The 252,888-nt window shown below is 40.3% G+C and overlaps 3 protein-coding genes and 1 long non-coding RNA gene across 5 annotated transcripts; 2 read left to right on the top strand and 2 right to left on the bottom strand.

The window, feature by feature from the left end:
* Positions 1 to 69,092: 69,092 nt before the first annotated feature.
* SLC2A12 (solute carrier family 2 member 12) lies at positions 69,093 to 128,124 on the top strand. Its single transcript, XM_030853411.2, has 5 exons — positions 69,093 to 69,377; positions 88,542 to 89,882; positions 108,449 to 108,571; positions 112,245 to 112,377; positions 123,832 to 128,124. Exons 1-5 carry the CDS (start codon positions 69,263 to 69,265, stop codon positions 123,983 to 123,985), a joined length of 1,866 nt encoding a protein of 621 aa, XP_030709271.2. The 5' UTR covers positions 69,093 to 69,262; the 3' UTR covers positions 123,986 to 128,124.
* On the bottom strand, positions 127,767 to 157,544 carry TBPL1 (TATA-box binding protein like 1). The gene is made up of 7 exons (XM_030853412.2): positions 157,241 to 157,544; positions 133,954 to 134,132; positions 132,372 to 132,454; positions 132,142 to 132,205; positions 130,511 to 130,614; positions 130,324 to 130,418; positions 127,767 to 128,299 (listed from the first exon to the last, which is right to left on the bottom strand). Exons 2-7 carry the CDS (start codon positions 134,086 to 134,088, stop codon positions 128,220 to 128,222), a joined length of 561 nt encoding a protein of 186 aa, XP_030709272.1. The 5' UTR covers positions 134,089 to 134,132; positions 157,241 to 157,544; the 3' UTR covers positions 127,767 to 128,219.
* A 79-nt stretch (positions 157,545 to 157,623) lies between these two features.
* On the top strand, positions 157,624 to 232,239 carry LOC132593342 (uncharacterized). Its single transcript, XR_009558675.1, has 3 exons — positions 157,624 to 157,665; positions 159,594 to 159,743; positions 232,160 to 232,239. It is a non-coding gene; the product is annotated as an uncharacterized lncRNA (long non-coding RNA).
* Positions 194,741 to 197,591, bottom strand: TCF21 (transcription factor 21). Of its 2 annotated transcripts, XM_070043473.1 has the most exons (3): positions 196,896 to 197,591; positions 195,026 to 195,123; positions 194,741 to 194,888 (listed from the first exon to the last, which is right to left on the bottom strand). In XM_070043473.1, the coding sequence occupies exons 1-2, from the start codon at positions 197,343 to 197,345 to the stop codon at positions 195,034 to 195,036; spliced, it is 540 nt and encodes a 179-aa protein (XP_069899574.1). In that variant the 5' UTR covers positions 197,346 to 197,591; the 3' UTR covers positions 194,741 to 194,888; positions 195,026 to 195,033. The 2 variants fall into 2 exon arrangements, with proteins under 2 accessions (XP_069899574.1, XP_030709274.1); XM_030853414.3 differs by lacking the exon at positions 194,741 to 194,888 and having other exon boundaries at positions 194,934 to 195,123.
* Positions 232,240 to 252,888: the final 20,649 nt, after the last annotated feature.

The raw sequence follows: 252,888 nt of genomic DNA, 5'->3' as shown, positions 1-252,888 counted from the left end.
TGAAGTTGGCTGTCTGTCTGACATTTGGCATTTGACATTTGAAGTAACAGGTAATTCTTTCAACAAATACTTGATGCCTTCCCTGGTGCCAGGCTCTATTCTGAGTGCTGGGGATAAAGCAATGAGCAAAGCTGACAGATCTGCCCTTACACATCCTGGTGGGAAAGACAGACTTTCAATAACGCAGTTTGTCGAAATGGAAATCGGGATAACAGTCTGTAAGTGTATGAGAATGCCACTGAAGAGGGTGAGGGTGTTTGTCATACATGGCTATGTTCCCAAAATGCTGAGCCGGCAGGACTCCTGGTTCGTGAGAGTAACCAGAGCCGGAACAAGTCCAGTGTCAGCTCAGGGAAGGACCCTGGCAGGGGCATGTCCCTGGTTTGGACCAGAAGCCACTGAAGCTGGTGTGCACCCAGCACTGCATGGGCCCACCCGACTGATGTTCAGAGGCCTTCCCTAGAGCTCATCCCATTGGAATATTTCCTGTGGGAGAAAGGAAAGGGGCTTGATATTAGGAGATAATCATCTTGCGTCCAAGTTGTTTGGACTTTTTCACTTTTCTAGGCCTTCCACAAATTTCCTAGCATATGCGGGATTCTCCAATAGTTGGCCTTGCTGCTGCTCTAAGCCTACTGCACACCCTCTACCCTGACCTGTTAGTTTGCACAGGGATTTCCCCAGGGAAAGTAGTGGTCATTTTCCCTTTTATCATGGCTCTTATATCTCACCTCTCCCAGAAGGCTTGTAAGGGTTGAACAGGTGTTGGAGATCACTTAGTCTGTCTCTCTTGAGTCAATGACTTCTTGCTGAAGGGGAACCCCAGATCAAGCTCTGCATTTGAGTTACGGCTCTGCCCTACAGACATTAGCTGCATATTATAAACCCCTTACCAAACCCAAATGCCAAAATCGACAATGGTGACAAAGAAAGTCTAAAGTCCTAGTAATGACTGATGCTAGCCCTGACAAAAAGGCTTTCTGCATATCTCCCCCTCATTCTCATGATCAATAACAGTTAAGAGTTCCTCTTTGAACAATAATACTTAAATCACTTTTTTTATCTGAACATAAGTCTTGCAGCCCGGACTCTCCCATCTAATTATAGATAACTGAGAGGGGTTAATCATGGATTACAAAGCTTTTTAATTTTTTAAGGGTAGAAATTTGGTTTATGGCTTCAGTCAGTCACTGTGTAAGATCTGATTTGCATTGCTGGAGAGTTGATAAGAGCCAGAGGAGTCCCAAGTGTCACATAAACAGGAGGAGATTAAATCAAACACAAGTGGGTGGGAAAGGAACAGGGCAAGAACAGGGAAGTCCAGAAAGAAAAAGGGATCAACTAAAAAAAAGGCAAATATTTATTAAACACTATGATGTCAAATAGCATATGTGCAGAGGTATCTTTTATCTAGGGCTGTGGGCCACATCCCTGTCAGCATTTGAAACTACATTTGAGCATTATGGTTGGTAAAAGGGACAATTCCAATTCCAAGGAAGCCCTGGTGGTAATTTCTTGATCTTGGTGGTTTCAGGCGTGATTTTGCTTTTTGATATTTTATCAAGCTAAATACTTATGATACGTGAATTTTCTATATGTTTGTTATATATCAATAAAAAAGTTTACTTAAAAATACATGGTATGGGGCTTCCCTGGTGGCGCAGTGGTTGAGAATCTGCCTGCCAAGGCAGGGGACGCGGGTTCGAGCCCTGGTCTGGGAAGATCCCACATGCCGCGGAGCAACTAGGCCCGTGAGCCACAAGTACTGAGCCTGCGCGTCTGGAGCCTGTGCTCCGCAACAAGAGAGGCCACGGTAGTGAGAGGCCCGCGCACCGCGATGAAGAGTGGCCCCCACTCGCCGCAACTGGAGAAAGCCCTCGCACAGAAACAAAGACCCAACGCAGCCAAAAATAAAATATAAATAAATAAATTAATTTAAAAAAATACATGGTATGACAGAAACAGGATGTTATGGGAACACAGAGGAGGGACTTCTTATCCAATCTGGGGGTCAGGGAAAGGGGCTAAGTTTTCAGGGAGTTTAGGACAGAGAGGCTTAGGGAGGTCTGAAGGGCTCAGGTAGATTGTCTTGGGAACTGGATCTTGAAAGTGAGGCAGAAAGTAGGGCCTTCCAGGTCTGGCTGGTAGAGGTGGGGAGCCAGGGGGCAGCCTGCCTAAGCACAGTGAATGGGGTATTGGAAAAAGGGAGGGTCTCAGGCAGACCTAGGTCAGAATCCCAGCTCCACCCATCTGCTTTCTAGCATTGGGCAAGTAGTAACTTGGGCAAACCTCTCCTAACTTCAGTTTCTTTAGGGGGAGAAATGCATCCACTGCCTATCTTTTCTCAGTTATATGTGAGACAAGGTCAGAAGGAACTGGAATTAAAAAATGCTAATTAATTTCTTCTTTCCCCACTCATTACCTTTCTCAATTCCCCCTACTCTTTAGCAGATTATAGGGGGAAAACAGATGTTAAAGAGCAGTGAGGGACTTCCCTGGTGGTCCAGTGGTTAGGAATACGCCTTCCAATGCAGGGGAAGCGGGTTCGGTCCCTGGTCAGAGAACTAAGATCCCACGTGCCGCGGAGCAACTAAGCCCGCTCGCCTCAACAGAGCCCACGCGCTCTGGAGCCCGTGTGCCACAACTAGAGAGAGAAGCCTGCGCGTCGCAACGAAAGACCTCACATGCCACAACTAAGACCCGACGCAGCCAAAAATAAACAAATAAATAAATATCTAAAAAAAAAAGAGCAGTGAGAAGTCACTTTGGATAAGGAGATGGACCTTGTGATTGATGTTCTTCGAAGTTTCGTGGAGATGTTTAGATTTCATTAGGTAGTAAAATGAAGCATCTGGAGGTTTTCCATGAGGAAAAGGCATGATCAAAAGGCATGTTCTGGTGACTCTTGGCAAGAGTTGTGAGTGTGGGGAGAGCTCTGGAATTAAAAAAATAACAGTAATAAGGAAGCCACTTAGGAGACTTCTGACAATCATCCCATTGGTGGTGGCGATAAAAGGTTAGAGAGAGATGTAACTTCATGAATCAGTGGAGCTTCATGAGTTGCTGGGAATGGAGAGAGAAGAAGGATGAATCAGTGTAGTTTATTTCTTTAATGTAGTTGACTCCACCTACTGAAGTGCTTGTCACAGCTGCAACAATAGCATTTAGCACAAAAACCACCCACCAGTTTCTTCAATATCCCCAAAGCATAACAAATCAGCTGATAGATAACCAATCAGTGTACTTGGCAAGGCGAGATGTTACACATTGTACTCAATCTCTACCGCATCCTGTTAAGACATTTCTCACCTCATCCATCAAAAAGCTCCCAAAATCCTACTCCATATGCCTCAAGCCCTGTATTAGGAGCATAAATGATGTTAAACTTAACCTGTTGTGAATCATAACAACATTTCTATTAAGAAAAACACACTCATCCAAATTAATTAAGCTCAATTTGAGAAATTGGTTAAATGCTTTTTCACATTGCATGAAAATTGTTAGCCAGTCACAAAAACTAACAAATTATTATTGCTCAGACTCCACTTGTGGCTTACGTGTGATCTTTCCTAGTCTGCCTTGCCCACTGCATACTTGCTCTATAAGAACGTGTTTAATATATATATATATAAATATATATATATATGTTTTCTCTGCTTTCCACACCTCTTCTATGAAGGACTTTAGCAGCAAGATTCAGAGGAATCCTGGAGGCTTATTTAGTGTTTACCTATAACATTATGTTCAGACAGATATGTTTATGTATTTGGATAGCTTGGAAACCATGGACTCTGATGGGCAGGGTTCTTAGTTTCCTCTTTTCTGTGTGGTCTGTTCTGTTCTCCACTTACTGTACCACAGCAGGCATGATGATGATGCTGTAACAACAATATAGAAGCTACAGACTGTTCAAAAGAAAATATATACGCATAATCACTCCGGTCAACAGCAGAAAAAGGATCATAATCATAAAGACATAGTGTCACTTTACAGACACAAATAGAAAACACATGAGCGGCTGTCAACTTGTTCATGGCATCTGGAGGATTTTAACACAGTTCTGCTCAACCTTATTTTACTGCCTCTTTGGCTTAGTCATAGACTCCAGACCTCGTATTCCAGAGGCCAAAGTCATCACCTTCCCTAGCCAGACCTAAATCATTTGATTCCAAGTGAGTTGCAGTGTTGCTAGCAAAGGTCAGCACAGATCTATTTGTTTTGGCAATAATTAATTAAAGTTCATTTAATTAGGTTATTTAGGGTTAAGCTGGAAACAATTTGGGGTCTGAATTGCAAACAATGATTATATTTTCCTCTGAAAGATCATGAAAAAGAGACATACAGGATGATCTGATGCTTGAATTAAATTATATGCTACCTAATAATAATGGACAATTTGAGATAAGTTTAGAGAAAATATAATTTTTCAAACATATGTGACAACTCTTAAAATTATAGCAAATAAAAGAATAAATAATCAGGGAGGAGGAAAGGATGTGCGTGCTTCCTTAGAGTTTTCTTTTATTTATAAATGGATAACACGCTCTTGGTTAAATAAATCAATAAAAACATGGTGGGTCAAAATGAGTAATAATTTCACGATTGCCTCGCTGCTCAGTTATTCCCATCCCAATTTTCCCTTGCAGGAGATAACCAATAGTAAGCTTTTTTGGTGTATCCTTTTAGAAATTTGATGTGCACATACAAGCATAAAGGATTCTAATAACACAGAATTAGAATATTAAAGGAGGGAGCAGAGGAGGTGTCTTGATCGCTGGTTGATTTTTTTTAAGTTGTCTTAATTGTTTATATTTTTTAAAAGTTCAAAATCTCATTTGTGTGAGTCTAGTGCTTAAAAATTTTTGGTGTAACACAACCCTTATACTGCATGCCAACTTTTTCATCTGGGAAATGAAGACAAACAAATCTGGTTTCATGTTGCAGAATAAACAAAGCTGTAGGCTCACAGAGACAGGAGACTTGACTTTCAAGGTTGCCCTTTGCAACTATGTATGATTTTTGCCTTGTCCACAGGCTTTAGAAGCTAACAGCTCAGCAACTTCATTCTGGCTGCACTCTAACATAGCTAGGAACCACCTTGATTTTCCAGTCACTAAACAGCTGTTTCATGCCTAGGGCATACCTGAATATTCTCACAAAAGTGACCTGATTAGGGGATAATACTTTCCCTTCCAACCATCCCTATATTCCTTTAAGTCATTCTCCCTATTAACTATCCTGTCCTTTCCAGTATCGTAAAATTGTAAAAATGTCAGGGGCGGGAGGAATCACTACTAGCTCCAGGGGTCATAAACTCAATGCCTTCAGGAGCCAGGGCTGGAAATCATATTAGATGAAGACAGTAGGAGCCATGGACCATGCGTTTTCTCTTAAAAGCATTGAAATTAAAATAAAAATCAGAAACCACTGTGTTGGCCAAGTGAAATGAGTCTATGGTCAGAAACGTCTGCAAGTGTTATAGACTAATCTCATATGCAATTATGTAAAATTCAATGGCTTGCCCTCGCTTTTGCATTCTTGTCCATTCATTATCTAGGAACAACACAACAAAAAGCAAAACGCCAAACACTGGGGATTGAAAGCTCTGCTTCTCCCAACTATACAACAGTGAGGAAGGAATGGGTTTACAGGGACACTGGTTTGGCATTAAATGACACAAAATCCATCAGAGACTCTTCCCAGCTTCTAATCATATGCACACACCTGGTGGTCCCAATGTCCATCAGAATTCCGTCACCAGTTTTGGAAAGGAAGTGGGCAGACTCCCTGGTGTATCATCCAGGAACATTGAAGGGGCCCCCTTTAGAGCAGACCACTCATTTGCTCACGCATTGTTTATAATAATCTGAAGAATTTTCTGTCTTCCATAAAAGAACAAGGAAAAAGCTTGGCCAAGCCACCCAGAGTTCCAAAGAACATGCAGCCAAAAAAAGATATGTTAAGGAAGGCAGCCTAATAAATTAGGAAAACCTCTGATTCTTTTGTGTGTGTCATTTTTTTTGTGTGTATGTGTCATTTTTTTTTTTTTTAATTTATTTTTGGCTTCATCGGGTCTTTGTTGCTGTGAGTGGGCTTTCTCTAGTTGCGGCGAGCGGGGGTTACTCTTCGTCGCAGTGCACAGGCTTCTCATTGCGGTGGCTTCTCTTGTTGTGGAGCATGGCTCTAGGCACGCGGGCTCAGCAGTTGTGGCTCACGGGCTCTAGAGTACAGGCTCAGTAGTTGTGGCTCACGGACTTAGTTGCTCTGTGACATGTGGGATCTTCCCGGACCAGGGCTCGAACCTGTGGCCCCTGCATTGGCAGGCAGATTCTTAACCACTGCGCCATGAAGAAAGTCCCGAAAACCTCTGATTCTTGAAACCCGGTCTTTCTGAGCCTTGGTTTCTTTTTTCCCCAAATTGGGACTAAAATTACTTCTTTTGTACTGTAGAAGATCTGAGGTAATGTGTCAGGATGAAGAAAAATGTATTTTAATTTAACAAGACAGTAAATAATGGTGCTGTTGGTACTTGCCTGGGGAGCCAGGAGCCAGGACCACGCAAACCTTCTGTCCATAAGTTTCATAACTTAAAACATAGCTTCCCATCGGTTCCTCCGGCTGCGCATCTTTGGAAGGGTGGAGAACAGTCACGTGCCCTCAGATTCGCAGGCACACCCACCCTTCCAGCGGCAGGCAAATTGTGAAAAGTAGGCTGAATAAATTTTCCCACATTCTGGTTTCATGGAGTTTAAGGTGTTTCTAATTATCCCAAAGGATTATTAAACTCTTCAAATTAAATTTTTTTAGGCTTCTCTAATACACATGCATCATAAAATAAGGGAGAATTATACTACATTACTCACCAATGAAACCAGAGTGGCACAGTGCTGCAATAGCCTATCACCCCATGTTAACCTTTTCTTTAAAGAGAGAAAGGGTGAGTGACACAAAAGTTTTGTTCTTTATTTTTTCATCATTGCTAATAGCAGTACAGTCAAATCCATGGAAGAAACCTAGGGTTGTTGGGAGTGTATCTGGATATAAACCAGAAGATTTGGGTTCAGACTCAACCTCTGCCATGTTGGTAAGTCTCCTTTTCCATAAAACGGGGAAGTATCCCTACTGGTGACTGTTCTGATTTCCTCACAGACCAATGCAAAGTTCCAACAAGAGAGACAATGTAGAAGAATAGGCTTTGCTGACCAGGAAGTGATAAACTAGTGTCTGATGCTTCCTAGAAAACATGATGCTTTGAACTATACCAATTTACACAGTCGTTAATGTTAAGACTTGAGGCCTCTAGGAGTCTGTCAAGATTTTTCTAACAGATTATCCTACTGAGAATACTGCTACCTAGTAGAAGTCAGTTTTTTAACACATGGCAATGCGCATGTTTATTTCATTGCCTTTGAAAATTCTTCCCATTTAAAAGCAGGAAGCTTTTTGCAGGAATTAAATCCCCAAATGCAGAGAGTAAGAATTGTTCTCCATCTTGCTAATCCTTAACATGATGACATCATATACGTGAACAAGCGATCTAAAGTATAAGGTATAAAAGATATTACTAAATAAAGTATATGCAAATCTTTACTTCAGTATTCTTTAAGCTTTGTTTAAATGAAAATCACACAATGGAGAGAGAGATAGAAAGATAGAGATAGAGAAATAGAGGGAGAAAGAGAGAGGTGAGAGAGAGAGGGAAAGAGAGATTCTGATAACATGAGTCCTTGTCACTATTCAACATATTCCACAGAGCTTTAGCGGTCCCAGCCATGCAAGACAAACAAACAAACAAAACCAAAAATAGAAAAAGAAATAAGAAATATAAGCATCAAAAATGAAAAGACAAAATTGTCATTGATGCAGATGCTATAATTATATACACAGAAATACCAAAGAGATAAACAAACTATAAAACCTAATTGGGAGTTCATCAAGATGGCCTCATCCAGTATCTACTACCCAGCAAAAAAAAGTTAGACAATAGAACGGAAAAAAAAAAAAAAAAAAGATTCTGTTTACAGATACAGCCAAATTTATAAAGTACCTAGGAATTAATGAACCTAACACAGAATGCACAAGGATTTTGTAGAGAAAAAAATTAGCTCAATTAAGGGTTGTTTATGTTAGTGGACTGGATGTCCAATTTTGCAAAGATACTGATTCTCCAAAAATTTATCTATAGGTTTCAGTAAATTTTCAATGTAAATCTAAAAGGATTTTTTGGGCTGAATTGAAAAATTAATTGTGAAATGTATATGAAAGAGTAAGGTTCACTAATATTTCATATAAAATTTACACCAAATAATTGATCCACTATAATAGCAAATGGTGAGCAGAGATGGAAAACCAGATCTACCAGATCTTAAAACATAATACAAAGACCTGAAACAGTATTAAAACAACATGCTATTGGCACATGGACAGACAAAAGGACAAATGGGACAGAGAGATGGTATATAGAATATGAGATTAGTGACACCACAAATCAATGGAGAAACCAGAATATTTACCAAATGATATTAGGAAATTTAGCTCATTATTTGAAGAAAAATAAGTTGGATCTCTACTTCACACGACATTTAAAAATAAACATCAAATGGATTGAAAAAGACCTAAATATGAAAGATAAAACTGTAAAAGTAATAGAAGAAAATATCAAAAAATATAGCAAGTCATTGATGAGCTAATTAATGGTCAGGCACATCAAATTGTCACCTTCTGGTTCGAGAGGCTAAGAGAGCCTTCTGTATGAGAATCATGGTTTGAGCAGGATTAAAGGATGGGAAGAAGTTTAATGAATGTGGAGTAAGCTTCCAGAGAAAGTAATGGTAACTTACATTCACAGAACACTTCCCACTATCACACAGTAACTCATTTACCTTATTACACTAATAAGGTAAATGGTAAAATATTTCTATTCCCTTCTTACAAATGTTAAAATTGAGGCTCTGAAAAGTTTAAATGAATAGACGCCCACGACTCAGACACCAGAGACTTCAGGGTGTCTTGTGAGCATCCTGGTATCTCTACTGAGCGGTGAGCCAAACTCTCACCTCCAGGAATGTGTAGCCCAGCTATTTCAGTCTTCCTTCCCTAGAGATTGTCTTTTTATGAGATGAACACTTGAAACTGGAGAAAGGAACCAAAGGTCACCAATAAATAACTTTGGAATATGCAGCTCAGAGGTGAATGGGCCATTTTAAAGTGAAAGTCTCCATTAAAATGTGCTACAAATCTCCTGAAAGGCGGTTTCTTATGTTTAATGGTGTCTAAAGTCTATGTTTAAGGGATAGTAATCCATATGCTACATTCCTCATAGAGCTGTTGTGAGAATCAAATGAAAGAAGGAGCTTTTACATATGAGGAATTACTGTCCTAACTTTTAAAAAGTTTCCTGACACCCTTTAACAGTGTGTGAAATAACATCAACATCGGTCTGCAGCGCCACCCAGTGGACACAATAATGCTTTGCTTGATAGTTTCACGTGTCTTCCCTGTTTCAGGGGGTAAATATTACCTTTATTATATGTCTATTACTGAGGCATTTTGCTCACAGTATATTTCTCTCAGATTTTTTATTTATAAAAATTGTTTACATGACATTTTGCCAGTGAATTTTATTTTGATAAGTCAATATTTTTAAAAAGCCAAATTTCAGGTCATAAACTCATTTTACTCAGAATGCTTCGCCCTGTATAGCTGTCCTCGCCAGAATTGCAACCCAAGTGTCTGTCTGATAAACAGTCTGGGTTTTAACACAGGAGTACAAGTTGGGGGTATTGGAGGCATCTGTTTCCTGCTTGATTTGCCCGTAAGTTGTACTTAAAATTGCTGAGTTCACACCTGAAACTTTTCTTGTTAATAGTTTGCCCATTCATACACATAGCATTGCTTTAATAAAAAAAATAATCTCTTGAGTTCTTTTTTCAATGTTAGGCACTGTGCTTAGCGCTATGGATACAATGACAAACAAAAAGGAATGCAGTCCCTGCCTTCGGGGAGTCTGCAATCTAGTCAGAGAGCTACACAATAATTAAGTAACCACACTATCAACTGAAAAAAACCCCACAACCTAAAAGTTGAGAATTATGTTTTCTTTGGTGGACAAAACTGAGGACTTAAGCCCGGTACGCAGCCTCTCAGATAGCTCTGAGGGACTGCTCCGAAGAGGTCAGGGAGAAGCCAGGATATATAGGAGTTTTTACAACAAAGACCAGGTAGTCAGAACTTCCAATGATTACTGTTAATTAAAGAAAACCAAATACCTCAAGTTAATGAATTTAGCACTTTTCTATGTTTGGGAAGATGCAAGTGTCCAGGCTCATTGAAATCACTCCTTTGAGAGACACCTTAGCTACCTAGGGCCAGTATCCTGTTCTCTCCCATTCTGAGTCCCCTGAGGGTGCACCTTTGCGGGTGACTGCAGTGGCTGAGAGCTTGGCAGTGGGCAGTGCATTTGTTTCCAGTTTGTCTCCATCCTGAGTTCCCCCAGGGCTCACCGCGGAGAGGGAGAGCAAGACAGGGGTGGAGGGACGGCTGTAGTGGCTTAATGACTACAACATCCTTTGTTTACTGATACGGCAGGCAACATTTTTCATTCACAATACAAATGTTATTGCCTTACTTAGCTCAGGGAATGAGAACATTTGTTTCATTGTGCTTTTTAATTTTTTTTTACTAAACATCAAGAATCTAACTTGTCCTCATGTATATCTGGGTGTTTGGGGGGGTGTTGGGTTTATAGTGGAAGACCTTGAAGCTCTTTTGTTTAAATTAACCCTGACGATCAGCAGGATGAAGTGTGTCCTCTGTGTTATAGGATAATAATGTGAAACAGTGAAATTTGGAGTCAGAAACACCAAATAAATCTTGTGGTCTCTTACTATTCTATTATTCACTTTTTCTTTTCTGTAAAATAACAACAGTAATAATACCTACCTTGACAGGGGAAAACCATGACTACTACAGTACATGGTACATAATAGGTGATTCATACTTTGCCTAAAGTACCATGTAATTAAAGGCCACATGTTTTTAATGCATCACTCATATTTCACTGGCCCCAAAACCAGTACATAAAGTTTAAAACAATAAGAAAAACAGTAAATGTGGCTCAAAAACAGGCAGAAATTAGTAGTTTAAAGAGCACAGTATATAACATTGTTATCTTTGAATGAAGATACAAGCTACTCACAATTCAAAGACATCTAGTGACTATCTCGAAATTCTTATTTAATAGCCCCAAGAGTTGGGCTAAGACAGATGTTCAAATTCAGTTGGTCAAATGAAGGAGGAAGCAAAACTTAATTGGTTAGCTTAGGTGTGCTAACTAGTTAAAAGGAGAAATGGAGCTAGAACCCATGACTCTTAATTCTCTGGGTTGTGTCTCTCTAGACACCATAAAAAAAAAAAAAATGGACTTCTGGATATCTAAACAATATGAACAGAAAAGTCTTCTCAACACTGTTGGAAGCCTTGCCTTGCAGACAGGTTTTCAGGTCCTTCCCCTGTCTCACAATTGAGCAGAGGAAATGTATCAAATGTCGTTCCAGTTAGAAAAGAGTTTTCTGTCCTATTGAGTGCGTGCACATTCCTGGATACAACTCAAAGTATCTCTGAAGGGAAGGAAAGATTAAAGAGTTAACATCTCGGGGCTTCCCTGGTGGTGCAGTAGTTGAGAGTCCGCCTGCCAATGCAGGGGACACGGGTTCGTGCCCTGGTCCAGGAAGATCCCACATGCCGCGGAGCGGCTGGGCCCGTGAGCCATGGCCGCTGAGCCTGTGCGTCCGGAGCCTGTGCTCCGCAACGGGAGAGGCCACGGCAGTGAGAGGCCCGCGTACCGCAAAAAAAAAAAAAAAAAAAAAAGAGTTAGCATCTGTTGAAACCTACCTATATATTAAGCACTGTAAATACATTATCTTATTTCATCAGGTAAGTACTTATTCCTGAGTTATGGAAGGGAACTAGGGCTAGCAAGGACAAATAATGTTTCCATAGACTTAGAGAACAGCAAAGACAGGATTCAAGTCAGGTCTTGCTGACCCCAGAGGGTCTGATATTTCCATCGCTCCCCAGTCAGAAGAGTGACCGATGAAAACAGAATGTGCTTCACTCTGACCTCAATATATTTTCTCCAGTCAACCAGCCATCATGGACCTTTATGTGGCATCTGGAAATTGAAAGCTGCTAATGTCAGTCTCTTCATTTTTACAGAGGAAAATGGTTAAGGGAGGTTAGGGAGGTTAAGATCCTTCTCAGAACATTACTAGAATCAAAATAGTGCCGTTAAAATAAGTGCATATTATTTTCTACTGTCTGCTTGGAAAAAAACCCATGTTTAGTGAGCTTTTATTAATATTTCTTTTTTCTGAAGCTCTGAGCACATTTTTGTAATTTTTTCCTCTGCATCATGCACTTTTGAGAAGGGCCCACAGGGTGGTTCTTCCTGGGCTTATGTTCTCATCATTGAATATGATACGGGAAGAAGGAAACTTGGAGGCCAAAGCTAATCTGGGCAAGAGCCTGGTGTCACGAGACCATGATATTAATTTTCCAGATGACTTTGCAGCTGAGTTGGCTTAACTCTGTGACATTAGAAGATTGAAAGCAGGTAAGAAGTTTAGTGGAAGGACTATGCCTGCTAGGTCCCACGCATCCCGTACAGTCGGAGCAGTGCACAAGCATTGGTACTGACAGGCACACGCACGCTGAGCTCCAACAGCCCCTGAGACTTTCCAAAAGGGACACCTTTGCATTGTTTCTGCGCCTGCTCAGCGTGTGACCTCAGATTCCATGCACTGTTTCAAATGAAAATGTCCCATGAGATGGTCCACTAGAGAGGCATCCCACGTTTCCCAGGTGAGGGTTTCTGAGCAGCTGGGGCTCTCCACTCAGTGCTGTGCTCCAGGGAAACAGCTTCTCACTGTGCTCTGATATGTAAAGCCACAAGCAAACCCACCAAGTCCTGTGCTGGGGGTGAAGGTCAGAGTCAGAACCAGATAGACAGAGACCAAACCAGATCATGCATCTCACCCCTGGACATACTGTCAAGGTTTTACCTGTCTCAGGACTTTCCACTTGCACTTCCCTTTTCCTGAAAGGCTGCCTCACCTGCTCTGCGTTTTGGTGAAGATGTGTTCCCTCTATTCTGTATAAAGCAGCTCGCCTAGAAATTATTCTGTCTCCTTATCACATTTACTCCCTTTATCATACCACACTCTGGGACTACCCCGACAGTCCAGTGGTTAAGACTCTGCCTTCCAGTTCCGGGGGTGCGGGTTTGATCCCTGGTCAGGGAACTGAGATCCCACATGCCGTGCGGTGTGGCCAAAAAAAAAAAAAAAAGGTGTGCAAATCATACCATGCTATGCAATTATTTATTTATGTCTCTTTGTAAAATGCAAGCTCCCGAGGGCAGAGACTTTATCCATTTGATCTCTATTAAATCCCTAGCATCATGCCTGGCACATAGTAAGTGCTCAGTAAATGTTTGTCGAATGAGTGAATGAGTGATTCACTTGTGTAATACTTTCCAGACATTTAAAAAACATCTCTGTGTTAGAAAAGCAAGGATGATAATACTTGAATCAATGCCAACTGGTCAATTTGTCAAAACAAACAAACAAAAAAACAAACAAATGAACAAAAAAAGTCACTACCCTGAAATTCAAACTTGAGACTAGAAAAAGGAGCTATAAGATTATACATGATAGCGTTAGAATTCAAAAAGATTATTGAAAGAATCACACAAGATGAAAGATGGTACAAAATGCATATAAAAGTCCAAAGAATCAACTTCACAGCTATAAAGTCAAAAAGTTGGACTTAACAGTACATGTGAGTATTGGACTATTTAATTTACTGCATTCTCGATATGTTACTTGCAAATGAAGCTTCCAAAAATCAAATGTGCTCTTACGCTGATTAACAGAAATATTGTGTCCAAAAGAAAAACGGTTCATTTTTTTACAAATAAAACAATACGAAGAGGAGAAAGTTTTCTTTCTGGCAAGATATTTCAAAAACAACCATTCAGATGGAAATGAGCACGGTGGAAAAAGTACTGAAACCAGATTCCAGAAGCAAATACAGCGACTGTCTAGCTGGGAAAGGAGGTGTTTGGGGCGGTATTTGCCTTGAGAGGGGAGTGAAGAGGGGTATGCAGATAGACAGCATGATAGCTATCCACAAATATTTTGTGCAGAGGAGGAATTAGCCTTATCTTGCTGTGCTGTGTGGCAGGACAGAACTAGAACTGGGTAGAAATCAAAGGGAGGCTGACTGACGCAATCTGAGGAGGCAGTGAGACCCTGATACTGACTATGGAATGGCTCCGTGTATTAGGGTTCCCCAGAGAAACAGAATCAACAGCGTGTATATATATAGATATATATCCTATTGATGTACACACACACACACACACACACACAAGAGTAGATTTATTGTGGGAATTGGCTCACGTGATTATGGAGGCTGAGAGGTCCCACCGTCTGCCATTTGCAATCTGGACAACCAGGAAAACGGTTGACATAATTCAGTCCGAGTCCAAAGTCCACGAGCACCAAAGTCAGAACGCGGAAGATGGATGTCCCAACTTCAGCAAATAGAGCACATTCACTCTTCCTCCTTCTTTTTGTTCTCTTCAGGCCCTTAACAGATTAGATGATGCCCACTCACAATGGTGAAGACAATCTTCTTTATCCAGTCTACCAATTCAAATGCTGATCTCTTCCAAAAACACCTTTAGAAATCGTCTTTTGCCAGCTATCTGGGCATCCTTGAATCCAGACAAGCTGACACTTAAAATTAACCATCAAATTCTATAACTATTTGGGGGAGGGGCAGTGGGCAAGCTGTACTGGAAATTCCTTCATCAGGTAGAGACTTGGACAGGTAACTCCCACATTTCCTTCTGTTTCTAAATATTTCACACTTCAGATAGTCTCTCAGGAATGTTAAGAGTAAAATAAAACCATTTGGAAGTGTATCAGAGTGCTTTACAGATATAACCTATTATTTTATCTTCCATTAAAAATTTCTGCCTAAACTTTATTTAGGGCATGAACTTCATGCCCTTTATTTATTTTTTTATTTTTTATATTTTTGCGGTATGCGGGCCTCTCACTGCTGTGGCCTCTCCCGTCGCGGAGCACAGGTTCCAGACGCGCAGGCTCAGCGGCCATGGCTCACGGGCCCAGCCGCTCCATGGCACGTGGGATCTTCCTGGACCGGAGCACGAACCCGTGTCCCCTGCATTGGCAGGCGGACTCCCAACCACTGCACCACAAGGGAAGCCCAGGAAGTTAATATTGATACATTACTGTCATCTAACATATCCTTGGACATCAGTTAAGTTTTGCCACTTTCCCGGTGTCCTTTCTAGCAAAAGGATCCGGTTCAGAATCATGTCTTGCATTTAGTTGTCGCATGTCTTTAGTATCCTTCAATCTGGAACAGTTCCTCATCTTTTCCTCGATTTTCATGACCTTGGCATATTAGATTTCAGCCCAGTTGTTTAGTAGAATGACCCTCAATGTCAGTTTGTTGATGTTTCCTAATGATCTCATTCAAACTACATATCTTTGGCAGGAATATCACGAAAATGATGGGTTCTCGTTGCATTCTATTAGATGACACACAATTTCAAATTGTACTAGTCCTCCTAATACTGCTTTGACTACTTGTTAAGATGGGTGTGATAGACTTCTCCACTATAAATTACTCTTTATTCCCTATACTTGATAAGTATTTGGTATGAGTGTCTGTGTGTGGCAGGAGGGAGTTGCGACAGTATAAATAAACCATTCTTCATCAAACTTTCACTTGATTCATTCCTTCATTTAGTTCAGTATACATTCATTTCTTATTTTATTTAATAGGTTCTAAGGTTATTATTATTTATTCCGGTGCTCAAATTGTCTCAAATTTTGTATGTGGGGTCCTCTCTGATCTGGTTTCAAGGTACTTTAGTCATATCCCCATATTATTTGAACATTTCTTTACTTTTTGGCAAAAGGGATGTGAATCTAGCCCTGAAATCAGCCATTTATCCAAAAAAAAAAAAAAGCTCTGGTTCCTTTTAGTGGAAAATGGTACTTAGAGACCAATCTTGGGTGCTAAGTGTGCTCATTGCTTTGCTTGGTCCTGGGGTATCACTGCTCCCAGGACCTCTCAGTGGACAGAGCCAGGTGCCCTCTCTCTCTCTCTCTCTCTCTCTCTCTTTGCCCCCACTCTCTGCTTGTCTCTCTTCCCTGTCTCCCTCTTTGTCTCTGTCTTTAGCTCTGTATCTCTCTTATCTGTCTAGATTAAAGAATAAATTTACACCAATATTTCTAATTCCAATTCAATTCATTCTGGTTTTCTCCCTATCATGATTATAACTCCTTGCTCTAATAATGAGAAACCTGCTTCCTTTATCCTTAAAGTACTTATTCATGTGATCAATTCCCCTGTATGTAACTTACATCCTGCTGCCCCCTCCCCTGCATGGATGCCCTACTCACCTTTCTCAAGCTCTGACGCCCTGAGCTGGGCTACCCTCCTACAGTGACACCTGTCTACCCTGGTTCCAACTGGCTCTACACTGGTTCCAGCACTTACACCGAGACGCTACTTCTTCACGTGGACACGCTTCACACACGGTCATCCTAACCTGTGTGGACACTTGCCTTGCTCGACCTCATCTGATGGATTTGGACCAAATTGCTCAAATAGAGAAAAGGAAGAATAAGAGTTGTGTGCCATTGTGGGTTTGCCTATTTTAATTTTGGTTTACTTATTTATGTATGTATATATTCATTTTTGGTTGTGTGAGAAAAGCTGCATTTGAGTTTAATTACAGCTCCAAATGATCTCTGGCATTTTGAATTATATTAATTAATTTTTGCATCTTTTTTGCACACATGGAACTTCTAAAATAGTAATAAGAATATCCCCAGGTGGTCCAGGCAATCCAGAGTTCATTCTATTTGTATCTCTGTGGGTTTTTCAGAATTTGCTTCTTGTTGTCTTTATCATAAATATTTTTGTTTTCCCATGGAGGTAACTTCATCTCCTTCCACACTGCTCTGTTCCCAGCATTTCTCAAGCTCCATTCCTGTCCAAGCATTTCGAAGTACCATCCCTAGCCTGCGTTCCAGAATTCGGCTTTTGTGTCCCACTACATAAATGTTCTGTGGGGCCACCTATTTCAGAAAGCACAGTTGCGATGGTTTATGGAGTGTCTGAGAAATGTAAGACATTGTTTTCCATGATTCACTGGGGAAGGTCAGTAACTCACTGCTTATAAGAGAGAGAGAGACAGTCTGTTACATTTTGGTTGCCCTTTTCCTCCTTACAGAGAGGCCATTTTATGGCCAACTGGGATACGCCCAAGCTCCCCCACTGCTAGGACATCTGGCTTCTCTGGTGTGGTGCATGCATCTCAGAGGACAGCTGTGGCCTGGCAGCTCTCCACCCCCAACATAATGTCCTCATAGTCTTCAATGGCCAAAAAAAAAAAAAAAAAAATCCAATCAAGAATATGAAATGATTTGAGTCTATGCCATAAGTATGAAAAGAAATTAGAATGGAAACATCACCACCAGCCTCCAGTAACTGAATGTTCCATTTGGAAGGATTTGGCATGAATTTGAGTTTTGCCAATGATCAATTGTTAGCTCTTGGGTTGATAACTCTGCTGGCCGGTTTCTTCTTTTTTTTTTTTTTTTTCGGTACGCAGGCCTCTCACTGTTGTGGCCTCTCCCGTTGCGGAGCACAGGCTCGGGACGCGCAGGCTCAGCAGCCATGGCTCACGGGCCCAGCCGCTCCGCGGCATGTGGGATCCGCCCGGACCGGGTCACGAACCCGTGTCCCCTGCATCGGCAGGCGGTCTCTCAACCACTGCGCCACCAGGGAAGCCCCTGAGAGCTTTTTTTCTTTCTCTTTGGACAAGTTTTCGGTGTTACTACAATAGCAAAGAAGGAAACAAATTTCCCATGACGTGATAACTGTGTTAAGGGGCTTTAGCTGCTTGTATTTTGAGGTGTCCACATAATTCGTGTAAATCTTCTTAGGTTTCCCTTTTAGGACATTACTGCTGTTCTACCAGCCACGAAGGGATACGGCCTCTGTCTGTAGGAGACGAGCAGCAAGAGACCGAAGTTGAATGTTCTGCTACCAAGATGGCTCCTAAAATGCTGTTGGCCTCCTTTTGTGAAATATTGCTGGGTACTTTATACATATTTCATTCTCAGTAGAGGTTTTTAATTTATTTATTGAGGGATTCTATCTTTAAAATGGACCTAAGGTGAAACTGAAGAACCCTTGGCTCCGTAATTAAATATATGGTGAGTGAAATCATTATAACCAGTCTTTTAATTTCATACAAAACTATTCCCCCCAAGCCTAGACATTTTATAGAAATCTTACTCATACCTTTACCTTTAGACACAATGATGCAGCTTCAGCACATAAATGTCGTTTAATTTTCTTTTCATTTATAAATGAATTACAATAGGTCAATGAATATCTCATCAAAACTAGAGATGCACAGCTTTTGGTATGACTAAGGATTTACATCTTTGTTCCAAATATATTGTTTATACGACCTACCCTTCTTTGTTTATAAAATGATCTCTCGACTTTCATATTTTCATTTTCCAATTAATCTGTAAAATTATAAGGTCTGGTACAATAAAATATTTTAGAAATATATCCACCCTGCAGCACATACACATGACGAGGAGACCAAACTGACCTACTGGCTTGCAGGCAGGGACCTCATGCAGAGCTAAACCTGTTTGTTTCTCAGCTGAGTGTACAGCAGTCTGCAAGCAGCACTACCGTGTGAAGGCTGGGCAGAGTAGAATGTTGTCTTTATAGAAAGAGGTGTCAGGAGCGTCTTCCCCTGGAACAAGGGAAAGAAAACATAGCTGTGTGTTGCCTTCTACATATTAGACACATCTACAGTGGTAAGACATTTCCAATTCACAAAAATGTTGACGGACATTGTTTTCTCCATTTTTTAGATGAAACAAAAAATTTAGGGTCAGGGAAATTAAATAACTTGCCCAAAGGCATATCACTAATAAGTACATAGCTGATCCATGATGGGAGCTCAGAAATATTTAGGTTGAGAAATTGTCCTCCCAAACAGAAACAAGGTACCATCCCCCCTCAGTAGCTGTGAGGGATTGGTTCCAGGACCTCCCCCAACCTCCGAATACTAAAATCCATGGATGCCCAAGTCCCTTATATAAAATGACATAGTATTTGCATATAACCTGTGTGCATCCTACCATATACTGTAAATCATCTCCAGATTACTTATAAATACCTAATACAATATAAATGTTATGTAAATAGTTACCAGCATGTGGTAAACTCAAATTTTGCTCTTGGGAACTTTCTGAGATTTTTAAAAAATACTTCTGATGCACAGATGCAGAACCCACTGATACAGAGGGGCAACTGTATGCCAAAGCAACTCTTTCCTCCTCAAATGATAACTATTACAGAATTTGCTACTAACGCTGCTGATGCTGCTGTTATTATTATTATCATCATTATTACTATTTGGATGGCTACACTGAGGGACTTGGGGTAGACCAGTTGCTCTGTCTCTCTACACATTAAAAAGAAAAAAATCCCTGGAAGCTCTAAACACAAACGTAAGTTATTGGAAGATGCGGAAGCCTTATATTAGAGATTAGCCTTCTAGGCCTTTGTAGTATCTTATTGACTGGTTCCTTGGCTTTAAATTTGATCTTTAATGAACTGTCAGACACACAGTAACATGAAGTGCATATGAAAGAGAAAAGTCAAGGAGAGAAATGAGGTATTTGACAGAAAGGGCAATTTTTAGAAACCTGTAAATTGAAGAAGCACAAACCAACCAAGCTATTTCTCTTAATTGGTTGTTCATTCTTGTGAAAGCATTTGGCTGATGAATCATTTTAGTAATGCTTTTTTAAAAATCAGAAATGTGCTGAGCTAGATTTATAGCTGAGCTAGTTATGGTCAAACATGGTTCTAATTTTAGCGGACTCAGAGAGATTCTGTTTAGCCAGTTGTTACAAATAAGATCACTTTACATTAACACTTAAAGCAAATCTTGATACTCTAGGCCCTCATCTGCTTAATTAGTTAGAAATTAGTTAGAATTTAGTTAGAAATTAGTTAGAAATCTAGCTTTTTCTTGGGGTTTACCTCTCCAAATAGTTTGAAAGGTCCAGGGGTGTTATGTGTGTCTGTGATTCAGTTTCCTTTGCCACCAATTTGGGAAATGGACCATCACAATTTACTCTATAAGGCCAGACTCCTTAAGGCCAGATGCTAGTTGGGAATTTCCCATTGTCCTTACATGCAGTGAATTGCACAATTCATAGGTGTACAAATTAGTGAATGCACACACATACACACACACACACACATGAAACCATAACCAAGAGCAAGATATACAAAGTTTTCAGTGCCCCTGAAGCCTCCTTGAGCTTCTCCCATTCAATTCACCAAAACTAATCATTATAATGGTGTTTATCACCAGAGACTTCGAGTACAGTTTGGAGCTGAGAGAGAAGCTTGGGTTTTAAAGTTTTAAAGTGCAATCATCCTTTTTTTTCTAGTTAAAAAATGTAGCAGAGTTAGTCAGTTTTCCTGGGTATCTCCCTTGTACACAGGAATTATACATGTTATTTAAAAAATGTAGCAATCTAATAAGCATAAGAGATGCTTATCAGAATCTTGAAGCGCATGAGCCCACCCTGCTTTAAAATATATTATTTGTGGTAAACAAACATATAGGCACTCAGGTTAAAAATTTAGTAAAATTATGTTTACAAAAACTATACAATGACAGAAGAAAAGCTTAAATTGTCTAAATGCCTGGGTTTGAATTCTGGTTCTGTCACTTTGCAGCTACGAGACTTTTTACTAAATTGCTTAATCTCCTGCAGTTTCCTCTTTAGTAAAATGAGGGTAATAAGAGTTCTACTTCATAGACATGTCATGAGTCTTTAATGAGGTAATACGTGTGAAGTGCTCAGTCCTGCACCTGACACATAGTAAGAACTCTATAAATTTCAGGCATTGTTACGACCATTATCATGGTCTGTGAGCCCAGCAAAAAAAACTTTGCATGGAAAAAGATTAGAAGGAAACGCACAATTTGGGACTGGTCAAAGCACTACTGCTAAAAACAATGAAAAAGAAATTCTAGAAATTTATAATAATATAAGGTAAACCTTTACTGTTTGAAAATAGTTTAAGCCGTTTAATAGCTAAACTAAGGCTTAAACACCTTAAGTGTAGCGACATCTGCTGGCAAAAAGGTGAATTGTTCAGCTTGTGTACTAAGTACCTACCCTAACGCGTTCAATTCAGTCATTTACTGAACATAAATCGGCATCAGATGTTTTGCTAGATTCTGTGGACAAGGTGATTAATTCCCGTGCTCAAGAAGCTTAGAGTCTAGCAGATCAGTTGTAAATTGCCTGTGCCTGAGAAGGAAAAAAACCAGGACGTCGTCACCACAGACCTCTCAATTCTGTTCAGAAAATGAGATCTAGCACCCCCCACCAAAATTAAATGGTAATATAAGGCTGGTGTATGATCAAATTCAAAAACGAAAACTCTCAATAGTAGAGCCGCAGGAGTGTTGGGAGAGAGAGGATGAGATCTACTAATGGAACACTTAGAAAGTCATTCAAAGGGGTGAGTCTGGAATTTCTTTTAATGACACAGGGCGGGGGAGTTCTGAGTATTTTTGAGCAGAGAAGTGATAATAAAACTAGTATTCTAGGAAAATTAACCTTCCGGCGTTGTATAAAATGGATTGGCTTCAGGGTTGGACTGAAGCAGGAAGAATGATTGGGTTGCTGTAAATATTAACAGCGAGGATGATAAAAATGTGGACTGACTTGATTCCAAAGTAGGAGAATCAAGTCACCTCGGCAAAGTGATTATCTCAGACTTAGATTCTGAGACATACACACGAAGAAAATACGTATTTCTGTAAAAATGGACAAGTGAATATGGGTGCCCATAACCGACATCTGCTCCTACAGTCAGGCAATCTTAGTCACTCCTTTAAGTATAACTCAAGCTGTTATGAAATCACACTTTTAAGTACTTTTATCTCAACCTACCGAAAAATTGTCCTTCTGAATATAGAATGAGTTCGAGACATTGCAATTAAATATTTTACAAATAGCAAGAAGCAGATGTGTATAGTTCCAATCTCATACGAAGACCAATCAGACCAGAATTTTGACCCCCATCCCACAAATGCAGTGGACACAGCCTGCAGAAACATGAACTGAAATATTCAAGTCGTTGCTCTGATTCATTAGTCTACTTAAAAAAGAACTATATCTTGGGCTTCGTTGGTGACGCAGTGGTTAAGAATCCACCTGCCAATGCAGGGGACATGGGTTCAAGCCCTGGTCCGGGAAGATCCCACATGCCGCGGAGCAACTAAGCCCGTGTGCCACAACTACTGAGCTTGCGCTCTAGAGCCCCCGAGTCACAACTGCTGAGCCCGCATGCCACAACTACTGAAGCCCGCATGCCTAGAGCCTGTGATCCGCAATAAGAGAAGCCACTGCAATGAGAAGCCCGTGCACCGCAACCAAGAATAGCCCCCGCTCGCCACAACTAGAGAAAGCCTGTGCACAGCAACAGACATAATGTAGCCAAAAATAAAAATAAATAAAATAAATAAATTTATTTTAAAAAACAAATCTTTTAATTTTGAAACTTACATCGACAATTTTCCAAAAGATATTTTTGTTCTAAATATGCTTTCTATCCTACTTATATAGAAACATTTTTATATTCCTCAATTTATAAACTCACAACACTTCAGGTTCATAATGAGTGGACCATATAATTTGCCATTCAAATTGGGATAATTTTGAGAGTGAAAGGAGATGGGACAAATGCTAGACAGGTTGGACTGCGGGAGTCCTCAGACCTGTGGATAATTGGGATGTACGCTGGTCACGGTAGTGAGTGGAATTGGCCTGGGACACCTCTGATTACATCCACCCTCAAGTGCCGTATGTGCATCCCATCCTGCCTTGGTTTGTATCTCCTTCGATTCAGTTTGGCCCAGTGTTCTCACTGCTTTCCACTGTCATCCAACGTTTGCCATAATAAACAGCTTCCTGATCTCGGGAAATCTCAAACTAGCCATTGACCTTATGCACGTCTCCAGATCTACCTCATCAGTAGAAAGGAAGCACGTTCATTGCTCTGCTGCCTCAAAAAAAAATATGAGAATCAAACGCGACAATGAGTGTGAGAATGGGTGGAAACTATACAGTGTTACACAAATAGAGCCACTGCTAAGGGAAAATTGAGAAAACAGGACTCCGTCGGAGCAGGCATTGTTTTCTTCATCTGCTGTTCAGGTGAGGCAGGTTCACCAGTCTCTCAGGTGACAGGAGAGCTTCCCAGCATCACTCAAGCCAAAGTTCCTGGTGGTGCAATTAGGAGGGGGTGTCATTTATACTCCTCAGTTCCCGAGAGACAGAGGCACATTTGGGGTATCTCAGTTCTCAGGCGGATTGTTGTGAGGATGTGTTGAGAAGTGAAGGGGACAGGAAGCCCTGAGAGCAGCAGCACAGCCAGGTCTCCCCGGGAAGGACCCCCTCGCCAAGCCCACGACAGAGGTCCCGGGCTCTGCCTGACTCCCTGGAGCCCAGGGCAACTCCCAGCCATGTCCCTGGCAGGTGCCAGTTGCTTCCTGCCCCAGCGTTTTGCTTCAGCAGCTCCTCCTCTGGGCACTTCTCCTGCTCCTGTGGTTAATGACTGACGCTTGTTTGTTTGTGATTTCTGCCCCTCTTGGCTTCTGCTTAACAGCTATTCTGTGTGCGCCTCTCTTCTGTGTCACTTACTGTATCCGTTTCTGAATGTCTCCCATTCAGGCACCTTAAAGGAGGGGCTCTGATTGGCTGAGGCTGTCACCATCTATTGTAGAATCATCCTGCCTGGGCAGAGCTCTGGTGCCAACCTTTTTAGAGATGAAGAGCTAGATAATAGATAGCTGCTTCATGCCAGATACTGATTCCTAGTGTAGGGATCATACAAAGCCAATAATTGGTGTGTTAAAAAATCTTCAGCTCTTTGCCCTAGGGTGGTCCTGTTTGGTGGAACTAAAAACGTTTCATGTTGCATTAATTCTTTTTTCCTTTAAGACTCTAGTTAAATTGCTTTATCTCATTTATTCTACACATGTAAGGCTTTCATGGATTTAGGTCTTAACAATTTCATACTTGCCACATAATTCATAACACCTAAAATGATCAAATGTATCATCTTTGAATATGAACATTCTTTCTTTATAAAACAGAACAATGATAATTACAATTGAGTTCCTCCTCCACCACACATTTACATACATTTCGCTCTCATTTAATTGTCACAACTTCAATACAAGGTAGATATGATTAACCTCATTTTGCAGATGAAGAAAGTTTTAAAGAGATTAAATAACTTGTTTACAGTCATAGAACTAAGATTTCAACTCAACTGATTCCAAAGCTCATTCAATTTCTTCTTTACTCATGATGACTTTCAAGTTTCTTATTCCAGCCTCTTCTTTTTAAATTATTTTTTATTTTTTATAGTAGGTCCTTGTTGGTCATCTATTTTAAATATAGCAGTGTGTACATGTCAGTCCCAAACTCCCAGTCTATCCCTCCCCGCAAGCTTTGCCCGCTGGTAACCATAAATTCATTCTCTAAGTCTGTGAGTCTGTTTCTGTTTTGTAAATAATTTCATTTGTATCTATTTTTTTAGATTCTGAATATAAGTGATATCCTATGATACTCGTCTTTCTCTGTCTTACTTCACTTCGTATGGTAATCTCCAGGTTCATCCATGTTTCTCTGCAAATGGCATTATTTCATTCTTTTTAATGGGTAATATTCTACTGTGTGTACGTACCACATCTTCTTTATCCATTCATCTGTCAATGGACATTTAGGTTGTTTCCATATCTTGGCTATTGTAAACAGTGCTGTAATGAACGTTGGGTTGCATGTATCCTTTCAAACAATGCTTTTCTCCAGATATATGTCCAGGAGTGGGATTGTTGGATCATATGGTAGTTCTATTTTTAGTTTTTTAAGGAACCTCCATACTGTTTTCCATAGTGGCTGTACCATTTTACATTCCCACCAACAGTGTAGGAGGGTTCCCTTTTCTCCACACCCTCTCCAGCATTTACTGTTTGTAGGTATTTTTTTTTTTTGTAGATTTTTTGATGATGACCATTCTAACTGGTGTAAGAAGATATCTCATTGTAGTTTTGATTTGCATTTCTCTAATAATTAGTGATGTTGAGCATCTTTTCATGTGCCTCTTGGCCATCTGTATGTCTTCTTTGGAGAAATGTCTATTTAGGTCTTCTGCCCATTTTATTTTTATTTATTTATTTTTTTGTGGTACGTGGGCCTCTCACTGTCGTTGTCTCTCCCGTTGCGGAGCACAGGCTCCGGACGCTCAGGCTCTGCAGCCATGGCTTCACGGGCCCAGCCACTCCGCGGTATGTGGGATCTTCCCGGACCGGGGCGCGAACCCATGTCCCCTGTATCGGCAGGCGGACTCTCAACCACTGCGCCACCAGGGAAGCCCCTTCTGCCCATTTTTTGATCGGCTTGTTTGTTTTCTGGATATTGAGCTGCAAAAGCTGTTTGTAAATTTTGGAAACTAAGCCCCTGTCTGTCCCATCATTTGCGAATATTTTCTCCCATTCTGTGGGTTGTCTTTTCATTTTGTTTGTGATTTCCTTTGCTGTGCAAAAGCTTTTGAGTTTAATTAGGTCCCATTTGCTTATGTTTGTTTTTATTTCCAGTACTCTGAGAGACGGATCGAAAAAGATATTGCTGTGATTTATGTCCAACCTCTTTTATTTATCTTTCCTTTTTCTCTAATTTCTTCTGAGATTTTTATTGTATTATTGTATCAGAATATTTGCAGTGCTATAATTATATAGAAAAAGTTCCTGAGATCTTGACTCCGTTGAACAATAGTTAATATGTATGTTCTTGGTGTTTCACTCTTATTTCTCAATTTAAGTTTTAGTGCAAAAATATTCATTATCTATTTTATCTCCTCCTCTACCTCAATCTTTAACCTACTTCCTTTTAACTCAACAGGACAACTGAGGGAATGCTTCCAGGAAAAGTTCTGTTTGAATCCTGCTGGTGGCACGTACACAACCACCTCCAGCCCTAAACTCACTGCTCTTAGTATCTGCAAGAATCTTTGTAACTCCTGGATATTTTTCCAGTCTTGGTCGTTTTGCTTGTGATTGCAATGCTACCAGGCCTAGTTGAGAAGCAATAAGAGGAGGCTAGTTTTACCTCAGAAAGATCATCCTAACACTACATTTTATCATCCCTTTAGGAGACGCTAAGGTAGGAGATGGGGAAGGTTTAAGGGGAGAAGTAGGCTCCCCAGCTGACAGGTATTCACTAGTTATCGTTCTTTTAAATATCTTTAGAAACCTAACTCAAAGAGGCTTCATTAGGGGAAAAAAAAGAACAAAAAGAGAATTTCATGTAACTAAAAAAAAAAAAAAGGTCATCAGATAGGGCTTGAACCAGAAGCTTAAAGAATGTCTTAAGACCCAATCTGTCTAACTCTGGGCACCACTTCTGGCTGTGGCAGATTTATTCTAAGCAAAGCATCTCCGTGTGTGATGGAGATTCAGGGTTAAATGCTCTGAACTCCAGGTTCAGAGAAAGGAGAGGACTTTTCTCCCCACAAATGCAAACAAAAGTCTGGTTCTGACCGGTCTGTATCACTTGTGTATCAATGAGCAAATTGCTGCAGCCAGAGGGTTGGGATATTTTGATGGGCTTAAGGTGACACTTCTCTTTGCCTCTCTTCTTGGTTTGCATTATATTTAACAGGGGGCAATATGCAAAATATACAAAGGCCATGTAGTCACCCTGAGAGATGAACTTAACTGAAAATCCCTTTTAAGGTTATCTCTCAGGGCAGGCACATGGCTTTTCTATAGAAAAGTCACCATGGACCCCACCAGGGAAAAAATCTTGGGAGGAAAGTTTGACCTGGACTCAACAGTAGGACGTGGAGGTTAGTGGCTAAGATTTAGAAGGTCCTCTGAACTTCAGGATGATTTGGAGACAATGGCTGAGCCAGTGGGTATGAACTAATAGCTGTACATTAGAACCTGCAGTAGATTGCATTGTGTCTTCCATCAAATTCTGTAAAGTTCTAATACCCAGTACTTCAGAATGTGACCTTATTAGAAAATAAGGTCATTTCCATTAAGATGAGGTCATACTAGAGTAGGGTACCCCCTAATTCAATATGAGTGGCGTCCTTATAAAAAGAAGAAATTTAGAAATGGATACACACATAGAGAGACTTTATACATGTGAAGACTGGAGCTATGCAGTCACAAGCCAGAGAACTACCTGGCCTGGAATTGACTTTTCCTTAGAGCCTTCAGAGGGAGCACGGCTCTGCCAGCCCCTTGTTTCCAGACTTCTGACCTTCATAACTGTGGAGCAAATGTACTTCTAAGCCACCCAGTTTTATGGCAGCCCCAAGAAACTAATACAGAGGCCAAAGTTGGGGCACCTCTGTGATCTGTGGGAGACAGATTTAGAATCAGTGCGTATCACTGCATCAGGGGATAAAGGTCCTGGGATCTATGCCGGATTGGTGCTTAACAGATATACCATGAGACAGTAAGAAAATCGACGGTAACTGTGGGCTGACCATCTCCATTTGGTGTTTGAAAAATGGATAGCTTCTTTTATGATTCATTAAGGGGAAAGGTTATAATATAGGATTATAATACTAACTGGAAAAATTCATTTCCTTATTCATCAAATAATTTTTGAATATCTAATATGAAGCAAACACTGTTCTAGGTCCTGAGAATATAGTATTGAACAAGATCTATGAGGTTCCTGCTCCAGTGGTGCTTAAGGGATGGAACCCTATTTCCCAGTAAGCTGTAAGCTAGGTGGTAAGTTACCTGGGTTCCTCCAGCTTCATATAGATGATGGACCAAGAGAATTGTAATAATCTAGCAAGCCTACTCATAAGACCTCAATCATAGTGGTATGTGTTTGAACTGAAATCTGACTTGAAAAAAATAGGAACACTGTAGAGACTGTGAAGAACAATATTGGCTGTTGATGAATGTATGTACATAGAGCTCAGATTTTGGCAAAACAATGTTTGGCACAAGATGATCATGCAAGAACCTTTTTGAGCGTGATATTGGGAATTTTACTCCTTTGGCAGAAACCAAACCAAAATGCACTAACATTATAGCAACATTTACATAGAAAAGAAACATTAATACCACGTATCACTATATATCACTTAGGGGTTGAAATACAAAAACAGAAGATTAAAGTTATAGTAGATTGATGACTAAAATACTTTTGAATAAGGTAATATGTACATACTAAATATTGTTTCATTGTTTTAGATAAACAATTCCTGAGGTAAGGAAGTCTTATAATGCAGATGAGTATGTTTGGATTTGTGAATTACCAAAGTGTAAAAATTTATATATTTGAACATTTGGGGAATTTTGTCCAGTAGATGATAGAACTAATAATATGATGTTTTGATATTCTCTTTTTTTTTTTTTGTGATACACGGGCCTCTCACTGTTGTGGCCTCTCCCGTTGCGGAGCACAGGCTCCGGACGCGCAGGCTCAGCGACCATGGCCCACAGGCCCAGCCTCTCCGCGGCATGTGGGATCTTCCCGGACTGGGGCACGAACCCGTGTCCCCTGCATCGGCAAGCGGACTCTCAACCACTGCGCCACCAGGGAAGCCCTGATATTCCCTTTATTGCTTCAAGTTCAGTGATGCACTAGAAAGACTTGTCAGACTCAACAGCAGGTCATACTCATGGATAAGGTTTATTACAGCAATGAATACAGAGCCAAAACAGCAGGAAAAGAAATGCTGCATCGGTGGAATACAATTAAGCAAGGAGGGACTTCTGAGTCTTTCCTCATCTAAGACCACACAGGATGTGCTTCCTCTCTGGCAGAGAACTGTAGTCACACCCGTGCAGAGTCTACGCCCAGGAAAGACTGTTCAAGTCTCAGGGTCCGAGGCTTTCATGGGGTGCTGATCACATAGGCACATCCTGCTACTCAACCAGCCATGGAAACTGAAACTCAGGACCCCAACAGTGAAAACAGGCACACCTTATCAACCTTGATGTTTGTTCAAGGCAACCTGACAAGCTGGTACAGGATGATCCATTACTCCAGATGAAAACAACGAAAGCGTCAATCACTAGCATAAAGAACATCCCACATCCCGAGGGCCGCATTCCAAGGGGTTGGCCAAGGGTCAATCATGGTTCCAGGTTCCCTTGGAGGCACGCAAAGAGTAAGCAGCCAGATCTGTGTTAACTTGTTTCTCATATGTAGATATATATATATATATATAAAGCCAGAAGGGTAAATTAAAAAAACAACAAATTTCAGTATAAGATCTCTTTAAAATTATTAATTGTAGGCTATAATGAAATGATGGCCTGTATGTAAAAACACTTAACAGACATACATTTGAAAACTTTATGTAAAACACAATTGGAAAATCAACACCAAAACTCAAATAGTGGCACTATGCAACGATCTTTTAGAAATTACTGATCCATTAATAGATTCTAGAATGCAAGCAAGAATAACGTTTGAAAAAATGTTATTGAATTTATTTTATCTGTTTTAATTTTATATGATATTTTAAGTGAAATTAATGTTACAAGTAAAAGAAGGCAAGAAAGAAAATTCAGTGTAATGAAGACCTTGAAATCATCAAAGGCACTAAGAAAGTTTTTGAAGAAAAATAAATAAATTGTGTTCATGAAAAATGAATGATACTAAATAAATGATATAGTGCATTGATATTAATGCCAACTTCACATAGAAAACACTAGAAATACTAAGATTTATCTCAACTGTAACTCACAAGGTCCGTCCCATCTATGAGCCAATACTAAATTTCAAAATCAATTCTTTTCTTATATTGAATATAACAGCACTATTTTTAAAAGAAATTGGTCACGTAATCAAAAGAATGTCATGACTTTATTGATGTCCAATGACCAAAGTAATTTGCAGTACTACTCTATCTATGTAAAGACTTCCAGTTTAAATGGAATACTGATCATACTAAGGAAGGTGCTATCGATGGGCAGCCATATATACTTTTTTCCCTAAAATCTATTTTAAGTCCTGCAACAAAGCAAAAAAAAATGTAATTGAGTTATATTTGACATACATTATATAAGCTTAAGATGTACAACATATTGGTTTGATGCATTTATATTGCCTAACACAGAAAAATTTTAAGGGATAATTTTCTGGATGCATTTCTGAAAACTTTCTTTTGTTATTACAGAATATGTGTAACTTTGCCAAAATTGGTCAGCAGTGAAAAATGTGGCTCCTCAAAATTAAAATTTATTAAAAATGACATAACGTCTACAATGTCACATGAATGTCCAATCTAGTAACAATTTTTGTATGAGAAAGATATTGGAGCAAATAAACATTGACGTTATGAAAAAGAATCTCCTTTTTATGAAAGGAATACATGTGAAAAATTTACAACAAATCATTATATTCTAGTGGGACTTTGAGTCCCTCCTTACTGTAAATAAAATTTAAATTTTATGTTAATTGGCTTTATTTGCATAAGTTATACAGAATGACTTCATGGTTTTTTGTGTTTATTATCATCCCTTCCTCTACCCTCTGGTCCTCACCTCCTATGCCCATAACCATGGCAGCTCCAACTTAATTCTTTGATTGGCCTAATCTTTCAAACTAAACAGGGTAGGGTTTTCTTCAGCAAAATTCCTAGAAAATAAAGAAGTTCAAGAGTAGTTTTGTGTTTGTTGAGAGCTGGGGGACAGTGCAGAAGAATATATCCCCTGGGAATCAGAGCCTTGACTTTTTTCCAAAAAGCAGCAATAGGGGTAGAAAAGTGTTGTTTCTTCTTTTCATTCTGTTATAAAGAGCACTGCTGATTATCATGGAACCAAAATATTTAGCTTCTCTCCCTACCAAAGTGCCAAAACAGCAGAAAAGATATAAGAATATGGTAAAGAAAGGGTACTATCAATGGAACAGAAATTTCCTAAAAGATAGAAAGCAGATGGGCTTATATTGATAAAGTGCTTAGTGAAGAGAAGCCACAGACCAAAACAGATGTAGCTGTGAGAGAGGGCATTTGCAAAGATTGGAGCTGATTTTCCTAATAGTGCCCTGGGAGAAACTCCAGCTCCCAGCCTCTCTGGACAGCATTAGGTACAGCAAAGGTCATGAAAGAACCCAGCACTGGGTAGTCACCTCAGCTCACTCCCCCTCTACCCTGAGAAACTGAATATGTATGTGACTGGGTCACAGATATTGTAACATGGAAGCATCCTCCACCTTCATTCCCATGACCTTCTGAGGAGGACTCTGAGGGGTCCACTGCCCTCTTGGGCCTTTTTTTTTTTTTTTTTTTTTGCTGTGTGCGGGCCTCTCACTGTTGCGGCCTCTCCCGTTGCGGAGCACAGGCTCCGGACGTGCAGGCTCAGTGGCCATGGCTCACGGGCCCAGCCGCTCCGCAGCATGTGGGATCTTCCCGGACCGGGGCACGAACCTGTGTCCCCTGCATCGGCAGGCGGACTCTCAACCACTGCGCCACCAGGGAAGCCCTCTTGGGCCTTTTTGATATTGATCAGGGTAACGGACAAGGAGAAGATTTGGCAGGAGCTGAACAAAGAGAGGCAATTTTACGTTGGAAAGGGTATGAGCCTACAGAATAAATCTTAAAGTGAAGAAAAGGGACAAGATGGGAGAAAAGAAGCCATGTGGCAATGTCACAGTGGCCCTCAGTGAATTTCCAATCTGAGACTGCACGGAATGCTCAGCTGTTTGCCTTCTGTAATAATGTCCACATCCTAGAAGCTGCTCTTAGTAAGTAGAGGCTGCATTTCCCAAAGCATTACGTATTTTTTGTTTGTTTATAGTTATTGTCTTCAAATTTTGTCACCATAATAAATTGGGTTCATAGAAAAATGTAAGAATTCAAGATAAAACTACTGCTTATTTAAAAAAGAGGCAGTAGGGCTTCCCTGGTGGCGCAGTGGTTGAGAGTCCGCCTGCTGATGCGGGGGACACGGGTTCGTGCCCCGGTCCGGGAAGATCCCACATGCCGCGGAGCGGCTAGGCCCGTGAGCCATGGCCGCTGAGCCTGCACGTTCGGAGCCTGTGCTCCGCAATGGGAGAGGCCGCAACAGTGAGAGGCCCGCGTACCGCAAAAAAATAAAATAAAATAAAAATAAAAAAGAGGCAGTAACCTGAATGATTCTCAATCAAATATATTTTATGACTTTGAATAATTTCAAGAGATGGAAATTAAAACTTCAGTAAAGACTTTCCATTATGTTCTCCTATTGTGGGGTTATTGAAACAAGCAAACACATAAATGGGAACTATCTTAAAAATCAGGAATGTTCCTAGAAAATAACTGAGAAGTTTTTATTCAGATTTGCCTTAAGAAGGAAATAATAAGAGCTAATTTTCACTGAGCACATATTACGTTCTAGGCACTGTTCTCAGAACATCCATTTTATAGATGAGAAAGAAAAGACCCAGAGAGCTTAAGTCACTTGCCAAGCTCACACAGGTAGGAAAGAGCTCAGCCAGCATTCTTAGTCACCACACCAAATTGTGAACTTTCCTCAGGAAGAAAAAGAAACCTTCTCCTTCCATGCAACTCGAATGAAATTCAAAAAACAAACCAAAGCCAAAGCAAAAACAGCCTTCGCCATTCATCAACCAAAATTTCATTTTGTAAGATACAGTATAAACTTTACCAATAGATGGCAATATTGGCTCGAAAAAGTCTGTCCAGCACACTGCAAATGATCCTTGCAGAAAATTCTGGCACTGAAGCAATAAGCAGCTTTTTATAGCTTTTTCAAATAGGATTTTTGCTGTTGTTTACATAGAAATACTGTTGCTTTATTGTTTTATGATTTTTCTCTGACTTTCAAACATTAAATTTAGACTTAGAGCAAAGGAAAATTCTAGAAACCTTAAATTCACATGTTTTCTGAAGTAGCACTTTGAAATCAGAGAGAAACAGTGCAGGCATGAAAATAGAAATTTAGTATGTTTATATGTCATTTCAAAAACTTAAATATTAATTTTTATCTTATTTACTTGAAAGGAAAAGCAAAACACATTTTCCCCAGAACTGAAGAAACTATAAAGTCATAGGTTTGAAAAGCTAGAGGATAATTAAATTTTAAATCCCTTCATTATTGCAGATTTACTGAGGTGAAGCACCATAATATAAATAAAATTATTTAATAGAATATCACTTAAGTCACTTGTCTTACGTGAATATTGTTTATAAATATTTACTTGCCTGATTTTCCAGCGGTACTTGATTTTATTCAACCTACGTTTTCTACTAATAGTAGTTAAAATCACTTTGTATGGAACAAATCTCAACATTGCTATAAATCTGACTATTTCAGGGAGCTACTGCACCAAAATTAAAGGAAACTTCTCCAAGCAGCCTTGTCTTAGGGCTCAAATACTAATTTATATGGAATTACCTGCTGTTAATGCCTGTCACGATTTTTAAAAACATGAACAAGTTTAGACAGGGAATATCTCCTTTGACATCGGAGTAAATTTATTTTTTTAGCCCATTGTACCTATTCTGAGGTTAATCGTTCTGGGGTTTTCATTACCTGTCTTGGTACCACCATATAATAAACTTGTACAGTGACTTGTCAGTTTCTCACACAGATGATAGGAACCAGTGTTCTACCATCAAGGAACTTATATTAGGAATGGTTTATAATAAAAGCTAATATTTAAATTAACCGTAAGACATACCTGTTGTTATTGTGGCTTTATACTGACTGCTTTAAGTGATACTCTAATCTTCATAATAAACTTATGAAGTGGGTAGTAATTTACATCACGTGAATAGTGAATTGGCTTGATATCAGAAGAGCAGAATATTTTGACCTTGGACATGGGTAGGAAACTCCTTCCGCAGTTGCCAAGAAATGCCAATTGGATAATTAGGGATTGTTTACGGTTTAGATCAAACTGATTTTATCCATTGAAGAAAATTCATTGAACAACTACTATATGCTGATACTATGCTATAAATTAGTTAAGAAACGTGAAATTAGTCTCTGCCCACAAGGAACATACATTCTGGTTATATCACTGTATCCATTTTTAATCCCTCATTTAAATGGCACCTACCGAGGAGCCTCTGACCTCTCTCTGCTTCTCAATAAATTTCTTAGGAAAAGAGAAGTATATGGGGAAAGAAAGAAATACATGAAAGCTCGCAACGCTGAAACTTGAGATTCGAAGAGAAATTTTCTTAACTCTAATGGATAACCTGGGTGGAAAGGCCTAGCCCTTACTGTGACACGGGGAACTGCACAACCCTAACACCTTTCATACTATCAGCTCCTGGCCCAGAAATGCAAGGACCGAACTAAAAAGAAAACTAGGCATCTCTCCCTCCCCTCTGTGGCTGTTGCTTTTGTAGACTGCCAGATTGCCATTCCCACCTCTAGCCAACATGTCCATGCTCTTTTTAGTACCTTTCTCCTTATATTCATTTAGGGACAGCAACTTAAGGAAGACAATTATACAAGAAGAAGGGAAGGCATTGAATCTGGGGATATGTCATTTCCATAACTAAAGTGTCTTAGAGAATGCCAGCTCTGGACGGAATCACTTTTTCATATTCTCTTTGTGTTCAGTGTCAGAAAACTGGTAGAAAGGACAGGATAAAATCCCAACAGTGCCACAGAACAAAGCCAGATGAATGTAATTTGTTAGCTGCTAGAATTGGGGCTAGGAGCTGAGGATACTAACCTATTAAAAGTTACAAATTTAAAGAGAAAATTTAGCTAGCATCCAATTGTCAGAAAGTAAAACTAAGGGTATCCATCCACCCAATTTGGTAGAGTCTAGATACGTATAGTTATCCCCATCGACTAAGAATATGCAAGTAAACAAATGAGAAAGCGTGGTTTATCCATTAGCTAGTATTGCATAACAACCACAAGATCTTAGTGCCGTGCAACAATGAATATTTATTGCCATGGATCTGTAGATCAGCTATGGATTGCTGATCTAGACTGGACTCAACTGGATATATCCCTTCATAAAGGTGAATACTTTTTAACAATAATCTAACCTAGTATACACACAAACAAAAAAGTATAGAGATTTTGAAAATGTATTACAGAACAAGAGACTCGAAAAAAGAGACTTATGGTGTTGAAAATTTTAAAAAGAGGAAACCTATAAAAATAATTGATTATAGAACCTTGAAGAAAAACTGTGAGAACTGTTAGAAATTTTCAGTAAGATTCAGAATGACATGGCCTGTATGAAATAAGACCAGAAAGTTATGAGAGAAAAGGCTAACATTGAAAAGAAAAACAGCACACTGAGACAACAAAAGTAGAAAGATAGTGAAACATTTTATATATATATATATTTTTTGGCCACACTGCACGGCACACAGAACTTCCCTGACCAGGGATCAAACCTGTGCCCCCCTGCAGTGGAAGCCGGAATCTTAACCACTGGACCACCAGGGAAGTCTGTGTAACACTTTCAATGAGCTTAAAAATGCAGAAACAGTTGAAAAATCCACATTTGAAGCAGACTTGTTATTGGATAAAATCCAACCAGTGACGTGTAGAAGCCTTTTTACAGTGTTGGCAAGGTATTAGAAAATAGACAGTCATGCTCTGAAATTAAGGTTTCCCTGGTGAGGGTTGGGAGCAGACACTAAAACAACTGAAACAAGCCATAATTATACATATTATTGGAAAAAAAAGTCCCTGAGTTGCGTCACTGCCCTTTAGCCAAAGGCCACTAGGAACACAGGTTGTCGTTAAACAAGCTTGGTTTTATCAACTGGAAAACACACACACCATGGGAAGAGGATGTGAGAAAAGACTTTACGATTTGGGCTTGTGTTAGGTGATTTTCAGGAGAGTTCAAGGAAGTCAGGGATTCCTCTGGATTTGATGCTGCCAGAAAACAAGAATTATTCTATGTTTGGGTATTTATTCACTTCCTAGGGCTGCCATAACAAAGAACCACAAACTGGGTGCCTTAAATGAGAGAAATTTATGATCTCAGAGTTCTGGAGGCTGGAAGTTCAAGATCAAGGTGTTGGCAGGGCCATGAGTCCTCTGAAGGCACTGGGGAACGCTCTGTTCATAGCTCTCTCCTGGATTCTAGGTAGTTCCTTGGTTTGTGGTAGCATAATACCAAACTTTACGTGATGTTCTCCCTGTGCGCTTATCTGTGTCTTAATTTCCAGTGCCTAAAAGGAAACCAGTCACATTGAATTAGGGGCTCATCCTACCTCATCATGATCCCATCTCAACTTAACTCTCTCCAGGTACAATGACCACTTTTCTAAACAAGGTCACATTCTGAGGTACTGGGGGCTAGGCCTTGAAAAACAGGTATCTTAGTGAATCTTATCCAGAAAGAGAGACTAGAACAAGGCTGTAACTAGTAAAGAAGCAGCAGTCACTTCTACAAGCCAGGGTAGGGGGATGTTTGGTCATTTTTTTGTGGTTTGGAGAACATTTACATTTTTGTCAGTGCTCAGGCATGATTACTTTGTGAACTTGTTTTTGTCCTGATCCATCATGGTCACAGATGGCCTTGTTTGGTGTTGATGTTCTGTGACACTGTGTTTGTTCAACAGAAAAAGACAAAACTTAGCTCTGAGTGCTAGCAAAACCAAGACCTAATTGATAGTACCAAGCCAGCTCCCTGCTACCAGGGGCTGCTTTTCTCACTTTCAGTCTACAGTTTTGGTGAAGGGCAGATGAAATTAGGTCACAGGACATTAACTCATGATTTCCAGATCTTCACCATGGCTGAAATTTTGCTGATTAGGGGGTTTTCCAGAGAACAGAGTCCCTATTTCTGTCTTTGAACTATTTAAGACTTCAAACTTAGCTCTTATATAACTCTCCTTGACGTGGAGTTCTTTTTCATTCCTCCCCAAAAATGCCAATTTTACCCTAGCTTAAGAATTGCCAGTAGAAAGACAAACTAGAAAATGCACTTTCAAAAATATGAAGTAGGGCTTCCCTGGTGGCGCAGTGGTTGAGAGTCCGCCTGCCGATGCAGGGGACACGGGTTCATGCCCTGCTCCGGGAAGATCCCACATGCCGCGGAGCGGCTGGGCTCCTGAGCCATGGCCGCTGAGCCTGCGCGTCTGGAGCCTGTGCTCCGCAACGGGAGAGGCCACAACAGTGAGAGGCCCGCGTACAGCAAAAAAAAAATAAAATAAAAAATAATGAAGTAGTCAATCCCTGTGTTTTACATAGAGAGAAAAGCTGACTCCATTCTATGGAAAGTCAAGGGCAGAGAGCTATGCTCACATGTCCCTTGGAAATACGGAGCTTTCAAAGCTCCATATATTTTTATTGCATTAAAGAAGTTCTGAATTACTGTGAGAATTGCTTCTAGTGTTTCATCAAGGGTAAAGGGGTAGATGCTGGGTTTGGTCATTGTTGAGAAACTTTTAAGTCAAAACTGTGCAAAGCTCCAAATTTAACAGTAGCCAAAGGATATATAAATCTGTTTGAAATCAGGATTGGGAGAATGAGTTTTATTTTATTACTAAGTGCTGAATCTGCTGCCTTATCATGTTCCAGCTATAGGTTGGATAAAAATATAATTTCAGACAGACATTCTCCAGTTTGATCATGAGATTTATCAATAAGGAACAATTTATGAACAATGGCAACGTTTGGGATTAAAGGACATTCATAATTAAGACTTTGTTTCTAGAGTAAATGTCATTGTTTTGGTAAGATTTAGTGTTCCCTTAAAATATGTAACTAGGGTAAACTCTGAAAATCAGTTCCCAGGCTTCTTCACTTATGTTGTATTCCTTTCACGTTCTTGCTGATTAAGGACCTTGTACCACTTTAGTAAAATGTAAAATGATGGCTTGCCTGTTTTATACCACCAGCTTCCTCTGATCCCTCCTCTCCAACCCTCTAAGGAAGTTCTGTAAAGGAGTTTCCAAAAGCCAAACTCCTTTTTCAATCTTCTATTATGTATGTCTGTGGCAAGATGTCAAAGCAAGATTCTGTAAATTCTACCCTTAGTCACTCCCCTTTCCTTGCAGGAAAAACTTTTCATCAGCAATTGGTATATGATTCCCAAACTGATAGATTCATTTTACCATTGAGCTGAATTAAATACAGTAGCAATGGTTAATAGTCTGCAGTAAAAGTTTTAAAATCTTAACATAATCTAATCCTTAAAATAAGCAGCTTTGTTCTCTAAGGTAATGCTGAGTAGTGTGATGCAACTGAAAGAACATGTCCTTGGCTCAAATTAGGCTTTCATCCTTTACGGCCCCTATGGCCTTAGATAATTTTTCAGATACTCAATTTCCTCATCTATAAAATGGGAATAAAAAAATAGTTTGTGAGGATCCAATGAGAGAGTGGATTCCAGACATCAAATATTCCATTTTAGGTTTCTGCTTTTCTTTTTCTTCTTCCTTTAAATAAGTGTGGATTGGTTGTACTAATCCTATAACAGAATACACTTAAATAGCGCCCATTGTACTAGGCACAGTGAAATATACATATTTCATTTAAGTAGTCAAAGATCGTATAAAGGAAGGGGATGGAAAGGCCCTTGGATTCTGCTCTCTCGTCTTTCTGCCTTACCTTTCCTATGTTCTCATTCCTTCCTTTTTCAGCCTGAGCCTCCTTCTATTCTGTCTCGAAGGATGTCCTGTGGAGCCCTTGCGTTCTTGGCAGTCAGCCCATCCTCTGCTGGAGTGTTTTTTTTGTTTTTTTTTTAGCATCTTTATTGGAGTATAATTGCTTTACAATGGTGTGTTAGTTTCTGCTTTATAACAAAGTGAATCAGTTATACATATACGTATGTCCCCATATCTCTTCCCCTATTTCTTCTTGTGTCTCCCTCCCTATCCCACCCCTCTAGGTGGTCACAAAGCACCGAGCTGATCTCCCTGTGCTATGCGGCTGCTTCCCACTAGCTATCTATTTTACGTTTGGTAGTGTATATATGTCCATGCCACTCTCTCACTTTGTCACAGCTTACCCTTCCGCCTCCCCATATCCTCAAGTCCATGCTCTAGTAGGTCTGTGTCTTTATTCCCATCTTACCCCTAGGTTCTTCATGACCTTTTTTTTTTTCTTAGATTCCATCTATATGTGTTAGCATACGGTATTTGTTTTTCTCTTTCTGCCTTACTTCACTCTGTATGACAGACTCTAGGTCCATCCACCTCACTACAAATAACTCAATTTTGTTTCTTTTTATGGCTGAGTAATATGGACCAGCACATCTTTTTTAAATAGGGTGGACCATAATTAAGTTACCCTGTTTTTATTTCAAAGGGAGAAAAATATATATTTTTAAAGCAACAGCTATCTATTATCACCAACATTCCTGTTTTTGAAAGGATATTTTAAAGATTTTCTTTTCTTTTAATGTGGACCATTTTTTAAAGTTTTTATTGAATTTGTTACAATATTGCTTCTGTTTTATGTTTTGTTTTTTTGATGAGGCATGTGGGATCTTAACTCCCCGACTGGGGATCGAACCCGTACCCCCTGCATTGGAAGACAAAGTTTTAACCACTGGACTGCCAAGGAAGTCCCTTTAAAGGATATTTTAATACCAAAAATATTTAGAAGAGCATAATCTCAGAATAAAGGAAAGCCCTTTAAACTGAGTGACTTTACCTTCATGAAAAACTCTCTGGATGTTTTTTATTTTTCTCATTTTGTTTCAGTCTGGTAAAAATGTGGGTCCAGGGGCTTCTCTGGAGGCACAGTGGTTAAGAATCTGCCTGCCAATGCAGGGGACACAGGTTCGATCCCTGCTCCGGGAAGATCCCACATGCCACGGAGCAACTAAGCCCGTGGGCCACAACTACTAGAGCCCACGCAACTGGAGCCCATGCTCTGCAACAAAGAGAAGCCACCGCAATGAGAAGCCTGTGTACCACAACGAAGAGTAGCCTCCGCTCTCTGCAATTAGAGAAAGACCACAAGCAGCAATGAAGACCCAATGCAGCCAAAAATAAATAAATAATTAATTAAAAAAAAAATATATATATATATATGGGTCCAGAGGCTGGCTTTTAAAATTCCCTCCATTTTTTTTTTCTTTCTGTCTTCTCCTTCACTTTATTTTTTCTTTCTTCCCCCCTTATCAAAATATAACTGCCTTGGGCTTCCCTGGTGGCACAGTGGTTGAGAGTCCGCCTGCCGATGCAGGGGACACGGGTTCATGCCTTGGTCCGGGAAGATCCCACATGCGGCGGAGCGGCTGGGCCCCTGAGCCATGGCCGCTGAGCCTGCGCATCCGGAGCCTGTGCTCCGCAACGGTACAGGCCACAACAGTGAGAGGCCCGCGTACCGCAAAAAAAGAAAGAAAAAAAAAGATGTCATTAAGAACTCACATCTCTCCTCTGTTATTCTAGCTGCGTAAATCTGACTCCCCTTCACGTTCACAAGATTGTGGCAAATGCTATCTGGGTGACCGGTTTCTTCATCCACATCCCGGGAGAAAGCCTGTCCACAGTTGTAGTTATCATTATAGTTGGATGTTGGCCTTCTTGGCAGCAGAACTATTTTGAAAGTCATATCGAGTCAGACATATCTTTCATCAGGCAGCTTCCTGTGCCACCAAAAGACCCTTTTTGAGGAAGAACGTTAAGGATTAACCATTTTGTTACTGGCCAGAGTCCCATCTTTCCAAAAAAAGACTTCTTTCTGACATGGTACAATGCCTGAGTTCCTGTGCTAAACTTCCAGTGACGTGTTCAGGGAAGGAAAAGTTAAACTTTATGTTATCTTTCTTCTCTTTTATCAATGATGAATTTTAAACCAATCCACCAAAAATGCCTATTATTTAAATTGCAAATGCTGTTTTAACAAGAAGAGGAGAATAAATTTTGGAATATTTATTTGCATTTTATTCTTAATTCCGTAAGAAACCTGAGGAATGAGAGTTGCTTTTCCTCCTCTCACATCCTAAGAAGCTAAATTCCATGTGCTCCATGGCTTCTGGGATATTTTTATTGCAGAACAGAAGGTGGAAGTCACTCAGAATAAGTCCTTCCCTGCCTCACCAGCCCTTCTGTTCTGGAAGCCCATTGAGAGTGGAGGAGCCATGATTGGTCAGACAAGGATGCTGGGGTTTTAGTTTGGGGTCCATGATGGGTGGGTGCCTTGAGCCCCAAGAGGATAAGACCTCCCTTATATAGTAGCTCAAAACTGGTAGAGGAACTGAATACTGATGCAATGGGGAGTCCACTTATTCTTTTTCTTGATGATTCCTCCCATATGGAGAGACCTCCACAGGCATCAAACACCTGACCTCTCTTCATCCATAACTCTCGATCCCCCAAGGGAGGAGAAGCAACCACTCTGATGAATGAGTTAGGAGAAGGAATTAGACCTGCACATCCCAGGTCTTCTCCATTTTTCTTTGCTCTGTTCTACCGTCAGTTTTCCAGGATGTGCCCCAGTGCCTACAGCAGCCTTGGCTGGGTGGGTGAACCAGTCTAATTAGATGGGTGAATGAGTTTAGATCTGGAGTTTTAGTATTAGCAAACCATTTGGCCATTTTCCCCAACATAGTTTTATCAGTATCTAAAGTGGTATTTTTATCTCCATCTGTACTATTCCTACATCAATTTCTCAGTTGGTCCTGAACTTAAGCAGGGGGCAAAAGGGGATGCTGTGTATTAACCCCTCAGACACCAACAGCTAAGAGTCATGACCTTGGACACCTAGGTCACAGAACTTCTTGTCCACTTTGAATAGCCATTCATTCATTTATTCAACAAACATTAACTGACTACCCACCATGTGCTAGGCACAGTTCTCAGCAGTGGGAATGTAACAGGTGGGTGTCTCAACCATCGCAACGATGTGGTGAAGACTAGAAGTTTTTCTATGTTGACTTACCATGTGAGTCTTCAGATCCTCAATGACACACCCCTCCCCAACATGGCTGATGTATTTAATTTAGAACAAATAATATAATCTTTCTCACATGTAAGTACTGTAGGTCATATTCATAACCGCTCCTAATAATTTGTTTCTTTTGAAAGGGTAGCTGTTACTGAGAGATTTGGAGGGTAGGATAGGAAGGGGAAAGCTAGGGCCTTCCCTCAAACTGTATGACAGCTACATGGACAGTGTAAAAGTTGATCATGTCTTTGCACAAAACTACTCTATTACTTCGGGAAAAAAATCCAAAACTCAAGTAAATTAGGTTCGAAGAGAGGAAGGTCAAATGTTAAAAAAGTAATAATAAAATAAAAGGCTAAATGTAGCATTCTGTTCTCTCCATACAAAAATTGTTAAAAGTGTTGTACAGAGAAAGGAATCCAAACGTGCCAGTTTAATGGTTGTCAGATTTAATGCAATCTCTAAATAGCTGGATGGGCAAAATATCATATTTCTGAGGAGTGAATATTAGTTAATATGACAGAATAAAAACAAAAGATTTATCTTCCTCAAGACCTTTGAAAAATGCATTGCAGTCCCTATTCCTTACTTATTTCAGAAACTCCAAGGAAAGAGATTTGAAGACCCTAAAATCATAAAGATTATTCTTATTGTCACTTTTAATTCTTATCTTTGACTAGGGCAAAATGCCAAAAACATTTAAAATTTTTCCATTCTCTTCTCATTCACCGTAATGTTTGCCAAACCCAAAAGGGGAGTGTGAGAAATAGCTTTAGTTAAGATTTTTTTTTAATATGTGGGGGAAAAAAAAGACATATGACTATGCCAGTTCCTACGATGCTCTAATCACAGAATGTTGGGTTTAATTTGCATAATAGTTGTTGCAAAACTTGTTCCTTGGCAAGTAGCGCTGGCTCTCATCAATGTCACGCAGTGGGCAAACACTCTTCTGGTCCAACTTTCTTATGGCCTGGGCCCCACTCCACCCCTATTCCACTGTGATCTATTTCCCTTCTAGGAAATTCCAAATTTAGGGTTAGTGGATCTCCCCAAGCAAATTTCGATTTTAAGGATATGCAAATAAGAAGTCCAAATGAGCAGCATGAGCTAGGAGAAGACTTCTAGGTAATTCTATATCTGTGTCTGTATATATGAGACCACACTGCGCCATATTTGTTTGTTTGCACATCTGACTCTCCCACTGGACTGAAAATTGTGCTTCACAGTCTCCTTCTTATTCACATTTGTAACCCTTGTCCCTAGCTCAGGTCATAGTATGCAGTAGGTAAGCAATTTATTTTTGATGAATTAATAATGAATGAATGTTTTCACATTTGGACACTTTGACAATATATGTTCTGTCTTTATACATATCAATGGCTACCTCTAATTCCAATTACATCTTTCCTCAAAAAGTACTTTTGAAAGTTGGATCTGAGTAAGCAAAATGGAAATGTAACTTCCATGGAGTGTAAGCAGAAAACAACAACTTTATTCTTCCTCTTCATTGCCTTTCAAACCTGCCCTGGGGAGGTATTTCTTCTCTGCCTATTGAATAAAATTTAAGACAGATCCTAAGAATCTTGCAATAACTCTCAGAAAATTTAAAAAAAGAAAATAAAAAAAGAAGACCCCTAGTTACTTCTAATTATAGTAACAACTTTATATGAATATCCATATTTTGGGTTCCCTGTATAGTAAGAAGTCCAGACTTATTAAGTGTAGGCTTCTTTTTTACCAGCTCAGGCTGCCCTTGCGCTGGAAACTTGCAGAGGAAAAGAGGGGCGTGGTCAGTTTCCTTTCTCTTTCTTTGAGCTTCTTTCTCCTCTCTACCAGCAGATCTGGGGCTCTACCTGAGGATGGGTAATGGAGGGTCCAAGCTGACTTTTCTCTTTGAGCACACCTGAGGGTTCTCCAGAGGCCCCTCATGAGACTCCACACTGCCCTGAAATGGGTAATGCATTCCCTAACTGGACAGTTGTAACAACACCTACCCTCAGCACCAGATCCGGTGGGCTTCCCTTGCCGTGATACGGACAGGATTACCTCACTGGGCTGCTCTCTTATGTAGGGCTCCTTCCGGATGGATTTAGTTACAATCCTCACTGTCTACTTGGTCCACAAAGCATCCTTGAGTACACACCACCTCTCCCCACCACAGTCTTCTTTCCTTTCCCTCTCTTCACACGTGTCTTCAGCTTAGCCTTTAAGCTTTGTTTTCTTATGTATGACCCAAACATGTTCCCAAACACTAAGAAACACTCATTAAGTTTTCCAGATGTGTCTCTGAAGCCCTTCTCACTAGGCGTGAGTAAGGAGGAAGTAGCCCTCTCCTTTCTATATGTCTGGCGTCGGGGGAAGAAAAGAGGCTGTCTGACAGCATTTTTTTTCAAAGGAACTGCCTCTTCAACCTTAACCTCTTACACCCTATGGTGGATGTTAAGATGGGAGGGTCACAGAAACAGATTTTGATCACCTTCCTTGCTAGCCCCACGCAGGAAGTGCAGCACCTCACTTAGGAATGTGGGAACATTTGCTACCTATTATTTTCAACTCAACCTTTTCAGGCTGTAGTCAAAATTGAGAGCAGGACTTCCCCTGGTGGCGCAGTGGTTAAGAATCCGCCTGCCAATGCAGGGGACACAGGTTCGAGCCCTGGTCCGGGAAGATCCCACGTGCCACAGAGCAACTAAGCCTGTGTGCCACAACTACTGAGTCTGTACTCTAGAACCCGCGAGCCACAACTGCTGAGCCCGCGTGCCTAGAGCTCATGCTCTGCAACAAGAGAAGCCACCACAATGAGAAGCCCGTGCACCGCAACAAAGAGTAGCTCCCGCTCACCACAGGTAGAGAAAGCCCGTGTGCAGCAACGAAGACCCAACACAGCCAAAAATAAATAAATAAACTTATAATTTAAAAAATTAAAACAAAAAACATTAAGAGCAGAAGTGTCCTATGCATCCTATACAAACACAAAAAACAGAGTTCACAGTCACCTACTCTTTCAAACCCAGACTCTTTTTAAAATAAAGGGATTAGGTTTCTGGTTCAAAATGTTAAGCAAGTATATGGGTTATGAATAAAGAAATACAGGAAGGAAAACAACAGGCAAAGAGATTTTGGCTGATTTCTGGAATACAGCAAGAAGACTGGGGATTGAATGACAAGCCATTCTGAACGCCCTCAGGAGAAGGCATCAGGAGAGGTAGCAGCTGTTCTTTGCAGGCTCCAGGGAGGCTAAGCTCAGTATCAGCGGGTCCAGGGCAGGAGCGGGAGGCATCCATTGGAAGGCTTTCCGCAGAACGTGGTACTGGAGGCCGCCTTCCCATCTGTTTTTCCTCACCTCACACTTAACAAGCCACTGGCCAATACTGTCTTTAACACTAGGGGGAAAAATACTGTCTTTAACACTAGGGGGGAAAAAGCACAGAGATGTGGTATCTAAAGAAAGGGATGACCTATCATACTGGGTTTAGGGCTCCAAGAGTGGACACTGGAACCTTAGAGTGAAGTTCTAGCCTTTTTGCCAACCAAATTAGCCAATGTTTTTCCTACATGGCTTCCACCCAAAAGTGAACCCTATCATCGGTGCATGTGTGCGCATGCACACACAGACACACACACAGAGACGCACACACACATACACACACCTCCTCTACAGCATGCTGGTTTCAGGAGGAGCCTTGTTGGGAGAACAGACCTACTCAGTGCTTTCGGAACCCATGCCAACCACTTCCATTAATCAGTCTAACCCTTCATATAGAAACAGGAAAGAACAACCAAAGACCACCAGACCACAGCCAAAGGGATCTGGGCAGACCCCAGAGGCTGTCTGTGGTGGAAGCGGGGAGGACCCCAGTCTCTCACATCTTGTAGAGAGGCCTTCTTGATCTGGGGAGCAGCTGAACACATAGTGGGGCACCCCAGCAGGGACACCCTGATTCCTTTTGCTCTTGCTTCTTATAAAGTGAGCATGACAATGGTCTTGGATGTGAAAAGTAAACATTTTGGCCTGGGGTACTGAGAAGTCTGAGCGTAGGAGCTGATTATTTAGGAACCTTCTGGGCAATGCTAGCTGTCCACATCTGGAGAATTTTAGGGGCTGCTAAGTGAGAAGTTGAGTTTGGGTACCAAACTCCCACCCCAGTGGAGGCAGGCGGAGCCCTTGATCACAGAGGAATCTTCAGGCTCTGCCCTGAGAAGAGTGAACCATCAGGCTCAGCCAGTTTGTTGCCAGGTAACCAAGCAGCTTCCCAAAATTAGTCATCAGAAGAGAAGGACCAAGAAGAATAAACAGAATGATTAATTCTGGAGAAATCACAGTTTACCCAGGGAAACAAAGAGAATTGAAAAAAAAAAAAACTTTATTGTGCCCACCACCTTCCCACAGTAACAGTACCCACCTACTCACCTTCAGAGTAGAAGAGTTGAATTGTCAAAGCCAACTCACTTGAATCACAGATCTCATCTAGCACCAACCTTCACTAATAACTCAGAGACTACAGGCAAGAAGCAGGCACAGATGTGGCACTTCTTTTGGAAGAAGCCTCAATCTGTCAGACACAGCTTTTTAGAATGCTTCTTTCCCCCTCATTAGAATGAATTTTGTTTTCAGATTTCTGAACAAGGTATGTGGCATAGTTGCATGCTGTCCATTCCCCAACAGTCATGCTGCAAAACTCCATAAATTTTAAGCTTATTTACAGTAAGCAATCTTGACCTGACACATTTTCCTCCCTGGGATTCATTTTAAGTTTTGCTGAGATATACCCTCAATATTTTTTTTCAGGGGGTAAATGGTAGAACAACATCTGAGATATGCATTTCTGAGAATGCCTTTATTTTGCTTTCATGTTGGAGTAATGATGTGGGTTATTATATAGCTCTAGGTTGTCTTAATTGACCACCTTGACACCTGGCAGCTCTCTCTCTCTCTCTCTGTCTGACAGTAAATATCATTAACATATTTACCAGGAGGTCTGGTCAAGGTCAACCATGCCCCTCCCATACCCCCTCTGTTGGGAATAGGCCACATTCCTGCTCCTAACATTTCCTTCCCAACCATCATCCTTCCTCTTACTATAAACTATCTAGGCTCCCATCTAAGGCCAACCTTCTCACTGGTGCATCAGATCCTATGCTCTCTTATCTATTAAAGCTTATTACTCCCTTATCTATTAAAGGTTACTGTTGTCCTCTTTCTGTCCTGTATCACTTTATTTTTTGCTCTTCTCTATTGGATCACTACCACCAGCACACAAATGTGCAAGAACTTCCACGTCTTAAATAATCTCTCTCTCTTGATCCTGCATCCTTGTCCAACTACTGCCCCATTTTTTTTGTTTCTCTTAATAGAAAAACTCCTCGCAGAGTTGTCTATAGTTCCTGACTCTAGTCCCTCTCTTCCCATTCTCCTTTGAACCCATTCCCAATAGGCTTTATCCTCATTATTCTACCAAAACTGTTCTTGCCTAGGTCAGGATGATCACATGTTACTAAGTCCAGTGTGGGAATGATCAGTCCTCATTTTCCTTGACTCATTAGCAAAAAACCCCACAATTTTAACATAGTTGACCACTCTCCTCTCTGAAACACATCCCTCACTGGACATTCAGGTCATCACACTATTGTGACGTGCATATATCTACTTCACATCTCCTCTGTCATGGGCCTCTTATTCTCAGGAAGAACAGAAAAATAAAGAAGAGGAAATCTTCCAGAGCATAAATTAATGGAAAAAATATTTTAAAATAAAAACTGTGTGTGAGAGCTTCAGGGGATATGATTAAGAGACCTGGGATGCAGACTGACTCTAGGGTGCCTCCCTTCATGATCCCCTGTTCCTGGTGTTCACACTCTGCTATAATCTCCTCCCATTGAGTGTGGGCTGGACTTGTCAATTTCTTCTAGTGAATTGACTATGGTAAAGGTGATGAAGTGCCACTTTTGTGACTACGTTACCTTATTCAAGACCTTTTCTTGCTAGAAGTCTAGTGCTAGGGATTCTCTCTCTCCAGCTGGCTCTGAAAAAGAGAACAGCCGTATTGAAGGTCTGTGTGTGGCAAGTATCTGAGAGGGGCTTCCAGGATTTAAAGGTGGCCTTCAGTCAACAACCCCCAATAAGCCAGGGCTCTGAGTCCAACAGATGCAAGGAAATGAATTCTGCCAAATTTGGAAGCAGATCCTTCCCCAATCAAGCCTCCAGATGAGACTGCAGCCCAGTTGACATGATTGCAGCCTTTCGAGATCTTGAGCAGAGAATCTGGCTAAGCTGTGCCAGGCTTCTGTCCTATGGAAACAACTGGGATGGTGTATGTGTTTTGTTTTAAGTTGCTGTTTAAGCTGTGATAATTTGTCATGCAGCAATAGATAACTAATACATGGTAGATCAAATGAAAATCTGGTCAATGGGAGTTCCAGAAATAGAAAATAGAGAAAATAAAGGGGAGGAAATAATAAATGAAATAATACAAGAATATTTCTAAAATATAAAGAAAAATTTAATTACTTAGATTGAAAACTGTTGCAAGTGATAAATAGGTAGGGAGAAAAAAGATTCATACCAAGATATAAAATTTCAAAATACCAGCGATAAGTAAAAGAGCTTAAAAGATTTTAAGAGAGGGGAAGAAAAATACCACAGTCTCTCGAGAAGGAAAGAAAATCAAGTGGGCATCCTATTGCTGGATGCCTTCAAAGTTCTTATTTTAACCTAGTTATATACTAACCCACACCATTACTCCAACATGAAGGCAAAACAAAAGTATTCTCAGACATGCCAAGCTCAGAAAGTTTTCTACTATTTACCTTTTTGAAAAAAAAATATTGTGGATATACTTCAGGAAACCTTAAAATGAATCAAAAGGAGAAGGTATGAGGTCAAGAAAGAGGAGACAAACCCATGATGAAGATTATGCAGTGGACTGGGAAAACAACCTGTTCAAATTAAAACAAGAAGTCAAAGAAGGTCGGTGAATTCACCTTGACAAATATCGTTAAGAAGATAGATGACCTTAGTGAGAAGGTAAAGGCATACTCTTCTTTTAGGAAAATACAAAGGCAATTACAAGGTAAAAAAACAAACATCTATAAGAAATTCAAGGTTCAAATATGAAGCAATCTAAAACGTGGTATAATTTTGAGCAATTGATAGAGTGTAAAACAATCAATTATTTGATTTTTAACATTTGGGCATGTTTTTTTCTCCTAGTGTCACAGCTTTTAGTGACATATGAAAACATTTCTTTACGTATACTGTCTTATTCCTTCACTTAGTTCTATAGAGAATAATATATTCATAATCATCTTGTTGTAAATGTTGTATAGTGAATATCAGTTTTTAAAATCACTCTATATGTTACCAAGGCTGTTGCCCCAGAATCACACCCCTGCCCCTCCCTTGAATGGGAACCAATTACTCTTATCTAAGTTTCAGGAGGAAGCTGCAAGGAGAAAAAAACAAGAACTGGTTAGAACTACTTAGGTCTAAGGTGGCAGAAGATTTAACTTCCATTAGACCTTGAGCCTCATTATATGCTCATTGTAACCCATTAGCATGCTAAATGACACACCCACCAGCGCCCTGAGAGTTGACAATTGCCATGACAACAACTGAGAAAGCCCATACAAGGACTGAAAATGAGCACGGCTGCTTCAGTTCCAGGTCCAAACCACACCCCTGTTCTTGGATATGTCATGAATATTCCTCCTACTCTTTCCAAATCCTTTCTTTTTACCTTGACCCTCCTATACATTTGACGTCTCCGCCCAAATTGGGTTGAGAAGCTGACTTGTGAACTAGGTTTCTGCTTCTCCATTCTTTGGCCATTGAATGAACCTCGTGCTGTTCCAGTCTCAGCATTGGTTTCATTATTGGTGGCACGAATCCAATTGGAAAAAGAACCTCTCTGGCTGAGACAGAGGGTCTCAGCCTGGGCTAGAACCCCTGCATGGGTCCAGTCGACTAATTCCGTAACACATAGACAAATCATGAATACATTAATTAGAGCCGAAGACACTAGAAAACATAGATGCGATAAATATTGAGAATGTAAAAATTCGTTTGGTTAGAAAAGTTGGGAGGTGCTCTAGGGAGAACTTGAGGCCTGTGGAAAAATCCAACAGGAGAACTAAAAATAACTGTAATGAATTGGGAGGAAAGAAGAGGGTTGAGGAGATTTGTGTAAGTGAAGGAGCCAGGGGGGACTGAAATGCATTCTGCACTCTGCTCACCCACCCTTGTGAGTGAGCGGGACAGCTTGAGGAGCTCTGTCTACTTTGCTCCAGGACTGGGTAAGGAGAGGAACAGCCCCTCTGGGTGAACCTAGAATCTGTTCCTCTGGATTCTGCCAATCATGCCCCCAAATGCTCAACACTGTGACTATGTTGGGGGCGGGAAGTGCCGTTTCTCTAGGTGTGGAATCACAAAAGCCCCATTCCCTCCCCAGTTCTGGAGGGGAGCTCTTCCCTCCAGTAACTGAGTTCTTTTCAACCCCAGCACGGACTCCATTGGCTCTGCCTCTCAGGCAGCACAATTCTCCTGGATCAGCCCAGGCCCAGGCAACACAAAAGCCAGGGGGAGGGGTGCCTTGTGGGTGCCTGGCAACCGTTACTTCCTGCCGCGCCACACAAAGAAGGCTGGCTGGGAACACTGGGGCCTGGCTATCTTCTGGGATGGGGGAGGAAAACACACCCAAGCAGCAGGACACCAACTGCTATTTTCAAAGAACCAAACCATTCTCCTCCCTCTCCTAGCTTCCCACACAATCTGGGAGTCTCTGAAAAGAAAACAGTATTCCCTGCTTTGTCATCCCTCCAAGAGGACCAGGTCCAAGTTTCCCAGGATGTTAGCTTCCCCAGTGGAAGCAGCTTATCAGTCAGTGAGGGATCTTTCCTAGATCTACTCAGGACTACTAGGCTGGGAGCCCGGGTCTGCAGCCAGTGGACAGGCAGGCAACCCCCCAACGCATTACGCATTTCAGTCTTAGAATTTTCTTCGTCTGGTGAAGCCCCTAACAAGCCTCAGGTTTGGGGGAGCAACGTCTGGTTTAAAGGCAACCAGAGAGGAAGAGAGTCAATTTTTGATAAATCCAGATCTGGTCCCCCAACTGGAGACTGGGCCCTCTTCTTCTTCACTGGTCTTCCTTCCGTTTGGGGGACCCCTGTGTGCGGAGTAAAGGGAAAACTGAAAGAGCCAGCTGAGGCTAAGAAACGTATTCTGTGGAGCAGCTCCACTCCCTGCTTCCCGCCCTGATTTGCTAAGGTCACTGCAAACGCGCCCGAGTTTCCTCTGTGCAGCTGTTTGGTCATTCCTGGGTTTGGTCTACCATAGAAGAAGCAAACTCAAGGCTGTTGGGCTTCCCTAAACCCTCAGTGGCTTGCTCGGGATCCTCCCACATTGGGCAAAGCGGGGCTCCTGGTTTCCACCGGGGCTTCCTCCACATTACGGTCCCTTCACTTGTGTCCTGGGCCGTTCCTTCAAGGACCAGGTAAGAGCCATGTCTCTTGGATGGGGTCCCAGACCAGAGGGTACTTTCTGTGCCTCAGCACCCTCTCCCAGGAGGCCACACCAAGCTCCCTGAAGCCTGCACGAGGGCAGTCAGGGCTTTTCGTTGCTGTGGTAAATTGCCATCTGTCACAGCAGGCAAGATATGGGTCGCTGAAGTCAACCCATCCATGTCTGGCTCCCGTTTTCAGGGAAGTGAACAATGGGCCCCTCGTCCCTCTCTTCTCCTTTTCTTTCACCTGATTCAGTGGGTAGGAGAGCATTTGGAGAGGGGGAGGGAACACAGGGTCCACTGAGGATGAAGCGCTCAGCTATGCATTCGCGCATGCCCGGTTTAAATGAGCAAGTTCTGAGCCGCTTGTTGCTACATCTCCCAGGCCAGATGCTTCTCTACTAAAGACTCTAATTCCAGTTTAAATACAGACCCCAGCCTTTCCAGCAGCCTTTGGGAGGGGGTCTAGGGAATTGACCTACAGCATCCTCTGGTTTTCAGTGGACCCTAAATCCTTTTCTAAAGTTCTCAGATATTCAGGCACCATGTCTGAAGAAAGGTTTCTCCAAGCAGAGTCCCAATTGTACCCACCCCCCAAATTCATATGTTGGGATCCTAACCCCTGGGACCTGAGCATGTGACCTTATTGGAATTAGAGATTTTACAGATGTAATTAGTTAAGGAGGTCATACTGGAGTAGGATTGGGTCTTTATAAAAAGACTGGTGTCCCTATAAAAAGAGGACATTTGGACACAGACACACACAGGGAGAACTCCATGTGCAGACTGAAGTGATGCATGGCTCTGCTGATAGCTTGATCTCAGACTTCTAGCCTCCAGAACTAAGAGACAATACATTTCCGTGTTTAAGCCGCCCAGTTTGCAGTACTTTGTTACAGCGGCTTTGTTACCTTGCTAACTAATACACCTGGGATATTTCATCAGTGGATATCACTTCTGGCCTTGGCAATCTGTTACTGTGGCACCATCTACTCAATACTCCCACTTTTCTCAGCCTGGGACCTACAGTCACTTATTTCCTGATTGATTTCCACCATGGGCTTTCCCTCCACCCCTTCCCCCCACTGCCACCCCAACCAATTCCAACAGCTTAGCCTGTAACTCAGACTATCTGACCGGGCTGGAAGACACTGGGGTTGCTCTTATTTTTCTAGAAAAGATTCATTTTTAAAAGAAATTAAGAATCTGAGATAGGCCTCAAAGATCTCCAACTACATTCTTCCCTTTTACGATGCTTTCCTGGGTTATGTAGCAAAATAGATCTCTTTAATAAACTCAAACAAGGCCATCTTTGTGTTCTCTTTCTGGCTTTTTTTGGTAGACACCTAGCCTAGTGTCTGCACGGGAGTTTTGAAGCACTTTATAGGGTTTTTTTTTTTTTTTTTAAGTATTAGTTCAAAATCCACTGGTTTTCCCCAATCGACAGTCACTTATGAAAGTCCTCGCTCAGCCCTGTTGACCAAAAGGGTCAAGGCCTTGTCAAAAAATCAAAGGCCTCCAGTTTTATGGATTGTAATCAGCCATGGATTTTACAAGAATTCAAATAAATCCTAGAACTCTTTTTCTCATGTAGTTGTTATGAATTTCATTCTACATCACAGGGTGTAAGAAATGTCACAATTTTCGAATTCCTATAAATCAACTATATAAGCCCCCGTTGGCAGAACATTCAATCTCAGTCATCTGGGAGCTCCTTCTCTCCCAGGTTGGATGAATGATGTGGAGTTTTCACATGCTTCAGAGTGTTGAGAAGCAACCTCTGGTCACTGGTCAACAGCGATCATTGAGGAGCCCTCAACCTTACAAGCACCGTAATCCCTTCACAAGGTGGTTTCAGTGCTTTGGTGCCACACTTGGACCCAGGGGTCTTTGCTGAAGTGGTAGTCATGGCCCTTTCAAGTGCACCAGGTAGCCATTGTGACCAAAGCCCTGGCACCCCTCTGGGGCCCTATGGAGGAGACATTGGGAATCCTCACCAGTTGTGGTACCACAAAACCCTCTGTCTCTTCCCCAAATTCTCAAGACCCTGCTTGTTGAGGGTTTCTCTGACTCTTCAGGCCTGTTCTGAATTAAACAGTACCCCCTCCCCACCAGCATTCATGTCTTCCCTGGACCGTCAGAATGTGACCTTATTTGGTAATAGGGGCTTAGCAAATGTAACTAGTTAATACGAGGTTATATTGGAGTAGGGTGGGCCCTAATCCATTATGACTGGCATTCTTATAAGAAGAGCAGAAAGGACACAGACATAAAAGGAGAATGCCAAGTGACAACAAAAGAAGAGACTGAAGTGACGTGTCCACAAGCAAAGGAACACCAAGCATTGCCAGCAACCACCAGGCGCTGGAAGAGGCAAGCAGAGTTCTTCCCTGGAGTCCTCAGAGAAAGCATGGTCCTGCCGACACCTTGATTTCAGACTTCTGGCTTCCAGAACTACGAGAGAATACATTTCTGCCACTTGAGGCCACCCAGTTTGTACCTCGTCGCAGCAGCCCTAAGAAACTCATAGAAGCCCCAGGCACTGGCCCACCCGCTATCTGCTGGGCAATCCAGCGCCGTGCCCCTCCATCAGCAGGGACTTTAGCAAATCAAAAGCCGGGAGGAGGTCACTGTTGCTTCCAGTCTGCTGCTCAACAGCCCCGATTCGGGGCACTCCAAGCCCTGCTTCGTTCTGGGAGCCCAGGTGGGGATGGGCCAGGGGTGAGGACACACTCAGTATCTTCATAAATTGTCCATATGAAATTCACACAAAATTTGGAAAGTTGATGGGGGAGAAAGATGAATGAATCTTTAGATAGGAATTTTTCCATCTCCATATATATTCAGACCCTACCTTTCTGATATCATTACCCACCCCTGAATTGCTCAAACTCATAAATAAGCACATACAAACAATGGCTTCAGACACTCAAAACAGCTCTCACAGATTCATGTTATTCACCGGGGGAGGAGCAGAATTACCCCTCCCTTTATCAGGCGCTGAGCCTGTTTAAGTTTACAGATGCTTTGCGGGGGTAGGGATGGGGGAGTACCTGTTTTCCTTTAGCCTGAGGTTCCTTCCTAGGCTCCTAGTGGGGAGTGGAGGTGTAAAGAACACGTGGTGCAGGAAAAGAGATGGGTGCGAGCCACAGCCCCTCAGGCCTCCCTGGAACTCAGCGGCTGGCCAGCCATCAGAATTTACAGAGGAGAAAAGCTAGCCTTGGGGCCCCTCAGGCAGCCCTGCTTTCCTGCCTCCGCCTTTGTCCTGAGCATGTGCACAGACCATGACCTCAACTCCCCAGAGGTAGCTGAGACCAGCCGCCACAGTTGTCACATCTGTAGGCAGCACAGACACAAAGAATAACAGCTCAGGAGCTCAGGGCTGGCCCCAGGCTAACTTCCTGCCATCTACCCACCTACCTCCTGTTCCACAAGCAAACTCCTCTCACCGCTGGGCCTCCAACAGGAGTTCCCGGGGCACATCCTTCCCTCTCATTCCTGAACCTTCTTCCCCATAGTCCAAAAGAAAGGACTTTTCCCTCCAAGCCCACCCAGTCTCATCCCTGAGCTCCAAGTTTTCATTTTTGGTTTCTAGAACTGCCTCTTTTCAGGACGATTGTGGGAATTTCCACTTGCTTCCTGAAATTGCATCCTTCATTTAGAGGGGTTGACCTTCTCTGACCCCAGCAAGACAATGGTATCCACACACAGAGGACCAGTGTCGGCACCGTTCCCCACACCAGAGCTAATTTAGTCGGGTACCACACCACCTGTGAGACATTCCCAGACAAGTTCAGATTGACTTTGGCCAAATCTAGTTCAGTTGTGTTTTAAAAAAAGAAAAAAAAAAAAAAAAGAGTTTATTTTTAAGAGTAAGTTTAGGTTCACAGCAAAACTGAACAGAGGGTACAAACATTTCTTTTTTTTCTTTCTTTTTTTTTTTGCAGTATGCGGGCCTCTCTCCCGTTGCAGAGCACAGGCTCCGGACACGCAGGCTCAGCAGCCATGGCTCACGGGCCCAACCACTCTGAGGCATGTGGGATCCTCCTGGACCGGGGCACGAACCCATGTCCCCTGCATCGGCAGGTGGACTCCCAACCACTACGCCACCAGGGAAGCCCCAAAGATTTCTTATATTCCCCCTCTCCCCACTGTCAACCTCCCGCACTAGCATGGTGCCTTTGTTACAACTGATGAACCTACATCGACTCATCATTTTCATCCCAAGTCCACGGTTTACATTAGGGTTCACTCTTGGTGTTGCACATTCCATAGGTTTTGACAAATGTGCAAAGATGTATCCACCATTACAGTATCATACAGAGCAGTTTCATTGCCCTAAAATTCCTCTGTGCTCTGCCTATTCATCCCCCTCTCCCCCCAATCCCTGGCAACCAATGATCTTTTTATATCTCCATAGTTTTGCCTTTTCCAGAATGTCAAATAGGTAGAACCATACAGAATGTAGCCTTTTTAGATGGCTTCTTTCACTTGGTAATATGCATTTAGGGCTCCTCCATGTCTTTTCATGACTTGAGAGTTCCAGTTGCTTTTTTTTTTACAATTTTTCCAATATGAGGCAGTCATTGGGCCTGCCTGTTCCTCATGCCAACTTCAGGTCTCAGGTTCCAACTCATGTAAACCTCTCTCCTTCTTTCCATCTATCATCAATCTATTTTAGAACAAGAATTCAGAAATGAGAAAACTGTCACAAAAGATGCACATTAATGTGGTTATTTAAACTTAAAAAATGAGTTTAAATATTTCCTCATGGAAAATAAGTTGTTATTAGACAGTTTGGTTTGACACTGAGGTCTATCACAATACGTGACAGATGTTATCCACAGATTGAATCTATAGTTCCTTGTTTTTAGTGAATATATTTAAAGGATATATACACTGTACAGTACCCTGGAAGATAGCGACTTTGTAAATATTTAAATTTATGGTAAAACATTTAGATGTCAGCTTAAAAATATATGAAGAGGTGAAGAATTTCTCAAGAGTTTTCCAATTTTTTTTTTATGGTATACTTGAGCAGAAATGTTTGAGGGCCACCAGCTAGAAGAAATTGTGTGAAAGAGTGAAATTGGCTTCATATTTTTGCCCATCAGCTACTCTTCAGGACATCGCAGTATGACAACTCAATACTCTCATTACCCAGAATAATCCAGAAAATATTCCATCTGGTTCCAACTCTATGTTAACTAAGGCAGGGAAGTGTGTAATGCATATAAGGATGATGATTAAAATAAAATTTCTCTCAGGAGGTTCATAAAAACTTTGGTTATCTAATTCCCTGACCATAGCAAATTTGCCCATTCTATGCATTTTTAACTGCCCTCTATGGGATTTAAAATGTTTCAGCATGTAGAGTAGGAAATGGAAAGTAGGTACCTGGGAGAATAACAAGGAAGAAAATTATATTTACTAGGGCTTATTGCCAGGAAAGAGATGGAGGGGCTAGAAACTGCCTCATGAATGTTCTTTTTTCTCTTTTTTTCTAAAGAAATTCTAAAATGCTCCATTTATTGTGAGCCACGCTCAGGATAATGACACTTTTAGATCTTAAGAATTCCATTAGAATTTCTTTCCAGGGTGAATGCCTTTCGTATTCAAGAGAGTTTCAAGTGGTAGATTCTGCGATCCAGATTCTTCCTCAGATCTCAGAACAAGACAGAATGACATAAGAATTCTGGAGACAGTGAAAATTATATGAACCCGAAGAGCCCATTTATGACTATAAAGCAAAGTGTCCTTGCGAAATCATATTTGGGTCTGGAAAACTGTGAAAAGATGGCTGTTCTATGCGAGAAGAAGAAAGAAACCTCAATCAAAGGCTTCAGTCTCTGAGAGTCACGTCTAGAGAGAAAGAATATTAGAGTCAAAAAGAAGGTCAGGCACAGGTGCGATGAATATAGTCAGATCAACTGGAAAGGTCTTGGGTTCTTGCACAAGAGGGCCTCTTTCGTCATCACCTTGCATTGGGCCAGGGTCAGAGTAAGCATATAATAAATATTTGAGGATAGGTGGATGAGTTTTTGAATGAATGCACATGTTCCCTTTACTCCGGGCAGGCGGGCAGGAAACACGAATGAACAGCTAACCGGAGCCACAAAACTCACAGAGCAGTTGACAAAAGCAACTCCTCAGATCGATTTGGTGCTCTCTTTTCCCAGTAGACAGCTGGCAGCTACTTACTGTTGGCAGTCTCCTGCTCCCTTTGGCCCCTTGCAGCTAGAAACATGCTCTTCCCTCTATCTATCAAAAGGGGGCAGCAGAGGACTTCCCTGGTGGCGCAGTGGTTAGAAATCCGCCTGCCAATGCAGGGGACGCAGGTTCCAGGCCTGGTCAGGGAAGATCCCACATGCCGCGGAGCAACTAAGCCTGTGAACCACAGCTACCGAGCCTGTGCTCTAGAGCCCGCGAGCCACAAGTACTGAGCCCACGTGCCACAACTACTGAGCCCGCGCGCCTAGTGCCCGTGCTCCACAAGAAGAGAAGCCACCTCAATGAGAAGTCTGCGCACTGTGGTGAAGAGTAGCTCCTGCTCACTGCGGCTAGAGAGAGCCTGCACGCAGCAACAAAGACCCAACGCAGCCATACATACATACATACATACATACATACACACATAAATAAATAAATTAATTAATTAATTAATTAATTTACTAAAAAGGGGGCAGCAGAGAAGAGTTAATTCAGGTACCAGGGTGGCTGTGAGCAAAACCACCCCTAATAGCTTAATGCAGATTGCCCAAATTGTGTCCTCCTAAAAGTTCATTTTTTTTAAATTAATTTATTTTTATGGAGAAATTAAGGATTAAAACTAAGGATTTGGGAGAAATCTACCTTAAAATTATTTCATGTCTATACTGAAAATTTTCTTAAATATAAAATTTTTTTTGGTGTGTCAAGTACAGTATATAATATGGAAAATTTCTCAAACTTTCTGGCCGATGAAACAGCCTCCGCAATTTTTTTTTTTTTGTATACAGCAGGTTCTTATTAGTTATCTATTTTATACATATTAGTGTATCTATGTCAATCCCAATCTCCTAATTCATCCCCCCACCGCCACTTTCCCCCGTTGGTGTCCATACGTTTGTTCTCTACATCTGTGTTTCTATTTCTGCCTTGCAAACCGGTTCATCTGTACAATTTTTCTAGATTCCACATATATGTGTTAATATACGATATTTGTTTTTCTCTTTCTGACTTACTTCACTCTGTAAGACAGTCTCTAGGTCCATCCACATCTCTACAAATGACCCAATTTTGTTCCTTTTTATGGCTGAGTAATATTACATTGTATATATTTACCACACCTTCTTTATCCATTTGTCTGTCAATGGGCATTTAGGTTGCTTCCATGACCTGGCTATTGTAAATAGTACTGCAATGAATATTGGGGTGCATGTGTCTTTTTGAATTATGGTTTTCTCTGGATATATGCCCAGGAGTGGGATTGCTGGGTCATATGGTAGTTCTATTTTTAGTTTTTTAAGGAAACTCCATACTGTTCTCCATAGTGGCTGTATCAATTTACATTCCCACCAACAGTGCAAGAGGGTTTTTGATTCCTCAGAATGTCTGTTAACATCTCAAACCTCTGTAGAAGATGAATTAGGAAGTGCTTTCCTAGCCAATCCATTCCCATCTTAATGCCAAAGTTGATTCTCTCCACTTTACGATATCAACTTTCTTTACCAACAGGGAAAGAAGGACTGGGACGTTGACCCCTGCCATTTCATAGAGTAAACTCTCTGAAGATGGAGCTTGAAAAATAAAGATATACCCCCAATCCTTTATATTCTTGACACTCTCTCTTCTCCCCTTCTCTCCTGGTAGTAAGATCAGCCCCAAAATTTGTCTGAGAGTTAGAGATCTCACTAGGGGCCTCCAGCTGGACATGTGGCTCTGTGAAATGTTGAGTCAGGTCATGCTATTGTAGAGGCTGGAGATACGTGGACCTTTCTGGTTTATCACCACTGTATCAGTTGCCAGTCTATTGTCATATGCTGCTTCCGTCCTTATTTAGAAAGAGAGCCTGATTTGAACGGATAAACAAATAGACTGAGCATTAACTTGATTCTCTTCTACAGTTGTTATTGCTGTTTCATTAGTAAGTAAATTATATTCATATAGCACCTGAACAGTTTTCAAAGTAATTTCAGATACTTGTCTGATTTTATCTTAACTAAAATCTTTGAGACAGTTTATGTTAGGGACTCTTTGGACTCTGGTCAACATTAGCCAAAAACAAATTTGTAGCTGGGCTTTGGAGTGGTTTATAGGACTGCAGGAAAAAATAGGAAGAACGAAGTCTTGGGAGAAACCAGGAAAGTTCTGGAGAAATAGGTAATAGTGGGTAGAGTTTTCTGTTCTGCCATCAGGAATGACTGACTGTTCCACCCAGGTATTGACCAAGTGTTATCTCTCAAGACTCACATTCCAGGGATAGAACATCTAATTGTCATGGCAGGGGGTTACAAGCTGACCCCTCGGCTAGAGAGTGGTACACATTAGTTGACAGGTCCTCTAAAATGGCACGTCGTTTCCCAACAGGAAATTACAAGGATTTTGCTGAAAGAAGGGAGCTTGGCTGCATGGTAAAAAAATTAGCAGCTTTAGGCAAAGCAAGTTCATGTTTTCCTATCCTAGAGATAAGCAAAGAGCCTAGATGGGTTATTTGAATGGCCTCAAGTCATGTGGATAATAAACAAAAAACACGTTAGAATTTATATGATCTTACTCCTAAACCAGTAATATTTTTCCTAGTATTACTTATACTTCCATGGAGCCCTTGGGTGCAAAAACAGCTATCATTTATTGAGGATCATTATGGTCAGATATTGTTCTAAATAGTTTCTTTACATGAATACATTTAATCCTCACAGGAACCCTATGAGTTGGGTACTATTATTATCCCATTTTAGAGATGAGGAAACTGAGTCATAAAGAACTTCCAGAGACAGTAAGTGGTACAGCCAGAATTAAAACCAACTAGTCCAAGAAGCTACTTTCAAAATGATGCTTTAATGAAACAACACATGATCAATTTGAAGTTTGATTGTTTATACCCTCTTCTCCATCTTTTTCTTTTGTATTTCTTTCTGCAAATATTTAGTGAGTGACTCAAGGTTTCAGACACCACGCTGGACTCTGGAGGAGTGGCAATGAACAGGTGGTCACAACGCGCCCTCACAGTGGTTACCGTTTAGTAGGGAGAACAAGTTGGGAAATCATCACAGCACTCCATGCTTCTCCTTATGTCAGCGCTGCTCTCTGTGCCATGGGAGCAGAGAGGTGCATCCTGGGCCCAGTCTGGGGGAAGGGAGGACGGAGAAGACTGAAGCCTCTGGCAAAGGGGGATGGGGAGGGAGTGGGGAGGGAGGGAAAAGATCATACCACCCAATCCCTCAAGTACTGAAGGCAAGTATAAAACACAGCCAGACTTCATAGAAAGCCAAAAGCCAAGACCGTTCTCCTGGGGCCTTAGAGTTCCACCTCTCTGCTTCACTCTATGATTTTTCATCCTCCTGCTCTCTTTCTGCCGAGCTTTCTCTTATTTTGCGCATCTCCTTTGCTCCCTCTACCATAAATCTGGCTTGCACAAACTTGGCCTGCTGTGACTCTGACCCCAGGCCTCACTCCATATTAACCCAAACATTCACCCACCATTGGTGGATACAGTAGAGTGGCCCTCTCAACCTCCGTTCCACCCTCCTTCTTGTTGGGTAGATTAGAAAATTACATTTCCCAGACTTCTTAGCAATCAGGATCTAGACATCAGTTAGAAGCATCTGCAGGAAGGTAGATATGATGGGGAAGCTATTTTCTCTGCCCTTTTTGGGGGGGTTTCTACTAGCCTATGAGATCAGGTGATGTGAGATTTTCCTGAGGCAGCATTCGACATCTATAGCTTCTGGGAGAATGCAGTTATGGGGGTAGTTGTGTTTCAATCTGATCCCTGGATTTAAACAATGCAGTTTGAACTCATTGCTCCATTAGGTGGCCTTAGATATAAGAGCTCAGCTGATAAGTCCACTGTATATTATTCTGGGAGTCATTTCTGAATGCTTGGAATCTGATCTTTCAGGCCTTCCAATGATTTTATAAGCCCCTGATTCTCTGTGTCAAATTCCTTCCTGCTTAAAATTCCCACACAGAGCTCTGACTGATACAAAACCAGTCTCTAATTTAATTTAGAGAGAGAAGGCCCTCAAAGAGAGGATCCTGGTCCATTCTTTTGGTTCCCGGAACGTGAGAACTCTATTCATGGTTTAGTCAGTCGTGGGCAACCACAGTGAGGAGTGAGACAAGAGTGTCTAAAAGCCAATGAGGTCAAGGAGGCACTGATCAGCTAGCCTACCAGAGAGTCCAAGAAAGGACTAGACTGCAGAGCTTCGAGTGAAGAAGCAGCAGGAGACGGGCCCAGGGAAGTCAGCTGGAGCCAGACCATGCTGGGCATTTTAGGTCTCATTAAGACATTTAGACCAACCCTAAGAACAGTTGGAAGCTGGTGAAAGGTTTAAAACAACTGGAACCATTTAAGGGTCTACATTTTAGAGAAAAGCCTGGGCTGTATTATGGAAAATGGGCTTTGGGGATCAAGAATGCAGGCAGGGAGACCTGTTAGAGGTCATTGCAGCTGTCCACATGGGAGATGGGGAGGTAGTTTGGATTCAGAGAGTGACAGCGGGGATGGGAGGAAGGGAACAGATCTGAGAGATTTTTAGTAAGTACAGTCATCTGAGAAGACCTCGATCTCCCAACCATATTCATAGGGTCAGATACAAATTTTGAGGGGCCAGAAGTTTATTAAAATTGGGGTACTCCAATCTTTAAGAATATACAATTAGGTCTGAAAGTGAATATTTATTAAGATCAATTACAAATGTTTGAAAAGCAATCAAGTATTACAAACACCACACAATCCAGAAATTACCTGATACATCTCTATAATATTCCTTGCCCCCTCTTTTCTTCATAACAGAATTTTTTTTTTGGCAATATTACTTTCTACAGAGAGAAGAGAAAGAACCCAATCTCTTCTCTAGCATGGCCCTCCTCTGTGACCCACATACTCCTGGCGCTGGGAGCCGTATGACATAGACACAGGACACGGATAGACAACCTCCAGTCCTGAGCCCCTTCATCATCATGCCACATGAGGGATAATGTGGACACTGTGCAGCGTGAGTTGGCACAGTATGAAGCAGGAGAATTCCTGGGAGTCCTTCCTTTACCGGGAGAGATAGCAAGAGCTTAACTACTCACCGAAGTGCCTGTCAGTCATCTAAGTGAAACCCAAACCAAATATTTTTGCAGCTTAACTGCCCCTAAACCAGATCCCAAATATCCCATGACCACTCCTATGTCACCTACACAAGGAAAAGGTGACAAAAAGGATATCAGTGTCAGAACGCAAAGAATTAGGGGTCTTCACTGATTGCAGGTAAATATATTACTTTTGCAAATTTTAAGAAAATATACGATCCTGTGAATGCATTGCTGGACCCCTCCCATGACCTTGGAAGGGCCAATGTGAGTGAGGGGCCCTGAAGCTTAAATATTGTTAGCTTTGTGATTGACCTGCCTCTGCACACGTCAAAAAGGACTCAGCTAGATGAGTTCGGGAACCAACTCCAACTTGGAGACTCTGCGGTCAAAAACAATTCCCCAAGTCCTGCTCTGAGCTGATCCAGCCGCCCCGGGGAAACATACCTCACTGTGTATGTCTAGCAACCAAGGGACATGGCGGCCAGACCACTGCACCATTTTGCCAGAACAAAACCACTAAATCCTGTTGCTTCATGTTGCCAGCTTCTGATGCAAAACCTGGGGTGGGTGATATGTTAGGCAGAGCCCGGCCCTAGGTGTAAAGGAAGCCCCAAGAAGGGTCTTTCCAAGCTCTGTGTGGGAGACAGTCAATTTTCTATGTAGTGCCCTTCTTGCTGACCAGCAGATAGGAGACAATTAATGAAGGTGGACCAGTCTTTCAAGACAATAAAGACTGCTGTTGTCACATAGGATTGAGCAGTATTTTTCCGTCATTATGGCATAAAAAGAAGGATAACCTACAGGAAAGGCTTAGTCATTGAACAACTTTCTGTGGATGCCTCCATCCAAAGAGCATGGTAATAGTACTGAGGAAAATTTAAAAATTGGAAATATTGATAATTTGTTTGGAAAAACAGGTAATAGAATGGAGAAGGTACTCATCTTATATAGCTTAGCTCTACAAAGGCAGATGTAGGCCAAGCTAACGAATAAGACATTGCAATTTAGAGGAGGATTATAATTTGAACAGCCCCATTAATTGCCCAAATGCATCTTTGTGCAAATTACATTTTAACTTTGATTTTCTGGAAAACTTGTTTTATAAATAAACAAACTTCTGTTTAAATGAATGGGAACAGCCCACCTATAGTTGTGCAATGTATGGATTGCACAACAGTGTATGGCAGCCCTAAATTTGAAGAACTTTTCTTCAGATTTCTACTTATTAGATATACAGTATTATAACAATGTTAAGAAAATATTTTTTTCAGAAAATACTTTTTACACATGATTTACCCATGATTAGAACTAGTCTAAGTTCCTTATGTGACCTAAGATTACCATCCCAACGTATTTGTTATTTTCAACTTTTCCAAGTTCCCTTCTAGTCTCTATGAATACACATATATATTTTTAAAAATTATTATAGTGGTCATCAGCATGAAATGTTCTACTCTGATTTTTCCATTTAAAATAATAGAAACACTATTTTGTTACACTGCTATATTGTCTTTCTTTTAACAATTTATTTTATATAAGATGAACATATAATGAATTTAACCATACTTCTTTTGTAATTTGAGGAACTTTAATCGATATGTTATGATTAGTAATATTCTACACATTACAAAAAAGTTATATTGAAAACCTTTAGAAAAAGGAGTTATTTGGATAGTATAAACATGTAAAATAATAAATATTCTTCCAAAAAACTGATACGAAGATGAATATTTTATTGGAGGATGGCTAATTAAGACCTGAATTTGTATCTGGGTATTTTTTGTCTAAAGATTGTATTTCCCCATTTGTGTTTACACTGTAATGAACTATTTTAGGATAAAAACTCCGGAAGTACATTCTACATAAAATAGGGCAATGGGATGCACCACAGAGAAGCACCAGGGTGTAGTGGAAAGCATGTGAGTTTTGGAGTCAAACGGACTTGGACCGCTGTGCTTTGAAATGTTCTGTTCTGCAAAAGATTTGTGCAAGAATTCCTCATAACAGCTTTATTTACAATAGCCAAAACAAAACAGCCCAAGCGCCCATCAGTAGGAAAATGTATAAATAAACTGTGGCATATTTACCGATGGAATACTAGTCAGCAATAAACAGAATAAACTACTAATACACACAAACATAAGGGTGAATGTCAAAATTATGCCCAGTGAAAGAAGCCTTACACAGGAGTACATACTGTAGGATTCCATTCTATGAGGAGTGAGAACAGGGAAAGATAACCCATGTGGAAAAAATCAGAGCATTGATTGCTTCTAAGGGTTAAGATGTAAATTTACTCAGAAAAGACATAAAGGAACTTTCTGGATGATGTTCATGTTCTGTACTTAGTAGAGGTTTGGAGTGTACATATGTATGTGATTTTCTGAATTTCTATAATGGTACCCTTGTATGAACATCATTGTATGTAAAATGTCTCAAAGGGGGAAAAAAAAAAGAACCTAAACAAGTATTGGACTCTACTTCATGATACACATATCAAAGTATTCCAACTTGCTTGAAATGCATAAAAATTAAGATGGATCAATGGATGGATAGAGGGATTAAAATACAGATACATAGATGAAAGAGTGAGCATAGTAAAATGCTGAGTATAGAATCTAAGGTTTTCCTGTATGATTGAAAATTTTCAGGATGAAACATTGGAAAGTGTTGGGTTTTTTTGTTTGTTTTGTTTTTGATCTGGACATGTTTCAAAAACCTCTGTTTCAATTTCTGCAAAATGAAAGTAATAGTGTTTACTTCACAAAGTTGTTGCGAGGTTTAAGAAAAATCGCCCTAAAAATAGCCCTGGTATATACATAGTAGAGGTCCACAGCCTTGTGATGCTGTTTGCTTTCTCTTTCATCCCCTCTTATTTGTCTTGTCAGTTTATAAGCCATAATACATATTTTTGGATTTGGTAGCATTGCCTATGAACAGGTGGTCTGAAAAGGTATGCAGCAAAATTATTGGAATTATGGGAAATGAACTGTCCATCTGCTGATTACATATTCCTTAAGTGGAGGAATCACTTTTAACGATAGTAGTGGCTCAGACTCTATTAAGGAGGGACAGCCTGTGGTGATACTTGCTCTAAAGAGAGTACCAGACAGGAGAGAGAAACGACAAAGTGTTAGAGACAATCGTCAAATGGATTTTTTAAAACTACATAGTTATCCAGCTCACTAAATGCTCCATTTGTGAGCATTCATTTATTTATTTGTTTATTTATTTATTTGCTTGTAGAAATTTGAATGGAATGAAGTGAGGAAAAGGACTTTGTTCATACCCCTCAGCTCTGGCTGCCCATCTCTTTCTTCCCAAAGTAGTTTGCAGGGTAGGTTTTTCCATACACTGTAATCTTTTTATTTATTTATTTTTGGCTGCTTCGGGTCTTAGCTGTGGCACGTGGGATCTTTCGTTGCTGCGCGTGGGCTCTTTGATGTGGTGTGCAGGTTGCTCTCTATTTGTGGCGCATGGACTCTCTAGTTGCTGTGCATGGGCTTAGTTGCCCCATGGCATGTAGGATCTTAGTTCCCCAACTGGGGATTGAACCCGTGTCCCCCGCATTAGAAGACAGATTCTGGACCACCAGGGAAGTCCCTGCACTCATTTATTTAACACATATTTATTGAGGGTGTGCTGTATGCCTGGCACTGTGCTAAGAGCTGGAGACACAGAGATGGATGAGTGCCTGGGACAGACATATGTGCCTGCCCTCATGGAACTTACATTCTGGTCATGCTAAAGTTAGCTGGATTTATAGGGATCAGTCTGTTAGCCAGTAAATATTTACTGAGTATTCATTCTGGCCAGGCACTTGGAATATCCATAGCAAACCAAACAGAAATGGTCCACTCTGTCATGGAGCCTGCTATCTAGCAGAAAAAGGCAGATTTAGTCAAATCACTGCATGTAACTATAATAAAACTGTAACATGATAAGTGTGCAAAATACTGTGAAGGAAAAGTACAGGGTTCTTCAGGAAATTTCGGCAGGAGAATATGCCCCATTAGCCTAGGTGAAAAGAATTTTTCTCCTAAATTTTCTCTGAGTTTAAGAGAGTAAATTGAGGACAGAACAGAGCTTGGAAGAGCCAGTGGCCCACATCAGGTCAACAGTGGAATGAAGAACAGAATTAGGGGCACCAGGAGCCACGTGTTCAGTCACATAATGTGCTTATTCCTTTGGATTTCACCTTGGTTTATGCCTTAGGAGCTCCTGTGTGGTTCGGCTACAGAAAGCAAAGTGAGAATGGTTGAATTGCTCTTCACCGCAGTAAGGGATTCTGGAATTAGGTTTATCTTCTACTTGGTCAAAGACTATAACAAACACCCTAACACGTCCATGGTGCCAGGAAGCTGCTGGAGACACGGGGCCTGAGATCATTAAACAAAGCAATTATACAACTGACCCACTGCAAAAACATGTCTACCAACTGAGTTCGTTGATTCCCAGCAGAGAGTAGATAGAAGCCAAGCGAATACAGAGAGCTGATGAGAAATACATGTGTCTCACAGACAAAAACTGTTGCTCCTACAATGATAACACATTCTGGAAACAAATAAAAACCAAAACATCATTGTACCACACATTCTTTAGTGGGGACAAGCTGATCTGTTGGAGTCTGAACTAAACTACTCACTTCTGAATCAAAAGGGGGTTGGGCTGGGCTTCCCTGGTGGTGCAGTGGTTGGGAGTCCGCCTGCCGATGCAGGGGACACGGGTTCGTGCCCCGGTCCGGGAAGATCCCACATGCCGCGGAGCGGCTGGGCCCGTGAGCCATGGCCGCTGAGCCTGCGCATCCGGAGCCTGTGCTCTGCAACGGGAGAGGCGACAGCAGTGAGAGGCCTGCGTACCTCAAAAAAAAAAAAAAAAAGGGTGGGGTCTGGGCTATGCTTAAAGAACTGCCATTTTCCAGCACTAGCAGCAGAGACATAAACAGGTGCATAATCAATACTAGTTGAATCATCACAGGTTTGTTTCCATTTGTTGCCTGATTCCCCAAAGGATAAGAAAGATACAGAAATATCTAGTGATGAGCAAAAGTAATGTACAAATGATAAGTTAATTTAGAGCTGTGTTGGGATCCAGCCAAAATGCCAAAAGTGAGTTCTGTGTAGTTCAGCTTCTGCCTATACAAGCAAGAACTCGTTTCTCTGTCCAGAGGAACGACCTAGTACCAAAGCTGTATTTCATGTCATCTTCTTAAGGTCAGGAAGGGCTGAAAGTGACGGAAACCAAGAAAATCAGAGAAGGACAAGGCTGGGAGGTTGGGATATAGGCAAGTTATGGCATTAGACCACCTGGCTTCCTGGTCTCAGCTCTGCCACTGACTAGCTGTAATGTTTGAGGCAAGTCACTTTGCCTCCATTTTCTGCTCTGTAATATGGGTACATGCCTCACAAGTTTTTTTTTCCCCCCAAAATGAATCACTTGGTAAGACCTTTATAGAAATATACTCACAAATCAGGAAAAAAAAAAATCTTCCTTCTCAGGCCCTGCTTTTGTTTCCGATTGGACGACACCACAGCCACACCATGGTCCATTCACTCTGGACGCTCAGAACTGGAAATGCCCCTCCTCCTACAATCAGGCTATCAGGCATTGATCTCGACAGAAGATTCAGGGTTGGTTCCTTCCTTAAAGACAGCTATGCATAAATAAACTGTGATAGTTTGCTGTAACCCCAGGGTATAAAAAGTCCAAAGAACCTGGGCATTCTGAGTTTGTGTACACTTGGTCTCAGGCCTTGATTTGTCTGACAGGCCTTGGAGAGGGAGAGTATAGACCGCACTCACCTAGGGCAAAATCAGCTTGAAACAATGAAGATGTTTCATGCTTTGTTGAATATGCTAAGTGTCACTGCTCTTGGAATAACCGTCTTGCTGAAAAACTGACACACTTTTCCTTCTGGTATGTCTTTGCCTAAATTGTTCCTCCCTGTGCAAGATTAACTAATACCATCTGTGAATATTCTTGGCCCTCACTCTCAGCCTGGGCTTGAATCTGCCTGATTCTTTTCTGTGCCTCTTTTCAAAGGTGCAGGAATACAAGAGCTGCCCCCCCGCCCCCCAACGCCCCCAGCTAAGCGCCAAACACTGTCAGAGCTCCGGTTCCCAAGCCTGGAAATCCTTTGCTTCCAGCTCTGCATCTGAAGGCAAAAAAACAATCCTCCGGAGATTCGGCCCTCCCACTGCCTGTGATAGGCTGCTTGGAATAGCAAGAGCCTGTGTCACCGAAAAGGGCAAAGCTTTCGGAAATAGAAACAAAGTTGGTCACAAATCACATTGGCTTTGCCCGAAGTTTTTTTTCACCTTTCTTTAGCATGCGACCATGGGGAAAGTGACCGCTCGTGTCAGTGGGGGAAGTCAGGGTGGTTTAGTGCCCAGGGAACGGCTGTAACTTCTACGTGACCATGGTACCTGTTGAAAACGCAGAGGCCCCCAGTCTGCTGAAACCGAAGGGGCCAGCAGCCGAGACTGATGGCAGCGACAGAGACAGCGGCGGCCGGCATCCTCCCTGGGCGAGAGGTAAAGCGAGGCTGCAGGGCTCGGGGACCGCGAGAGGAACGAGCTGGGCGCGTGTCTCACTCTGTGTGTGTGTGTGTGTGTGTGTGTGTGTGTGTGTGTGTGTGTGTGTAGACGAGGGGACAGGATCTGCTGGGAGGAGTGACAAGGAACTCTGATGTGAAGGTTGAAGTCCCACTACTCATAAGCTGGGTGCCCTCCGCCGTGTTGACGGTATGATGTATAAATATTTTTCATATTGGAGAAATTGACTGGCAAGATAATCACACGTGTAAACACACCCACACACACCCCCGCATACACACACTTTTTCATTTATTGTCACAAATGGATAATCTGTAACAATTGGACATTATAACCACCATTCCAAAAATCAGCATTTTAAGGAAGCTTCATAAAATTATTAGTTATATAATGAATAAATACAACTTTCTTTTTAAGTTCCCAGCATCTGTTTGTAATGAATTTGAGCATTATTTACAGCCTAACACCTCTGCTTCGTCGCTCCTGCTTTCTTTAAAACTGGCCTTTCAGGCTGAGGTTTGTTTCATACTTTTCCTTGCGGAGGTGAAATTTGGAAAAGTTTTAATTCATTTCAGTTATCTTTGCTAAACCAAATGCCTTTCTTCACTCCCACATTTACAATTTTCACAAACACATTGCACACTTTTAGTTGCCTTTTCCTCTTCAGTTAGTTTGTTCTCAAAGGAATAGGAACTAATCGTAATATGAAATGAAATCAAACACAAATACTGCCCTTCTTCCCACCGCTTCCCTCAGCTCTGCTCCCTCTAATCATATAATACATTCCCACCCCATATATTGGAATTTCATGCATAACCAAAAACACTAAATGATATGAAAGGCATTTTACCTTTCACCTTGGGATGGATCTGTGTACTTATGTTTGCACAGCGGGTTTGATGATCCTGGAATTGAATCCACAACCCCTCTCAAGGAGGAACTGAGCGGCCCCTCCTTGGGAACTGAGACCCTCTCCTTATCCCCTGCCCTCTCCCTGCTCAGCCTTCCCTGCTTCCCTCCTTCTAGTCAAGAATGAATATCTGGGGTCACCTTACACTATGTCTCAGCCCTCTCTTCAGCAGAGCTGTCCCTTTGTCTAAGTGTGATCTTTGGTTCCTAAGTCTAAGAGGAGACAAAAGAAATTTGTATTCAGGGGTAAAGAGGAAGAGTGGCAAAGTTCTTCTCTCTGAATTCCGGCAAGATTGAGCTCTAGGGTGAGCTGAGGTGGTGATATTGACAAAAGGGTTAACTAGATAGGGTCACTGATAAATGTCACAAAGAAGATGAAAAGAAATTTGTCCTGGAGGGGCCTCCATGGTAACAATAAAAAATGGACTATTTAGTTTTGATATGTCTTTGAAAGCACAGTGTACTACTCTTAATAGGTTAAATTGCCCAAGTTCACAGTGATCCCAAAGGAAGCTAACAGGTATGTGTGCTTGTAAAGGTTGAATACACACACAAAATTCAATTTATAGTGCAACTGTTTATGCCATTGAAAAGAAATGATAAATGAACAAATACCATAAATTATCTTTTACATTTAATTTTAAATGAACCTTTATCGTGTAGAAGAGGAAACCTAAATGTTTTTCTTAAATCCTTAATTAATACAGCTTTGATGGGTGCTGTATGTCGTTTATATTTAGACAAATACAAACCTTTTATTATTACTTTTGTAAGTTTTCATAAATTATCTTAAGCTTTCTTGGTACCCAAAGGCATTATACAGATCTATGTGTATAATGAATCCATAGTACGGACTTGCTCTATGGTTTTGACAAGTTATTTCACCTCTCCAACTGGGATTGTATTTTTGTATGATTTACGAAGATGTTGAGGTTTAATGAAATATTTGACAAATACTCCTTTCAACTTCTTTATATTTTAAACTTCCATAGTTTCATCCAGGAAATTCTGAGTATTTAAAACATGCTTAAATTATCCTACTTTTCCTGCATTTGAAGGTTGTTCTTCAATATAGCAAGTTGTTCTATATTCCTAGATGAAAAAATTAACGTGCAAAGAGGAATGAGTTATACAACCCAGGACAAGGTCATTAAAACATTTGAGATATTGAAAAATGAAACAAAACAAAAACCTTAATCTCTTTGATTGTACCCCCTTAATGTTATTGTGGGTAATGAAAAGTGTTGGCAGGTTTTCCTTGGCTAACCCCTCTAAACTGGAAAGAATGCTCTGTTTCAATGGCTAGAAGCTAATGAATTTAAATTCATTTTCAAAAAGCTATGGCTCAAAGTGGGTACATTTTTAGTAAACCTTTTAGTGTTCATAGACACGTTATAATTGACCTTGTAGGGCAGGTTGAGCTCAATTTTAAATCTCGCTACCTCGAGCCATCAACAGATATAGGTGAGGTGAGGAACATGGACTGCTGGGGCATCTTACACAAGGAGAGCATGAGTCCAGAAGATGTGTGGTTGGCCCACGTTCACGCGGTGGCTGATCAAAGCTGACCCTGGTGGCCTGTGGCCCAGGGGGCCTGCTCCTTCATCTCAGGATCTGGGTCTCCCAGGCTCTTCTAATTCATGATTCAAACAACTGGCTAGGAGGAGGGTTTCCTTAAGTCCCCCATTACCCCACCAGCGCTGCATTTTCCTCTCAGATCTGCCCAAAAGGTCAGAAACCAAGAACAATATTCACCGTATGAGTGTCGGTTCTCCGCGCTGCAGATCCAGCTGCCGAAAGCAGTGGAACCCAGATCGCTAGAACTAGACTCCGAACCAGCTGAGATTTAAGAAATGCACACTTCTGCTAATGAGGTGAATACCCTATGGCAGTTGTTCTCAAACTTGTTTAAAGCTGTGAACTCCTTTTTGCAAATGGAAGCTGAGTAGGTGGTCAGTATGTTAAGACAAGTAAACGTGGTGCCTCTTTAGTGGAGCTTTGGCTGTGAGACCAACAGACTGGTCACATTGGGAAGACCCAGGCCTTGGCCATTCCCATTTTTCCAGGCTTTCCATATATTAAAAAGTGACATCTGAAACTAATATAATATTGTAAATCAGCTATACCTTAAAAAAAAAGCAGAGATAAAAATTTTAATAAAATCTATACAGTATTAAGTATCAAAAGAAAAAGTGACAAAACTCTTGACAAAAATCGTGTCCTTAAAAACATGTGCATTTAACAAATTGATGGCAGTTACAGCAGCAAAAAAAAATGTTGTGTAGCTTGATATTCCCAAGGAAATGACGGAATTTATAGACACTTGAATTTATGAGGGACAATAGATTTTTTTTGACTGGAAATAAGACCAGATTTAAAGATAACCATCTCCCCTTTCTCTTCAGTCAGCTTATCTCTGGGGCTGTACCTTTAACCTCACTTGGAAATCATATCAAAAGTCTAAATTTGAGGCTTTTTGTGACAGTGAGGCATGGGCAAATGGCTTCTCTGGGATCTCAGAAGGGAGAGGCTCTAAATAAACATGGCGGGAGCTGTTTCACCGCCAACTCTGGGTGGTGTTTGGCTCGCGCAGCAGGGCTCTTTTCCTCTCTAATATCACATCACAGAGAGAGCAGAGGGATTGCCGCTTGCCACAAACCACCTCTAGGCTGCTGCAGCAAAAGGCATGTATTGTGAGTGCCTGTGTTGGCAGGGCCTGGCAGACAAGGCCAGGCCAAGGAGCCACCAACAGTGCCATTGACCCAGAGGGCCTGAAATTACCCAGCAAACACCAGCATGCCTGAACAGGTTTTATAGCCAATGACTCTTCCGATAGGTCAGTGCCTCTGTCCAGTTGTTAAATATTTTAAACATTACCCTTCTGTCCGGTAACATTGCCAGCGGGACCTGAGTGGCTGCGTTCTTAGGAAAGAGACTGGTGATAGCTGGTAGGACCCTACTGTGATCCCTCAGGTATGTTTTTTGTGAATTCTCAAGGAGGTGCTTTTCAGTGGTCTAGACCTTGTAGAAGCTGATAAAAACACAACTCAAAATACAATGAGTCCACCCTGGAACTGCCTGCGGAAACTCCAATTTACACGTATGTATCTGAGGTGAATCTGAAGATGCAGTCTTTTGTTGCTGTAGATGTGTGGTATGGTATTTTTCATTCAAGAATACTTAGTTCTTCAACCTGGCTTCATCGCCTCATCTCACTAGGAGGAACTGAAGTATAATACTGTTTAGCCTCAGGGTTCAAAAAGTTCTAAAAGCTCCAAACAGGCCTGCATGGGTGTGGAATTAGCTTTGGGCTTTTAAAGGTTTGAAGCAGCTTTTTATTCAGGTTGTATGAGCAAGAACTGGCTTTATAAGATTCTTAAATTGAACGGAGTCGGGACTCCCAAGTTCAACTTTTTTCTCATGAAGTCTTCCCCAAGAGGATGAGTTAGTGAATAAAATAAGGCAATGAGGGCTTCCCTGGTGGCGCAGTGGTTGAGAGTCCGCCTGCCGACGCAGGGGACACGATTTCGTGCCCCGGTCTGGGAAGATCCCACATGCCGCGGAGCGGCTGCGCCCGTGAGCCATGGCCACTGAACCTGTGCGTCCGGAGCCTGTGCTCTGCAAGGGGAGAGGCCACAGCAGTGAGAGAACCGCGTACCGCAAAAAAAAAAAAAGGCAATGAAAGCCACGTGAAAGTACACCAAGTCACGGTGGTAAGAAAGGAGAAAAGCTGAAATGTGCTTCTTCCCAAGGAGCTATTTGACCAAATACCAAATGAGGATAATTTCCCATCCCATCTTCCCTCAAAAAGTACCCAATCTCTGGGACTTCCCTGGTGGTCCAGTGGTTAGGACTCTGCGCTTTCACTGCTCAGGGCCCGAGTTCAGTCCCTGGTCAGGAAACTAAGATCCCACAAGCTGTGCGGAACAGCCATACAAAAAAAAAAAAAAAAAGCACAGAACCTGAAATCCCTCCAAGTATCTCCCAGATGAAATGTTAAGCCAAATATATTACTTCCATAGTAAATCATAGATTCACATGGGTTTTGTTTCTATTTTATTTTGTTCTGTTTTGGCTCCTTGGTATTACTTCTCTTCCTGCGTCGCAGCACATTCATTTCTGCATTTGCACAATGGCTATGCTTCAGGGATATACTAATTTTTCTATACAATTTAGGTAGAAGTAATAAGACAAATAATTTATCACATTATTCTCATTTTAGGACTTTTCATTCTTTTTGAGCATGACTCACTGTATACTGTTGTACCAAAATATCAGGGAGAAAAGCAGTCCTTTGACTTACAGGAGTATTTTTTTTTCCCTTAAGTAAATCAAGGGTTATTAAACTTTAAACTGGTAAGTTGTGCTTCCCTTGGAAGTAATTGTTTCTCAAAAACATTCATGACACAGGTCTGCCTGGCATTACTAGGCTCTGGGGCTGTTAGCTACAACCATATTATTTTATTTATATTATTATTATTTTTTATAATGTATTGCTCCTGCATGCACCTGTTTCCCACACGTTGTGGAATTTGGGAGCCATGTGCAATGCTAATTTAGAAGTGACATCTCAGCCTCAGATGTGCAAGGTTTTTTAAGAATAGGGGAGGGAATTCCCTGGCAGTCCAGTGGTTAAGACTCCACCCTTCCACTGCAGGGACAAGGGTTCGATCCCTGGTCAGGGAACTCAAAATCCTGCATGCCGCGTGACGTGGCCAAAAAACAAAAGTAAAATAAATAAAATAAAATAGAGAAGTGAAGAAAAAGGAATAGGGGAAAAAGTTGTAATTTTAATCAGTTGGTATCGTGAAAGAACATCCGTAAGCTAATGAATATTTCATTTCTGTTGGGACACAAAATTGTGGAAAGCCCAAGGCAAAAATCACAGGAAGAGTTTTTAATGACATAAGCCCAATTGTGTAGATATTGCCAAAAACAGAGGAATTCAAGAATTTATGAAAAGGCAGAATTGTTATGCTGGAAGCAAGGTATCACTTTACTTCCTTTGCTATCAGTAAGAGACTGTTTCAAAGTTCTACTTCAGTGTTATGGAGATTTTCCCCCATAGACTCAGACTAAACAGATCTTTGTTGAATGATTTTTGTGGGCAACCCAATGAGGTAATATTACCCCCCAGTTCACAGATAAGGAAACTGAGGCTAAGAGAGCAACAGTTAGCATTTACCAAGCACTTACCAGCATGCATCAGCCACTCATCTATCTCATTTATTCTCATAACAACTTTATGAGTTATGTAATATTATCTTTATTTTAGGAATGAGGATGCAGAGGAACAGAAAAATTAAGGGACGTGTCAGGGTCTAGCTGGTAACTAACCAGATGCTCTGATTCCAGATTGTACCTTCAGCATTCAGCCAAGGTACCTCTGGGAGAGAAGCAAAGTGACTTGCTCCATGTAGCATGGATAATAGCCCAGAGATCCAAGCCTCAGTATCCTAAATCCAAGCCAGGGTTTTGCCCACTTGAATGATAATACCATCCAGCACCAATGTTTCTACTGCCTGGTCTGTTCCATGATCTGATCTGTGAATTTGGGTACCCAGTATACGCCTTTCAGAACTTTTTTGCATTCTGTTTTAGCTATTCTCTGATTTTCCATGTGACATGTCTTTTTCTATAAGATTATAAATTCCCAGATAAAATATATATTCTTGTACTTATCAGAGCTCTGAGCTAACTGCAAGTGTTTAGAAAGTACTGTGTAGCTCATAAGAGGGAGGAATTATGCCTTTTCCTCTGTATTTCCATTAGGGATCACATGCAAATGGCACAAGTACAGCCATCTTGTAACCTAGGAAATGTGTCAGCACTGTGATTGGATTGACCACCGTGCTGATTGCACTGTCCATATAGTTGAAACTGTTTGCCATCTGTGTCCAAGACAGTACTGCCATGGAGTACATGCTTAATTGTTAAATCAGTGAGTGAGTGAAGAAGTGTTGGTTGAGCTGAACTAAAAAGCATTTAATTCTGCAATACTTATTGACCACCTACTGTGTGAGACCACCTACTGTGTGAGAGGTACAGTGTTGGATACTTCACAGTAAAAAAAAAAAAGATATCTAAGACATTATCCAGGTCCATAAGTTTTACCAAGTCATCAGAGACATAAGAGTCTAAATAATGACAAGACAATCATTTAGCAAATATTGAGTGTCTCCTAGAAATCAGACATGATGCTAGACCCTGGGTCCAATGGTGAACCAGTGACATTCATGCGATGCAAATACTTACTAACAATTGGTGATGAGAGAGAAGAGATCAGGAAACCTACAAGGGAGGAGGTGGTCAGACACCTAATGCCACAGTAGAGCACAGGGGGCAGCTCAGCCAGTTTTTGAAGGATCCTGGAAGACAGTATGGCTAAGCTGAGTCAAAGTATCACTGAGGCCAATAGATTTACAGAGAGAATTCTAAGCAGAGAAGATAGCTTGTATACAAGCTGTGTACAAGCACATTCAGGGAACTATGAATATTTTTGTCTGATGAAAGCACAGCGTTCAAAGCAGGAGAAAGAGGGTTATGAAAACATCTGAAGGTGTAAGTAGGGACCATGTTATGAAACCTTTGTGTGATAAGTATCATGAAAGGAGGAATTCTTCGGAAGAGATCCTACTGGTTTATAGAAATCAAGAAAAGTTTCTGAAAGTGATGAAAGAATTAGGGAATCTTGGAAAGCTCCACCTGCATGGCTGTAAATCCTTCAGCTCTATGGGATCACCATTCCTTTAATATTTAAACAAAGTAGCTCCAGCCCCCATAACGTTATTTCCACACGCCCTCCACCTTGCTCAAAGCCTGCCCTTGCTCTTCTGCCCTCACCCATCCTCAAACACACCCAGTACACCTTAGGAGTCTTGCGGTTTCTGATCACTTTTTTTTTTTTTTTTTTTTGCGGTACGCGGGCCTCTCACTGCTGTGGCCTCTCCCGTTGCGGAGCACAGGCTCCGGACGCGCAGGTCCAGCTGCCATGGCTCATGGCCCCAGCCGCTCCGCGGCATGTGGGATCTTCCCGGACCGGGGCACGAGCCCGCGTCCCCTGCATGGGCAGGCGGACTCTCAACTACTGTGCCACCAGGGAAGCCCTCTGATCACTTTTTGCACCAACTTCCTGTTTCCCCTGGATTTTTGCCCTTCAGTTCCTGCAGTTTGTCTTTTCTCTTATCCCTGCTCCAATCCATGCGTGGATTACAGCCCTTTTCCTTCATATACTCAAATCCCATTCACACAAGTTCTTTGTCGATTCTTACTGACAAGTTGAAGAGAGCTATAGTGCAATTAAATATTAGGTGGCCCCATTCATAAAATTCTCCTGTCAAATCCACCACAGGAAATTTCTTGTAAACCAACTTTTCTAAAAGCTACAGGCCTCTTGCACTATTGTTCCCTTGTCTTCATTCCCCATCCCCCAGAACTTGACAAACTCTCCTGACCTTTTCTTTCATTTATCTTGTTTCTGGGTTCTGTTGGCCATTCTTTCTTTTCTTTTTTTTTGCAGTACGCGGGCCTCTCACTGCTGTGGCCTCTCCCGTTGCGGAGCACAGGCTCCGGACGCGCAGGCTCAGCAGCCATGGCTCACGGGCCCAGCCGCTCAGCGGCATGTGGGATCTTCCCGGACCGGGGCACGAACCCGTGTCCCCTGCATCGGCAGGTGGACTCTCAACCACTGCGCCACCAGGGAAGCCCTAGGCCATTATTTCTTGATCTCTCTCTCTCTCTCTCTCCCTCTCTCTCTCTCTCTCTCTCTCTCTCACACACACACACACACACACACACAGACACACACACACACACACACACACACACACACACACGAAAATTCTTGCTTCTTGGCCTTTTCTCCTGTTCTCCCTCTCTCTCCCATAGCCCACCACTGTATTACTAACATGACGCACGGGCTTTCCCCTTGACCCTGAGGTGGCCATCTAGGTATTCATTTTTAGTAAATAAAGTGCTCTTCCTAAGAACTTTACATCCACAGGCTTTACAATATTATTTTTTCTGCATTTCATTTCCTTAACTAAAGAATTTTTAAAGCACTGAGGGTGATTCTCAACCATTTTTGAGTACCTGGACTCCTTTTTTAAATTGAAAAACCTGGACTCCTTTATTTATTTATTTTAATTAATTAATTAATTAATTTTTATTTTTGGCTGCATTGGATCTTCGTTGCTGCACGCGGGCTTTCTCTAGTTGCGGCAAGCGGGGGCTACTCTTTGTTGCAGTGTGCGGGCTTCTCATTGCGGTGGCTTCTCTTGTTGCGGAGCACGGGCTCTAGGCATGCAGGCTTCAGCAGTTGTGGCACGTGGGCTCAGTAGTTGTGGCTCGTGGGCTCTAGAGCACAGGCTCAGTAGTTGTGGCGCACGGGCTTAGTTGCTCTGTGGCATGTGGGATCTTCCCAGACCAGGGCTCAAACCGGTGTCCCCTGCATTGGTAGGTGGATTCTTAACCACTGCACCATCAGGGAAGTCCTAGACTCCTTTTTAAATAGAAAAACAACTTCAAATTCTCACATAATAGTTTTCACAGTTTTATATTTATTGATTAGAAAATATAGAATGACAGAAAGCTACTCTGCATTCACTCGCACTTTGAATTAAGACCTTTTTTTCAGTCACATCTACATATGTATGAAATCTTGAAGTACAAATATGTATGTTACTATTTTTCCCAATGTTTAATAATCATTGATGGGATGAGGATCCTTTCTGAAGACTTTGCCAATTTTCAAAAGTCCCTCGCTCACCGCAACTCACACACGCTGAAAATCTCTGGAGACATCAGAGGCCTCTGGGTAAAATGGCTGCTGGTTTGTTCTCCAGATTCACCCCCTCTTAACTATCTATTGAAAATCCCCTTGAAAAGATGAAAAGAGATGCAAAATTACAATAGAATTAAAGCCAGATATATTCATCAATGAGTTAGAACTTACCCCTAAATAAAATGCAAATATGGGCCTAATGTATAAACTAGGGCGGTAATATTTTAGCTCTCCACAAACTCTCACTCAGCACCCCTAATGAGAGAATTTTCATCAATCAAAGGATGACATCTCCACAGACTCCCCTGGAGCTGCTTTTTCGGAGGGTCAGAAGGTTTTGCTCCATAGTCCAATTCCTCCCACCCTATCCTGTCACCATCACTTCTCTTTCTATATCTCTTAAGGGCTACAATTTTCAAGATTTCAGCAACTCTGGCTGGCTCGTTGCATTCTAGAATGTGAAATCAGTGTTAAGAAGAGACAAAGTCCAAATGAGCCGCTGGAATGGTACATTCTAGAAGTTGTAATTTTGCATGTATTGTTTATGACAAGCAAAAAATGAGAGTCTGTTCATAGTCAGGGGACCAAAAAGTGGAAGAAAAAAAATTCCTTTCTCAGTCCAGTGGGGTCACTCCAGAAAAATAACTTCCAGACATCAGAAATTTGGCTAGCAGCTGTGCACATCAACTGCTCCTTCAAGTCTAACTACGAGAGTTTCCAACTGCAGCTGGGTGGCTAGACTAAGGTGTGTCAGACACTGAAAACCCAACAGCTTTTCCAACTTCCTTCTTATTTCTTGGTCTTTCCCATCTGGAGAACTAGAAGATTCAGATACTCACTTAGTCTCTCTTGCAGCCAAGTTTGACTGTGGAACTCACTAGTTCTGGTCAACGAGACACTAGGGCAAGTCTTTGTAGGGGAGGAAAAAGTTTTCCTCAACCTTTTTAGGGCCTGTGGCTGAGTCCGAAAATTAAACTGACAAAGACTAACAGAAAAGCATCCATATTTATTTAATATAAGTTTTATGTGACATGGAAACCTTCATAAGGAAATAAAGACCCAAAGACATGACTAAGCCTGAGTATTTTTATGCTAGATTTGATGAACAGTGGACAGTCATGAAAATATGACAGGTCAAGGAGTATGAGGTAAGTGTAGTGAGCCAGGGGAAACTTAGCAAGCCTGTTTGTTTGAATTCTTCTTGGTGCCCCTTTGTCTTCTGAGATAAGGATGTTCTTTTCCTCTAGGTATAACAGAGAGCACCTCTCACATGAGGGTTTTATGACCTGCTTCGGGGGGAAGGGCAGGGGGAAGGCTAGAGCCACCTTCCTGTAACTGGCATTTTCTCAAATTCCTTCAGCTTAAAATATTCAATATGCCAAGGGGTTGTATTTTGGGGTAGCATGTCCTGAACCCCATCATCTTCCAAGGTGCTTCTGAAAAGTTCCTTCCCTGATAAAAGGAAAGAGGCACATGGGAATAACCCCTTGCCCTAAGCCTTCTTCCATTGTCTGCTGCCTTTGAGTCTGGTTGTGAAAGCGTCTAATATCTAGAGCTGTGACAGCCACCTTGCACATACGGTGACAGATTGGGGACAAAAGCCAACCCTCTGAGGAGGCAGGAACAGAAGGATTCATAGAGTGTGAATCCTTGTAGACACCAAATTCAACTTGGTCTTCTCACAAAGTAAACAATAAATGCCCATGTTTTGCAGGTTTTTGGTTTCCTGCCATCAAAAATATCATAAATGATTTGGGGGCTGGGTAAAGAGAATGTGGCAATCTGGTTATTGTCAGGCACATTTTAAATACAAAGGCAAAGCATGCGTTTTAAGATTTCTCTTTACAGGAAACAAATACATTTTGGACAGCATCTGATTTCTGTTCTCTATAATTAAAAAAAAAGTGGACTCTGTGGAAAAAAGAGATGCACGACAACATCTGGTGATAAGAGTAAATTGAGGTGAAGATGGAACTAGCTGAGATCAGAGATGCTAATAGACCTAATATGAGATGTGTAAAGTGTCAGAGTCTAAAACTGCAAGAGCAGAATTATTATCTGAAATCTGTGATTCAGAGGATAAATAAGAGAAGCTATTCTAGGATGTACATAAAAAGAACAATAAGATAGAGATGAGGAAATGAATATATTTAGCTAACATATAAATTATCATTCCAAAACAAATGGGAAGGAAAAACCCCTCAAAATACTAGAGGAAATCTTTTCTGAGTAGGAGAACTCAACCAGTAGCAAAAAAAATTTAGAAGAAACAAGTACTCTGACTTGTCCTGGTGCAAGTTTCAAATTGAAGGAAAGATGAAAGAGAGGAAGGAAAGAAAGAAAAGAATGAAAGTCCTACAAGGAATCAGGCAGAAAAGGAGTGTTAACAACAGAGCAAAATGCAGGGAAGTGTCCTTACGCCCCCTCTTTATACCTCCCCAGTCAACAGAATTTGGAGAAGATTAATTTCAGAAAAGTGTGTCTGTGAAAGTACTACCTGGGGTTGGAAAAATAAAAGGAAAGAAAGTAAAGTTCCTACCTTTTTGTCCTAGAAAGTCCAAATAGTAGGTATAGAGGAAGGCCACATTTTCTGTTGTTCTGAGTTCCATTGCATGTTAAAGAGAGGATGGGGGTACGGAGAGAGGTGGGGGGAGGGTGGTTAGATAAAGGATAGTGCCCAATATTTACCATCACAGGGAGCACCACACATGGTCCAAGGCCAAGAGGCAGCATCTGGAACTTTTGACAGCTGTTGGAAACACCATACCACAACACCACACTCTCCTCTCACCCTCTGAACAAGGGAGCTATCTGATTAAGCCAGCGCTCTCCTTCCCGGGCATCCAATAGCCTCTGCAGAGCTCTGGCATCAGGTCCTGTGTGGACCCCCCCATACAGACTCTACTCTCAAGGGACTCCCAATCTAAGCAGGAGACAGACTAACCCAGAGTGCTGTAAGGCCCTGGACACAAAGGCAGGAGAGAGAAGAGAGATTAATGCTAACCACAGAGAGGCAGTCTGGAAGATTTTGTAGAGGGGGGATATTTGAGCCGGATCTTCAGAGACTCAGGTTTCCCTAGGCTGTGAAGGAGGGAGGCCAGATGTGCCACGTGCTGTAAATGAGGGACAACAGCATGAAGAGAAACACAAGTCTGGGAAAGGGCAGGCATTTTCCAGAAACAACCAGTGGTGCAGAAGGCCTGAGAATTGTGCCTGAAGACTGTTGTTGGGACATGAAAACTGGGTCCCCAGAAAGGAGACTGCTAAACATGGAATCTGAGTGACTAGTGAACAAGCCTGTGCATGGGGCTGACATTAAATAAAACATAAATATACGAGTGACAGTGGAACACTTTAGAGTCCCTGCAAATGGTGCCACATTAACTGGCTAATAACAGTGCTGAAAGCGCTATAGAAATACTGATTGCATGTTGTTCAGGTGCTAAGCATTTATGTAAATATAAAGTTCCAGCTGCTAACCCTTAAGTCATACTAGGTATTAACCTTAGTCTGTTGACCAACCATGGGGAAGAGAGGACCAAGGATTGGCATTTGCGTGCTGTTACCATTCATTCATTTATTTATTCACTCAACAGATATTTATTGAGGATTGACCTTGTGCCAAAGACTAGAGGTAAGAATACAGATGTAAAGAAAGCAGGGTTTGGGGACTTCCTTGGTGGTGCAGTGGTTAAAACTCCATGCTCCCAATACAGGGGGCCTGGGTTCGATCCCTGGTCAGGGAACTAAATCCCACATGCATGCTGCAATTAAGAGTTCGCATGCCACAACTAAGGAGCCCTAGAGCTGCAACTAAGGAGCCCGCCTGCAGCAACCGAGACCCAGCGCAACCAAATAAATAAATAAAAATAATAATAAAAAAAAGAAAGTGGGGTCTTGCCTTCAAGGTCTCTCTGTGTAAGAGGGGAAGACAAACAGGTCAATAAATGAGTGACAGAAGTATACCTTCATATATCTGAAACCCTACATTCTGTGCACAGCAGGAGTGCAGAGGGGCTAGGGTGGGACAGCAGAAGGTGGCAGAGCAGGGTAGTCATCATGGGGGAGGTGGCACTTGAAATGACTCTTGAATGATGGGTTGGGATTAAAGGTATTCAGAGGGAAGTAGCAAAGAAAGAGGAGAACACAAATGCAAGGCCATTTGGGGGCCACTGCAAGTTTTTCTCAAGCAAAACATGAAGTAGGAGGTCTTTGAAATGTGTGACGCCTTCACAGTTGGTCAAGTTGTATAATGACCTGGCTGCCTGCTGAAAAAAGACCTGTGTGTGCACGCTGCTTTCCAGTCTGTTGTAGGATTCAGTCCTCTGGCAAGCGTTTGCTGTGTGTCCATTATGTACCTACGCCAGAATAGGCACATGGGGGAGAAAAGAAAGAAGAAAGCGGGCAGAAACTCAAATATTGTGAAAAATGGAGTGTTTCATGTGCTTGCCTGTTAAAGTTGTGTTTCTGTCTGAGTCACCGTGAGCAGGAGACAATGCAGCTATTGTGAAAGCGGCTGCAGCCTCTTAGCCAGTGGGGCTTGCCTGTCCTTTGTGCCCTGGATGTGGGTCTCAGTGCTCATTTGCATAAAGCCTCTGAGTTGTGACCACATCTTCAATAGGAACAGTTTTACGTTATTATCTTACTAAGGAATTATCATCGCATCAAAAGGAACACGGCTGGTCTAACAAAGCAGCCGGACCCAGAGGGTAGGCATGACCCAGGAGCCTGTGGGTACCACTTGCAAGTTTCTAGATAGTTTCTACTTCCGTGATGTCCACAAAAGGCTGAGAATTCCCTATGGCATCTTTGGGGGGACACTGGGATGTAAAGAAGGGCTGTCGTGGATCGAGACCATGATCCAAATCGCCAGGAATGCTAAACTTCACCATGAACTTCAAGTGCGGACTGGCTTCAGGGCTGGATGTTTATTGAAAAGGCTCTAATTATGATTCCTCACCCTCCTCTCCCCTGTAGTGCTGGCTGCTTCTCCTCAGTCCACCCAGCTGCCCCAGACTCTGCCATTCGTGTTTAGGCAGACATCCTCTCTAGTTCCTCCCATTCTCTGTCAGACTTCTTGGAAACGTCATCTCTACTTTCTGGCATCCAGAGGATAGCATCCTGCTTCTATCATCATCAACCAAAAAGTAGACACAGAAAAAGAAAAACCCACTCTATGTCTTTCTTCATTTTATTTATATGGTAAAATAGCAGCAGGAAAATTTCCCATGGTGGAAGTCCTAAGGTGTCACACGGTTGAGATCCTGGAAGCGCTAGGGTCTAGCCTTCCACACTGAATTAGAATTCCAAATCCTGAATGGACAGCCTGAGGACTGTAATGGAACCTCAGCAGTAATAAACAGCAGTCGTGAGATGAGTGGGGAAGCTAGTTTGGGTCAGTAGCCCTTAAAGCATATAATGGGAAGATATATCCTTCAAATAAAATTCAGTCAGTAAAGACCATAGCTTAATTCTGTAGCATACAACCTGCGTTGGTATCCTCCCCCCAACCTATGTGAGTATAGGGTCATAGAATGTCCTAGTGCAACTGTATAAGCTTTTGAAGGCAAATTGCCTAGATAGATAGATAATACTGTGATATATAATTTTTAAAAACTTGTAATTTTGTAAAGAGAATTTTTTATTCATATGGAGACAATTTTATGATATCTCTAAAGAATTATACTCAGTGCTAGCTGCTGGGTCTCAAAAGGGTCTGACCCTGACAAACCAGGATGGTTTCCAGACCCTTTGCACACATCCCAGTCTGTCAGTGTCCTATGAACCCTGGATAAAAGAACTAGGCATATGAAGTTAAGTCCAGAAAGCAGAAGAAAAAGCTGGGTCTCTCTTCTGTCAGGGGATATTTCCCCAAGACCACAAGAAGCTGGCTTTGGGACTTGCACCCCTCCCCCCCCATCCCCTTTCCTCCTTAACCCACGGCCTCGACTCTCTCCAAAGTAGGATAATAGAGGGCTTCCCTCGTGGTGCAGTGGTTAAGAATCCACCTGCCAATGCAGGGGACACGGGTTCGAGCCCTGGTCTGGGAAGATCCCACATGCTACGGAGCAACTAAGCCCGTGTGCCACAACTACTGAGCCTGCTCTCTAGAGCCCACGAGCCACAACTACTGAGCCCATGTGCCTAGAATCCGTGCTCCACAACAAGAGAAGCCACCGCAATGGGAAGCCCGCGCACCGCAACGAAGAATAGCCCCGGATCACTGCAACTAGAGAAAGCCCGCGAGCAGCAACAAAGACCCAACATAGCCAAAAATAAATAAATAAATAAATTTATTTAAAAAAAGTAAAAATAAAAATAAAGTAAGATAATAGAGCATCAAAGGAAGGAACTCTTGTATCTCAAGTGGTCTTTCTTTTTCTAGGGAGGCACTATTTCCCATCCAACAAAACGGGGAAACTAAGGAAGGCTAAGGAGAAGGACAAGGTGGCAAAGACTGTCTTCTGCTACTCACACAGCTCTCACATCTCTTCCCCCGTGTCCTTGACTCAGTACCCCATGCCACGCTCTGTCCCTGTAAATCTGCTTCTGGGGTGCCTCACTCAACCTGCCTCTCAGGTGCCCCATTCTCCAGAGCCACTTATTCCTCCAACCTGAATATTGGAGACCAACCACCAGAGCACACACCCTAATCAGCACATCAAACTTAGGTGTAAAGAACGATGACAAGAAGAGATACGGAGCAATGTGATATTCTTATCCAAATGTGAGAATCTGACTCAGATCACCTGTGGTAGAAGAATTTGTTGTTGAGGATTTTAAGATCAAGTGAGAAAAAAGAATATGTGGAAATTGAGAGCATGAAAGTACTTCAAAGTCATTTTGCATGTGAAAATTAAAAGAGGTCATAAGAAATAATAGAAAATAGAGATATCACTAGAATGTTAAGTTTCTTGGGGAGCGAGAACCACATCTGTTTTGTTTCATTGTGATACATATATAGAGAGATATCTGTACATATATATAGATATCTCCCAGTACCTAGGAAGATGCCTGCTGTGTAATGATGTTAAATATTTGTTTTCTGATTAGCTGGTTAAATTGCTGATGTAGTTTCAATTTAATGGTTTGTATTTGCAATGCTCATACATCAACTTTATTTTATTGTGAATTATTGCATTTTTATTTGCTCCTCCATCTAAATATTTGATGCTTTTTAAATTTTATTTTTGAAGTCTCCCATTTTCCACATGCCATCAGGATCCCAGAGATGTAAAATACCTTTGGATACTTGTGGTGAGAGGCGATGTCAGATCACCTTTATCTGACCTGCTCCTTTCACCAAAGCTAAACGGCATTTTTTTTTTTTTTTTGCGATATGCGGGCCTCTCACTGTTGTGGCCTCTCCCGTTGCGGAGCACAGGCTCTGGACGCGCAGACTCAGCGGCCATGGCTCACGGGCCCAGCCGCTCTGCGGCATGTGGGATCTTCCCGGACCGGGGCACGAACTCGCGTCCCCTGCATCGGCAGGCGGACTCTCAACCACTGCGCCACCAGGGAAGCCCTAAATGGCATTTTTAAATCACACCTCCTACTCCAGCAATGGCATAGTTGAACAGCCTTAGCTCAGCCTGTGATAATTTTGTGTCCAAGCACACGTTTCTAGTCCATTTCACACACATCTCATTCTGCTGCTTCTCCATCGCCTTTGCTTTCGCCTCCCCTTCTAAATGTTGGCATTCCCTAGGTCCTCGTCCTCGTCTTCCTCCTCTTGTTCCTCTATTCTGTCTCCCTAAGTGATCTCTCCCATCCCTGTGGCTGTAAATACCAAATACACACTGCTGGATCCCAAGTACATCTCTCCAGCCTTGACTTACCTCTTCAGTTCCAAATCCGTATTCTCAATCCACTACCTGATATTTTAATTGGAACACCTTACAGGTAAAACAAGTAAACCGTTTTAGTAAATCTAATATGGAACTTTTGATTTCCCCTTCTCCTTTCACCTCCGCCCATAGCCAGGTCCCTTCTGCTTCTTCCCTAGGTCCACCTGTGGCCCATATAGTACATAAGCCTGCATACTGGGTACTGAATATTGTAAAACTACCCAACACACTGCTCAAACCAGGGGGCCATCTTGGGTTCTGACCCACTTCCTTACCCTCCAACACCAATTCATGAGCAAGCGTCATCGTTTTTACCTCCAAATTAACTCTTGAATCTGTCTGCTTGTTATCAGTTCCACTCCTCACACCCAAATGCAAGCTGGCACCGTCTCTTGTCAAGACTAAGGCGACAAACTACCCCCTGCTACCGGTCTTGCCTTTTGACAACTAGTCTCCACACAGCAGCAAAAGCTCAGAGTGTCTTCCCTCTTACTGGTCAGTGGGCATGGACCCCACTGTATTGGGAATACAATAAGAAGTTGTCACTGGGACCTGCTAGGCCTTGCATGAAGTGTTCCCTCTCTACCCACCCACTTTCACTGATGCCCCCTCCCACCTCCCTCCCCAAGCTCATGCTGTGTCCCCGTACATGACATGACGTCCTGGCATCTCATAGCTCCTAAAACAGGACGAGCGATTTTCTGTGCTCCGGCCTTGGAAACTAGTGCTTCCTGGACCTGTGATCCTCTTCTCTAAGCCTTTGTCTTTTTGTTTTGTATCCTTTCTGTTATGACAAGTTACAGACATGTAACAAACACTTATGCACCTACCACTGAAAATTAATGACTTTTAACGTTTCACCATTTTCCCTCAGATGTTAATCCTACAAGAATGGAACAATATAAAGCCCCTTTTGTTCTTCTTCCCCCTGTCCCATGCCCGTTCCTCCCTCCTCAGAGTGAGTGATGGATGCTGTCGGGTCCTTTCCCTGCACCTACTTCCGCCTCCTTCTTTCTGACCCAGCTCTGAATTCATGGAGGCGCTCACATCCTGGCCTCCCCCAACACCTTCATGTGTTTCAGCAAAAGCCAGCAGTGGCCCGTTTGCGGCCAAGGAGACTGGAGGGCAGGTTTCCTGGAGGCTGTGCTTCATTTTGCCCCAGGTTCCACGCTGGGAAGACTGGGGCCCTTCCGGAGGCTGCTTCACTCTCTGTCCTGCCCTCAAGGGTTTGCCTTAGACAGTGGGACCCGAGGAGCCACGCTCTGTGAATTTCTCTTCCAACACCAAGGCAGGAATGAAACCATGTTCTTGTTTGTTCAGTCCTCATCATCTGTCATCTGCTTATCTCGCATATCTGTCTGCTCAAAACGAAAACCAACATCACATCACAAATGGAAGAAATAACTTTCTAAATGTCTCCACCCCTCTCCTCCCCAAAAATGAAAGAAAAAGGATTTTTCCTTCTTTAATCATGTTTTGGTTAGTGTATTATTTGACTATGATTATATGTGTTTATACTCAGTGCTATGAAAAACGTACTTAGACAAGCTTAAGTCTCCATCAGACACAATTCAGAACTGACCTGTTTCTTCTCTCTGCTCATAGGTTGCGGTATGTTTACTCTCCTGTCATCTGTCACGGCTGCTGTCAGTGGCTTCCTGGTGGGGTATGAACTTGGGCTCATCTCTGGGGCTCTTCTGCAGATAAGAACCTTGTTAGCCCTGACCTGCCACGAGCAGGAAATGGTTGTGAGCTCCCTCCTCATCGGGGCCCTACTGGCCTCTCTCATCGGAGGGGTCCTGATTGACAGGTGCGGAAGAAGGGCTGCCATCATCCTTTCATCCTGCCTCCTTGGACTTGGGAGCCTGGTCTTGATCATCAGTTTATCTTATGCGGCTCTCATAGCGGGACGCATTGCTATTGGGGTTTCCATTTCACTCTCTTCCATCGCCACGTGTGTCTACATCGCAGAAATTGCTCCCCAACACAAGAGAGGCCTTCTTGTGTCGCTGAACGAGCTGATGATCGTCATTGGCATCCTTTTTGCCTACATTTCAAACTACGCGTTTGCCAATGTTTCCCATGGCTGGAAATACATGTTCGGCCTTGTTATTCCCTTGGGAGTTTTGCAGGCGATTGCGATGTACTTTCTTCCTCCAAGTCCTCGGTTTCTGGTGATGAAGGGACACGAGGAAGCTGCTAGCAAGGTTCTCGGAAAGCTGAGAGCCATCTCCGATACAACGGAGGAACTCACTGTGATCAAATCTTCCCTGAAAGATGAATATCAGTACAGTTTTGGGGATCTGTTTCGTTCAAAGGACAACATGAGGACCCGAATCATGATAGGCTTAACATTGGTATTTTTTGTACAAATCACTGGTCAGCCAAACATATTATTCTATGCATCCACTGTTTTGAAGTCCGTCGGCTTCCAGAGCAACGAGGCAGCCAGCCTCGCCTCCACAGGGGTTGGGGTTGTCAAGGTCCTCAGCACCATCCCGGCCACCCTGCTTGTAGACCATGTCGGGAGCAAAACCCTCCTCTGTGTCGGCTCCTCTGTGATGGCAGCTTCGTTGGTAACCATGGGCATCGTGAATCTCAACATCCATATGAACTTTACCAATATCTGCAGAAACCATAGTCCTATCAACCAGTCTTTGGATGAGTCTGTGCTCTATGGACCAGGGAACCTGTCAGCCAGCAATGACACTCTTAGAGAATCCTTTAAAAGGATGGCTTCCCGCAGCAGAAACTCACTAAGGCCCACGAGAAATGACCTGGATAAGAGAGGAGAAACGACCTTGGCATCCTTATCGAATGCTGGACTAAGCCAAACTGAGTACCAGGTCATCACAGACCCTGCGGACGTCCCAGCTTTTTTGAAATGGCTGTCCTTGGCCAGCTTGCTTGTTTATGTTGCTGCATTTTCAATTGGTCTAGGACCAAGTAAGTATTTCATTTTTCATTCCTTCCCTCTCTCCCCTTATGAATGTTATATATTATCGTTGACCCATCAGAGCATCCTACTGCTATAGTACCTTATACATGGAACTACTAGAAGGAAGATGGGGATGATACTGGCCACCTGATGTTTCTGCTAATGAGGAAAGTATGGCTGGCTTATATCTGCCTTGTGAAATGCACAGGGCTAGTATTCAACCAAGGATTAGTTTCCCATTATCTGTCACATAAGGATACTTTAATATCAGTTGATTAGGAATGAATCAGACCTTGAAAAATATTTGTTGCTCAAGAGAATATATTGTTTTATGAAAACAAAGTTGACTGGGACGTTGTCTTCTATATCATTCTCTACTTTCTTCATAGGTGCAAGGAAAAAAAATTGTGTTTAGATTTTCTTAAAGACACAATAGTAGATGCATTCCAGTAATAAAGAAGAAGCAGGGAATTAAGAAGGAATTATTATGGGAAGGATAATGCATTATTGAAGTATATTTGATCGCTAGAGTAACTTCCTGGGGCACTTTATTCTGTCTATGAAACAAGAGAATGGGAGTCAATGCATTCCCATTGAACATAGTACGAACAATCTACAGGGAGGTAGCTACGAGGTTGTTTTATTTGATATAGTCAGTCTATTGCAGTGACAAAGTTTAATCACTTCTCTTGAGCAAACTCGAGTTTGCTAGAATAGGTTGTTTGTTGCAGTTCTTTCATCTTTTAGCCTCACATCCAAAGTCTAAACCTCTCTGTAGGGAAGTTGTGAAGGCTCTTTTTTACGCCTCACTAGAAAATGATGCGCTTAAAAATCAAGGGTAGTCTCTCTCTACCACCCTCAACTCCTACCTGTCACCTCTCCCTCCCACTCTCATTCCTCTCCATCTCTCTCCCTTTCTTCCTCCTTCCTTTCCTCTCCTACAGAGTTGATATTGAAACTTTTGTTTACAATGATCAAGGAGCAGACAAATTTGCTCCCATAAAGGGAAATGCTGGAGGTTCAAGAATAATGAGAAGACATAGGCTGTGTTGAGGGAGAAGGAATCTCATGAACACGTGCAGGTTTCTGGTGCCAGACGCTGGACAGTGTTTCTGGAGAGGGCTTATCCTAGTGATCCACTCTTAACTCTTCATTCAAATGATATGTACCCAGTGACTAATTGTTTTAATAGCCAGGAACTATGCTCAATATTAGGGAAACAGTAATGAACAAGGCAGATACTGTTCCTGTTTTCAAGGAGATTTTGGTTGAATGGATTGAGCTACGCTCCCTGTGTCTAATTCTTTCTGGTCAGCAACCAGCAGGTTTGACCTGCTTAATCTCAGTTAATTAATAACTGGACTTGCACATGGCCGATACGGCCTCTCCTTCAACTCTGCTTCCTCATCTTTTAGTTTCTACTCCTACGTCTATGTGAGATCAGTCTCTAGATACTGATTCATTCAAATTCCATAGAGGGAATCTGATGTACACTGCTTTTTGCTGTGCCAGGTCATAAGGGATTGTTTTAGTCTAAGCAGCTATGGCTAGACTGGACTACCTGATCTAAAGCACTGATGTCCAGAAGATGGCCCTTCCTTTCGCACTATGAGTAGACAGATTTCCCCATAAGGGGTTGTGCATGGGCAGATAGAGGAAATGCTACAATACCATCAACCTCTGCTCTCTCTGACCCGTTCCTGGACCCTGACCCTGCTTCTTAAGACTGAAAATGATAAACATCATTAATGAATAGTTTCCTGGAAACAGGCTTCTACCATTCTTTCAAGATTCAATTATCTTGGGTGTGCACCTGTGAGACACTTGTTTTAATCAGTTTGGGTTGCCATGGCTTAGAGAACAAACAGTTATTTCTCACAGTCTGGAGGCTGGAAAGTTCAAGATCAAGGTGCTAGGAGATTCACTTCTTGGTAGGGCTCTCCTCCTGGTTTGTAGAGGCAGACTTTTTGCTGTATGGGACAGAGAGAGAGAGAGAGAGAGAGAGAGAGAGAGGAGAAAAGTGACTAGATCTTTTGTGTCTCTTCTGATAAGGGCACTAATTCCACCATGGAGGCTTCACCCTCATGACCTAATTACTTCCCAAAGGCCCCATCTCTAAATGTCATCACATTGGGTATTAGGGTTTCAACATATGAATTTTGGGGAGCCATAACATGCAGCAATAACAATACTTATGTGGCCATTCTGATACATAAAGTTAATGAAATTTGAGTAAGCACCTTTTAAAAATTGTTATTTTCAGAAACTCTTTAAAGTCTATTAGAAGAGCAAGATATGAGTGCTACCTTGTACCAAGGAATCAACTTAACCTTGTCTGTGAACCTTTCTATATCAATAAGATTTGCTTACTTGATAAACTTCAGGTGGTATTTATTGTTCCATTGATTCCTTTTGCTGACATCTTTTTTTTCCCTATATATTCATCATAAAACTAAAAATATTTCTTTTTTGCATCAGTTTTCTTGATCCAATCTTTTGAAATATCACAGATCAATTAAGAAAAGGATGTCCTATTTGTTTTCATTCAGAGGATCTCTCAGGTTGGCAGAGGTTATGACATGACACACATTATAATAAGAGAGACATTGATCTTAAACTTCCAGAGCCAACCTATTCATGGTAAGAGTCCTCCCGAGCTCATGATACTCTTCTTCTCTTTAATTTTTGGGTCACATTGAAAAGTACAGTAAATCCTCAGTCACTCACATACCATTTGATACTTTATTGTATTAGAGCAAGAGTTCCCCTTTTCAGGAAGCTCAATCTGATTTTGGACAAAATTATTGGAGGCTATTTGTTATTTACCTTCTAGAATTCCTTAAATAGTATTCTATACTAATTTTTAAAAATACACAATTTAAGCTTTAGATTCAGCTAATATTTATTGGCACCTATTATGTCAAACACTGCTCTAGGAAGTTTTTACATATTTTGGAGTACTTCATTTTACCTTCACAACAAGCCTGGGAAGAAAAGTATTCACCAAATTTTATAAATGACGACACTGAATCTCAGAGAAGTTAAGTGACTTGCTCTCATGAAAACATCTCTTGTCTTCTGAAATGGCCAAGACAAGAATAGGCAGAACTGTGTTGGTCTTGATAGTAACTGTTAATTGTCAGTTCAGTCCTCTCCTTGAAGATATATTAGAAAAAAGAATGAATGAAAATAGTGTATTATTGTCCATCACATGAGGCTATTAATGGGCCACTGCATTTTATGCAGGATAGAGACAGTCTCTGTTTTTCTGAAGCTCTGCTAGCTAAGCGAGCATGAACAGTTTTTATAAGGCTGAGCTACAGGATAAAAGAGAAGGAAAATAATGATGAGAATGCAGAAGTTTTTGATGTGCATTTACTTGAATAACTAAACTTGATTGAGATAATGTTTAGTGTGTATATTGGTTGGAATTCAAGCTCAGCTATAATAAAGGCCAAAATAACAGTGGCTTAAACAAGATAGCAGTTTCTTTCTTTCTGTTAACAGAGCTGGGTAGTTCTGGGTACTGTGGAGGCTTCCAGCCCAGGCACTAGAAGCCTATAGATAATGTCCCCAGACGCCATGGTTTAATATTGGTTCCCAGTCTATCGTGATGCCTATTTAGAGATATTAAGATGAAGTTTAAAATTTCATCACCCGGGCTTCCCTGGTGGCGCAGTGGTTGAGAGTCCGCCTGCCGATGCAGGGGACGCGGGTTCGTGCCCCGGTCCGGGAAGATCCCACATGCCGCGGAGCGGCTGGGCCCGTGAGCCATGGCTGCTGAGCCTGCGCGTCCGGAGCCTGTGCTCCGCAACGGGAGAGGCCACGACAGTGAGAGGTCCGCGTACAGAAAAAAAAAAAATTTCATCACCCTTTTCTGATAGCTAATGATCCCTTGAGAATAAGTGAAATGCACAAAGTACAGTCAATTAAAGGGAGGCTAGGTACTGAAAGGCCTGGATGAGAAGACAGTGTGAGCAGTCCTAGCAGAAAAGCAGAACTGCTGTGAGTGATATGAGATAAGGAATTCTCTACAGGGATTAGACATTGCATAACTGTGAGAGCTGCTGAGCAAGCAAAGGTCTGGTAGGGGACGGTTAGAGGCAAAGGAGAAAGTCACTAATCAGGGCCGCCAAGAAAAGCCGGTGGAGTCTGTGAAGCCTGTGGCTTCTGCATCTGGTTGCAGCCTGAAGTCTCTGCAGGTCAGCAGGGCAGGTGGGAGGAAAAGCTGGATGCAGAGCAGGGGGCAGCAAAGACAAGAGACCCTGCTAGGGCAAACTGGAATCCATAAGAAGAACCTGGAACCCACATCTGTCTCCCATGTCAACTCTGATGACGCAGGCCACCTGCAGAAAAACTGATGTCCTTCTCCACAGAGTCCTGCCCATGTGCCTGGCCTGGTACTTGGAGAAGTTGGAGGAGGGGATCTGGGTGCACTGGCTGCTCCCCATGCCAACAAGGAGAACCAGCAGATCACAACAATGTGTACAGTCTGCACTGATGTCCAGGGCACCAACCCCCCAAGCACAGGGCTGAGTGTCACTTTAGCCTTCCAAGTCTCAGGCAAACTTCTCTTCTGGGCAACCCTTACCCAGAACTACACAGAGAAGGAAATGTAGTTCCAGCTTAGCTAAACTGACACAGTACAAAATGGCCAGAGTGATAAACTTGACTAAGAGAATAGATGAGAATCTGGAAAGAAATATTTCAGAAGGTCAAAGCCTCTGTATTCTGTCTTCAGTTTCTGTGATAGACATTGATTTCTTTTTATTAAAATATTACTTGTTAAACCATATGACTAGCTTCCATTCCATCTAGTTCTAAAGAAGCCATGAGGTCATTTCATTACTGTCTCTTGGCTTTTGTTTCTTTAGCTGTAAAACCAAAAGACACTCTTTTGCTAATGCATGATAAAAGCTTTCATATTTATTTTCTCAGGAATGTTAACTGTCTCCCTTGAGCTGACCACTGTCACGTATCTCCAGTTCCGTTGCCTCACGTGACTTCTTGTTCCCTTTTTCCCAACGGTTGCTGAACTTTTCCATTTTGATGCTTCACCGTCAGCTGAACACAAAGAAGCTGAGGCTGAATTCTTATTCCCCTCATGTCAAGGGGACTTGTCTTTCTCTTCCATGGGGTAGTCACTCTGCCAGTCACTCAGGTCTGACGCTCTGGGCCCGTTTCCCAATCCAGTCAATGACCAAATAAAGGCTCTTGGATTTTCCCTCACAAAGGGTTCCTGTGTTCATTTTTCCTTCCCACTTCTGCCATCCTAGTCTACCCCTTTCAGTCTCATCCCTAGATTACTGGGAGACCCTTCCTGTGGTTCTTTCCCCTTCTAGGCCTTTCCCACACCCAACCATCCTCCATACCAAGTATTCCCTAAGTAATCATGTTCCCCATGTCACCACAGCTCTCAAATCTTCCACGGCTTCCCACTTTCTTCCATATCAGAAGAACCAAATGCCTTTCAAGATGAAAAGATTAGAAATGACCTAGTCCTACATTTTCCTTTTAGAGAAAAGAAACAAGAAACTCTCAGAGATTGAGATCACACAGATTTAGGACTAGAACTCTGGACATCTGAAGCCGAATTCCATGCTCTTTCTATGACTATATCACTCATCCTGGAGGGAAAAGATGTGTGATTTTCAAGGTTCTCCATCATCCCACCCAACTCCATCAGAGTGTCTGCACAACTCCAAGGGGCACCATTTACATCGTAGTCTGTGGAGTTTTCTTTCAGGGCTACCATTCATATAGAAACACATATAGATTCCACATGGGATATAAGGAGAATGATGCCCCATGGCGTTGTGACATGAGGCAATGCTTTGCCTCTCTGGGCATTTTTATTTCCCATTGTTCCCCACCCAGGTCAAGAGACAGAAAGCATCTGTTGTGGCCTCTTTTCCTTCCCCCCTACTCTACCCAAGTCCCTCCTATCTTGAAAGCTCAGTGAAAGTCTTATCTCTTTTATGAATTCACTCCATTTCTTCAAGGTCTTTATTTGTATGAACTACTAGTTATTTCTAGTGTAGATTAGTTCAGTTCTGGGCTACAAAGAGCCTGAATTTAAAATCACAAAACCTAGGCTCTAATCTCAGTTCTTCTGCCTACTGGTTATATGTTTTTAAGTCATTTATTTTCTCTGAAGCGCTCTCTAAATCCATGAATTGGGCATAATAATACCTGTCTTATCTCACAGAGTATAGGTGAGCATCAAGGGAACTAATGCATGCGCAAGTGTTTTGGATGTTACAGTGTGTGATGTAAATGGAAGTTACCACGTGATAATACAACTTAGTCCTTAATGATATAGTGTACTGCTTTTGTATGCTTGTTTGGTTTATTAACCAGAATGTGGTTACTGGATTGTAAGCTCTTTGAGGGAAGACACGACATCTCACATTTTTTCCTTCTGTCCCTTTAAGTCAGCACTGTATATATCTGTTTGAAAACCATGCAGGGGTACATTTATGTTTCTAAGGAGGAGAGGGAAAGAAGAACTTTAAAACTAAGGTGAATATACAGGAAAAATCTTGAAGTGTGCTTCTTTATCTGTGTCAAGCTATCTAGTGGGTAGGCTAAGTACCAGGAAAGCTGGGAACACTAGGTTGCCACAGAAGCGCCTGTTCCTCCTGAAACCATCATGTTTTTGCAAAACAATCCATCACTTTGAAACCACACACCTCAGTTTGAGACTCGAACCCACAATCTTCTAATCTCACTCCTTCAGGTGGGACTCGAATCCAGCTGCACTTAAGTTGGGACTTGAACCCAAAATTTCTGGCTTAGGCGGGGACTCAAACCCACAATCTCCCAGCTGAAACCACACACCTGGTCATAGGATTTAATGGACCTCAGGTTCTTTACGTCTCAGCACAGAAGGAATTCAGTGAGAGGCGAAGTGATAGGCAAGTCGATTTATTAATATAGGACGCTTGTGAAGGATACAAGAGGGCAGGCAAGAGGACTCTGCCCTGAAAGTTAAGTGGGAAAGCAGGTTTATTTAGGGAGATACACACTCCACAGACAGAGCATGGACCATCTCAGAAGGCGAGAGGCCCCGAAATATGGGGTCGTTAGTTTTTATGAGCTGGGTAATTTCATAGGCTGACAAGTGGGAGGATTATTACAACTATTTTGGGGAAGAGACAGAGATTTCCAGGAATTGGGCCACGGCCCACTTTTTGGCCTTTAATGGTTGGCTTTGGAACTGTCGTGGTGCCTGTGTGTATGTCATTTAGCATAGCTAGTGTCTCATAATGAGCTTATAATGAGGCTCAAGGTCCTCTGGAAGTCAAATCTTCCACCATCTTGTACATAATCTGTTCTAACCAATTTTTGTCATATCCTCAACAGCTATGTCATTCTTTTAAAGGTTGTGCCTTGCCGCCTTCCCTCCTGTCTCAACGGTGGTGTGAGTTTTAAAAATCTCTTTCTGTCTTTGCCTCTGAGAAAAGATGCAGGAGAGTTAGCAGTGCTCAGAAATAAGTAGTTGGAGGCATTTAGGGCATTTCTTTGTCAGGTCATAAAGAGTTATTTGGGACTTTCACTAATTCCTACTTTTAGACACAGAGTATCTAAAAGTAGTCCCAGATTTTTTTTGGACACCTTTGCTTTTTGCTTTCACATGGAGAAGAGAGTCTTTTTGAGCGTTTCTTAGAACAAAAGCAATGCTAATGAGATGGAGAATCTCAGTCTGAAGGAGGTTTGGGTTTGGGAAAGGGAAATAACCCTTCATCTCACGGTTTCTTCAACTTGTAATTGCTGTTCCAAGCACTGATCCGGATAGTCACGCCTGAGGGTAGAAGGCAAGCAGTCGGAGACAGAATCCCAAACATTCCCTCTAAGGAAAACAAGCAGTTAATTCACGTGGGTGGCTTGAGACTGTCAATTCTCTTAGGGTTTCTGAAGAGATCTGAATAATTGTCCTTTATTTTTCTTGCTAAGAGTTAGCCATTTCTGTTTATATTCATGCTGCAGTTCATTTTTTCTTTTCTAAAGAAAACATACCATAAGAATTCCAATTCAGTCACCAAAATTGTATTCTAGAGCATTGGCACGAACCAGTTGGAATTTAAAGAAGATTTTTATTAAGAGCAAATTTTCATACCAGATCGTGAACGCATTATAAACTTATTAACCTGATGCGATTATTGCTCAGGTATTTCATTTAGAGAGTTTATTACTTGTAATAGAAGCAGATCCTTTGTGTAAATAGGGGCGTAAATGGAAAAGTACTTGCTGTTCCAAAGCAAAATCAAAGCAAGATTAAATCATCTTTATTAAATCTTTTAAAATATGTGTTGGCTTAGAACAACATTCCTTCATTGTATTAGATCACAACATAGTTTCTCTTGTCAAAAAGTATTTCTATTTTTAGGTTAAAGTGTATGCCCTACATCATTTTACTTTCTGGTCATCTGTTTCCCTGATTTTAGCATAAATAGGGGTACCCTGGAATCTAGAATTCAGGAGGGGGCATAAATTTGGTACCAAGTAATCTCATATATTTTATTTTATACATTTAAAATATTATTCTATGAAGGAATCTGTAGGCTTCACTAGCCGGCTGAAGGGTTTCATAGCCCGAGGTTAAGAATCTCTGCCCTCCATTTCTCTGTAACTAATACCAAAACTCTTCCATCAAATAAAAATCACAATATATACCCCACTGCTTTTATTGGAGATTTTTATGAAACATTCCGTTTTCCACGCTTCATCTCTCACTTTAAAATATGTTCGAAATCTTAACTTGACTTTCCAGTCTTTCTGGGGTGGTCCTGATCATTTTAGCTCCTTCTAATAACTGAACACTTTATTATTGTGGTTCAAGCTTCAGGGTAGAACCAAAAAGTCCTGATATTATGAGGACATAGAGCCACATAATGATTTCTCTTCTTCTTGGGCTTCAAAAGTAAAGCAGAGATGAGCCCAAGCCCAAGCCCAAGGCGTAAAGTTATTATTTCATGAGTTCATCTGAGGTAATACTTGTGTAGCTGCCCTCCTTAGAACAGTCTCTGTAACTCAGAAAAATGTGTGTGACTGTTCTTTTCACAACAATTATTAGGGCTTTTATAAAACGGAATGAAATTGGGCCATTTGTAGAGACGTGGATGGACCTAGAGACTGTCATACAGAGTGAAGTAAGTCAGAAAGAGAAAAACAAATATGTATATTAACGCATATATGTGGAATCTAGAAAAATGGTACAGATGAATCGGTTTGCAAGGCAGAAATTGAGACACAGATGTAGAGAACAAACGTATGGACACCAAGGGGGGAAAGCAGGGGAGTGGGGTGGTGGAGGGATGAATTGGGAGATTGGGATTGACATGTATACACTAATATGTATAAAATAGATAAGAACCTGCTGTATAAAAAATAAATAATAAAAATAAATTAATTAATTAAAAAGAACAATTATTAGGGCTTTTTTTAAATCCAAAAATTCCTATGTCCATAAATTAATTAAACTCCTCTTCCATCTCATGACTAATATCTTTTCATTAGAACAGATGGGAGGAATTTGTCCAAGGTCACATATTAAGTTCTGTAATGAGGCTATGACTGTCATCCTTTAACTGCCTTTGTATTCACAAGTTCAAGCGGAACTTTACACTGAAGACTGAATGACAGGTGACAGCAAATCACCTCCCCCAATCTCTTCTACCAAATAGGCAGGAGTTCCATCAAGAAAGCATCTTAGAGTGATTACGAAGAGAGGAGAGAGGGAGACAGTGGTAGGGATTCATCTGCTCACTTACTTGTCCAGCACGTGTGGATTGCTCACCACAACCCACTGGGCATGGTACCCATTGCTGGTGATTTAGGGATGGATGAGTGAGAGCCACACCTCACCCCAATGGAGCTAGTGGTGGGGACAGGCAATAAGCCAGAAAATAGATACATGTATAATACAACTTCAGGAGGAGAGAAGTGTCAACATTTAGGTGGAGGTAAGAGTGATGAAGAAAAATCAAGAAGGATCAGGGATAACATCAAGTGGCCTTAAGGGAGACATGAGCTTGGAGGTTTAGGAGAAGAGCAGAAAGCCTGTGGAGGCTATACAACAGTGTGTGAATTCAGACTACGCTTTGGCATTAGGCTGCCTGACCTTGAATCACAGCTCTACAGTGTAGGACTCCAGGCAGGTGAATCCATCTCCCTAGGCTTCAGCTTCCTGATCCACCTCACAGTGTAACTGTGGGGTTGAACAAAGCCATTTGTATGACGTGTACCTAGTGTAGTGCCTGGTGTGTGGCATGGACTCAATACACTTAGTCATTAGTGCTATTTTAAAATATCTGGCCGTAGTCTAGACAAGAGATGTATAGTTTTGGTAAGGCCAGCACTGACCCCAGCAGTCATTTTGCTTAAGGCACATCAGGAGACACAGCAGATGCTCCATAGCCACATATTGAATTATGATGCCATGGTCCTCCTCACCTCCCTTCTATGCACACCATTCCAGTTAGGTCAAGACTAAAGAAAATACATGTGTTGCTTGAAATATGGTTCATTTCTGCATTACCTACAGTCAAGAGAGTTTTCTAGGTTATCAGACGGGTGTTACAGAAAATTCTGAGTCTTTGGCGAAAGGTGAAAGGTGTGATTTAGGTTGAGAAACACCCAACTGTCCATTCTTCTAAGTTGGTGCAACTAATTTAGACTCTGTGTCCTGTGTGCACACAAACTTTGGCTTGTTCGTTGTTGTTTCCTTGAGCCTAACCTAGGGCCTGGCCCACAATAGGGGCTCAAGAAATATTTGTTAGATGAGTCAAAAAAAGTTTCTGGAACTCTCTCAGCTTCTGTGATGAAGGGGAACTGTCTCTCTAGTCTAGGGTTGACATATCCTGATCTTCTCTAGTATGAATCTGTGTCAATATCTAGGCCATCAGAAATAAAAGTGGTTTGTGGGGAACCCCATGCACATTTGACCAAAAGTTATATCTGAGTAAAACTATTCAACTGAGGATGTGTGGCCACCTCTAATTCATTTGATGACTAAAGAAGTTTCATGTTTTAAATTTACTAAAATTAAGGCCATTTAAAAAAATGTATGGTGTTAGCCAAAATATTCATTTCCAAATTTCCATATTTGCTCCAAATACAAGATTCAACCTTTCCCCTGGAGTGGGAAAAAAAAAAAAAAAAAAAGAGAGAGATTGAGATTAGTCATATCATGGGATAATAATTCCTACCTTGGTTTAGTAATTGAATGTTTTAGAACTTAACTCTTTCCAAAAAAGATTTGAGACAACTCCTTCCTGGTTTTCCTAAGAGAAATATGTAGAAGTCTGAGCCTGGAATTTGTTTACTTAATTAGTGTTAGAGCTTATAGAAATATTTCAGTGGATTATCTCAGGCTTAACAATCACGTTAAATTTCTCAGCTGTAAGCTGGAAGTCTAAAGTTAATAATAGCAATAAAAGATCTTTGTAGAAAAATCCTACCATAGCCACAAGTAATCAAACTCTCAAGAACTGTAAACTGGCTGATATTTGAGCCCACTCGCAAGCTTACAATTAGCCTCAGTTTCATGGATTTTGACAAAGACACAAGACTCCTTGGTCAGAGACAAAGGACAGTTTATTATTCATAGCAATAGCCATAGCCAGACTACCAGCATTTGCACAAATTCCCCAGGCCCCAATACCCACAGGGCATTATGAACCAGGCCAGGTGACACCTATACCTAGACTGGGTTATTTTAGAGGAGAGGAACCCCAAGCTTAGGGAACCCAAATCTTTTATAATAGACAGTAAGCCAGCCTGATTTTTCCCCTGGAGGGAGACATTATCTTTAATTTACTGGATAGTAAACAAAACTTTGCTCTAGAGGGGACACTCTGTCTTCCAAGGTTGTTTGTTTTATGAACATCCTTAGAAAGACAGCCTGGAACAAAATTGGTGCTTTTTTTCATGAGACATGCTGAAATGCGAGACCCATGAAAAATCGTCTTTCAACTCAAACACTCTGAAAAGGCCAATTTTCTGTTTAAAACAAGAAATTAGAACTTCTTAAGGTACAAAGATTGTAGAGCCTAGCTTTTTGTTTTGTTCGGTTTTATGGAGTTTAACCAGTCTTTTGGAGGATGGTTATCAGTAGGAAGCATATGACTCATCTGCCATAACATTTGAATTTAGACTTTATACCTAAATATCTCCAGCTCTTCCAAAAGCAATTGTTTATGTGTTGTTTGTACAGCTAAAAATTATGACAATTCCAGGGGTGTGGAACAGCAGGTTCTAATTTGGAAGTTTACTCAGCTGCTTCACTCTAAGATATACAGGGTTTAGAACAAAGGGTTGCAGACCAGAATTATATCAAATGTTTTCAAAGATATTTTGATATTCTTCATATTTCCTCCTAGACACCAGGCCCCTAATATTCCAAACCATCACCGTCAAAGACTTTTTAGTGCTCACCCTCTTTTTCTATCATTCTTCTTGGATAATCACATACTCTTAGAGAAGAGGCATATTGATTAAATTATTATTCTTTAAACAGGAGAATTTTATTATCAAATGTAGCCATTATACAATCGTATTCACACAATGGGTTTGTGTTAATTGTGTCTACCTTTAATATCTTTCAAATCTTTTTTTTTCCTTTTAAATCTTACATTTCAGTTATCATCAATATTCACACCAATACTGTTCCTTTTTTTTCCAGTTAATTAAGTTAAAAGTTATTTTGTTTGATTAAAGTGGTGATTTATATGGTCCTCTGGTGTTAGTCATTGCAATAATGCATAGTAAACAAATAATAGTATCTGAATGGTTTTATACTAAACTTGCACCCTAGCAAGAGGAAAAACTTAAAGAAATATGTGCCTTAGCTAATTAAATCTCACTCTCCTCTTTGGAGTTAAATGATGCACAGTGGTACCTAATAGAACCAAAGAGTCTAAAACTACATTTTTGTAGCATGAACACAGCTAAACAAAGAGAAGTAACACCATTTACAACATTACCAAAGGCAACTCTTCACATAATATAATACATCGGTGTTTAACTTTCCTCTCCATCCCACGCTATGATCATAGGCCCATGCCCTTGAAAATTACGAATATCAGACAGTAAAGACGTTAAAGAAACAGACTAAGTTTTTAACACTATCTTAATAAACACAGCATTCACCTGTTACTTTATTGTTTTTCAGAACACAATGTTAAACATTTTTCCAAGGAACACCTGTAACATTAAAAACTATTAATACTTTTCTCATTGGAGTCTGAAGCATCATTCATGAAAAAAGCACAGCATAAAATGTTGCATGTGAAGCATGACATTCAAGTTATAGTGTAAACCAGAAAAGACTAATTTCTTGTATCTCCTTCCCTTTTTTGTTTTGCCTTTTGAACTCTAGTTCAGTGATCTGCAAATTGGGGTAAGCATAATCCTGGAGGCTACTTTCTGGAATATTCCTTCAATGATACATCAAAGGAAATCAATTTTTGGATTTTTAGGAAAAGTCTGTTTCCTAAAATTTCTTCTTCCCTGTCTTGCCAGTAATAACTATTCTTCCACTTAAAAGAAAGCACACCTGTTACCCACCAGAAATCTTATTATGATATATGTCCCCAATTATAAAAACCTTAGGAACGCTAATGAAAAAGACAGTTGGAAATATTGGTGTAGGTGTGGTATGGAAAAATGACTCTAATGACTAGATAATAATTCTCTCATAAGCCTAGATATTTCTAATAATTTACTTTCAACAAAACTGTAGGATGACCTAATCAAGCTATCAGCTGATATATCATTACAACAAACTTTTGTTGTTAATTTAAAGAATGTAGTGACACTCCTATTATAAAACTTTTTCAACTCCCCATCTATTTTTTTTATTCTTGAAAACAGTACATTTCATCTCCCTTTTTTTTTTTTTTTTTTTGGCCTGTGCCACGGGGCATGTGGGATCCTAGTTCCCTGACCAGGAATCGAACCCGCGTCCCCTGCATTGAAAGCGTGGAGTCTTAACCACTGGACCGCCAAGGAAATCCCCCACATTTCATCTATTTGAAAATGATGTCAACTTTATGTTAAATGCCTTATTGTTATATTTTTAAATGGATGAAGATGAGTATCAAATAGGTATTGTATTTAAATTCCACTGGAAATACTTGAGTGATATAATTATTCTCTACTGTAAATATAGAGTTTAAAAATACCATAGAAATTGCATCTTTTGCTGTCATTTAAATTTATGGTAAAAAAATGTTAGATGTTGATTTATAAATGAAAGAAAGTACTTAGTTTTTCTAATTATTTTAAAGGCTACACAAGCAAGAAAGTTTGGAGACCACTGCCACCGTTCTTATTCCCAATTAGTACCTGATCACAAAAGGGTTCCATTTTTAACTCTGGCATTTTTTATTAAGGGTTATTTCATTTAATCCAATTTCCTAAAAAATATTTTAAGAAATCATTTCGGTTGATTCTGACTAGAAATCATTAAGATAGAAAGATTGGGAACATTGAGGTTTTATTTCATTGTTTTCCTGTTAAGTAATCCAAGATCATATTCTTGAAAAAAAGTATTTTAAAAGAGGCCAGGAGTAAGCAAAACTCAGAGAGACTGAGAAAAGGGAGAATACAAAAAATAAAAATAAAGTAAAGCTACAGTATCACTGATGATATTGGAGATGGTGGCCTACGGTGGAGTATACTTTTAAAGGACAAGACTTTCCCACTCAAGGAACTTATGGGGCCATAATTTAACTGGCTTCACTCCTACAAAGTATAGGACACTGGCTCCATCAAGTTGTTGAGAACTCTGCAGCCTAAGTGTAGAACTTCCTCCAAAGTTACTAGGAGTTCCCTGGTAAGAGTTTCAAGGCCTCCATGAGTCTTTCAAACCTGAGGCTGCCATGACAGGTGGTTCAGAAAATGCTCAGGCCAAATGGAAAGCATGCCTGAAATGCTGCGGGGGTTGAATCTGAAAGCACAGGGAGAGAAATGACAGCCTCAGTGGAAAAAAATGTTCAGCAGTGGCTGAAATATGGAGGAGGGAGGAGCTAAGTGTGGCTGTTGATATGCGACAGAGCTCAGCCATTTCCACTGATTGGCCCTATTCATTCAAGTTCATGTCCTCCATTGCAAACAAAGACATTTCAACGTATTTGTCCTTCATGGTCTTTTTATGACACTCTGTACAGCCATAAACTCTGCAGATCTCATCTGGATCAGGCAAGTTCTGATGGGCAGCCCTGGTGATTTAATGCCATGTGAAATATGAGGTTCAATATTTGTGGACAATTAGCTCCCAGCAAGACCAAAATCTCCTCAACCCTTGTAACCTAGAGAAGACTTTAAAGACACGTGCAGACTCTGACATTTACACAAGTACATATTGCTGAGGTGGGCCTGGAATAATGGGGTTAAAGGTGAAATAACAGGCATCGAGGAGAATTGTTGCAGGGCCTGCTAAGCTGCAGTGAGTAGCTTCATTCACTGTAGAAGAGTTATTATATCTCTGACTACTCTGTGGATTCCTCACGAGCAGATAGCGCAAAGCACCCCCTGTGGGCCTGTCATCAGGGAAGGGGATAATGAGGACAGCCAGAGAGAGCCACCATTTTACTGTGGCATGTGACAATAGCTTGATTTTTGTTGGAGAGAAATTAGGCCATCTCATTGGAAAAACATTAGGGATTCAAACAACAACAAAAAAACTTCCACCTGTTATTATTGAATACCAATATATATCCGCATGTGATGATTTATACCTCTTTGCTCTTTACTTATGAATTGAAAGAGCTTCTCCATTCCTTCTGCTTTGGGTGCTCACAGCCCTTTTTCAGGCAACATGGAGGCCTATAAGATTCTGGCACCATCTTGCTCCTAAGTCTTCCATGGAAAGACTTTACCCTCTCAGTAAATTCTATCTTGCTGCAAGTTCCACTTTCAGATTTTTATTTCACACTCTCTGGATCTGATAACCTGCGATTTTTATGGTTCTGAGATCATTGTTAAAATTATTTTAACATTATTATTAATTAATTAATTAATTAAATTAATTTACAAATATTTATTAATTATTTACTCTCCTTATTTTTGACTTGACAGGTTCCATATTGGGGGTGTTGAACCATCCTTGTCAAAACCTTTGTCAATTGTTGCAACATCCAGTTTGTCAATATTACAAAAACCAAGGCATCGATTCTTGAATTTTCTCCACTAGATCAAAAAAGAAGTAGTCGCATTCAGCAATGATATATTACTTTTGGAAATGTCAGGTGTAAGTTTTGCCTGACAACAGGGCCCATCAGAGACTGACGGAAGTCTGTTTTTCAGTATTCAGTTCATTGCTCACTGACTGGTTAAACTGCCCAAGAACTTGGCTCAGCTGCTGCACTGAATGCGTGCCTAGGACAGGCCTCAGTGTGGTTGCTGGGTGCTTTTAGGTGAGCCCTCGACAGTTCAGACTGAGCACTTATAACTAGTGCTTTGTGCAACTGTCCCATCTTCTTGTCGGTAAGATCCACCACTCTCTGTAACAGCAGGATCAACTCATTCTCATCTGAGGACAGCGTGGAAAGGATTTTCCCCAAACCCCACCAAATAATTCCAAGAAGCCATCATGATGCAAAGTGGGGAGGGGAAGTGGGGTATATCAGAGGTGATGAAGTGGGGATGGAAGTAGATCAAGAAAACCAGTGCTAACTCTTGTCAAAGAAAATCAGCATGTCCATTCCCCCACCTTTTCCTCACGGCTGCTAGAGCAAAAGACCATAAGGAACGCTCTGCTCCACCCCTACCCTCACCAAATACCCAAGGCAGGAAGGGGCCTGGGGGATTGGCTTGCAGCATAGATCATTTATCTTCAACAGAGTGGACTTACATACTTTCATCTTGTATTTGCCCAAGGACAGGTCATTACAAAGGCTTCACCAGAATTATGCAGCTGTCATTCTACTCAGATCCAGATCCCCTGTCTTGCAAACCTCAAGGCAAGGTTACCTGAGCTTTGCACCCGTCTCCAAGGATATAATCTGCAAGAATCTAGTGAAGGTCTTCTGGGGGAAAGAGTGGAGGGGAGGGATCTGGAATGTTATTTTTGAATTCCCTATTAATTAGAACAATAATAATCATGTTCCTTTGGTTACGGTTCTCGCCCCCGCCCTACGTAGATTCACTTGGAGAAGATAATCAAGAAAAAAAATGTGTTTCCAGCCCTCTTGTATAATTTAAATATTTTTCTTACTTTAAAACAGCACATTTACTCGGAGCAGGTGTTTTCTCTACAGAGCATGACCTTGTCGTGAGAGGTGACTTTTCAATCAGAGACACAGGTGACTGCTCCAGGATTCTGGCTGGCCCTGGCAGCCCAGGTGGTTGCTGGCGGGGGGCCGCTCCCTGGCCTCTCGCTTCTTCCCTCACACCGCCTCCTCTCGGGCAAGAAGATGCATCTGGTCTGTATCTGAACACCGGCTTTGCAACACAATGTGACTTAGCCAGCAGGGAGCAGGGCTGGGACAGCTCCTAAGCCCTTCTTTCCTCAGAATCAGAGGTGCTGATACTCCACATTTATGTATTCATTAACGAATATTTATTGAGCCACCCCCAAGAGAGCACCAAGATGAAGAAGCATGAGTTCCAGAGGCTGCCCAGGCTCAGCGCCACCTCTGCTGCCACCTCTGAGCTCTGGGACCTTGGCAAATTATGAACTCCTTTAAGCCTCCATTTCCTCTTCTATAAAAGAGGGAGAGCGATATAGTTCCTATCTGGTAGGAATTCAGCGAGGATCAAATGAGATAAGGTTTGTAAAGGTCTCAGCCCATTGGAAGAACTGGTAGCTATTCGGCAAACTGGATTTGATAGGCTGCGAGCAGAAGACAAGTTAATTTGCTCCTCTGCTGCCCTTTCTAATCCCGTCAGGCAGGTCCTATAATGTTTTGTGTCACTCTCAGATCATAAAAAGTCCTCTGATCAGTTTTCGTGCCAAGAGTCGTCTCCTTTCAGAAAGTCAAATGTTTGGCCTGGCGTAACACCGAATCCTGGAGCTCTGTCTAATTGAGAGCTTCTCTCCACCCAGCTTGCCACAGGCCAGGAAGCCCAAGTGGGGGAGGGGAGAGGAGCCAGCCTCCTTCCTCCGCCCTCCTGGCTCTACTTCCTACCCACTCCGTAGCTATGATGTTGGACTTGGCAAAGGTCGGGGGCAGAGGAGGTTACAGGTAAGGGTCCAGAGGAAAGCAGATAGATCCGGGTTCTGGCACTGAGGCTCATAGCTGCCCCTTGTCGTGGGCAGATGGCCCTAGCCACTGCCCTTTCTGTTTGCGTGTCTCAGGCCAGTGTCCCCTACCAGCCCTTTATGTCCCTCCCTCTACTTCCAGGGACCATTGCCAAGCTCTCTCAGTGTTTCTCCTGAATCCCTTCTCACTTGATTGGAGGTGAGGAGGAAGCACACTCTCTCCTCCCTCGTCCTGTAAAAGGACATGGCCCTGCTCTCCAACCACAGATCACGAGGGACTAGGGCAGAGGTCAGTGGGCTGGCCCTCAGCTTCAATGGCTTTTTGATCACTTTGCTGTCCCCCACCCACTCTTCCTTGTCTTCCAGTGCCCTGGCTGGTGCTGAGTGAGATTTTTCCTGGTGGAATTCGAGGACGAGCCATGGCTCTAACTTCTAGCATGAACTGGGGCATCAATCTCCTCATCTCTCTGACCTTTTTGACTGTGACAGGTAAGAACTCGCTTTCCTCTAACGCCTTTTGTGCTCTTAGGACAAATCTTAGGGAAGCACACTCGCCTGAAAAACATTTTCTCGTCAACACACTCAAAAGTAAAGAGAATGGTAGTGAACCTGATGTACTGACCACCCAATTTAAAACTTTATCAGTCTTCATTTATGACCCCACCTGCTCTGCCCCCCAAATTATTTGGAGTCATTGTCCAAACATGTCATTTTGTCTCTAAAATTTCAGCAGGGACCTCTAAAAGATAAGACATTTAAACACTATAACTTCAACATCCTTATCACACCTAAAAATATTATACTATTAATAGTCTCTTGGTATCAAGTATCCAGTCTGTGTTCACATCCTTCCAATTGTCTCATAATTATTTTTTATAGTTTGTTTGAATCACAATCCAAATACTTAATTGATATGTCTCATAATCTGTACGTTTCACCTCCATTTCTCCTCCCCCTACACTTTATATTTTTAATGAAGAAACTGGGTCGTTTGTTTCATAGGGTTTTCCCCGGGGTTGGATTTGCCGATTGTAGTCACATCACGTGACCCTCTGTCCTTTGTGTTTCCTGTAAACTGCTATTTAGATGTAGAGGCTGACAAAGATTTAGATTTTCTTGTTTATTTGCAAACTCCTTCCCAGGTGATGGCCTGTGTCCTGCCATCAGAGGCATGTCCTGTGTGCTTATCTCCCACTTTGTCATGCCTGCATCCTTTGAGGATCATTTCCCAGATCCGTTATCTTCATTTCATTATTCCTACTAAGTTTTTTATCAGCAATACTTCTCTTAAGGAGAAATTTCTTCTCATTAGTTATTTGCCTGCCCCGAAGTATGAATCATATAAGAAAGCCAAGATTAATGTTTGAAACTTTCTCTTTATTTTCTACTTTTCAAAATAATGAGGTAGTTCCCCAGCATCCTCCAAAACTGACCAATGAGCTGAGTTTTCATCCCTTCCTTTTATATGTATATATATAATGCATAAATATTAAATAGTATCTATAATACAGAGATAATATATATTGATACCATTTCAAAAGTGGATGTATAGTCAAAAAAGTATATATCTATATGTAGTACTTCTGAATCTTGTTGACTTTTTTTGGAGTACATCTACTTTTGGAAATGAACTTTTAGAGTTATTAATTAAGCACAGTTTGGGTTTTTACACAAAATTTTAAAATATTTATGTCCTACATTTTTGGAAATAGCCCAAGATGAAAGGAAACACAGGAACTGGTCATTTGCATCAACCGTACATCTCCTGCTTAGATCACACACATAGACCCGTGCTCTTCACCTTCTCACACACACACAACACACACACTTACCTACTGTTTATATGGAGAAGGAGAAATATAAAAGAAAGAATGGAAATGATGAAGGTTGAATAAAGACGACACGAATTTCTGGGAAGGATAGCTAATACATAGGACGAGCTTGATGAAGATTCAGAAGTTCTGCATGGGCTCTTAGAACAAATGTTGGGAAAGCATACTCATTAAAAAAAAAATTCTGGAATGAGCTCAAACCTATAAATGACATTTCATTGGACTAAGTTTGAAATTCTGTACTTCTTTTCAAAAAATCAATTTTCCAAGTAAAAGATATAAGGGTTCTGCTTGGTGGCAAGCCCTTGGACACCAACTTTTAGCACAATTTCAGCTGTATCAATAAGAACAGAGTGTACCAGAGACACAGACATACTCTGCTGTGCTCATAATACAGTATATACTGTATTATGCAGTAATGTATGTACTGCAGTATTGCTCTCAGCTCTGAGTAAAATATTTGACGAGGGTTGCAGTGTGCCCACCAAGGGAGGGCGACCTGGATAACATGGCAGGTGACCTATGGTCTGTGAAGAACGGTTGCAAGAGTTTGGGAGTTTGACTTGGACAAGAGGATGCTCAGCAAGGGATGGAGGTGCATTCAAATATTTGTGCCATTTTCGTGAAGAAGGGATGAGGAAGGCTGATCCAGAGGACAAAGCAGAACCTCTGAACCCAAGTTCCCGGAAGGTAGGCTTGGGCTTAGGAATGAGTGAGGAATATGTTTGAAACAGACAGGGCTGACTCACAATGTAGTGTGCATTTTTGATAAGTGATGAGCTCCTTGTTACTGAAAATACTCAAACAGAAGAGCATATAAGTTTGCTGAGATGACGTTTTGGGGTTTTTTTTTTTTCCACTTTTTATTTTCTGGTTTTATGCCCCAGAGAGGAAAGAAGGACCAATTCTCCAAGCACTTTATTAAGCACTCTCTTGGACAAAACCCTGTGTTAGCACCAAGAAAAGCACAGAGGGAGCGGACTGCAATTAAAATTGCCAGAAGGACTGCAGAGCTGTTCCTTCTCTCTGCTTCTCCCCACCTCAGCACAGCTGACCTATAAGTGGTTAATATGCATAGCTCCTTCCACTTTGCATTACCAAATGCCTTCCGCATAACTGCTCAGTCAATGTTCCCGACTGACCAGTTGTGATCTGTGGCCGCTAAGGGCTATTTGCATTGTTTCAGTCTGTGGCTGGTCTGAGCCTGTGTTCAAAAAAATCCAGCCTCCTCCTCCCTGCTCCTGGCCACACTGGACTTTCCGCTGAGCCTGGGGTGCCGCAGTGCAAGGGCAGACTCAAGTGCATCGGGGGCCACCTCTCACCAGCTAACATACCTTGACCTTGGTCAGTACTACAAAGGGACTCTACCTCTGGCTAGAAGCGCTCAGAGGGAAAACTAGGTTGGCGGGTGAGATCCATCAGAACCTGGAGGGTCCTGCTTCTTGCTGATGCATCTTAGCAAGTCAATGCCTTTCATTCGAACCATTATCACTCTTTTTCTCTGAATCCAGGAAGCAGTATTACAAATACTGCCAGCTACTAAAATGATGAAATATTGCCAACAGGAAACGATTTATTCAAATCAGAGAAAAGAAGGGGGAGCTCATTCCAAGAAGAGTCCATCTGTATAAATAGGTCTTTAAAAATGTCTACCAAGTAGAAACCAAACTGCTATGGCGGGGATTCCCAAGAGAGGAATGGTAGAGGGTGAGGAGAGAGGAGATAGTTTACCTCCTGTTTTATGTGTTTCTGTGTTGTTTGAGGTTTTTTTTTTTTTTTTTTTTTGGCAATGAGCATTTCTATTACCATTTTGTTTGTTTTTGGTTTTTGGGTGGTTTTTTTTGCGGTACACGGGCCTCTCACTGTTGTGGCCTCTCCCGCTGCAGAGCACAGGCTGCGGACGCGCAGGCCCAGCGGCCATGGCTCACGGGCCAAGCCGCTCCGCGGCACGTGGGATCCTCCCGGACCGGTGCACGAACCCGTGTCCCCCGCATCGCGGGCGGACTCTCAACCACTGCGCCACCAGGGAAGCCCTCTATTACCATTTTGAAGACGAAAAGTATTATGTTCACCAAGAAGATGGCATTGGGTTTAAACTGTGATATTTACAAGACTGCTATTCACTTTACCAAGAAAGCTGGGGTTGTTTGTGAAAATGAAACTTTCAGAGGCTGGCTATATTTTTAATTTGTGATTGCTATTTCCCTGGGTACAACCAGCATGTTTGAAAATACATATGTTTTCATATATGCTGTAAGAAGCAGCTGTCCACAAATGGGATGAAAGCAACACAAAATGCATCTCTAACCAATTTCTTTTGTCCTCTCTAGATCTCATTGGCCTGCCATGTGTGTGCTTTATATATACAATTATGAGTCTAGCATCTCTGGTTTTTGTTGTTGTGTTTATACCCGAAACAAAGGGATGCTCTTTGGAACAAATATCAATGGAGCTGGCAAAAGAGTGAGTATTATGTGCACTGCTCTCCAAACAACACTCTTTGATCAAAACTTCAGCTTTTATATACAGTGGAATAATAATAATATCTGAAATTTTTTAGGATATTCCCTTTGGTGGAGAAACCATATCTCAAAGCATAATTCGAGTTTCTCTGCCATGCGTTTAATTTGGCTAATTCAGCTAAGGAATTAGAATAAGCAGAGCTTTCTAACAAGTGAAACTTTCAAAGCTCTTTTCAGTAATGATTGAAGAACCTCGCCCATCTCTGGTTTTCCACACAGTGGGTGGGAGTTGCTTGGGGTTTCAGGTGGTCCTGGAATGTCATGCTTGCCTTGTGCTAGCACCGTGGGCTTCAGCCTTCCACCTCTATCACACTTGTAGGTCTCTAAGCCCTAAACACTTGTTAAGGCTAAGGTTACCAGGAAAACTCTTGGGCTTAAATGTCTACAATTATTCCAAATATGGCACAAAGTGCACTAAGAAAGATAAAGAGTTTCCTACATGAATAGGCAGTTAGAACACTGGTTAAATAAAATTCATAGGGAGAGACTGCTTGAACAATTTGACGTAGCAGTGGCCTGGAGAATACTCCCCTCTTCTTTAGGAGCAGGTCTCACAGCTCTGACTGTCGAAACTGTGGCCTGGGGGAGGAGAGGATGCACAGGGGCCAGGAATGAAGGGGAACTTGTTGCTCTTCCTAGGATTTAATCATTCTGCCCAAAAATGTAGGGATACTTGTTCGTGGACTTTAATATAACAGGAGGAAACTACATAATTACAGTTTGTGCCTTTCTTCTAAAACAACTTTCATTACAGTAGAGAGAAATGTACGATGGCTACAGAAATTGTGGGCATAGCGGTTCTTCAGCTTTTGTCTGAAGGAAGGGTAAAGCTGATAGGTGAATTGATGGTAGGTATGTGTACAAATATATAGACTGAGCTCTTAATCCTGGCTTATTAGTATTATATAATATTTTTTTATTATTATTAGGGTATGAAGTAAGTAGGAATATGGATGTTTTTTACTTTGTACCTTATATACTTTAAAATGGTTTACAGGGAATTCCCTGGCGGTCCAGTGGTTAGGACTTGGCACTCTCACTGTCAGGGCCCGGGTTCAATACCTGGTCAGGGAACTAAGATCTCACAAGCCGAGAGGGGTGGCCAAAAAAAAAAAAAAAAAGGTTTACATTTTAAAGACATTTCATTTTAGTAAGCAGAAAAACTTTTCTCTTAACTCAAGGTAAATGTCAACTGTAGGGATAATTTTTGATGCTGATAAGGTCCTATTTTGAAAGCCTTCAATGAAAATGAAAAGTATTCATTTACATAGAGAAATATAATTGTCAGGAAAGCCGGCTATCTCCTTGGCCTGGCCAGAGCATTGCCTGGCTCTATTCAAGTTGAAGTCAAATAATTGGATTTCTTGGAGAGCACAGAAACTGAACGACAATTAATTACACATACATGATTCAAATAACTAACAGCCTCAGACCTTGATAACACAGTGCATTCATCTGTAAACTGTAACATGAGAGTTATCTTTGAAGAGTTAACCCTATAGCCTTATGCCTTAAGGGCCAATGCAAATCCTCATCTTCAAAGCCTCGAGTAACCCTAGCCCTGATAGTATTCCTTTCACCAGGATCATCAATATTTTCTAATCCCACTTTTTTTTTTTTTTGGTCACGCCACAGGGCATGCAGGATCTTAGTTTCCTGACCAGGGATCGAACCTGTGACCCTTGCAGTGGACATGGGGAGCCCTAACCACTGGACTGCCAGGGAATTCCCCCCATTTTCTTTTTATATTGCCTTAGCTAAAACTCCAGTGATTTCACTTCCTTCATTAAGTAGGTTATAAAGTTTTGGCATCTGGGAATGGTCTTGGCCCATTACCTTTCATATGTAACCTCTACAGTGCCTAGCTTGAAATTGATTCCTAGCAGATGATTAAAAAGTAGCCACTGTTCAGTTGGATACCTTGTGGTCAATCCAATGCTGAATTCATTGTGTGTGGGGATTAGATTAGGGGTAACAATATAAACCACAACAAGTTTTGATCTGTGGTTCACAGACGAGATTTAATCTTATGATCTAACAATCTGTGCAACAGCAAGAGGTATGTGTTCAGAAAAGGGAGACATATGGCCTGCACCATACCACTCCCTGCCCGCAACTTCAGAGATTATTCATTCAACTCATTGTTGATTATCTACTATGGAGTAGACACTGTCTTAGGAAAAGACTGAAAATATAGGAGACAAAGAACCCATAGCTCCTTTATTTGGAGAGGCAGACCAGAAAACAGACCACTGCAATACACTGTGCTGGCAAGTGCAAAGGAAGGGCATATGTACTGGGGTAGAGAATGCCTTTAAAAATAAAGGTTTGTTACAATTCTTGTGAGCAGTACTAACTAAAAAATTGAAGCAGGGAGAAAGCAGTAATGAATTCATTGAACGAAACTAAGAATCACTCCTCATTGCCCTCTTTTTTAAAAAGTCTAACTTGAAGGCAGAATGTACTCAACGAATTAAGGTTAAGAAACCTTTAGATTTTTTTTTTTAATATGGGGCTGTCAGAATGGATCAAATTTCAAACCAAATGAAAATTTGAAGACAAAACTTAAGCCAATCTTTCCATCCAGTAGGCCTCCAGAATAAGACATTCCGTAAGAACATAGTGATCTGGGTGTCTAAGACTCAACAAAACATATTCATTCATTCAGAATTCGGGGTGGGGAAGAAATCTGTCTAAATTAACAAAACTCTGCATTATGAAATGTTTTTGAATTACTCAAACTTAAATCCAGTCCCTCTCCAAGAAAGTTTTAAATTGCAAATTAGGAGAGATCCAAAAGCCCGAGTACTACCCACCCCTAGACAGATTCCACAAGTACCAGGAGGTTGGTGTAGAAGAACAAATAGAGATAAGGGCACAGGTGAGAATTATGAAAGACGAGGTGGCAAAACAATTCTGCATTTCAAATTCATTTCTAGGAGGAGCAAGCAGCAGTGTCTACCAGGGATGCATTTTTGTGGGGAAAGCCCAGTACCTGAGGGCAGAAAGGAAACAGTTGCCTTCAGAAATCTTGGCTAACTCCGATTTCTGCAACATCAAAGAGCCTGGGACATGCCTTAGCTTGAAGCAGTAGGTTGGCAAATGCCTTAAAAATGAAAATGTAAGCAGCCTGAATGATATAAATTGACCAAAGTTATGTATGAAGTATGTGTGTTAAACGAGGTTCCCTGGAGGGAAATGGCAGAGGCAAAAATAGAAATAAAATACATAATGGTATTGAAAAGTGATCGAACTAGCTAAGTGAACGTGGGGGTGGTGGAAAGCCCCCGGGGACTTGTGAGGACACGAAAGTTGAAGTGAACTCGAAGATGGAGGACGGCTACTGCCGAGCTAAGGGAGTCTTCATGAACTTCGGAGTTAATGAAACAATTAATCAACTTTTGTCCCCAGGGAAAGAGAGTCCAGATGTGTATGTCCCAATGATTTCCTAAGCAGCAAGAAAGGAAACTATTTATAATATCAAATTAACTTCAAATTTGGTACTCCATACCGCTTGATATTTTCCTTTCTCATATTTGGAGTTGGCTTCTTTTCCTTCTATTTCTACAAGGCTGAGAAAACAAATATTCTTCCAAAGTTGTTAAGTTTCTTGTAAGATAAACAATGACTCAGTGGAGAGGTCAGAAAAGATTTCAGCAATAATGTAATTTGAAAGGATTTCATTTTGAACTTGTGCCCTGCCAGCTACAAGCACAAACACAAAATGGGACATTTGCCATATGTGCTGTTTCAGCTGTGACTTTCATTCTTTTCCCCAGTTTAAGTGGAAACAATTAGAGAAAACTAACAAGTTAATGTTTTGTAAATATTTTAGTTCTGAGACTTAGGTTATTTTTCACTTTTAGCAGCTCATTTTATGTGGTCATTCCTTCATTCACTCACCCAAATTCATTTATTCGCTAAATACTTACTGAGCACCTGTTCCGTGCCACGCACTGTTCTAGGTGCTATAACATTAATCAGTGAGCAAAAATGCCATGAGAATTAAGATAGTAAGTGTGTGTGTGTGTGTGGGTACTTTTGTTTTTTGGGGTTTTTGTTTCGTTGTACATTTTTATTAGAGTAGTTGATTTACAATGTTGTGTTAGTGTTTGCTGTACAGCAAAGTGAATCAGTTATACATATACATATATCCACTCTTTTTTAGATTCTTTTCTCATATAGATCATTACAGAGTATTGAGTAGAGTTCCCTGTGCTATACAGTAGGCCCATATTAGTTATCTATTTTATGTATAGTAGTGCAACACTTGTTATTTTCTATTTTTTTATTTTTTTGGTAGTGGCCAACCTAATGGCTTGAGGTGGTATCTTATTGTAGGGGGTACTTTATTTATTTATTTGTTTATTTATTTATGGCTGCGTTGGGTCTTTGTTACTGTGCGTGCGCTCTCTCTAGTTGCGGCGAGTGGGGGCTACTCTTCATTGCAGTGTGCGGGCTTCTCATTGCGGTGGCTTCTCGTTGCGGAGCACAGGCTCTAGGCATGCAGGCTTCAGTAGTTGTGGCACGCGGGCTCAGTAGTTGTGGCTCACAGGCTCTAGAGCGCAGGCTTAGTAGTTGTGGCGCACGGGCTTAGTTGCTCCGCGGCATGTGGGATCTTCCCGAACCAGGGCTTGAACCCATGTCCCCTGCACTGGCAGGCGGATTCTTAACCACTGCGCCACCAGGGAAGCCCAGGGGGGTACTTTTGACTGGTGATCTGAGAAGGTTATCCTGAGAGATAACATTTAAGATAAAATCTGAGTAGTAATGAAGAGCCAACCCTGCAAAGGTAGGGGGAAGGAGAATTCAGGCAGAGAACAGCTAGTGCAAAGACTAAATCAGAAACACACTGGACCTGTTCCAGGAACCAAAAGATGCTCAGGAGGCTGCGATCTTTGAGATCCAGTGGGGAAGTCGGTGGAGACTGACGTGTGGGGCTTTACAGACTGAGTTTGGATTTCATTCTAAGTGCAATGGGAAGCTACTAAAGTATTTTCAGCAGGGGAGTGACGTGACCTCATTTACTTTAAGGCGTGCCAAGCCAGCGTCTGCAGGCACACAGCTGAACATGGCTGAGAAAGCACACGAGCACAGGGCTGGGGCCCAGGTTCAATCATCCTGACTGACCTCAAGAGGCCCCCTCCATGCTACCTGGCAATCAGCCATGTCCCTTGTCCATGAACTGTCTCTCCTAGACAACTGCTCAATGCCAGCCTCTCTCTGGAAACCTCCCACCTCCTTAGCCGTCCTCACTGCCGCCAACAGCCTTGCTCCTGACTTCACGGAAGAAATGAACACAATCAGAAAGGGAACTTCCTTACCCTTCCACCTCAACCCACACATCAGTATTTGCATCCAAATACACCACCATCCCTCTGGGTTCTATCTTTTAACTCATTCCTATGTGAAGCCAACCACTTCATGCCCTCTGCCCTTCCCTTCTCCAGAACATTCCCCAACAGTCCTCCCTGATCACCCCTGCACCATCCATACTTTCCCTCTCTCCTAGATCTCTATGTCACATCAGCAGAGCAACCTTGTGTGATTTTTTTTCCCCAGCTTAAAAAAAAAATCTTTTGATCCCATTTTCCTCCCTAGGTTTTGCTCTTGTATCATATTTTTAATTAGATTTATCTATTTTTATTTATTCATTTTTGGCTGTGTTGGGTCTTTGTTGCTGCTCGCGGGCTTTCTCTAGTTGCAGAGAGCGGAGGCTACTCTTGGTTGCCGTGTGCGGGCTTCTCATTGCAGTGCTTCTCTTGTTGCGGAGCATGGGCTCTAGGCACACGGGCTTCAGTAGTCGTGGCATGTGGGCTCAGCAGTTGTGGCTCACAGGCTCTAGAGCTCAGGCTCAGCAGTTGTGGCGCACAGGTTTAGTTGCTCCGTGGCGTGTGGGATCTTCCTGGACGAGGGATCGAACTTGTGTCCCCTGCACTGGCAGGCGGATTCTTAACCACTGTGCCACCAGGGAAGTCCTGCTCTGCTATCATTTATTTTCACCTGTATTCTTTGCCATCATTTATAGCAAAGTTCTTTCAGAGTTGTCTCTATTCACTGTCAGCAATTCCTCTCTTCCTATTCTCTCATGAACCTGCTCTGATGAGACTTTTATGGCCATTACTCTACTGTCATTGCTCCTTTTAACATCCTGGCTACCTCCATGTTGCTAAACCCCGTGATCAGTTCTCATCCATTGTCTTAATAGCTCATGCAGTGACCATCGCCAGCACTGACTGGGGTGAGCACGCCCTCCTTCCCCAAATACTTGCTTCACTGCCTTCAGGGACCGGCCTCCTGGTTGTCTCCTACCAGTCACGCCTCCTCAGCATCCTCTGCTGGTTCCATCTCATCTTTCACTGTCTTAAAGTTGGTGTGCCCTAGGGCTTCGTCCTCTGACCCCTCCTCTGTCCCCTCACTGGCTCATTGATCTCAAAGTTATGGTCTTTACACCATCCATATGCCACTGAATCCAACATTTACATCTCCAGCTTCAATATCTCTCCTGAACACAAGGCTTGTCTATTCAACTGTTTGCTCTCCAACTCTTTTCAAATGTCTAACAAATATTACAAACATGATCTGAATTGACCCCCAATATTCCCCAAACCTACTCCACTCGCAGACTTCTCCACCTCAGTTGATGTCAACCTTATCCTTCGACTTGCTCTGGTCACAAACCTTGGCGTCTCCCCTGACTCTTTCCCTCCCACCCCATGTTCAATCTTTCAGAAAACAGCGTTGGCTCTAATTTAAAAATAGATCCAGGGATTTCCCTGGAAGCGCAGTGGTTAAGAATCCACCTGCCAATGCAGGGGACACGGGTTCGAGCCCTGGTCTGGGAAGATCCCACATGCATCGGAGCAACTAAGCCCTACGCCACAACTACTGAGCCTGTGCTCTAGAGCTTGTGAGCCACAACTACTGAGCCCCTGTGCTGCAACTACTGAAGCCCGTGCGCCTAGAGCCCGTGCTCTGCAACAAGAGCAGCCACTGCAATAAGAAGCCTGCACACCACAACGAAGAGCAGCCCCCACTTGCTGCAACTAGAGAAAGCCTGCACGCAGCAATGAAGACCCAACGCAGCCAGAAATAAATAAATTAAATAAATAAATGTATTTAAAAAAAATATAGATCCAGAGCCTGCCACCTGCACTGCCCCTCCCTTGATCTGAGTCACCGTGCTCTCTCCTGCATTACTGTAGTAACCACCTGCCTGGTCCTGTTTTCAGCCTCCATCCCCTCTGATCTGTTTTCAGCACAGCAGCCAGTGATCCCTTTAAATATGATCAAGCTATTCCTTTGCTCAAATCCTCCAGCGGCTTTGATGGCCCGTACAGCCTACATATCCTTCTACTCTCCCCCTCTTTCACTCTCATCAGCTGCACTGGCCATTTTGCTGCATCCCAAACACACCACGCAATGCTCAAGACTCAGGGTCTCTGCCCTGGTTTCCTCTGTCTAGAGTTCCCTTCCCTTAGATATCCACTTGTCTCACCACTTTATCTCCTTCTGAATTGTCCTGTTACCCTATTTAAAATCACAATCATGTCCCAACTCTGCATCCACTCTCTTTTTTCAGTTTTTCCCCCAAAGCTGGTACCTTCTATATTTCACTTGGTTTCTTGTCTACCTCCTCTCACTCCATTAAGTTCCTTGAGGGCAGGGAATTTTGTATACTTTGTTCACTGTTGTTTCCCAGCACCTGGAATAATTTCTTCGCATATAATTGAAGCTCATTATTGAAAATGAATAAATTAATGAATTAACTGGATATAGGAGTAAGGCAATGAAGTAGTCAGGGTGGTACCTAAATTTTTAGCTTGCGAAACTGCACGGACGGTAACACAGGGGAGCCCTTTCAGAACGAGGTTTCAGGGCTGGAAGGATTGCAGAGGCGTCCATTAGACATCAGATGGATATAGCACTGGTTGGCAGCTGGATATGTTAAGCATGAAATTCTGGAGACACTCAGAGTCAGGGTCAGATTCGGGTAAGTGGTATTTAGGTTATGGAACCAGATGAGATCGTCTAGTCAGAGAGCAGAGAGGAGAATGAGGTGCAGGACCAAGCCCTGGATTACACCAACACGGAGAGAACAGGCAGAGAGTGAGTATCGAAAGGACTGAAAAGGAGCCAACGGTGAGGCTGGAGAGGAGCCAGGAGAATATGGTATCACTGAAGCCAGAAGGAGTGTTGTCAGAAGGAGGGACTGGATGATGCTGGGAAGGGGAGCAAACAGGACGATCATAACCTCGACTGTCTTTACCCATTGCTACTCCTTTCACAAGCATCCCTCTCACCCTCGGCCCACTCTGCGTTTCAGCTCACTCTCTCAAGCACCTACCAGGACTGGGAATCCACTGAAGAGTCATCACCCGTGTCCTCACTTCCTTTCTTACCTTCCTTAGATCCCATGCACCACCCCTCCCTCTAGCCTGCCCTCTCTCCCTCCATTCAGGCAAACCTTAATTCTGATTAAGCCAATTCTTAGCTTGTTTTATCCCTGCGTCCAAGGAACTTGGCTTGAGATACACCCAACTATACTGACAAGTCCAGTTTTAAACTGATGAACATAAGTCTCAAGCAGGTCTTCAGGAATGTCCTGCAACCTACCACATGGCCCTGGTCAGTTGATTTTCCTACTGTCCAAGATGGTGGCCTCACACCCTGTCCCCTCTCAAGCCTCCAGCACTCCCTCCCACTTCCTCACTCTCTGCTGATGGTCTTGGGTTTTTAGTTCACTGAGAAAACAGAAAGAAAGAGCCCACTTCATCCTGCACACCGTCTATTCAACTACCTACATCTATGCCCACCTTCTCTCTCTCGGTGCAAAAGCCAATTCTTTCATTTGTCTTGAGCATGTCATCAATTTCCCCCTTCTATGGGATTATCATCACACACACACACACAGAGCTGCAGTACTCCCCATCCTAAACAACATACCTCCCTAGACCTCAAATCTCAAATTCCCCACCCGGTACCCACTTACTCCCTGCCCACTTTTCAGTTCCAGAGCGCTCTGTTGTCTCCAGGTCCTCACCTCTCATTCTTTCTTGAACTTACTGCTCTCAGGCTTTCTTTCCTGCTTTCTGACTCCCCAGGCTACTCACGACTTCTGCCGAGTTACCAAACCTCAGGGTCAGTTCCCGTGTCATGTGACTTTCCAGCAACACGTGCCCAGGCCCTCATGCTCCCTATCTTTAAACATTTTTTTTTTCCACTTGTCTTCTGGAGTATTAGCTTCCTGGTTTTCCTCCTACCTCATTAGTCATTCCTTGGTCTCTGCTGCTTCCCCTTCCTCCCTCCCTCCCTTCAAATACCATAACGCCCAGGGCTCAATCCTTAGATCTCCATCTACACTCACTTCTTGGATATATTCCCGTGGCTTTACCAGCCATCCATAAGTTGATGACTCCCAAATGATTATCTCTAGTCTCGGACCTTTTACCTGATTTTCGAATTCCGAAATCCAACTGTCCACTTGACATCTGTGGTTGGAACATCCAACAGGCATCTCTAATCTGACAGAACTCTTGATTTCCAGTCCCCTTGATCACCCAGTCACATTTCCTCCACGGGTCTTCTGCTTGGGGGGAACTTCTGAGGCCAGAGGCTTAGGGTTCATCCACGCTACTCCTTTCACCCCACAGCTAATATCAGTAAGTCTTGTTAGCTGTTAACAAAACATATGAATATACACTTTCCACCAGTACTGTTCTAAGTCCAAGCCACCATCTTTTATTTGGACTTACTCACCTCCGAACTAGTCTTCCTCTTTCAACTCCTGCGCTCCGCACGCTACCTTCCATGCAGCAGTTAGATGGATCTTTTATCTATTTTTTGTAATAAACATTTATTATTTCACACAGTGTCTGCGGGTCTGGAGTTTAGGAGTGGTTTAGCAGGACGGCTCTGGTCCTGGAAGTTGCAATCTAGCTGTTGGTCAAGGCTGCAATCATCTGAGGACTTTACTGAGGCTCAGGGATTAAATTTTTTAAAAAAATATTTATTTGGTTGTGCCGGGTCTTGGTTGGGGCAGGCAGGCTCCTTAGTTGTGGCATGAGAACTCTTAGTTGCAGCATGCATGTGGGATCTAGTTCCCTGATAGGGATCGAACCCAGGCCCCCTGCATGGGGAGCACGGAGTCTTATCCAGGTGCCACCAGTGAAGTCCCTAGATGGGTCTTAAAAACGTCATTCCTCAGCTCAAAATCCCATGGCTCCTACTACATTTTGAATAAAATTCAAGCTTCTTAACTATGGCTGCTACCCTCCCCTCCGACCTCACGTCTGTCATTCAGGTACTCGCCATGCTCTAGCCATATTGGACTTTCCGCAACACAGCACTTAGCTGCAATCCTTCACATGGTTCCCTCCCTAACTTCACTCCAGTTTCTGATCAGATGTCACCTGATCTTTAGAGATGCCAGCAGTATGATACAGTCCCCCAGACCCCAACTAAGTCATTCTTTTTCCCTTTCTTGGTTTACTTTTCTCCTTAGCACTCTTACTGCTTGAAATTATATGCTTACGTGCTTGGCTCCTGTTAAGGTGTAAGCTCCTTGAAAGCCAGACTCTTTATCTCCTCCATCCACAGCACCTGGCACGTTGTAGCCACTCGATGAACTGGTTAAATTATAGGACAGGATATTTGAAAGGGGAGAGACAGGTTCAAAGGTGTTTATTTAATTATTATTATTATTATTTTTTGCGGTTTGCGGGCCTCTCACTGTTGTGGCCTCTCCCGTTGCGGAGCACAGGCTCCGGACGCGCAGGCTCAGCGGCCACGGCTCACGGGCCCAGCCGCTCCGCGGCATGCGGGATCTTCCCGGACCGGGTCACGAACCCGCGTCCCCTGCATCGGCAGGCGGACTCTCAACCACTGCGCCACCAGGGAAGCCCTCAAAGGTGTTTATTTAAATAAACATAAAATACTAGAGCATGTTTTTATGCTGATGGGAATAATGTTGCAGAAATGAATTGGTTAATGCAGGGGCGAGGGGATAATGCAGAAAGCAGAATATGTAGATATAAATATAGATAGGCATATTGGTAAGCAGAGTTTGAGAAAAGGGAAGAAATGAAAGAGGATCTGGGATGTAATCTTCAGTAGTTCTATGTAAGACTATCCTTGGAATCCTTCCCTGCAGACAGGAATGCCATGATTATGTTCTGAGAAGAAGGCACCCCACCTTACCCTTTGCATGAGATTGATCAAAGGTCTGTGGTGCACTGAATTTCATGGCACGTGGAAACGCTGCAATAAACCTTGGTCTATTTTTGCAGAGCTAAAACATTAAAGCCCCAGGGTGATTTAAAAAATTATAGCCTGCACATTTTTAAATACTGTAAATTAAGAATGACATTTTCATTAGTGCCTCTTTCTCTTTCAGGAACTATGTGAAAAACAATATTTGTTTTATGAGTCATCACCAAGAGGAATTAGTGCCAAAACAGCTTCAAAAAAGAAAACCCCAAGATCAGTTCTTGGAGTCTAAAAAGCTACGGGGTAGGGGACAGCCAAGGCAGCTTTCTCCAGAGACCTAATGGCCTCAAAACCTTACAACTGTTGACACAGTATGAGAACATTTAGGGTGTCTTCCTACCAATACATATTGGCCACTCCCATGTTTTCTCTTCAGTATCACAGAGCTAGTTTAAAAGGGACACCCTGAAATTATAGAGACAATCTTTAATCTCTACCCGCCCAAAAGGAACCATGAAAGGTAGGTGAGGAACAAGGTCCCAAGTGATCCCTTTCTTACTCTGAGCAGAATACCAGGTTAAAAAATAATACCGGTTGGTTATCTTCCACCTTCTTCACAGAGCAGCCTTTGAAAGACTATGAACTAGTGACGAGAATAACTTTTACCTTAAGGTTTGTATGCATAGAGGCCAGTTGCGGCTTTATCATTAAGACACAGAAGCTGTCTGAACATAAGCTTATGGTTTTTTGCCTACCTACCAAGACACTACCTGCACTGGGTCTTGTGTAAAAAAGAACCAGGACACAATGTGGACAACTGCAAACATGTTCTAGGTTAGGATAGGGTCCTGGTTAGGATTTTAGCGATCAATTTCTAATTACAGTTCAACAAGGATAAAGATTATACATCCTATTTTATGAATAATGAACTACAATGTAATTCAAAATATCCTTTTATGAATTTGGTATTAGTATTATAAAATATTAAGAGAAACAACTCTGCAATAGTTGAGAAAAATAAGCATTTTCCATCCATTTTAAAAAAATACGGCTAGAAAGGACAATTTCAAAATCCTGGGACCATATTTATTTAGAAGTAGCTGTTAGTAAAACACGAGAAAAGGAGTCAAGCCAGTAGGTTATTTATCCAAATCTGTCAGTAGTTAGGTCTGAGTTACTAGGTCAAGCTTACACAGTTCTCTCTTTGTAAGGCTTTCCTGATACCTTAACAGCGATCCATAGTTTCCTGTGATTCTTCGCACTCCTCAGGACTATCACTACCTCAGGTTATGGCCTACAGGCTATAGCTGATGCTGACTTTCAGATGCCTGCAAACATAATAAATGACATCCAAACATCGGGACAATTCCCTCAATATGGTCTTCTCTAGGATGAAACAGAGATCACCGACTGTACCAGAAACTTGGGTTTTCACCCACGCAACAATGGATTGCTCTCTTCTGTATTTCACCAGTTGAATTTTAAGACGTGGGGAGGCATTTTACCAATAGAATTTGGATACGATGATAGAAAATCTACAATAAAGAATCTCAAACCACTTATGCAGTAACCCATTAAATGACTAATATTATAAACCATGGGAGACACACACAGAAAGTACTGCACAACCTAACTTGAAAAAGAACACAAAAATATGATTAACCTGAAGAAAGGAGAATCCTAAGAGTCAAAAGCCCTTTTTATTCAGCTTGAAAATTTTCTATTGGCCCATAACAAACTGTCCCAGTTTGATATAAGGAAATATGATCTACTGCATTCCCTTATAATGAAGTGATCTGACTACAACCTATGTAAGCAATAGTAAAACTGTATTATCAGGAACTCAGGAGAATGACTAAAAGTCCTGGTGCTGAAACATACTATCTAAATTAAAATTGGCAAGGGAAGTTATCAGTAAGGGAGATTTGCAGTCTTCATTCTGCATGGTACATTTCATATGCAAGTTAGAACATGCATGGTTCACTTGTTTTGGAAGAAGGGAAAGTGTGTTCTGGAGAGGATCAATTTAAGAAATTTATTATGAACCTTCAGTGCAATTATACGCTGAGATTAAAAAAGGTCAAGACAGGTAATCAATACGAATTTCTTTTTCTTTGCCAAGCATCACAGATTGTAAGATGTTTAACAAAATTGTTACACATTTCACTGTGCAGTTCAAACACTGTATACACTTTAGCTATCTCTTGGCTTAGCCATACATTGTAAATGGGCAGGAAACTGTTATAAACCTAGTAGGTTTATCACTAAGTGATTTCAACTTCAGTATCTTAAACACTGTCTTATATTTTTCTTTTATTATCCAGAATCTATAATGAAACAGTTCTGTTTTCAAACTAATTTTTACCCAATATGCACCCAATTAGAGCTTTTTGACTTTCAAAAATAAAAAAGGGGGAATACTTATATGTATATATTCACAGTTTTTATTTATTAAAAAAATGTACAGCACTTGTGAAAAGCCAGAAGACATCAGACACACTCATTTCTTACCAGCTTTGTTAAGTATAGTGGGTCACCCATGACACTTTGCCAGGCGATACTCAAGCAAGCAGCCCTGAAACCAGACCCGGTCAGATTGTCTTTCTCCCTCTTTTCTGAGAAAGCATTTTGATGAGCTACTGATCTACATAGTTTTCAAGTCACTCGAATACTGAAAAATATTACAACAAACATCTGGATCTGCACCTTGGCTATATAATCGTGCTTCCCCCCCTTTTCGCTATTTCTTTTTTGTGAACACTGCCAAACAGGAGGTCACTTAATTACTGTTAATTAAATCTAAGTGGAAAACCTCAAATTTTTGAAACAGTCTGCTCGGAACCTATAACTTTCATTGAATTTTCTTCTGTATATTTTTTGAGGTTGCCTATCCCACTGGATCTCAAAATGAAGCAAATAAACACAAATGTAAAAAATGAGAAGTCTTAAAATCACAATTAAGTCTTTCCCAAGAAAGAAAATATAAAAGTTAGCCATTGGCCCCAACTTATGAGGGAGTGAGAGGCAGGGTAGGGGAAGGCATTGAGAAGAAAGAAGATAAAAATAAACATAAAAAATAATACATATTGTTCAGTGCAGCTTTCAAGATTTTAGAATATGGTAGGGAAAATGGAGGTTAAGATGTTCCAATTTTTCACAAAGGTTTCAAAACATTTTGGAAATTCAAGGTTTTAGTGGAAAACTGTGTTGTACTATTACCTCTATTAATTTTAACTGAGAAGCTAATATGACGCTCCACTCAGCTTTATTTCTAGGTAAAATCATTGTTAGTAATTACATTGTTAGTAATACTAAACTCCTAAACACAAACGGCCAAGCACCACTGCAGCCTGATCCTATATTACCATTCCTGGGCCCATGGGTGAGCCAGAGAGCCACTGTTTCACAAATGCATATTTATTATAACTTTAAGAGGAGCAATCCCATATACTGAGTAGTCGCTCTTTAGCTTCACTAAATAAGACACAGCAAGGGGAAAGACTTATCTTGCAAAATGGCTTTCAAGTTCAAATTGAACTGTAGTATAATTAATTACACTGTGGCACAGAATCAGCTTTTGGGCACTTCTTGCTAAAACAGCACGATGTTTCAACTTCTGACAAGACTCTTAGTAAAGCCTTGAGTACCAACCTAAGATTTTTACTTTCCTCTAACCAGAGTTGAGTCTTTCCAGAATAACAAAGGTACATATGAGGTACAACCCATCACAGCTTCTTTCTTATATTCATCTTGTAGGTAAGAGTTTCTCTTTTTAAAACTACAACTTTATGACTTTTAAAAGATAGTTAACATTTTCTATCATGTTAAATTAGCAACATAAAACATTACGCTGACTTTATAAAGTTCTACTCCAGTTCCCTAGAATTTATATACATGTTTTTATTTCTAATCTGCAAGAAAAAAATTCCTATTTGATATTTGGTAACAGAGCATTAAAAGATACTATACACATGTGGCATATATATATTTACAAAATACACTTCAAAAAGAAGCCAACACACTTTAGCAAAAGTCTAAGCTTGCATAGATTAAAAAAAAAGAATTATGAATACAATTTTTGTTAAAATAGAAAATGGGGAATAGAATGGATATGAAGAGTGATCTTTTCCAAACTTTTATTTGTGCACATTCAATTGAAAAAGATAACTTTTACAGGTTCTTTGGTGCCCATATTCAGCATACAAAAATGTAAAAGACTATTCACAAATAAAACACATCAGCTCAAACTGGAAAAAAATAATGACAACAACAAAACACTTTAAGGTAGTGCACACTGTGACAGCTCTGCTCGTGGGGACATGAAATTACTGCGAAAATAAATAGAATGTCCTTTTGTAAAAGCAGCAATGTCATGTCTTGTAAACTTCCTTTTTATATTACAGCAAGGTTTGAAATAAAATCCAAAGGGACTGGAGCTTACACTGTAGCCGTGAATGAATAAAAGAGTCTATTTCCTCAATTACTGTTGGTCCAGTTTTCCTTTTGTTCTGAGTCCAATGTGCAGCAGGTTTTAAAAGGTGCTCAGTTTGGGATTCTAACCAATTACGTGATGACTTACAAAATTTCTTTCCTGCTTTCAAACACAAATGGGTATACCTGTTCCACAGCAGTAGCGACGGCCTTTACATTGGGCCCTGTAACAACACAGTGGAGGAAGGGGTGAGAAGAGGCAAAAGAGCACTAGGAAAAGCTGATTTCCCAGAATTACAAATAACCAAGTACTTTAGAATTTGTCAGGTTTTTAAAAAAATCTACACTTACATAATTATACACACAGTCACAGCAAGAACCAAGAGAATAAGATTTTTTTATGGACAATTAAAGAGAATCAAACACAAAATGATGATATTCATCTTGTTTTAGGGCACCATTGTGAAAAGGGAGTATATAAAAAAACCACACAGACAATCACAAAGTACTATAATACGCTTATTAAAGGAAGGAGTAACAAGCGGGACTACACAGCTATTATGCTTTTGGTCACCGTAGCCTGGCTTTTGGTTAGGCTACGACTGAAGCTCACAGGAGTATCGAGGAACCGGGCAGAGCTAAACAAAGCTGCTACCAGAGCGTTGGGAAACGAGAGGGCCGTTATAAACTGCACGGTCTAAACATCCCCACAAATTTACTGCTATTTGGTACTCACATGTTTACTACTAATCTGGCCATTCACCCTTACAGCTTACTCTGCCCGTTAAAAAAAAAGCACCAGGGATGAGGTTATGTTATGTGTTAATTAATCTATATAGTGCTAGGACTTTAAAAATGTGTAGCCTTTCATCTAAATAGCTAAAAAAATATATAAAAAGGATAATGAAAAAATATTTTGATAAAACTTATTCTGAATAAATACATTTTTTCTACTAACGTAAACTCACCTTTTGAAAGATCCTAAAAAACGTCCATATGCATCCACTGTGGACCCTTTGAAGGTACTGACCACGTCCTACCCTGGGCCGATCCTTCCTGACTCACCTCAGTCCCTCCACAGAGTAGAGCTTTGCCCATGGGAACCACTCAGTATATGTCTACTGAATTAACAGTTCATAGGGTATTCCAGAGGTTAATATGTAACGCATACTAATTAACCAGGTCAATGGTCTTCAGTTTGCTACTGTGTTGTTTAAATCTATTAACTTAATATATATTTTACATATGCATTATTTTCTTCCATACTTAGCAGGGACTTGTCAATAGATCTGGAGGCCTCTGTAAGGTCTGGGCTCCAAAGTGTAGAAACAGAGAGTCCAAAGAAGGAAAGAAACGGACTTGCTCCCCCATTTTTAAGATTCAGGCATGACTCTGGCAAGAGCCTGTAAGTCTCCAAGGAAGATGTGAAAATCCATGGCTGAAGCAGAACTAAAGCTTTTTTGTTGAAGGCTTACAGGTGTCAATAATTTTTATTTTCCTCTAAGGATTGAAGGAATAAAAAGAAAATTCAAGGACACTACAGAAATTTTCCTTAACTCAGTTTTGCCAAAGGTTGGGTCTGACTCTCAAGTAATGTCTCTGAACAATTTATAAACATAGTACCATTTAAAAAGTCATCCTGCATGCTAATACTACCGTTGGACATCTATGCCTACCTAGCATTCTGAAACTACCCCTTCCAAGTAATTAAAACAATTCAAAAGATATAACAAAATACACATAAAACATACCAAATAGGTACCAATTATATATGAATATTTTGCTCATGTAAAACCTCTATGAAGTTCATAGAATGGGTTTCTCTTGAGTATTTTAAATGCAAGATGTCATAAACTTAAAAATCATATATAAAAATACATACTAGAATATTTTAAATTCCCAACTGAAAACTATCCAAATGCCCATGGAACAATATATTCACGTACTGGGTACTAAATAGCAGTAAGAATGGCTGATCTACAGCTACATGCAGCAATACAGATGAATCTCACTAGGGTTATGATGAAGACAAAGAAGACCGACACGAAATAGTATACATAAGATTTCAAAATAGTATATAAAAGCAGGTTAAACTAATCTACTGTGTTAAAAGTGAGGAGACTGGTTCCCCTAGAAGGGCAGAAGTGGCTAAAAGGGACAAAGCAGACTTTATCTCTGTTTTGGTACGGACACCTCTTATCTCATTCAATCCATAATTGACAAGCTTGGTTTCAATATCATAAAATACCTGTTACTGTGATACTTCCTGTTGAAAAAATCTGTAATGTAGCTCTTAGAGATTTTATCCGATAACACACAGCAGGATGAAGTTCAGGTTCGTAACTATGCAAAAAAAGCCAAAATTAATATAAATACTTATAGCCGGACAAGTAACTTCAAATTTGCTAAGTTATCTTGATTCTTCAAAGACCTACCTGGCATGAGGTCTATTGTTCTTTGTGAATTCTGGCAAACGTATTTCAAATGGCATGTTACATACTGCCAAAACGTTAACAACCTTAAAATCTGTAAATATTACCTTTAGGAGAGAAGTAAAATGAATGAATTATTTTGAAACAAACAAAAAAATCTGCTCATCATGGCAATCTTAATCATTGAATTGTAATCCTTAAATATAAGAACAAGCAAGATAAACAAAAACATTTAAAGCATGGATTTAGTGTTTTAAGTTATCGGGGGCTCCTTAATGCTATAATTAAAGGGGGGAAAAAGGGTCAAAAACTTCATTAAAAAAATAAACAATGCCTGAGATAACTGCATGATCAAAGCGCTACATCTGGGGTCTTCTGAATCTTATTTCAGTTTAATTTTTCAATACTTTAAACCCATTTAATATTTAATCTACTGGGATAAGAGGGAGAACAGTGAGGAAAAAATTAAAGCAGAGTCCTCCTTGAAGTGTCAGAATGCAAAGCCATCACTTAAAACTCAGAAAGTACTGGACACTGAGCTCCAAACGCCTGACTTTTTCTTATATGCAGTCAGGTAAAATGGCATTTCTGCGAGTTTAGTTAGATGTTTGTTTCTTTTGGGGGACAAAATGAGGAATAGTGTGATAGAATTGTGTTTTTAACTCACTGGGATTTCTCTCAACATTTCTAATATTATGCTAAGAAAAGAGGCTCCAAGGCTGAAAATAATGTCCTCTCAATATTAATAACTTCAGCCACTCCTACCAAGATTTTAATGGTTTTACCCTGTCATCTTTTCAACTGCCCCTAGTAAAACCACAAATCTGGATGAACTACCCTCCAACTCAGTACCGGCACAAGGCAGTGGGAGAAAGTCACAAAACGTGCACAGCGGCCCCGCTGTCAATCATGGCTCTCTACCCTGCACTCCCATCCAGCACCAACACACCCATGTCCCCCCCGCACCTCAGTGCCTTCCTAGCACCTTCCACCTCAGAGGAGACTGAAGTCATCAGAGAGAAACTCAACCTCTCATCACCTCCCACCCAAATCCCAAACTGCCTAGGCCCACCTGTTCAGGAACCACAGCTCATCTTTTTCTTTCATTTACTCATCGTTTCCAGGTGACCTAGCAAGTCCAGGATATGTATTAATTTTATTCAAATGCATGACTCTACAAAATCACATTTGATAAGGCTGGCCTGCTAGTAACAGTCATTTTACAAGTGTGAGAGCCTGCTAACCAGTGTATACGTGTCAACAGGGTCCTGCAGCTCTCGCTCATCATCCTGATACAGCATTCTTGTGATGATCAAAAACAGAATTTTTTTTTTTGGTGAGAAGTGAAAAATGTAAAGAGTTGAAAAGGCAGTTAAACTGTAAGGAAACACGTCTCTCTCTCTCTCTATGGCGAAAGGATTTGGGAGAAAGCCAGGATTCCTGACAAATACCCACACGGGCAAGGTCTGCCACTAAATCTTTGTGTTGAAGGACGGTATTATACAATGTAGAAAAAGGTCAATCACAAGAGGACTTTCCGTGGAGATTTCTTTAGTCCGTTAAAAAAAAAATGCTAACTTTACAAAAGTAAATCCTTGAGTATCTGCAGCTCGGAGAGCTTTTGAAAACGTTACCTGAAATCCTAGTTTCTGGAGGCTCCGGGCTAAACGTCTGGCACCAAATTTAGCTTCTTCTTCACTGTGGTTTGAAAGAAAGAAAAAGACGATCAGTTACACAGGAAATAAATTTTATACTGAGGAACACAACAAACTGTACACATGATTTTGTTTTTAAGTCTAGAAAAATGTCCTTCCCATGAGGGGAAAATTAAAAAATGAAAATTGAAAACCCAAGTAACATTTACCTTGTTGCTCCAGTGCAAATAATTTTTCCTGAGGACCAAATCGTAGCTGTAATTCTAGGCTTTCTAAGCTTCATTAATACTTTCTGCAAAAAAAGACAACCAGAACTCCAACAACCTGATTACACAGTAAGTGTTGATTTTCACACACGGTTCTACTCTATGTGGCCGTTTCATGTTTAAATACTATGCCAAGCTTACCCAAGACTGAAATAACTGTTCTCCAAATCACCCATTCTGAAACCAAGAACCATGCTGAACACAAAGAACGTATTAATCCAAAAGGACATTTAATCAATTAAAAATTCAAGGCCTCTATAAACCTCTCACTGTATACTTGAAATCAATGTACCCCCAGGATGTACACACTCCAACTCTCGTTCCACTCTGTTCACATAACTGGAATTTGCAATTTGCACACATCTTCAAACATCCTCCTTGTCCACGCCTCAGGAGCTTTGCCTAGCTTACTTTCATCTGGAATATTCTTCGTTCAATGTTCTCCCTTCACTCAGGTCTCGTACCAGATGTCATCTCCACAGAGAGGTCTTCCCTGATCATTCCACCAAAGTACCCATCCCTTCACCCCTCCCTGATTTCTAACCCTGCTTTTCTCTGCTTCTTGGTGCCCGCCACTACTTTATACTGTATCTTACAGCTGAGATGCCCATTACATATTCAAGGTTGATGTGCAAATCCTGAATGCAGGAGGAATGCTGGAGCTGGAGATGTAATTTTAGATTCCTTAGAAACGAAAGGCACTTAAAGCTATGGGTTTAGAAGAAATTACCTACAGTGTGAGTATAAATAGGTCAAGGACTAAGGTCCAAGATAAAATGTGAATTTAAATTTTCACTGCAGCTTTTCATTTATGGCAGTATTTATTATATGGCCATTATGTATAAAAGAGATAAATGTTTACTGAATACGTAACAAATATATGAATGAGACATTTCTTCTTAAAACTCTTGTTACATTTTTAGTTCCTTCTTTTCTCTGTCATATGCCATATTATCAAACTAGAAAGCTATTAAATCTGGGGAGACAAAATTTACCACAGATGCAAAATAAAATCTGAGCTAAAATACATTATAAAATTTCATACGTTAAGTGGCTGTGGCTGAGAAACACTGAGGTTATTCTACGTTTAACTGTCTTGCACTACCAGCTCGTCCATCAACTCAGTTTTCAGTTAACCTTCCTAGAAAAAAATGACTTCTCTACCATATGGCATGCTAAAGTTCCAACGCAGCATAAGCCTTTTCCTCTCTTTTTAGCAGATATATTTGCTCCTTTTTTAAAGTGAAGATGGCATTATTGATGAACCTGAAAACCTTTCATTGTGATTCACTGAAATCTTTAATTGAGTTTAATTCATCTTTACTTAGTTTCTAGCATGAAGAACTAATGAAAATTTATCAAGGTATACTGGCACCTGATTTTTAGAGCTTAAACAGAGCCTTCATACACATTCTTAATTTTTATAATAAATGTATAAGGTATTGTCATCATTGTTTACTTAGTATCTTCACAGCACTATAAAATTAGGGTAATGTAGCACACACGACAAAATTCAGATACTCACTCCAACGTCACGCTTATAAATTACATTTGCTCCCTCCAAAGCAATCTTTCTTAAGTTCAAATGGCATCTTGTTCTAAAAACACAGACTACATTTGTAATTAGAATGTCCAGTGCAACATCACTGTCTGCATCCATTGGGGTAGTTTAAAAACTTAGCTTCCCACCACGAAGATCACATCCTGAGAAATAAAACAAAATAAGATAATTAAACTCAAATGTTTTGTTAATATATTGTTCACAAGTAATCTTGAAAACTAAAATGCAAGCAGTCGATCTCATTACTTGTTGTTCAAATGGTACTCAAATCAAATCATATCCTTTCTTCTCCCACGAAAAATGTCACTTTTTAAAAGATAACATGTCATATAAAATCCTTCCAAATCTGGACCTAACTTTCATTCCTTAAAATTAATCAGTAACTTTTACACGCCAGGAGCTTGCCAGACGTAACTGCAGCAACTCGCCTTTACAACCACCATGCTCCAGGCATATTGCAGTTATGGCCATTCTCCGTTTACACCATGTTCAAGGGCTGGACTTTGTGGTCCCAATGTCCAACCATTAATGGTACTATAACCCACCTCATACAACCTGCAAGGGCTATAAAAAGAATGACCTACTTTTCCGCTATTTTGGGTAGAGCCATTGACTTAAGTTTAAAGAGGCAGCAATATTAATTATAACATTTATTAACAGACTTTTCTCACTTACTAGTCATTCATTCATTATTCACTTACTGAACACCTCCATCCACTGAGGATGCTGGAGGAAAAAAGGAATAAGGCAAGGTCTTTTGTCCTGAAGGAGCTCACAAACCTGTGTGTGTACGGGGGAGCTCTAACAGTTACTTAGCACAACAGCATTTTTATCAAGATCCCAATCTTCCAAAATATGTATCTTTTCAATTTGAATTTCTATAAACAAACAAGAAGAAGCCCTTGTTTTTACTAAGCACATGATCCATGTCCAGATAAAATATTCTCTGAGTTTCCACATCTTAAAAAATAAGTAATGATAATTCAGCTTACCTACCCCACAAAGAGAAAATCAGAAAATAGTAACAATACTATTATAATTATCTTTACAATTCCTTGAAGCCACAATATGAAAATGAGCTAGGATTCTTTATACGGATTCAAGTTATTATATGACTAAGGATTCAAGTTATTATATGACTAAAAACTGAAGAAGCCAAGAGTCCAAATAAAAAAAATTCAGTTTTGTTTTCCTGCCTTTTAGTTTCTGATAGGACACAATGAGAAGTCAGACCGAAACTTTTAGCATCTCTATAGGATCATATAGCATTGAACTCTGTACTACTTGAAACTCAACGTCATTCTATTTTCTCAATCTTATATTCCCTTCAATCTGCTTATCTTTTTGTTTTTCTGTTCTTTGTGTATGTTTGAGCAACCTCATATGATTCTTATGCATAAGAGGCGGGGCAGGGGTGGCAGTGGAGTCTGAGGGATAGATATATAGGTGGACAGATTAATAAGCAGAGGACAGAAACAGTAATCAGTGGTGATCTTAAGTGCAGACTCCATGTTTGACGCACCACCGACTAAGTTCTCAGGACTTAGGCCAGTTATGCATTCTGTCTGTGTCTTGGTTTTCTCACCTGTGACATGGAATAGACAGTGCCTACCAGACAGTGTTATGGGAATTACATAAAATGTATGAAAAGTACTTAGCACATATACTTGGAAAATAATAACACAAAAATAACAGTGATTAGGGATAAAAATAAGCTCAAAGCCACAGGCAGAGCAGAGATTTCTTAGCATTACTTCCCACGATTACATCACAACCCAGATATCGAGCCACCTGCTATTTTCCTATTAAAAGTAGGAAATAACTGTGAGGTAGAGGCTCCTGGCTGCTCACCCCAACATCTATTAGGGTCACTCTGTACTGGTCAAAGAAATGTAAAATAAATGGTTTTGTGTCTTTTGAGAAGTCTGCTTAGAGGGACCAAATTAACCAGCGAAGACCCTTTTGCCTTTCTGCTCTTCTTCATTCTTGCTGCATGGAGTCTGGACGTGAGAGCTGGAACTCAAGAAGCCATTTGGGATCATGAGATTATGAGATGAGTATGGAAGAATAGTAAGACAGAAGCAGCCCGAGTCCCTGATACTGTGAACCTCCTTACTAGCCCTGTACTTTCTAATTCTAGACTTTACAAATGTGAGAGAAAAATCAATTTCTATCTTAAGGCCCCATGGTGGACTTTAGTTATATGCAGCCTGACTGACACACATCCCATGATAAGAGGTCACAAAAAGCACTACTTAACAGAGAAATTACATATGAAGAAACGATGTCAAATTTACTGTTTCACATAGACTTTTTACAACAAACAGGCTAAAACAAATTGACTCAGATCTACTACTCCTGAGTATTAAACTGCTGAACTGTCTGGGAGAGAATACAAGGATAACATATAAGGTAAAAAATAAGTCAAGAAAGAAGGGGTAAAGTAAATCTTTGAGAATGCAAAGAAGCCTTAATTAATTTGCAATTAATTCAAAATTCATGATTGTTTCTATACATAAGCAACTTAAATTCTAAAAATGAAGTCATGGGCATAGATCATCATGTTAGGAATATTCATATTTATATGAGTAAGCTGTCAAACAGTCTCAGAAGATATATCATTGCTTTAATAGGTTTTAAATCAAGAATAAAATATGAAGAAGTCAGTACTTAAGAAAAAAAAAAAGGCAAGGCATACTACATGAAAGATTCCACCTTTTTCAAGCAGTACCAAAAAAAAAAAAAAAGCCCATTTGCAGTTTATCTATCTTGTAAAACAAGAGTAGTACTAAATATTAACAAAGATTAACTTCTTAAAGCTAAAGCATTTCATATCACTTTTAAATAGGATAATTCAAATGGCAATCCAGTGAAAGAGACAAATCTCAACTTCTACAGAGCATCATACCCCTTTCAATTCTGAGTGAAGCTAAATCATTTATCAATGGGTAAGAAATTCTACCTGAGGAAACTTTATTGTCAGCATTAAAGAGGAATGAATTGATTACCTCTTAAAGTAGTTCAAAAGGCTTAGATTATTCCTAAAAATACACACACATAACTTTTTAAACACAGTTTAAACACACACACACACACACACAACTATAAAAAACATGGGGACAATTAATTCCCACTAGGGAAGAAATATTCCAAATTGCTTGTAACTATTATGGTACCTACAGTTAAACGTCTGGACCATTTACTTCACCTACTAAATTCTGAAAGTCAAAGACTACATCTTAAATGTTTGTACACACCCATGGCTCAGCAGCATATCTGGCACATAGTAAATGTTCTCTTACTATTTGGTGAATGAATGCTAGAAAATCCAACATTTCAATCTTCAATCTATATTAAATTTCTCATCCACCTAGAATTCCAAACTATTTCTGTTAATACTAGGCATGGAAAAACTTTTTAAAAACTAAAAGCAAGTCTGAAACTTTACTTCCAAAGGCACTCATTTTCATATAAATGAAGAAGAGCTAAGAGTCTTTTTCTTTCCCTTAATATAATATCCATGAAAATGCATATGTAGTACACTTTACTATATTGCTTGATGGTTTACACATAAAACTTTTTAAACTTGTTTGTACAGTTCCAAGGGAAATGTGTTTAAGCAACTCCACAAAAAAGAATAGTATTTTAGAGTGGCATTTAAACTTACAAAGCTGTTAAGCCTGCTGACACTATAACATGAAATACTTAAGATACATAAATGGCAAAAACGAATATCTATGTACCTACCACCCAGCTTAAAAAATAAAATTTACAATACAATTGATGTCTCCTCATGCACTTCTCCCAAATTACATGCTCGTTCCTTCCCTCTGGAGAAAATCTCTACTCTCGCTGAATTGTTTTATCATTCTCATATATTCCTCTTAAAGTTATGATATATGTATTACATCCTTGAACCCAGTAAGTCATGTTTTCAAAAAAAATACATTGATGGATTTGGTTTGCTAATATTTCAGTTAGGATTGATATGTCTATGTTTGTAAGTAGAATTTGCCTATAATATTCCTTTCTTGGACTGTCTTTATCTGGTTTGAGTATCAAGGTGACACTAGACTTATATACAAGTTAGGTTGGTTTCTTCTTTTTTTTTTTCAGTTTTTATTTTTTAAAACATCTTTATTCGAGTATAATTGCTTTACAATGTTGTGTTAGTTTCTGCTGTTTAACAAAGTGAATCAGCTATATGCATACATACATCCCCATATCCCCTCCCTCTTGCGTCTCCCTCCCACCCTCCCTCCTATCCCACCCCTCTAGGTGGTCACAAAGCACTGAGCTGATCTCCCTGTGCTATGTGGCTGCTTCCCACTAGCTATCGATTTTACATTTGGTAGTGTATATATGTCAGTGCTACTCTCTCACTTTGTCCCAGCTTACCCTTCCCCCTCCCCATGTCCTCAAGTCCATTCTCTACATCTGCGTCTTTATTCCTGTCCTGACCCTAGGTTCATAAGAACCGTTTTTTTTTTTAGATTCCATATATATGTGTTTACATACTATTTGTTTTTCTCTTGCTGACTTACCATAATTCAAAAAGAGTCATGTACCACAATGTTCACTGCAGCACTATTTACAATAGCCAGGACATGGAAGCAACCTAAGTGTCCACTGACAGATGAATAGATAAAGAAGACGTGGCACATATATACAATGGAATATTATTCAGCCATAAAAAGAAACGAAATTGAGTTACTTGTAGTGAGGTTTCTTCTTTTTTTAAAAAAAAATCCTCTGGAAGACAGTTTTAGAAAACCTTATCTGAAAATTGTGTGGACCTGTTTCTTGTTTCCTTGGGGGATTTTAAAAGATTAATTCAATTTAAGAGATTTAAGACATTTGATGTCTTCTATTTCTTCTTTAATCAGTTTTCCTAAATTAAATTTTCTTGGGACATTTTGCATTTCTTCTAAAATTTAAAATTTTATGGCATACAATTTTTCATGGTTTTCTTACAAATTTTAAAAACTCAACTTTAGTATACTTACCTCTTTTTCATCATAGTATCATTTATCCCTGCTTTTTTTCCTATCATCAATCTTGCTGAAAAGTTTTTCTATTTTTTGTTTCTTCAAAGGACAAACTATTGGCAGTTAGTTGATCTTTATTAAATTTTTTGCCTTATGCTCATTATTTCCTTCCTCCTACAGATCTATTTTTTTTCCTAATTTCTTATATTAGAAAGTAAGTTGGATGCTTAATACTTCAGTTTTGAACTTTTTCGCTCTTCTCGTATGAACATTTAAGGCGATTATAACCAAGTGCTTTCGGTACATCTGAAGTTGGATATATTATGTTTCCATTATCCCTTGATTCTAACAATATTTACATTTCCATTATTATTTTTCTTAGACTAATTAGCTATTTATTTAGAAAGTCTTTGCCTTTAGACATATACAGTTTTTAAATTTACTGGTAATGAGGAAGTGCTAACTTAAAAGAATGAGATACCACTATTTATACTGGTAAGCATCAAACACTGCTGATGAAGATGTAAGTAAACCAGCATTCTCTTAGAATTTGGAACAATTTCTACAGGAGATAATCTAGCAGTGTGTATTCAAATAATTAAAAATATGTGTATATGATGAATTGCAGTCAACCATTAAGAATGCATCTTGAAAAAAAAAAAAGAATGCATCTTGAGAAATTATTCAACTGAGCAAAGTATAAATAAGATTATATACACTGCAATTCTGTTAATAACAGAAACCTACGTGCCCATCTAGAAGGGATTGGTTAAATAAAGTATAGCAGTCTCATATAACAGACTACTGAACAGACTTTATAAATTACAACTACATGGATGTAGACGGAGGTTCATAATTAAAAAATAAATGTATGTTTGATAGAGTTCATTTTGGTTTATATATCTCTGTATGTACTAAAAATGCCAAAATGTTAACAATTATTCTATTCAGAGAATTGGCAACAGAGTGACTTTGGTAATTTCCCCACTGCCCAAGGCCTAATATTAAGACATGGTTTAATAATGTGTTTGTCCTGTTTCTCAAGTAAATGCCTAACATGTGTTTGTCAAATATTTCCTTCTAATAAAAAGCAAAGTTGAAAACTGAAGCTGTCCTACTTCAAGAAATAACATTTCTAGCACTGTATTAAAATGCATTATTGAAGTTGAAACAGCTTCTTCCCTGCTCACTGACTTTTATGGACAAGTTAGATCCTCTTTCCAGTGGTATTCCAACTACAACCTTAAAGCATCACCTGGAAAACATCGCCACCTCCTGGTTTTTAAGACAAATTACATCCGAGACTACTACATTTAAAATTTTCCACACCAGGAAAGACATTTTAAACTAAAAGGGCACAATAAACACTGTTATAAAAACAATGCAGAAATAACCCTAAAAATCTAACTAAAAGCCAAAAGAATAAAATAAACATGAGAATACAGAAAAGTAGATTCTAGCTACTTTTAAGTGTACTCAAATTGCATCTGAGGATACTGTGGGTGCGGGTCCTCAAAGGTTTAACCACGGAACTACTGTCCATGATTTGAGAAATGGCAGAAGGAGGGAATGACTGGATATAGTACAATTGCAAACACAGTGTGAACCCAGGTGGTGTCCTAGAGATCATTCTTCTACAAATAAGGTACGCCATTCAAACTAACCTCGTATTCTTTATAAAGCCCCCAAAACAGCAGCTTAGGAAAGAGACATTTTGTGTTCCTGATCCCAACAGATTACTCGATCGTCTCTCAACACATGCCTAGGACTAAGATGGACAAAAGCCTTTTAGAAAGAGGGTCTTCTTTCATATCTGTTTAATACTACAGCATAAACCTTACAAAAGGGCAGGGTGACTTAGTGTTTACATTTAGGTGTGTGATACTGGGTAAGTTACCTGACCTCTTTCTAAGTCTTAATTTTTTCTTCTGAAAATCGGCGATAACATCACTGCATCTCCCCGGGTGCTTTTAAGGATTAAATATGATTATTTATGTCAAGTACACAGCATACAGCATGTGTTCACTAAATGGTAGCTATAACTGTTTAAAGGATTCACAGGTAGTAGAATATCGCAACCAGATAGTATGATTTAGTGAATTGACACAAAACTTGAGAACAGTCACATTAACAGAAAAAAACAGAGATCATAAGAGGTTAGGCAGGGGTCAGCAAACTACAACCAATGGGCCAGGGCCTGATTTGTTAAAAAAAAAAAAAAACAAGTCATACTGAAACACAGCCATGCTCATGTGTTTACATAATGACTCTGTGGCAGAGCTGAGTACTTGTGACAAAAACCAAATGACCTATAAGCCTAAAATAGTTACTATCTGGTCCTTTAAGAAAAAGTGTGCAGATCCCTACACTAGTGCAATGGGGCGACAGCGATAAAATAAAATTTAGTGCTAATAAATGTAAAGCTCACATTTTTACCTAGAGTCTGTCATACAGAGTGAAGTAAGTCAGAAAGAGAAAAACAAATACTGTGTATTAACACATATATGTGGTATCTAGAGAAATGGTACAGATGAACGGATCTGCAGGGCAGGAACAGAAACGCAGGCATAGAGAACGGACGTGTGGGCACTGGGGTGGGGGGAAGGGGAGGGTGGGATGAACTGGAAGATTAGGTTTGACACAAATACATTACCATGTGTAAACAGATAGCTAGTGGGAACCTGCTGTATAGCACAGGGAGCTCAGCTCGGTGCTCTGTGATGACCTAGATGGGTGGGAGGCGGGGGTGGGAGGGAGGTCCGGGGCGGGGGGGATATATGTAAACATATACCTGATTCACTTCATTGTACAGCAGAAACTAACACGACGTTGTAAAGCAATTATACTCCAATAAAAAAATAAATAAAGTGAATAAAACATCTGTACATCATGGTCCTTGATTGGTTCCTGGTTTGAACAAAACAGTTATAAGAGGAAATGTGGGTATGATAGATGACATTAGGGAATTACTGTTAATTCTGTTAGGTGAAATAATAGAGTGGTCATGTAGACAATTATGCTTATTTTTCAGACATGCATATTGAAATATTCACGGGGGAAATGCCATGTCTGTAATTTAAGATACAGGAATCTTCCACTGTCTGAACTCGGTAACAAATAGATTTGGATAAAGTTTCAGATGAGTCCCTCATTATCTGGAATCTTACCACAGGAACCAAACAAATTTGGACGATCTATTCTGAGGTACAGAATGAATCTGGATAGTAGGTATAATTTTATTTTAAGACAAAAAAGTACCATACTACTGCCTCATCTCTTACTAATGATTAAATCTAGGTGATAGGATATATGCGTATTCGTTACACTACTCTCCCGACATTTCTGTCTAAAAATTTCCACAATAATTTTTAAAAGCTGTTTTAAAAGAAAAAAAGAATTTCCTTACAGTAAGTCACACTAAGACAACATGGATTTTAATTATATTACTTACAAAAAAAAAGAAAAACTAGGTTAGAAAGGACTATTCAGAGCAAAGGAATTACTAGCCTCTTTGCTACTAAAACATCTAGAATATCCTGACCTTATCATTTAAAGAGGGCACTGATATCCAGATATCCAGAGGAAAGTAGGATGGCATGAGATATAAAAATAGTTGTATGAGGAGAGTCTCAGGACATTTAGCACAAGAAAGGAAAGATAGCAGTTGCTCTCAAATGTCTGAATAAAAAGGAAACTGAAAGATCCAAATGAAGTCGCACGGAAGCAGGCCCCATAAAGCCACACCCAAAAGCAAATACCTGCAAAGCAGAAGCCTCAACAGAAGGTAAGTGTCCCAAAAAAGGGGAGGTAGGGCAAAATATTAACCAAGTTAGGAATGTTATAGAATGATTCTCTTATTAGGTAGAAGATGCCACTAGATGGTTTCTAAGATGCCATCTAATTCTCAAATCCCAGGGTTCCAACATCTTACATGAAGACATACTATAGACAAAGTTACATACTAAATTTCATACTAGAATTACATACTAAATTTCAATTTTCATTCTAGAACTATTATGTTAGTTTAGTTAAATTAACATCCCAATTCTGAACTTCCCACCTTCCCTTCAACAAGCGTTCGTGTTCAAACGGGCAGTAAAGGGAGAAAGATGCGCTGAGGGGCAACGGCGGAGGCCGATGACCAAACTGCAAATTCTTTGTTTGGCATGGTGACATCATATCACGAAGACCTTTCTCCGCACGGCCCAACAGCTTATACTTTATACCAACAGTCCTTGGGGTTGGCATTTTTGTGTTCTAGCCACACGAAGAAAGAAAGTTTTATTAACAGTATGCCTGGGCACAAAAACCCTTGTATATTCCAAAGGAAAGGATTATGTAGTATACCACTCATATAAAACAGTTAAATGCTTAAATAAAAGCAAAAGTATTTGATGTACAAAACCATCACTGCATTAAGTTAAACAGAAAGTTAAACTATCTTCATTACATATGTCTCCACCTTCCATCTCTGACTTAATCTAAATACCAATTCTGAAGACTGGCAGCAAAATGGTTATTACAATTTTTAAAAATCTACATTAAGAGAATTACAAAGATACTGTTTTTATTTTATTTTTTCTTTTACACTGGAGCATAGTTGATTTACAATGTTGTGTTAGTTTCAGAGGTACAGCAAAGTGATTTAGTTTGTTGTTTAGTTTAGTTTTTACGTATATCTATTCTTTTTCAGATTCTTTTCCCATATAGGTTATTACAGAGAAAGATACTGTTTTTTAAACAACTCTGAGGGTTGCCAGCAACTATCTATTAAAAAAAATAGTAAAGAGGAGTATATTAATATGTTTTAATCAGTGAACATATTTGTAATGATGCCTAAAAGGTGGTGGAGGAAGATTTAAATGATGCTGATTTTCTGAAAATGACTGCTTAAGGAAAGATAACTCAATGGTTTACACTGCCATGAAAAAGTTCCAGTATAAAAAAGTATTTTGCAGTTTAAGAATACATAATCAATACTTACCCCATATTAATAATGCTTAAACAGTAGCCTGCTTAAGAATTTCACTTTTTTTTTTTTTTTTTTTTTGGTACGCGGGCCTCTCACTGTTGTGGCCTCTCCCGTTGCGGAGCACAGGCTCCGGACGCGCAGGCTCAGCGGCCATGGCTCATGGGCCCAGCCGCTCCGCGGCATGTGGGATCTTCCCGGACCGGGGCACGAGCCCGTGTCCCCTGCATCGGCAGGCGGACTCTCAATCACTGCGCCACCAGGGAAGCCCAAATTTCACTATTTTAATATGTGCTAATATGTATCTGTAAAGTAAGAAATTTTGGATGTCTAATGGATGCTATGTGACTAGGGGCTGACTCTAAACTGTTTCTCCCCTTATTTGCAAAATACAAACAACACTATTTACTCACCATATGATTGATTTGAGGGATTAATGAGCACCTCACAAATTATAATATGCTCTATTAAAGTGTTGTCACATTAGTCAATGCTAACATTAATATTAATTTTAACTAATGTACTATTATAAGAGGAAAAAAGTATTTTACTGAATACAACTTGAAATCTGGCGATTCACACTCAAAAATGAGAAATCTGGCATACAGATTCCTTATTATGTAAAAGCAAAATTTATTTTGGATAGATTTCTTAGTATTTCAATTACATGGTCTTAATATATGATTTAATATATGATTTTAAAAGATGGCATATCATTTTCTGATTACATAAGAAATACTTAAAGAAAAAAAAAGTCATCCATAATCTCACCACAGTGATAATTACTGCTGTTTTTCTATGCTCATGTAGGCACATGAGCCTGCTAAATCCATATATTTATCTGTGCATATTAAACAAAATTGAGATCATATGCATATGGTGTCGTATCTAGTCAACAAAGGATTTTATAAAAACCTTTGACAACCTGAGATAAGAAAAATAGCAATATTGAATTGATTTTCCTTGAACACTAATGAAGGTGAACTTTGCAAATATGAATACTTGTATTTATTCTATGTTAACTGCCTCATACCCTTTGTTCATTTTCCTTCTGAGATATCCTACTGATTTATAAAAAGCTCTTATATGTAAAGAAATATCAGCCTTTTGCTTGCTTATGCTATTCCTTCTGCTAAAAATGATCAATCCCGATTTCTATACCTAGCTCATTCCTACTTGTTCTATAGCTCAGCATCACCTTCATTCAATCAATTCTATAACAATGAAACGGAAATCTAAGCATCAGGCCCAGTCCCAGCAGATGGGGGTCCAGCAGTGACCAAGACTTGGCAGAGGGAACAGCTGGTGTTCTCAGCTCTGAGGTGAGTGAGCAGTGTGAAGTGTTCAGATGTGAAGAAGGGCCAGCCTGGCTAGAGCGGGAAGACGGAAAGTGGCATGAGACCTGGCTGGAGATGCAGGGAGGGGTTAAATTATGCCTTCTAGGCCAAGTTAAGGATTTTCATGTTTATCCCAAGATAATGGTGGGCTAAAGAGAAGCAAGAAATGACATAATGTATTTGCTTTTCATGAAAATCTATCACTGCCATTTCTGTAACAGGAGAATGGACTGCAAAGTTAGAACAGGCAGAAAACTCAGTTAGGGTCTAGTGCGGCAGTCCTGGTGAGAGACGACAGTCGTGGGAGCAGGGTGGATGAAGACGGAAAGAAGTAGATTGAAGAGAGACATTTTTGGGAGGCAGAGTGAACAGAGCTTTGTGACTGATATGGGAAAGAGGAAAAGGGAGATGGAGGATGACTCTAGGTTTGTGGCCTAAGATACTATCTACTGGGACAGGAACACTGAAGGGAGAGCAGGTTTGCAAGGGGAGATGGGAAAAGGAGGAGGGGTAAGGATTCTGTTTTGGACATGTTAACTTGAAGGAACTTGTGAGACATCCAAGAGGAGATACAGACAATCAGATAAGAGCCACTGCTCAGGACAGGCCTAGGTCTAGACTGGAGGTGAAAACTTGGAAACCCTCATACAGAAGGTAATTAAAACCATGATGGGTAAAATAAGAAATCAAAGGAACTACGACATCTGATCTCCAAGACTGAGCCAGAGCGTCCATTACCATGATGAATGCTCCGAGTCTCATGACCACGCTGCTAGTTGTACTACTACACAGCACTTTCCCACACTACAGTGAAATTTTGTATTTCTGTCTCCTTGGTAGACAATAAGCTCCTTGGACGCGTGATCAATTCTTACTTATTTTTGTACCCAAGTCTTGGAATAGTGCCCAAGGCATGAGACACATTCAATAAAGTGTCTATGAGAGGTTAACTGTTAGCTTGAGATTATTAAACAGCAGCATCTCTACACATGAGCACACAGACACAAGTTTTAAGAGCGCAGGCTCTGGAGCAGATTACTTGGGTTAAATCCAGACTCTACCACTTATCAGTCGTGTGACCTTGGGGAAGTTATTTAACGCCTTTGTGCCTCAATGTCCACATCTGTAGGATAAGGCAGATAACAGCACCTAGTGCCAAGTGTTGGGAAAACTAAAATTTCATGCAGAGCATTTAGCATAGTACTTGTACACGGTAAGCATTCAAATTTAGCTATTCTTATTGTTACTATAATTATCTCCTTTCTTCATCTTCCACGGATAGAGAAATGTTCAAAAATGGAAAGGATTTCCAGTTATTCATTGTGGTTCTCCAGCTTTGGAACACAAAAACAGATCATGTTGCTTCAGGGCTAAAAGCAAGGGTAAAAATAAAGAATACAATTTTGATGTATCTGGTAAATGAAATCAGTATTTAAAAAACAACTAAATTTAACAGTGAATTAAAACAACAACAACAATAACAAAACCGTTTCAAACCAAAACAAAAAGTAGTTGTTGATTGTGTGGGTTTTTTGTGGGGTGGGGAGTTGGGAGTCTGGAGGAGAAGGAGAGAGAAGAGACGGGGAGAAGAGTCTCACCAAGTCTACTACAAATTACAAAACAGACATTTTGCCAACATTTACTTAGCTAGGTACCTGCAAAAACAGGAAAACTGAATATTAAATGGTAACAAAACTATTCATCTGTTCATTTCATTTAAAGTGTAAATTTATCAGTTCATTTTAAGTGTAAGGCCTCAGTTCTTCCCAGAAGGTCTTACATGCATCCCTATTTTCCCATATTATGAGCTATTATTTAAAAAACGAGGAAGTTTGTCTCTTTACAGAGAATCTTAATATTTGCCCTAAGTTACCCATAATAAGCAACTACAATTTGTGAGACTACTCTAGCCATTAAGCTGATGCTAATAACACAACAGAATTTTTTAAAGATTATCATTTTCTTCGCAAGTAAAAATATTAATTAATTAGGTTGCTAAAAAACGGAATAAACCCCCTTTCAGCTTGTGGTTGGTGTCAAGGTTGGCATGCATAAAGTTCAATTTTTTCCATAATCTGATTTTTATTTCAAGGGTATGAACACAGGATTCAAACTTGAACTGCTGACAGCTCATCAAGAATTTAATCCAGAGAAAACACTGCAAGTTGAAAACACAACAGGTGGAATTTCCTATTTTGACAGTTTCCTTTCAACTGATTTTACAGGTTCACCCTTCATATAAAATGTCTGCTCTAATGGAGACAACCTGTTTAAGGCCTAGGTCATGTATGACTGCCATTTTTTTAAAAAAGGAAGGTAAGAATTATGAAATTCTTATGTAGCTATTATGAAATTAGCTACTTGGAAAATAGTGTACAGAGTTCAAACTTTTCTAGTTAAAAAATAGTTTTTACTATTTAGTAAAAAATGTAACATACTTAAATAAAAGTAAAAGGGACTGCAGAATGAATACTCTTTCCACATGTAAGCACCATTAAGAATTTCCTGTCTTACTCAGAAATGGGCAGATCTTTCACTGATTGAGGGCTGTACCACTCAAAAAAGATAAATATGTAGAACTTGGTTGAAGATCAGAAGAAAGCCATAAAATTTTTTAACTTGGAAACTAAGGTCTGTGAGAAGGACTAAAGGGCACTGATTTAAACCTAGCACAACAGTAAACTGAGTAATTGATAATAACGTACAATTAAAGAAAGTATTCTAACACAGACGCATAAAAAGAGTGATAAGGAGGTTTTCTGATGGGAACATTGGTTCTTAACTTTTAAGAAAAACCCAAAACAGAACAAACAAAATAAAAGCTATAAAGAGGTACAAGCCCCAAAGATATTGATTAACTAACCTTTGTAGGGCCCTGATTTTAAAAACATTTCCAAGTTGTTTCTAATGGGGCAGTCAGTTGAGAACCACTGGGCTGAAACGCCACAACAGGTCAACAAAATAATGGAATTTCCCTTTCAGCAGGTCCTTAAAATGGGTTATATTCTCATATCAGGACTGTTTATCATACAGAACATCAAGACTTCTGCACTCTTTCCCATGCATTGTTTCCTTAACTTGGATTCATGCATTGAACGGTCACAATCTGCCTTCTGCCTCTGCATGGGATGAAATGTTACAAATGAACTGCTCATTGCTGAATCCAATGTCACAGCTGACACTCCCTCCTACTGGACCTCTCCAGAGCATAAGCCCTGGGAACCCCTGATTCCCCCGATTCTTCCTCACCATCCCCTATCCTGGGCTTCTGAGGCACCCTTCCTAGGTTCTCCCCATCTCAAATACTGCTCTGTCTGCCTCTTATGTCATAAATTCTTCAGGGAAGTCCACGACAGTCCCTGAAGAGGTCAACAATTGGTTTCAGAGGTGCAAACCCCCTTGAAATCATATCCACACAAATGTGGATGTACATCTGAGGAGGCCATTATTTTCTTCATATTCTCAAATGAGTTTAAGATCCTTGAAGGTTATAAACAACTGCCTTAAATCCCTTTCCAATTTAAGCTTTCCAGACTTCGACTGCTACCCATAAATTTATGGCTCTTACTTCAATCCTGACCTATCAGAGATTTGAAACCATATTCCTGTCTGGTAGGCATATTCATTAAGGTAAACCAACACATCCAACACTAATAATTAATCCCCTCAGAAACACCTGCTGTCTCCAGATTCCTAATTTTAGTTAATGGAGCCGCCACCCCTCTCAAACCTGAATCCAAAATTTCAGAATCATCCTTCATTTCTCCTTTTTCTCCTACACCCAGTTAGCTTCTCGTCTAGCTTTTCTGCATCCCAAGCGTCAGTGTTTGACGTTAGGCTTTCACGTGCCATTAAGGCTACAGCCTTCTAGTGGAATTCTCTGCTTGCAGTCTCCACAATTTAGTCCATCTACCAAATAAGCTACCAGAATTGTCTTCCTAACTGTGCCACACCCCTGTTTAAATAAATATCTCTTGGCTCTCTTACATAGACAGCTTGGAATGCAGTGAGTTTCATGTCTCCAAATTAAGTTTTATAACCTAATCTTCCACTTCCAACACACCTTAACTGCTTCACAACTTTTTACCACTCCTCTTGCAACAGCTGACCCTTTCCTGATTTTATATCTGCCTAGGATGCCCCTTCCCCACTCCTTCAACTAACAAACTCTTACTCACAACTGTATTCATTAGCATGCAATGGATGTGAACCAAGCACTACGGCTAGACACTGGGAATACAGCTCAGAACAAAACAGTCAGGTAAGAAACCCTCATGGCAGTTGTATTCCAGTGGAAGAAACAGACAATGAAAAAGGACAAGCCATGAAAATAATTAGAGAATGTGATCTATGTTATAAAGAGAAACTCTAGAGTGATCCAGGAAGGTCCCTTAACTTCCTCAGAGATGAGAAATTATTCTTAAAATGAGATCTGGAAGGCTAAGCAGGAGCCAGCCACATGCAACACTGACAGAAGAGACCCCAAGTGAGGGCCCAACAAATGTAAGGGCACTGACTGTATTATAACTGTCCACTCTACTAGACTGTAGGCACCATGCTCCTTAAAGAGAACAATTTAATATAAATGTCTTTAGAATGTGGCTTAGTGGCTGGCACTTGGTCATCAACTCAATAGACCGGTTTTAGTTCAGACCCCCAAGTCCTAAAGGGCAACTGTGTTCTAGGAGTTTTCACAAATACAGAAATATAATACCGTTCTGATGTAAGGAAAGAATAATTTTGGTTAAAACACACATACAGACCCTTAGCACTTTTGGTATATATTCTCTTTCCCTTTTCCTAAGCTACACTCTCCATTTCAGCCCCAAGGGTCCTAACTCATCCATATCCTAAGTTTATTCCATGAAAGCTGGTTATAGACTAGCTACCCTGTCAGTTACCTTCAGCATAACAACCATCCTTTAAACAGGGTGTGATAATAAAGCCATTATTCCTCTCTTTAGAAAGTGAGAGTGAGGATACAATACAGACAAATTAAGTGAAGAATATAGTTTCAGACATCTGAAACTCTTCTAATTTAACAGGCCCTAAACAAAAAGCCTACAAACAGTAACTAAAAGGCACACATTCTTAATGTACAGACAAATTAAACTATCACCTAAGTAGGTTTACACTATGCATTGAAGCAGAATTTTCAAGATTACCGGCCAGCCAAAGGTTTTCTCTAAAGACTTACATTATCAATATGCTGCTGAGATAATGGAAAAAGTATTATTCATAGAGCTTTTTATCAGTTGTGAACTGTTGAGCCACATCACATCCCTTACTTCAGGTCCTCCCCCATCAACAACAAAAAAGAGGAGAGAACTGAGGTAAGCAATCTGGTGGACCTTTGAGATGAGCACACCAGGTTGGTGTTGAGGAAGATCTAATGAACTGGTGACTGTGCCTTCAACATGGCTGTGGCTCCTACCACCACCCTAACCTGCCACGTCCTGGGATGTGGTCAACCCATGAGCAATTAACGGTTGCTCATTACCACCTCACTAGGTTGCACATACATACAAGAAACTGGAGATGCCCAAGAGGTTCACTGCAGCCATAAGCAGGTGAAAGATAAAAGGTTTTGTGGTTCAACAAAAGTATCTGGCAAAAAGAATGGAGAGGTTCTTGCTCCACATAAGCTGCAGGTTCATCGTGAATCTTAACAGAGATTCAAACAATGATACGGTCTATAAGTGTTGGCCATACTCATAAACCAAATGCCCATCTTCAGATTTGCACTTTTGGGTTACACACTGATTTTATTATCTTCGTATCTGAAAGATGGCAACACCTGTCCCTGAAAAAGGGTGGTGTTAAGAACACCGGAGAAACATTAACAATGTATTAGACAGAATAAAACACCCAGGTTTTATTCTGGGCAACAGTATTGACACTTTGGAGACCTGCTGTCCTAAAAATCTCCCAATACAGTCCTCAGAATATCTAAAATTAAAGGATATATACATGTGCGAGTATATATATGAAACAGCCATGATCATTTCCTTGCTTATCTCCATATTTTTTTAGACCCAGAATCCATGATGGCTACAGGAATTATGTTAACAATATTATATCAATACCTCATCTATTCTGGCCAATGTAGTTATTAGTACGCAATGAAATCAACAGTATCAACTAAATGTCACTCTCTTCAATCAGGAAAACAGAAGTCATGCCTCTAAATACAAGCATATTTGCCAATCTTCTTGGCGGGGTGGTTATAAAAACCAACTAAAACAGAAACTGCACAATATAGAAGAAAGAATTATAAAACTTTATCCCTGTAGATTTAAAGCAAAACATACTTTTAATAATGTTTTATATAAACTTCTATATGTTTTATAAAAAATATTATTTCAACTAAAAACCAAGACCTACATATTAGCCAATATAGGAAAGAACAGTTTGTGATACATTGTACTTAAGAGAAATATTTATTTTCTAGTCAACAGTTTCAAAGGTCCACACAACTAAACTAAAACATTTGGATTTAACATTAAAAAGTTAGCCATTTCAATAGCAGCCTAATAAACAAAGCTATAATGATCAGGTTATCCCCTACTAGGCAGCCTCAGTATTTGGTGTCAGCCTTACCATAAACAAATAATCTTGCAATCGTATGCAGTCATTCCTGAGCCACTTGAATTATTGGAGCACAGCAGTAGTTTCAGCTACCTCTAAAATTACAAGAAAGCTACTATGTAGAGCACATTTATAGTGACACAGAAAACCCAAGTGATAATGACACCAATAAGTTTCAAGTTTACCACCACCTAAGGCTATACAAGTAAAAAACAGTGTCTTCTAAAAAAGGGCTAATTCTGCTAAATGAAACCACTGGGGTCTATTCCTTTTATTCAGAAGTACCACACAACTAAACAAGCAGTGAAGTCCACAGGGAAATAGCATTTCAATAGCTGCAACATGGTGCCAGACCGGGCTTTGTTGGCCGTCCTTTTCCAAGAAACAGAGATGTCTCTTTTTACTGAATCCATCTGCCATAAGTGATAACCAGATGTCTGTGTGATGATCCAAAATTAAAACAAAAGTGCTTCCCCCTCCCAAGACCTAACAGCAGAGATGAGTCCAATAGCCAGCATCACAAACAATTTCACTGTTTTAATAGCCTCCAAAGGAAAGAAACAAAGCATCTGAGTGGTCTAATGGTTCACCTTCAATGTACTACACCTCGCACCACTGAGTCAAGCACCAGCTAGTAGTTTTTCAGCTAACTCTGCAGAACAGTGTGCTAAGTGCTTTACACTTACTTTTCACAGCAACCCTATGAGGTAGTACTTATATGAACCCCATTTTGAAGATGAGGAAACTGGGGAACGAAGGCAGTGAAAAAACTTGCTCAAGGCCACACCACTAACAAGCAGCATCGCCACCACGCTGAACACAGGCAGCCTGTCTCCAGAGTCCATACTCTTAAGCGCTATACTAACCCTAATCCCAAGAAAGCGTAACTGATTTTGATCAAAACTGGTTTTACAGGGCTTCCCTGGTGGCGCAGTGGTTGGGAGTCCGCCTGCCGATGCAGGGTACACGGGTTCGTGCCCCGGTCTGGGAGGATCCCACATGCCGCGGAGCGGCTGGGCCCGTGAGCCATGGCCGCTGAGCCTGCGCGTCCAGAGCCTGTGCTCCGCAACAGGAGAGGCCACAACAGTGAGAGGCCCGCGTACCGCAAAAAAAACACAAACAAAAAAAACTGGTTTTACGATGAAAATACTTGTAATTTATCAGAAGGAAAAAGGTTAATGCCTGATATCTGGAACCATTTAGTTAATAAAAACAAATTCTGACTTTCAAAATGTTGTGAGTTCTCACCTAGTGAGTTAAAAAACAAAAACGTATCATGGATCAAGGTCTATGGACAGAAGTCTATGATGGTAAACACAATTATAGTACCAAGAGTCATCCACACATGTCCTGAGAAGACTGTCCTTCAGATGCAATCTGATTTTCAGTATTCTTTCTTGACGGATGAATACTGCATGGTCAAAATCGCCAGCCAAAGTTTTGTGCTGTATTTTTTTGGTGAAATTTCAAACAGCTTCATTATGGACTCCCACATGAAGGCTGATTTGAACTGTCCCAGAATTCACCTTGTGTTTTTTTAGCATTTAATGGGATGTCAGCAGCACACCTTCCATTACAAAACAAGCCATTTAAACCAAATTGTGAATTTTGTCACCCTTTAGTCACAAGATAAGACCAGATAAGTACAATTTCTGATATGACCTGATTCCTTTCCACTAATGACGCACTTCTGGAATCTTGCTTTTTCACAACTGTACAAACACATACACTCCATTTTTCTTCTAAATAAATTGTGTCACAATACAAAAATCAAATTTGTCTACGTGGCCTGGAAAGACCTCAGATAAATATATTCTTTCACCCTTCTGAAATTACCCGAAGTGGCAGTCATGTAACAAGAGCAAATACTGTATCAACTCAAGGCAGTAAACCATTATTTTTATTATTTGAATTGGTTAAAAAAAAAAAAAAAAAAGCCCTAATCATGTTTGAGAAATTTTGCTGTTTAGAATTTGCAGCCGGTATAAAAAGTTAATTTTAGGCATCAGGAATTAGATTCCTAATTAGATTAGATGCCTAAAGGTTCCCCTCATCCACTAGATAAGTCCCTGAAGTGAAAGAAATGAAATATATATACATCCTTTTATTAATATGTTAATCTTCAAAATACACACATATGCAACATGAACATACAATATGATGGCGACTTACAGTCCCGATCCCCAAGAAACTTCTAATTTAGCAGGCACGATGAAATCCATACATCAATAACTATAGCACCAGGCAGTATGTAATAAAGGATTTAAAATTCAAATTTAGGTTTGTCATGTTTTAGTATCTATGCATGTCATTTCTCTGCTATTTACAAGTGCACAAAAAGCACCTGAAGAGAAACACTTCCATCCAGCTTTGTACACCTGCCGTGGCATCAAACATATTAAAGGTACAACAAACATGAGTGTAAATTTCAGGAAATCTTTATTTATTATTTCAAATGTCACAATACAGCTAAATTTTCAAAGCACTACAGGTGTTGAGCCATTGTGGAAACATTCTACTATCAATTCTACAATCAATTTACACTTTATTTTTCATAGCAATAATAATTCATCACATGGTCTATGATGCAACAGAAAGAAATCAATCACCAGGTAATTACGGGCCTCCTCACCTAAAAACAGCACTAATACCCACTCAACTAGATTATACAATATTTGCTGATTTTTAAATACTGTGCCACACCCGTGCTAAGAAAGAACACTCTCCAAAACTATTCAGCTATAGATTCTGCACGTATTCATTCTACCTTACAGCAAACTCTGCACATTCTATATATGTATACATCCACACAAATTTCGACATGACAATTTTCCACATGAAACAAAATTGTGGGACTCACTTAAATTGTTCCCTCTAATTTGGCAAAGTGTAATTTCAGTCAAGTATTCAGATGCAAAATGATCAGAAAAGATGGATGTTAAGAAAAGGTTTTTAGAGTACAAATTATGAAAATCTAAGGTTCAATTAAAAACACACAGCAGGCTCTACAATACTCTTTTATTTTTAAAAAAGTGACTACATCTCCAATTACAGTGTTACCACTTGGACTTCTGAAACACCTTCTATTCCTAAACGTTCAAATATTTTTACGTGTCTTATTTCAATGCAGTCTTGATTCTTGGTTTAAGGCTCTTACCTGTTGTATTCAGAATAAATACAGAGCATCTGACATGATCACTCCATTTTCCATATCAGGGGAGGGATACAGAAGGAAAATGCAACAGACAAAGTAACATTAATGAAAAGGATATACAGGCCAAGGACATATGTTGAAAATTCCATAAGAAACAGAAATAATACAAATATCATAAAAAATCACTTTTGATTGGGATGTGATTAAGTAAGGAGAGGAACTAAGACAACACAAAACGTTGGGAGTGTTGGAGCAGAGAGCAGGGAAAGCAGGGATTGTTAATAAAGGTGGAAGTCGGGGCTTAAATCCTTTCCCCCATCAAACACAGAAGGGGTAAGGGATAGAGGCAACAGCAAATAAAATCTAAACGAAGTGAGTGTGATGGCAGCCCTGAGACTGAGGGAACTCACTAAGTCTCGTACACACTGAGAAAATCCTGGGACTCAACGTCCAATACCCTCAAGTGTGGTCACCCCCCAGAACAACATTCACAGAAGTACAGCTACATGAAGAGATTAAGAAAAAGTCCTTGATTCACTAACCTAAAGATGACAATATTAGGTTTTTCTTCTTAAGAGGTTTAAAATGCAATTTTAAGTTTCCCAATGTTTATACTTCCCATCTTTGTCAAAGGAAACTGCCCACCTCTTTGCACATATATGAAATTCCGTAACAAGAGATGCTGCACCTCAATTCCATGAAAATGCCAAAGTCAAAGACTCTGTTCTGGCATCAACCAATCAAGAGCACAGAGCGGCAGATCATTACGAAAAAAGCGGGCTGGGGGACAAGGATGAAACCTATTTGCTTAAGACAAGCCAGACTTAGCGAAAAAGGTAAGGAACAAATAGAAGCTGTGGTTGACATCACTGCTTCTGTTATTTATCAATTTTATTTTCATCTTTAATCTTCAGCTTTATATAAAGAGCTTTGTTCCCACTGGACACAAAAATAGTATTACTGTAATATGCATACATGGCCGTTTCAGCACGCCACAGGAAAACCTCATTTACTGACCTAGAATGGTTTTGGAAAGCATAAAACCATTAAATAGTTAGAGACGTAAGGCTTAAAGAGATAGCATAAACTGGCATTTAACATATCAACTGCGAATAATTCTTTAAACCACACAGTGATAAAAATCCTTTCTCGATTTGAATGAACTGCCATTTTCTCAAACTTTCCAAGAGACTGCAGATTGTACTAGAAGAGCTGAACCTTCTCATATTTCTCTTTCCCAGTTTCCCCAAGGAATCTGTTATTATTTCTTCACACAATAATCACACCAAGCTTGTTTCCGTTTCTTTCCTTGAGCCAGTTTTAAGGCACTGTTCTTAACCCTAAATACACAAGCCTAACGCTGGTTAACTGCCAGTGTCGCTCTGGAACTGCAGGTGACAGATGCAGTCAGAGAGCTCACAGATGTGGATTGGCTGCAGTCTGAATCCTATCGCAATGAGCACACTGACACAGCCCGCAGATGCACATCTCGGCAGAAGGAGAGAGTTTAAAAACCGTCATTCCCAATTAAATTTACTTTTAGAGCTTCTACTGGCTATCATTAAGCGCTTGCTTATCCCGACTCTCAACCCTGCTTAGCCCTACCTACTATCCATTTTATCTTCCTCAGTTCCAGATCCTTCTTCATCAAGTCTAATTTCTGTTAATTCTACTACTAATAATAACATAAAGCGAGGCTGTTGGCATTGCCAGAACCAGGAACCGACGAAGGTGCTATTTGGGAGCCGGCCCGCCGCGGCAAAGGCCGTTGGAAGTTTTCTGGGAAGCAACGGACCCGCTAGCATCTTTGCACGATTTCTCTTCCCCTGGGGGAGGGCTCCATAGAGACGGATGGGGAATCTCCCTTCTCCTGTCTTTCCCAGTGGTGGCTAACAGGAAAAATAAAATACCTCTTTTCTTATCCTACACCTCGCTGGATAACGCTCCCAGGCAGTGACGCCCCACCCCCAACCCGTTATCCCTGATGAGACCCCCAAATATCACCCTGTCCTCCTAAGAACTGGACCCTCCCTCGGCCCCCGGACCAATTTCCTACATCTGAGCGCCTCTCCCTCAGGCATCCGCCCGCACACACCCCACCCGCAGCACGGCCCCGGCTCCGCACACGCAGCCCCGCGCCAAGTCGCCCCGCACCCGGCACTCAGGCAGCCCGGTCGCCCGCGCTCCCCCCGCCCAGGGTCGCCGACCGGGTTACCGTGGGAAGAGCGGGCGGCGGCAGAGGACGCGGCGGCAGCGCTGCTGCCGGTTGCGGCGGGCGCGAAGGATAAGCTGGAGGACAAGGATAATGATGAGGCGGGCGCGCTCCCCAGTCTCCATGGAACTCCCGCCCCGGCCCGTTGCTAGGAGCCCCGAGGCTCGGGCTCAGTCTTTCGTGCTTTGTTGTTCCGGGTACAGGGCGGCCGCTGCTTCCCCGCGACAATAAATAGACGAGACGCGGGGGAGCACAGAGACAGCGCGCGGAGGCTAGAGCGCCGCCGGACAGGGCGCTCCTGGGCTCCTCGCTAGCCAACCACTTCCGGCTCTCACTGCTCCCGTCACTTTCCCCCGCCCCTTCCTCCGTTTTCCTTTCCTCCTTCCTGGTGCCCAGGTCCGGCGCGGCCTGTTGGAGAGCTTGGCGAGGTGGGGCTGGTGGGTGTGGACTAGGCTAGACTTGTGCTTGAAAACCGCTTGAAAAGATTTCGAGAAAACTAGGTATCACTTGTACATCTTTAGCTGGTAGCTAAACATGAGCACGTAATTTCTGGCGTAAAGTATAATATAAACGGATTTTAGGGTTTTTTGTTTGTTTTTTGTCAAAACCTTGGAACTTTCGTTAGCTCATTCAATTTATAGAAAAGGTCCACCATTCAACATAATTAGCGAAGCTAGCCCTAAGAACTATTTTTTTTTCTAATTCTAACGAAGACATTTTCTGTGAAAAAGTCCTACTTCGCTTTTTCGCGTTAATTTACGACTTCGCGATCAAACTCTCATGAATGAATTCTAATCCTAGTCCTAAAATAGAGCGATAGGATATGAAAGATGAAAGAATGGATACACGGGTAAATTGATAGATTAGATAGATAGATAGATAGATAACGCAGGGAGTTTAGGTCAAACTTCTGTCGCCTGTCCCTTCGATATTCCTTACTCAGCTTGGGTTTGCGATCAGGATTCTGCCTTGGGAGCCGGGAGGCACTTCCGAGGCTTCTAAGCGGCGTAGCCGGATCCAAGAAAGATGCGAGGTGGGAGAGGGCGGCTGCAGGCTGGGACTGGGGCGCTGGGCAGGAGCAGCGGCGGCTCGGCTCACGTGGAAGCTGGGCGCTTGGGACTGAGACCCTTCCTCGGCTGTGCTCCCAAGTAGCCGTGAACTGACCCGGGGGACTCCCAGGGGTGCACATTCGCCCGTTTGAACGGCTGCGCTGGGGTCCTCGAGGACCCTCGCGGGGTGACGTGAAAGGTGCTGCCTGTGGGAGCGAGACCCGAGTAACGGCCCTGGGAACTCCAGGCAGCGCGGGGCCCCGCGGCGCCCCCCCGAGCCCCACTCCCAGGCCGGCACAGGCCTCTGCTCTAGGGCTGGGCTGCAGTCAGAAGCCTCTGGCCCTGGATGAGGCCAGTGGGCAGCTCTAATTTAATAAAAGGCCATGAGGCGGGCTCATGAGTACCTGGCCTCTGATTGGTGTGAATCCTGCATGAAAAATGATAACACCACAGTCCTTTTGAAAGACTTGGGCTGACTTCTGGGGGATTTGGGAGTAGACAACCATTTGAGTGTTTCACTACTTACGGGGTCTTCAAGGATGCCTCTAGATCTTTTGCTTCCCACTCTGACTGTTCAGTAAAATATCTGACGTTTAAAAGCACTGTAGAATTATGGAACTTCCATTTTGTTTCATTTTCTTTACTAATTTATTTTTTCAATAATATTCAATAATTATAGCTTGTATTATAATTATTTAATGAAGAAAATGAACAAGAATATGTGTGATGAAGAAGAGGCTGGGTTAGAGAGTAATGTCTGCTGGGTAGTGAGGAGATGACTTTCGGGAAGTAACATTTTAACTGTTATCTGAAAGGGATGGGAGTGGAAGGGATGCACATAGTGTTCCAGGCGGAGGGAACAGTATGGGCTAGAATTTGCTGTGCTGGAGTATTAGAGTGGATGGGGCATCATGATCAGAGCTAGGGGTAGAGGACACGAGATGAAGTTGGAGAGAAACTAAGGCCTTGAACTTTCAGTGCCTTGCAGACCATGCAGAAGGGAGTTTGGATTTTCTTTCAAGTGCTAGTGGAAGTGAAGGGGTTTAAGCTGTAGAGTGGCATGGTCTGATCTACCAAGGAAGTGGCAGGGGAAAGGCTCTGTCCCAACAATTACTGCCACTGCTGAAAAGTCAGCTTTACAGCAATGGTGACTGGTCTTTATGAGGCACCCTCCTTGCAGGAGACCAGCAATATACCTGGTATCAAGCATGTCAGTTGCTTTGGGCCCCCTTTTGTCACAGATCAGCCCACAGTCTGTCTCATTACCGTATTTCCTTATTCTGGAATTGGGTTTGATTTTACTGCAGGCACCGTTCTCCATAGACTCATTGAACGCTTTAGCTCAAACACCATTCCTCTGACCCAGGAGTTCATTTCAAGATGAAAGAAGTAAGACAATGAGATAAAGCCCATGGGCTTCACTGGTCTTATAATGTGCTCCATTATTCAAGATCCAGGTAAGATTATAATATTATTCATCATTCAGGTGCCAGGTAAGATTAGAATATACAGCGTATGTTCTGAACCAAGCCTCCCCATTAATAGAGAAATTGATATCTAGGCTGGGAAAACAGTAAACCTGATCAGTTAGATATGTGCTACTAAAAATGTGATTTATAGACAAAAGCCAGTTTGTAAACTACTGATCAACAGTAAAATAGGTATAGAAATCAAGAGGAGCATTTTGAAACTTTCAATAATCTGACATTACTGTGACATCTAAGCGTGCAGTTTTGTATTTATGAAAACACTTGTCTGTGTTGGGTTGGTAAATAAAAACAAACAAACCAAAACACTGATCCTTCACCACAGTTATGCCCACTAAGGCTCCAGCTTTATGAACTTGGTTAAGAAAAAATCAGGTTATTGGAATATGTTGGCTACTACTTGTCTCCCTTAGTGCTTTGAGAGAGACAAACTGTGGTTCAGCACAGCCTTTCTGAAGAGACAGGCAATAGTGGGGTGGTACTTAGACAGCATTGTTAAGAGGAGTCCTTTGTGCCAGTGATTTAGTTATCCTATACTGGTAGGGATTAGATAATATCTACTCTGCCAATTGAAACAACAAAATTTTCTGCCCCACATAAAGTTAACATACTAACTAGGAATGCAGAGTCCCAGCAGAACAGTGGAGTTGGGGATCCTCATTTCTCAGGATTCTACTCGAATATCTCCTGCTGTACACTCTGTACACCAACTGAAAAAGTAATTCCTCCCATTATGCCAGTTGAGTAGTGTGCAATTTATAGGACAGAATGTGATACCGTAACCTGGCTTTATGACCCCAGCTGTTCCCTCCCTCTGCGCTCAGATAGCGTAGTGTCTGTGGCAAAGACAGTGAACTAAGATCTAGGGAGAATGATACAGAGGCCAGGCCAGTTTCCAAGGCAGAGAAGCAGGAAGGGCAGAGTCCATATTCAAAGCTTACATCTCAGTGAGATTTCTGTTAACAAGCTAATGGATTTCCTCCAAATGACACTGTTTGAAGGTATAGCCAGAAAATCCTCAGCCTGGCAGAAGGCATCTCCTGGTATGCTGTCTCAAAGACAATGTCCCAGTCTCTGTCTCTGTAGAAAGATGAATTCGCTTGTTGGGGCAGTCCCAGGAGATTCCTTCTCACTATTCCTCTAAGGCAGGGTCTTTCAGGATAATAGATAAAGGAAATCTTGGCACTTTGATTGGCTCACCAGATATCTCAGTCCTCTGCTGGAGAAGAGAGTTGCTTCTTACCCTGTTACTCTTGTCCACCAGGATACGGTGTAATCGCACAGCCATCACATATTGCGTCTCCTTTTCGCCCTTTCTCGTTAGTTTTTGTTATCCCATCTCCCACCTCCTTTACTGTATATTTGTGCATTGGGGAAAATTTTATTATTCATCCTTTAGCTACATTTGGACCCGATCAAGATTGACTACACCCAAGGACCCTGAATCTGGGCTGGGTATGACTGAGTTTTCGCCTCCCACTGGGTAGGGATTGAGTACATTGTCAATTGTGTATGGATCATTGCTTTATGTTAAGAGAAACTATAGCTATGGAGAAATCAGTGTATGTGTGTGTGTGTGTGTGTGTGTGTATACACCGAACAGCCAAGGGTGATGTGAAGGGAACATTTATTGTTTTGTCAACCCAGAACTCCCCTCTTACTTTGGGAAGAATACTCTTCCCTCCTATTTGGGGCAACTACTTCTACTCTTTATCTATCTCCAATCTAATATGTGTCCAAATGGGACGTGCAGTAGCCACAGTGATCGATAGAGCAGTGGGTTTCTGAGCTGAGCTAAGGCAACTATATAGTATCTGTACTGTAATTGAGTTATGGCTCTTCGTTCCAAATTCAGTCTTTGTGCCTGTTCTGTGAAGGTAGATCTCGACCCGTTGAATATTCTTCTTTTGTTAGTTATAACAGTGTTACACTTTGTCAGTAGAAAAAGTGCTGGAGCAACACTGAAGGAGGAAAAGGTTTTGCTTCCTGGTTCCAGTGTGCTTCCCTGCCAGGCACCTGAAGCATGGAAGGTTTTTCTAGAATCCACCTCCTGCAGCACAGGTGGCTTCCCCAGCCCCACTCAGGGGTCTGAAGGACAGTCAGTGGTGAAGGAAAATCTTCTAAGTGGGCATAATTCAAATAGTATATTTGTTTATTCACCATGTCTGGAGTGAGGGATGACCAGAATGGGCAGTTGCTAATGGTTTTTCTAGATGGAATGGGATTGGAAGATTGGAGATGAGGAAGTATGGGGAAGAGGTATATGAATGGATTTCTCTGAATGGTCACAGACTGTGAAGATATCTGTGTCCTATCTGAATGCATATTAAAGGTACTCACTATAGAGGAGACTCAATAATCAGGTGGATAAAATGGTGCACTCTGTGGGTGTCAGCCAGCCTCTTTGCCTAGCCACCCCAGTGCTTGCTCAATGGGCTCATGAACAAAGTGGCCATAGTTGTAGGGATGCAGGCTGTGCATGTGCTCAGCAACCTGGATTTTCCAATACTAAGGCTCACCTAGCTGATGCTACTGCCAAGCGCCTAATTTGGCAAAAGCAGAAAACAACATTGACTCCCTGATACAGTCCCAGTCCCCAGGGTGATGAACCAGCCATCTGGCAGGTTGATTACATTGGACCTCTTCCATCATTGAGGGAGCAAAGATTCATCCTCATTCGAATAATCACATGTTCTAGAAATGGATTGGCCTTGACTGCTCATAATGTTTCTGCCAACACCACTGTCTGTGAACTCACAAAATGGTTTATCTACCACTGGTACATTACACACAACACTGCATCTGATCAGGGTGCTTGTTTTACAGCAAAGGAAGTGTAGCAATGGGTCCATGTCTATGAAATTAACTGATCTTACTACATACACCATCACTTGGAAGCAGCTGGCTTAACTGAAAAGTGAAATGACTTACTGACGACACTGTTATGATCCAGTTGGGAGGCAACACTCTGGAGAAATGGGATTCTGTTTTACCGGATATGTTTTGAATCAGAGACCATTATATGGTACTCTCCTTCCTACAGTCAGAATACATTTGAATCAAGGTATGGCAGTGGGAGTGTCTCTTTTCACTCTGAGGATTTTTCTTCCCTTACCTAAAAACTTTGACTGCTGCTGGTGTGGAGATATTTGTCCCCAAGGGGAGAATGTTTCCTTCAGGAGATGCAATGGTTCCAGTAAATTGGAAGATGAGGCTATCAACTGGTCATTTGGGGTTCCTTATACCACTGAAACAAAAAGCAAAAACGGGGTAATCTACTGGCTGGAGTGATTGATCCTGATTACCAAGGGGAAATTGGCTTGCTTATTCTACACAATGGAGGCAAGGAGGACAGCCTGGAGCCCAAAAGATTTTCTGGGCATTGTCTTAGTACTTGCATGTCTAGTATTAAGGATAATGAAAAATTAAAGCAACTAAAAATAAAAAGTAGGGTTCTTGAGGACTCAGAACCTTTGAAAATGAAGATCTGGGTCATTTCACGAAGTAAAGGATCCCAACCAGTTGAGGTTCTGACTGAGGGCAGGGGAAATACGGAATGGTTAGAGGAAAATGGAAGCCATAGATACGAATTATGATCTTGTGAACAATTACAGAAACAGGGACTGCAGTATCTTTGTATATTATCTATTGACTTGTTATATCCATGTGTTTATTTGTATTTACTAATCATTTTCTTCCTTTCTCTCCTTCCGATTTTTATTTTATATTGAAGTTGTCAAAGTTGTATTCGTTTCCTAGGGCTGCTATAACAAAGTACCACAAACTTGCTGGCTTAAAACAACAGAAATTTGTTCTCTCACAATTCTGGAAGACAGAATTTTGAGATCAAGGTATCGGCAGGGTTGGTTTCTTTGGGAAGCTCTGAGGAAGAATATGTTCCATGTCTTTCTCCTAGTTACTGGCGACTGGCTGCCTGGTAATCCTTGGCATTCCTTGGTTTATAATATATCACTCCAATCCCGCCTCCATCTTCATATCGTCTTCTCTGTGTCTCTCTGTGTCTCAGATCCCCCTCTTTCTTCTCATATAAGGAACAGTAGCATTGGATTTAGGGCCCCCTCTAAATCAGGATAATCTCTTCTCTAGATCCTTAATTTAATTATATCTCCAAAGACCCTATTTCTAAATAAGGTCATGTTCACAGGTACTGAGGGTTAGGACTTGGACATATATTTTGAGGCCACAGTGCAACTTACTATAGAAGTTAGCTTTACAATCAAGTCTTTAGGTAACAGAATATTCAGTGGAACTGTGACTGAATTTGAGAATTAATCAATACAGGCAGCAGTGGATACAATGATTCCTAGGAGTCTGTCTCCTCATTTTGGGGAAAAGGTGAGACGTTCACTTGTAAGAAGGATAGCAGTATCTTACTAGAATACATAGAAACACAGCATTGATTTATCATAGACAGGTGCATATGGAAGCTAAGTAGTCACAAGTTCCTGTAGTGCACGGGGCTCCTACAAAGTGAGTAGCTTGAGTGTCTGCTTCCTGCAAAACATGCAGCTCCCGCAGTTCCTAGCTCCTGCAGCTACCTCCAAATCTCCTCATCACTTGGTATTGTAGGATATTGCCTCCAGTCAGTCATCACCTTGTGAACTACATTCCCCAGCACCCAGGGCCAGTTTCTAGTGAATTTTTTCTGTCAAGTATCATAGCAAATTCTGTGTCACTTGGTAAGCCATGGCCATGCCCTCTCCAACAAGGTCTGGAGCTCAGCCATTGAGGAGAAGTCATTTCTCCTCAATTGTATCTATAAATTTAATATTATCCCAATCAATAGCCAGCAATAATTTTTTAATGAAATTAATCAGATTCTAAATTTCATCTGAAAAAGAAAACGCAAGAGCATAACATAGACAATTTTGCAAAAGAGGGTATATTATACTGCCAGATATAAAAACACATTAAAAAGCAATAATAATTAATGAAGTATACTTCGGGCAGGAATGGGCAAAAATATGAGTGGAAAAGAATAGAAAATACAGATCCATGTAGTTAAAGAAATCTACAAAGTGATAAAGGTGACATTTCAACTCTGTTGAAACAGGATAAACTATCAATAGATGGTATTGAGACAGTTGGCTATCCATTCAAAAAATATATAGTCATATCTTTATTTAGTAACAAAAATAATTTCCACATGGATTAAGGATCTCCACTGTCTCTGATTTTAGCTCCGTTTTGAAGAAGTTCTTGACATTTGTCAAATGCATGGGTTTCAAAGATCCTCAGCTCTATTAGGTTTTATCATCAAATCTCTATCCATATAGTTTATTTTAAAGTGACTACGTAATCTTTCATTCGACACATGTAATACATGAATACATTTCTCAGTAGAAATTCAGACAACACAAACATACACAAAGTGAAGTCTCCTTTAGTCCCCCACCTCCTGCCATCCCATCCCTCCTCAAAATTAACACTGTAGTGTGACATTTCCTTTATACGGTTCAGAAATTCTCCAGTGCTCTAGTCTTCTGGCATCATAGACTCCTTTTTAGTGCTCTGAATTAATTTTTATTTCTATTTCTTCTGTTAGTTTAATTGAATTTTGAAAGATTAAGGAGGTAAATATGTTTTTAGGCCACCTTCTTGAAACAAAATTTACTTGGTCATTTGATTAATAATTCAATTCACAACTTAGATAAATAATAACATTATTTTGAAATATATAAAATAAAAAATTATTTTGAAAATGCATCTTGCCCTCTAGTGGTGAGAAAGTTATCTACTTGATTTCTACTCTGGAAATCCTGTCATGCTATTTAGCAGTTCAAGTAAGTTGGGAGAGCAAAGTGGAGTCTGATGCAAAAAGAGTGTCCTTAGATTTGTATTGTTTAAAAGAGGAGTTAAGGTATGCTGAACGTTAGACATTGTTGAGTTGTTAAATAAGATCACTAGAAGACTATTTCTATTATAAAAAGTAAAAAATAGACTATAAATTCCCATCTAATAGAAGGCCAAAATTAAACAACAAAACAAACGGATGTAAAGTCAAGAGAGAAAGAAAACACAGAAATAGTAGAGCAAAAGAGATCATAAAGTAAGATAGTGGAAACAAATTCTAAATTTCCAGTAAACATAATACATGTAAATAGATTAACCTCACATGCAAAAAATCAGAAAATATAGTAATAGATTAAAAATAATTCAACTATATTCTGTCTATAAATATATTAAGATCACCAGTTAAAAAATAGAGATTGTTCTGGTGGATTAAAAAATAAAAAAACCAAGAGAACTATATTGTTTGCAAAATATTCTTTACATTTAAAGAATAGAAAGAGTGAAAGCTAAAAAATGCAAATGATTCCAGAAAAATGCTAACCATTAAAAACCAGTAGCCATATTAATATTGTCAAAACAAAAACAAAATTGATGATGAGAAATTGACAAATTTAGATCAAAGAAGATATCCCTATAAATCTCTCTGATTTATTGAACTATAAAGCAGTTAAAAATTAATAGAGCTATAGTTTTTTGTTTTGAATTTTATTTTATCTTTTATATAGCAGGTTCTTGTTAGTTATCTATTTTATACATGTTAGTGTATACATGTCAATCCCAATCTCCCAGTTCATCCCACCACCCCTCCCCCACCCACCCCCACCACTTCCCCCCCCTTGGTGTCCATACATTTGTTCTCTACATCTGTGAATAGAGCTATAGAAGTTTTAATCAACATAATTAACAAGTTTTACTTGCTTTAAAGAAGAAAGCCTGAAAATTGATATGGGAAGTATCAAGTCAGAGAAAGAAAAACAGAAGAAACTCCAAGAAAGCTGAAAAAATACATTCACTTCAAATGGACCAAATATATATGTAATGCAGTCAAGACCTTCTCTCCTAAACAATGCTGCAAAAGACATTTTAAATTCTTCTCTGTCTCCCCTATTTTAGACACCATGCAGACTATTATCTTTCTTTTTCTTTGTTTTTATAAATTTTATTTTATTATTATTTTTTTGACTGCACTGGGTCTTTGTTGCTGCACACGGGCTTTCTCTAGTTGCAGTGAGCGGGGTCTACTCTTCATTGTGGTGCACGGGCTTCTCACTGCGGTGGCTTCTCTTGTTGCAGGGCACAGGCTCTAGGGCGTGCAGGCTTCAGTAGTTGTGGCATGCAGGCTCAGTAGTTGTGTCTTGTGGGCTCTAGAGCGCAGGCTCAGTAGTTGTGGCGCACGGGCTTAGTTGCTCCACGGCATGTGGGATCTTCCCGGACCAGGGATCAAACCCATGTCCCCTGCATTGGCAGGCGGATTCTTAACCACTGCGCCACCAGGGAAGAACCTGTTATCTTCCTATCATCTTATTTTTTCTTCAGAAGAGTTACAATATTACTGATTAGTTATTGATTTTCCTCTGAAACTATGCCCTTATTGGATTGGAGTGTTTTTGTATTTTTCGTAGGAGGAGCTGTTAGAGTTACTTTCATTAGGAATTGATGCTTTCTGGTTTTCCTCTGAGATGGTAGTTTTATACATAATGATTGATTTTAGTACATTTTCTAGGGTATGGAAATTGAACACAACCAGTGTTTTCTAGGTCATTTATAACTTCCATCACAATCTCCCTAATTTCTTTTGCCCTGGAGACCCTCAAACATTCAAAGAGGTTTGCTGAGCTTGTTTTCTTACCTTCCTTTGGGGAAATGCTGGGAACACCTCACTTCATGCCCTCCCTCATTACTTCCTTACTCTTCACCTGTGCTGGTCAGCTTGCTCCTGAAGGCTTTGTCCCATCATCCTTTTCTCACAATCTTCGTAGATTCAAGTTCAGTGGCAAGTCACCTTTGGAATCATAAATCAGAGTTTGGAGATCTATTCAGTTCCATAAATAAGGAAGTAAGGGCCCACACTATTTTTCCTACTAGTGTCCTCCAGAAACTTCTGTCTGAATCAGTTGGTTTCTTCCCAAACTTACTACTCATTCAGTAACAATGAGGATCCCTCCTTGAAAATACAGAAAAGGAAATGAGAGACAAGGCTGCCATCGTGTGGTGTGATACTTGAACAGAAAAGTGGAGTTTATACAGAGAAGTGTGAGAATTGGGGAAATTACACAAGGTGAAATTTCCATTAGTTAGAACAGTAATTACCAACTTTTAGTAATTACAACTTTTGGACCTAGCCATGTAGCTGCCTGAAGTCCCAGGAAGATATTATAATTGACCCATGTCCATAGATTGAAAGGTCTATGGAAGGCACTTAGGAATCTATAGTTTTCATTTAAAATTATGGCTAGATATGCATAATTTTATTTGATAAAACAAAATATAAGATATTAAATTCTTAAAATTCTCTTTGTTCCTACCTTTTTCACAATCAGATACTTTTGGCATGATAGCCATGTTATATAAATGAGATAATTTAACTAAACAGAATTTAATGAATGCCAAGTGAAGCAAATATTTAAATAGATTTGCTCTAGTTTGAGTGTCACAGAAATGGGCACTGAGATCTTTTTTTGGTTAAAAATAAAGGGGGGCCCAAGAGGAATCACTGCTTGAGTTGCATAGAGGCCCGCTCTGTGGCTGGGATGCTACTAATAACCAGACGTAGGGTAAGAAGAAAGGCAATGAAAAATAATTTCGCCAAAATATTTGCCGTATCAGCTGCTATCTTCATCCTAGACAACTGTAAATTGCTCATGTCAAGTATCCACATGTCTGCCCTACCTCACTTGGAATTAATGAAAATGGGCAAGGGGCACCATATCAGAAACTCTTCTTTCCCTGCTAATCTAACAGGGTTAGAAATGGGCTTCCCCCTCTAAGACTGCTTAACATTCTTAAAGAAGTCTAATCATCTCAAGGGAGCAATCTCTTTTATTAATCAAAAGCAACTGAAAAATGTATTAAGCCCATTTTTTATTTTTAAAACTTAAAAATATAGAATATTTGAAATAAAGAAAGTGTACAACACAGGGTAACTGGATGGGCCCTGGCCTCATGATCATGAACTTGAGCTCTGGAGTTAGACCTATTTTGGATTCAAATTCCAGTGCCACCACTTATGTGATAACTTGGTGAAATTATTCAACTTCTCCAATGTTCAGTTTTCTTATCTGAAAATGGGACTACTAACCGTACTCACAGGGCTGTGGCAAAGATTACAAAGCAAAAGGCATGCACAGAACTTAGCGCAATGCCTAGCATTTACTCACTGCGCCATAGATGTTAGGCTGATAAAATCTCCCAGCAGGGGACATGTGTGTACAACTATACTTTAAGTGTAATCACAATGAAGCTATCAAATTTCTTAAAGAAAACCAGCACTTCTATTTCATTTTTTAACGCATTCTTGGAAAAGATGTTGTCCTAAAAGTAACAGATTCTTGCCAGCAGGATTTCTCAAAGGCAGGACCTTAGTTGAGGCACCACGTTTTAGCCTAGAACATGGAATTTCTTAGCACATCACACAAAAATTAGTCTCTTGGTGCGAAAGGCTGAGTTAGTGAACACAGCAGCAATTTTCTAGTGAGATGGTCCTAGGCTTAGAATTTTAGATCCATCAGTTACTAGCTGTGTGTTCTTGAACTTTAGTTTCCTCATATGTTTGTTAAAGTAAGAAGAACAGTAGCATATACTTACATACTGCTTACTATTCAATATATAACACTGTAGATTGTGTTATCCTGCATCAGGGAGATAATGTATGCAAGCATCTGTCCTAGAGCAAATCTCAAAAACTGGTTTTTGTTGCCCTGGAATTCCTTGATGATGGTGGTGGTGATGGTGGGGCCTAAAGAAACCTTAGGGTTTGGATACCTGAGAGGTTGATTTACAGATCCATTTTGTCTGATGAACAGACAGATAAAAACACAGGAAAAGAATTGTTTTGCCAGTGTTCCAGTTATCAAGGTATTGCCTCTCAGCTCCAAATCCACCCTTTTGCCTGCTCAGCTCTAAATCCAGTGTTCCGGAGCTAGATTTTATAAGCATCTCTCCTTTGCAGCTGGCGGGATATTAAGCTTTGTCAGTAGAGGGCGCAGGAGGGACACTGAAGGAGGAAAGGCACCCTTTCTGTTTCACCCATTTGTGCTCCTTCTAGCAGCCTCCTTCGTGAGCCAGCTTCTGCAGGCCAGGCTCCTGCAGTGTGTGTGGCAGCCTGCAGAGCCCAGTGGCCAACAGAACATAGCACCTCTCTGCAGGGGCTTCCACCCAGCATCTCTGGTGGCTTTACAACAACTTCTGAGGTGTGGCACCTTTTGTGGATGGTTTTCCCTTGTAGCATTCCCAGAGGTCGAATTCCCAGTGACTTCCAGCCAAGGATTCCAGTTTGCCAGGCTCTGTTTGCCTCCACCCCAGAAGATCGTTCCTTGCATGCTGGTCCCAGCTGAAATTCCTTGCTTGCCAGCCTCTGCTCCAAGCACCTGTGGACCAGCTGTGGTCCAGAGCAGCACAGAAATCTTCTCTGGTGGACTTCTGCGGTAAAAACTGAATCCTAGCCTTGGGAAGGGGGCCTCTCTTACAAGTTTCTTCCCTCTGTGGGTAAGCCCCATCAGCCCCAGGGTTCTCCCTTTCTAGTTAATCCTCTGCTGTAGTTAATAACTTTTTAAATTAAATTTTCCCTGTTCAGATAACTATATGGTTTCTGCTCTCTGATTGGACACTGACTATAAAGGTGGGTCCTTAATCCAACTTCTGTGGAAACCCAGTGAACTCTGCTCTACCATCAAAGTACCTTTCTTGTGAAAAAATTTCCTCTGTTTCTTATATCTTTCTGGGAAGTTCTGAATAGAATGGAGAGTTTGCTTTTCTATGTCGATCACGTCCCTTTTGTCAATCCATCCTTGGCTCAGATATATACATTTCACTAAATGGGCAAATCAATATTGATGGGAACCTGCAAATGTTATGCCTGTACCAGTTATTAGTTGATTTAATTTGGCTGACTTGTAGCATTCTAGAATTATAGTTGGCTTCATCTCAGTCTCTCCTCCCTTTTTTCTCTTCCTCTAACCCCCTCACCCTGCCAGTTCCTGACCCCCAAAAGTTGAAACAGGAAGCAGTGGGTCTGGAGACTAGTAAGGGAAAGGAAAGATATTATCGGAACAGAGTATCATTATAACCTGACCCCAACCTTTCTCTTATGGGCACTGTCCCTTGTCGCAGACAGATGCATCTTTACATCAGGTGGCCACTTCAGTTTCTATATGTGGACTGTAACTTACTGCCCCTCTGCCTCTCCAGGTGGTGTGCTGGGACTGGACCCATGGTAACCTCATGCCTACTTACTCTCTCCTATAGGGGGACAGGCTCTGAGTATATAGATCCCAGCAAGTATCCGACTCTTGGACCTGCCACAGGGGATGTTAATCTCTATGACCTCAGGGGGAGCCAGTCCTATCCTCCCCCCACAGGAATAACACCTAAAGCTCTGGGGAGGCTCCCCATCCCCCAGTATGGCAGGTTCCTCCTTGCTTCCTTGGTTTGGGGTGAGGTGGGGCTCTCAGCTGAGCCCTACACCACATGCAATATCTTCTTCCAAAGAGAGTCTTCACATGACAATCTCCTTTCTCTCCATACTTTCCTGTCCCTTTCATATTCTTGATTCTTCATAGAGGGCTCTGTTGTGAATCTTAACATCTGTTATCTTGTACTGCCTCAGTGAAAGCTTCTATATGAACATTCTCTTATGGGAGACTAATCCTAATGGTAATTATTTTTATGAATTTCTTTTATAAAGAATAAAGTCAATGCTATAATTTTTATATCAAAATTCATATTAATAATTTATATATTTATAATCTAAATTATATTTATATATAAACAATATAATTATAAACTATATATATTTCTAAACTATATATGTGTATGTATCTATATTGCTCTCTGAGTCTAAGGAAAACTTTAAGACAGACTTCATATATTTGGTATATTTGTTTCTAATTGCAGCTGTAACAAATTACCAAACAAACCTAGTGGCTTAAGACAACAGAAATTTATTATCTTACAGTTTGGGGGGTCAGAAGTTTGCAGTTGGTTTCACTGGGCTAAAATCAAGACGTCAGCAGGGCTGCATTCCTTCTGGACGCTTAGGGGAGAATCAGTTTCCTCATCGATGCCAGTTTCTAAAGGTTGCCACCATTTTGGATCATGGCTCCTTGCTACCTTCAACACCAGCAATGGCAGTCCAGTCTTTCTCATGCTGCATCAGATTGCATTGGGCTCACTTGGGTAACTAAGCTAAAGCCCCCTATCTTAAAGTCAGCTGCAGCTGAATGGCAAGCTTAATTCTATCTGCAGCCTTAATTCTCTTTTGGCACGTATATCAGAGAAGCAGAACCAGTAGGAGACATATATTAAGAGATTTATGGCAAGGAGTTGGCTTATGCGATTGTGGGGGCTGTCTAGGCATGTCTAAAATACACAGGGCAGGCTGTCATGAAGGGCAGCTGAAACTCAGGCATATGCGGAAATTTCTGTCCACAGGAGGAACTTTTTTTTCTTCAAGGAAGCCTCAGCTCCACCTTAAGCTCATTCAGTTGATCGAATGGGGTCATCCAAATTGTCCAGGACAACAGCCCTTACTTTAAGTCAACTTGAGTGGATCATGGATTTTTTATTTAGTACCCGGGGACTATAGCCTAGCCAAGTGGACATGTCAAAAAGACCATTACAGTCCACTAGTTGTCCACTTGGCACACACACACAACTCCATAAACCATACTTAACCTCCACATAAAGACATCAACGGAATCGTACTTCCACCCGACATCACACATACTCCATACAACCAAACACACAAACCCTTTCTCCAGAAGAGGATGGAAAATCCTAGGGTAATATTCACTCTTCTTCTTTTTGATATTCTTAAAAATGTGATATAAAGTTAATTGTCATTAGTATATCTTAGATGATAAAGGAATAAGAGGGAAGAAAACAAAAATAATTACTTAAAATATATACAAAATATTTATAACAAAACCAGGAAGAAACACTCGTAACGATTATAGCCCTAATTTCTGCAGCTGGTTACATGGTTGTAGCTGGTATTTATAGCTATCTTCTTCCACTATCCATTTCATATTCCCTTGGCCCTCAGCAAGCACCTCAGCTAGTCGTGGTTCTTTACCTGGTGAAGTGACCCAAATCTTCATTTCTGAAGGGTCTGGGCCATCAGTGGTCCTGGCTGAATTCGATTTTTTACAGCTTTCCATTGATTTAATTACAGGATATGATGCTTAATTTTATGTGTCAACTTGATGGGTCACATTATTAAACATTATTTCTGGATGTGTCTCTAGGGGTGTTTCCAGATGAGATTAGCATTTAAATCGGTAAAGTGAGTAAAGTAGATTGACTTCCCCAATGTGGATGGGCATCATCCAATCCATTGAGGGCCTGAACAGAACAAAATAGGAGAGAAAGAGAGAATTCACCTTCTCTGCCTGATTGTTGAACTGGGACATAGGTCTTCTCCTGCCCTTGAATTGGGACTAACACCATTAGTTCCCCTGGTTCTCAGGCCTTTGGCCTTGAACTAGAGCTTATACCATTGGCTCTCCTGGTCTTCAGGTCTTCAGACTCAGATTACAACTACACCACCGGCCTTCCTGGGTCTCCAGCTTGCAGATGGCAGATCATGGAACTTTTTAGCCTCCATAATTGCATGAGCTAATTTCTTATAATAAATCATATATACATATTATTTATATTTATACATAGTTATATAATCCTATACATTCTGTTTCTCTGGGCATGATAGTACAGTTGACCCTCATTATTCAGGGATTCTGTATTTTTGAATTCCCTTATAATCCTCCAATCAAGACTAGCAGGCTTTTGTGGTCATTTGCAGATATGGACAGAGCAGAGAAAAATTTGAATCAATTTCTGGGCATGTTTCTAAGTTAGGTTATACACAAGGCTACACTCTGCTTTTTGTTGCAGCTCTAATATAAAGATAACCAGATGGGGCTTCCCTGGTGGCGCAGTGGTTGAGAGTCCGCCTGCCGATGCAGGGGACGTGGGTTCGTGCCCCGGTCTGGGAAGATCCCACATGCCGCAGAGCGGCTGTGCCCATGAGCCATGGCCACTGAGACTGCACGTCCCCAGCCTGTGCTCCGCAACGGGAGAGGCCACAACAGTGAGAGGCCCGCGTACCTTGAAAAAAAAAAAAAAAGATAACCAGAAGATATAGCCAGTAGGACAATGCAATGATAGTACAAGAAGTTCCAGCTCTGGGGCCAGTTGGACAGGGTTTGAATTCCAACTCTGGCACCTGCTGGTGGGGTGGCCTCAGGCAAGTCACTTAACATTTCTGAACCTCATTTTCACTTTACAAAAAAATGAAACTTTTTGAAATAGTTGTAGCATTTTTCCTTTTGTGAAATAAAGAAAATGGAGTTTACCAGGATGAGTTGTTTTAGGATTTAAGATTGTAATCTATGTGAGAAATGTGTGTATACATGTGAAATACAGACATATTTCCCCTGGAAACAATGGTTCAATATTTACTACTCAGTGTTTGTATGGGCTTTGTAGAACATAACCACCACAAATAAAGAGAAGTGACTGTACTAACAGGTGCCCTAGGGTATCTCCTGTATATTCTTCTTTACTTTCTGTATAGTAGCAACTCAATTTCCCTTGTTAATCAGGATAAATCACTCCAGCCACTAGAATAACCCCTTATTTACCTGTGTATTCAGAGGCATGAGGACCCCAAAGTGGCCAGATGTCAGTTTCAATTTCCATTTCAGTGGAATCATTGTTGTGTCTCCTGGTGGAACCATTCCTCCCTTTGGAACTAGGACCTCTAGACCAGCCTAGACCAGCAGAACATAAGTTTGTGTGGTTAGGTAGCAAAATCTTTGATAGTGAATCATCAGTGATAATCGTGAGTGAAGCCATTCCCGTTGCCACCCTTTGATTCCTGGACCTGTGAATCCTGGTTATGGGAGACTGATTTAGAGGATATGCTGCCTCTTGGAGGACATTGCCCCAACCCAGGAAGGTATTGTCACTTAGCCAGTGCTGTAACTGAGTCTTCAAAAGGCCATTCCACTATTCCAGCAAACTAACTGCTTCAGGTTGATGGGGAACATGATAAGACCAGCGATTTCCATGAGTATGGGCCCATTGCTGCATTTCATTTGCTTTGAAGTGAGTTCCTTTATCAGAAGCACTGTTGTGTAGAATCCCATGATAGCAGATAAGGCATTCATTCTACAAGTCTACTCTTTGGCACGGTCTGAAGCTGCTGTACGCAGGTAGAATTTCTTCTTGATTAGGAAAACCTCAGCTCTGCTTTTAAGGCCTTTCAAGTGATTGAATCAGGCCCAACCAGGTTATCCAGACAATCTCTCTTACTTGAAGTTAACTGATTATAGACTTTAATTACAAAATATCTTCACAGCACCTTGAATCTGTTGGTTTATGTCTCTTGACAAATTTGGGAACCTTTTAGTTATTATATGAGTACTTTTTCAGTCTTGTTTTCTTTTTCCTTTACTTCCAGGACTCTGATGATACAAGTGTTAGATCTTTTGTTATAATCCCACAGGACACTGAGGACCTGATCAATTTTTTTCAGTGTATTTTCTCTCTTTTGTTCAGATTAAATAATTTCTCTTGTCCTATCTTCTAGTTCACTGATTCTTTCTTCTGTGCCCTCCATTCTGCCATTGGGCCCATCCACTGATGGTTATTGTATTTTTAGGTTTTAAAATTTCCATTTAGCTCCTTATACCTCCTACCTCTTACTCTTCTTGCTCTTCTTTTTCTTCTTCTTCCTCTTCCTCATTCTCTTCCCCTTCCTTTTCTCCTCCTCCTGCTAAAAGAATATGTTTAGTTTTGTAAGAAGCTGACAAACTGTCTTCCAAAGTGGTTGTACAGTTTGTATTCACTCCAACAATGTATGAGAGCTCCGGTTGCTCCACATCCTCATTAACATTTGATGTTGTTAGTATTCTGGATTTTGGCCATTCTGTTGCTGTGTTGTAGTATCTCATTGTTGTTTTTAATTTACATTTCCCTGATAACATATAAATTGGAGCATCTTTTTGTATGCTTAGTTGCCATCTGTATATCTTCTTTTGTGAGGTATCTGTTAGGTCTTTGTCCTTTTTCTGTTTGTTTAGTTTTTGTTTTTTCCCCTTCCCAGCCCTCACATTGCCTGCTCCACTGATGGATGGGTTCCCCTGGGGCAGCAGAGCTCTGAACTGCAAGCAACCTGTCCCCTGGAAGACTGTGGTGTGTGGGAGCAATTAAAATAACAAATCTACCTACCTGGGCCTGTTACACATTTCACCGTTACCCCCTCTTTTTACCCATTTCTTAATCGGTTTTTTTTTTTTTTATTACTGTTGAGTTTCAAGAGTTTTCTGTATATTTTGGGTAACAGTCCTTCATCAGATATATCTTTTTCAAATACTTTCTCCTAATCTGTGGCTTGTTTTTTTTATTAGCTTGACAGTATCTTTTGCAGAGCAGAAGTTTTTAGTTTTAATAAAGTCCAGCTTATCAATTCTTCCTTTCATATATTGTGCCTTTGGTGTTGTATCTAAAAATCATCAAACCCAAGGTCATCTAGATTTTTCCCTGTTTTATCTTCCAGGAGTTTTATAGTTTTACATTTTACATATAGGTCTGTGATCCATTTACGTTAAGTTTTGTGAAGGGTATATGGTCTGTGTTTAGATTCCTTTTTTTTTACATGTGGATCTTCAGTTGTTCTAGCACCATTCGTTGAAAAGTTTGTCTTTGCTGCATTGTATTGCCTTTGCTTTTTTTGTTAAAGATAAGTTAACTATATTTAGGTGGGTCTATTTCTGGGCTGTTTATTCTGTTCCATTGATCCATCTATTCTTTCACCAATACATACTGCCTTGATTATGAAAGCCCTAACTTTGTTGTTCTTCAACACTCTGTTGGCTATTCTGGATCTTTTGCCTCTCCATGTAAACTTTAGAATCAGTTTGTTGATATCCACAGAATAACTTATTGGGATTTTAATTGGAATTGCATTCAATCTAGAGACCATGTTGGGAAGAACTGACACCTTACAATATTGAGTTTTCCTACCTATGAACATGGAATAGCTCCCCATTTATTTAGTTCTTTGATTTCTTTCATCAGAGTTTTGCAGTTTTTCTCACATAGATCTTGTACAGGTTTTGTTAGATTTATACCTACATATTTCATTTTGGACAGTGCTAATGTAAATGGTATTGTGTTTTTAATTTCACATTCCACTTGTTCATTGCTGGTATATAGGAAAGCAATTGACTTTCATATATTAACCTTGTATCCTGCTACCTTACCATAATCACTTATTAGTTCTAGAATTTTTTTATTGATTCTTTTGAATTTTCTGCATAGATGATCACGTCATCAAGAACAAGCAGCTTTATTTCTTACTTACCAATCAGAATACCTTTTATTTCCTTTTCTTGTCTTATTGCATAAGTTAGAACTGCCATATTGATTGTCTTTTTAAATTCATTTTGAGATCTTCCTGGTTCTTAGTATAGTAATTTTTTTATTGAAACCTGCGCCTTTTTGTAATGAGAAAATGGATCTTATTTAAGCCTTCTTAAAGGAAGGCTTGCAGGAAAGTTACTCCATGTTGTTTCTTAGGCTCCAAGGTCTCTGGCTGGTTTCAAAGTCTATTTTTGCTTTATACAAAATGTCCAGAGTTTTTAGTTGTACTTAGCAGTCAGATAGAGAAAAATACATCTATTTCATCTTTCTGGGAGCAGAAGTCCTCAGCAAAAGTTTTAAAACTTTATAACACTGAATATTGTCAAGGGTATGAGGAAATTGGTACGGGGAGTGTAAATTTTTTCAAATTTTGGTGAGAGCAATTTGATAGTAGGCATCCAAAAATTTGAACAAGATCAGCAATCCTACTTGTAAGAATCTATTCTACGCAAATACTAACATGAGTACATAAAGAATAAAGGTGATTATTTTAGCATTTTTTATAATAGGGAAAATAATCAGAAAAAAATTATCCAAAAATAGAGAAATGCTTAATATGGTATCCATAAATGAAATTGTATGACTTTTTAAAAGCAAGCTGAAAAATAAAACTTATTGAATGTTGTACACATACTAAAATTGTTAAGTGAGGCTTTTCCTGTTGCTTTGGGCAACTAAGGCTATAGGCTATGGGCAAAGGATCATAAAGTAACCTATTCTACAGTGATACCCTCCAGGGAACCTTGAACATTTGCGGCTGACCTCTCTATTAAGGCTAAAAACAAGTGGGCAAAATTAGCTCTGCTGCCTCCAAACATTATCCTAGTACATCCCCTGCCCTTCCTCCAGCCTCAGCCATCATCTCAGTGTTCCCTTACAGTCCTATAAAAAGAAGACCTAGGGATAGTGATAGGGTTGGGAAAAGTCTTTGAAGTCAGATGCTGTTGGTTTATGTGGGATATCTGTTTATTCCCCACTGATTTCCATGGAAAAAGGAGAGGTGATGCTTACCCCCCACTGCCCCATCCGCACAAATCAAGTAAGGGAGAGAAGATCAGGAGAACTGCTTACAGACATTAAGGTTGCGTGAAACACTGTGAGACTGATCTCGTCCCCTGAAGGAAATTTTGGGATTTGGGCTAAAATAGTTGATCCATCAATCGGCCCATATACGTACATGAACAGGGGAAAACAGAACTGGAGACAGATGATAAATGGATGAGAGCTGACCACAGGGTGAGAGGACACCAGAGGCAAGAGGGAAGGTGCTGAAGAGGTTGGGAAAGCTAGACATGAAGATGTAGAGACAAATTCCACTTCATGGAACTGTGCAGAAGGGTGGCCTCATAGCATCCTCTCCCCTCCAATATCCCCCTCCCAGAAGAAAGCCTGCAGAAGAACTTACTCTTGAGCCCAGGTGAGAAGATATATTTGGGCCCTTGTTACATAGAGGGCAGCCAAGGCAAGTGAGAAGCAACAACCAGCAGAGGACCACCAGAGTAGGCAGTCAATAAAGAAACATCCTCTCTCATCCTCCCTTACAACCCGCACAACCGAAAATAAGTTCTTAAATAGGTAGAGGAAGAGATAAGCCAGACCTCTGTCCCCCTTGACTCCAACCCAAGTCAGTGACCAAACTCACTGCAGGTCTCTGGAGCCATGGACCATGGCTAGCAGAGATGGGATCTGCATCAGATGAGATTGGAGTTTTAAACTGGACAATACTGAATTTGTCTTTTAATTACGAAGTGTTGGAAATGCTATGGTATCTGCCCAAGATATCATTAAGGATCTGTTTCCCACTCAGAAGAGGAAATTCGACATAGCATAGTAACAGGAGGAAACTGAAACTGGTTTCATTTTTATCCCTGTGAACTTAAACCTGTTAATCAACATGTTACATGTTCATGTGTGTATGCATGTATGCAAGTGTGCACATATATTCATTAGTCTATATGTGTATATATTTTCTAAGCAAAAAGAACTGTTTGGAAGTTTCTGTGCTCCATTATTTACAGTGGCCACAATCTGGCTAATATAAAGATGGAATTTATAACAACCAATAGGTTTTTAATTTGAGAAATAAAAGGGTTTTCTTTATCAATAATGGATGTACGCACTGTATGTTCCAGCCAGATAACAGCATGTCCATAAATTTCACAAAGTTGAAAAGGCTTCACCAATTGATGAGAATAAATCTTTCATATTTGTATCCCACACATCCCAATGGGCTAAGTCCCCACTGTCTTGCCTAGTCATCTATAGTCTTTTTCTTAATGAATTTCTAAGAGTTTGACCCTGTAGAGGGTCATTTTCAATGTTGGAATCTCTGGGGGACTGGTTGGGTGGGGGCAGGAGGTAGATTGAAGCATCAGGGCTGTCCTTTCAAGGTAATCAGAAACAGTGGCTTCTGGCTCCGTTGAGCCAGTGTTAGCACTTCTAACTTCCTGCTCGGTTTGAGGTTGACAGCTGTCAACTCTTGTCCTTGAACCAGCTTCTTTGGAAGAGCAGGCTCCCTGTCCTCCCATGGGTTTCTGCTGCCTCCTCTGCTAATCTCGGGACTGTTTCCTGGTATTCTTTTTACACTAACTATTGGAAGTCTTCTATTTCTGGTGACTCCCTCTTTAAAAAGGGGGTTCCCAGAGCACAGTAATTTGCTCATCTGGAATACTATTCTTTCAGCCCTCAGTGGCTAGTTCAGAGGATGGTCGAGCCTAGTTTTTTATTCTCCCTGGAAAAAAATGCTATCTTCAATATCTGTACCCTGCTGCACAGCTGGTCCACTCCTTTTCACTCAGCCTTCACTGTCCTTCCACCGCTCCAGATTACTTTGGGGACCCGCAGGTTATCAGGTCTGTACATCTCTTAACTCCAACTATACAGAGAGTTTCAAGTGATTTCTCACAGGACTTCTGAGCTCCATGCAAACCAAGGGGTATGCCTGGGCATCTGTTCTATACATCCCTCAGTATTTCATAGCAGTAAAGCTAATCACGCAGCAAATGTGACCAGAACATTTAGGGAAACTCTATGGGGTGGTGGCGACTAACTCCGATAAACCATATAACTCAGCAACTACCCAACCCAAATGCTACCAAGGGAAATAACTTGCCTTTCCTAGCAATCTGAACAATTTTGGGGGCAGAAACTCACAGTCTCTCTCAGTAAAAGCTGTATAAGAAATAAGTGAAGTTACCCCGACCTGGCTGGAAAACAAGTTGGAAAAATAATGAGACATCTTTGACAAAGACCTAGAAGATAATGTTAAGCATTCATAATGGTTCATTGCAATGGGTATTCTTATATACTGCTAGTGGGAGTTTGAATGGGTACGACCTTTCTGTAAAGCAATTTTGCAATATTTACAAAGAATCATTCTTGGAATCTATCCAAAGTAATAATCTAGGAGGTAATCGGAGATATAAGGGTGCATAAGGATGGTCAATACAGAATTATTTATCATAGGAAAAATTAGAAACAACTTAAATGTCCAAAAATGAATGATAGTTTCCCCATTAAATGGAAGATTACCCAGTCATTAGAAATCATGTTTCCAAAAAATTGTATGATGTAGCAAAAAGCCTGCTTCATAATATTAAGTGACAAGTAGTAGAGTACGAACCGCATATACAATATTAACCTAATTTTGTTATGTTTATCAACCTATATCTCTGGAAGTAAATCTTTTCTTTCCAAATGTTTTAAAATAATCATAGATTGCTTTTATTATCAGAAAAAAACTTACTTAAGAGCATTTGTTTTAATTTGGCAACACCTATATTGGGACTTTCTGGTTTGGGGGTAAAAGTCTTTTCTATAAGGCACATGAGGTAAAATTTTGTTTTTAAAAGTTCTTGAGGATGCAATAGAAAGGCAAAAATTTGGAAACAAGGTTACTCCCTCCCCCAACAGCTGCACAGTTATAATAGTCTTAGTTTTTTCATGTTCTCCTTCAGCCCTTGCACAAAAACAAATATTGTTTTTTTAAAGTTGTAAGTTGACCCCAAAGGGGATGATGGTATAAGTTAGCAGAGAAGAGAGAAATCTGTTCATCTCAATCCCTCATTCTCTTTCCCTACTCAATGGTTAGACTTCCTTATATGGGCAAGAGAAAAAAACAGTTAAATTTAAAATTTAGTCCAAGTAGTGATCTAGGTAATTGCTGATGGGGTGTAAAGTGAGAAGCAATTTGGCAAAATGTATGAAGAGCCTAAAACTGGTCATGCTCTTTGGCCCAGAATTTTACTTCTGGAAGATGCAGACAAAGATCCAAAATGGGTATCGTGAACAAACTTATGGTTACCAACGTGGAGGAGTGGGGAGATAAATTAGGAGTTGGGGGTTAACAGATACACACTACTATATACAAAATAGGTAAATAACAAGGACCTACAGTATAGCTCAGAGAACTATATGGAATATCTTGTAATAACCTATAATGGAAAAGAAACTGAAAAAGAATATATATATATTCTAATATTCTAATATATATATATGTAAAAAAAAAAGGGTATCATGGCCTAAAGTGAAATACCATCTAAATATCTAAAAATCATGGAATGGTTAGGTAAACTGTGGATAGGATAAATAAAATTTGATAAGACATTAAATCTTTTGAAGTTTCAGTAATTCTTCAGAGTGCCGTGCCTTTGGGCCATCATCCTCTTTTCAGCCCTATTTTGCTTGTTCAGCCATTGGTGGAGATAAGCCCAGACCAGGGTCAGAATGGTAACCAAATAGATATGCACATATCATTTGTTTTTGAATTTTTCTAAACATTATGTAACATGCAGAAAAGGAAATCATTCTAATGAGAGAGAGAGTCTTAGAAGGAGTCTCATGTTCTTCTTGGTTCTGTATTCAGGGCCAGCAGAGGTTCTAAAACTAGTCATGGTACCAAGAGTTTCTTCTTACATTTAGTTGAGAGTGGTTGGGCATTTTCCTGGCCAAATACCAGAAGTCTGGCTCAAAAACCACATGAAAGTGTTTTCTAGAGTTATGACTTTTTAATTTAATGATGAAGGGAACTTTAAAAACATTGCTGGTGAAGAAATCAAGGCACAGTGAGATTAAATGATTAATGATTAGCTTGGGGTCAGAGTAGCTTAGCCCCTAAAGCTCAGGCCTATGAGTTTTTTTTTTAAATAAATGTTTTATTGTTTTACTTTGGAAAGTTTTAGATGTTTAGAAAAGTTGCAAAATTTTTTATAGACTCTGTATCTTAACTCACTTTCCCTATTTTAAAACTTTTTACATACACAATTTGTCAAAACTATGAAATTAACATTGGTACAATTATCCTAAATCCATACTTTATTTAGTTTCCTTTATCACTACCAAATGGCTTTTTTTATTCCAAAATATTATTCAGGATACCACATTTTACTTGGTCATTGTGTCTCCTTAACCTCCCTTGATCTATGACAGTTTCTTTAGTCTTTCCATTTTTCATGACCTTGATAGTTTTGAAGAGTACTGATACTTTGCAGAATATCTATTAATTTGGATATGTCTGATTTTTTAAAATAATTAGTCTGGTGTTATTGGTTTGGGGGAAGAGTACCATGGTGTCTATGAGCTTTTGAAAATATCACTTAAAAAATATCCTAATAAATTAGAGTATACCTGATAATGTAATATTGAAAAAGTTAGTGGAATTCAGTATCATATAGTTTATGAGTTGCTTTATAAGATTCAGAAGAGAAGAAAAAGCAAAAGACAGGTTCTGGAGATAAAAAGCTTTGGGAAGTTCGTACTTGTTTGAGGGGAAGGCCCCTGAGATGATGCAGAATGCTTGGCAGGTAAGGCATAAAAAAGTTACGCTCAGCTATTATAGGGCATGGCTGACTCTGATGGTCTATCATTCATAGTTCTGGTGTTGATTTTCCAGTAGTGAACATAAGTTTCTGCTAATGCACCTATCATATCCTGAAAATGTTTTGCTTTGGACCGAGAGCACGTATTTGCAAAATGACTTCCTATATCAGTGTGGTAGAAAGGTGGCCCACTATATATAGCCAACCTCCAAATGGCCTGAGATCCAATTCTAGCTTTGGGAAAATAAAGCCTCCAGGACAACCACCTTGGATGCAAAAAGTGACGTTTGAAATCACTTCCCCAGATATTTGTTCACTCCTGGGAGATTGGTTAGTCTGGGGTAGAGGCAGTGCACCATGTTGGACTAGCTTAGTGAGTGACAGGCTGAGCTGTCTGCAGCACTAACTTAGAGTGTGGCAGAAGCAGCCAGTATGTCCCAGTAGCCCACCCTTCTGGAAACTGGTACAGCAGGTTCAAGACTGCCCTGCTCTTTCAGGTCCTTGCAGAGAAGAAAGTCTGCAACTACTGGAGAGTAAGACCTAAGCTGGAGATAAGGAAGGTGTCACCTTATCTATTTTCAGTGTGTAACACGGGGTCCTACATACAGTGGGTACTCAGTGATGATGCATGGGATGAAATGAGCTACTGTATATCATCATTCTAAGATGCATTATTTTTCACATTTCTAAAATTGCGATGCGCCTTAACACTGGTCTATTTGTTTGAATTTTCTATATTGTTGGTATTATCCATGCTGGGTTAAATTGCCATGGAAAATGTCTTTTAAAAGATTATACTCTCCCTGGTGGCACAGTGGTTGAGAGTCCGCCTGCCGATGCAGGGGACATGGGTTCGTGCCCCGGTCTGGGAAGATCCCACATGCCGCGGAGCAGCTGGGCCCGTGAGCCATGGCCGCTGAGCCTGCGTGTCCGGAGCCTGTGCTCTGCAACGCGAGAGGCCACAACAGTGAGAGGCCTGCGTACCGCAAAAAAAAAAAAAAAAAAAAAAAGATTATACTGGGCTTCCCTGGTGGTGCAGTGGTTGAGAGTCTGCCTGCTGATGCAGGTGACACGGGTTCGTGCCCTGGTCCGGGAAGATCCCACATGCCGCGGAGTGGCTGGGCCTGTGAGTCATGGCCACTGAGCCTGCGCATCCGGAGCTTGTGCTCCGCAACGGGAGAGGCCACAACAGTGAGAGGCCCGCGTACCGCAAAAAAAAAAAAAAAAAAAAAAGGATTATAATGCATGAGAAGAAATTTTATTTTGGTATATAGATATCAATAATAAATATAATTTTGTTATGCATAGCAAGGCATGGAAATAGAGAACTAAAGTATAGGAACAAATGCATTTTTCATTGGAGGAATATCCATAATTCTGTACTTTCTTGCAAAGGCACGTGCAGATGCTTTATAGAGCTTAAGAAAGGAAGTAAACCATAAGTAGATGAACCTGTTACATTTTGTTACTGAGATACATGCAACAGCTTGCCTGTCACATGCTGTATTAGTTTCCTGTGGCTGCTGTAACGAAGGACCACAAACTTGGTGCCTTAGCACAACAGAGACTTACCCTTTCTTGGCTGACAGCCAGAAGTTCAACATCAGGTTCACTAGGTCAAAGTCAAGGTGTATGTATGGCCCCGCTGCCTCCGGAGGTTCTAAGGGAGAATCCATTTCTTGTCTCTTCCAGCCTCTGGTGGTTTCATCCCTCTAATCGCTACCTCTGTCTTCACATGACCTTTTCCTCCTCTGTGTATCTAATCTCCCTCTCCTTTTCTCTTATAAGGACACCACTTGTAATGGCATTTAGGGCCCACAAATAATCAAGGATAATCTCTCCATTTCAACATCCTTAACTTAATTGCATCTGCAAAGACTTCTTTCCAATTATGATAATATTTACAGTTTTCAGGGATTAGGATCTGATGTCTTTGAGGCCACCATTCATCCTCTTATACATGTCAAGTAATGAAACTAGTGTCAGAAGAACCTCCAGATTTCTAAGAATAGGTAAAAGACAGGTGGGTATGATTAACTTTTTTTTTTTTTTTCGGTACGTGGGCCTCTCACTGCTGTGGCCTCTCCCGTTGCGGAGCACAGGCTCCGGACGCTCAGGCTCAGCGACCATGGCTCACAGGCCCAGCCGCTCCGCAGCATGCGGGACCCTCCCAAACTGGGGCACGAACCCGCGTCGCCTGCATCGGCAGGCGGACTCTCAACCACTGCGTCACCAGGGAAGCCCGGTATGATTAACTTTTGTTGGTATTTTCTTTATCCTCCCTTCTAACAAAATCAAGAAAGGGTAAGCACTGAAATTTGCAGAATGTGTATCAGTGGCTTGGAAGAAAATCACAGTAATTATAGAGGAAAAATCTTCTAAGAAATATTCTTTGTAACCCAGAGGACAAAATTGGTGGTACAGCACTAGATATTGACAATTCAAAGTGGGAGATAATTCAGAAAGGCTAGACTCTGAATAGAAGAAGTTTTAGGAAAACCTTAATGTGGCAGATTAATTATAAAAGTGGTCCCAAATCTCACCCTTCTCTGTATCCATGCTCTATGCGATGTGACTGCAGCTTTTCCCATCAAGAAGTAGCACCTATGTCCCCACCTCTTGAACCTAGGATGCTCTGTGACTGGCATTAGCCAATACAACGCAGTCAAAGTGACACTAGCAAGTTTTGAACCGAAGTCCAAGAAGCTTGTGAGTTTCTCTTCCCTCCGCAGTCACCATGAAAGAAAGTACATGTGGGCCTATTGGATGATGAGAGACACGTGGCTCTGTCACCCTCATCACCTCAGCCAGTAGCCAGCCTGCCATCAGACATGTGAGTGAGGCTATCCTTGACCAGTTAGCTCTCAGACAAATTGCCCCCCAACCACAGATATATGAGCAAGCTGAGTGAGAACAGCATAGCCCTGTCCAGATCAGCAGAACTGCACAGCTGACTTGTAGACGCATGAACAATAACAAATGCTTACAGCATTAAGCCATTGGGTTCTGGGGTAGTTTATTACATGACAAAAACTGATACGTAATGGGTGGAAAATCACTAGATTTTAATGATGGAGTAAATAAATAATTCAGAATGAATTGCACTCTGACTACAAAACAGGTTTTTGGACTATTTTAACTAACTTATTTTGCTTATAGTTTCCTTTTTTGTATCTTTAACAGTGGTAGAGGATAAAAAATATTAGTAAGTCTAAAAGAGTTTTTTAAATGAGTATAAAACAAAAATTCTGATTGAAAAAAGCATCATGTCCTGCCCTTCTTGTAAGGATTTCTTTCTTTTATAGGGCTATCCTATAACCCATCCTTAATTTCTTTTATCCTGGGGAGTCTCCTATTTTCAAGGCAGGAGACCATTTCAGTTTAATTAAGTAGAAAAATTCTATACTCAGCTTTCTGCCACTAATCCACCATATATCTTCTGGTGATTTACTTCCCCTCTCTGTGTTTCAGCTGCTTTACATGAAAAGTAAGGATGATAATACCTTCTAGTTAGGGTTGTTTTGAAGATGAAATATGATTGTTCACATGCATGGTCTCTGTGTAATGCAGATGGATGAAAAAAATTAATAAAGCTGAATCTATACGAGTTAGCATTTTCCTAAATATGCCCAGTAATAGCACTGGCATACCAGTGGTGATTTTCTCAATAAAATTATTCTATTCCATAAAGTAGATCATTTGGTTATATGTATATATGTTTTCTTGATGTTGGTATCTCTACCCTTTCCCCCCATTACAAATACAACATGACCTTTTTCCAAACACATGTTTCTCACCATTGGTGTAGCAGAATAAAACCAGGTGGCCCATATGCAGACACCTCAACCCTGATTGCATTAGATTACATTTGTAGCAAACAGATTTGGGATTCCTGTCTCACCCAGAGCCTACATCTCAAAAGAATCTGCCCCAGCCATCAGGCAACCTGTCCATCCATCCCCAGCCAACCAGAGCTGACAGGACAAGAGGCGCACAACTGACCTGGGGAATTTAATCAGAGCCTCTTAGAACGAGTCTATAGTAGTCCATATGCATATTCCTTATCTTAAGAATTCAAATTAAGAGGTGCTGAGACTAAAATTTTGGATAGTAGAGCCTACAACTGCATGTTCTTATAGAATTGGGGCCATAGAAACCTAACAAACAAGTTCCATCTGAAATAAAAAGTGCAGGAGAAGTAGAAAGTAAGTCAGCACAGAAAATCAGAAGAGGAAATGCAGAAGACTGGCAGAGAAAGCAGAGATAAGAGCCCAGAGAGCTCCAGAGAGAGAGGAAGGGAGTTGTACTCTTGACTTTCAGTTTCCCAATAGATTTTCCCCTACTGTTTATTTTTTGCCTGGAGATGTCAGCCAGAGTCCTTGTACTATCTTTACAATGCCTCATTCCCCTTTTTATTTGAGCCAGTTTGAAGGGATTTTTGTTCCATGTAACCAAATGACCCCTGTTGGTTTAAAAAATTCTCCTGGGTTTAGAGATGTCTTGGGTTTCTTTTTAGTCCTTGGTGGGGAGAGAAAGAATGCTTGTTAAGAAAAAAAAAAAAAAGTTGAAGGAGCTATTGAGTGGGTGACAGATGCCTGAAAGTGAGAGATTAGAGGGCAGCAGAAGAAGATGGTATTCACATAAAGTGCAAAAGAAGAACAAAAACTTTCTATTAAGATTCATTAGTGAATAATTCCAGGAACCAAGCAGAAAAGTTTAGAGGTGACTGGTCCCCAGGGATAGTGAGAATACTGAAGGGAGACATGCATTGTTTTGAAAGACACAGTACTTACTGTAGACATTTTCCTGGGATTTAGTGCTAAAAGGAGAATCCGCATGTGGTGAGGACTAATGTTTCAGGTTAATTCCCCATCAACAAAATTGATGGTGAGTTTTTTCATTATAGATTTATTTTTAGTTTTAGAATACGTGTCCATTACCAAATTCTAAAATTAAAATTAGATGATATATTTAAACCACCTTTGGTTATAGCAATGCAATATGAACTTACCTAGAAAACAGAGGTATCTCTAAGAAGCCTATTATTAAGCTTTATACATTCAGTCCTCTTCAAGCACTTACCACATGCCTGTCACTCTGCTAGGGGCTGGGAAACAAAAGTGGATCAGTCAGACATGGTCCCTGCCCTCATGAAGCTAGTGAGGATAAGTACAAACTAAGTAAAGAAACAGAGAAATGAAAGAAAATAATGATTACCTGTTATTGATAATGTTATAAATGTTGAAATACAGAGTTAGGAACCGGGGACTTCCCTGATGATCCAGTTAAGACTCCACACTCCCAATGCAGGGGGCATGGCTTCGATCCCTGGTCAGGGTCATGGGGGAAATTAGGATCAGGATCCACTGTGGACAAGGTGGTGAGGTCTGTTTTGATCACATTCAAGATGACCTGAAGCAACTGGGTTCTCCTGAGAATTTAATAATTCTATATAATAATTATTCTACTCAATAATTACTACTGGGTAGATAACTATTTAGGGGAGATGCATATCATTCTTTCAGGCACTTTTATAACTTAATGACCAGAAGAAGAAGAGAGGAAAGGAAGAAAACCAATATTAATTAGTGCCCATGATGTACCAGACATCGCCCACATACATTATCTTACCAAAGCAATCATTACCTTTTTTAAAATAATTTTTAAAATTGAAGTATAGCTGATGTACAATATTATGTAAATTTCAGGTGTACAATATAGTGCTTCACAGTTTTAAAGGTTATACTCTGTCTATAGCTATTATAAAATATTGGCTATATTCACCATGTTGTACAATGTACCCTTGTAGCTTATTTTCTACCTAATAGTTTGTACCTCTTAATCACCTACCCCTATATTGCCCCTCTTCTCCTCCCTTTCCCCACTGGTAACCACTAGTTTGTTCTTTATATCTGTGAGTCTGCTTCTTTTATGTTATATTCACTAGTCTGTTGTATTTTTTAGATTACACATATAAGTGATATCATACAGTATTTGTCTTTCTCTGACTTATTTCACTTAGCATAATGCCCTCCAAGTCCGTCCATTTTGCTGCAAATGGTAAATTTTCATCCTTTTTATGGCTGACTAGTATTCCATTGTATATGTATACCACATCTTCTTTATCCAGTCATTTGTTGATGGGCACTTAGGTTGCTTCGTATATCTTTGCCTTTTGGGTAGCATTTGCAAAGCAGTCATTATTATACCCATGTTTTCAGATGGAAGAACTTAGGTCCTAAACGGTCAAGTTTCTTACCCAAGAATTCAGTCAAAAGCTTTTTCCGCTATACCCTCCACTAGATGTAGATCTAACCCGCACAAATGGCAACAAATTACTTGCTTATCACCACCTGGATTAATTTTAAAATAAGGATCCTTTCAGTTGTATAGTCTACATTTTATCCTATAAAGTCTCTCAAATTATCTCCACTCTTCAAAGCACCTTTTAAGCTAATGATTCTGACCTAAGGGCCATATAAATTCAAAACTAATAATGTCATCTTCTACTGGGAGGGAAAAGAACAGACTTCATCTGAGTGTCAGGGGCAAGGGCAATTCAAACAACCCATCCCCAGCTGATGCCATCTGGTCCCAAGATGTCTGCTTGCTTTATTCTTTTCTCAAATATACACCCAGATTTCAACTAAGAGGTTCCGTTTCTTTCTGTTTTTTTTTTCAGAAATTTTATTTTTTAAATATTTTATTTATTTATTTATTTTGGCTGCACCATCTTCACTGTAGCACGCGGGATCTTTTAGTTGCCGCATGTGGACTCTTAGTTGTGCCGTGCATGTGGGATCTAGTTCACTGAGCAGGGATCCAACCCCGGCCCCCTGCACTGGGAGCCCGGAGTCTTACCCACTGGACCACCAGGAACGTCCCGGTTTGTTTCAATTTAACCATGGCAACAGCCCCACTCTCAGTTTCTTTGCTCCACCTGCCTTGTATCCTAACTTCTTCCTTCACCATAGCCTCAGAGAGTTAATGATTCACTGGCGGTTCAACATGTATTGAGGTGTCGGGCGCTAAGCTGGATGCTGGGTACAATAGATGAGATGACGTCGCCTCGAGGAGTCTGGTCTCATAACTCGAAGACATTCTCAACTGTTCTCTCTGCCCTTTCCACCCCTTTCTCCTCCCTCTGCCCTGGGAAGGGATCTGTAGCCTAGTCCTTGGGGTGGTTAATATTCCCATGAACGGGCTGGAGGTGGACCAGCTGAGCCTGCCAGATAGAAAGATCAAAGGCGCCCGGAACCCCGACGCCTGGAGGAAGCCAGCCTGGCTCTCAAGAATGCCACTGGCACCGTGCGAGTTTCCTAGGGCATCGCCAGAATTTGGAGAAAAGGATGCAAAGCTAAGAAAGGAAGTTCCTCTCGCCAGCTGGCTGGAGTCTGCGCCTTTCCTTGTTGGCTGAGCAGGGTCATTACCCTAGAAGCTTCCCTGGGCGGTGTCTTTGCGCTGGACCAGTCCGCATTGGCACACGCACCCGGCTGTCTCGGAGGCGGCTCCCGGAAAGGGATGCGGACCCAGGAGGCAGTGTAGGCTGGGGCTCGAAATCGGATTCTCCATCCTTCTCCTCCCGCCCACTTCCAGAAACTTGTCTCCCGGGTAGAAAAGCCTCAGAGGAGCCGTTCCCTACTCCGCCTCTTGGCTCGGGGCCCTTTCCTGCCCGAGAGCCCCACCCGGCGCTTGCCACGTTCTCCCTACCAGCTCGAGACCCTGCACCTCAACCCCAGGCTGACTTCCCACCAGCCGGAAGCACAGGGCCCCAGCCCAGAGCAAACCGTCATACTCCCCCTGGAGTGAAGGGGAAAGCCTTGCTGACCTGGATTGGACCGCGGGGACCCTCTGCGCAACCGAGAAGTTGTAGAGGGCATGAGTCCCGCGCGCTCGGATTTCTCTCCCCCTTAGGGGTCGCAACGGAGCCAACAGCAGCCGGGCCCTAATCCATCCAGGCCTTTAATCCATCACCTGAAATCTCTTTGAGAGCTCAAGATGGACGCGCACACACATCCATACACCAGGGTTGCACAAATCTTTTATTAATATTTTCTGAGGACGAGTGGTTTGATGTCTTGATCGGCATTTAAGCGTTAAGAATACACTGCATGCCACCGTGGAGCAAGTAGAAATGTAAATGAAACTGGAGCCCAGAACATGCAGCCTCTTAAGAAAAAGTAATTCCCAAATATTTTCTTTCTCTCCGCTTCAACGTCTTTTGTTTCTTTAATGAGACAGATCCCCAAACAATGATTCTGAGTGTGGTTTCCTGACCAGTAGCCTCAGCAATGAGACAGATCCCCAAACAATGATTCTGAGTGTGGTTTCCTGACCAGTAGCCTCAGCATCTTTTGGGAACTTGTTAGAAGTAGAAATTCTGGGGCCTCACCTCCACCTCACACCTCTGGAATCTGGAACTCAATGGATGGAGCCCAACATTCTACTTCCAGGAGCTGTCCAGGTGATTCCCATACACGCCCAGGAATCACTGGCTCAGAAGCCTCCCTGGGCAGTGTTTCCCACTGATCACTAAATATAACTAGCAGGTACCAACCTTGTTTACTACTTATCTGTTTAGAAAGAAGTCTGAAGTGACAGTGGGGAAGCACAGTGAGTTGCCTATAAGAAGTCGTAGAAGCAATCAGAAGTGGGGGGGGGGGGGGAGAGAGAGAGAGAGAGGGAGAAAAGGGAGGAGAAGGGACTTCCCCAGCTTCAGTCCACTTTCAGTGTCTGTCTCCTCCTCCTGAGAACTCGCAGACATGCTTATTTGAAACATGTCATTTTCCTTCCAGGCTTCTACAACCTGCTTTGGTTGTTCTCCTTCTAGACTATCTTAGAAAGCACCTTCTAAGATATTTTTTATAACTGAGAGGTCACACCTCCCTCACCCCTAACTATCTGGCTTGTGGTAAAGGGGGTCCCCCACTCCTTCCGATACCACTTGCCTCCTTTAAAATCGAGACATGCCAAGGACCTGTGCTGGCACGGTAGGCTCAAAGTCACATCCCGCTGGGACAGGCTTGAGAAGAGCACCAGACATTGGGACGTAGGGCATGGTGGGTGCAGGAGGACTGACGACCTGGCAGAAGAGAAGGGTCCATGGGAAGGAGAGATGTTTAGACTGTGGATGTGTGTGTGGAGGGGGGTGGTCCTGCGCCAGGGCTAGTGGTAGCCACAACCCTGTCATTCCCACCATGTTGCTTGCTCCTTTCCGTGGACAACCTTTGGGTCCCCTAGTGTGCCCAGGCTCAAAGGCTGAGACCCCTGTGCTCAGGGTTTCCAGACAGCCAGGCACCAGTGTAGCCCGTATATTTGCTGGTCCCACTCCCTATCTTTGTTCTCTGAATTTTTCTGGACTCTGGATTTCTAGGAAATCGTCACATTGGTATAAAGCTCTGGACAAAATGGGAGAACATCGAGGAGGGGTAAAGGGGTGTGTGTGTGTGTGTGTGTGTGTGTGTGTGTGTGTGTGTGTGAGAGAGAGAGAGAGAGAGAGAGAGAGAGAGAGAGAGAGAGAGAGAGAGGGAAGTTGTAACCTTCAACATTGCATTGGAGGGGTGTGTTGGTTCCTGCAATAAAAAGACCCTAGCTTGTGCATGCTCTCGAGCTTCCTGCCTGAGTACTTTCAGGTCTGGTCGGGTCTAGTATAGGCAGCTCACCGCCAGCCACTGAGTACAAGTGACCCATATGTGCACGGATCTTTTCCATTACAAAGCTGTTGCAAAACTATAACTTCATGTGAGCACCACTAAGTCTTTGTGAGGTGAAAGAGGAAATGTATGAGTACGATTATTATTATCATTATAATCACGTTTATCCCCACTTTTGGAGATGAGAGAACTGAGAATCCAAACACTTTGAGGAAAGAACTGGACGCAAAACTAGGGCTTAACTTGCATGTCCCGCGTGCACAGCTTCCGGCCTTGCGCTGAAAGCACAGACTGCAAGTTGTCGGTGGGAGGCATGAGGACTTTTTTAACAAATTGTTTTGCTGTTGGGGGTCGTCAAAGAATGAGCAAGCAGAAATTTCTTCTCTGGGGGCCGCCTGCGTAGAGTGCTCAGAATTTTGAGTATTTATTGTAAAAACGTGAGTGGGAGCTTGGAAAATTTGCTGAACGTGAGACGCAGACAACTGAATCACGTTGGGACGCATCTCTGACTTGAACTGTGGATCCGTGAGGTGAGGGTAGACGGTCCATCGCTCTGGTAGAAGCGAATTTGGGAAAGGTGGAGGTGGCCAGAGCTTAAAATGCTCTCTTGAGGGTCAAGTCCGGGTAGGGGGTTAAGGGGCTGGGAGGGAAGCCTGACACCCTGAGAGGTCCTCCGACGTGCGAATGGCAGGTACGTGGATGAAGAGTCACCCGCGTTCCCAGCGCTTGGAGAATGGAGATGTGGACTTGGTAACGTGGTAACTGTCTCTGGTAGAGAACATCCCTCCTGGCACAGCGGTTCCCCGGGTCAAGAGCATCGCCGGCTCCTTCCCTGCTGTCCAGGCTGAGGGCTCCACCCCCTAAGCGGCCTTTGGTGTTGGTTGAAGGTAAGTGCAAGAGCGGGGGAGCCCTTACTCAAGGTACCTAACTGAGCCGAGAAAAAGGAAAAAAAAAAAAAAAAAATCGAAAAGAAAGAGCAAATGAAGCGGAAGTTTCAAGGCCCTCTGCGAGGAATAACAGTATAAATAACCGAAGACGTCTTGTAAACACTGCGGTCATAACCCCGAACATTAAACAGCCCCGGTGGCATCTGGCGCATCGGCCGCCGCTGGCTCCGCTGGGGCAGAGAGGGAACCCGGTCCCAGGCTCCTCGGACGCGCCTCTCTGTTTATCTCAACTTAATCTTCCCCAACGAGCTGTTCCGTAGCCTGGAAGATGTTTAAATTAAAACCCAATCCACCGGAAGTCGTGGAGAGGAGCTGAACGCGCTGGCTAATGTAACCGAAAGGCAGGCATGCGCGTTGTTATAAGTAATCATCAATTATTAATAAGAAATATAAAATACACGTTGCAGCCCTTTGAAAATCGTAAAACACATTCCAAAGGTATGGCATTTATGTTCTTCATCGCTCCCAGTACTTCTTCACTGTTTTGCAGCTATGGGTTGCTTGGGTTCACGCACGCGCCTGGAAAGTTATAGAATGTGGAGTTTACCTTCCTGCTCGTGTTAGCAATTAAACTGTGGAATAACTGAAAATCAGATTTTTCTTTTCTGGTGTGTTTTTCTCTTGAATCGTGTAACTGTTAATAACTTTAATCCTTCCCTTTCTTTGTTTACAGTTACATTATTTCTAGTTGTCTGAAAAGTAACGTGCAAACTTGAGGGACTAGTTTCTTTTTGAGGTTTCAGTGCAAAATATGATCTGCACCTTCACAGTGGAAATCGTATTTAATCATTGACTATCTCTAGAAGTTTGGATTGAGATTCAAAAGAACCACTTTTATTTTATAGCTCCCCCATAGTTCCCCATCTTTCTATTCCAAATATATATTTTAAAAAATCACACCAAATGTCAGGGCTTTTAGCAATATAAAGAAAGATTTATTTTTGAAAGTAACAAAACTTGTTTGAAAAAAATATATATCTTTAAGTGAATTACTTTATAAATGTGACTGTCAAAGTCAGCTATTCTATGATCTACATTTTACAACATATTGTACAAAAGATACACATTGATAGGCTCTTATTATCTATTTATATATTTATAATTACATATTGCACTTGGACCAGCAAGGCTCGCAGAGTCATTCACGGTAGAAGTTAATAAAGTTAAATAGATGGGAATCGTTGTAAGTACAATTGATGTCCTCTGGTTTGGAAACGAATCTCCTCGTCGCTGTAAAGTGTTCTCGAGGGGTGGGAAAGGGAGAGGAGAGTTGCAAGGGGGAAGAAGAGACAGAGAGCAGGGAGGGCAAGGGTCGCCTTCCCGGGGCCCGCTCCCCCCCACCCCCCCGCCCCGGGAGCGCGCCTTTCCCAGACTCGCACCTCCAAGGTCAGGACGCCGTGGTTCCACATAAGCGGCTTGCGGTCACCACTTCTTTCAGGTCACTCTCGGGTTTCCCGGCCACCATAAAGGGCCACGTCTGCAGGAGAGAAGAGGGTGGAGGAGGTAAGTGGCCATGGAGGAGGGGTGGGATGAGGCGGGAGCCCGAGACCAAAGGAAAGGGCGCCCAAAGGAAAGGGCGCGGTGGGGGGCAGGCAGTGAGTTGGAGAGGCCCGTTATCTCTGCAGTTTTCCCGGTGACCTAGTGCGCCCTGTGGCTGGGTAAAGCAGAAAGCGGCGTTGGCGCCAAGCCACAGCTCGAGGTGGTAGAGCAAAGAGGGGCTCGCCCTGGGTTTGAAGTGAAACCCAAGAGAGGAGACCCTTGGAAAGCCCAAAGTGGCTCCTGCCCTGCCACAGCCCGGAGGCAGATGCTAGGGTGAACGGAGCAGGGAAGCCGAGAAGGACCTCGCGCCACTGGGCGCCGGGTTCAAGGTGAAGCGCCCTGCTGGCCCTCTTCTGACGTGCTGGTCAGGCTTCCCAGCCCTCTCTTTTCACCCCTATGGATTTCCCTACTTCTATCTTTAGTTTCCTCCATCACAAACGCCGGTTTTAACCACAGTTTCTAAATTAATCGCCAGCTCTTAAAAACAAATAATGTTAATAAAAGAATATAGCCGTGTGTTTTCACATTGTGTTCCTACTGGGCTGAGCAAGCATAGCTTTCTCTTCCCTTCCCCGTTCTGTGTATAATAAAGCTCCCTTAAGTTTCTTATTCAAAGATGAAGGCAGCAGCAGTTGTAAATGAAGGCACTGCTTTCATTTTCGTTCCAGATTTTAAAAAGCTGTTTCCTCATTCAAAAACCCTGACTTTTAATTAGAAGGAAAAATATTTTTCACAGCAAAATGTGGTTTTGCATCCCCCCCCCAATTCCTGAAACCAATTCAGAGAGAAGACAATTCAAACCTTCAAACCTCTCTCTCTAGTGCCCACCGATAAGAAGACTTTTAAGAGGAAAACCTCTCCTTCTTATCATATATAAACAGAGGTGGTAGTTAGTTTTTGTTTTTCTTTAGCCCCTGGAAGGTTTAAAATTAAATCAAACGAAAAAGGAATTAAAATATAGTTCTTAAACAGTAAAATGCGGTTGAGAAAAATATTAGACTCAATGAGCATTATTCTTTAAGATAAAAAGTATCATGTTCTTAAACTTGAAGGAGAGTGACCTATTTTAATATTATTTATTACACTAATACTCGTGATAATGTTCTGATTATGCTGGTATTTGCTAGAAATTCTGGGATTCGAGAATGTTAATCCATCTGTAGGAGAAGTGCAGAATATTTAAACAGTTGGGGACTTATGTGACAATTATGGGGGGGCATGATGTGTCCATATGTAAAGGTTCTACATATCCTTGGGAAAGAAACAGAGTTGGCTGTTCTTATTTACAGGAATTAGAGGGGGCGGGGAATCAAGTTCTACTCTTCAGCTGAAAGAATAAAAGTATTACTAAAATGCCGCCTCAGCGCGCAGCATCTTGTCCGTGTTCGCTGTCCCGCACCGGCCCTGAAGGCGCTGGCGCGAGTGCGGCGGGATCCCTCCTCTTTGCCAGCTCGATACGCCTGCAAACTCCTAATTGGGCTGCCACGTCAAATACTCGCATAAATCAACGCATTCCCGCGGCTTGGAAGGCAGAGAGTGAGGGCCGTGTGGGGATCGCCTGCACCGGTTCCCTAGAGACGCTGGCTGGCGGTGACTAAGATGCGCGGCTCCCAGGCTGGCGCGCACCCTCTCACCGGGGACCCAGTGCAGCCGCGCTGGGTCGCCCCCGCCCCCCTCCCCGGGACGCCGCCGCCGCACCGGAGAACTTACCAGGTTGACCGGGTGAATATAACCGTTCTCGTACTTGTCGTTGGCCAGGATCTGCCTCAAGTGGGCGATGTAGCTGGACGCCAGCCTAAGCGTGTCCAGCTTGGAGAGCTTGGTGTCCGGGGGCACCCAGGGCAGCGTGGTCTTGAGCCTGGAGAAGGCCTTGCTCAGCACCCGCATCCGGGCCCGCTCGCGCGCGTTGGCCGCATTGCGCTGGACCTGCTTCCCTTCCTGGCTGACCCCGCTCAAGGGGCTCTTCTTGGTGGGAGCCTTCCTCCTCTTGCCCAGGCCGCCGCGGCCCTTCTGGGGAGAGCCGGTCTCGCAGTTGGAGCTCTCCTCGGTGCTCTCGTTGGAAGTCACAAACTCCTTGTTCGAGTCCATTTTCAGCCCGTCGCAGTCCAGCATCTCCACCTCTTGAAGGTCGTCCACATCGCTGAGGGAGCCGGTGGACATGTTTGGGGGAGAGGATGAGAGAGACAGGGAAGGGAGAGAGGAGAAAGGGAAGAGAGGAGAGAGACCCCGAAACCAATGGACCCCCCGAACGTGGAGTGTGGGGCAGCCACCTCGGCTTGGGAGCCGGGAGTTGCGGGTCTGGTTGGGTCTCACACCCCTTTCCCCTTCGCAGTCTTGAGAAGGAGCCGCGAGGGCTTCTGCGGGCAGGAAGCCGACGCTGTTTCCCCACCCCCGGAGTCGTGGCCGTAGAGGAGTGTGAGAGAGCGCTGAGGAATTTGGTGGACACTAGGAATTTATCTGGGGAATAGAGGCGGATCCTTGCAGCCCAGGGGAGGGGCCTGCGAGGCCCCAGCAACTCTCTTAGACCCCTTTCACAACCGGAGGGAAACTCACGCACAGCCCCTGATTTCCAGCTTGCAATGTGGATAAACTCCATTGCAGGATGCAAATACCAGTCACCTTCTCCCACTCTTGGCCGGTCTGGGGAGGAGCGGGCCCTACTGAAGCTCCTTCTCCGGGGGGGCCCATCTCCTAAGGCCCGCTTTCCTTCTTAACAGGTCATAGCTGCCTGAAACTGAGCACTTTAGGAAACCGACCACATCCTTTTGCTGTTTCTGGGCCTTCCACCCACAAATCTCACTAGCATCCTCTGGCTCCCCGCTTCCCCCCAGAAAACACCAATTAAAATGCAGGCAGGGATCAACCACCTCCTGCCAACACCCTATAAGACTCTGTGGCTTTTCCAAGATATCTTCACACCTTAACTCTGGTGAATTAAGACAATAAGTGCTTTCTAGGATCATTAGGGTGATGACAGAGAAAGTACCAAAAAATCTATCTACACCTGGTCACTTTAAAGATATCAAGGAACTGCCGGTGTGTACATGAACAGACATGACCATTGCACACCCACACACAACCACACACAGTTTAGGGGGAGTGGAGGAAATGAGATAGAGTAATACTGGTGTGTGGAAAACATTTTGTTAGTCGATAATCTTTTCTTAATGAAACTAAAACCTATAACCTTTTCTTAATGAAATTAAAACTTCTCCCTAAATTTCTTTCTAGAAATGCAGTTAATATTGTCTTAAGAATGTTAGTTGCTCTCAGACATCACCTTGTCCAGGACTTCTGGTTTCCTCCCTCCCAGTGCTGCCTGCTGCCTTCGCCTTCTCCTTACATCCTCTTGGCTACCACGGTTCTGCATGTAAAGCTGACATTACAAAACGTTAAGCAAAATGTCCTGTTCAGAAGGTTCTTTTTTCCATCTCTAACTCCAGCCCCGACCATCTTTCCTGGAGAAGAAGAAAATCTGGGGAGTAAGTAGAAAAGCAAAGGGAACCAGAAACCAAGGGATTGAATGACATCGATGAAATGAAATCAGAGAGACAGAATGCATGAATATTTCTTACTAGTTCTCCAGGTTTTATTTCCTTGCAATTAAGCATTGACAATGAGGGGCTAGAGCAAAAAGCAAGAGCGGATTCTGAGCTTTTGGCTCGGAATCTGCACCCCTCTCCTACGTTAAGATACCATATCTCTAATCCTGGGCTCAGCTGGGAATTCACTAACCTCTAACATTTTGTTTTGTTAGCAGGGTCTTGTTTGCTTTCTCCCTATGCTGTAAACTAAACAGATTGTCAGCAAATCAGTCTTTATTAATGAATTAGTGAGACCCCTCCCCGCCCCCATAATATCTTTGCCCAGGATCCAAAATTTGTTAATCACCGGTGTAGAGATTTATGGGCTCTCTTATTTTCTGTTGTTTGTGCAGGTGGAGATTTAAATGACCATATCCACTACCAAGATTTATTGCGAGAGTGATTGATGTTATAAACCAGGAAAAGGACTCTTCACACAGCAGGGATGATAGAAATATCAAGTTGAAGTTGCCTTTGTCCTCATGCACAAATGACCCAGCACTACAACACAGAAAGTATAATAATTTAATCTGAGATTCAAGACAGCATTAAGGGAACACCCAACAGTCCTGTTAAATATTTCCCCTCTGATTCCCAAATTAGTTTTCTTTGATTTTCCCTCCCTTTTCTCAGTCTTGGTAAGACATGAAAGTTTAAGTTATTTTTAGACTAAAAGAGCTATGTGAAAGTGGGCATTGGCCAATACTTTGTGAAACGTGTGTGTGTGTGTGTGTGTGTGTGTGTGTGTAGCTACTGAGATATCTGTGGAATAACCACAGGTAATTTATTTATTTGGGCTCTGGAATGGGATGATAATTAAGAATCAGAACTATGGCCTTACCACATGCCAGGCTAGTAAGCTAGGAAGATTTTGCTTAGAGTACTTTTCTTACTGGAGGGAGAAGGTCTGATTTTCTGCTACCCTTCAGTTGGTAAGCTGCTGAGACTGTTTGGGGGATAGTAACAATCATAGTAATATATACATCCGAATAGATTTCTGCTCTCTGATTTTTCTAAGGTTTGAAACTTAAAAACAGCAATTTCTGGAAAGGAGCAAAACTAGCTTCATGCCACAAGCTGCTTTTTGTGCCTTGCAATGAGTATTATTTTTTAGATAAGTAAGAATTAAGTCCACTTATCCTGCAGTGATACAGTTAGTCTGGGAAGGGCTAGTGGGCTGATAATGAACTTGGGGTATTTGTAAAAACCCTCTAAGCGATAGCTACCTGTTTGGGAGCAAGCTATGAAGAAGGCTGTTATTTAGGTACCTGATGTGCAGTCTTGAAGACAGTAGACTAAGATGAATAATACTTTTTCCTCTTGACATTTTGTGTCTACCCTACTAATAAACACTTAGGGACAGATGGGTGGGGGAAATGACTTATTGTTGGATTCTACTGAGAAAATCAGTTAAGCTGTAACTTAAGCTGTGCCAGATTCTCCCAAAATATAAACTATAATTCTGTGAGAAGAGAAGCATTTTTGAGAAACTGTATTAACTCTTTCAATAACAAGAGAAATCCTTTGAACATTACAGTTTCAAAGAACTAAGTAGAAAACTAGTGGTGTGAGAGCATGAGGTAGTTACTAAAAGTTCTTACCTTACTTTTAAGAGAGAATTTATGCCTCAGCGACATCTGGCCAATTTGTTGCACACTTCCAACAATTTGTTCTGCAAGAAAGGCTATCTTTGAAAGATTTCAATGCTAAGGAAGATTTATCTCCAAAAGTAGTGAAATGAAGATTAGGCATGGAATGTATCCTTGAACGTAAATCCTCGTTTATCAACTGATAAATTTTCAGGAAGTTCAAATTTGATTCAGTTGCACTTGGATGGGATAATTTGCTTCCTTTTTTATGAGAAGAAAAACATCAGGGCTTCTTTTGAACTGACTTCATCTACCATCATCACATTCTCTTTCCGGGGGGCAGGGAAGTATGTCTTTAAACTCGAATTTTAGTCCTTTTCTCATACTCCCTACTAGTTGGCCAGGAGGCACACAGGCTGGCAAATTGGCGAAACTGCCAATTCTATCTTTCTTTCTTCACTTTTAATTAACACCTCCAAATGTGTTATTCTCTTTGTTTGATGGTAACCAACACCACTTCAACAATATGCTGACCTTCTATGCAAATTGACACCTCTTTCTCCATTGGACATAATTGCCACTGTATCCTTTGCTGCTAATTGATTATTTTCCATCTTCAGCTTATAAGACTATTGAAATTTGACTGTATTTTGTTAAATTTTAACTTATTTTGTCAGGTGAGCATTATCTCCCCTTACTGATTTCAAATTATAATAATGCTGGCCTGTTATATTTTGGCAGCCAAAGTGAGTACAGCACCAGTGAGTGAGACTGGTGGCTATGTAAGGACATCAGTGATGGTGATGCTATTATCTTTACCTGGCACCGTTTTTAAAAATTTATTTTATTGACATATAGTTGATTTATAATGTTGTGTTAATTTCTGCTGTAAAGCAAAGTGATTCGATTATACATATACCGTATATACATTCTTTTTCATATTCTTTTCCTACGGGGCACCATTTATGATCAGTATTCAGAAGTCCTCTTGGTGTTCACCTTACTGTCCCCCTCCTTTTCATTTAATTCAATGAATTGTAGATCCAGTGCTACAGCACTAAAATTTAAAGCTGGCAGACAGCAACAATAAAGTCCAAAGAAAGACTCATGGTTTTCAGATCCAAGAGTTACCCTTGCATCCCACATGCTCCAAAATGTAACTCTGAAAGCAACAAGGCCTGTGCACGTGAAAGACAGAGTTTACCTTAAGGGGCAAGTGAGCTGAAAGAAACTCAGGCAGATAGTGAGAAGTGAAATTTTTACAAATCGAATTTGATGTCATCCTAAGTCTTCTAACACTAGCATATTTTATTAGACCTGCTCAATATTAGGAGAGAAGAGAGAAGAAACTGAACAACTCTCCTGTCAGGTGCCATGTGAGGTTCTGTGCCTCCGTTCTCCCATTTTATGTAGAATCTCTCTTTTCTGTTGTCACCACTAAAGAAAGAGCTGCTATATGAAATAGAAATCTTTTTTTTTAAAGTTATATTTGCAATTTTTGTTGAAGTATAGTTGATTAACAATGTTTCAGGTGTACAGCAAGTATATATCTCTTTTCCAGATTATTTTCCATTACAGGTTATATAAGGTTATTATAGGGCATTACAAGATATTAAATATAGTTCCTGGTGCTATACAGCAGGTCCTTGTTGCTTATTTATTTTATATATAGTAGTGTGTATCTGTTAATTCCAAATTCCCAATTTATCCCTCCCCACCCTTTCCCCTTTGGTAACCATAAGTTTGATTTCTATGTCTGTGAGTCTATGAAATGGAAATCCTAGTAGAAATGTGTGCCAGAGGCTTTCCACCCATAACAATGAAGTTTTAGAAAAACTTGCTTGAGTGATGACTTTTCTGTGTCTTAGTGTAAAGCCTGAGCAAAACCTCCCAAGTTTTCCTAAAAATAATAAATTTTATGGATTATTTGAAAGATGCCTATAAAGCATTTTATGTTAAATATGGCCCATTGATGGCAATAAAACAAAGAGGCCAACTTACTGTCGGGCCCCTTCCTATCAGGTTAGGATAAGGTGGGCAAAAAATAAAATCACAGCTTCTTTCTGGTGATGATCTGCTTGTAATTACGTCCTTGTGGCAGGTGCTTTTAGCCTCAAGGAGCCAAAAATCATGAGTCATAGAGTTTAGATCCTGGGACCATCAAGAAAGTACTTAGAATGTGACTCCTGACCTCATGAGCATAAAATATGTCCAGGTAATGTAGTATTTTAAAATAGAGCTCCAAAGTGATAGACTCTCAGAATTGGAAGGGGCTGAGAATCAAGAAGGCCCCTAAGTGGTCAAGAATTCTGTGCAGGCTCACATAAGTGGTCAGCTACAGTATTGCCACTTGAACCTGTGTCCTGATTTGCCTTGTAATGCTCCTTCCACTAAGCTAGATTGCTTTGAATTGCTTTTCCTGTTTGAATAATAATAAGAAATGGGTGAGAAAACTTATATTCTATCATCCCCTATTTAGTAACAAGAATCTGTAGCAACTGAACCCTGAACTATCCAAAATGAGACAAACTCGAGCCGTCCTGGGGTATAATGCTTTGAACTCTGTCTAAGGGGTTAAAGTAATGTAAGTTCCAAAGTGGCCTTGTTAAAATAAATCTCATTTCTACCATGGGGACCTGATGGGCAGCCCAAGGGCCACTCATTCAATGAACACATCCTCAAATCTGCCCTCTTCTCTCCATCTCCCCTGCTAAACACTGGTTCAAGTCACCAAAGTCTTTTACTAAGATGACTACAAAAGTCTTCTAAATGCTCTTTCTGCTTCCATTCTTGCCTTTCTAAAATCGTCTTCCAACAGAGTGATCCAAGACATTCCCCTTCTTAAAATCCCTCAAAGCTTTCTATTGTGTTTAATACAAAATCCAAATTCCTTATCATGGCTTACATGATTCTGTTTGGCTCACCACCCTCCAATCACACTGGCCATGTCTGTATCTCTCAAAAACACTGTACCATTGCCACCCCAGGATCTTTGTCCTCACTCCTCTCTCTGTTTGGAGGCTCCTCTCCGGCTCTCTGCGTGGTGGAGTCCTTATTTTTCAGGTCTAAGTTCAAGGGTCATCTTCTAGGTAAGAACTTCCTGAGCATCCACTATGAATATTTCTGTCCCATCATCCTATTTTATTTATTGATCATAAATAATAATAGCCAACATTTACTAAATGTTTACCACAAACCAGGCACTGTTGTAAGCACTTTCCAGATTAACTCACTTAGTTCTAGTAGCAACCTTATGAGATAGGAACCTTGGAGGTGATAAAGTGGAGGCACAGAGAGAGTAAGAAATGTGCTTAATTCATGAAGCTGGTGATCCAGTTGGCTCCTGCTGTGTTATAACCCAAATTGGTGGCTTAAGTTAGTGTCATTTCTCTTGGTTCTGTGGTTGCTTGGGCTCAGCTGGCTGGTTCTCACTTGGGGTCTCTCATGCTGTTGCAGTCAGAAGGCAGCTGAGTCAGCTGAAGGCTTGATTAGGCTAAACATCAAAGATGACTTCTTCATTCACACACTGGCATGGGCAGAACAGCTAGGGTTGGTCGGGCCGGGCATCTCTCTCTGTACAGCCTCTCCACATGGCTTCCTCAGCCTGGCAGTCTCAGGCAGTTGATCTTGTTACATGACAGCTGACCCCTTTCTGGGTGAGCATTCCATAAGATCCAGGTGGAAGCTGAAAGTCTTCTATGACCTAACCTTGGAAGACACACAGCATCACTTTGGCCTCATTCTATTGGTCAAAAGTGAGTCATGGAACCTGCTCAGATTCAAGGGGAGGGGTCTATAAAAGAGGAGGTGTGGTTCAGTGTGCATATTTCTGTTTGGGGGGGTCATTCTTGGAGGCTGGCCACTACAGGGGATAAATGGCAAAATCTGGGTTTAAACATGGGCCAATCTGAGTGTAGAGCCTTCACTTTAAACAACTGTTACTGTTTTGAAATTATTGTGTTTATTTGTATTTACTTTGTTCCCCCATCACTGTAATGAAAGTTTTCCTGAGTTCAGGGACTTTATGTGCTTGGCTTAGTTGTGTGCTTAGAGCCTAGAGTAGAGCTAACACATAAGATGTACTTAAAAAGTAGTTGTTGAATGAATGGATGGATGTTCTAGAACATAGCATATGGAAGGCACACTGTAAACTGTAAGATATGCACATTATTTAGAGGACTAAGCACAACTCCAACGTACAGTGGCTCAGACAAGTCACAGATTTACTTCTCTCTTCCTTATAGTGTAGACCTTGGCAGGTGGTCCAGGATGGGTGACTCTACTTCACAAAGATACCCAGGCACCCAGGTTCCTTCTGTCTTGTTACTCTGTAATCCTTTGGGAGCTGGATGACTTCATATACATAGGTAAAGTCAGTTTACCCTCACCAGCCCTCAGGAGGGAGGAAAAAGTGGGTAGAGGGCGAGCAGGTTCTTTATAATAATGGGATCTAGAAGTTATACATATCACTTCTGCTTCCATTCTATTAGCCTCTTTAGTACAAGGAAATTTTGGAAATATAGTCTCTGAATATAAGGGGAATCCATTAGTAGAAACAAGGGGAGCCAATTTATTTTCTGCCAGTGTATTTGTAGCATAAAGGATCAAGTTAACCACAGCTAGGGTAGAATATTTTGTTTGATTCTGATAGAAAAGGCAGATCACAAGTTCTCTATGAAGTTTATAATTTGTTCAAAGTACCAGTGGGCTTCACTTCTTATTTGGAGCTCAGAATTAGTTGAAAAATATTTAACAATCTACCTCTGACTACTCATCTGAGAAAACTCATCAATATGAGCCGTTCCAGCAAATGTTGTCGTTAACTTACTCTCAGTAAAATAACTTTTTAAAGTTACTGCTTTTGAGAAATGGCCAGAAAAAATGTGCAGGTTGTTAAGGCTGTTTACTACCTACTATTGGCCCTAACTGAAACCCTGTAAATTGCTTGTTTAATTTCTATCAATCTGATCACGCAGCAGGTAAATTTATAAGGGGTTAGAGCAAGTGGAAAGCTTCTTAAAATTTTTTTACTTTTCTGACATATTTTTAAGGTTTGCTAATAGTTTATCATCTTAGTCAGCAAAATACCATAGACTGGGTGGCTTAAACAACAAACATTTATTTTCTCACTGTTCTGGACGCTGGAAGTCAGCGATCCTGGTACCAGACTGGTTGGTTTCTGGCGAGAACTCTCTTCCTGGCTTGCAAGTGGCCACCTTCTTGCCGTGTCCTCACATGGTTTTCCTTCTGAGTACTTTTGAGGAGGGAGAGAAAGAGAGTGGTCTCTCTCTCTTCCTTTTCTTATAAGTCCAGCGATGCTGTTGGACCCCACCTTTACGACCTCACCTAACCTTAATTAACTCCTAAAAGCCCTATCTCCAAATACAGTTACAGTTACAAATTTGACATGAATTTGGGGGCAGGGAGGACACAAATCAGCCCATAGCAGTTATCTTTGGAAATTACAACTGGAAAATGGTTTTTCTTATTTATTATTATTTCCAACTTTCAATCTACTCAGGATATGCCTTGGACTCTTCTGTCATTTGAGAGTTTACTGCATCCAATGTTGTTATACCAACCACAATTACAACAATAAGAACAACACACCTCAGGCTTTGTTTGTCTTCGTTTTCTTTTTCTGAGGAATCATTAGGATGAAGAGTTTTAAATCCATGGTCTATGACAAGAAGGGTCATCTGATACTTATTCTTAAAATTTACAAAGGGCAATCCTCCTAGAGAAAGGAGGACCATTCTTTAGTTAGAAGCTCTAAATCAATTCTAAAGAACCCATTAGTAGAAGAATTTAGGAATTCTTCATCCATTGCATTTGAGTATACCACATAGCTCCCACACAGAAACAGACATGGGTTAGATCAATTCAGTACTGAAATTTGCTAAATGTGTTTTTGGGGGTTACTCAATAGACAAAACAAACAGTTGATTGACTGTACTGGGTTTTTTTTAACTGGTCACTGTGACATATTTTAGATAAAGCCAGTATTATTTTCAGCCAGAATTTTAGGCAAATACTAAACTGCCCCTCACATGAATAAGTTCTTTTTTCTTTTAACTCAATTCCAGAACTGACCACAGTGAGACAATCTACCCAGGAAGGGTAGGGTATAACACTTCTCAAATGAATTTGGGCAGAAGAGTGAACTAAATGTTGGATGTATAGTGTAATGCTCACATCCTGTTAAATTATAAAATGTGAATGTTCTTAATAGAATTATGATTTTTGTTCATGTTTTTCTCAAGTTATTGTGGCAAGTACGACACTAAGAGACTGGGTCTAAGTTCTGCTTATACAACCAGTTAGTTGTGTGAACTTGGACAAGTCCCTTAATTTAACTTCACTGGGTCTCAGAGTCCTCCTATTTAACCTGATGACAGCAGGGATGGGTCCCATAGTGTTTAGGGTGTATTAATTGAGATGGTACATGTAAAATGACTTAGTTTAGTGCTTAACATATGATAAACACTTATAAATAATGGTTGTTGTTGTGATGGTGGTTGTTGCTATGACAGTTATTTCTATGGCCCTTTTCAATAGTTGCATTCCATTTTTTCCCCCCATTTTCACTTTAGGCTAGGGGTAAGATTATAAAAGATACGACTTTCAACAGTCATAGAACAACAACAAAGAAATCCCTTTTTAACAACTAAGCCCTAAAAACATGTGGGGAGGACAGGAGTAATTTCAATAAAATCTAGAATTCTATTATTTTGGATGAAAAGCAGTTTATGATGGCAATCTCAAAATTAAAACTCTATTCAGTATTAAGCTATAACTACTTTAGTCTTTCCCTTCACTTTCTGGTGATTTAAATGATTGCTTTATTAGCAATCATTCTTTTTTCCCCAAAATTAAATTTAGGAAGTCTAGACCATGGTGGAATAATGATACAGCATGTTTTGCAAAGGCCTCATAGTAGGTCACAGAAATCACCAAGTGTTTGACTCTATAGGTAAAAATCACAACTTTCTTTATCATGAAAGTAACTACACTTTTGATATAAAAGTTGTTGCCAAAGATTAACAGACACAACTATATTTATATATAATAGTTGCAGACACAACTATATTTATTTGGGATACTTATTTTAAAATTGATGCTGCGTTATCATCTGTTTTGACTTTTTTGTGATGGAATTCTATTAATAAATGATTTCCTCTTTGCCTTGGTATAGATCTAATTTTAAATAATTGCTTGAGTTTCTTAGAAAAGAAAATGGACTATTCACAGTGAAGATGATCTGCTGCCTATTCTTTGGCAATTCTATTACAAACTTTGAAAATTAGATCTCAGTAAAAAAAATTTATTCTAACTGAAAGCCAACATGGCCACATCCTATAATCCTGGCCTCAAATTTCATTCTTATTAAGAAAGGCCAACACCTTGAATAGCCCCTGTCTTTTGAATTCATAACTAAAGAATGAACTTAGAGATTTTAAAGCACAAGTCTTGTATTAATTTCCTAGGGCTGCTGTAACAAATTACCACAAATTGGGTGGCTTAAAACAATGAAAATTTACTCTCTCATAGTTCTCAAGACCAGAAGTCCAAAATCAAGGTGTCCACAGGGTCATGCTTTGTCTGAAGGCTCTAGAGAAGTGTCCTTCATTGCCTCTTCCAGCTTCTGGTGACCCTAGATGTTCCTTGGCTTTCAGTCACATTATTGCAATCTCCATCTTTATCTTTACATGGGCTTCTCTCTGTGTCTCTTTCTGTATTGTTTCCCATCTTTTATAAGCATAGTTTCATAGGATTTAGGGCCCACCCTTATCCAGTATGATCTCATTTCCATCCTTACCTTAATTAACATCTGTAAAGATCTTATATCCAAATAAGGTCACATTCTGAGATTCTGAGTGGCACATGAATTTTGGGGGGGACACTATTCAACATGTCTCCATTTTTACTTTGTGACTTACACTACATACGACCATGAGCAAAAGTCTCAGGTTGGGTTTCCATGGAGTGAGAGAATTAAAATGGGTTAAAGCACATAGTCACGAGTTTGCATCATGAAGACATTTCAACTTACATTGGATCGTTATACAGATGGAAAATGGTGCCAACCTTTACTTCTGGTGATGGTGGGGAAACCCCCAATCAACAAACCAACCAAACACACACACACAAATGCTTTTTAAATGGACACTGTGGAATAAAGGTTTTAAACTTTTAGAACAGGAGAAAAAATCATCATGCCTCTCCAATAATATATATACAAATGATTTCTCATTAAATGGAGACTAGTAACGGAATCATGAAACCTCTATTTTAATGTTACTCAAACACATACTTTTTAATTTTTATTTTCATATATGTATTCATATTTATATACATTTTAAGTCTTACAGAAGATCGAGTCTTAAAAAATCATCTAAGAACTGAACCAATTATTGAATGTATTGTTCATCATTTTGCCTTTAATAGGAGAAATTTTAAAAAATTATCGTCTACTGTAATGTTAAGAAAAGCATGAAAGGCTTAAGTGTTTCACTTTCAAATTTTATTTCTACCAAGTAACTCTACTTGATTCCAATTATTTTGCATTCTTAGATCCACCTTTAATTACCTTTCTTTAAAACGTGTTCAAAGTCAATATCTGATGCTGGATAATCTTATAATAAATGTAATGCCACTTCCCATTCCTTGTGGACTTCTATCTATTGGACCAAATGCCTCATAGACTTCCCAAACAGTAAAGAGTTAGCCTTAGAACATTACTTAAATTATGCAAATTAGGGGGTATTTCTTTTTTTTTTTTTCTTATTTATGATAATATTTCTCACTGTGGAAGACAGAGATGCTTGATCAAACAGATGTCTTTTTTCCTTTGGGTTGTTTTGATTTGTGTTGTTACTTCTACACATACCCTGAAAGGTCAGATATATACGCTCCTTTAAAGATTTTAAAATAAATCTTCAATTTAAAAGACGACATGAATCTGATACAACTAATGAGAATTTGTTCTGGGCACAGGGAAGTGTCCCTATTGTTGGGATGTTTGGTGGAGGTGAGAGTCAGTGAGGGCCTGTGTCCTCTCCAGCCAGCTGCTTTGCCTACTCAAGGACTATTCTGTCCCGTCTCTGCCCTCACACTCAATTCACCACTCAACAGCAGAGAGTTAACCCTGAATTCTCTTCTTTGTCATGATGTAGCAAACTTTTGGAGTACACAACATTTTCTTCTTAACATTGACAAATACACATTAAGAAAAGAAAGAGCATCTGTTCTTTAAAAAGCATCATTTATTGTAAAACTGAAAATAAGTAAATCAAATAGTTACAATTACAAATGAGAGAAGGGTGTTTTTGAGTCCAGGCTTCCATTGCTAAAATAAAAGTTTTCAAAACATTAATTTAAGGATTGTCTGAAAGTAAGGGAGCAGATATTTCTTCTGGTATTTACCTTTAATTATGACATTTATGATAATCTGTTAAAATTATTATTTAGTAATGATTTTGATCAGATTCTAGTGGCAGTAACCTTTGTGACTGCTTTCTACAATTTTAATATGGAAATAAAAGTATGTTTCTATTCTTTCCTTGTGGAGGTATTATTGGACAAATGTCCTTTGTTTGCACTGCAGGTTTGTAAGAATTATGGAATGCCTTGAGAGGTCTAGATAGGGCATGGGGCCATCATACAATGAGCTGTCTGGCTTCTTTGAATGTATATTTTAATGCTTTGCACTCTTTTGGAAAAATATAATTTCAGCACATGACCTAGATGGGTTGAATATAGGGTATGGATGGCAAGCAAACCCTTTTCTTCCACAGTTCTCTCTTTATTATGGGTTCATTGGTGAGATATGAGAACTGATTTAGATCTTAAACAGCAACTTATACTAACATAGAAATCCACTGAATCAGTGGGAGTAATGTTTAAGAGTGACTTTCCTGAGGAATTTTCTAGGTGCGCTATCATCTCTAAATTATTTAGTAATGTGGTTCAGATGTACGTGTGTGTGTTTTAAGATAAAACATTGGCATATAAAAACAACTCACGTTGTATTAGACTTCCATCTTTGATACTAGCAGTGGTATTGACACATACCAAGTGAAACTAGTTAAAGAATAATATTATCTTAAAGCCCCTGTAGATATTATTATATCTTTCACTATGGAAAATAAATGACATGTAAGAATAAAACATTCTTTCTCAAATCCTAGAGAGCGCATGAATTTTTAAATCAAGTAACTGATGTCTATTTAAAAAGAATTCGGTGCCATAGAAACTCAAACCTGTTGAGATTAGATTCTTTTTTTTTAATAACGTAAAAGAAAAATGTCATGCAAACTAGGCTGATGGCTATTTGTCAGATGGCTACGTGCTCTGTAATCTCACAATTTTCTCTACAAGGAAAATGTTGACAGTGATAATGTCTTTTTTTGACTGCTTGCTCCTAGAATGTTAAACTCTACACTAATATACTTCACTTACATTGTTTGTACATATGCAAAACAATTAGAAGAATTTTCATCTTTAGCACAATCCATGCCAATATTTTTCTCCTGAAATATCAAGATAACTGAGACAAAACTGGTATTTCGGGAACACGCTTAAATTATCTAACCAATTGCTTTCCTTCTCTGCTTCACAAACATAATTATAAATTTTTTAAAAATCTTGAATATTTTAGCTTTCTTTTCTTATATTTAACTTTAGGTCTGTCCATTTTGTGATAAAAATGCTGTTTCATTTAAAATTATATCCAAAAGAGTGGGATCCATTTGGCCAACTCATCCTTTTATTCCTGGCTTTCTATAGTTGTTTTCCTTTCAAGGCATGTTTGGTATGATGTCCTATTTCAATGAACAACTACCAGGTCACAAACCAAACTCAACTGAGAGTTGCAAACTTGTGGAAACACAAAACTTAAATGCCTCTGACAAAAAGAAAGAGGGTTTTTAAAGGAGTAGGCAAGGCATAAGTTATCATGAGGGCTGTGGGTAACTCTATAGTGTAAGTAGCCATTGACCTGTCCACCGAGTTACTGAAACCTCTCCGGGCACTCCAGGAAGGAAAATAAAGTGTTAGTAGAAGTTTCCTGTAATCCCTCCTCATCATGACATAGGATCCCTTGGGAAACTGCTGCTGTTTTAAGATTTCTCTACTTGTATGTGGAGGGGTAATTATCTTCCCAATGTCATAGTTTAGGCCCCTTAGCAAGTAATCCAACTCATTCTTACTCAGTTGCCATCTTCAATAGCAGGTCTTTTCAAGTTGCTGGACCTCTCCCATTCTAGCTTTACTTTAAAATGGGCTAGTTAAGGGACTTCCCTGGTGGTCTAGTGGTTAAGACTTCACCTTCCAATGCAGAGGGTGTGGGTTCAATCCCTGGTCGGGGAGCTAAGATCCCACATGCCTCGTGGCCAAAAAACCAAAACATAAAACGGAAGCAATTTGTAACAAATTCAGTAAAGACTTTAAAAATGGTCCACATCAAAAAGATCTTAAAAATAAATAAAATAAAATGGGCTAGTTAAACAGTCCATGTAAATGTTAAAATTTAACAGACTGAAGCTGCTTCTTCAAAAGCCCAAATAATTTATAGATTGCATTAATTAAGTGAAATCAAACAACAACAACAACAAAGAATTAGGTTTAGTACTTTAGAGATATTATGACAGCACTTTAATTTTCAGCAGCTTTATTGAAGTATAATTTATATACCACAAAGTTCACCCTTGTGATTCAGTGATTTTAGTAAATTTATAGAGGTATACAGCCATCACTATTGTCACAATCTAACTTTAGCCCATTTCTGTCACTCCAAGAAGCTCCCTCTTGCCCATCTGCAGTTACTTCTCACTCCTGCCCCCAGCCCCAGGCACTCACTGATCTGCTTTCTATGTCTATAAATTTGCCTTTTCTAGACATGTTGTATAAACCATAAGTGATATAAATCAAACATTATGTGATCTTTTGCATCTTCCTTATTTCACTTAGCATAATGTTTTTGAGGTTCATCCAAAATATAGCATGTATTAGCATTTTATTCCTTTTAATTGGTGAATGATATTCTTGCATTTTACTTTTTAACTGGGTATTTGGCATAGCATGGAAACACAGACCCAACCAAGGGGCATAACTTTGACTTTAGTATTAACAAATATATGTTCAGTGTTTTAAAGAGAAGCAACAAGGTAAGTACTTTCCTTTCACTTTTGAAAACCATAATGGAATATGATGACTAGTTCCTCATAGTTTTTACTCAGGTTTCTTATGAAGATAACACTCAGTTTGTTCTAGGAAGACTGTAATGGAGAGAATCAGCAGCTTTTTCTCTATATAAATAACTCCTGAGAGAGAAACTATGTTCCTATTTACACAGACACTGACTGGGATATATTCCACTCCCAGGCTCCCAGGTTACATTGGGTTTGAACAAAGAGGAAAAAACTGAATAACAATACGGAAAACAAATGCTTACTATTATACAGCAGGGAAAATTACATGAACTATAGCTACACTCAACATTATGGATGAAACAATGTTGAATGAAAAATCAAACCATAGAAGACTACATACACTATGATTGTATAGGGATATATATACATTATAGAAAATATAATATATACATATTTAATAAATTATATAGAAACATAAAGGGAGGTTGAACACAAAATTCAGAATACTGATTTTATCTAGGGTTATAAAGGGATGTGACTGACGGAACGCAAAAGTAAATTCACTGGTGTTGGCAGTGTTCTAGTTTTTATGTTGAATAGTGGTACTAGGTGTTTGTCTTACTCCATTTGGTCAGCTATAACACAATACTATAGAATTTGCGGCTTATAAACAAGAGAAATTTACTTCTCACAGTTCTGGAGTTTGGGAAGTCCAAGATAAGGCACTGGCAGATTCTGAGGCTGGTGAGAGCCTGCTTCCTGGTGCCATGTTTGCACTGTGTCCTCACATGGTAGAAGGGACTAAGAAACTCTGTAGGGTCTTTTTTATAAGACCACTAATCCCATTCATGAGAGTTCTGCCCTCATGACCAAATCATCTCCCAAAACCTCACTGCCAAATACCATCACACTGGGGATTAGCTTTCAACATATGAATTTTTTGGGGAGGGACAAGCATTCATTACTATAGTAATGTTTTTTATTACTATGTTTCATAACTTACACATGTACTGCACAAATTTCTTTTGCATGGATCAGATATTGTACAATTATATCATTGTATGATATAACCATGAAATAAACTGGATACAACCCCCTAAGTTTTATGAAGTTCATTAACTTATTATGTCTTCTCAAATAACACAGAAACAGATTTATATTTCTAAGAAAGCCATTCTTTGATAGCATTAAATATTTCAAATATTACCCTCAAAAGAAAATCTACTAGCCACTCTCCATCAGTATGCCAGGAAGAACTAGCTGTTGAAGGTGATAACTTCAGTGAGGCCAAACAATTTTTTACCGACTGAATATCTTTGGAGTTCACTGCCTTTGGGATTGATTATCCTCTTCTCTTTCGCATTCACCTTTTGGGACTTTTCACTACTCATTAAGCAGCTCCATTAGAGAGGAGGGAAAGGAAAGGAGAGGAGGTGAAATCCAAACCACCCAATGTTATTACAGTGTTGGTTAGCAAGCTGTTCTGGTAAGAGCTATAGGACAGATGCTGAAATTAATGGCCATACTAAATTCTTTTGGTTATTTGTGAAATTCAATTTAAGATGTTCTTTCATAACTTATTTAGATAGAGTCTCAAATAAAAATAAGCCTTTATGTGGGTTCTGTGTCAAGTGACAGAAAACCCATCATGATTTAAAAAGCAAAGGGAAATTTATTGGTTCTTACAGGTGAAAAGTCCAAGGATATAGATGGTTCAGCATATTGAGGATTAGTGCCTAATTTCATCATTAGAATTCAGCCCATGTTTCTCTGCTGCCTTCTGCTAGGTTGATTTCTTTATCAGACTCCAGATGGAATCAGAATTGCTGGCTGAAGGTCTAGTTACACCTCCTCCCATGTATAACCTCAGTGGGGGAAAAAAAAAAAAAAAAAAGGGAACGATCTTCTCCCAAGCTCCAGCAAAAGGTCTCATGGCAACTCAACAGCTCTGACGGGCTCACTGAATATCTCCCAGATTTAATCCTGAGAAAGTCTCTGGTTACCAGTTTTCTTTAGTCTTTCCCCAAGGCACAGATAAAAAGCTTGAATAGGTCGTATCTGTAACTCCCCCTCCAACCCCTTTCACCTCTTCTCACCCTTGTAATCAGGATTCTTTCCTTACCAGTATTCTGAACTTGCTCTTTTTAGGCCACCATCAAATTGCTAGTCATAAAACAATGACCTTTCCCTTCGTTTTCATTCTCTTTGGTTTCTTCCTGCAGCATTGGTTGCTGGCTTATTGTTGGTTTATTATAAAAATTACATATAGTTTATTACCATTTACCCAAGTAGTGCATAAGTATAGTTTTATTGCAAAGCTTCAAACAAAGCAGGAGTATCTTAATCAAAATAAGAAAGTCCTACTTCAGACTTTTCTCAAGCCCTCTTTTTCAGTGGTGACCAACCTGAAAATCCTACAAGTACGATATTCTATGTATATCTATCAATCAATCGATCGATAGATAGCTCCAGATTTATACATATGTGCAAGAATATATATATAGATCCTACATTTGTATTATGCAATGCTTTTCATTTTTCTCTTACATTATTTGGAATCATAATATACATAAATCATAATATATAAATATATATATTTCTATGATTTACTTGTAAATTTAACAGTATGACTTGGGAATCTTTCCATGGTAGCAAGCATAGATTTACCTCATTCCGATGGTTGTGTAATAGTCTATAATTTAATTATTTGCTGACTGATCCATTTAGGTTATTAACATTTTGTTGTTGTTATTTCAAGCAAGGCTACGTCACTTTCTCTGTATATATTAAAATTATTTTCCCTTTGTTTGGATCCTGTGACACTATGTACTTTATGTTTATGTTTGATCATTTGTTTTATTTTCACTGTCTTCTTACACAAATCACCTAAATATGGACATTTCTCAAATTTCTGTTGCTGGTTTTCTCATTCCTTTTACATTGAATGATCACATCCATTTTCAACTCTTTATTACCATTTTCCTACGCAGTTCTCCAGTTAAGTCTTTACTCTGGATTTAATTCCTGAAGGCTAGGAATGAATTTTCATATGCCTCCTGGTCATTTCCATATGAATATATCTTGCAGGCAGCACGTCCAAAACTAAACTCTTTACTTTCTCCTTCAAACTAACTTCTCGTGTCACACTGATTACGGATAAGAAGGAATAATTGGGATTACAGTGAACAGATTTTTCAGAGGCTTCCAGCCTTATCAAACCAGCCCAGGCACAAGTTATGCAAGATGAAAATACATTTTTACAATGATGATAAAGAAAACCTTAAAAAAAAGCATCAAATAGAGAAAATAACTAAGGTTGTGAGATATCAAAAATTATTTGTCAGAGCCTTGTATTCTTTGAAAAATTATGGTGGTTAAAATCCAGCCATCAAAAGGGGCCCAATCAGATATCTCTGGTTATGGTTCAAGTCATTGTAGATGGTGTGAGCAGACACTGTGCCCCATACAATTGGTCAGTTGGTCAACAATCCAGATTAACCTTGGCTGGTCTGAAAAAATAGCCTTTCTTTTCTGAGTCTTGTAATATTATTGTAAAAAGTGTTGACATTCAGTTGGTAAGTACAAAGATGGCCATGCCATTGGTTAAAATTCAATACTTCCATTCAGGTCAGTAAATACTCCAGTCTTGTCACCTGCCTCCTCAATCCTGCCTTGTACTTCCACAGATCTCCCCGGCTTTATCTAAAAGGGTTTATGCCTGGGACGACTGAAAGGCCAGGAAAGTAGGGGCACTTAGGAGCTTGCTTTAGTACTACAGGCACCCAATTCTCCTTAGTTAGCAGTACAGGTTGTTAAATATTTTGAATATCATCTGTCTAGAACTTGGAAAATTATTTTTAAAATGTGAGTAAGTATAGGGAAGATGAAGGAGCAAATTTAAATTCAAGGTATTAATACATTTTAATCCACTTAAGTATAATAGGAAGTTTTATAATCATTGTGATCATCTGTATGAGTTCTTCGAAGTGTTTAAATATATCTAATGTATTAGCTTTGTGATTTCAATTAAATGAGAATTTTGATTAAGTAAATTTGAAATCATTACTGAAATGGTTGAATTACTTTGTTAAGTTATAGCTTTTGATTTATTAGTTGTATAATAATCTTTGCTTTTAATAAAATTGTAAAATCAATAAACTGAGCAAATACAACGTACAAACAACAGGGATTATCCCTGTTTCAGAAGGACTCTTCTTAAATAAGTAAAATAATGCTATCAACACCTGTAACAACCCATTCTTGTCCAACCCTCAGGCTCCTTTTTCCAATCTGCAAATATATATTAGAACTTTCCATGTGTCAAGTAACATACAAGGCCCTGTGGACTTTATCTTGTTCATCTTTATCGCCATCTTATTCATCAGGTTGGAATGCAAGGTGCTTCGTTAGCCACAGCCACTGCTTAGGGCAGCAGGCTGTAGCTGCAAACTGCAATCAGCAGGTGCAATATTGGATTTCTTTTTTCTTCCTTTCGTTTCACACATGTTTTGAACTAAGGCATTTTTCTACTAAAGGTGTTTTTTAGATTTAGGTCTGTGCTCCAAATATAAGAGTTTGGTTTGTTGACCACAAAATAGACAGGTCTGAAGCAGAAAGGGGTCCTTAGTGTATTGTGACCCTTGTCTTCTTTCCACCAACTGGCTGCTCGAGAGAAATGGGTACCTATGAGAGACAGACTAGCACAGCCAGGTTTGGAGCCAGATGGACGGGTCGTTCCCAGTTGTGCTTCTCTCTGGCTGTATGAGCTTGGGCATGATTAACCTCTTTTAGTTTCATAGGGTGGTTAAGAGGACTAAGTGAGATCACACACACACACATACACACACAGAAATTAGCACATCCTAAATTCTCTATGAGCATGACCCCTTGCTATTACATATTCTATCTTGTGTTTCTTATATGCTCCAAGTTACGGTTCTTTTTCTTCCCCTTTCTCTAAGTAAAACATGCTACTTCTTTGATCATTTAGGTGTATATCTTAACCTAAAGTTTCTAGAGAAATTAATCATTATAGTCTGCAATGTGAACTTTTAGTGAATTGTAAGCTGCGTGTTTGAGCAAACCCACGTACCATGAAAATCTTTGTATAACAAAATGACTATAAAGCCATGGCTTTAATTTATGCATTTTAATAAGCATTGACTAACACAACAATTTCAAGGCAGTTAAAATATTTGAGCTCTTAAGATCTTTATAACACAATTAGAACTGTATCATTGTTATAATTTTTTTTTTAATTTTTATTTATTTATTTATTTTTGGCTGTGTTGGCTCTTCGTTTCTGTGCGAGGGCTTTCTCTAGTTGCGGTAAGTGGGGGCCACTCCTCATCGCGGTGCGCTGGCCTCTCCCTATCGCGGCCTCTCCCGTTGCGGAGCACAGGCTCCAGACGCGCAGGCTCAGTAATTGTGACTCACGGGGCTAGTTGCTCCGCAGCATGTGGGATCTTCCCAGACCAGGGCTTGAACCCGTGTCCTCTGCATTGGCAGGCGGATTCTTAACCACTGCGCCACCAGGGAAGCCCTCATTGTTATAATTTTGATGAAACTTTTAAGCTGTGTTATACAGTTATAAGAGTACCTTTCTCCCATATGACATTTAAAGAAGTTCAAAGCAAAGAAATATATTAGAAAAATCAATGTCCTGCGCCTTTTAAAAGACCAAATTTCACTGTGACAGTATTGTGTTTTACATTCCTTCAATGCATTTGGTAGTTTTATAGAAATACAGGTTTATATACCCTTTGTAATAATTCTTTCTGCATTCATTATTAAGAATTTACAAGATTACAAACTCATTTCATCAATATTAGCCTCCAAAAGTGATATTTTTATTTAAAAGGCAGTAAATAATTTGCACTAAAGTGTGAGGGACTGTCTGATTTACTCTTAGGAATTACCTGTTTATTAAAAGCAAATGTGGTAATAATTTGAGAGACTTCTGATTCGAAGGGAAAGAACTACTGTGTACCAGGAGGGTTCAGTGCTTGACGTGTGTCATCATGTTAAATCCTCATAATAACATTTTTAGGTGGATGTCATCATCTCCCTTTACAGACATAAAACTAATACTCAGAGTGATTATCCACCCAAGTTCACTCATTCAGCAGCAGGGAGAAGCTGATGGAATCCAGGTTTTCCTGACTGGTATTTCTCCACTGTTTCACACTGCTTCCTAATTACCCCTTTCTGATAGAAATCTTTCTCAGTGGAGTAATTACCAGATGGTTTTCCTTGTCAGATGAAATGGTATTCTCTCAGAGGTGGATTCTTGGGGATCCATCTTTTTATAATTGTTTGAACTATTTCAGGGACATGGTTTGGTGTCTTTGTAATATCTGCAGATGCCTGTATTAGGTTCTTAGATATGTATACTAACTTCTTAATTATGCTCACATTTTCATGAGTCTTGAAACTGAGATACTCCTGTTCCCATGGTCATCTCTGTTCCCAAGCCATGGACACAGATCATGTGAGCCTCATTCCTCTGGAAAAGCATCAACTACAGAAGCCAGAAACTCAGGACTGATTCTCGACATTTCTTTCTCTCTCACCTTCCATAGAGGATAGTCTATCACCAAGTTCTGTTGATTCTACCTCCTAAAAAGCTATGGAATCTATTCACTTCTTTCATCTTCCCAACCAACATTACTATTCAAGCTACCACCACCCCTCACCTTAATAGCTGCAACTGGATTTGTTCAAAGTGGTCCTACCACATCCTTTCTTGCCCCCCTCTATCCATTCTTCATGATGCAGCTGGAGTGATCTTTGAAAACATGAATCCTGGGGCCAGGATATCATGCTTATCATTGCTTTTAAGCTAAAGACAAATAGTAGTTTTTGGTGAGAGGTAGATCTGAATATGGCATCTTCACTGATGTGGTGATATAGAAAGGAGTAGTATCTTCCATGCCTTTTCTCATAGCTTGACATTACGAAAATTTACTGTGTCCGGCTGTGGAGATAAAAATGCATAATTTTGAAGAAAAATATGATATAGTAAAACTCAAACCAGATGAGGCAGATGAGGACTAATAGTCCTTAGAAAAAATGAAAAGTTGTCAAGACTTTCCACCACACTCCTCACCAAAAAAGCAACAGAACTAGATGATTTTATCATTCTATAGTCTCTAAAGAACAGATAACTGCATTTACTTAAGCAGTTTCAGAGAATAGAGAGAAAAATTTTCTAAGTTATTTTTATGAAGTGAGTATAATATTGACACCAAATTTTAAAAATGCTATTATACTTGAACTTGTAATAGCCATTCACCATGCCCAAGAACTCTAGTCTATTTTTGTGGAAATCATCTCAAAGATCCTAAACAAAATATGAGTAAATAGAACTAAGCAGCATATGAACAGACTAATATGATACACATAAGTATACTTACACACTTTTATATGTATGAACACAATGATATTTAATATTAGGAAATCCATTAATATATTCATTACGTTAATTGGTCTCAGGAAAAAAACCCACAGAGTCACGTCTGCATGTGCTAAAGTCATCTGATAAAATTTAACATTGACTCATTAAAAAAAAAAACTTATAACTAAATAGAAACTTCTGTAATGTGACAAGGAACTAGACACATTCTCATTGAAGCCAAGGACAAAAAAATTGTATTATCTCTACTATTATTCTTTATTGTTCTAGTAGTCTTAGCCAAGGCAATTATACAAGAGGAAGAAATGGGTTAGTATAACTTCATCGGAGAGAGACAATTTACAATTGTTTTCAGGAGGACAATGTATAATTGTTTATAAATGTTTTCAGATGATAAAATTACATACTTTGGTAATTGAAGAGAACCTACTGAAAAGCTACAGAAAGAATAAGAGAATTAATAAAGATGGCAGTTTGTAAATTGATACATAATATCAACAATTTTCTTAATACAAGTAACAATCTGCTAGAAGAGATAAAAGAGGAAAAGTTTCCATTTACAATAATAACAACAACAAAGAATTAAACACTTAGGAAAAAATTCAAAAAGCAATGTTCAGTATCTAGTAATAGGAAATATGTATTGAGCACTTACTACTGCTGCACACACTTTGTGCCTTGAGGAGCTTCTCACTGAATTCTCATTACAACTCTCTGAAGTAGGAGTTATTATTATTTCTGTTTTACTCATGAGAAAAAGGAGGTACAGAGTGTTTGTGTAACTTGCTCAAGATCTTATAAGTTTAAGAACATACACTTTTAATTCACAGAATACAATTCCTTCTGGGCAGTGTAATACTCACTGAGGAACATTTTTTTAAAAAAACTGGAAAAGAAAACCCACCATGAAAATTTATATTGCTCTTGGTCTGAAGACTCAATATTTTGAAGACATCAAGTCTCCCTATTTAATTAATGAATATAATGTACTATCAATACAAATACAAAGAAGAAAATTTAAGTTAGATAAACTGGATTTTATATTGCCAGGTATATTCCAAAAAAGAATATAAAAAATAATAAGGTAATAAGGGAGGAATGGTACCCTATATTAAAATATATTATAAAATTATATTCATTTAAATAATTGTGTGTTGGCACCTGAGTAAACAGACACATTGTTGGAACAATATGAGGAATCTAGAAATCCAAATATAAGTGAAAATTTTATTTTTGAAAATGGTGTTATTTCAGATCAATGGAAAAATACATTCCTTAATAAACTGTGTTAGGACAAATAGGCTGTATCCTCACTTAACTGCTTGAACTCAAATAAATTCTAAATGGACTAAAGATTTAAAAGTAAAAAATTAAAACTATGAAACTAGTAGAAGAAAAGTGAGAAACTTTTTAAAAATTTAATTTTAGTGTGTGTGGGGGGAGGCAGGGGGGTGGTGGCTTTCCAAGCAAACATGAAACACGAAAGCCATGAAAGAAAAGGCTGATAAATGTGCTTCCATATATATTTTAAATATAAACAAAATCAAAGCACAGATTTCAAATAGGAGAAATACTTGGAAGCACATACTAGAAAGAGGGCTTATTTCCTTAATCTATTAAGAAATTTGTGAACCAATATGGAAAAAGCCAACAACTCCAGTAGCAACATGGATAAAAGCATGAAAAAGGAAGACTTGCTTTCTAGCACATAATCTTTCTGTAGTTTAAAATTTCATATATATAATATAAAACTTTTGAACAAAAAAGTAGAATATCATTACCCTGTGATAAACCACCTGCATATATATCTTCTGAGATATTTTCTATAAATATATTTTTTACAAAACATTGAATTGTATTTTATAATCATTCATTTTGTTATCTTACATGTTATCAATATCTTTGGATGTCACGAAATGTTCTATGACGCAATTGAATGGCAAAATCATTTTTCCTGTTGTACACATTTGTTTCCAGTATTTTGTTATTATGAGCATTCCTTAAATAAGAATCCTTATCCACATCCCATATGATATTAATTAATTCTTTATGTCAAACAACTTCCCCGAAATAGAATTGCTAGGTTAAAATGCATATGTATTTTTTAATCTTTAAATAATAATTTTGAACATTTTTAGATTGTTCTAATTTATACATTCTCAGACAGTATTTTGGAGTAGTTGTTTCATTGATTTCTTGTCAAAATTGTGGATTACCGTTTTAAGAAATCCTGACTAATAAGATCACTGAAAAATGTATCTTATTATTGTTTTAATATTATATAAATGATTACAATGAGATTGAATCTTATATATACATACAGACTTTTTTTTTTTTTTTTCCTCTTGTGATGTTAGGTATCTACTTAGAGAAAATAAATGCTGTGCCTATTTGGCTAAAATAACTATCTGGACTAGAAACAAATGATCTGATTATTTCAATTTCCATAGTCACTGTAGTAGGTATTCTTGCAATCAGTTTAAGGATAGTGTCACAAACAGTATCTTAACTCTTAAGTAGTGACTATTAGTCAGGGAACCTACATATGCAGATTCACCAAGCAGTCATACAAGAAGAAAAACCTGATGAGTCATCACAAAATTTAGATGGTTCGCCAGTGTTTTTGCTGATGGTAGAGTTTTTCAACCACTTCCTATACGTTTTTCTTATGATTTCTTTCCATATCAAACCTGATAGTTTAAAACTCTCCCTTCAACGGAGCTGGTTTCATTTCCAACAGTCAAGGGAAGACACAAACAGCTCGGTGTTACATAGTCAATTAAACCAAGGTGGAAGAGGGGGAGGGTGGGCACAGTGATAAATGAGCAGTCATTTCAATGTTTTCTTTCTAGAAGAAATCAGAGCCAGATTACACATTATCTCCTCGCCCTGACTTTTAGCAAGATAGATAGCCACGCAAAATTTTCAGGTTCAAATAGTCTCCATCAAAAGGGCGAAAACCCTCATCTTCTGGCCACACTGAACTTTCATCTTTTTAACTGAAGGGATCCGATTTCTCTTACTGAATAAGAAAGAATTTATTCAAATGACTCTCTCAGTGTTAGGTCTTTAACCAAAATAAAGGCAAAAGATGAAAGAAATTAACATCACCGCTTGATGCAGAGCTTTTCAGAGATTGTCCAAAAAGTGCTGTTTCAGATTCTAAAAGCAAAGTGATCGTGTTTACTTGTCATCAGTACTTCGAGTTCCTGTTCAGAATTCCGCATTTTAGGTGTCTGGTCTTACATCGTTGCGTTACTATAATACATCGTTGGCCTTAAAGCTGAGGCAACAATAAATTACATTAAAAGCATACACTGTTAGGAAAATAAATCCTTTTGATTGTATTTCAAGTTACAAAATTACCTATTTATCTTTGCCGGTCGATATTTAGTACAAACTTCTTTGTTTTGAGAAGGTTTTAATGTAGCACTTCATATATTAATGACAGAAATAAATTCTAAGAAATAAATTAAGATTAGAAATAGAGAATGAATGAATTGGTTTGTTTTTTCTCGTTAGGTGTATTAACTGTAAAAGCAAACGCTGTAGGCTTTTGCAGAATCGGCGACACCAGGGTCTAAGTTATCTTCAATTAGGGACCAGTGAGTACATTAGGTTGCATTCCATATTAGGTGGAATTAAATTTCGGGTTCAAATCGTTTGTCAGCGCTCTAAAAACCCCAAACGACCTTTCTGATATATGACCCGGATGCTGCCAGACCAAACAATTTTTACCAAAGTGGGCCCTCCAGTGTGGGCTTAGAACTGGGTCACCTGCAGGGCAGATCTCAGCTTTGGTGACCTTCCCGGAACCTGGGGAGAAGGTTCCGCCGCAGAGGGAGCGGAAATCTCCCTTGAAAGGGCCTGACGGCTGCAGCCCAAATCCCTCCAACCGGGAGAGGGTATCCGGGCGGGCTGGGGCGGGTAGCTGGCCGCGGCACATCCGCAGGTGGAGATGCGCATCTCCGCGGAGGTGCGCGCAGCTCTGGGTAGGGAGCAGCTGGGAGGATCCCGCTTTCCGCCCCAGCACTGCCCGGGGTCAGAGGGATTGTCCTCTCTATCACTGCCCAGTCAATTTGTCAAGGACCCGCATCGGATAAATAGCTGTCTCCCCCAGACCTGTATAGTGACTAATCCAAATAAATCGCAGTCACTTTTTCTGAGCGCTTCAAGCGGGCAGCCGGGCTTTAAAGGCTCTGCCTCCCAGACCGCGGCCACTGCGCACACCTCAGCGCCCCTGGCCCGCCCGGGAGCGGCAGCCTCCTCTCCCGCGACTTGGGACCAATGAGAGCGGTGGCAGCCCAGCCCCAGCACGCTGGCATGATCTAACGGCTGGAGTTGCCCTTTGGGGTCCCCGGGGTGAAAAGCAACGGTGAAGCCTCTCATCCTCCTGTGGACTTGTCTGGAATTTTACCCCCCTGGCCTGGTTTGAAGATCTCTCCTCTGGGACCTTCTTTACTCCCCACCTTTCTACCTCTTCCGCTGCTGCTCTAAGCCTCAGAAATTCGAAATATCTTCCGCATCTCGTTTGAAGCTTTTGGGCCAGTCAATCAGGATCTTTACCGGTTTCCTCCGAGATTTTTAAAGCTTTGATCCCCAAACTTACAGCTCCATCTCCCCCACTTCCATCCTTTTTCCTCTGGGATCCCTCTGGATGCCTGCTCAAAGTACCTGCTGGCGCCAGAGGAAATTCACTTGTAACAGATACTCAGCGGGTGTAAAACCAACACTCTGCTTCCGGGGTCATTTTCCTCCCCACCTTCTGCCCCATCAACTTGTCGCTTAGCCAGCGCCAACACCAGGAATTATTGTGAATCCTGAGTGCAGGGCTGGACAATTTGGAACCACTTTAATAGACCCGATGATTGCTATTTAACACGTTGTCTCCGGGACTCTGCTTTGTGCAGCCCTAGATTCTTGGCATCTGTGAAATGAACATGAGGCCCAGGATTGGTCCACAGGTAGCTTTTATAAAGGGATCCAGCAAGTCTTAAAGCTTCAAAATATGTAAAGTAAAAGTGAACTATTCCATTTGCTTCCAAAACCCTTACTGGAAAAAAAAAAATGCTGGGGAAAGCAGAAAATCTCACTCATTTTATTTTGGTGTTAAACTAGAAAGATTTAGGCAACATAATTTTACAATGGATTTATTCCCAGATATTATTTACATTTCATGTATAAGGTGAATCATTGATGAAGATATCGATGTTTTATGGATGTTTACCACCAGGAGGTTGAAAGACAGACTTTCTTTTCCTAAACATTTGTAAGAGCATCAGGTGTGTTTTATTTGAACAAATAAAATCATTATTATATCATTTCTTTTCACAAAAGCAAAACCTAATAGTCCGATAATGTTTTGTGACTGTTATAACATTTTGCTTTTCAGTTCTACCTAATATCTCATTTATTTTTCAAATTTTACTCTTTATAAATCATTTGCCATGCCCATGATCATTATGTAAAGCTCTTGAGCTTTATAAAACACTGGAAAACTATGTGCTGTGTTTATATTTCTAAACATTTAAGTTTGTTGGAGAAATGGCAGATACTTTTAGGTAATTTTATTTGAAAATTCATCTGAAAATTGTTGTCTTTCAAAGATCTTTGTCTGGGTTTGTTTTCTGCTTGGCCCTGCCTCTGTGCTGCTGAGCAGAGCTTCAGGTCTTCAGTAAATGTTCACAGAACTCATTTTGGTTGATAGCTAAAGAGGAAAGCCTGTCCAAAGGCCCTCACTTCAATTTCCCTGTCACCTAAAACACCTTGAGATTAGCTCAGCTGTCATGGGGTGCAATTTTCAGTCAAGATCTGTGACGCTTCATAGTTTACTTTCTACTGTGGCATCACTCCTATGGTCATGAACTTCTGGAATGCTGTTGAGCAGAGATTTTCCCGTTTCATAAATCATTTTTGGAGATCTCGCCTGATTTGTTAGTCAGAGACGGAGTTTAAACAGTGGTCAAAGATAAGGTACAGATCTACACTGGGAGTTCATTAAGATCTTCCTGTGGGAAAAGATCTGCCATATTTCAGAGATTTGGAGTTTTTCATGGAGCCAAAAGTGACATACGATTTTTGTTACCTGAGGTATTTCTCATTTACAAGGTTTTCCAGTTTGTGTCTCTGCCAAAAAGAAATGGCAGAATATATCAGTGTATGAAATTTGTAATTTAAAGACAACATCTTCTAGGTTCTAGAAAAGCTAGGTTAATTTTACGAATACCAAGGCAGACATATGAAATACTCCACAAATTAGAGCTAGATGTCAATGTTATAATTGCTGTTTCTTGAACCTTTTAGAGAGCATGAGGGAGGGACAAGGAGTAGGAGGGAGTTTCTCAGGATTTTACCAAATTAGATTTTTGAGTTGTCCATTATGGAATTTATTTGACAATTAAACTGTACAAGGTCAGTTAACCAACTGAATTTTCTTTTCTCACTCCAGAGTATGTCGGTGGGTGACAGAGCATAACAGTGTTATTTCAGATATTATTAACTTATCCTGAAAATAAGTCATTTTTGGACACCACTCAAGGTAAATGATTAGCTTCAGGTTAACGCTGACAAATATGAGAACAAAGCCTCATTTGGGTTAAGTTGAAGCAAATTATTCTCCTAGTAGAACAGGAAAATGACAACAAAAAAGGAATGAATAAAAGATTAAGACAAAAAAAATAATGCCAGTTTGATCATGGTATCACTTTTGATTTTTATCTTTTGACACAATTTTTTTTTTTTTTTTCGGTACGCGGGCCTCTCACTGTTGTGGCCTCTCCCGTTGCGGAGCACAAGCTGCAGACGCGCAGTCTCAGCGGCCATGGCTCACGGGCCCAGCCACTCCGCGGCATGTGGGAACTTCCCGGACTCGGGGCACGAACCCGTGTCCCCTGCATCGGCAGGCAGACTCTCAACCACTGCGCCACCAGGGAAACCCTTGACACAATTTTTTTTAAAGTCTGTCATACTTTATAACTTTATCAGATTTTTTTAAGAAGGGAGATTTAAAAAACTCCTTAAAATAGTTTTGAAATACAATAATTATCTTTTCAAAAAAATAGAGTTGACAGTAATTTTCTAGTGAATTTGATAGAATTTGTTTAGAAAAACAAGTAGACGATTGTGCCTCCAAATAACAAATCTAAGCCCAGATAATTACCCAAAACCCCCATCTGCTTAAAAAAAAAAAAAAAAAACAATTTTATTGAGATATAATTCACATACCATACAGCACAAAGTGTACCATTCAAGGTTTTTCAGTATAGTCACAGGATTGTGCAAACATTACTACAATCTAATTCAAAATATTCCCCTCCTCACTACAGACAAACCCCCAACAATTAGCAGTCACTTCCATTCCCTCCTTCTCACCCCAGCTCAAGGCAGTCACTAAGCTACTTTTCTTTATGGATTTGCCTATTCTGGAAATTCCATATAAATGGAATCATATGATATGTGGTCTTTTGTGACTAGATTCTTTCACTTAGCATAATGTTTTTGAAATTCATCCACATTGTAGCATGTATCAGTACTTCATCCACTTTTATGGTTGAATAATATGCCACTGAATAGATATACTACATTTTACTTATCCATTTATCAGTTAATGAGCATTAGATTTTATATTTTTTGACTATGGTGAATAATGCTGCTATGGACACTTGTGTATAAGATTTTTTTAAAATTTTATTATTATTTATTTTTTCAGTGTATTTTTGGCTACGTTGGGTCTTTGCTGCTGTGCGCGGGCTTTCCCTAGTTGCAGTGAGCGGGGGCTACTCTTCGTTGCGGTGCGCTGGCTTCTCATTGCGGTGGCTTCTCTTTTGCAGAGCATGGGCTCCAGGCGCCCGGGCTTCAGGAGTTGTGGCTTGCGGGCTCTGGAGCGCAGGCTCAGTAGTTGTGGTGCACGGGCTTAGTTGCTCTGTGGCATGTGGGATCTTCCTGGACCAGAGCTTGAACCCGTGTCCCTGAATTGGCAGGCGGATTCTTAACCGCTGTGCCACCAGGGAAGCCCTGTGTATAAGTTTTTGTGCTCCACTCTGCTTTGATTGTATATAGTGTCAAGCACTGCTTGATCTGTATGTTCATGTGATAGATAGATGGAAATTTGCTTTCTATCTTGAAAGAAATAGAAATCTAACCCCATTTTTTACTGTCCATTTACCAGATTGTGAATTGTTTTCCATGACATATTCATACAATTTATCTCTAAGAAGCACTGTAGGAGTAAAGAGTTATTTAATTTGTCTATTCATTTGAACCAGGTAGAAAAAAGGGCACTGGAAAACAGAAAAAAAAATTGTTTTTTGTTTTCAGATAGTCTAATTAATAAAGTTATCCAAAAGAAACTATACGCAGCTATTAGGATCTAGCTATATTTGCTTGTGGACCTTCCATCGGGTGCAATTTAGTTGATTTTGTTGTTGTTGATTGTGCTAACCCTAAAGTCTTGTATGCTTGCTTACTTACTATTGTAATTCTCATATTCCCACAGAATATTCATTTTACACTTTAGTTTTCTCCTTCCATTGGGTAAACAGAGCCTCTTTAGCCTTTTTTGGTTTGGTTTTATCAGTGAGCACTTGATTTCTATGACAGCAGGCTCATTTGCATTTTTAAGGGGCTGGGTAGAATACTTATGGTGTTCTGCCTTGCAACTGTGATGAATCTGGCTCCAACGTGTATTTTAAAATATTCATTGTTTGCAAAGTAGAACTCCAAGAAGAACAGATGGCATGATATTAGATTGAATGGACAGCAGTTAGCACTTGTACATGTTCTCTGTAAAAAAGTGTCGTCCAACAGATATTTATTGATTACCTCTCAACACAGTGCTGATATGGTTGATGCGGATGAGTTTCTTCTATTTGCTTTTTATGTAACTAAGAATTTACATTCTTCCCACTAAAATAGATAAAGTACTGCTCAAGACTGGGCCACTCTTTGATTGTGGCCTCAGTTGCGAGAGACTAACTTGCATAATGTGTTTAATTATAACATCCAAACATGAGTATTAAAATCTTTTTGTTTTAGGATATTATTTATTACATAGATTTATTACATAGATCCACGTAGCACCTGCTGGAATACCTGAAACCTTTTTGGAACCAAACATTTCATGGAACCAAATTTGTAACACACAACAGTTTACTAGCTTTGAAATTCAGTTGATTCTGTTAAGAAACCATGTAACTAACCTAATTCCAACTGAATTAAGGTTTACATTGTGTAAAGTCAGTTACAGTATAGAGCTGGTGGTTGTTACTATGTAGTTAATAATAGTTAATCATTGTAGATAACTCTGAAAAAGAAAATCCCCTTTGGTAGCATCTGCAACACTTTTGCAAAAATCTCAATGTATATGAGGTTTCAAAGGAAATAAAGTAGATCTCATTCAATTTGCAAGAAGGCTTTTAAAGAGGTAGATTCTAGTTATTGAGACTCAGCAGTGGCAGTAGGGATAAAATCATAATTCCCCCCAAAATGTCATTAACTCTTTTATAACCTAAAACACGGGCTTTCCTGAGCTATGTGAGGTTTAGAGTTAATGCAATGAGATTCAACAGGACTTCGGTGCTTTCCAATTCCCTTTCTCTCCTGTGTCATTTTGATTAAACGCATTTATGTTTTAAATCCAGACACAAGCTATATCCTTTATTTTAAGGTCTCTTTTTAAAAATATGTATAGGCAAGAAGTGGCTTTGGAATTGGGTGAGATTAGTGGTCTGAGAATGGGGTTTTAGACGTGGCAGCATGAACTCCTGGGGTATGAAGTTCAGATGAAGACACTCCATTCCGTTAACTTCTAATTGGTCAAAACTTTTGACTCCCTTTTCCTGCTCTAGCATTTCAAAAGAGATCCTGCACAGTCAACATCCCCCTGAGCTTTGGAAAGTTTGTTTCCAAGTGTACTGCCCAGGACAAAACATGTTTGGGTGCTAAATAGTGTAGGAAGGTGATTCAGTGCAGTGAAAAATGTTAATTTGATGAGCCTGGGTATCCCAGGCCTAGGATTCTTCATTACAGAATGATTCTCCGATAATCTTCTTTGCAAGAAAAGAAATGAGACCTGACTTCCTGTCATGGATATGCACAAACTTAGTCTTTCTTGTAGCTTTATATGTTTATCTTCTTAAGTATACAGAGATTTATAACTCCATGGTATTTACTTATTGCAGGACAGGTGGCCTCCTGACAAGTTGTCTTCAGAATAGGATACAGTAATTAATCTTACTATAGATATATTGATATTAGTACCATACAAATCACTCTCTAAAACCATTGTATAGACTGTCTACTGACTTCCAATTAAACTTAAAAGACACAAAGATAAGTGAATAAATAAGAGAATGAATGATGTAGTGAATACAGGGTAAAATATAGGCATCTGTTTTCTATATAAGAGGGAAGGAGATAGTTAGCATGGTCTTTGGCAATCTAGTTAAGTAATTTGCATTTTATTCCAAGGATACTTATCATCTTCTCTCTCTCTCTTTCTCTCTCTCTCTCTTCTTGCACTATGTTAGTTACTATTATTATCTGGATAGTTAAAAAACTTGGCTACTATACTGTACAGGTCAGCAAGAGAATGAGAAATTGGAAAATTAGCATGTATCTCATTGGGAATTTCAAAATGCTTATATAAGTCTTTTAAAGATACTCTATTGATGGACGGGGGCTGGATCTTGAAGAAAATATAGAGAAAATGACAAAGCAACCGGAGTAAACACTGATTTTCCCGCTGTAGGAACCTGGGCTCTGAGTGTTTATAAACTATAAAAAGTATCCTTTTTCTAACTTCATTAGTTGAATCTTCTATGGTAGCGTGTCATTGCCTAACTAACATCATGACTATCCAGTAGGTGTCAAATATTGCTTAAATAATTGCCGTGTGGCCAGACATAAAACTCTGTGCTTGGTGTGTGTGTGCACGCGCACACGCACATGTGGTGGGGGAGAAGAAGGAAGAGGAGGTGGGAGGAGGAGGGGAAGGAGAAGAAATAAAAGATCTTGAACTTGCTACGCTCTAGTAACTAACAATACAAGGTGTACAAGTGCTCAAAAGGAAGTTTCTTTTTCAGGATTATAAAATTTAAAAAAAAAGAAATTTATTAAGGTATTAATTTTGTAATGGGAGAGAGAATAAACTCAGTTTTCACTATAAATATGGTGTTCTTTTAGCAGCAATCGTTACAGAATATCAGCTGAGTACCACTTAATTTTTTTTCCTCTGAGGGGAGGGAGATATCATACCTTTTGTTTTTATTACTGTCTCCGTATGTTCAAGAGCTGGGCCAGGAAACTGATGGTGTTTAATCTGCCACAAGTTTTTGTGAAACCATGATTCAAAATTTCTTCTCTTTTTAAAATAGCTGCATTCTATTCACTTTGGAAAATTTTGAAAATGCGGAAAACGCAAAGCAAATGATAACTACAGCCATGTTTTGATTGTGAATTAATCTTACAATAAGATTAGCTTTTTTATCGATGACCTTTCAGTGTCTGGTTGAGCACTTATCACTTCCTGTGTATTCACATATGGTGGGAAGACTACACATCTCACTGGGCAAAATAGGCATGAAAATAAATCCTCTAAAGCTTCCATTACTTTGCAAGGATAAACAGAGTTGGCATTAGAACAAATAGACAAACATTTGTGTCTTTTATTCTCTAATTTTGAAACTAAGGGGAATATGTCCAGTCAGTGGTAAGAGATACATGTTGTTTTATTTTAGAGGAAACAAACCTCTAAAGAACTATCTGTGTTCCTCTTAGTTGTAAAAATTTCAAAATATGTACTAAAACAAGACATAATAAATTATTGTTGCTTATACTTCCTTCTTACCAGTGCAAAGAACAGTGGAAAGCTGAGGAATTTATTTATTAGATCCAACTGAATCTTTGTTGTGAAATAAAAAATACTGCCCTCTAAAACTGTGATTTTTTTAAAAAGAATTTCAAATAACCCAAACCTGCCAGGGTAAACGTGGTCTACATTATCACCTAAAGCTTAGGGGGGAAAACATACACCATGACTATTAATTTAAAATAAATACTCACCATTGTGCATGCTTTTATAAGTCATTTAAGTCAGAATTTGAAAAATTGAACTATGTACCACTGAATATTAACTGAGCAATTCAGATTAGCATGACTCTTGTGGTTAATATTTGCAGAAACTTCTAATAATTATCAAGATGGCCTTTATTTGTTTTTTCTTGCCACTGACCCATAGGATATACGAAAAGAAAACAGATCAGCCTCTTTCCTGATAAGAAGAGTAACCAAGAAGGCCATCTGCAAGAACTAAGTGGTGAGTAATTTCTTTTTTTAACATGAATCGAAATATTTTAATATATATTACCTTGGGCAGATGAGATGTATGATTTCTTTAAATAAGTTCAAAGACGTTTATATAAAAACAGTGAACAGAGGCACGTTACTTTATCTTTTGAAGAGAGAACTAGTGAAAATGGAAATTCCAGAAATGTCTGTTTCTTAGAATGAGATCAGTTTAAGATTTTCCAGTGCATAACAAAACACTTAAAAATTTTTAAGCATTAAACTTAACATACCATGTTTTAGAAAATACATAAGAGCAACCTGGATTTAGGGGGTTTAGACCAAGTCTTTGAAGTATCTTAAATCTCCTTGAGACCTAAAAGATTGTTTATAACTAACGGTTGCTTTGTAAAAACAATGTTGACGAGATGTTTTAAAATTTTCCTGTTAAATTTTTATGAGAATATGTGGGGTTGAGAAAAGAGAGCATCTGTATTGCAAGATGATTTCATAAAATTGATTTATGTAATCTCAGAAATGGGGAACAGAATGCTTAGCAGGAAAGAGATTTATCAGTGGGTTGTATATGTGAAGCAAATGAAAATACGGAAAGCTATATCAGCTTAGATGGGCCTAATAATTTCTGAATATTAGTATAAGATTAGTGATACAGCATCTTTAATAGATTTTTTGTGGGTCTTTTTTGTTAGGACAGTGGAACCCAATACTGGGGTGCACATGACTGCGAGGGAACTGTCAGACTACTGGATATATCAATTCCACTAATATATATTTTTCTGCAAAGTTTTGCTTTTAGAGTGATCAGATTTTATTTAAAACAGATCTAAGAAGGAAAGTTTTTTTTGGAAATCAAGACTGTATTAGTATTTGGAGCTGCTGACAGGGAGAAAATTCTATTCTTAAAAAAGCATTTCTCTGGCTGTATTATATGAGGATTTTTTTTTTTCTTGTTTGTTTTTAACTCATTCATTCTTGGCTATGTGCTCTTGTAACATAGTCAGTTTTTGTCAAGAGAAGGCCAAATAATGGAGGGATACTCAACACAGAAACAACCTTACAAAATGTTGATTTTTCATTTCTCAGCTATCAATTAATCTGCTGATCATTTATTTCACTAATTAGCCTCCTCTTGGAAAAGACGAACAGAAATTTTTACCACTGCTAAATTCCAAATTAATAAAAAAAATTTACCTTAGTTTTAATTAGCAAGAGATTTAGTAAAGAAGAGAGTTAAAAATACTTGGCATTTTACTTATATATTATTAACATACTCTTGACTCTATTAATATATAATTCATAAATACATTTATTATATATTACTATATAGGAATTGTATTTGTTTTTTCTTATCCTAATTACATCTGCACTACAGTATAGAATTTTCAGAGTTAATTGCAGTGACTCTCCTGTCTTTCCCTCCCATTCTCTCTAGATTCATTATTTAAACTATTAACACCTTATATTTTCCAAGATTTTGTTCTTATACCAAAATAATATTCCTCATGATATAATGAATGTATTTTGATCTATTTTCACTTTAGATTTATAAGGCTTTATCATTACAGAGTAATAATCCTAGATTTCTTAACATTTGGAGAATTCTTTTATTAAATTAGTGGGTGATTTGAGGAAAGCTCTTTTTGCGGGGGAGGGTTGCTTTGCATTTTGTTTCTTCTTTGGGGTTTTTTTTTTTTTTTGATCATCAACACTATACTCTTGACAAATGGGCATATTTGTGCTCATGTTAAATAAAGTGAATTGAAATTAATCTTATAAGAATTGCATTTATACTCCTTTAAAAAATCAGTATTTCTTGGATACATATATATGCACTACAAAAAAGTGCACTTGATTTGCTGTCATTTTTCTAAAAAAGATATACACTTAGAGACTTAAAAAGATCTATATCAAGGTACTTAGTGGGAATATGAATGTTTTAAAGAGATTTCCCTTTGTTTACCTGTATTTACTAACTTTTCTAGAGTGAACTTTAATTGATTTTGTACTCAGAAGTACAAAAATATATTTTACATTAAATTAAAAAAAAATCAGTAGAGTGGAATTGATCCACAAAGCTAGTCTCACTGGGTCTTGACAGATGGTGGTACACCTGATCCTTTGTTCAGTGGTTAAGTCAGAAGCCACACCCTTGTCTGAGAGCTGGTACTGGATGTGGGGAGGATAATTATGACCCAGAATCAATGAATTCACACCTTGAAGGGGACGCCAGTGGCTGCTGCTAGGGCAGCCTTCTCATCCATCCTACAGACGTGGTCACTTTCCAGTTCACATGGCCACATAGCCAATGCGGGTTTCAGGAAGTCTTTTTCCAGAGGTCACAGACTCATGAAATATTGGCTGCCATATCAGGTCTGCAGGTCTTCGCTATTTCTTAACAATAGTTAAGAAATTCGGAATTAGTAAGTGCATTTAGCAATCAGGAGTATTCACATAAAAATTCAGATATCTAGGCTGTCTTGAAAATAACCTTGAAAAGGCCAACTTAGAGTTCTTTTCATAGGTGACAGGTGAGTTGGAATAGTGATTGCCCATTTTATGAGGGCCACACACTTTTGTTCTCGGCTGACTTCCTATGGACCACCAGGCCCTACAGGCCTTTGAGTTTGCAACTTTGATACATTAGTCAAAAGCTATATAAAACTGCGAGAAAGTGATTCCTCCCTGATAATAATTAGGTTTGCCAAACACCAGTTCTCAGGATGCCTTAGTTTTCCTGCTTTTTCTATGTTATTTGGGAATCACCAAATGGGAAATGAAAAAAAAGCAAATGGACCTAACTCACAGCTTGAAGTACTTAAGAGTCAGACTAAGTTAGGAAACATGGCTTGAGAATATGGGTTTATTAACTCTATGACACATGGATGGTGGGGACGAGAAAGCATCAGAGGCAATGACACTGTCCATTGGATTTTCCTGAGACCAATTTTAGACAGCAGGAGAAGATGACTCTGCCTTCTAAGTGTCTTTTGTCCCGGACTCATAATTCTTCCACGTATATTCATTTATACAGTTCTTAATTTTAACTACATCTCTGATGGCACCCTGAAGCAAAGCACATAGTGGGAAAAATGCATTTGCTAAATCTCGACCTTTGGATTCAAAGGGGATGTTTTAGTTGTGATGTCATTTCCAGACTATCCTTCTGCAAGCAAATTATTAACATTTGTTAGTGGGAATTCCCCAGTGGTCTAGTGGTTAGGATTCCACACTCTCACTGCAGAGAGCCCAGGTTCAATCCCTGGTTGGGGAACTAAAATCCCACAAGCCTCATGGCGTGGCCAAAAAAAAAAAAAAAATTTGTTAGATGGACATACCTACTTGTGTACATCTTACTAAACCTTTCCAAGATGGAAGTGGATTCTAAGATTGACGTTAGCATCATAATTAAGGGTGAGTGACAAAAACATTTTACTCAGAGATAGAGGAGAGTCATATATATTTAAATAGGATGTCAAGTAAGGTATGTGTTTCTTTCATGCACTATAATAATGACACATACCTTGAGGACATTGAAAATTTGGATTTGTTTTGAGGTTTCAGTATCTGTTGTCACATAGGTTAAGCCTTTGTGTGCTGTAGTTAGAGATTTGCTGTAGTTATATATGCTGTAGTTAGAGATTGCAAAGTGTTTTTGCTCATTTAATATTTTTCTAGAATAAGTCTCATCTCTTGGCTCTGAATGGCCAAATACCTTGCTTATTGTCGATTCATCTTCATAGCTACATTATTTGACCTGAACTAGATGATAACCAGTTTTATTTGCAGGAAAACATTAATCTAAGCAGAAGCATTCAAACACATGTGTAGAATCATTTCTCCTAGTACACATCTATTTCATTAATTTTATTTCCCAACATCTCACCAAGCTACCTCTGGCACAGTTTTCTTGTTAGTCTAAACAGGAGAGTCCTCCTCAGTCCTACATGACTGCTTACATAGGCCGTTGATCAATTTTGTTTGGATTTTTAAAAGTTGTCATGGCTATTAAACAGAAAGGCAATACTTAAAGCACATCCTTTAGATATATTTTTTTCCTGATTTTATTCCTAATTTTTAATTATTAAAATAATTATTAAATTATTCCTAATTTAATAATTAGGAAATGAAGAACTGATTCCTAAATAGTTTTTGGCTGAAAAACAAAATAGTATTTTTTAACACAATGCTTAGCTGTGGCTTTTGGCCAATGTTTATGCCTTGCATGTCATTTGTGAATGCTTTCAAATAAAAAATGTGCAGAGTTGCATTTATTTTTTGGCCTCATAGACCACATAAGAGCAGTTTCCATGCTTATTCTAAGCCAGCTCTGTAAAGAGATGTAATGCTACTTAAATTTTTAAACAAGTCAAGAATCTCAAACAGGGCTGTGTTATGTTATCACATCTGGTCATTCTTTGCATTAAAAGGATTATTCTCCCTGTTTTGCATTGTTCACTACTTGGACATCCAAAATGTCAATAACAGACCAAGACTGCAATAGGTCACTAGAGGGAAGAGAATATGGAGAGTAAAGAATAGCATTGAAATACGCTTTAATCTCTAAAAACTGGTTTTTAAAGTTTTGGGTTCATAGATTTTGTTAAGAATCTAATGAAAATTGTAGAACCCTCTCTAGAGAAATGCACATATACTTGCAAAATCTGAATATTCAGTGAGGCTCATCATGACTTTGGGCTTGGAGATCACAGGTTAGAAACCCTTGCAACAAATTGATATGTTATATTTTACACACAACATAGACTATGTATGTATGCACATATGTGCTAGGATGTACATAGTCTAATTTTTTTAAAAATTCCTTTAAGTAATTATGAAGTTAACTCCCCAAGTAGTTGAAAGCTTGGAAATCTTGGTTGTTTCTGTCTAAAGGGATGTTTGATTCCATAAGACACAGGTAGTGATGCTAACTTTTAAAAATCAATATTTTAATGAAATAAAAGAGTATGCTGAAAACAAGTGATATAAAGGTAATTTATCTAACTGCAACTGGGTAATACCTTCTGACCCTCATCCCTTTAACAGTTTTTGATTTCAAATGCTCCACCATGTTATTGATAACAAACAAGAAATAGGTGCTTTCGCTAGCATGGTCTTAACTAATATTTTTGGATATATGAATAGGGTTATGAAATAGAGATTTTCAATAAAATCGTAAATATTTGTCTTCCGCACTTTCAATTATAGGGTTAAACTCAAACAAAAATCAGAACACAAAGATGAAAACTTTCACCCAAATCTCGACCTAGATCATTATTTATCAATCATTCCACTCTGTGCCAAGTACTGGGCTATGTGCTGTACCTTTTGAGGATTGAAAAATAGAATAGAAGCAGCCCTGTTCTCAAGGTGCTCCCAGCATAGCGCCAGAATAAGACCTATAAGCGGCGACCTCATTACAGAGGCCATCAGTACTCTATTATGCTAACAAGTGTGCTGCTTTGGACATATTTCCCAATTGATGTTTCCTTATCAGCTAGCCAAGTTTTCCCTCCCTGCTCCTTCCCTGTCTTATTGGATCCAGGAAAGAGGCTGACTGAAGCTACCGGGAAGGAAGGAAAGTCGGCCCCTTCCATCCTCGGAGGGTAACAGGAGGAGGAAAAAGGTGCAAGGGACTGGGGGCATCTATGTCCCAACTTCTCTCCTGGAATAGAAGTTCCAGGTCCGGGCCTCTTGGACTCTCGGGAGAGAGCTGATGAGGAGAGGGCGATGCGGGTTGCGGGTTCGGCCGGGGAGAGGCGCCCTCGTGGAGCGCCCCGCATCTCAACACAGCGGGAGCGAGAGGACCGTGCACTCCCATCCAGCCCCGACTCGGCAGAGGATGCGCGCGTGGTGCCCAGGGAACAAAGGACCAGAGACCGCACAAAGGCGCCTGGCACACATGCAAGACAGCTTCTTCCCCACCCAAAACAACCCCCAAACCCAGAAACTCACAGCGAGGTCCCTGTGGAAATGGCGCCCTCTGGAGGAGACGAGGAGAGGGGTAGAACTAGAAGAGACCCGCCTTGCCCGGAAGAGACAAAGCAAAAGCAACGCTTGGATGTTTATGCAAAAGAGATGACTTAAACTTGCAGACGAGGAGGAGCTGTGAATTGTCAAGTTAAAATTGCTACCCTCTCCCTCCACACCACACCTCACTCCCAGGGTGGGAGTGTATTAGGAAAAATGGACTGCAGGGATCCTTACCCAAGATCTAAAGAGGTCACATTTTCTTCTCAAGTGAAGATCAAGACGACTGAGCCTCTTGCCTTATAGGTTCTCATGCTCCGCCCTTACTTGTCCCTGCAGACAAGGTCAAGCCTTTGCATAAACAAAATAGAATATATCTAGGAGTGAACTACCCCGAAATTAACATTCCTAACTGTGCCCTTTCTAAGGCTGTATTTAAAAAACAGCACCCAATTTCTTGACGTTTTGCAATTTATTATTCTAATCATGCATCTCTGTCTTTTAGAAATCTAAATGTCACTTCTCCCTGCTCTTATCTACCTCGTTTGATGGTTCCCATTAAAATAAAGCGATGGAGTATAACTGGCTTTTAGTGCAATTGATCACTGCTGGGGGAAGAGTCAGCAAGGGAGCATTCTAGAGCACAAACTTTGGTTCTCCAGAATCAGGGCTGGATTCCTCAACAGATAAAGACAGGCCTCTCAGGGCACTGGCTAAGCTGGGCACCAAAGTAAGCAGGTGCTTAAATCCTCTGAAAGCGTTACCTGGCCCTGTGCAGAACAGCTTACTAGAAAAAAGCAGCAATAAGACAAGGATATTTTCCCACCTGATTTTAAGAGGTTTTTTTCCCTAGATAAAATGAGAATAAAAACATGAAATTTTGTCTGTCCATTGAGAAGGTGATATATGAAGGGGAGGAAAGAACCAGAACTCACTCTATTGCACGCTTCTGCCTTGATCTTTGTTTCTTCTCATGAGGGGCTGTTAAAACCACATTAGGGTATATAGTTGAGCTTCCAAAGAGACCTCTGCTTTGGGGATGTGTGTTTGCTTTGTGTGTGTGTGTGTGTGTGTGTGTGTGTGTGTGTGTGTGTGTGTAGTGGGCGAGGGAGAGGGAGACCAGATACACTCCCTCAGACTAAGGTGTCCCAAGTCCTAGGAAAGAAGTGAGGTGTGAACCCCATAACTTTGGGATAATAAAGCAGGGCTGTGAAGACTCACTAGGCCTCCAATACCCCCAACTGCAGCCAAAGGCAGGAATCTCTGCGATGGACAAGAGTAGGTTCTAGATCTGGTATGTGACCAGGGAGTTGATAACTCACATTTCTTACTTTCATTTCTTATTCTTCCACATGATAGAGGTCAGCAAACATAGCAACTTGTCTCAATTAACTCTTGCTCCTCCTTTCAAAATTATGTATATTTTAAGAGCTATATAAATGTAAGATATTTATTTATCTATCTACCTACCTGTATCTTTCTATCTATCTCTAACTCTATCTATATATATTCCTTTTCACCTGAGTACATATGACTTTCCAGTGCCTAGAAGAGTACTTTGCACAGAAGCACTCAATTAATGCTATATCAGTCCTCTGAGGGATCTGAAAATTATCCATGAACTTTTGCTACTCTCTTTTTAAGGATGGTATTATAAAATTTTAAAATATACAGAGTTATTTCAAAACAGCCAATGACTTAGTAATTGATGATGCTAGGATGATGGATAAGTGCTCATTATGCCAGACAACGTATCAAGTACTCCACACACATCACTTCACTTGATCCTCACCAGCCTGAGAATAGTAGCAAGTGCTGGGTCTTTCCATGTGCTTGGCCCTGTGCTCAGCACCTTGACGACATGTACTATTAAATTTATTTTTCATAACAACCTTAGAAAATAGGAAGTACTATCAATTCTACCTTAAACTAAGAAAGCTGAGGCTTAGAAAGGTCAAATGATTAGTTTACAGGTCCCACTGCTAGTAAGTGGTGGCACTGGGATTTGAGCAGGCACTCTGCTCTTAAACACACATTATTTTTCCCATTTTATAGAGGAATTAGTTGAGGTTTTCTTAGAGGTAAGTCAAATCATGTTACTCTTCTAATCAATACCCTTTAGTGACTTCCCATTTCAATCAAAGTAAAAACCAAAGTCCTTATCATCACATCCACAGCCCTCCGTGTTCTAGTTCCCTGTTATTCTGACATCACCTCCTACTGCTTGCTGGCTCTCCACCAGGTATAGCTGTCTCTCTGCTGCTCCTTCCACACTCCAGACAAGGCCGTCCTATCTCAGGGCCTTTGCACTTTGCACAGACTAGGCTGTCCTATCTCAGGGCCTTTGCACTTTGCACAGACAAGGCTGTCCTATCTCAGGGCGTTTGCACTATCTCAGGCCTTTCCTCTGTTGGGCATGCGTTTTCCCCAGATATCCACATGGCTCACTCCCTAACTTTCTTAGATGTAGTCAAATGCCACATCAGGTAATTCTTGACTATTCCATTGCAAGTTGCCTCTTTTCCTCCTACCCCGAATCTTGACACTCTCTGTTCGTCTTCCCTTATTCTTTGTATTTTTTCTTGAATGTCTGTTTATATTATAAAACTCATTAGAGAGGGGTCATCTCCCCTCTCTCAAATATAAGCTTCACCAAGGACAGGTATTTTTATTTTTGTTATTTTTAAAAAATGCAACACCAGCATTTAGAACAGAACCCAGTACAGTAATGGGTGCCCGATAAGTATTTGAGTGAGTGACAGGAGGTTAAGGCACTCACAAAAGGTCACACGTTTAGTACTAGGCAAAGTGAGGCTTCATTACAAATCCAGTATTGGAGTTTATCCACATATCAAATGCATAAAGTATCTTCTTGAGCTCTTCTTCTAAGTCTCTTGGTCTTTAATTATAGTAGGTCGGGTGAACGTGAATAAACAAACCAAACAGGAAAAAGGCAGCCTTTGTTACTGTCTCTTAAAGTGGGATACTTTAAAGTGAGATCAAATCAGAGGCCAGGTCAGGGAAAGGGGACACTGGTCTTTAACAGAAAGGGAGTTGACAAGTGATGAAGTAAGGAATGTGCTGATGTTTCTGGGCTGCACGAAGGGGCAAAGTGTGGGAAGGTCCTGGATGAAGTTGGTGTTGGGTTAATTAATTAGGGTGGGATGCCTGCACGTTAAGGGGAGGAAGGAACCGAGGGAATTGATTTGGAGTGGACTGAAGTCTCAAGTAGCAGTTACAAAGGATCCTGGAGGCACAGGAAGGATGGGAGAAGTGCTGGGTACAGCTTAATTTGGCGAGTGGCCAAAGAAACATGTCAGATATTAGTGAAAACAGGCCACAGCTGCTGCAATTTACAAGCTACATGTCAGGCCTTTCCTTAGCCACCCTTCCACCCCGCCCCATCTCATGTCCTGGAATAGCCATTTTCTTCCGAAGACAACCAGTCATAACTCAGTTCTCACTTGAGGGCATAAGAGAAGGCAGGGCATGCTCAGGATCCATTGCTAATGGAGAAGGGCTCACAGCATTCATGAAAACTCAATTTCCCCCGAGACTGAGAATTAAAATGTTAGCGTACTGAACTCCCACCTCTTTTCTTCCTAGGACAGTTTTTTAAATTGTGGTTATTTTTCTTTAATCTCATGATATCTAAACTTGTAATATCTAAGACTTCTAGAATATTTAAAAGTGTCTTCTTACTCCCTTCCTCTTCAAAATGTCTTGATATGTTTTGTATATTTCTCCATCCTAGGAAAAAGATTCTAGATAATTCAGAGTAAAACATATATATGTATGTATATACACATATATACCGGACAGTTTAAAAGTGGAAAGAACAAAAGCATTTAAAGGTATACATGTTGTTACTGAATAATGTCATTTGGCAGAACTACTTGGTAGCATTTCTCCACTCCCCCTGCTCAGATGGCGATGAAGTGCATAGACTCTGGATCCACACACGCTGGGTTGGATTCCAGGCTCTGCCACTTCCTAGCACTTTCAAATTATTGACCTTTATGTTCCTCATCTGTAAAGTGCAGCTAAAACTAATTCTTCACTAAAAGGGCTTTAGTAATATTTGAGTAAATACATATAACATTTATAATAGTATTAAATGTTAAATATTGCTACTATTTATAGATGCTATAAATATTTAAAAGATTTTTCGTGGTTTCTTAACCTGTTATGTACAGTATTTAGAAAAGGATCCATAGAGAGGTACTTAAATATTTCCTATGACATTGAGGAAAAGAAAATACCATTATAGTTCTAGCCAACCGGTATTCCTTGTTCTGATGAAACACGTAAATGGCATACGGGAAGCTCTTCTATTTAGGGAAATAAATTCAATGTAAAATAAGAGCAGGTTTAACATACAGGAAGTGAATTCTATTAATTTTTTCTATCATCAGTTTTCTTTGTGATGCTGCTTCAATGCTGAGTGAAGTTGTTTCATGGAATAGCTCTCATTTGCGTTCTGAGATAACATAAGGCATAAAGTAACACGATGCCCCAGAACTGCACACTTTTTAGGATGGAGGAGCTCTGATGTTTTATCAAGCACACCTACTAAGAATGAAGATTTCACTCAAAGTCACTTTCTTCCTTGAGTTTCTTCTAACATGAATTGATCCCTAGCTTACACAAGTATTGTAAAACATGGATAAAGATTGTGAAAAGCACTGAAACCAAACTAAATCCTAAATAAGTTATCAATGAATACATTTACCTCAAGTTGCTACTCTTCATACTTTGTTGTTTAACCAGTTGTTCTGTGGTCACTTGGTTATTTAAACTAAAATAAATTATGGACCACTAATCAGATGTTGGACACTGTTACGGGGGTTGGATACAGAAAATTGAATAAGTCCTGTTCTCAGTAAAAAGCATTGTCTAATGAGAGAAATACAAATTATCTTCATCTAAGTCTAATGCACGTGGTAATACTATGGTATCAATACCAATATATTACTAGGGAGACGCTATAAAGAGGGATTGATTCTTCTGCAAGTATGGGGTGCAGGGGGCCTTGAAGGATGAATAGAGGTAACTAAGCTTCAACTGAAGGAGCAGCGTAGTGTTTCTAGTCCATGTGCATAGTCTGTTGAAGCAAGAGTATGAGTTGAAATGTAGAGACTGTCATGATACATGTGACTGAAAAAGGGATAAAACCTTAAGCAAGGCAGTGACAATGCAAATGGTGAGGAGAGGATTCATTTGACATTTTGAGCCATAATCAACAAGACTTGATGACTGATGCTCACGTTTAGTGGGGTTAAAATTGGAGATGATATGGCTTGGGTTTTTGACATTACTGAGATGGGGATGCAGCACAAATTTTTGTTTTCTTCTGTTGGTTTTGCTTTTGTTTGGCAAGAATGTATGTACTGATAATTCCGCTTGAGATAGTTTTAGTTTGAATATTTTGTCACTGTGCAATCGAAAACCACATTTACCCTATTATCTCTGTGTTCAACTCATCACAGTGTCCTACCTTACAGTTGCACTTGTGTCATGCATCTCATGGTTTCTCTGGCTCATTTTTTTCCTGTCCTACAGGCTGCCTTCAGAGCTCTTGGTTTTGAACTCTAGTGACAAACAATAGAATTGACCAGTGCTAACCCAAATAAAACAAAAACAGCTCTTTCTAGGATTCGAATAGGACATGCGTGTAGAAGCTGTAACCCACTCCCCTGGGAACAGTATTCCAGGTGACTGTTTTTGGCCTTCCAAACCTCCAGATCCCTAACTAGGCATGAGAATTAGCACAGGAAAGTAAACAAGCCATTTTAGCACACCAGGAAGCTTCTCTCAAGTCACAGATACATTCCTATTCCTGAGAATTATACACAAGTCAATAAAGATTAACTAAACAGTTGGAAATACAGCTAAATAAAAGCTGAGACTTTAAAAATCACTCAAGAATATGCACATTGCAAGCAGTTTGGCAAGAAGCTCTTGCACGTTTCTTTTTGCTGTATTTCTTAACACAGTTCCTTTAAAAATCAACTTTGGCAGACAAATGGAGATCCTCTATTAACGGATACTTGAGCACTTGGGCTGTATTCACAGTTTACTTCTGCAACTCAAAGCCTCAATTCAGACTACTGATGGAGGAGCTTTTTCTTTTTTTGTTGTTTAAAAATTATTTTTTTGAATCATCGTATAAAATGTAAACATGTAAAAATGACATATTAAACAAAAGCGTATTTCAAGAGTTTTTGAAACAAATGAAGGCACATCTTCTTTTGGTTGTCAATATATATTTAAATGTCAGCCTAAGAGGATTTTAAAGTACACGTAATTGTGACTGGGGCAAAATTTTAGAGAATTGTTATCCAATTTGTAGACCCAAGAGATCAACGAAGTTTGTTTTATTATTTTTTTTTTTTTTCGGTATGTGGGGCTCTCACTGTTGTGGCCTCTCCCGTTGCGGAGCACAGGCTCTGGACGCGCAGGCCCAACGGCCATAGCTCACGGGCCCAGCCGCTCTGCAGCATGTGGGATCCCCCCGGACCGGGGCACGAACCCGTGTCCCCTGCTTCAGCAGGCGGACTCTCAACCACTGCGCCACCAGGGAAGCCCTCAACGAAGTTTTAAAACTATCCATTAACTTCTGCCTTTTGATCCTATTGTAATTTATTTGTGTATTTTTTTCAGGGTGAAGATAGAAAATGAAACTCAGATGAATCAGTTTTGCTCCTTGAATGTAGCTTCACTACAAAAGTAGATGAAGTTGAGGAGGTTTAAATTACTCCACAAACTGGAATAAAATTTCTAATGATATGAGCATTTAGATTGTTTTATTCCAGTCCCCCAATTACTATTTATAACTAAAAAATAGATTTAAATCATAGAAACCATATGTATTTCAATGCCACAATGCTTTTCTTTGGAAAGAAATATAAAGTGTAATAAGTTGATAATTTTTTTTTTTTTTTCGGTACGCGGGCCTCTCACTGTTGTGGCCTCTCCCGTTGCGGAGCACAGGCTCCGGACGCGCAGGTTCAGCGGCCATGGCTCACGGGCCCAGCCGCTCCGCGGCATATGGGATCTTACTGGCACACAAACCCATGTCCCCTGCATTGGCAGGCGGACTCTTAACCACTGCGCCACCAGGGAAGCCCTAAGTTGATAATTTTTATAAGTAGTTAAAAGACTATTTATTGAAAGTCACCAAATGCTTTAAAATGTCTGTCTAAAAACTCTTGTGTTTGATTTCCAAAGAAGTGAGCCAGCATTGCTGGTTGTTCTGTTTGCATAGTAAGAGTTTCTCTCTGGCATAATCAATTATCTTACTACTTTTTAAGAAAAACATTAAACCTGAGAATTGAACAATTGCCAGAAAAAAAGAAAACAAACAAAAAAAACTTTCATCATAAAAGGCTTAAGAAGGTTTTTTTGTTTTTTTTTAAAGTTTTGAGACCTGAGGAGTTCCTTTAAAAGTAGATTTAAAAAGTATTTCAGGGCGCCTTCAAGAGGACAGAGGAGTAAGACATAGAGATCACCTTCCTGCCCACAAATACATCAAAACTACATCTACATGTGGAACAACTCCTACAGAACACCTACTGAACACTGGCGGAAGACCTCAGACTTCCCAAAAGGCAACAAACTCCCCACGTACTTGGCCGTGTGGCTGACAGGGTCTTGGTGCTCTGGCCAGGTGTCAGGCCTGAGCCTCTGAGATGGGAGAGCCGACTTCAGGACATTGGTCCACCAGAGACCTCCCGGCCCCACGTAATATCAAATGGTGAAAGCTCTCCCAGAGATCTCCATCTCAACGCTAAGACCCAGCTCCACTCAATGACCAGCAAGCTACAGAACTGGACATCATATGCCAAAGAGCTAGTAAGACAGGAACACAAACCCACCCGTTAGCAAAGAGGATGCCTAAAATCATAATAAGCTCACAGACACCCCAAAACACACCACTGGATGTGGTCCTGCGCACCAGAAAGACAAGATCCAGCCTCATCCACCAGAATGCAGGCACCAGTCCCCTCCACCAGGAAGCCCACATAACCTACTGAACCAACCTTACCCACTGGGAGCAGACACCAAAAACAATGGGAACTACGAACCTGCAGCCTGAGAAAAGGAGACCCCAAACACAGTAAGTTAAGCAAAATGAGAAGACAGAGAAATACACAGCAGATGAAGGAGCAAGATAAAAACCCACCAGACCAAACAAATGAAGAGGAAATAGGCAGTCTACCTGAAAAAGAATTCAGAGTAATGATAGTAAAGATGACCCAAAATCTTGGAAATAGAATGGAGAAAATACAAGAAATGTTTAGCAAGGGTCTAGAAGAACTAAACAGCAAACAAACAATGGTGTACAACACAATAAATGAAATTAAAAATTCTCCAGAAGGAATCAATAGCATAATAACTGAGGCAGAAGAAACGAATAAGTGATCTGGAAGATAAAATAGTGGAAAAAGCTACCACAGAGCAGAATAAAGAAAAAAGAATGAAAAGAATTGAGGACAGTCACAGAGACCTCTGGGACAACATTAAATGCACCAACATTCGAATTATAGGATCCCTGAAGAAGAGAAAAAAAAAAGGACAGAGAAAATATTTGAAGAGATTATAGTTGACAACTTCCCTAATATGGGTAAGGAAATAGTCAATTAAGCCCAGGAAGCACAGAGAGTCACATACAGGATAAATCCAAGGAGAAACACGCCAAGAAACATATTAATCAAACTATCAAAAATTAAATACAAAGAACAAGTATTAAAAGCAGCAAGGGAAAAGCAACGATTAGCATAAAAGGGAATCCCCATAAGGTTAACAGCTAATCTTTCAACAGAAACTCTGCAAGCCAGAAGGGAGTGGCAGGACATCTTTAAAGTGATGAAAGGGAAAAACCTACAACCAAGATTACTCAGCAAGGATCTTATTCAGATTCAATGGAGAAATTAAAACCTTTAAAGATAAGCAAAAGCTAAGAGAATTCAGGACCACCAAAGCAGCTCTACAGCAAATGCTAAAGGAAATTCTCTAGACAGGAAACACAAGAAAAGGAAAAGACCTACAATAACAAACCCAAAACAATTAAGAAAATAGTAACAGGAACATACATATCGATAACTACCTTAAATGTAAATGGATTAAATGCTCCAACCAAAAGACATAGACTGGCTGAATGGATACAAAAACAAGACCTATACATATGCTGCCTACAAGACACCCGCTTCAGACCTAGGGACATACACAGACTGAAAGTGAAGGGCCGGAAAAAGATATTCCATGCAAATGGAAATCAAAAGAAAGCTGCAGTAGCAATTCTCATATCAGACAAAATAGACTTTAATATAAAGACTATTACAAGAGACAAAGAAGGACACAACATAATGATCAAGGGATCAATCCAAGAAGAAGCTATAACAATTGTAAATATTTAGGCACCCAACATAGGAGCACCTCAATACATAAGGCAAATGCTAACAGCCATAAAAGGGGAAATTGACAGTAGCACAATCATAGTAGGGGACTTTAACACCCCACTTTCACCAATGGACAGATCATCCAAAATGAAAATAAATAAGGAAACACAAGCTTTAAATGATACATTAAACAAGATGGACTTAATTGGTATTTATAGGACATTCCATCCAAAAAGAGCAGATTACGCTTTCTTCTCAAGTGCTCATGGAACATTCTCCAGGATAGATCATATATTGGGTCACAAATCAAGCCTTGCCAAATTTAAGAAAACTGAAATCATATCAAGTATCTTTTCCGGCCACAACACTATGAGACTACATATCAATTACAGGAAAATATCTGTAAAAAATACAAACACATGGAAGCTAAACAATACACTACTTAATAACCAAGAGATCACTGAAGAAATCAAAGAGGAAATAAAGAGGAAATAAAAAAATCAAAGAGGAAATAAAATAAAAGAGAAACAAGTGACAATGACAACACACCCACCCAAAACCTATGGGATGCAGCAAAAGCAGTTCTAAGAAGGAAGATTATAGCAATACAGTCCTACCTCAAGAAGCAAGAAAAACCTCAAATAAACAAACTAACCTTACACCTAAAGCAATTAGAGAAAGAAGAACAAAACTACCCCAAAGTTAACAGAAGGAAAGAAATCATAAAGATCAGATCAGAAATAAATGAAAAAAATTGAAGGAAATGAGAGCAAAGATCACTAAAAGCTGTTTTTTTGAGAAGATAAACAAAATTGATAAACCATTAGCCAGACTTATCCAGAAAAAAAGGGAGGAGACTCAGATCAATAGAATTAGAAATGAAAAAGGAGAAGTAACAGCTGACACTGCAAAAATACAAAAGATCATGAGAGATTACTACAAGCAACTCTATGCCAATAAAATGGACAACCTGGAAGAAATGGAAAAATTCTTAGAAAAGCACAACCTTCTGAGACTGAACCAGGAAGAAATAGAAAATATAAACAGACCAATCACAAGCACTGAAATTGAAACTGTGATTAAAAATATTCCAAAAAACAAAAGCCAGGACCAGATGACTTCACAGGCGAATTCTATCAAACATTTAGAGAGGAGCTAACACCTGTCCTTCTCAAACTCTTCCAAAATATAGCAGAGGGAAGAACAACCCAAACTCATTCTACGAAGCCACCATCACCCAGATAGCAAAACCAGACAAAGATGCCACAAAAAGGAAAACTACAGGCCAATATCACTGATGAACATAGATGTAAAGATCCTCAACCAAATACTAGCAAACGGAATCCAACAGCACATTAAAAGGATCATACACCATGATCAAGTGGTGTTTATACCAGGAATGCAAGGATTCTTCAGTATATGCAAATTAATCAATGTGATAAACCATATTAACAAATTGAAGGAGAAAAACCATATGATCATCTCAATAGATGCAGAAAAAGCTTTCAACACCCATTTATGATAAAAACCCTCCAGAAAGTAGGCATAGAGTGAACTTACCTGAGCATAGGAAAGGCCATCTATGACAAACCCACAGCCAACATCATTGTCAATGGTGAAAAACTGAAACCATTTCCACTAAGATCAGGAACAAGACAAGGTTGCCCACTCTCACCACTCTTATTCAACATAGTTTGGAAGCATTAGCCACATCAATCAGAGAAGAAAAAGAAATAAAAGGAATCCAAATTGGAAAAGAGGAAGTAAAGCTGTCACTGTTTGCAGATGACATGATACTATACATAGAGAATCCTAAAGATGCTAACAGAAAACTACTAGAACTAATCAATGAATTTGGTAAAGTAGCAGGATAAAAAATTAATGCACAGAAATCTCTTGCATTCCTATACACAAATGATGAAATATCTGAAAGAGAAATTAAGGAAACACTCCCATTTACCATTGCAACATAAAGAATAAAATACCTAGGAATAAACCTACCAAAGGAGACAAAAGACCTCTATGCAGAAAACTATAAGACACTGATGAAGGAAATTAAAGATGATACAAACAGATGGAGAGAGATACCATGTTCTTGGGCTGGAAGAAACATTGTGAAAATGACTGTACTACACAAAGCAATCTACAGATTCAATGCAATCCCTATCAAACTACCAATGGCACTTTTTACAGAACTAGAACAAAAAATTTCACAATTTGTATGGAAACAAAAAAGACCCTGAATAGCCAAAGCAATCTTGAGAAAGAAAAATGGAGCTAGAGGAATCATGCTCCCTGACTTCAGACTATACTGCAAAACTACAGTAATCAAGACCATATGGTACTGGCACAAAAACAGAAATAAAGATAAATGGAACAGGATAGAAAGCCCAGAGATAAACCCACGCACATATTGTTACATTATGTTTGATAAAGGAGGCAAGAATATACAATGGAGGGCTTCCCTGGTGGCGCAGTGGTTGAGAGTCTGCCTGCTGATGCAGGGGACATGGGTTCGTGCCCTGTTCCGGGAGGATCCCACGTGCCACGGAGCGGCTGGGCCTGTGAGCCATGGCCACTGAGCCTGCGCGTCCAGAGCCTGTACTCCGCAACGGGAGAGGCCACAACAGTGAGAGGCCCGCGTACCACAAAAAAAAAAAAAAAAAGAATATACAATGGAGAAAAGACAGCCTCTTCAATAAGTGGTGCTGGGAAAACTGGACAGCTACATGTAAAAGAATGAAATTAGAACACTCCCTAACACCATACACAAAAATAAATTCAAAATGGATTAAAGACCTAAATGTAAGGGCAGACAGTATAAAACTCTTAGAGGAAAACATAGGCAGAACACTCTATGACATTAATCACAGCAAGATCCTTTTTGACCCACCTCCTAGAGAAATGGAAATAAAAGCAAAAGTAAACAAATGGGACCTAATGAAACTTAAAAGCTTTTGCACAGCAAAGGAAACCATAAAGAAGACAAAAAGCCAACGCTCAGAATGGGAGAAAATATTTGCAAATTAAGCAACTGACAAAGGATTAATCTCCAAAATATACAAGCAGCTCATGCAGCTCAATATCAAACAACCCAACCCCAAAATGGGCAGAAGGCCTTAATAGACATTTATCCAAAGAAGATATACAGATTGCCAACAAACACATGAAAGGATGCTCAACATCACTGATCATTAGAGAAATGCAAATCAAAACTACAATGAGGTATCACCTCACACTGGTCAGAATGGCCATCATCAAAAATTCTACAAGTAATAAATGCTGGAGAGGGTGTGGAGAAAAGGGAACCCTCCTACGCTGTTGGTGGGAATGTAAAATGATACAGCCACTATGGAGAACAGTATGGAGGTTCCTCAAAAAACTAAAAATAGAACCACCATATGACCCAGTAATCCCACTCCTGGGTATATACCCTGAGAAAACCATAATTCAAAAAGAGACATGCACCACAATGTTCATTGCAGCACTATTTACAATAGCCAGGGCATGGAAGCAACTGAAGTGTCCATTGACAGATGAATGGATAAAGAAGATGTGGCACATATATACAATGGAGTATTATTCAGCCATAAAAAGAAACGAAATTGAGTTATTTGTAGTGAGGTGGATGGACATAGAGACTTTCATACAGAAGGAAGTAAGTCAGAAAGAGAAAAAAAAATACCACATGCTAAGACACATATATGGAATCTAAAAAAAAAAATGGTTCTGAAGAACCTAGGGACAGGGCAGGAATAAAGACGCAGACATAGAGAATGGACTTGAGGACATGGGGAGGGGGAAGGGTAAGCTGGGATGAAGCGAGAGAGTGGCATGGACATATATACACTACCAAATGTAAAATACATAGCTAGTGGGAAACAGCCGCATAGCACAGGGAGATGAGCTCGGTGCTTTGTGTCCACCTAGAGGGGTGGGATCGGGTGGGTGGGAGGGAGACACCAGATGGAGGAGACATGAGGATGTATGTATATGTATAGCTGATTCACTTTGTTATACAGCAGAAAGTAACACACCATTGTAAAGCAATTATACTCCAATAAAGATGTTTTAAAAAAAAAACTACCACAAAAAAATGCTTTTATGTCTGAGTTCCAGTTACTTTTTAATAATTCCATTTTCAGTTATTAAACTTGAAGTATTAGCACAGACCATAATAATGGTAAAATTTGTTATTTAATATTGTTCAAAACTGTCATACTATTTTAAATTGATTATTTCAGTTTTACTCTTTCCTAAGTAGATGCTACTGCACAGAACCATTCTAAATATTGTCAACAAATAGAATTTTCCCTCCGAGGTTCATCCTCTATTTCTCACCATTAACAAAGACCTTGTGTATTTCCTTAAATAAATAAGATTCCCTACTGCAGAGACTGCTTCTTCTCATGTTGTGGACTTTCCTTTCTTTCTCCCTGTTAAAGCTTTTTTTTTTTTTTTTTTTTTTCTTTTTTTGTCTTTTTCTTGGTCCTGAGCTCTGTTCCCAGACTGTCATTAAAGTGTTATGACCAAAATGGCTTAATAATAACTTTTACTTTCCAGGTAACTTCTTTCTAAAATGCCAAAGCAAAGTAATGCTATGGAAAAAAAAAATCAGGGATGCTGTTTTTCAAGGGAAGAATTTTCAGTATTTCCTTAAATCATACAGGTAAGATCTGCTCTCTTGCTTTGGTATAATATTTCCATAATAATCCCACAATGCATTTCATGGGTTACAGCTTGAGTTCATACAGGAGTGCTAACTTTATAGTCTTGTCACAGCTCTATGGCAATGATTCCTAACTGGGATTGATATGAACACCCTCCTCCCCCCAGGGATATTTGGCAATGTCTGGAGACATTTTTTTTGCCACAACTGGGGATGTGCTACTGGCATCTAGTGGGTAGAGGCCAGGGATACCACTCAACACCCTATGATACAAAGGTTAGCCTCCTACACCGAAGAATTACTCATCCCCAAATGTGAATAGTGGCAAGGTTGAGAAACCCTACTAGAGGGCAAAGTCAGACTAGAAAGCAGGTAAGTAATCTGGCTGAAAGGCTTTCCTTTTAATCTGGAGTCAGAGGTAAAATGAGTTTTGATTTCTACCAAGAATTGTACAGCTATTTATGAAATGGTATACTACCTTTTTGCTTTGGTAGAGATAAAGGATTAAAATATATACACTTTCAAATTTGGATTTAAATTAAGCAGTCTTTATTTAATCAAATAGGCAAGTTTACTCTTTTGCCTTGATCATTAATAAAATAGTTTTAGAAATAACACTTTTGG

Source organism: Globicephala melas, chromosome 14 (assembly GCF_963455315.2).
Source record: "Globicephala melas chromosome 14, mGloMel1.2, whole genome shotgun sequence".
In the NCBI taxonomy this organism is placed as follows: Eukaryota; Metazoa; Chordata; class Mammalia; order Artiodactyla; family Delphinidae; genus Globicephala; species Globicephala melas.
This window is presented reverse-complemented; position numbering and strand designations above follow the sequence as displayed.

Excerpts from the sequence above, each read along its gene's own strand:
- SLC2A12 (XM_030853411.2), top strand. The coding sequence starts at position 69,263 with ATGGTACCTGTTGAAAACGCAGAGGCCCCCAGTCTGCTGAAACCGAAG. Across the intron at positions 69,378-88,541 it reads GCATCCTCCCTGGGCGAGAG|GTTGCGGTATGTTTACTCTC; the intron begins GTAAAGCGAGGC and ends CTCTGCTCATAG. Across the intron at positions 108,572-112,244 it reads GACCTTTTTGACTGTGACAG|ATCTCATTGGCCTGCCATGT; the intron begins GTAAGAACTCGC and ends TGTCCTCTCTAG.
- TBPL1 (XM_030853412.2), bottom strand. The coding sequence starts at position 134,088 with ATGGATGCAGACAGTGATGTTGCACTGGACATTCTAATTACAAATGTA. Across the intron at positions 132,455-133,953 it reads TTTATAAGCGTGACGTTGGA|AAAGTATTAATGAAGCTTAG; the intron begins GTGAGTATCTGA and ends CTTTTTTTGCAG. Across the intron at positions 130,419-130,510 it reads AACAATAGACCTCATGCCAG|TTACGAACCTGAACTTCATC; the intron begins GTAGGTCTTTGA and ends TTTTTTGCATAG.
- TCF21 (XM_070043473.1), bottom strand. The coding sequence starts at position 197,345 with ATGTCCACCGGCTCCCTCAGCGATGTGGACGACCTTCAAGAGGTGGAG. Across the intron at positions 195,124-196,895 it reads ATATTCACCCGGTCAACCTG|ACGTGGCCCTTTATGGTGGC; the intron begins GTAAGTTCTCCG and ends TCTCTCCTGCAG.